Source organism: Nyctereutes procyonoides, unplaced genomic scaffold (assembly GCF_905146905.1).
Source record: "Nyctereutes procyonoides isolate TBG_1078 unplaced genomic scaffold, NYPRO_anot_genome, whole genome shotgun sequence".
Lineage (NCBI taxonomy): Eukaryota > Metazoa > Chordata > Mammalia > Carnivora > Canidae > Nyctereutes > Nyctereutes procyonoides.
In genome coordinates, this window is record NW_026575042.1 from 38,700,153 (window position 1) to 38,988,510 (window position 288,358).

General features: G+C 38.2%; 3 protein-coding genes across 8 annotated transcripts; 2 read left to right on the forward strand and 1 right to left on the reverse strand.

Annotated features, from left to right (window-relative positions):
- The first annotated feature begins 7,112 nt into the window (after positions 1–7,112).
- Positions 7,113–108,531, forward strand: PLS1 (plastin 1). Its single transcript, XM_055321268.1, has 16 exons — positions 7,113–7,199; positions 67,160–67,263; positions 71,557–71,720; positions 73,895–74,024; positions 78,095–78,227; positions 79,567–79,648; positions 82,186–82,351; positions 82,433–82,575; positions 84,795–84,890; positions 87,675–87,867; positions 92,424–92,502; positions 96,993–97,107; positions 101,335–101,468; positions 101,890–102,013; positions 106,499–106,623; positions 106,854–108,531. The coding sequence occupies exons 2-16, from the start codon at positions 67,194–67,196 to the stop codon at positions 106,987–106,989; spliced, it is 1,890 nt and encodes a 629-aa protein (XP_055177243.1). The 5' UTR covers positions 7,113–7,199; positions 67,160–67,193; the 3' UTR covers positions 106,990–108,531.
- A 2,998-nt stretch (positions 108,532–111,529) lies between these two features.
- On the forward strand, positions 111,530–177,473 carry TRPC1 (transient receptor potential cation channel subfamily C member 1). Of its 6 annotated transcripts, XM_055321567.1 has the most exons (13): positions 111,530–112,153; positions 121,691–121,845; positions 128,279–128,380; positions 133,178–133,380; positions 144,595–144,726; positions 147,848–148,043; positions 152,667–153,003; positions 160,708–160,847; positions 162,380–162,523; positions 173,113–173,288; positions 174,726–174,927; positions 175,279–175,473; positions 175,585–177,473. In XM_055321567.1, exons 1-13 carry the CDS (start codon positions 111,979–111,981, stop codon positions 175,810–175,812), a joined length of 2,385 nt encoding a protein of 794 aa, XP_055177542.1. In that variant the 5' UTR covers positions 111,530–111,978; the 3' UTR covers positions 175,813–177,473. The 6 variants fall into 6 exon arrangements, with proteins under 6 accessions (XP_055177542.1, XP_055177544.1, XP_055177543.1 ...); XM_055321569.1 differs by lacking the exon at positions 128,279–128,380; XM_055321570.1 differs by lacking the exon at positions 121,691–121,845 and having other exon boundaries at positions 111,982–112,153.
- Positions 177,474–181,715: 4,242 nt separating this feature from the next.
- On the reverse strand, positions 181,716–253,886 carry PCOLCE2 (procollagen C-endopeptidase enhancer 2). Its single transcript, XM_055321563.1, has 9 exons — positions 253,603–253,886; positions 252,219–252,327; positions 217,309–217,564; positions 212,317–212,441; positions 206,186–206,322; positions 196,132–196,286; positions 192,229–192,312; positions 189,989–190,156; positions 181,716–187,949 (listed from the first exon to the last, which is right to left on the reverse strand). Exons 1-9 carry the CDS (start codon positions 253,683–253,685, stop codon positions 187,819–187,821), a joined length of 1,248 nt encoding a protein of 415 aa, XP_055177538.1. The 5' UTR covers positions 253,686–253,886; the 3' UTR covers positions 181,716–187,818.
- Between the last annotated feature and the right edge of the window lie 34,472 nt (positions 253,887–288,358).

Below are 288,358 nucleotides of genomic sequence, written 5' to 3' on the forward strand. Positions count from 1 at the left end.
ACCTGAGGATCTAATACAGGCAGATCTGTACTCCACCAATTCCCCTGTGTGTCCCTAACTTGGTTCTGAGATGAGCAAAACCATTGGTTGGGATTGCTATTTGGGCGAAGCAGGTATGAACTCCATCTGCCAAGATTCATGTTGCAAGCCCTTCCTCCTTCTCCATCACAGTCAGATTCTCAGTGGCTGGGCTCTACAGATTTCCCTGTAACTCCTGTGATGTAAGATTGGAGTAGGGGCTCCCCCAAAGTGACCCACACGCTGGAGAAGGCAGGTTATCCCCCTGGGTTCTCTCTTTCTACTAGAGGCACCGAAAGTTCAGAAGAGGCCTTACTATGTGGTATTGGGCTTTCCTGATGGAGGGGCAGTACGTGTAGCTGCTTCTCTTTTCTAATGCAGTCTATCTTGCTCTCTGAGGTACATGGGGGTGCTTCAACCTAACCCCTGTGTTCTAGTATTCTCTCAGTGGTGTCTTGTTCTTGAATAAATATTGGTTGCTCTTCTTGTGCGGGGGAACAATGTCAGGAACAATTTGTGACATCACTCCCATAATTTTCATTTTAAGTAATTTTTAAATTACTAATTTAATAATTCAAAATTTATTTTTATTTTTCACAATTAAAGGAAATGCTCCTAAGTGATACTGATGTTGTTTGGAGTTGTTCTACACAGCAGACAGGGCACCATTTTAAAACCAAAGTATGATTATGCCATTCCTGTTTCAAAAGCAACTTTGACAATATGTGTTAAATATTGTCAGACAGATTGATGGGTAAGAAGGAGCACATGTCTACTGGTTTTAACTGGATAAAGCCTCAAATAACAGGTCAACATTCTGAAACTAAATAACTCAGAATAAATGATCCCATACAGCCAGATTGCATTAATACATTTGTCCTGTTTAGTAGAAACACTGAAAAAAAAGAAAAAAACATTACAAAAAACTAGTTCTCACAGAGGAACTTATGTTTGAGAAACTGAAATATAAAACTATTTATCTTTCTCTCGTGGTGGCAGCTTCACATCTACTAAAGCTATATAATAGAACTAGGGCTCCACTGTTTTTGGAGATGATTTCAAAGTAAGGATGTGGAATACTTTCTCATGTGTCCAGGATATTTATACCTCAGTAACGAATTATTATCATTTTGATTGCTAAGGTCCCAAGACCTTAAACCTTAAAATTATATCAAATTTATTTGAATGGTAGTGACTATTTGTATTTGCAATCATTACTTTTACTTTTCTCAATATACTTTCATCTGTTGCATATGTCATTATCCTCCCACTAGCTCTGTAATGTAAATAAAGCCAGAGAAAGAGGATTCTGAGTTCTCTAACTTGAGCATGCTTTAGAATCACCAGGAGGGCTTATTAAAACAGATTCATGAGCCTTAACTCTAGAGATTCTAATTCAATGGGTCTGAAAGAGTACACAATAATTTGCATTTTTAACAAGTTTCTAGGTGATGCTGATGTTGCTTGTCCATAGACCACACTTTGTGTTAGGTCTGTTTTAGAGCAATGGTTCTTACCCTTGACTATATATATTGAAATTATGTGAGTGGGAAGCTTTTAAAAAGTATTTCGGGTGCTTCTAGAGATTCTGATTTGATTGGTTTAGGGTAAAGTAGTTGATGTATATATTTATATGCATTTTCCACTCTTTTTAAAAAAAGATTTTATTTATTTATTCATGAGAGACACACAGAGAGAGGCAGAGACACAGGCAAAGGTAGAAGCAAGCTCCCCATGGGGATCCTGATGTGGAATTCAATCCCAGGACCCTGGGATCATGACCTGAACCACCAAATGCCCTGCATTTTTCTACTTATCAGCAAGTTCAAGCATCTGCTTGTATGTCTATTAGTCATTTGGATTTCTTTTTCTGTAAATTACCTATTTGGAACTTTAAGAGTTTTAATTTAGTTGTGTCTTTTATTGATTTATAGAAGCATTTTAATGTATTATGCATATTAGCCATTTTCTAATTTATATTCTGAGAATATTTTCTCTTAGTCTGTCAGTTGGCTCTTGTAATACAAAAACTTTAAGTTTTTTTGTATCAAATATATGTTCCTTTATATCTTGTGGGTTTTGAGTCTTGCTTAGGAAGGTTAACCTCATGTTGAAAGTGTTTTTCTGTACTTCTGAGATTCTTTTTTACTTTAATTCCCTAGTATTCATTTTCTCATTTATTTACCAATCATTTTTTAATAAGACAACTTGTTTCCTGGATGGATGGTACATTTGTCAAGACTGAAATCTCTTGCTAGTTTAAGAGTAAAGAGGCTTGTTAAGAGATATAGATAATATACGTAATCTTTGGGAGAAACTTCATCATGAGGATACAAGTAATCCCTAAATTACCTGTCAAGGCAGTGCTAACTCTGAGAGTTTCAGGAAGCTGCCCAAAGAAGATCGTGTTTGTCTCTCTTCTCATACAATTCATTTTCAATTGATGTCTTATATGATTTGGTAGAGCCTAATCATATCTGGAACCCAATCTATACATGGATCTGGTAAATGTAGAGTTTGGTTTTCTAGGAAGGTGTCCAAGAAGAAAGTTGGGCAATCTATAGAATCTGTTCATATGTTACTAACTACTCCATCATTTTCTCATTATTTTGATATGCCATCACTATCATAGATGAAAATATATTTGGAGACAGTAGTCTCTGCCACATTCCAAAGCTCTTTTCCCATTTTCCATCTGCTTTGTTAATGTACATGATTTTATTTATTTCAGGTAAGGATGGGTAAGGTGTAGGGTAGGATAGAGAAGATAGTGAGCTACTCCTGATCATCCTTCTATGCACTAAAGCTATTTTTTCCAATGCCTGTTAGGCTCACTTCATTCTAGGATAATTACTCAGCTTGAACTTTTAGTTCCTAATTTCTCATCATGTCTATTCTGATATCTTGACTATCCATTTAATTTTTTATCTCAGTCATCAAAAGTTTAAATCCCCAAATATCTAGTTACAGTTTTTGTACTTGCAACATCTCATATTTCTCCAAAGGTGCTGATATTTTTCAAATGTCTTCTGATCTCTAGCTCTGTTTATTATTAGCAGTAGAAATATAAAAATGCTACCTCTCTTATGGTGATCCCTCCTCCCACCGAATGTATGATAATGTTTAGTTATCTGTTCAGTTTTGTATTTTAGACTCTCTGTTCACTTTGCCTTTTCTGTTAACTGTAGCCATCCTCTAACAATTTGGGGTATGGAACAGCACTGGCAAGGCAAGGATATGTTCAGGGTGTGAGAGACTTGTGTTCTTCTTGGAAGTGTGTAGCTACCTTGGTTACCATTTAAAACCAGTAGGGAAGGAGAAAGTTGTTGACTAGCTTACCTACTCTGCCCCTTTCCCTGATTTCTCTCTGATGAGAGCCTCTTTGCCCACTTCCCAGTTCTTGATCTGTTAACTTTGAGGGGGCAGTCCCTTCCCTCCACGGCTTCTTCCTTTTTTTCCCTTTAATTTAAAGATTTATTTATTTATTTGAGGGAGAGAAAACGAGGCAGTGAGGAATGGAAGAAGAGGGAGAGAGAAACTTCAGCAGACTGCGCTCAGCAGAGCCAGACATGGGACTTGATCTCATGAGATCAGGACCTGAGCCAAAACCGAGTCAGACGCTTAACCAACTGTGCCACACAGGCTCCCTCTACTGCTTCTTCCTTTGTGTTAGACTCCTCCTCTCTAAGATTTGAGATGAAGTTTCCTTCCATTTTGTTTTTCTGAGTAGTGATCCTATCTGTAGCATGTCTTCTCAGCATCGCTGGTTTACTGATGGCAGTTTTTATTCTTATCCTAGGATGTTTTTTTCCTTTTAAAATGGGTCTTCTCGGGGATCCCTGGGTGGCTCCGTGGTTCAGCGCCTGCCTTAGGCCCAGGGCGTGATCCTGGAGTCCCTAGATCGAGTCTCGCGTCGGGCTCCCTGCATGGAGCCTGCTTCTCCCTCTGCCCGAGTCTCTGCCTCTCTCTCTATCATGAATAAATAAACAAATAAAATCTTAAAATAAATAAAATGGTTCTATTTTTCATAGGGATTTTATTTATTTATTTTATTTATGAGAGAGAGTGCACGAGCAGGGTAGGGGGACTGAAGGAGAGGGAGAAGCCCACTCCCCATTGAGCAGGGAGCCCAATGCGGGGCTCAATCAAAGACCCTAGGATCATGACCTGAGTGGAAAGCAGATGCTTAACCAACTGAGCCACCCAGGTACCCACACAGGGATTTTATTACAGTAAGTGGGATATAGATGTGTATGTTTGGTTAGCTATTTTGATACAATCTATATTCAATAATGTGTGTTTGTGAGAGTGAGAGAGAGATGGAGGGTTTTTGCATTATTTTCCGTCTCCTCATTTCTCAGATTATTCTTTTTTGCTCCAAATGATGTAAGCAAAATAAAGCCAGAGTTGAACTGAACCTAGTGCTTGTCACCTATAATTTTTTTCTCTATTCCCCTTTTCTGGAAAAAAAAAAAAAGCCTAATAAAAGAAATATGTTCCCACATACTTCTTGGTGTTACCTAGTATCATTCAAAACACACCTATTTTTCCTGAAATGGGATGTAAAATTGATGCATATAAGTAGCAGTTGATTTCAAGGTTAGGATCAGGGCTGGGTAGGAGTTGGGTATCATGGTGATAAACATTTTAGAATTTGGTTCCGGAGAACTAAGACTAACACTAACCACATTCACAGAGACTCACTTTGTGAATGCCTGGTATTTGTTTTTTTTCACTCAGAGTATGGGATATATTATAACTTTGGAGGGATTACTTGCGATAATAACAAATTTGGAGTTGGATTCAAGCCAGAATCCTATCTTCACCATTTGTTCACACTGTTACTTAATATTCTGAATCTCCACTTTTGTCCTTGTGAGCATTAAATATGATAAAGAACAAAAAATCTTGCAGCAGGTAGCATGTAGAAAACATGGAATAGACATGAGAGATGATGATACAGGTGATGGTGGTAGTGAAATTCTGCTCTTTATGATCTCCTTCTCAGTATCAATAAGCCTGGAAAATAAATTAATAATCCAGAGGCTCCTTGGGAAATATGAAATCAGCAAAGACTATTTATAAATAAAATACATTTTTCAATTTAGGTTTTCTTTGATTTTCATTTAGTTGTGTTGAGAAAAATAATTACTATTCTGTGCCTCACTGTTCTCACCTGTAAAATGAGGATAGCTTATTAGGGTTGTCATGGATAGTCAATGAGAAAACAACAAGAAATGCTTAAAAGAGTGGCTATTACATACTAGGATCAGAGTAACTCTTAGCTATGTTGGTATTAATATTATATATTACTCATATTTTATATAAACTGTAGGAGATGCAGAAAATTATCCCTATTTCAACTGATGTTGGTGATTTTATTTTTTCACCCAACAGTTTGAACACATGATTGGGCATAAATTCACGTGATAAATATTTAAAATTGGGACTATTACGAAAAAACTGGAACATATGGTATTATAACTAGAGTGTATATCTTTGATGACCAGAATACTTGTGCCCACTAAATATAGCATCTTCTCTTTGTGAATTCTTCCTACCTGATGCCATTACTTCTGTTGCTTTCAAACCATTGCCCTTTTAATTATCAGTGGAACTCTTTTATAATAAAATCTCAGGGAATACTCCAGTGTGGAAGTAACAGTGTGGGAAGTAACAGTGGGGTCCTTGACCCAGAGCCCTGATTATTTGTCGCCTCCATGACATCCCAGGGTCCTGGAACCACAGTTTGAAAACTTTATTGCTTATAGTTAGAGATATAACCAGTTTACCAGATAATGGTCTGCTTTATAATTATTATGCCCTGGTTGTATATTTCTGGGTTTATTTATTTATTTATTTCTGGTTTTTTAAAAAAGATTTTTGATTTTATTTTTATTTCAGAGAAGGAGAGAGAGAGAAAGAGGAGGGTCAGAGAGGCTGAAGCAGGGCTTGATTTCATGACCCTGAGATCACAAATGATTTCAACATCCTTCTTTCTTCTTCATCTCTCTGGGCCTACGGATACCATTTCAGGATTTCTTGGGTACTTACTCTGTACCCAGAACTGCACTAGACACTAAGGGAGCACACAGGGACTTGAGTTAGAGGCAGCAAAATAGGGACCCCCCCCCCCTCCTGTTGCAGGGACAGAGCTGGAGGAACCACAGCTATAGATTAGGCTACAGGCAAAGTGTTCGCGAACTCCCGAGGCTGCATTCCATTTACCTGACTCAAAAATGTCCCACCTTTGTTTGAGCGTGAGCTGTAGTTATTTATTTATTTTTAAAGTAGGTGTGGTTGTTAAATGTAGGGGAAGTGTTATGTGAAATCCTAAAGCAAAAAAAAGGGGGGGGGAGGTGGGAAAAACTTTCCTCTTTTAATACTAAATATCTTTTCTCTGGACCAAGGGTTCGCAAAGTGTGGTATGAGGACTAGTAGCATCAGCTTCCCCTGAGAAAGGGTCAGAAAGGGCTGTGGGCCCCACTGAATCTGAAACTCTGGATGTGGGGTCTGTGGGGTTTTTTTTTTTTTTAAGATTTTATTTATTCATGAGAGACACAGAGAGAGAGAGAGAGAGGCAGAGACACAGGCAGAGGGAGAAGCAGGCTCCATGCAGGGAGCCCAAGGTGGGACTGGATCCGGGGTCTCCAGGGAGCACCGCTGTGGTGGGACTCGATCCCGGGTCTCCAGGGAGCCCGATGTGGGACTCGATCCCAGGTCTCCAGGATCACTCCCTGGACCGAAGGTGGCGCTAAACCACTGGGCCACCCGGGCTGCCCAAGGGATCTGTGGTAACAAGCCCTCCAGGGGATTCTGCTCCGGGCTCGGGTTTGAGGACCATTCTCCTAGCTCATCCCGGCGGCGGTGCGTGGAGGAGAGGACGCCCTGCGTAACCGGGCGCCCGGGAGGAGGTTGCCGCAGCGCGCGCCCGCCTCTCCCCGCAACCGCAACCCGCCCGCCTTCCCCGGCCGCGGGCGGGCTCCCGCGCTCCGGTCCTCTCCCCTCGGAGCCGCAGCTAAACCCCGGCGAGTGGATTCCGAGTCGGCTGGCCGGGGTGCCGGCCGGGCATGCGCAGTGGCGCGAGCGCAGCAGCTGGGCGGCCGCCGAGAGGTGTCCGCAGCCCGGAGCTGGGGTGCTTGGATCCCGAGCGGGAGCTGGGGGCTCGGCGGCTGCGGCAGGTACGGGGCGCGGCGGTGGGGCTCGAGAGAGGCGGGCTGGAACGGGGCGCAGAGAACCGAGGGTCACTTCTTCGCTGGCGCGCGGCGGCTCGAGGCTGGGGGTGGGGGGTCCCCCGGTTCCCCTCGCGGGAGAGGCTGTGCAGCGCGGCGCCCTCAGCCCTCCCAGGTGCACCTGCCGGGTCCCCGCAGCGGCGAGCGCGGGCGGGCGTACGTTGTGCATTTATGCTGCTTACACCTGACACCTGAATTGCGATTCCCTGCTTGAAGTTAGGCATTTTGGTAACTTTTCTGCATCTGCCTCTGTCGCTTTTAAACTTTGGGTGGCTGCTGGCGAGGCTTTCTGATCCAGCCTGTTTCACTTGAATTCTGAGTGTGGTTTTTTTTTTTTTTTTTTTTTTTTTTTTTTGCTTTTGGTTTTTTGGTGCATAGGATCAATAGTGCTGGGGTGAAATCGTACCCGTGGTTTCTGGTTTTGGTGCCTTCCTGGAGCAGGGGGGCTCTGGATGCGGCATAAAGAAATGTCAACTTTCACCGAATTTCAGTGCCAAACACCTTAAGCATTTCAGCTGTATTTTATTTTATTACTTTCAGCTGCATTTTAAAGTAGAAACTTTATAAAATGTAAGATTTCCACCCCCCCCCCACCCGCCCCGTACTTTTTCTACATTACTGTTTATTTCAGGCTTCGTTTGGTGCTGTTAAAAGAAAGCGATCTTTTAGTTAACAAGAGTTCTCACTTTTCTGTCCTTTATTTACCTGGTCACATCTTAAAGCTCATACACAGATATTTTACCCTGGGGCTGTGGTATTGAGTACACTTGTAGGAGGCTAAGGCTGTGCTGCACAAATTTCTTGGATAACTTGTGAGTCCTAAGATTTTAGGCCAGGGGGGACACACTGAAAATTATTTAGGTAAAGTGTTAAATTTATCATGTGGGAGGCATGTATATAGAATTAATGAGTTTAGGAAGAAGTCTTAGTTCAGGAAGAGAAGCCTATTTGGAAAGGGAATATGGATACCTGCGTTTCCCTCCACCCTCTCCCCTTCCCATGATGAATGTTTTAATGGCAGAAATAATATACAGTTGGTTTAGTTTTGGACTATTAGAGACCTTCGAGGTCAACCAGTTCAGCTGCTTCAGTTTACAAATGAGAAAACTGAGACCAATGAGGTTAAATGACTTGCTGTGGCTGCTGGAGCCCCTCCTTGGCAAAGCTGGGCCTAGGGCCCAGGTTTTCTGATTTTAGGGCTCTTTTTACCATCCCTTGATAATACCCTCTTCACAGTTTCAGGAGATTATTTTTTTTTGGGGGGGGAGTAGATTATTAAACTTTATTTTTCTCTTCTACCCTCTTATACTGCCTGGTTTAAGCAGAAAATTAGTCATTCCTGTTACTCAGCTTGATAGTGCCTTGTAAACATCTTTCAAAAAGTGCCCTCACACTCAAGCCCCACCTCACAATTTGCTGATTTTGAAACCTCCCTCTTTTCTTGCCTTAGTCACATTGGGTCTTTGGCTCAGAATGCCTTTTTGCCTCCTTCCCTGAAGTCCTGCCCGCACTGCAGGGTGTAACTCAGGTGTGATCTCTTCTTGAAGCCTTCCTTGATTACTGTAGCCAGAAATTAGCTCTCCCTCTTCTAAATCCCTCAGCATTTATTATGATTTTCTGTGCCACTAATATCCCCCTCATCTTTAGTACCCCTCTATAATACAATAGTATTTTAGGATGTGTCACAACTTCTTGACCAGTTTGTAAGCTCTTAGAGCTTAAAGCCTATGACTTAGACATCCCATCCAGCACTAAGCATGTTCTCAGCCACTGTTTGTGGGAGGGAGGTGAATTACAGACCGTTTTGTAAAGGGATTTGTTTTCTTTTTAATAATTTAAGTATTTATTTTGAGAGAGAGAGTGAGAGCAGGGTGAGGGGCAGGAAAGGAGGGAGAGGGAGACCATCTCAAGTAGACTGAGCACAGGGCCAAATGTAGGGCTGGATTCTTTGACCCTGAGATGATGACCTGTGCCGAAACCAAGAGTTGGGTGCTTAACTGAGCCTCTGTAAAGGGATTTGATGTGGATATTATGTAATACGGGGGAGGCCACCTTAGAGCTATAGCAGGACAGTGGCCAAGTCAAACCAGGCTAATGGAGTGATTCTCATATATTGATGAGAGCTCGTAGGTCAGTTTGGGGAGTGCTGGGGAAAGGGTAAAATCATAATAGGGAAGGGTTTCCCAGGCCTGTATTTAAGCATGTGACTCAAGTACAGAGTGGAAAGCACAGATTTAAGAAATGATGTCAAGGAAAAGGAAAAAGCTTTTGGTAAAAAACAAGATGCAGAGAGGAGTTTCAGGCTTAGTGTGTTGGTAATGGGCTTGTAATATTTTTATCATATAAATGCCTCCAATTGTGACATTATCTTTTTCTGTTTCTTAAAATTATTGATATGGTTATTTCCCATTGGTTATTTCCCATACTAGATGATAAGCTTTTAGGGGGATGATCTTTTTTTTTTTTTTTTTTTTAGGGGGATGATCTTTAACCCTTCACGATGCTAGGCATGTAGCTTTGCAGTATTAGATGCTCAATAGTTATTGTATGAATACGTATTTCTTGACACGGGAAAGGTGGGCATTTAGGATCTTAGAGCTATCAGGTAGTACTTTATCCCGACCATTCCCTCATTATAAGAAGAGGAACTGAGTTATGCTTAACTAAGCTAGTTAGTGGTGAAGCCAGAGCCTCTATTCAGGTCTCCTCACTTACTTGCTTGTTTCATTAATTCTAACTTTTTGAGGTTGGTTATTGGCCTCAAGATTAATTTGAGTTGGCAACAGGGCACTCCAGTTCGAAATGTTCTGTGGATCGAAAACCCTCAGAAACCAATCAAAAGGAGGGAATTTGGTGGCCAAGGGGAGAAGGTCTGTGTTATTGGAAGGGATGAGACACAGGGGATGACTGGCCATTTCCAGGTTGAGTGCACAGAATGAGGAGGGGTGAGGCTGCAGTCCTGGGAATCTGCGGATGATGGAGTTGTGGAGGAGTCTGGAGAGGACATGGTAGCCCAGCTTCTGGGGCAGAAGACATATAAAGGGGAGCCCAAAGTTCTTGTGCTGAGAGTGTCTTTAGGAGATATATTTTACACTACCAGGAGGTGGAGAGCAATGGTTGTGGGGGTAAGATTGAGAGAGAATTGTGATCAGACTCTCTACTTGGAAAAATAAGAAGGCAGTTCTTTGGAACCCAAAATCAGTTCAAGAGGTGGTTTGAAATGTCTGTTTACTTGGAACAGATGTTGCAAATAGCTGTTTTGCAAATCAAAACACAGCCTTGGGCAGCTGGGGTGGCTCAGCGGTTTAGTGCCGCCTTCAGCCCAGGGCGTGATCCTGGAGACCCAGATCAGGATGGATCCCATGTTGGGCTCCCTCCTGGGAGCCTGCTTCTCCCTCTGCCTGTGTCTCTGCCTCTCTTTCTCTCTCTGTGTGTCTCTCATGAATGAATAAATAAAACCTTAAAAAAAAAAAAACCACACAGCCTTTTCATTGGGCTGCACACAGCAGTGAGGAAGCTGTTGACAGCTTTTACGCTGACATTCACAAGGTAGTTGACCACCAGCTTCAACTGGTAGTGATGCTTATTCTTGTAAAAGACCCAAGGAGAGAGAGTGGTTTACCAGGGGCAGGGGAAGGATTGGCTAGATATAGAGGGATTACCTATTTTTTTTTATTATGACTTTAGACAAAATTGGTTGGACAGCCAAATGCAAATCAGATAGTATGTTGAAGTTAATGTCTCATACACTTAAAAAATATCCAGATATTACATTCTAGAGTTATATATCACAAAATTATTATAAAATGACTGTATTCTAAATCTTTCTCAAAATAATAATGATAATGTTAGGAACTAGTATTATAGAATGTTTTCCATGGACCAGACACTGTACTAAACACATTAAAAGCAGAATTATCATTGCGTCTTTATAAACCATCCTATGAGATTGGTGCAATTATTATTCCCATTTTACAGATGAGAAAACTGAGACTTAGATAAAGTCACATTTCTGAGGTAATACCATTGACAAGTGTTGAGTTGAGCTTTGATCCCAGGCCTGCCTGTCTTCAGGCCTGGAGAGCTCAAATAACTTAAATATCTTAACAAAATGCAAAGCTTTTTCTGTGGTAACTCTAACAGGTGCTTAGAATGGCCACAGATTTTAGCTGGTGAAACTCTCAACATTCTATGAGCCAGACTTTAATCGAGAAACAAAACAACAGTGGTGAATCTTTTCGGCTTTTGTTTTTAAAAATTACTCCACTTATTAAAAAAAAAAAAATTACTCCACTTAGTCTTTCTCTCCTTTTTTACCCTCAAAACATCCGTGGAGGCAATCAGCAACTCTTTCTCTGGGTGCACCATAAAGCTATTTCTGTTCAACTCCTATTATCTTTCATGGGGTAGAGCAGGGGTGATGGAGGTGAGTTGGTGCAGTGATCCAGGAGATGCCTCTGAGTTGGGGGTGCATGAAACTCACTTGTATATGAGCTTAAGGACTCTCGGGTGACCATGTTTGTAAGAATTTTTTTTTTCTCCTGGGGTGGCAGGATCTACTACTAGAAGCTCCTGGAATATCTGTGGATCCTGACCCTTATCTTGATCTCAGGTCTTTGAACCATGGTCAGAACCTTCAGGGACAGTCCAGACCTGAACACATTCTTCTGGGATCCTCAAGATCAGTGGGTTCTGAAGTCCTTGGGGACTTGTTGCAGTTGGAGGTGGAGACCTCAGGGAAATACCCAGGTTAGAAACAAATAATTTAGAGTCAGGATTGGCAGCCCCCAGATTTGACCAGTGAGTTGTCCCTTGAGAAATTGCCTCCCATCCACTTCCTTGATGAACTTAAATTCTCCCTTTTGAGAGTCTCAGAATGGAATCCAGCTGAGAATGTTCTTCCCCTCCCCAGGCTGAGTCCTGTTTCCATGGTTCTCTTCACCTTCTCCTGGTTCTGTGCTTTCCCAGGGCATGGGCACTGGGTATAAAAGGAAAGGTTGCTAGCTTCTGGCCCCTACTCATTTCAGCCCTTCTCAGCATCCAAGAACTCATCATTACCACCCTGCTTTGTCCCTGAACAAAGATCCAAATCCACATTTTCTTCTGGATGATGATGAAAATCAGGGAGAAAGTGAAAGAGGCCTTTGTACTGCATGTAGGTTTATAGGTTATAAAATGGCTATGCAAGTTTGATTGCTAGAAATTTTGCTGATATAAAAGATCATGAGACATCAGGCTGTGTCAGCTTTGGTCGTCTTCTTTTCCCTACTCCTGTGCCTCAAAGTACTTCTTGGCTGTTTTTGGTGAGAAGTGTGTAGCATGGCTTCTGTAAAGGCAAATTGCTTTTTAATAACACTGTGGGTACAGGGCGTGTGCTAGAGTGATGATTAGGGGAGTTTCTTGTTTAAAACACTTGTTTTATCAGAAAGTTTCTATTTTAAAAATATTTTGTTTATTTGAATGAACTTGCACAAACGGGGGGAGGGAGAGGGACAAGCAGACTCTGTGCCAGCATGGAACCAAATGTGGAGCTCTATCTCAGGACCCTGGGATCATGACCTGAGCTGAAATCAAGAGTAGACAACCAATTGAGCTATCCAGGTGCCTCATATCAGAAAGTATTTTATTTTTTAGAAGAGTTACAGCTAATTTGCCCACAAAGTCCAGTTGTGAGGTGACTTTAGACTTGATAAGAAACTAAATTTTTGTTATTTGCTTTTAAGCAATTCAGAACTATAAAGGTACAAGAATATTTGGATAACTCACCGCACACAGACATGCCTTCTTCATAAAACCCAAGCCAACCACAGAGGAAACATGTGAAACTATCTTTTCCTATAGTAGTAAGGTGGATGGATGTCTTTGTAATATGGAAGGTTTGTGGGGGACTTTTGTCATGATAAAAAGCAAAAGGTTTTGGGGGGAATGGTGGACATTTATTATTGAGAAACTCAAATTGTTTAAAGATCAAGGAAATAACACATTTTTTGAAACTTAAGAAATGATGAAATCCCCTTCAATTTGTTGGAGAACCAAGAAATGAGATTTTAGCAGTGCCGTCAAAATAGAATTTGAGTTTGAAACATTGGTAAATATGCGTAAAAGGAGCAGTCCTGGTAATTCAGCCTTGGACCAAGGTGTACTTGTCTAAACCTTCTTCCGTACAGTGAATTCCCATGTGGGGCCCTCTGCACTCTATGAATAAAAGAGTAAACCTACCCCATGGATCACAATTGTAAAATCCAAAGTGATGCATGACAATCTGTGAGCTAAAACTGATGTTGATCAAGCAATTTGAATGCCTTAGAAAGTACCGGCTGTATTCACACATTGTTCCCATAGCTGATGCTCAGAATCTAGATTAAATTGTTGAAATAAAAGAAAAGCAGGTTCAGCACTGACTCACTTACAGTGAATGATCAAAGACACAAGACTTTTTGTTTCATTTCACTTTGTCATCTTCAATGCCATCCTTTGTAGCTATATTGGTTTCTTTTTTCTTTTTTGTCCTTGATGATATGTACTCAAAGTGTACTGTTTATAGATAAAAATCAATGCAAACTAGAATTTTGAGGTTTGATAAATGAGTCTCTGCTTAGGTTTTAATGCTATTCATCAATAATTTGGTGGGAATACAGTACCAAGTTAGTACATAATTGAACCTGTAGCTCGATATCAAGTTAGTATTTATAACCTTTGGGAACAAACCCAAATTTCTCAGACTCCTGAATTCTTTCATCCGAAGGCTTTCTCAGCATATTCTCTCCCTTTTCCTTCCTCTCTCCTCAGCTTTAGGTTCATTGGGACACTTTTTTCGTCCAGATGGTGTTTTTAAGAGTGGGCCAGTTCTTGCAGAGTTTAAGTGTTATTGGGTCAGTAAGGTGCCAGCCGTGAAACACAGCTCACATAAATTCAATGATATTTTTTTTGGCAAAGTTGTCATGCAAGTGAATTAATTTTGGAAAAATTACATTAATAGCAATTTGCCTTATCCCTATCCTTATTCTCAAACAGCCCAAGTTAAAGATCACCATCAATAGAAAAAGGTAGTCTGAGAATCTCTGATTGAGTAATGGTCAATCAAAATGAGCTAGGTAATTTAAAGTTTAGATATCTGAAATCAGTTGGCCTATGATCCAGAGCATGGATGGGAAGTCAAAGTCTCCTCCTCATTAGCTGTATGTTTAATGATCAAACAAGACAATGAATGTGAAAGCAATTAGTAAGCTATAAGATAAGGAGTTAAGGTATGTATTGATAGTTATAATTTTTTGATCTTGTCGCCTTTCACTGATAAATAGCCAAGACTTTGAGGATGACTTATCTGTTTATGGTTACCTACTTGGAAGGGACAGGGATGGAAGGCACATATATATTCTAATTTCAGCATATGACAAAATTTCAGGGCTCAGCATTGGGACCATAGTGATAGCCAAGACAGATACACGGTCCCAGTCCTCTTGGAGCTTCGGACTAGCTCCAAATCTGGTGCTCATCCAATCAATCCATATTCTTTTACTGATCAGAGGGAATAATTTCAATTTTATATTTGGTTTTTATAAAATCCTAAGTGTGTTTGTAGCTAAGTTTTGACTCTGGAGCTCTTTAAGGAATTTCTCCATTGTCAGAGGTGCCTTCAACAACTGTCCCCTCAACTTCAGATCTCCATGGATAAGATATTTATTAATCTCCATTAGGGCCAGAGGAGTTGGATGCCTCTCAGCATTCTTCTCATTGTCAATCAGAGGGTTGTTGCAGAAGAATAATTTTCTTTCCTCTGTACAATCAGAGGGCTGCAGTTGAATAAAGGGAAGTGAGTTGGGGGCACGGCTGTGAGGGAGACGTGTCCCTGTATTCATGCTTTTGTAGTCAGAGGGAGGAGGCAGACATATGGACAGCTTGGGACAAGAGTAAGCACCAGGAGGAAGGGCTGAATGAAGCTTTGGGGGAGCCCAAGTCGAGAGCAGTTAATTCTGCTCAGGGGGTTGAGGAAGGTGTCAAGACTTTTGAGCTGAGCCTTGAAAACACGAGTTCAGTGTACAGAGAATAGATGGAGGAAAAAGCATTCTTTGGAGAAGGGAGAGGAGCAAAAGCATGGAGACAAGAAAGAGCTGGCCTATTCAGGAAGCTGCAGGTATTTAAGTGTATTCTAAAACTTGTGCACGTGTAAGAATCACCTGGAGAGCTTGTTGAAAAATGGATCGCTAGGTCCCAGCTGCAGAGTTTCTCATTCTTTAGGTCTGGGATGGGGCTGAAGAACTTCAATTCAGCAAGTTCCCAGGTGAGGCCAAGGCAACTGCTGATCTGGGAACCACACTTTGAGAAACAGTGGGCTAGAATAAAGGGTGTGTGTGACAGATGAGCTTGGAAAAAAATTGTTTTCTTTTGAAACTATACTACCTTCACAAAATTGATGTCTCAGGTTTTTTGTTGCTGTTGTTTTTTAAGTTTATTTATTTATTTATTTTAAGTTTATTTTTTAAAGTAATCTCTATACCCAACATGGCACTTGAACTCATGACCCCAAGATCAGGAGTCCCATATTCTACTGACTGAGCCATCCAGGCACTCCATTGTTTTGTTTTTTAATTAGTCTCATTTACCAGGTGGTTGTTGCCTTGGGCCCCTTCCTGTTTCCTGGAAGTTCCTTATCCACTCTATACCCCACCCCCCTAGTTCTCCCAAGAAATCAGTCCTCTTCTTATAGTACATATTTTTAAATAACTGCTGTTTAGTCAGTATAGCCATTCCACCCATGGAAAGCCAAACAGCCAACATCAGCTAGATGATTTTAGGAGCTGACCCCAAACCAAGTATGAATGATTAGTATATTTATGGGGTATATAATTGGATTTTATTTTTGTTACTCTGGATATCATGTTAAACTTTATTCAAGTATTTTTGGAATAGTTTGTAAGCTCTGAGCTAAGTGGTAGGACGTACACAATGGCAGAAATGTTCCTTCCCTGACCTCAGAAAATGAGTACTTTTATAGGAGGCTTAAGATGCATGAATTAATGGCTCCAGTACAGGGCCGTTGGTGCCACATGCTATGGGAATGATAGAAACCAAGAGTAATGGGACTGAGTTGGAGGAAGGCTCACTTCCCATTGTAACAGGGCAGGCAGGACAAGAGTTGAGAGAATGATGATTAATGCTATCTTCTGATGTCTTATGCATCTTTGTAAGCCATCTGAAATGAGGGAGCATTTGTCTACATAAAGCGAGTAGTGGAGGAGGGGCATTTGAAGTAGGTAGGCATTGGAGGATGGCAGATGCTCACCAGGCAGAGAGTGGTCAGCAGGGAGAGGAAGAGGTGTTCCAGACAATGGGGCAACTGAACCTCAGAATGGAGGTGTGGCAGGGAAACACAGGTTCAGCCAGGGATGAGAACTCTGGTTCATTTTAGAGAAGTGCAGGGAGATAAGACTGGAAAGGCATTAGGAAAGGTTGGAGGTTTGGAGGGAACTGACAATCAGACTAGGCCAAGATGAGCCCCAAACACATGAGAAAAGGAGGAACCCTATTTCTTACAATGCCTTTATCTATAGTTCATACTCTCTTGGATAAACATCTAAAATGCTTTTCCCTGGCTCTGATTTTAATATAATGCATTTCAGTCATCTTTTGGATTTGCAGAAATTAATCTATCATTAAAGGCTTCAGTGTCTTTTAAAAATATGTAAAATGTTAAAGGACAACTAGTTTCAATTTTTGAGAGACAAATGATAAAAATGAGACAAAAATTACTAGGTCTAGTGATCATAGTACTTGTTCTGGATTGTTCTGGGAAGACGAATTCAAAAGTTATGGCTAAGAATATAAGTATGGAGTCTTAAGCAGATACTTTCAAGCTGACTCCCAAGTACTGAAAGAGTACAAAGGTGAGGGTGAATGACAGTGTGGCATCTCTTCATAATTGCTTTAGCTATAAATGGGGCAATGTCTCCAGGTTTAGTGCCAGTTTAGAAGAGCTTATGTCTGGAGATTAAAGGGCACTAAGGCCAGGAGGTCACTTCTGTTCATCTTTCTGGGGGATGCCCACAAACATTTGTGTCTCATTGGAGATTTTGAGCATCTTCTGTGTGTATCCCCTAAAAAGTATCCTGTGTTGACAACTACAGTGTGGTGGGAAAAGCAAAAAACAGTGGATTTGTAAGTAGAAGTTGCCACCCTGGTGTTAGCACTTGCTAGCTGACCCATAAAAGAGGCAGCTTAGTGAGTGAGTGAGACAGAGCTACTGACTTCCCTTTGCCCATGATCCGCAACTACGAGATTCAGTGGGTGGTAAAGTCACGCAGCCTATCTGGACTTTGGCAGTGGCAATGGTTTATGTTTTGTTGTGGTTGTTCTTTTTTGCTGTGGATTAAATAAGATCATATAGTTAAATTGAAAGGTACCATATACATTTTAGATTAAAGTCTTCTCTTAGGGGCGCTTGGCTGGGTTAGTTGGAGGAGCATGGGATGCTTGATCTCAGGGTCTTGATTTTGAGCCCCATATTGGGCATAGAGATTACTTGAATGAATAAATAAAAACTTTAAAAAACGAATGTAACTTTCTTTTTTTTTTTAATTTAATAACACTAAGACTTATTTGAAGTTCTTGGGGCCACAGATGTAAATGGCCATGGAGAGTATGAGCTACTGCTGCTCCTCCCCCTCCCCCTGTGAGAGTTCTTCAAGGCAAGATTGTATCTTTTCTAACTTTGTATCCCCATTGCCTGATGCATAGTAGGAACTTGATAAGTTGTTCAATTGTTGAATGAGTATAGTAAAAAAGAATTAATGAATGGATGAATCTATGCCCACCTCCACTCTGTCACATACCTAATACTTTCTAGCTTCTACCTGCTGGTAGAGACTAAAGACCCATGGTGCCTTATTTTATGTATGCAAGCAAGCTCTGTACCCAATGTTGGGCTCAAACTCATGATCCCAAGATCAAGAATTGCGTACTCTACTGACTGAGCCAGCCACGTGCCCCCTGGTGCCTTATTTTTTTTTTAGACTGCTAATCCCCTGACAGTGAATCTTGAGAGATAACCCAGCCTTATCCAATGTAGCTGTAGACATAGCTACATTGCTGAGTTCAAAGTACAAGGATCTTTGTGGATTCACATGCATGCTAAACTAATTCCAGAAATGAATTAAATAATATTTAATAATATTTTACATGTTGATAATGTATGTACAACTGATTTCACCTCTGAAATAAACTAACACATATAAATTGAGGTTATATTCCCCTCAAAGTATTTTCTATTGTTTTAAGAGGAATCAGATTAGAAGAGTAGCTTATAGAGATGTTTGGAGAAATGTGTATTAATACACTGATCTGCTAGAGGTTTGAATACTTGTTTTTCATGCAGTTAAATGAAACAAGACCTGAAAGTAATTTTATTCTGCCTTAGGTTTCACAGTCTGTCAACATTAGCAGTACAATTGACCCTTGAACATCATAGAGGTTAGGGGTGCTTACCTCCCCCTATTTGCCTCTGCAGTGAAAAATCCATGTATAACTTCTGAATCCTCAAAAACTTCTTTTTTTTTTTTTAAGATTTTATTTATTCATGATAGAGAAAGAGAGAGAGAGAGGCAGAGGGAGAAGCAGGCTCCATGCAGGGAGCCCGATGTGGGATTCAATCCCGGGTCTCCAGGATCGCGCCCTAGGCCAAAGGCAGGCGCTAAACCACTGCACCACCCAGGGATCCCTCAAAAACTTTGCTATTGATAGCCTACTGTTGACCGGAAACCTCACTGATAAAATAAAAGCCTTACTGATAACATGAACGGGCAATGAACACATTTTTGGAGAGTTATATGTATAAAGCTGTATTCTTACAGTATAATAAGCTAGATAAAAAATATTAAGAAAATTATAAGGAATAAAAAATACATTTACAATATTGTACTGTATTGGAAAAAAAATCTACATATATAAGTGGACCACAGAATTCAAGCCTTGTTGTTCAAGGGTCAACTGTGATTCAGTTCTTGATTCATGAAATTAGGCTGGATTAATATGAGCAAAAATTCACCTTTTTCAATTTGAATAAAATAGTTTCATTTTGAAAATTATTGCCTGTTAATATACATCTGAAATGTGTCAGATAAAGAAAATTCACCCTGCTAATTTTTACTGAGTTATATTCTACCCATGTGATATGTATTGTGCTGTGGGAGACCAAGACTTAATTGAAGTTTTCTGCAAGGTTAGTATTAAATTTCTCATAGGACTAGGACAATAAGTAACGGGAGAACTGAAAACATTATAATTTTCTAATAATTCAGAGAAAATGACTACATTCTGAGGAAGTGTACTAAAGCAGTATACCATGATGCTCATTTTTGCAAGTTAATTTATTATTAAATATCAGTGGAAATATTCTTTTGCATCCTATTTCACATTTCAGGCACACTTTAGGGAGGCCTTATGTTATATATGTTCATTTAATCTAAGAAGGCTCACTCATGGCTTTTGTGTGCACAGGTTCTTTCAGTTATGTTATGCCCTTAGGCATTATACTAAGGGTATTACAAAATCAAGCAGTAGGACTTCTCGGGAAATGAACGGTTTCATATTAAACAGACATTGTCAAAATCTTTGCTTTGAATAGGATTAAACAGTGTTCTATCAGTGTTTTTGGTGCACATGATGACTATTTTTTTGAAATAACAGCTTTGGGGTGCTGGATGGCTCTGTTGGTTAAATGTCTGCCTTTGGCTCAGGTCACAGTCTCAGGGGCCTGGGATCAAGCCCCACATTGAACTCCCTCTTCAGTGGCGAGTCTGCTTCTCCCTCTCCCTCTGTGTTTTTTTTTTCTCTCTCTCAAATACATAAATCTTTGAAAAAAATAAAATAACAGTTTTATTGAGGTATAATTCACATCCATTCAAATTACTTAACTGTAAGTCCATTTTAGAATATATATTTTTTTATCATCTTGTATCCATTAACACTCATTTCCTACCCACCCCCTGCTTAGGCAATGCCAAATCTACTTTGTGTCCCTATAGATGTACATATTCTTGAAATTTCATATAAATGGAATCATACATTATGTGGCCTTTTATGTCTAGCTTACTTCACTTAGCATAATGTTTTTGAGGCTCATCCATGTTGTAGTATTAAAATTTCACTCTTTATCACTGAATAATAGTCCATTGTGTGGACCCTATCTTACTTGTTGCTCAGTGGATGGGCATTTGAGTTGTTAACTACTTTTTGGCTATTATGAATATTGCTGCTGTGAACAAGTTTTTTGGAGGTTGTGTGTTTTCGATTCTCTTGGGCATATACCTAGAAATGGAATTGCTAAGTCATATGGTAACTTGTTGTTTAACATTTTGGGGAATTGCCAGGCTGTTTTCCAATGTAACTGCACCATTTTTAATTTTATGTTATTTTAGTTTTTTATGACTGCATCATTTTACATCCCAACAGCAATGTACGAAGTTTCTAGTTTCTCCACATCTGCACCAGCAATTACTATTTGTCTTTTTGATTATGGCCATCTTGGTGTGAAAGTGGTATGTCATTATGGTAACATTTTTTTTTAATTAATAAACTTTATCTTGTAGTATAGATTTACAGAGAAATTACATAGTACAGAGAGTTCTCATGTGCACCCACATTAATAGTTTACCCTATTAACATCTTACTTTACTGTGGTACATTTGTTATAATTAATGAATCAATGTTGTTACACTATTATTAACTAAAGTCTATAGTTCATTTGTATTTCCTTAGTTTTTACAGAAAGTCCTGTTTCATTCCAGGATCTCATCAACATAACACACACGTTACATTTAGCTGACATTTTTCAGGCTTCTCTTGGCTGTGGTAGTTTCTCTGCCTTGGTTTTTGATGACTTTCAGAGTTTTGAGTAGTAGGTACATTGTAGGGTGCCCTTTTTTTTTTTTTTAAAGATCTTATTTATTTATTCATGAGACACACACACACACACACACACACACACACACACACACACGTAGAGGGAGAAGCAGGCTCTATGCATGGAGCCCGATATGGGACTTGATCCTGGGACTCTAGGATCACGCCCCAGGCTGAAGGCAGGCACTAAACTGCTGTGCCACCCAGAGATCCCCTGTAGGGTGCCTTTCTGTTGGAATTTGATTTTTCTTTTCGTGATTAGGCTGCACTGACATTGGTTTTGGTATAAAAAAGTATTACATGAAGCAATTTACTTGGAGTATAAAATTGCATGATGAGAACTGGAAATCAGCAAAAATATGGCTGATAGGAAATTCTTAGGAATTAAAAAATTCAGTTCCCTCTGGAGAATGAACAGACACTTAAGATATTTTTTTCTAGCAAGGACTTGATCACCTGGAAGATGATCAGGTAAAGTAGTAGAATTTATTACTGTGACTGTCATTAGCATCTAACCTAAGGGTAAAGCCAAAGGCATATTTTTCATTGCTTTAAATGTATACAAGAATGATGTTTTGCTTGTCATAAAACATGAAGTTAATAGAAATTCAGATTGACTTTAAGAATTCCATGGTCCTGGGGATCCCTGGGTGGCTCAGCGGTTTGGCGCCTGCCTTTGGCCCAGGGCGTGATCCTGGAGTCCCGGGATCGAGTCCCACATCGGGCTCCGGGCATGGAGCCTGCTTTTCCCTCTGCCTGTGTCTCTGCCCCCCCCCCCCTCTCATAAATAAATATAAATAAATAAATCTTTTAAAAAAAAAGAATTCCATGGTCCTGAGGCAGCAAGTATACAACATATAGTGAGTATTTGACCACCATCAATTCCAGTAATCCTGACAGATGCCTTGTGAAGGGGGCAGGGAACTGAGGGTCGAGGATGCTGTGTCTTGTGGCCTGACTCACACAACTGTCAGTAGTTGAGCTGAGATTTGAATCCAGATTTGAAGTTTATACCTTACTGTTGTCCAGGCCAGGTTCCAGAGTTTCCAAAGGTTTTAAATCAGGAATGTTTTGAAGGACATAGGCTTGAGTTCTTATCATCCTGGATATTTTTACTGCCAGCTGGGGGAGATAGCATCTCTCTCTGTTCAAGGCCCCACTGAAACCAGTCCAATTAAAAGCACGCTTGTGGATTGCTAACAAAGGAGAGCCAGCTTTGCCCATGTCACTATGCCATCTTATCTGTCTGTGGCCTGCTAACTCCACTGCCATATGTGTCTCCTGAAATGAAGTCTGAGAGCATAAAACAGGAAAACTGCCATGTAGGAGAACAATATATTCAACTAACGTTCGTCAGGGGTGACATTGCTTAATATACATTGCTCATTGTATGTCTCAGCAAGATCTTGAGTTTGTTAATAAGTGAGTAGCATAGAGGATTTGGTCTTAAAGACTTTGGAAAAGAGTAAGTGTTGGGGCACCTGGGTAGCTTGGTGATTGAGCATCTGCCTCTGGCTCAGGGTGTGATCCCAGGGTCCTGGGATCAAGTCCTGCATTGGGCTCCCCACAGGGAGTCTGTTTCTTCCTCTGCCCATGTCTCTGCCTCTCTCTGTGTCTCTCATGAATAAAAAATAAAATATTTTTTCAAAAAAGAGTAGGTGTAGTAATAATCTATAAATGCACTTGAAATGAAATAATAAAGTTGCACAAAAGGTCTGAAGAAGCTTTGGAAAATTTTCCTACTTGATTCAGCTAATCCTTATAAGTGGCCCAAGTTGACCGATCACAGACTGATACAAGGTTTCTTTCTGGTCATTACTTTCTGTATGAGTTAAGATAGGATAGGCTATAGAGCAGCAACAGATAACCGTGAAATCTCCATTGATTTCTTATTCACATAAACGTCAGTGTGCATTGGCTGTCCTCCAGAGCAGCTGTTCTTATGCAATGAATGACTCAGATCCCAGCTGCTGTGATTTTTGTGATTTTGCTGTTTTTTTTTTTAATTTATTTATTTATGATAGTCACAGAGAGAGAGAGAGAGAGAGAGAGAGAGAGAGAGAGAGGCAGAGACACAGGCAGAGGGAGAAGCAGGCTCCATGCACCAGGAGCCCGACGTGGGATTCGATCCCGGGTCTCCAGGATCGCGCCCTGGGCCAAAGGCAGGCGCCAAACCGCTGCGCCACCCAGGGATCCCCTGATTTTGCTGTTTTAACACAGGACTTCCGTGGGCAAGGGGGAAGAGGAGCTAGAGGCTCACACACTAGCTTCGAATTGCTTGGGCTTAGTTTGACACAAATTACTTCTACTCACAACCATTGATTAGAACTGATCATGTGATCCTGCTGGAAGTGAGAGGGAAGCACATAGCAATTCACTGAACAGCAAATGTCTTTGCCTCACCTTCTTTAGGGCAAGATAAGTGGTTGGTTTGCCAAACAACAGTAACAACAAACCCCTAACCTAAACCCAAACCCCCCACCCCCAAAACTCCAGGAAAGAGGAAAATATACTGAAATATTTAGAGATAATTACTTGATACTGAATTCCAAATGAGTTTTGCCATAAACTAAATTTTTAACGATTTAGGTATGGCTGATTCAGCAACTTGATATACATTTGTGGATATCAAGACAGCATCTTTTTTTTCTTTTGTATATTTTTTTATTAGAGTTCGATTTGCCAACATATAGTATAACAGTGCTTATCCTGTCAAGTGCCCCCCTCAGTGCCTGTCACCCAGTCACCCCATTCCTCTGCTCACCTCCCCTTCCACTACCCCTTGGTCATTTCCCAGAGTTAGGAGTCTCTCATGTTCAGGACAGCATCTTCTAAGGGAATAAAGAAAAACTTATAAGAAAAAAATTAGGGTTTTTTTTGTGTTATAATACTTCAGGTGATGATGAAAGCTTATATTTATTGAGGTATTTTTTTTAAGATTTATTTATTTTGGAGAGAGAGAGTGTGCACATGACAGGGAGGGGCAGAGGAAGAGGGAGAGAATCTCAAGCAGACTCCACAGTGAGCAGGGAGCTCAATGTGGGCCTCGATCCCATGACTCTGAGATCATGAGCTGAAACCAAGAATTGGATGCTCAATGGACTGAGCCACCCTGGTGCCCCTAAAATAGTTAAACTTTTTTTTTTAAGATTTTGTTTATTTATTTATTCATGAGAGACAGAGAGAGAGAGAGAGAGAGAGAGAGAGAGAGGCAGAGACACAGGCAGAGGGAGAAGCAGGCTCTATGCAGGGAGCCTGATGTGGGACTGAATCCCGGGTCTCCAAGATCACGCCCCTGGCTGAAGGCGGCGCTACACCACTGAGCCACCGGGGCTGCCCTTTTGTTTAAAATTATTATAGTGTAAGAAAATAGAAGTGGTAACTAAAATTAAAAAATTATTTTTCTGGACGCCTGGGTGGCTCGGTGGTTGAGCATCTGCCTTTGGCTCAGAGCGTGATCCTGGTCCAGGGATTGAGTCCCACACTGGGCTCCCTGCAAGGAGCCTGCTTCTGTCTCTGCCTCTCTCTGTGTCTCTCACGAATAAATAAATAAAATCTTTTAAAAATTATTTTTCCTAAGAAGCAAGTATATAATTGCAAAAGGAAACATTTAGGAAGCAAATGTTCTAATAGTTTTTACTGATTTAATTTTAACTTGTTTCTGTCTGTGAGCAAAGATCACCAGCTCAGATTCTAATTCCGGATAAAAGAGATGTTCCTCTTTTCTAAACTAATTGAATCATCACTGAGAATCTGGGCAAGGCCAGATTTACAATTGAGTGTTTCTTCATGTCCAGTTCAAAGATCATAATATAGATACTTTATATTTGTATATATAAAGCTTATGTATGTGACACATTATGTGGAAAGATTCTGTAATTATATTCCCAAGTGATCTTATTAGTCACCACACTGGGCCGACCATTCTACTATAGATTTAGCCTTAGCCCTCTTTGCATTGTTCATCTGAATGAGTGGAAAGGTTAGATCCCAAAGTGAGCACAACCTGTGAAAGATCCCTAGACTGTTGAACATTTCTGATTCACTTTTGGATCTGTTTTATGTTGAACCAGGAGGAAAAGGACTATGGAATCCATTCTTGTCCTAGAATGTCTTAAGGAGAGAAGTTGCAATACATTTTATTTTCCCAGTTAACTGCTGGCCTTGGAAGGAGTGAAGTGAGAAAGGGAAGGATTTTAAAAATCAAATATTCACCTTGACACCAACTCACTAATCTTTTGGGCAAAGACCAGGAATCAAGAGATACCCAAACTTGTGCCACTCTGGAGCAAGTGTCTGGCTGTGATACCTCTATCAGTTGATGGTGGCTTAGCAGGACTTTCAACCAGGATATACATGCAAATAAAAGATGATTCAAGACAAGGAAAGATCTTTGAACACTTTTATTGCACCATGATAATTTCCTAGGTAGTAATTCTCCTTTCTCAGCGGTCTAGCTTCTCTCTTTCTTTTGTTTTTGTTTTTTTTTTGTTTGTTTGTTTGTTTTCTGAGCATAAAATAAATTTTAATTTATTTCTAAATTAAAGGGGCTGCCAGTTGATGGTCTTTCCAAAAACAATAAAATTGTATTTGCTTTATATATAATCTAAAATTAAGTGTGCCATAAATTTCTATATTTGGTTACTTCTAATTATGGAATTTCTGTCCTGTACCAACACAGGATATGGCTACTTTTTCTTCCTCGAGTCCTGATCTTTTAGGGAACTAGAGATGTTGAAAAGGGGATTGCCTTTTTATTTCCAGTCCCTTTATTGTGTTTCTCATCACCTTCCATGAGTTTGAGCCACTTTGGGGTAAGCACTTGTACATTCGTTTATGATTCCTACAATTACGGCTTCGGGACTGAGAATGGAAGCAAGCATCACTGAGGAGGAAAAAAAATACACCTGTTTTTTCTGTCAACAGGATAGCCCTAATAGTTTGAGTTGAGGGGTAGCTCAGGAAGTTTATGGCAGGTAGTAGAGCTCTTGCTTAACTACCGTTCATTTAAGTATGCTGTATGGGAAATGAGAGTAGTTAGGAATCATAGGATTGTGGCAAACTGTTTACATCTGTTGAAAGGGCACAGCTGTCACTGGCCTAGCCCAGTGCTACGATGTAGAAATGTGGCCTCAGTGTTGCTAGATCTCCGATTTGTTTTGTTTTATTTATTTATTTTTTTAAAGATTTTACTTATTAGAGAAGAGTTAGCAAGAGAGAGCATGAGCAGGGGCAAGAGGGAGAATCAGGCTCCCCATTGAGCTGGGAGCCTGACATGAGGCTCCATCCCAGGACCCTGAGATCATGACCTGAGCTGAAGGCAGACACTTAACTGACTGAGCCACCCAGGCACCCCAGGCCTCCTGATTTTAAAAGAGAAAATAGAAATCCGAATTTTATGTTAATCCCCTACTTCTAGGTTCACCCCCAAATTTAAAAGACCCTTAATGAGCCACAAGGGACATGTGTCCAGGCAGAATGGAACCCCTGGGTGCCATTTTGTCTCCTGGTAGCCAGGAGAGCCTCTTAGGGTGGTAAAGAAGTAGTTACAAAAGGCCTGAGATGGGTACCCCAGGAGCAGGGAGGTGATGACCTGCAAGACCTGGCATGAGTTTCACGGTTTTCTCTCTGTTTGCTGAGAGATTGCATGTTAATTTTCTGTTCTTCTTAAGGAAAACCTTTTGCTCTCCAGGTTTCCCTCCTACAGAAAGAAGTCCTGGGGATGCTAATCCCTGTTAAGGACTCTAGGAGCTGAGTGAGGCTGAGCAGAGAGGAGGCAAAACTAGTTACACATTAGGGTTCGAAGCCAGGGTGTCATTTGAGAGCTGAGACTCAAAAGTATCTGCGGGATATAGCATAGAAGCAGAGCTGCAAGACCCATGGTAGAAGGGGTGGCCAAGGAGTATCCCAGGGGACTTTGCTTAGCTGCGGGTGGGTAGGGAGCTGTTGAGCTAGACAGCCTGGTCTGAGCAGTTGGTGGTGGTCTACCCAGAGAAGCAATCTAGGCTGAATTTCCTGAGGCTTTATATCTTCTCTCCATTTGCACCTCTTTGGTGATACCTACATATACTTCAAGGGCAGGAACATTATTCAGTATGCACACCTGATGTCCTCTGGCTTCAACTTTATGACTTGGACAAGACCGTCACTCTGCTTCCAGAATGAGGGCACAGCCTTTGGAATTCCTAGTTATTCCCACAATCATAATGTTGGATGCTCTTGGGTTTAGGGAGCTGATGATTTATACTATTCTCTTTATTCTCTAAACTGATTGAGAAATAGAGGCCTCTCACAGTTCAAAATACCAAATCTATTCCCGATGCGACTGGACCATGACTATAGCCTGGGGCCAAGTGGTCTTCCTCATACCTTTTTCCCCCAGATTTTAACTTTTTTTCATCTCATTCCAGGCAGACTTGCTAGATAGTTGCCTTTGGGTTGCTTACCAGATGGAGGAAGGGAGTTTGTGTCCTGAGGACAAGCTACTGCTAAAGAGAAAAAGTGCAAGCCATGTGAAGATAATGACGTTGAGCACTTTGGTCCCATTCAGTATAGCAGTGGGTTCTCCAAGTATGGTCCCCACACAAGCAGCACCCAGCATTACCTCAGAACTTGTTAGAAGTGTAGATCTAGGGATCCCTGGGTGGCGCAGCGGTTTAGCGCCTGCCTTTGGCCCAGGGCGCTATCCTGGAGACCCGGGATCGAGTCCCACGTCAGGCTCCTGGTGCATGGAGCCTGCTTCTCCCTCTGCCTATGTCTCTGCCTCTCTCTCTCTCTCTGTGTGTGACTATCATAAATAAATAAAAAAATTTAAAAAAAAGTGTAGATCTGTGGTCTCTAACTCAAATGAACTGAAGCTGAGATTCTGAGATGTGGGGCTCAAACGTCCTGTGATTCTGTTGCAGTTAAAGTTTGAGAATCATTGCAGTAGAGGAGTTTCAATGGACCCAAGACACATCTCACCAGTAAGATAAATCAGTGCCCCCTTCCTTAGGGAGAATGAAAAAGGAATGTAGAGAAGAGGCCAGAAGTGCTGCTTTTACAACAGGCCCTCATGGAAGCATAAGATAAGAGAATGGATTTCCCCCCAACCGATAATCCTGCCCTTTCTAGGGGACTATAGTCTGAGAAGGCTTAGCAGGTGCAAGCATCAAGACTTTCTTTAAATGTCTCTTTTCTCATCTATTAACATTGCGTACCTTTCCTCTAAAGAATAAAGGAGAGGCAAAAAATAAATAAATAAATAAATAAATAAATAAATAAATAAATAAAGGAGAGGCAAAGAAATGAACACTAAAATATATAAGAAGAAAATAATGGAATAGGTATTGTGTTATATAGATATTCCTTACAATATCATTGTTTATAATTTACTATTCATATATTTGTATTTTATTAAGTTTTTAGTCCCTGATGAATTTTTCTACAGCCCAGCTACAGGCCATTTGACTATCATTTGTCATCAGCATGGACTCAATGAGGCTGGGCTCTATGCTTCCTGTTTGTGTCTATTCTGTTTCATGTTACTGAATTGTGTATATTGTTTATTGACATGATTATATATGTTCTTCATATTCACCTGGATGTTGAGACTGTTTATCTTACTTTGTGACCTTGAACTGGTTGTTGAGATTTACATCAGAACAGAGGTGGCCATTAAAATATTCAGTGATAGCAAGGACCAGTCTCAATCCATATAGTTGGTGTTTTATATTTTAAGGTGAAAAAAGAGATAAATTTCCTAACTGCTTGTGCTTGGGAAAGGTTTTTTGTTGTTGTTGTTGGCACCAACCTTTTTAGAGGTTTGAAATAAAATTACACCTCATTGACTATATACAGCCTCAAAGAGATACGGATCTTATGGTTCCTTTTATTTATTTATATCCCCCTCATAATACAGCCTCTTGTAAACATACTGCATTCCATGCAGTCCAGAGTAGAAGCTTACTTCCATTGAATACTTAGATCTTTCCAGTACTGTAACAGTAATGAAAAATGCTGAGGAATTCAAACTACCTCTGCTTATAAATATTTTGCTCAGATTTCATCTAAAAATGAAATTAATGGTGCTATTAATAATCACAGCAACTGAATAGCTATTATGTTTCAAGAAGTGTGTTAAATTTGGTTAACTATGATGGGTAGGTAGGACTGGTCATTCCCTTTATACAGAAGAGGAAACAAGTTCAGGGGCCTTCTGTGATTTGCGCAGAACACTGTAAGAGCAAGAGCAGAATCAAGTGTAAATCTGTTTATACCAAAGCTGTACACCTCTTAACCACCTAATTTGCTTGATGGGCTGATTCCTGACAAGAATTGCTCTGGGCCTAGGTCAGAATAGGAGAGGTCTTAAGTGGTTTTGAGAGAATGGTTGGTAGGAATATTTCAGCAGTATTAATTATTCATTAGGGGACAAAATGTAGAAGTTGTGAATTTTGATCTTATTCATATCTGGGTCCTACCCTAAAACTTCTAGAAATCTTTGAGGATGAGACCCAGGAATCTGTATTTAGCATAAGCTCCTCTGGTAAAGTTCATGACAGCTAATGAGAACCATTTCACCTAATTGCTGGGTAGCATTTACCATCTATTGCAGTCATCTCTGGGGCCCAATCTACCAGGTGAGGTTAAGAGTAAGGCATCCCACTCATCATTATTGACAGACTCTTGAATCTTTTCATTTTTGTAGTGTTTTCCTTTTTCAGAGGTTAAACTATTTGACTAACTTCCAATATATGTGTATATTCTACTGAAGGGAAAATTTATTTAAGGACAGGCCTAAAGAAAACACTGGCCCTGCCTTACAAACATACTATTCTTTTCCCTCTGCTTCTCCTAAATGATAGCTGTTCTCTCTTGTGGGCAATCCGTGGCCAAGGTGATAAGAACATCGTATTCTGAATAAAACTGTGAGCCTGAGTTAGCTTTCTTTTGCTCCCCTAACAAAATTTAGTGACTTCTACAACACATTACCTTACAGTTCTGTAGGTCAGAAGTCTGATGATGTGGACCTTCTCACTGGGCTAAAGATGTTGGCAAGGCTGCTCCTCTCGGAAGGGGCTGGGGGAGGATCTCTTCCATCACTCATTTGAGTTGTTGGGAGAATTCAATTTCTTGCGGCAGTAGACCTGAGATTCTCATTTTCTTACTAGATTTAAACGGAAGGCCATTCCCAGCTTCTAGAAGTCACCCGTGTTCCTTGGCTTATGGCCTGTTTCCTCCATCTTCAAAGCCAACATCAGAGAGTCCAGCCCTTCCTCACACTTTGAATCTTTCCTCTTTCTCCTCTTCCTTTCCCTGCAGGGGAAGGTTCTCAGCTCGTAAGGAATTCATGGGATTAGGTTGGGTCTCTCTAGATTATTCAGGATAATTTGCCCCATCCCAAGGCCCATACCCCTAGTCAAAGTTCCTCTTGCTGTGTAAGGTAACCTGGTTCTGGGGATTAGGGCATGGGCATATTTGGGGGGAATAATTCTACCTGCCATTGCCTGAAACACTGCCTTTGTTGACAGATAAGATGGCAGTGGTTATCACTGCCGGCGGGGTTCCAGGCATTTATGTTGATGGATATGAGAAAATGTGACCTGATGTTTTTCTAAATTGAGATCATCTCAGGGCCAGATTCAAAAATAAGTAGTTTCGGAAAGGATATTTCAGGGGCTTTGTATAGTCAAGGAGAACTACAGCGGCACTTATCTCTGTGTGTTGCAAGGGGAAATAATTCACATTGTGCCTACTTCTCTGGTAATTTAGATTCAGAAGAAAATTATGATGTGAAGTAGGGCCAATCATTCAACCAAGATATGTACCTTTAGTTCCTCATTGCATGCCATAGGCTCTCATGCTTCCACTCCTTTGTTCATGCCCTCTCAACTACCCAGTCTGCCCTCTGTCTTTCTTTCCATTTATCTCTAACAGTACAAATGAATCACAAGTTTTGACACCTACCAATTCTAGGAAACATTTTCCAAGATGTAGAAAGTATGGCATCTACTCATTTTCCCCAGTGGGTGACTTAAAATGATGAAAAGAATCTATATCATCTGCCAGTCTTTGGAAGGCCATTTAAAATTTTCTCAGATATTTTCCTTCATACATCTGCACAGCATTAAAAATGTCCATACAGCATCTTGGGCATAGTAGGTACTCAGAACTACTTACTGAATTGATTTGAAGTACTAAATGTAAATGACTGTGATTGTATTATCGATACACCAAAATTCTGCAAGATATGTGTAATTGTTCATGTTAACAAAAGGACATTGCTAAGAATATCTAATTTAAGGAACAGACTGGGATTATTAGAGATGAGGTTTCCAATCCATCTTTTACTGAATATATTAATTCTTATCCTGTCAGATTACCTAGCAGCGTATGATGGGAGCAACAGATGGGACTCTGTTTTTTGTCCATTTCAGAATCTTTAATTAACATGCAGTATACATGCAGACAACGGTACAAATCATGAGTGTATAACCTGATGAATTTTCACAAAATGATACTCCCATGATATCAGAATCTATATCAAGACACCAGAATTATTACCAGCATCCCCCAAACCTTCCTGCTTCCTTCCAGTTGTCACTACTCTCAAGGGTAATTGCTACCCTGACATTTTAGAAGTTTGAGAAATGAATTGTTTTTTGTTTTAAGGTTTTATTTTTATTTATTCATGAGAGACACACAGAGAGAGGCAGAGACACAGGCAGAGGGAGAAGCAGCTTCCATGCAGGCAGCCCGATGTGGGACTCGATCTCAGGCCTCCGGGATCACGCCCTGGGCTGAAGGCAAACGCTCTACCACTGAGCCACCCAGGCATCCTGAGAAATGAATTGTTTTTAAGATATAGGAAAAAATGCGTATACTGTGAAAATAGTTCCTATAAACAAATCTCCAAGTAAGTATATATGGGCTTACAGGGATTTTTTAAAAAATGTGGCTCCTGCCTGGAAGGTACACTTAAACACTGACTAAATCCTTTTCTAAATGTTCTTGCTTTATAAATAGTTGCAGTTACATAAACAACTTTAAGTCAGATTATTTTCCAATATTTATTGATACTGTATTGGTTCAAACAATACTTTTGCTTCGAATATTCCACAAATTGTTAAAATCCACCATGTACTGGACCTTGAGTGGTGCCTTGATACTGCATCGTGTTCTGCATAGTTTTTATTGAGATCAAATTAGTATATTTTCTCTGGGACTTTGGTTGAGGTTAATAGTAGGTACTCAAGAAAAAAACTAGTCAGCAAAGGTGGCAGCCACCATGCTGCACATGTTAACTGTCTACCACAGCACTTCTCCAGAAGAGTGGAAAGTGAAATTGCTTGTAACAAAATGGCGTGGATAAAATATTAGAGAAGTTGAATTCAGGGCTATTCATTGTCCATTCATTTTCTCTGTTCAAGGATGTGGAAGCATTATTTCTAAAGGTAAAACACTGGAAACCACCTTAGTTATCAACATGAATGCTTAAATAAATAATGGCATATAGTCATACTGTGGACTGTTAATGAAGCATTAAAGACATGTTTTCAAAAAATGCTTAATGATACAGGAAATTTCCTACTAATGTTAAGTAAAACTATATCGAAAGATAAGAAAAACAAAAAGATAAGAACTTTGTGAAAAGAAAAATATATTTATATTCGTGTGTAGAAATTGATAACATTGGCTCCTTGGTTGTTTCTGAATGGTATGCTTGAGAGCAATTGAGATTATCTTATTTTCTACATATTTTCCACCTTACATATTATTTTTCAAAAAAAGAGCCTCAGGATCCATTTCTTGAAAAGGATGCACTGGGCAATCCCTATCAAAATAACAGCATTTTTCACAGAACTAGAACAAACAACTCTAAAATTTATATGGAATCAGAAAAGACCCCCAAATAGTGAAAGTAATATTGAAAAAGAAAACCAAAGTGGAAGGCATCACAATTCCAGACTTCAAGTGCATTACAAAGCTGTAATCATCAAGACAGTATGGCATTGACACAAAAAGAAACACATTGATCAATGGAACAGAATAGAACAGAATAGAGACATGGACTCTCAACTGCTCAACATATAATTGACATAGCAGAAAAGACAGTTTCTTCAATAAATGCTGTTGGGAAAATAGGACAGCAACATGTAGAAGAATGAAACTGGACCATTGTCTTACACCATATGCAAAAATAAATTCAGAACGGATGAAAGAAAGACCTAAATGTAAGACAGGAAACCATCAAAATCCTAGAGGAGAAGACAGGCAGTGACCTCTTTGACCTTGGCTGCAGCAGCTTCTTACTAGACATGTCTCAAGGGAAACAAAAGCAAAAATGAACTATTGGGGCTTCGTCAAGGTAAAAAGCTTCTGTGTAGTGAAGGAAACAATCAACAAAACTAAAACTGACAGAATGGAGAAGGTTTGCAAATGACATATCGAATCAAGGGTTAGTATCCAAAATCTGTAAGGAACTTTTTAAATTCAACACCCAAAAGCAAGTAATCCAGTTCAGAAATGAGCAGAAGACATGAATAAATGCTTTTCTAAAGAAGACATCCAGAGATGGCTAACAAATGAAAAGATGCTCCATACTACTCATCATCAGGGAAATACAGATCAAGACCACAATGAGATAGGACCTCATACTTGTCAGAATGGCTAAACTTAGTGATTCAGGAAACAGCAGGTGTTGGCGAGGATGTAGAGAAAGGGGAACCCTTTCGCACTGTTGGTGGGAATGCAAGCTGGTGCAAACACTCTGGAAAACAGTATGGAGGTTCCTCAAAAATGTCAAAAATAGAACTACCCTAGGACCCAGCAATTGCACTACTAGATATTTATCTGAAGGATACAAAAATGCTGATTTGGAAGGGATTGGCACCCCAATGTTTATAGCAGCACTATCAGCAATACCCACTTATGGAAAAGAGTCCAAATGTCCATTGACCAATGATGGAGAAAGAAGATGTGTATACACACACACAGTAGAATATTGCTTGGTGATCAAAAAGAATGAAATCTTGCCATTTGCAGCAATGTGGATAGAACTAGATTGTATTATTCTAAGCGAAATAAGTCAGAGAAAAGACAAATACCATGAGTTCACTCACATGGAATTTAAGAAACAAAACAGATGAACATAGGGGAAAGGAAGGAAGATAAAAACAGAAGGAGGCAAACCATAAGAGACTTTTTTTTTTTTTTGAGACTCTTAACTATAGGAACAAATTGAGGGTTGCTGAGGGGAGATGGGTGGGGGATGGGCTAAATATGTGACAGACATTAAGGAGGGCACTTGTTGGGATGAACGTGGGGTGTTTTATGTGGGTGATGAATCACTGGATTCTGCTCTTGAATCCAGTGCTGCTTTGTATATTAACTCAATTGAAATTAAATTAAGAAAAAGTGGGAAAGGAATTTCTAATGGTGAAAACCAACAACCATGGTGAAAATGAAAAGGAAAAAAAACACCACACTTCAAAATTCAGGAAGCAAATAGACCCAGAAATGACTTAGCCAACCTGAAGAAGTCTTATTAAAAATCTATAAAAAAGTTGAAAACCAATTCTATTTGTATCATAAAATATTTCTTACATGCTCCTCTGCCCCCTAAAAAAGGATTCACTGGGCAGATAATTGACTCTTCCTGTGAACTTGAAGTCTTCGGGGGACAATCAGACACAGCAAATCCCTGTTTTAGTCAAGAAGTTAGCAGGATTTCACACATCAGCAGGGTCACAAGCATCTGTAAACGGTCCACCCTGAAATAACATAAATTTAAAAATTTACATTCAATTAATATATAAAAATTATTAGTTTCAGTGGTGGAGGTCAGTAACACCCAGTGCTCACTGCATCACAAGCCCTCCTTAATGCCCATCGCCCAGTTACCCTAGCCCCCTATTGTGGATATTGCTGCTATAAACATTGGGGTGCAGGTGCCCCTTTAGATCATCACTACATTTGTATCTTTGGGGTAAATACCCAGTAGTTCAGTCGCTGGGTCATAGGGTGGCTTTATTTTCAACTTTTTTTTTTTTTTTATGATAGTCACACAGAGAAAGAGAGAGAGGCAGAGACACAGGCAGAGGGAGAAGCAGGCTCCATGCACCGGGAGCCCGACGTGGGATTCGATCCCGGGTCTCCAGGACGCACCCTGGGCCAAAGGCAGGCGCCAAACCGCTGCGCCACCCAGGGATCCCCTATTTTCAACTTTTTGAGAAACCTCCATACTGTTTTCCAGAGTGGCTGCATCAGTTTTCATTCCTTTCCACCACATCCTTACGTCATCTGTTGTTTCCTGACTTGTTTATTTTGGCCATTCCAATGGGTGTGAGGTGGTATCTCATTGTGGTTTTGATTCGTATTTCCCTGATGCCAAGTGATATTGAGCATTTGTTTTTCATGTGTCTGTTGGCTGAAATAATGTAATTTTTGTTACAAGAATCATTAGTGGTTATACTTCATACAACTTTCTACATAGGAATCCCTAAAGACAACATTGTACCCCCAAAATATACTTTGAGCCTGTTTTGGAGCATGCCCAATGGAGAGAGCTTTAGTATTCCATCCCAGGTTGGCTCTGGACCACTGGGACAGTATATATTTCCTTGTATGGATGCAGAAATGTTCTGGTATTTTGGCCTAATGATCCTCGTTTTGCCATCCTGTGGCCATATAGAGCAAGAATAAGCCTTCCTCAATACAGGTGCCTTTTAAATATATATCAGTGTATTTTTAACAATCGTTGGCATAGAACTCAAGTATAATAGAGTTCACTCATTTAGAGCAGACAGTTTGGCATGTTTTGATTAGATGTATGCACTCACAGAATCATCACCACGGTCAAGATGCAGAATATTTTCATTACCCGCCCCCCAAAGTTTCTTCATGTCCCTTTACAGTCTCTCCCTCTTTCCACTCCCATTCCAGGCAGCCATTCAGATGATTCCTATCTCCATATATTAGTTGGCATTTTCTAGAATTTGATATAAATGCAATCATATGGTATGTACTTTTTTTTTTTCTTCTAAACTGGCTGATACCATACAAACCCTTCACTTTTTCTTTCACTTTGCGAAACAGTTTTATAACAGCCATTCTTCACTTCTATGGAGGTATCATAAAGTGTGTTTCATACTTCCTCTTCAGAGAATTAACTGTTCAGTGAAAATGGATTATGGATTTTATAAGCGAACCTTTTCTTGCCACACTTAGAAAGTAGAATTGGACTACAACCTTTGAGATACTTTTCGTGTTAACACTCTCTAGTTCTATATAATGTTTCCAGTTACTCTTCAAAAGTAATTTTGTACATTTCTTTGAAATTAGTTCAGGGACTATAAAAATATTGAGTAGGAATTAGAGTTTGTTTTATTTTAAGTTCAGTGCAATTTCCTACTTATTTCTGGGAATGTCCGCATATACTTAATTGCTTAATGAGCTTTCACGTGGTGAAAACAAAGTTGCCATTTCAAAATTTAAAGTGGCAAAGGAAATGTGTATAAAGAGAACATCAGACTTCATGGGGCAGCCGCATTCCATGGGAAGTAGACCTGCCTGAATGGAATCTAAAGAGTAAAGTGAAAACTCTAATATATTTTAAGCCTTAGTCATAAACACATGGTGGTATCATCTACATATTTGCCTCTTGATTTTTTTATAGTTCCAGACCACACCCATGTGGCAGATTGGCCTTTCTACTTTAGACCAGGTTCTTGGGAGATTTAAACCTTAGTGGTAGGCAGAAAACTTCAGTTTGGCCCTGCTTATTTTCTTTGGTCAGACACTGACTTTGGCAGAGGATTAACTGAGGATAAACACATCTTAGACTGAATTTAAAATTTTCTGAGTTGTTTCCTGGGACCTCCAAATCGCGTGATAAGACCAACAGAAGCAGGTATGCAAAATGTTCCCTTATCTTAATAGCAATAATCTGGCCTCAGCTATTGGAACTGCTTTTAAAAAATATGTTTGTTGGGGCACCTGGGTGCCTCAGTGCTGGAGCATCTGCCTTTGGCTCAGGTTGTGATCCAGGTATCCTGGGATGGAGTCCCTGCATCAGGCTCCGTGTGGAGAGCCTGCCTCTCCCTCTGCCTGTGTCTCTGCCTCTCTCTCTCTCTCTCTCTCTCTCTCTCTGTGTGTGTCTCTAATAAAATCTTAAATAAAATAAAATATGTTTGTTTAATTGAGATAAACCCTCTCATGTTTCATTTTGTTTTAGTGCATTCTTACTTTGGGAGTCTAGGTGGCTTTGCATAATCAATGCAAAATGGTAACCGTGGTGTGAGGGTCACATAGTTCTTGATTCTCTTTTGATTCTCTGTTTTGAAAACTATTTCTTCCTTAAGCAATACTTGTTAGGTAAGAAGGGGCTGTTTTGGTTTACTCAGGGTTGGATTGAAAAGTTCAGTTCATAATTTTTGATTGAATTTTTCCTTTAGAAATGTATATAAATTCTTAGGAACATCTTCCAATCTGTGGTGTAATCATGGATAAGTAACACTTTTAATTTCACGGATACATAAAACAAATGATAATAGAAGATGTTACCAGTACTGGGACATGTTAAGACAATATCCAGCCATCTGGAGTCTGAAGAAAATATCTTAATTGAAATAAATTCTTTATCATCATTTTTGCTCTTTCAAGTACCGGAATGTACTTGGAGATAGTGCTTTTGCTTAAAAGCTTCCCCACCCCACACACTGTTTCACTGAATTTGGGAAGAGGCTGAAGGCTTTCAGGAAATTTCCTTATATAGTGTACAGATAAGCATGTTGCCTTTCACTGTGAGCATTTTTAGTGGTTTCTGAAATTGGCTGGAGAGCTATAGATCTTTACCTTGGAAGCTGTGGCAGCCTCACTTGAGCTCTTTTCTTAGTAAAACAGAAAATGAGCAGTTCCCAGCCCCTGTAAAGCTGAGAAGGTCTTGAATGATGCATGTTGAGGAAAGTTGGATACTGATACTGCTGGCAGTTTGCACAGCTCCTGGTGCCAAAGAATTAAAGACTCTGGAGCTTTCTTAAAAGGGCCCAGCTTCTAAAAAGTTAAGTATGTTTCCTTTGTGCAGTGACCTGAGCTCTCAAACCTCCTAGTAAGACTTACCTGCTCAGCTTTGTGGGGCAGTCAGCCATTTAAGTTTATTTGTATGCATCATAGAATAGAGTTATTCTGTGGCTCTTTTGAGAGAAACAAATGCAGCATGACCAGTGACCTCCGGAGAGTGAGTGCCATGGACAAATTTCACATAGTTCTTAAGAAACCCTTTATGGCTTTCTAAGGAGCCACAATTCCCTTTCGTGTATTATGCCTGGAGTCCAACAAAAGCTGTGCCCTTGTGCTAGTCCTTTCATAACGAACTGGCCAAATGCTCAATTGTGTTCTTGCAGAGGAGGGGGGATAACATTCCTTTATGATCCTTAGTTTAGATCAGCTTACCACCCAAAGCATGATATTTGATTACCCTTATTATGTTACTTTGCATAGCTACAAATGTTACTAATGATGTGGCCTTATCTCGCCACTAAAAAAGTCCAAGTTCACGCTGACTTACATTCTGTGCTGTAAAAGGCCCTATTGGTAAGGATCCCAGGAGTAGGATCCCATGGAGAATGGAGTGGCACTTGGGGCTAGGTCTGCACTGCAAGCAAGCATCGTGAACTCCTGAATAGAGTCCACTGAGTGCTTGGCTGCCTGCTTTCTCGAAGTGCTGATTTTAATCTCTAGCGCTCATTGTATCTGGGCCTGAATTGCTTTAAGAATTATAAACATTTCCTGGCCTTTTCTGACAGTCTCCTTGCATTAGAATTGAGACTTTTTAGGATCCCTTCTGTTTCTTTCCTTCCAAATGTTTCCAACCCAGTTCTCAGTCGTACAGGATAGAAGAGATGCTGTCATTAAACCAGAAGCAGCAAATGGTGGGAAGAGTTCTCCCTTTACCTATTCCAGTAGACGCTGGACATTGAGCTCTTTGTCCTTGGACCAGTGGCCTGCAGGCTTTTTTCATGTTCTTCTCCCATCCATGAAAATGTTCTGTGTATACACCACTTCCAAAGAATATATTTATAATAACTATTATCTCATGATACAATATACACACAGGGCATTGTTCATTGTTAGTGACTGTGTAAAACTGTTATTTTATGTAGTCTTGATAATTTTGGATCATTTGTCTGACCTGTGGTCACGTTCGCCTCTGTTTTCTTTGCTAATGTAGCTGGTGAAGACTCAGGAGGAGTGGAGGTGTGACTGCTCTTCTATTTTTGTAGGCTTGTATGATTAGCGTATTTTCAGTACCCGGTTTCTGTGCAAGCATCCCTTAAAGCTACTTTCCCAGTCAGTGAAGAAAGGTTTGCTCTCAGCTAAGATATGTAATTTGTCAATCCACTCAGGCATACATAAATTTCAGGATGTTGAAATACTGGAAGTGGTCAAAGGAGCGATGGTCCACTGTCCAGCTCCTGTTTGTGGAATATCCACTCCTCTCTTGAACTGTTTGTGGCACAGGATCCCCTATCATAAGGAGCAAATCTAGGTTGCTAGTGAAAATAAGTATGTTAAATATTTGTAAATCTAATTTTGTTCCTTAGCCCTGCTTCCTAACGTTCACTTCCTGCCCTCTGGTGGAGACCTTTGTTCTTGGTATCTTTTGAGGAGATAAGGGTGTGGCCTCAGTTTTCTCATCAGTAGAGAGGGTTGGACTAGATGGCTTTTTTCTCCTTTTTTAAAAGTTTTTATTTATTAGACAACACTAGCACAAGGGGGAGGGGCAGAAGAGGAGGAAAAAGCAAGATTGCCTACTAGAGTGGGGAGCCTGATACTGGGGCTGACCCCAGAACTCCAAGATCATGACCTGAGCTGAAGTCAGGCACCTAATCGACTGAGCCAATAGGTGCCCCAGGAATGTTTGACTTTTAAGGTTTATTTTTATTTGGGATTTTTATCCCATTTAGGTTTTTTTAATCTTTTTTTCTTTTTTTTAGGCACAGGCCTATTAACTCATTCTCATAAATAACTGTCACTGCTTGGAAGTTGTTTCTATAAGGAATAGTCAGAAATATGGATGACATATTAGGATATGCTTTTTAAGTCAAGATTTTAGAAATATATGTCATACCCAAACACAACTTTCAAAGTCTCCTTACTCTTCAAGGCTCATGCAGCTTCAACATTATCCCCTCAGGAAATTTTTTTTAAAAGATTTATTTATTTTTTCATGAGAGACACAGACTGAGAGAGAGAGGCAGAGACACAGGCAGAGGGAGAAGCAGGCTCCTTGAAGGGAGCCTGATGTGGGATTCGATCCCGGATCCCAGGATCACGACCTGAGCTGAAGGCAGGCGCCCAACCACTGAGCCACCCAGGCATCCCAGGAAAATCTTTCTTAGACCCCTTTTACTTCCTTATTTTTCCTCCCATACACCTCTGTGTACTTTTATTGGTAGATGTGAATCATGGTTATATGTATACATGTTTGCCTTTCATGAGGCAGTTATTTATTGCTCAGTTTTATACCAGCAAGCCTTGCTGATTCACTTCTTGTTTTTCACTGAAAATGTTGAAGAAAGCTGTTGAGAACGTGTTCTCCAAAAATTATTCTAAAATATTTTCTTCCCAAGGGAATGTTTTGGGAAAAGCTGGGGTTGTAGTTCTTAACTTGGAGCCTGTAGACCTTTTGGAGGTACATGGATGGGCTTGAGGGTTGGATGTGCATCTACAGAGTCTCTGAAATCATATACAAAATTTAGATCTGTGTACATTTTTATGAACACAGTGCCCATAGCTTTTGATCAAAAAAAGGCTAAAAATCAAAAGACCATTAAGAACAAATGCCATGGGGGAAATCTAGGCATTTCAAATATAAACTATTCATCTACATTTATGTTAATTTTCTATCCTGATTTCTGTCACTTTTGTATGTTTTTAGTTCTCTATAACATTTTGTGACCTTACTATGCAAATCAGTATTTTCAGCAATACTAAATACCATAACCTTGAAAATGCCATGCTGTTAGAATAGAGCCATTCTATTCCATGCCATTCCTTCCAAATGTTTCCAACCCAGTTCTCAGTCGTACAGGATAGAAGAGATGCTGTCATTAAACCAGAAGCAGCAAATGGTGGGAAGAGTTCTCCCTTTACCTATTCCAGTAGACGCTGGACATTGAGCTCTTTGTCCTTGGACCAGTGGCCTGCAGGCTTTTTTCATGTTCTTCTCCCATCCATGAAAATGTTCTGTGTATACACAGAATTAGTAGTTAGTAATTAGTAGTTGCTACTAATTACATACTCATGGCATTATCTTATTTATGAATGATAATTCTTATTGAATGTAATCGGTAAATATTTTACTTATTAGAAAAAAAGAGTTGGGGTTAAATTAGAATTTAAAAAGTACAAAGAACCACATATAGAACTGTTTTGTAAAGCTCTATACTAAGTCTTCTAATTTCAACATCCATTGAAAGAGGCTCACATCTCTTCCTTAAATATCATGTGGAAAGATGATTCCTTGGTTTCCCTGACATCCTATTTCATGTCTTCATTGCTCTTGGACATTCAAGAGTCAGTGTGGCTTTTCAAAAGGGACACGGGGCTGGGACTCAAGCACACTGAAAACAGTATGAGCTTTGATACTCAGCACTAGATGACCTAGGCTATGTATGTTGACTTCTTGGAGTCTATTTCGTTATAAAATGAGAGTAAAATAATACAGGGAAACAGATAATACTGTTACATAGAAATGTATTTTCAGTTCTACTTAATGGATTGATGTTGGTCAAATGTGATAATATATGTGAAAGTGATTTGTAACTTAGAAAGCACAGAGACACCTGGGTGGTGCAGTCAGTTAAGTGTCTGTCTTTTGGTTGGAGCTCAGGTTATGATCTCAGGGTCATGAAATCAAGCCTTATATCAGGCTCCCCGCTTGAGATTCTCCCTCTCTCTCTGCCCTTGCCATATACCCTGTACTCTCTCTCCAATAAATAAACAAATTATAAATAAATAAATAAGCACATAAATGTGAGACTTCTTTCTCTTGATAATGGCACTTATTCCTTACAATGTCATGGTGGTCTTCCTTAGTCTTTGGTTTTAAACCATCATGAAGAATCAGTTGCAAATTTATTTTTTCTTTCACAAAGTATAGGCCGTTATTACTAGCTTAGGAAGGAAATGTTGGTGTGTTTGCTCTGAGACACTTATATTAACTGAATAAACAAAATGACATGAAAACAAAAAATGACATGAAAACACAAAAATAAAACATTAATGTTATTTAAAATACTGAAGTTAAATAAGATTTTTCTAAGATTGCAAATGTTGAGTGTCAGTCTAACTCTGTAAGCAGAATGATTAAATTCCACTGTAGCAAATCCTGGTACTTTCCTGGGCCCAACCTTATATGAAGTAGTGGGAACATGGACCTTAACACAGTTGTTGGAATTATATGACTCTAGTGCTTACTACCTGAGGAGTGGTATTGAGTGAGTTACATAACCTTATTGAGTTTGAATGTCTTTATCAGTAAACATAGATAAACCTCTACTTCTGGGGTTGTTTTAAGAATTAGAGATAATTTGAGGTGCCTGGCTGGCTCAGTCAGAGGAGTGTGCAACTCTTGATCTCAGGGTTGTGAATTTGAGCCCCACGTTAGGTGTAGAGATTACTTTAAAAAAAAAAGAATTAGAGATAATTTATATAAAGTGCCTGATACATAGTAGATTCTCTTCATTTGGTCAATATTATTAACTTAAAAATTGTATTATTAATTCTCAGTTTGTGTATACCTGTGTCTAGGTTGGTCTGTTTTAAACCCCATTCATCATTTAGCCTTTCATTCTAGGTGCTCTTTATTTAAGCCAAAGAACAAAGCCTGGCACACTTAAGCTTTTCCTCTATATTCACAAATTGAAATGTTAACTTAGGGGAATGCTATGTAATTTGCTTTAAAAACAGGTTTTTTGATGTATTTTCTTAAAACCAGATGAAGAGGATGGTTAAGTAAAATGCATGATGGAAAGAAGAACTGCTATATATAATAGTTGGATATGCCCCAATTTAATATTATTCTGTGTAAGTTTTCTTTCATATTTTTAGTTATAAGATAGTGAAACATGCAAAAGGATAGTGAGAATAATGAAATATACACACATTTTCTCTAACCAGATTTAAGAAATGTTGTGATTTGCTATTTATTTTATGCATTAGCTCTTTATTTTCTGTAAGGAGTAAAACATGTTAAATCATGTTAAAACAAATACCTACATGTTAAATCATGTTAAAACAAATACCTACATGTTAAATCATGTTAAAACAAATACCTACTTCATTTCAACTGTTGTGTAGTATTTTGTCAACTTAATATGCTATAATTATCTAGTCACCTGATAAAGGAATTCAGGTGTTTTCCAATTTTTTGATACTACTAAGGATTCTCTGGTTTTACTTTTATTTTTGGTATATTTATATAAAAGTTTGGTATATTTATCTATGCATATCTTCACCTCTTCCATGTATATACCACTCTGGAGAGCAAAATGGTTTAAGATGTTAGGTCATTATTTTCATTCTCTTTTCCCATTTTATGTGGCTATTAAAATAATATTTAAAATCTATGGCATAACCCCATTTAAAAAACATACAGGTTTTTAGGTATATAAATATACATGAGTATTTATAAATTAAAATAGTCCAGAAGGATACCTCCTAAGTACTGCAGTGGTTTTAGATTTTGTACTGAGCCTAAAATACATGAGCAAAGCAAGAAAATATGACCCATAATGGTAGGAGAAAATAAGTCAACCAAAAATGACCCAGAACTGACACAGATATTAGAATTACCAGATAATGGAATTAAAACAATTCTTGGAGCTGTATTCCATGTGCTTAAAAGAGGTAAGTGGAGACATTGAAAATACTTTGAAAGATTTATACTGAACTTCTACAGATAAAAACTATAGCTTGTCAGATGAATTCTATATTGGATGGTTTGAGGGCAGATTAGATATTGTAGAAATAGTGATCTTGAAGACACAACAGTAGAAAGGATCCAAAATGAATCAGAGAAAAGAAATTACAAAAAAAATGAAAAATATCTTCAGTAATTTGTGAGACTTCAAATGACCTAATATCCATGTACTTAGAGTTCCTAAGGAGGAGGGGGTACAGAAAAAAATATTTGAAGAAGTCAGGCTAAAGATTTTCCAAATTTGATGAAAAGAATAACCATACAGATCCAACAAGCTCAGTTGGACTTTTCAGTTAACTAAAGCAAAGATACAGGAAGAAAACTGCATCAAAGCATGTTTTATAAAGAATGTGTGTAAACACACACACACACACACACACACACATATGTGGCTGACTCAGCCATCAAAAATAAAAGAGAACCATTTGCAACAATGTGGGTGGAATTAGTATTATGCTTAAATGAAATAAGTCAATCAGAGAAAGATAGTTATCATATACTCTCACTCATATGTGGAATTGAAGAAACAAAACAAAGGATCATAGGAGAAGAGAGGAAAAATAAAACAAGATGAAATTAGAGAGGGAGTCAAACCATAAGAGACTTTTAATCATGAAACAAAATGAGGGTTACTGGAGGGGAGGTGGTGGGGGGTTGGGGTAACTGGTGATGGACATTAAGGAAGGTGTGTGATATTATGAGCACTGGTTATGATATAAGACTGATGAACACTGACCCCTGGCTCTGAAACTAATTATACATTATATGTTAATTAATGGAATTTAAATTTTTAAAAAAGGAAGGGATTAAGAAAAAAAAGCACATTGTAATTAAACTGCTTAAAGCCAGTCCTAAGGATAAAATCTTAAAAAGAAACCAAAGAAAAAAGACAACTTACATAATTACATACAGAGGAAGAAGATAATGTAAATTTCTTGTTGGAAACAATGTGCATAAGATAGTGGAAGAACAACAACAACAAAAAGATAGTGGAAGAACATCATTAAAATACTGAAAACCGTCAACCTAGAATTCTACGCCCAACAAAAATATCTTTCAAAAATAAAGATGAAATAAAGACCTTTCAGACACATAACAAGTGGAAAAATTTATCCTCAGCAGACGCCCACTGTGAGAAATGTTATAGGAACACCTTCAGGCAGAAAGAAAATGATACCATATGGAAATACAGATCTATACAAAGGGAGGAAGGCATCAGAAATGGTACTGCATAGGTAAACTGTAAGATTTTTTCTTCTTATTTAGGAATATTTGAAAGATAATTAAGTAAAATAATAAAATGCAGTATGGGGTTTATAACATATGTAAAATGTATGACAAAAACAGCATAAAGAACTAGTGGGGGAAAATGGAAGTATACCACTGTAACATCCTTATCCTCTACATGGAATGGTGTCATATCACTTGAAGATAAACTGTGATGAGTATAAACCCCAGTGCACGGACTAAAATAAAACAGGTAAGGCAGAAAAGAGATAAAATAGAATTATAAATAATAGTAATCCCACAGCAGATAGAAAAAGAGGGAGAAGGAAACAAAGAACAGATGGGATAGATAGCAAGATGAGAGACTTAAACCTAACCATATCAATTATCAATTAAAAAGTTAATGGTCTAAACATCCCAGTTAAGAAAGCAGAGATAGTTCAGATAAGGTGAAAACACAAGACCTAGCTAAATGTTGCCTTGAAGAAATATAAACCTTTTCCTTTTTAAGATTTTATTTATTTATTTTTTTTTAATTTTTTTTTATTTATGATAGTCACACACACAGAGAGAGAGAGGCAGAGACATAGGCAGAGGGAGAAGCAGGCTCCATGCAGGGAGCCTGATGTGGGACTCAATCCCTGGTCTCCAGGATCACGCCCTGAGCTGAAGGCAGACACTCAACAGCTGAGCCACCCAGGTGTCCCAAAATAGAAAACATTTTAAATATAGACTTTAAATATAAAAACTTAGGTTAAGGGATCCCTGAGTGGTGCAGTGGTTTGGCGCCTGCCTTTGGCCCAGGGCGCGATCCTGGAGACCCGGGATCGAATCCCACGTCGGGCTCCTGGTGCATGGAGCCTGCTTCTCCCTCTGCCTGTGTCTCTGCCTCTCTCTCTCTCTCTCTGTGTGTGACTATCATGAATAAATAAATAAAATCTTTTTTTTAAAAAAAAACTTAGGTTAAAAGTAACGGGATTGGAAAAGACACACCATGGTAATACAAGCCAAAAGAAAGCTGGACTCTGGCTAAATTAATATCAGGCAAAGTAGATTTCAGAGCAAAGACTATTTCTAGGGATAAAGAAGGTTATTTTATAATGATAAAGGAGTCAATTCATAGTTTATGTACTTAATAGCAGATCTTCAAAATAAATGAAGCAAAACTACAGTAAGAAATAGATCCACAATAATAGTTCAAGATTTCAAGTGAATAGAAGCAGTAGACAGAAACTTAGCAAGGACATAGAAGACTTAACACTATCATCCAACTTGACCTTTTTGATATTTATAGAACACCCAACAGCAGCAAAATGCACTTTGTCTTAAAGTACACACAGTGTTTACCAAATTAGATCATATGTTAGGCCATAAAACAAGTCTCAATGCAAATCAAATGAAGCATGTTTTCTCATCATAATGGAATTAAATAAAAAACCCAATTAGGGAAATCCACAAATATTTGGAAACTACATAATACATTTAATAACCCAGTGATGAGGGGTACCTGGGCAGCTCAGTCAGTTAAGCGTCTGCTTTTGGCTCAGGTCACAATCCTGGCGTCCTGGGATCTAGCCCTGCATTGGGCTCCCTGCTCAGTGGGGAGTCGGCTTCTTCTCCTTCTTCTGCCTTTCCCTCTGCCTGTGCTCTCTCTCAAATAAATAAATAAAATCTTAGAAGAAACCCAAACCTAGTAATGAAAGAAGAACTTAAGAAGGGAATTATGTATTTTGAACTGAATGAAAATGAAATGAAATTGAAATGAAATGAAAACACAGCATGCCAAAATGTGTGGGATGCCACTTAGAGTGATACTTAGGGAAACTTATTGCACTAAATAGCCCTGTATGAAGAGAAGAAAAGCTTCACTTTCCTCTTTAAGAAGTTAGAGGAAGAGGAGCAAAAAAAGTCCAAAAGCAGAGTGAAGAAAATAATAATGATCAGAGTAAATATCAACAGGATTGAAAACAGAAAAGCAATAGAGATAAATCAATGGAACCAAGAGCTAGTTTTTAAGATGATCAATAAAACTGATAAACATCTAGGCAGACTGATTAGAAAAAAAAAAGATGTATATCAATATAAGGAATGAGAAAAGTGACATCACTGTAGACTCTACAGCTATCTATATCTATATGCCCCATATTTATTAGAGAAATTGACTTTGTATTAAAAACATTCTTGCGAAGAAAACTCTAGGCCTAGGTTGAAGACAGGATAAATAAAATATAGGAACAATGTAAGGAACAAATAATACCAATTCTCTCTCTCTCTCTCTCTTTTAATAATTCTATACAGACTTCTTCAGACAAGTAGGAGGGCATACTTCCCAACTCATCAATGAGGGCAAAATGATTCTGATGCCAAAACCAAAGAAATTACAAAAAAACCAAAACCCTATAGAATAAACATCTCTACATTTATAAAACATGGAGCTGCTTTAAATGCAAACTTTATCTTTCTCCATTCTTTTCCCTTGTCTCCCTTTCCCACTGTTACGGCTCCCAGAGAGGCTGGCCAGCCTCATCAGTGGTGATCAGGGACAATTAGTGTACAAGTGTGAGTATGGGAGCCAAGCTACCACTTTCCCCCAGCCTTCCTCCCTCTCTGCTCACTTTGCATGAGATTCTGAAATTTTCTTAAAAAGAGAATACAACTATTTATTCTATAATTACAAAAGTAGTTTAAAGCATACAACCTCCTGGAAGATACAATAAAGCAATGTCTGGCTTTTCATGTATGCTCTTCCATCGGATCCTGACGACCCTATGAGGTGTAGGTATTATTACTTACAGTATTACAAGATCCAGAGAGGTCAGGTACCCAAGATTGCATGGCTGGTGAGATGGAAACCTAGCATTGCTTCTTGGATTTTGTCAGGTTTCATAGCTTAGCTGAAGGCAAGAGGGTGCAGGGTGCTGAGAAGGAAGTCTGGGGCTGCTGTCCTGTTAGGGCAGAAATGCTGGCTTGAAGGGGTTGGCATCTTCAACAACCCAGGGCCCTCTTATCTGGTCTGTGAGTACTGTCTTTGGAACATAGGGGCAATAGTGATATTTCAGGCTGGCAGAAACATACCTGCTTAAAAAGACTGCCTAGGTGTGGAGTTTAGTATATGTGTTAAAATCCAGCCATCCCATCTGTGTCTTTGCGGCTCATTTTAGAATATAATGATGCCTTGTATTAGATTTTTTAAATTTAAAAACATTGAAACAGGGGATCCCTGGGTGGCGCAGCGGATTGGCGCCTGCCTTTGGCCCAGGGCGCGATCCTGGAGACCCGGGATCGAATCCCACGTCGGGCTCCTGGTGCATGGAGCCTGCTTCTCCCTCTGCCTGTGTCTCTGCCTCTCTCTCTCACTGTGTGCCTATCATAAATAAATAAAAATTAAAAAAAATAAAAATAAAAACATTGAAACAAATTTAATTCTAGGTAACAGAGTATTGTATTAGTTTCAGGTGTACGGTATAGTGATTCAACAGTTCATACATTATCCAGTGCTTCTCACAAGTGCACACCTTCATCCTCACCACCTATTCCACCCATCTCCCCACCCACCTCTCCTCTGGTAACCATCACTTTGTTGTGTATAGTTAAGAGTCTATTTCTTGGTTTGTTTTTATCTTTTTTTCTCATTTGTTAAGAGTCTATTTCTTTGTTTTTATCTTTTTTTCTCATTTGTTTTCTTAAATTCCACATATGAGTGAAATCACATTGTATTTGTCTTTCTCTGACTTATTTTGCTTAGCATTATATTCTCTGCCTCCACCCATGTCATTGCAAAAGGCAAAGTTTCATTATTCTTTATGGCTGAATAATATTTCGTTACACACACACATACACGTATATGGCACATCTCCCTTATCCATTCATCTATCAGTGGGTCCTTGGGTTACTTCCATAGTTTGGCTATTGTAGATAATGCTGCTATAAACATAGGGGTGCATGTATCCCTTTGAATGTGTGTTTTTGAATTTTGGGAGTAAATACCCAGTAGTGTGATTACTGGATTGTAGAGTAGTTCTACAACTTTTTGAGGAAACTCCATACTGTTTTACACAATTTTCATTCCTACCAACAGTGTAGGAATGAAATGTTTTTCTCCACATCCTTGCGAACACTTGCTTTTTTCTTGTGTTTTTGACTTTAGCCATTCTGATAGGTATGAGGTAGTTTTGATTTGCATTTCCCTGATGATGAGTGATGTTGAGCATCTTTTCACGTGTGTGTTGGCCCGTCTGGTTACCTTCTTTGGAGAAATGTCTGTTCATGTCTTCTGCCCATTTTTTGATTGAAGTATTTGGTTTTTGGGTGTTGAGTTCTATCAGTTCTTTATATATTTCAGATACTAACCTTGTATTGGTTTTGTTATTTGCAAATGTCTTCTCTAGCTTATCTAAATTTCTTCTACTAGGTTGTCTTTTAGTTTTGTTGATTCTTTACTTTGCTGTGCAGAAGCTTTTTATTTTAATATAGTACCAATAGTGTATTTTTGATTTTATTTTCCTTGCTAAGGGGACATATCTAGAAAAATGTTGGTGTGGCCAATGTTGGAGAACTTACTACTAAATGCCTGTGCTCTCTTCTAGGATTTTTATGATTTTAGGCCTCCTGGTCCTCCTATTTAGGCCTGTAATCCATTTGGAATTTATTTTTGTGAATGGTATAAAAAAGTGGTCCATTTCCTTGTTTTGTATGTTGCTGTCCATTTTTCCTAACACCATTTGTTGAAGAGACTGGATTTTTTTCCCCATGGGATATTCTTTTTCTGCTTTGTCCAATGGGTGATTTTTAAAACCTCTGTAGCAAGGATGAACTCTCAGGCCTCAAAATTTAGGTGTATATAAAATATCTTCACTTTTCTATAACAGCATAGGTTCTATTATTAATACCCAGATAGTGGAAGACTTTCCTAGTTATATGGGGTAAATCAGTCATTTAAGGCTGAACTCAGTTGTCTCCTTCACTGTGTGGTATTTAAGTTTTCAGAAATTTCATTGTGTCATGGCATGGGTTTGAGGGTAAGGAGTTGAGTTCAGGACTGTTGTTTCTGTGACACTGTCTTCTGGTAAGACTTAGGTTCCTGTGTAGTCCCCAGGTGTCCCTCCATGCTGGTATCTGTGGAAGCATATGAATTCCCAGTTGGTTTGTGGCCCATGGGGTGTCCCTTCATTAAGGTCCTGAATCCTTAGGGTGCCTGGCTGGCTCAGTTGATAGAGCATGCAATCCTTGATCTCAAGGTTGTGAGTTCAAGCTCTACCTTGGGTGTAGAGATTTCTTAAAAAAAAAAAAAATCCTGAATCCCCTTCAAATCTACCTGGCTTAGTAGTGGAATGGTGGAGAGAATGGGGTAGGGATACTGTAAAAACAGTAAGTTACTATTGAGCAGTTTTACCCCATTATATGTGAGATCACATGTCTTTCCCCAGTTCTCACTCCTCCATGGAATACTCTCTGGATCACTTGGGTATACAGAAGCCTCTCTCCCCTGTTGTTTATGTCCAGACCATACCATCTACCCTGTGATATTTCTTACATCTTAAAAATTATCTTAACATCATTTTAACATTTTTCTTCTGAATTTTATCAATTATACACATAATACTAACATTGCTATTTAACTTTATATTTGTGTTTCTCCTATCTACCCACCCGCCCCCACCCTCCAACTAGTTTGTAAGCTTCTGGAATGCCTAGACATTATATTAATGTCTTGAGGCTCTTCACAGTGCTTAACATTGGGCTAAGAGCATAGATGGCCCTCAGTAAATATTGACTGACTGAATGAATGAATTTAAATTTTTTGAGTATAGAAAATAAATCTGTATTATCTTTTATATCTCAGCATAAGTGTTCAGCACTGAGTAGTCATAAACTATTTTCATTTGATTGAATTGAGAGTTCCTTTATGTTATTCTTTCTACATGTATTCCAGTACCCAAGGAAGCCTAGAACAATCATGTCTGCTACATGCAAATGGCTTAAGGCATTGATTAAAATCAGCTGGGAGGGGGTAACTGGCTGGCTTCTTTGGTAAAGCATGTGACTCTTGATCTCGGGGTCATGAGTTTGAACTCCATATTGGGCATCTCTATAACAAAAAAAAAAAAACACTTTATTTATTTATTTATTTATTTTAATTTTTATTTATTTATGATAGAGAGAGAGAGAGAGAGAGAGAGAGAGAGAGGCAGAGACACAGGCAGAGGGAGAAGCAGGCTCCATGCAGGGAGCCCGATGTGGGACTCCATCCCAAGACTCCAGGATCACGCCCTGGGCCAAAGGCAGGCAGCTCAACCACTAAGCCACCCAGGGATCCCTTGAAGGACTTTCTTTGGCATTGCGAAGGGGGCATAGCTGCTTGATCTGAGGGAGTTGAGAAAGTCTCTATAGGGAAATGGTCTTTACCTGGATCTGGAATGATTACTAGGAATTTGCAGGGCAAGGAAAGGCTGAAGAGAATTCTAGGAAAAGGACATGTGCAGAGGGTTGGTATTAAGGAAGAACTGACTGTACTGGATCTGCTGTGTGCTTGGTATGACTGGAGCATGTGGTATGGGCAGGGGTGGTATCTCATGATATAGGGGCATTCCATTAGATACAAGCTTGGATTTATTCTAGTACATCAAGGTTTATCCTCAGATTTATGTATGAGAGAGAGAGAGAGAGAGAGAGAGAGAGAGAGAGCATGCTTGAGTGGGAAAAGGGGCAGATGGAGAGAATATCCAAGTAGACTCCTGCTGAGCTCAGAGCCTGACATAGGGCTCAATCCCACAAGCCATGAGATCAGAACCTGAGCTGAAACCAAGAGTTGGATGCTGAACCACCTGAGCCATGTGGACACCCTTCAGAATTATTTTTAACTGTCATGTAGTAATGGTTAAATGTGAATCTTCACTTTTTTTCCTTCCTTTACTTTTTGTCTGTTATAAAAGTAATATATGGTCATTGTAAAAAACAGGCAACTTATAGAAAACTTTAAATTATCCATAATCTTGCCACCCTCATCCCCTCAAATAGCTCCTGTTATCAGTTTTATGTATAGTATCTCCTACTCACTTTTAAAATACTTTTAAATGTATTCTTAAAAAATTATGTCCTGTTTTTTACTTATAACTGAATTCCTTATGTCTGAGTATTTCAGCCATACTTATTTTAAAGTTTCTTTCATGATTTCCAGTTTGGAAGTCTTTTAATATCTTCCATCGTGATGGGTTCTTCTATGATTTGTAATTTTTGTCTGGGAGCTTCTCTTCAGAACATTTTCTTTAGTGGAGTTCAGTGTATGCTCTCAGGGATGGAGTTGTTGCTACGGGGCGGTTTTGCTCTGCCTCCCAGATCCATATGATTTCATTGGTTTCTCAGGTTCCCGCAGGGAGGCGATGTAGAATTCAGACCTCACACTCACACCAAGGGCAGATTTGGGGTTCTGATTTCTCATGGGTACCTTCTTTCTGTGTATAGTCCATGTGGAGCATCTCTCTTTACACAGAGGATTGCCCCTTCCTGGTTTTCAGCTTTATGTTCCACTTCTAGGTTTCTGTTGTACTCACAGCCTGAGGGTTCACCTCCTGTCCATTGAGATGTGAATGTGGACCTGCTTGTGCTTGATTTCCCACCTTATTTCTGGTACCAGGAGATAATTTTTTTTACTTGCTTAGGCTTAGATGCATATTGAAAAAATTTAAAGATTTGTATTTTATCATATATATATATGATATATATATCATATATATATGATATATATATACATATATATATATATATATATATTTTTTTTTTTTTTAGAGGGAGAGGCTGTAAATAAGCGAGAGGGAGAGAGGGAATCCTAAGTAGGCTCCATGCCAAGGCAGAGCCCAACATGGGGCTAAGTTTCACAACCCTGAGGTCATGACTTGAGCTGAAATGAAGTCAGATGCTTAACCTCCTGAGCCCCCCAGGGCCCCTTAGCTAACATTTCTCTATATTTGAAATGGGTGGAGGAACTTACCTGTTGCCTTGGCTATCTACTCTTTGCTCAGATACATACTTGAAACAAAGTTGGGAATATATTACACATATTGATAATTCCCTATGTTTTAACCTGATAATATGTTGTGAATTTTTCCTCGTATTCTTTGAGAACATTACTTTTAATGACTGCCTGACTTTTATAAGAGTATACTATATTTTATTAAGAAAATCCTCTATTTTTAGAAATTTAGGTGGTTTTAGTTTTTTCATTATTTTAAGTAATGATGAGATGGACATGTTTATACCAATATCTCTCTGCTTATTTCAGCTTGTTTCTGTAGAATAATTCCTACAAGTGGAATTCCTTCATCAGGATTTTTGAGACTTTGGTCCTGTTGTTACTAAATTATCCTGCAGGAAATTTGTTTCAATTTGCAGGGAGTACAGTCGGTTTGTGTATTTCCTGGAACTATTGCTCCAATTGGTTCTTATCCTTTAAAAGCATGTATGCTAATTTTCTGGGCAAAAAAAGAAAAAAGGTCTTTCATTATTATTTTAATTTCCATTTGGTTTAGTGACCATTTTGTTTTTTTATTTTTATTTTTTAAAAAGATTTATTTTTCTATTTTAGAGTGAGCCTGAGTGGGAGGGGCAAAAGGAGAGGGAGAGAGAATCTCAAGCAGACTCTGTGCTAAGCTGGGAGCCTGACTTGGGGCTCCATCTCACTACCCTGAGAGTAGGACCAGGACAGAAACCATAAACCAAGAGGCAGAGGCTTGACCCACTGTGCCACCAAGGCGCCCCTGGTGGCCATTTTAAAGGGATGTTTTCAATAGGCCAGTGATTTTTCAGTTGAGAAAATTTTCTTAGTCATATGGGGCTAGAGTGACTACTAACTTGTCCTTTTTTGTTTTTTGCTATTTCCCTACTGCCTTCTAAGGAGGTTGGTTCCTTAGGTGGAAGGTGTGTTTGGTGACAGGGTGGTGGGTGAGAGTGCAAACTGCAGGTCAGCATAGAGTTGAATTGTGCAACATAAGAAAAGTGGTTGGGGTGGAGGTTAAGGAAAGAAATACCCTCAAGAACGAGGCTGAAACCTAAAGAGGGTAGTCTGGGAGTTGTGGTAGGGAAGGAGGTGCCATCCCACAGAAGAGTTTGGGGGAAAGATGGAAGTAATAAAAGGAAAATGTGCAGGATTTTGTCCAATGGTCTGTAGTGTAAACTTTCTTCTTCACCTTTCCATGAAATCTTAAGTAAAATATTTCTCATTAAATCCATTGTTAAGTTGGCTCTGTTTGAGGGTATATGTTGAAGCTGATGGGCACAGAGTAAGAGCCAAGTACTGGATGGGGGAGAGTTGGGGAGATAGAACCTGGTGAAGTAGTCCTCACAAGACATGACAGTCCTGGACTAAGTGAGTGATGTATGTAGATGGAGGGGAGGGGGTATTCCAGAATTTGGAGCTAGGATTTGATGGTAAGTTACAGTTTTTTTGTAGGGAGTGGGTATTGGAGTCAAGATGACTCGGAGGCTTTTAGTTTGGGAGACTGCATACATAGGAGATGTCTCAGATGACTGGGATGGACCTTGGGAAGAAAGGTCACTGTTTCTAGGCTTATAATTGGGGGTGTGGATGCTAGTGCTTTTGAATGGATGACATGGGCCCAGAAGGTGGTGGTGTCAGAAAGTGTCTTCCCCATTTTTCCTGTTCTTCTATAAGTTCTGGAATCCTGGTATAGCTTAGAAAATGGAGAGGGATTTATGTAATAAAGTGTTGGTCTTCTCAAGTGATCATGTTGAGTAGGCCTTCCAGCTAACTTTGATTTAATTCAGGAAAATAAGGATTATAATTTGAGAGTTGTAGAAAATTTTGTAGCTTTATAATTTATTACTCAGGTTTTCTTTATCCTTATTTGCTTTGACTCATTAAGCTATCAGCAGTTAATGTTTACAGTAGCTCTTATTAATTTCTTCCTTTATTTCTAAAATGGTATGACCCATGGCATGTAAACATCCATGCCAGTGCATCTCAATTTTGACTGTATTTGCTTTTAGTGGTGTTTCCTGTGAGCCCTTTTTTGATGTAAATACTCTTACCCAGCATTGTCAAAGACTTGTTGTAGAGTGCTGAGCACATCATTTTACTTCTGCCTAGATGCCCAGTTATAAATGTGATAACTCATTAAACTTCACTGTGTCTCAGTTTCTCTGTTGGGAAACCTGTGTCTAACAATGACTTAAAGAGGTAATTTGGATGCTTGGAAAGAAAATACTTGATATATATCAAGTGCTGTTTAATTTTTCTAATGCTGAGATTCTGGTGAGAGAAATTTTCCAGTGCTGGTAGTGAGCATTGCTTCGTTCCATTCTACACAGCAAAAGGTAAAGATACTTTATAGTGCTTGGGCATGTATCTAGTTGTACTGTGGAAGTGTCCATCTCCTATGAGTAGAATGGCTCTGACCTGTTATGTTCAGCTGGTAAAATCGTTTTGTGGTAGCATGCAGACTGTTAGGGATAAAATCATAGATTTGTTAACTATTGTACTCTTGAAGAAAACTATGGTGATAGCATTAACTCTTTGTAGTATGGCATCCTTTGCAGTTGTTAGAAAATAGCATTTTTGGTACCGTTGATTTTTATCCATAACTTATAGAAATTTAGGATTTTAGGAAAGGTTTCTTTGGGTCATTGAAAACACACACGCGCGCACACACACACACACACACACACGTGATAACTCCTTCCTTTGTCAGTTAATACAGAGGGTCTCAATTGATTTCTGTAGGTTGTAAAATAAAGTGCTTCAGAATTTCATCTGAAAACACTGTTTTAATTTATGTACAAAGTGAAATCCTGCAAATTTAAACCAATGTGTGCTTTGGAAGTTAAAGCTCAAACCCCAACCCAGAAACCTCCTGGTTAGGACTCTTCTGCTCACTGGACACAAGTTGCACAAGAATGTCTGTATTGCAGTGAATCATTTACATAGAAATTCTTGGGTGGAAATGGAGGGAAAGGATTATAAACTAGGAAGAAATGCCCGCATTATTCCAGAGCCCTTGGAAGTGACTTAACTTCCTGTTCTCTGACAGCTCTTTGGTGTTTGTGTTGAGGAATTTATTCTTGAATGAAATATTTGGCATTATAGGCAGTTACAGTCTGGGCTGTTAACTCTCTAATGTATAATTTCCAGTGACTAAATAATATATAGGAACAAGGTAGTTTTATAGAGACAGAAAAAAATGTAAAAGAATTCATGTAATTTTCACACAGCTCATTTAAATCCTTCCATTCATCCTCTGAGTTTCTAGTAAGACAGATCACACATTGATAAATTAAAAACAGTGTTTTTGAGAGTTGAAACTCTGAGGCACTTTATTTTACTACCTGCAGAAACCAACTCTGACCCTCTTTATTAATTGTCCACACATCACTCTAACTGTATACTCGAAAGCCAGGTTCTAGGGCTTTTTCTAATAGGAAATGGTAACAGGGGATATAACCTGAGATATAGAGGAGGAAGAGGATGTATGGGGACCATCACTGTGAAGTATAATTAAGGGTCTGGATTTGGAAAACTTTCTGGACATGGATCCCAGCCCTGCCACTTATTGTGAAGCTTTGGGCCTCAATTTCTCTCCTGTAAAATGAGAATTGTAGTACTACCAACCTCAGGGAGTCGCTGTGTCGATTGAGATGATATATGTACTACTTAGACCAGTGCTTGGCCTATGGTGAGCATCCATGAATGTTTATTACTGTCAGAGGGGTAAGGGAGGTCTCCCTTGCCTTTTTGGGCTGCTATTGTGTATAAGTATTATATTTTGTGTTTCTTTGGTTGGAGTTTGGGGAGGTTTTATGAGTCTTGTTTATATGACCTTTAGGTGTTCTTCATTGGATGGGATGAGTTCAGTTCAGGAGAAAACTATTAGAATGGCGTGCTTGCATTGCTTGGGAGTCAGATTTAAACCTTGGCTTTTGCTTCTTGCTGACATAGAGATTGTGCAGAAGGCAAATGAACCTAGGACAAGGATTTTCTCTGCACCTATAGGTCTCTTTGGTATCCTCTGACTACAGAGTGGGGCATGTGACCTGAGCTCTGCCAATCAGACTAACATCCTGGGGATCAGACTGTCATCCACACCTGGTAGTGGTTGAGGCATCTGGAGACAGCCTCTAAAAGTGGCACATCATAGTGTGCACTGTGGAGCTCCTGCGAACTGCCTGGCACCTGTCCTTCCAAGCCTTGTTCAGCCCTCCCTGACTCATTGAGCCAGCATATTCCAGTTTGTTCCCTTTCTTTGGGCAAATTTTGCCGGAATTGGTTTTTGTTGCTTATAATGAAAATACCTTAATTGACACCAATGCCAAGTAGGCAGATTAAATGTGTCCATTGTCCCATAGATAAGGGGATAAAGATGAAGCTCAGAGTCTTGGGAATCATAGAAAATTCCTTTTTAGAGAGTATGGCTTACAGTGGAGCCTGCTTAAAATTCTCTTTCCCTCTCTCTGTCCAGACCCCACTCCAAAAACAAACAAACCGCCCACTAAAAAAATTATGACAAAAATAGTGCTTCTTATTTAGATGTAAATTTAGAAAATATGATTTTCTTTCCCAATTCAGAATGTTCAAATATTTTCTATCATTTGAGGAATTGACTCTCTCTTATTTTCTTTTTGTAAACTATATTGTTGTTACTGTTTGTGTATCAGTTTGGATTCTTTGTTGCAAGTAACAGGAACCCAATTTGGCTTTTTAAAAAAATTGTTTAAAGTAACTAATGTATCAAGGCTTTAGCATAGTGGGATTTAGCACTCAACCCTGTCTGGTCATGTTTTCTCTTCATATGCTGGTTCTGCTTTCTGCTCTGTTGGTTTTGGCTTTATTCTTAAACCCCAAGTCCTCCCCTCCTGGAGGCAAGATGCATGCAGCTGCTCCGGCCTTGACTTCATGAAAAACTGATCCAAGGGAGTTTGTGGGACTCCTATTACAGAATGTTCCACAAAACATTCTTGTGTCTCATTGACTCCAACTAGGTTATATGCCTGTCCCTACACCAAATCCCTATGGCCAGAGAATATGATGTGATGATTGGCTTCAACCTGGAGCTTCACTCAAATGTTACATATGGATTATATGGAATGAGTGGAGCCCCCAAACTAAAATTGGTACTATTATCAGGAGAAGGGAAATAGTTACTGGAGAAGAAAACAAAACATGTTCAGGAAATGGTACTTGAAGTATTGATGATATTGTTAACATTATAGGATAGCAGCTTTGGTAACATTGGTGTGTTGAATTTTCTCAGCCAGAGAAGAGAAGTCCTAAAGTGGGGGTGAGAGCGGGGAGAGTATATGGGTTATAAATAATAAAAGAGAAGGAAAAGATCTTAGGATAATGGGCAGATCCAGTTACCTGAGCTGGGAATCTGTGATTAGTGGGCTCCTGACCTGCTGGCTCCTCTTCTCTCAGAGGAGCTGACACTTAGAAATATCCCTTACTGGGATCAGGGATGTGGTGAGTGGTGCATAACTGAGGTTGGGTTTTGACACATTAAGGGACAAAATGTTTTTTTCTAGCCCTTAGAATGAGCTAATATGATGCAAGTGTTTCTAGACAAACATACAGTATTACCAAGTGCCCTTGGAAGACCAAATGAAATAGCATGGAATTGGGGAGGTGTAGAAACAAAATTAATAGACCAGAGTTCTAGTCTGACACACATGGTACTTTATAAGAATTCATATTGATTGCAAGATTTGAAAATAAAATTTCACATACAAATATGGATTTCTGCTTTCTCTTTAAAAATCAGAAGATTTGGCAACGTTGGCCCTGATTCCTGTGGGCAACAGTCCACTGGAGCTCAGAACCCTGGCTGGCCTCATGGACACAGCAGGAAAAGGCTAAAGTCTGGGGGTCAGATATAAGGGCCTCCATCTTCCTCCAGGACTTCAGGGACCAGGAAGAATTTTCATGGGCTGCTGGGAAGAAGTGGTGCCAAGCGTGGGTTAATGGGGCATCATTGGTTAGCAGGGCCTAAGAAGAACTGATTCCCACTTGATAGACTGTAATTTCCTCAGCTTACAAGTTAGCCATATACACTTTATGCTGAATTTGGAGAGAGCTTGAGGCTTTAGGAAGATACCATTCACATTCCCGAATGGTCCCATTTAGTCTTCTATGGATACTCTTGACCTAAACTTTGATCAGTAAACTCTACTTTGTATCTTTTATGTATACACTTAATGCAATTTTTTATTTCTCAACTAAAAAATTACTAAGTATGGCTGTGCTAACAAAGGGGCAAAGATTTTCCTGCCTTCTGGGCAGGCTGCAGGGGAGGAGCTGTACCATTGGAGGCACAGTGGATACACTCATCACCCATCTGGGTGGAGCTGAGCCCCAAGCAGGAGGCAAGCTTTACATACTATCCTCTCCCTAGGCCATCCCTCATCACTTTCACACTTACACCTCTAAGTAGGTGTTGGGGTTTCTAAACTGAGTAGGCCCTGTTTGGGGTTAGTCAGGATCAATGCAGAGAAGTTTGGAGTAAGGCCTTGTGAGAAGAGACCAGTTTTCTTTACATAGTGGCTAGTCAATCACTGAGCAACTCTAATTCTTCACACCCATTTGTTCATTTGCATGAGTCAGGTAACGTTTGAACCTCTGCTTGGGTGACCAAATCCTATACACTAAGCAGTGATGGTCAGAGTTGTGGTGGCGCAGCTTCCATTTCAATAAGGTGTCTTTCCTTGTGAAAGTTATTCTAAACCTTCCTATATAATCTTTTTGTTTGTTTGTTTTTCTTTGTTTGGTCTGACTCTTTCTGAATTCAAAAAGCTTGTTGACTCAACCATATGCTTTTCCATTGGTATTCTGGTTTGGGTCATGTTCCCCACTGACTTCACTTTGCAGAAGGATGCTCGGGAGAAATCTGAGTTATATTGTACCCATTTAATAGCTTGCTCTGTCCAAAGAGAGGTCAGTCTGGGAGCGCCTGGGTGGCTCAGTGGGTTAAGCATCTGCCTTCGGCTCAAGTCATGGTCCCGGGGTCCTGGGATCAAGCTCCACATTGGGCTCCCTGGTCAGAGGGGAGCTTGCTTTTTCCTCTTCTCCCTACTCATGCTCTCTATCACTGTCTTCGTCTCTCTCAAATGAATGAATGAATGAATAAAATCTTAAAACAAAACAAAAAAACCAGAGAGGTCAGTCTGGTAGGTAGAGTAGGAGCCTAATATTTAACAAAGTCAGGTCTCCCAGTTCATATTTAGAGAGGCCACAGACATTCCAATTAACTGGATAAAATCTGATAAAGTATTGGTTGATATGGAATATGAATGTTAGCTTTTTGGAAAATGAATGATGCCACTATTGTGAAATGTGGTTGAAAAAAGACTGCTGGAAATAATAATAAATATAATATATACAGTAAATATAAAGGAAAGAATTTGCCAGGTTTCCATTAAACTAAAAAGAAAACTCTTCAATTAATTCATATTTCTTAGCTATTTATTTTTTCATATAGTGATTTATTCCAGTGACCTTGTGATCTTTAAGCTCGTAGTGGGGAGCTGAAAATAGGACATAACAGGAAAAGAGGAGGGTTGCGGTGGGAGATAAGAGAATAGTTTATGAAGAAGGGGAGGGAAATATAGGATGCCATAGAGTCGCTGCTCCTAGAGATACTGCAGTGCTCTGGAGCCTCTGATCCTAGGCAGTTCCCCAGAGAAACACTATCAAGACTTTTCCCATAAAAGTAAGGTATGAAACAAATATCACATTTATTTATGTTTTTTTTTTTAAGATTTTATTTGTTTACTTGGGAGAGAGAGAGTGAAAGAGAGAGATCACAAGCAAGAGGGGAAGGGCCGAGGGAGAAGCAGGCCCCCTCCCCCCAACCCCGACTGAGCAGGGAGCCCTATGGGAGACTCGATCCCAGGACCCCAGAGATCATGACCTGAGCCAAAGGCAAATGCTTAGCTGACTGAGCCACCCAGGCATCCCTATTTATATTCTCTGAGGCAAATTTATTTTGACTGTGATGCTTCATCCTGCCTGAGTAGTCAAGTCTTTCTCAGGCAGCTGGAATCTGCCCCTCAGCCTCTGGTGGCAGAGGTCTTAAACAGAGCAAAGGCTTGGAGAGGCTCTTCTGTCCTTGCTCATCAGTGCTCAGGGCCTACCTGGGAAACGCCCATTGCTTACTCTGCGCATCCCTTTGGCAGAGATTCTGCTGCCCCTTGTCTGTCCCTGTCTCTGCCACCCCTGTGGCTGTATTCTTGCTCGCTGGCATCCACAGATTTCCCTCCTTCCCCTGGGATAATTTTCTCTGTCTTCCTCATCTAGTGGCTTCTCAGGGATGTCCTCCTCCTGCTGCCCCATTCCCAGCACACCCAGCCTAAGTAAACCCTAAGGAAGTTTGTACTTCTGCCCAAAGACTCAAGGAACCACCCATTCTAGGCTGGTTTTGCTTTCGATGCTGCCAGCATTCCTAAGACAAGAGGCAGTTATTATTTTAGTTGAGTGGGACTAAGTGGGGAGGGTGCAGAGGTGGAAAATAAACACAATTTGGTATTTCAATAAGTTATTCTGCTGCAATAATAGTAACTATTTGATTGTTCAGTATTGAAGTACTTAAAAAGAACTGTTCCCCATGTCCTGAGGGGCTTTAGGAAATTTTTTCCTGCGAAACATAGTCTTGTGTTATATTTATTATTTTATTTACTTTTTATTTTTACTGTCTGAGTTTAAAAGTTATGAAATATTTAAAACAAAAAATATTGAAAAGTATAGGATAACCATAGATAGGGTTAAATTATTAGTATCCATATACTTAATGTTCAGATTGAACAGATGTTGAAAATTTTGCCATAAATTATAAGTATCCATAATGTTCAGATTGAACAATGTTAAAAATTTTGCCATAATTACTTCAGATTTCTCTTAAAATAGTGTAATTGATCCACTCTAGCCCCCAGCTATGCTTCTTGCTTTCCTCTCCATAGGACAAGACTATTCTGAACTTGTATGGCATTCTCACATGTTTTTAAGTTTTGCTACGTATGTTTGGCAACATAAACAATATATACAACATATACAGTATTTTGTGTTTTTTTAATTTACAGTGATCAATACATATACTCTATCCTCTAGCACTTTGCTTTTTCAGTTTGTGTTTTAAGAAACAGATATGGTTCATTTATTTAATGTTAAATATATTCTTTTGATTAAATAATAATGTATTTATCCATTATTCTAAGGAAAACAGGCATTTGCTTTATTTATTTATTTATTTATTTATTTATTTATTTATTTATTTTCAGGCATTTGCTTTAAAATATAAATTTGCTCCAGGGCACCTGGGTGGCACAGTGGGTTAAGCATGGGACTCTTGGTTTTGGCTCAAATTGTAATCTTGGTGGTGAGATTGAGGCCCTCAAGCTCTGTGCTCAGCATGGAGTCTGTTTAAGACTCTTTTTCCCTCCCTCCCCCCCTCGCCCCCCCCACATGTACTCTCTCTCAAATAAATAAATCTTTAAATAATTAAATAAAATATAAATTTGCCCTTAAAATTTAAATATGCCCTCAAAATACAAATTTAAATAGCACTGTAAGGATTTATCAATCATTCATACTTAACGTGTGAAGTACTCATCAATCTTTTGTTTAAAAACTACCTGCGATGCTTGCAGTGAAAAAATAGGGATGTTAATTAAACCACACATAGATTTCAAGGGCTTGGAGGCACTAGAACAGATTCGATTTTGAATCTCTTATTTTGTCTACCTTCCTTAGGCAGGTAATCTCTGTAGCCCTCTAATTTACATTTAAGAGATGATGCTTATTCCATCAGTAGAACAGCTAAATACAAAGTGAGCTTGCGTGGGGGGAGGTTAGCATAGTTCTAGGCCCATTGAAAGCCCTCAGTAAATAGTTACCATTATTTTTTATAGGGAATTTTGAAGGAGACTAGAGGGAAGGCTGCCTCACCTGGGGCAGTGGCCACCTCAAGGATTCAGAATATGAGGTGACCAGGGAAAGGGCCAGGGCCACAGTAGGAAGAAAGAAAACAGGGTAGTGGGATCCCTGGGTGGCGCAGCGGTTTGGTGCCTGCCTTTGGCCCGGGGCGCGATCCTGGAGACCCGGGATCGAATCCCACGTCGGGCTCTCGGTGCATGGAGCCTGCTTCTCCCTCTGCCTGTGTCTCTGCCTCTCTCTCTCTCTCTCTCTCTCTCTCTCTCTCTGTGACTATCATAAATAAAAAAAATAAAAATAAAAAAAAAAGAAAACAGGGTAGCTAGGAAGCCAAAAGGTACCCGTGAAAACAGCTTTGATTCTTCATATTTAGAAACTTTACAGTTGATTGAAAGGCATCGGAATCTTGTTGGTCTCAGGGTTGTTCCTAATGCCTTTTCTCTGAAACTATTCTAGATCCTAGGCCTCAGGTCCTGTAAATCATAAACAGCTGCTTAGACTAATTCTGGTAGAGCTCTTAAAGGTTCAGGGAGGTTAGAAATTAGGAGGATAAAAGATCAGATCAAATCTCATCTAAATTGAGTTTATCTTTAGAATATACTTCTTAAGTTTCTAGATATATATTTGGTTGTGTCATGATATGCTTGAGGATTAGGAGAGGGGGCAAAAAAAAGGTTTTAACTGGTGAAAGAAAGTTCATAAAATTATGTGAGCTAAAAAAAAACAGGAGGAAAGCAGTGTTGGAATTACTGAAGAAATACATGGCACATGTCGAAATCTGCGGGAAGGAATATCTATAGAATTCAACAAAACATGCACTGTTGGTGGGTCTCTAGTCAGTGATCCTGGCTGTCTCTGGGTAGCGTCTTTCAGGACTGACTTTGAAAAACTATGCTCTTCAGAGTTGTCTCAGCCATCCAGGTAGGAATGCTTCAATGCCAGGTGTTTAGGTACTAGTGAAGTGATGGGTTCCTCATTTCTAAAATTGCAAAGTGAATTCTAATAACTGCATTCTAGAGTGTTTCAGGACTGCCAAGTTATGTGCTTGATAAATATGAGTTGGCCTAGCTAGAATTGTTCCAACCCCAAAAGTTTACAAAGAATTTTACAGAGGCAGAGTTCTTTTAAAATGCAAAATTTCCACAAGTATATAATATATACTTCATATATTGTATAAATGATTATATATTATTATTCAAATACATATTTATGTGTTTACATGGCTTGATGTCAGATTATATTTGGGGGACGGCAGAGCACACCGACCTAGAGGCAGGAATGAGACAGAGTTGGGTTTGACCACAGATTGGTGATGAGACTATGAGTTATTCACTTTGACACCTTGAAAAATTCCTCAATTCCATGAAGCATCCTTTTCTCAGTTACTAAAATGAGGGTACCACTTATTTCATGGATTGGTAAGGATTAAGTGAGAATGGACTCCCAGCACACAGTTATCATCTAAATGTGGGACTAATAACAAAAATAAATACTAGGTTTATGGTTATAGGGTCACAGGCTTTTCTTCTAAAGTGTTAAATACTGTTTTGAAAATTTATTTAAAAAAAAAGAAATTTTATTTTTTTAAAAAGATTTTATTTTTTATTTGAGAAGAAAGAGCTTGAACAGAGGGATGGGCAGAGGGAGAAGCAGGTTCCCCGCTGAGCAGGGATCCTGACTCCAGGGCTCGATCCCAGGACCCTGAAATCATGACCTGAGCTGAAGGCAGCTGCGTAACTGACTGAACTACCCAGGCACCCCTTATTTTGAAAATTTAGTTGAGGGAATACATTCTCTTACATAAACTTTTATTTTTATTTTTTTCTTACATAAACTTTTAAAAAGTTAGCACCATTTTAGCAGAAAAATTTTTTATTGAAAGATATCATAGTAAGCAATTTATTTCATGATCATGTAACTAGAACAGTTTTTTATACATCAATTCTGACAACTGTTATTTTCTTAGCCAACAGTGTGTGTTGGTCCCGATAGTTTACTGTGCTGTGTAAAAATGGCTGTTAAGGTATACCATATACTATAGTTCATTTTTGAAGAATCCTAATGTTATAATTTTGTAAAAACTTAGAAAAATATTGATAATATACATTTATGCTTGAGTGTATGCTTGTAAAATAGGCAATAAATATGATTTCCATCAGCCACTCTTCTGCTAAATTGCCATACCTTTGTGAAAAGTTATAAACTATTTTACTATTTTATTTTTAAAAAAATTCTGTATATTTTGGCGGGGCACCTGGGTGGCTCAGTTGGTTACGCATCTGCCTTTGGGTCAGGTCACATCCCAGGGTCCTGGGATAGAGAGCTCTGCATTGGGCTCCCTGCTCAGTAGGGAGTCTGCTTCTCCCTCTCCCTCTGTCCTGCTTGTGCTCTCACTCCCTCCCCTTTCTCAAATAAAGTCTTAAAAGATTATATATTTCTAAGTAATCTCTATACCCATCATGGGGCTTGAATGCACAACCCTAAGATAAAGGGTTGCGTGCCCTATGGACTGAGCCCATATTACTATATTAATCAGAGTCCTTTGCTTTTTAAGGAAAATAGATGCTTTTATTTGAAATTGTAACATAGCTACTGGCTATCAATCTTAGCATTATCAGGATCATAATGTGTGCTTTCAGACTACTAATATTTGTTTTATTTTTTCCAGTGTTTTACCAGAGTTGCCTATCTTGTTTTCAGTTATTTTGGTTTTGATAAGCTTACCGTCTACAAAACTGAATTGAAAAGCGTATAAGGAAAAGTAAGCCCTTTCCCATTCTGCAACCAATCTCCCATTCCCGAGCTGTGATCCTCAGACCTGAGCCCAAGGCAGTTACTTAACTGAGCCACCCAGTTGCCCCTTGGGTCCCTATTTTTAGAACCTGAGGCAAGGGGTAGAAACTGTTTTGAATATGGGGAAGGATATGCAGGATGACCAAAACCATAGACATTCAAAGCCAGCCATGACAAAATGAGCATTTTGCAGAGCTAGGGGATTATGCTTAAAAATTGTAAAAGATCTGTGTAATCTCATTCAACACAAAAGAAATATGCCTATATTTAGTTTCAACTATAGTGAAAAATTCTGAAAGTGAGAATTCAATAAAATTGTATTATTTCATGCTAAGATGTAAGAAACTGCATATGGGAAGTAAGATGAATTCCATTTACCCATTTATCAGATCTATTACTGAGCTCTTTTTTTTTTAAGAGTAGAATTAAATAGTGGGTAGTAGTATATTTTTTTAAAACTCAAAGATTTAATTATACTTTGATTATAACCAGGCCCCAGAATAATTGTAAGATAGAGAAATCTGTCATTTTGAAAGAACACCAAAAATTCTTAAGCAAGTTGGTATACAGATCACAAATGACACATGAGACATAATACTCTTTGAGGGCATCAACCAACTTAACATGGTTTTTGAGTGATTAGTGCAAAATTTTAATGAATAAATTATATTTCAAAAATTATACACTTATTTTATTCTTTTTGTGGACATTATTCATGTCTTAAAATTTTACTTTCTGACCACTTCCTTTACATTTATAAATGCTATACATCTCTCAAACTTGAAATATTTATTTTACTGAAATAGGGTAAAAATGTAAATGAAAACTGTACAGGCTATTGAGAAATGTCTGTGCCCTGTATAAGCACAAGGTGTAATAGAAGACAGGTGTTTCTGCCTTGTACTGACTCTGTTAGTGTCTGACCCACCGATGCTGGGGAATGGTGTTACCAGGATGGAGGAGGTCTGTTCCTATTTGTTCCTTGTCAGCCAGACCTCTCAGATCATTTCTTCTAGACATTTTACCACCTATGTATTTTATATTGCTTAGATAAATGTTTCCAAAGGGCTAATGTTCTTCTTATAACATTACTTTTTCTAGATATAAAGACCTGAAGATAGTCTTTTCTCCAAAGATGGAAAACAGTACCACTGTCATTTCACGGGAGGAACTGGAAGAGCTACAAGAAGCATTTAATAAAATAGGTATGCTTGAGAAAAACTAAATACGACATTGCTATTCTGCAATCTGATATCAGAGTTCCAGGAATGGAACAATACCTTTTGTTGGTTTTACTACCACCTATTTACCCCTACCTTCATTTCCTTTTTTCTTTTCTTTTCTTTTCTTTTCTTTTCTTTTCTTTTCTTTTCTTTTCTTTTCTTTTCTTTCTTTCTTTTTCTTTTCTTTTTCTTTTTCTTTTCTTTTCTTTTCTTTTCTTTTTCTTTTCTTTTTCTTTTCCTTTTCCTTTCCTTTCCTTTCCTTTCCTTTCCTTTCCTTTCCTTTCCTTTCCTTTCCTTTCCTTTCCTTTCCTTTCCTTTCCTTTCCTTTCCTTTCCCTTCCCTTCCCTTCCCTTCCCTTCCCTTCCCTTCCCTTCCCTTCCCTTCCCTTCCCTTCTTTCTTTTCTTTCTTTCTTTTTTCCCTATTTAGGTTTCACTGGATTCTTTCTTTCTTTCTGAAAGATAAACTAAGACTGGCTTGAATTTCTAGGAGAATTGGACTTTGAATTCTTTGATAATTTCTTTGCTGAAAGCCATCTAGGTTAATGAATGACAGTGTAACTGAATATGCTTAACAGGATGTCCTCATTACAGAGAGAAAATATAGAAACACTTCCTTGTTTATAAGCTGAACTCTGGCCTTCATGTGTTTGTTACTAACAATAACATTTTCTTACATTATGCAGAATACTTTAAAATTTGAGTATTATTTTTAAAGTCCATATGTCCTGATTTCCCTCTCCTTTATGCATAATTTTTAAAAATCTCAGACTTGTTTTTAAAGGCCACATATCCTATTTTTCTTCTTTCACTTTTTAAAGCCATTCAGTATTTTGTCATTATGACATTATTGTTTGACAGCTTTGTAATTTTCTTCCAAAAAAATCACCTCATATTCTGTTGGATTGCGATTCTTGGCACTTTGCTCCTAGGAAACCTGTGGCAAGCAAGAATATAAATATTGTCTTTTGTACTATTCTGCAAATGCATGCAAGTGAAAGGGGAGCACAGTGAAAGGACATTGGCATGGTGACACCCGCACCCTGGCCCCTCCCACAGTAGCCTCCTTCTCTGGTACAGAAGAGCAGTCCATGAGAAACAGATGATAGACTAGGGAGGATATATAATGATGACAGTTGGTCTCATGCCTAGATTTCTCACAAACCTAGTGAATAATCACTAAAATTCATGCAGATTAAATGTAGTGCAGAATGAATTTTAGAGACCAATAATAATAATAAAAAAAGATTTAAGTTTGAAAAAAGAACCCCCCCCCCCAACTAAAGCTGCCAGGAAAGCTCATAACTTAACAAATTATTGTTATGAAGTAAAGTAAGATACTTTACTTCACTTGTTATGAAATAAAGTGTACAAATCTCTGGGCTCTTCTACTTCTTCCTGCATAGCCATCCCCAGAGTTAACAACTCAAACCTTCCAAATACAGAATATATGGTGGCTGAATTAGACTCATAACGAATGCCTTAATTCTGATCCTTTCTTTATTTTGAGGATGGTATATTTGTCATTAGAATATTGCATGAATATATTATTTCTAAAATATTATTATTAATAATAAATTTTATAGAGTATTGTATGCAGTGCCCAGAGTCTTTCAAGTAAAAAATCGGGCAATTTTTGGAATGTTCTGCTCATTTTGAGCATTGGAACAGAGGAAGTAATAAAAATGTATCTCCTAGTTTCCTATTGCTGTTATTGTATAGTGCAGTTTGGTAGCTTGAACAAAAGTGCTACCTAGGACTTAGTGAAATGAATGAATTAGTAATCTATTTTCTTTGTTTAGCACATGAACTTTACTCTTTATGACCCATGGACATATAATCCTGCAATATTTATTTAATGATATTTTGAATAAATAATTCATTGATGGAAGAAATCTGACAGCCAGGTAATTTGCTGTGTGTGAGGGAAGTGCTAACACTAGCACAATATGTACTAGCTTTATTGACAAGATAAATTGCTACTTAGAAACTTAGTATTCTTTCTGATAATTTGTACCAAATAACACTCTTTAGGGGCAGAATGGCATGCCCATCCAACCTTACTAGATGGGATATTTTGGGGGTCTCAAGAAAGGAGAGGTTAAAATATTTGTCTTCTTTCCTTTTTTTTCTTTATAAATTTTGGGACAACAGGCATAACAAAACTTACCGCTTTAATAATTTTGAAGTATGCAGTTTAGTGGTTTTAAGTACATTCACATTGTTATGCAACCATACCACTATCTCTAGAACTTTTCCATCTTCCCAAGCCCATTAAATACCAACTCTTCATCTTGTATAACATTCAATTTTTTTTATCTATATCACATTTTGTTTATCCATTCATCTGTGAAGGACACCTGAATTGTTTCTACGTTTTTGCTATTGTGAATAATGTTGCTATGAACATGAATATACAAATATCTGTTCATAATTCTGTTCTCTGTTATTTTGTGTTTATGTTTAGAAGTGGTATTGCTGGATAATATGATAATTCTGTGTTTAAGTTCTTGAGGAGCCATCATGTTGTTTTCTGTGGTGGCCATAGCATTTTATAGTCCTATCAGCAGTGCATTAAGGTATCAGTTTCTTCAAATCCTTATCAACACTTATTTTCTGTTAAGAAAATTTTTTGTAATAGCCATCCTCCTGAGTGTGAAACAGTATCTCATTGTGGTTTTGATTTGCATTTCCCTAATGATTTGTGATGTTGAACGGCTTTTCATATGTGTATTGGACACTTATATGTCTTCTTTGGAGAAGCATCTCTTCATTTCTATTCAGTGTCTATTCTTCTGCCCACTTTTTAATCAAGTTGGTTATTTTTGTTATTTAATTATGGGAAAGTCTTATTTCTTTTAAAACTATAATTATGATAATTTAAGGCTTGATTTCCTCATCGTTAAAATCAGAATAATATTATTTACTACTTGAAGGTTGTTATAAAGATTTCATGAGATAAGTTCTTAACAAAAAATATGTGCTTAAATGGTATCTATTACTTCTTGTCACATCATACCCAAACCACAGAGGCCATAGGGATGGAGCGGGGATTTAAGCACACAGACCTATTTATCTCCAGAGCCCCAGCTCCTTCAAGTATTCTTGTTAGTATAGCATGAGGGTTAGCAGGTAAGCAACTTTTAGTCAATCTTGTGTGCGAGGGTTGGGGGGATGGGCAGAAGGAGAGAAAGAATCTTAAGCAGGCTCCATGCCCAGCATGGAGCCAGATGCAGAGCTCAGTCCCATGACCCAGATCATGAACTGAGCCAAAATCAAGAGCAGATGCTTAACCAACTGAGCCACCCAGGCACCCTCCATCTTGTTTATTTTTAAAGACTCCCTGCCACAGTGCTGGTGAAGAAAAAAAAAAAAAAAGAAAGTAAGCCAACTAGTTTGTTTGCCTGTTTCAGAGTTATAGGAAACAATTTTGGACTTGTGATGTACTAAACAATGATATTTTTCTCTTCAAAGAAAGTAATATTATTATTTTGATATCAAGGTTCCTAGGTGACTTTTGAGATTATAGCAATATTTTGTTTTTTTGGTAGAGTCTAGGTGAGAAACTTTCCATTATTCTGAACTGTATTAATTCTGAAACTTGTATATGAGAGTTTAAGAGAAAAGTTTCTATTTTTATCATTAATTGAGTTATAGTGAGAATAGCCCTTTTACCAAGAGAAAAAGTAAAATAGAGGAAAGAAAGCAACTATTAGTAGATGAGCAAAGGAAGCCTATATAACAAGGTGGATCCAGGCAACTAACCAAACAATTCAAAGCTCTCTTGCCAACTCTGGGCAGGAGTGTTTTGTGTTGCCTTTGTTCTGTGTCAAGAAGCGATATCTAGTCTCTAGAGAAAGCCTAGGGAAGGGCATCTCAGTGATAATGTGAAAACGCCGGGAAACCTATTTTCAAAGGTCCAAATACAGGTGTGAAATTATTTCTTGAACACTTAATGTCAAAATGACATCAAACATGATTCAGCCTACATAATGGTATCATAAATACGTAATGAAGAAGCAATGAATTATTGACAAATGAAACAGAAGTGCCACTAAGTGAAATGCAGAACAGAAATACCTTACGTGTACTTAAGACACAAATATGACGCACATATTTTATATAGTATGTGGAACCTGCAGATCCATTTTGTGAATTCTGTAGAATTTGTAGAACAAACCTGAAAGGTTCTACCTGCCTATGAATCTCCCATGAAGCCTTCTGGGTGCACACCTCTAACACAAATGATATTTGACAGCTCATAATTTATCTTTACAGATATTGACAATAGTGGGTACGTTAGTGACTATGAACTTCAGGACCTGTTTAAGGAAGCAAGCCTTCCCCTACCTGGCTACAAGGTGCGCGAGATTGTGGAGAAAATTCTAGCAGTTACCGACAACAACAAAGATGGCAAAATCACTTTCGAAGAGTTTGTGTCAGTAAGTAATCTCATCCTCTCCTGGTTACTGATGTTTTTGCTTTGAGCAGAATTTTAATAATGTCATTGCTCTGGTTAAATCTGACCACAGAGACCGGAGAAAAGCCCTGTTTTATAATGATGATGATGGTAGCAACAACAGTGCCTACAAATAATTCATAAAACCAAGGAAAAAAAAATCATTCTTGAATTGTTGGAAGTCATGTTTTGACAATAATAGCTCATGTGCTAGTAAAACTACAGTTGTGTTCAGTGCTTATTGACTATCTGTGCACCAAATGTTTTAATATCTTAGTACTTGATCTTGAGAAATGGAATATCTTTTGTGACTGAACTAGCTAAGGTATGGAAGCTATACTTCCTAGAAACTGGTTATTTCCTGTGATAAGCTATACCTCCAGTTTCTGCAAATGGCACCAGGTAAATTTTGACACTGGCTATGATAGCATTGTTTCATTATTAAAGTACCTCCAGGCTCAGGGGAACTGAACAAGATGAAAAACAATACATGACTCAACCAACAAAAGAAAAATAGATTGTAGAGCTGAATATTGAATATCATGTACTTCAAACTCTCGGGCTAAGAGAGACGACTTGGCTACATTGCCATTACCAGCTGGCAGTTGAGCAAGGGCTGTCGCTTCTTCCAACACTTCCACCGTGACTGTATGTTTCATATGGAAATATAACTTGATGGTGAGCCTGGAGAACCCAGGGGCTCAGGGAACATGTCCTGGAAGTTATGATAACTGAGCTGAGAGCTGAAGAAAGTTGTTAAACAGATAAAAGGGGTTGAGTGGGGGAAATGAATAATGTCTGAGGCAGGCAGAAGCAACAGCCTATGTAGAGGCCCCGTGGCTTTAGGGATGGTAGATACTCTCAAACACTTGGAAAAAAGCTGAGTGTGGATAGAGCAAAGATGGTAAGCGTATAGAGTGCAGCTAAAGAAGTAAGTTGGGGTCAGGTCATGCAGGGTCTTATGGAATTTTCATTTTTATCCTAAGAGAAAAGAAGCCAATGATGTAGGAAGAAGAGAGTATGAAGTGACATGATCAAATTTAAATTTTAAAAAACTCATTCTGGCTGCTGCTTGGAGTATTGATTGAATTCAGTCTAGCCAGTCATGAGAGTGATTGAGAGAGGGTGTTTCTCCAAGCCTATGTTATTTCTGACAATATCTAACTTACTTATTTTAACAAGTATATGTTTGCAGCATTTGGACAGGCAAATATCTTCATTAAAGCATTCAAAAATCTTTATGAGGGACGCCTGGGTGGCTCAGAGGTTGAGCGTCTGCCTTTGCCTCAGATCGTGATCCTGGAGTCCCAGGATCAAGTCCCACGTTGGGCTCCCTTCATGGAGCCTGCTTCTCCCTCTGCCTGTCTCTCTCTGTCTCTCTATCTCTCATGAATAAATAAATAAAATATTAAATAAATAAATAAATAAAAATCTTTATCATGGAAGTTCTTTAGTTTTCAAAAGGCAGGGCAAAGGTCATGGCAAGCACAGGAGAATAATTTCTTTTTTTTTAGTAATTTAATTCAATTTGCCAACATATAGTGAGTGTTATGCCAACATATAGAACAAATGTTCTGCATTTCATGCCTTCCTTAATACCCATCACCCAGTTGCCTCATCCCCCCAGTTGCCTCATCCCCTCCCCTTTAGCAACCCTCAGTTTGTTTCCCAGAGTTAAGAGTCTCTCATGGTTTCTCTTCCTCTCTAATTTTTCCTTATTCAGTTTCCCTTCCTTCCCTTGTGGTCCTTTGCACTATTTCTTATATTCCACATATGAGTGAAACCACATGATAATTGTCTTTCTCCCATTGACTTCGTTCACTCAGCATAATACCCTCCAGTTCCATCCACATTGGTATAAATAGCAGGTATTTATCCATTCTGATAGCTGAGGGAATAATTTCGAGGTATTCAATTTAAGCTTAATTATAACAAAATTTCTTCTAGTGTTTGGAGTGCAAACATTTGTACATTTTGTGTTATGGGTAAAATGACATGAGAGCTATTTATGTATACAACCCATAGGGGTGAGAATACCTGATTAGGATTTATTTTGATATCATTCCAAATAAATAAGTCTACATAATTATCCTTCACGTTGCAATGTTTTTTTTTTTATGATTGTCTGATCAAGGCTCTACTTATATTCCATTCCAGCTGATGCAAGAGTTAAAAAGCAAAGACATCAGCAAGACATTCCGCAAAATAATTAACAAGAAAGAAGGAATTACTGCTATCGGAGGAACATCATCCATTTCCAGTGAGGGCACACAGCATTCTTACTCAGGTAACTTGCCAATCTAAATCGGATCTTTCAGTCATTGACTCATTCATCAAGTCTGATATTTCATCAAATGCAAGATACCATTCATTATAATTCACACCATTATTTTATGTACCATTGTGGGAAAATCAGATTCAACTATACTATGCCATTAAATTTGAAATGCACCTCAACTTCAGAGGTGTCAGAATGAAATATTGTAGAATCATTGAAATCAGTAAGTTCCTACTATGTGTCAGGCAGCACAGCGCACAAGGAGATGAGAAACAACAAACTAGAAATTGTTTATATTTCAGTATTGAATGTGTTCAGTCATGACCTCTGAATGAATTTTTCATCCTGACTGGTGAGTTGGGTTTACTTTTAGGCCTGATCCAGGAGTTTGTGGAGAGGTTTACTGCAAGGACCTTTCCCTTCCATTTTTCAGGGGCTGAGATTCCTGATTCATCTTTTATCAAGCAACTAGGTGACTAGAGAGCACAGCACCTGACTTGCCAGGTCTGATAGAATCACTGGATTGTTGCCCAGTGGGAAATCCAGTCACATTAACTCTTGAGATGCCTTACCCCATGTTAAGGTTACTTTTCATGGTCAAGATACATGTCTGAGAACCTTTGGCCAAGGTCCTTTTGTTCATATTAGCATAATTAGGGCTGCGCTTTTTATTTTAAGGATTTTATTTATTCATTTGAGGGGAGAGCAAGAGCAAGAGAGAATGAACAGTGGAGAGAGAGGAAGAGGGAGAAGAAGACTCCATGCTGAGTAGAGAGCCTGATGCTGGGCTCTATCACAGGACCCTGAGATCATTACCTGAGCCAGAGGCAAGCATCTAACTGACTTAGCTACCCAGGTGCCCCTGAACTGTGCTTTTTAAATTACTGATAACAACTCACTGTAACTTTTTTCCCTTTCCTTTAGATCTGAATCTGTTAATTATCCCCTTGATTTTCTTCCTTTCAACTGGATTTTTCTGTAACAATATACTGACATTTCTCCCACCCACCCCACCCATTTTTTCTACCCTAATCCCCCCAGAGAAGTAAAGGCAGTGATCAATAACTGCTATCTTCATTTTTTAAAGATTCACTCTTTAACTCCATTTCTACCTACACATAGTAATGAAGTATCTTCTTAAATTTTTAAAGAATCTTTTTATTGAGATATAATATGCATTTAGGAAAGTGTTAGAATTCTTAACTGTACAGCTCAATGAATTTTTACATGTGTAAATGTCCTGTAGCTACATCCATGTAGCTTCCACCAGAAACAAAAGAAAACATTTCATCACCCTCCCTGGCTTCTTCATGGCTTGAACAGTAACTATTTCTCCCCATAGGTGACCACTTTTCTGATGTCTATTATCATAGATTTTTTTTTTTACATATTGGGGTTTAGGATGCATACAGTAAGAGCATAAAGTGTGCTGTTTTTAAGTATATGGCTTGATGATTTTTTTACATATGAATATGTAAATGTATAATGATTATCTAGAACTAGGTATGGAACATTTAATAGCTTTTAAAAAATAACAGCTTTATTGAGATACAATTGAGATGTTATGAAATTTACCCTTTTAGAAGTGTACAGTTCAGTGGTTTTTAGTATATTTACAGAGTTGTATAGTCATTACCACTGTCTAATTTTGGAACACATTCATTACCCTAAAGAGAAACCCCATGCTCACTTAGCAGTCCCTCCTAGTTTCCCTCTTCTTCCAGACTTTGGCAACCATTAGTCTACTTTCTATATCATTAGATTTGCCTATTGTGGAAATGTCATGTAAGTGAAATCAGACAGTAGTGGCCTTTCACTTACAGGCCATAACACTTTCAAGGATTACCCCTATTGTGACATATATCGTATTCTTTTTATTGCTGAATACTATTTTGTTCTATGGATAGTATGACATTTTGTTTATGTCATCAGTTGGTAGACATTTGGTTAGTCTTGGCTATTTGGAATAATGCTGTTAGGAGCATTTTGTAATATCCACATTTTTGTGTGGATATATGCTTTGACTTACTTTAGGTATATACTTAGGAGTAGAATTGCTGGATCTTTTTGGTCACTCTGTTTAATATTTTTAAAAACTACCAAACTGTTTTTTAAAGTGGCTGTGCCATTTTGCATTCCCACTAGCAATGTTTGGAATTACCAGTTCTTCTCTTGCTCACTGACGCCTGTTATTGTCTCTTTGTTTATTATAGCCATCCTAGTGGTTGTGAAATAGTATCTCATTCCTGGTTCCTATACTTGGAACATTCTCCCTTTCTCTCCACATCTTAAAAATCTGTCATTCAAATTGTACCTTCTCTGGACGCCTGGGTGGCTCAGTTGGTGAAGTGTCTGCCTTTGGCTCAGGTCTTGATCTCTGGTTCCTGAGATGGAGCCCTGCATCACCACCGCCCCCCACCATCCACTCTGTTGTCAGTGGGGAGTCTGCTCCCTGCTTCCTCTGTCACCACACACCCACCCCGTGCTCTGTCTCTCAAATAAATCAATAAATAAAATTAAAAAAAGATTTGATTTATCCATTCATGACAGACACACAGAGAGAGACAAAGACATAGCCAGAGGGAGATGCAGGTTCCTTGCAGGGAGCCCGATGTGGGACTCCATCCGGGGACACAGGGTTCATGCCCTGAACCCAAGGCACATGCTCAACCACTGAGCCACCCAGGCATCCCAATAAATAAAATCTTTTTAAAAAAATAAATAACAGATTGTACCTTCTCCATAAAAACCTTTACTTGTCCCAACTGTAAGTGATTCTTTTTTCTCTTAAATTTTCTAAAATATTGTTTTTATCTCTTATGGTGTATTTATTTCCATTATGCTGTGTTTCTTTATGTATCTTTTTAAAAAATCATTATACTAAAGATTCCTTGATGGGAGGTAACAATATCCTAGTGATGTTTCAATCCCTAGATTCTAAGTCTCTAAGGAGGTATGTATGGTGAGACAAGACAATAAAAAGGCAGATTATGATATGTACAAAAGATAAATATTAGTAAATAGGTCTTTTTTGATTGTGTGTGTGTCTGTCTGTGTGATGGATTACATTTTGGAAGTGCCTGCCAAATATGCTCTTAAGAAAACTACCTAATTCCAGGAATTAGGGAAGGTCAGCTCACTCTGTGCTACTCTGTGATAGAAATATAAATTATGGAGGCACCTGGGTGGCTCAGTGGTTGAGCATCTGCCTTCAGCTCAGGGTGTGATCCCGGGTCCTGGGATTGAGTCCCAGATCTGGCTCGCTATGGGGAGCCTGCTTCTCCATCTTCCTATGTCTCTGCCTCTCTGTTTGTCTCACGAATTAAAAAAAAAAAAAAAAAAGTCTTAAGTAAAAAAAAGGAAGTTATTTTCTTTGAAGATGTATGTTATTAAAAGATTTTTTATATTCACAGAATTTTAATAAAGGAGTGGAACATTTTAAGTTTCTTCCTGTTTCTCCCACTGCTTAGCTCAATGACATTTTCTGCCTAAAGATCAAAGTATCCCCTCAAAACCATATGTTGAGAGTTGAGGATGCAGATGGCTGAGAGTAGAACTGGTATCTAGATTTGCCTTAGTTTCCTTATAGTAGAAATTCCACAGAAATGGAGCTGTTTTATTCATTCAAAAAACTCTTGATTGAAATTAGTGTTTCTGTTATGAGCCCCAAATCACAACTCTGTACCTTTCGGTGGAGGTTGTGGGATTTATTGCTTGTGGAAATCTGTTGCGTGTATTTTTAACCCTGGTGTGGGTGTGCATGATCTGACTTCTCTTGGTTGGCTTCTGATTGATTAGCATTCAGAAACAATATATTTTCATAGATTTTAGAATCAAATCAAATGCTTATTGTACTCATTTAAACTATGTACCTTACTGTCCCTTAATACAGCAGATGAAAAAATGGAATGAATTCCCCTTTCTCTTTGAACCCTTATGTCCTCTTAAACCCTGTAGCATTTTAGCAGAGTTTTAATAATAACCATTTATTATCTTTGAACAGAAATTAAAAAGTATGTCTTCGTAGTGTGGTTAATTCTGTGAAATTTGGTTTGCTGACTAAGATTTTCTGTTTTCAGAGGAAGAAAAAGTGGCTTTTGTTAACTGGATAAACAAAGCTCTGGAGGATGACCCTGATTGTAAGCATCTTTTACCCATGAATCCCAGTGATGGCAGCCTTTTCAAATCACTTGCAGATGGTATTCTTCTTTGGTGAGTTGAACATTAGGTTAAGGGAGATATGTTCTTCTTCTCTCCATTGATGAGCATTCAGTGAAAACTACAATTCAGCCAACAAGTAGCTGTGTAGCTATTGAAGAATTTATATTGCATGGAAACTTAAGCACCACATGTTTTCCAGAATTTTTCTGCAAATGCAATCTCTTGGTTTTCTGATGCCTTTTTTGTCTATTTCCTTAATAGCGCCAGGACAGTTTTGAGTTATTCCTCTGATGTATTTAAAAATGTTCACAGGGTTTCTTTTATCGCTTTCAGTAAGGAATTATTGACTGGGACAGGGATATAAGGAAATGTAAAAGAAGCATGTGTCATTTGTGCTTAAATGAAATTAATATTTTACATCAGTCGTGTCATAGCCTTGGCTCTTTGCAGTAGGTTTCTGCTCACTAGACTGCAAACTCACTGGGGGTGTTCTTTGTTGTGTGTACTATAGTCCCAGCATACGTCTTTGTACAAATCAAGCGTCTTTTTTTTTTTAAGCTTATAACAATATAGGAAACTTATGAAGAATAGTATCACAAATATTCTTATCACCCCTAATTAGCTATTAGTATTCTGGTATATTTCTTTTGATCTTTTTTTTTCCTGTGTTTTTATTTAAAAGGATAAAAAACCTCCAACTTACCCACAAGCACAGGATATTAGTTTTTAGCTAACATAAATTCTACCTTGACTTCCACCTATGATTCTAATCTCTTTCTCTGACCTTCAGAGGAAATTCCTATTATGAATTGAGTGGGTATTTTCCTATATTTATTTTAAAATATAAAGTATATTCTAAAATCTAGAGATAAATTTTATATTAATTTCTCTTAAATTAATATAAAAAAATTCTCTTGAAATTTTAGAAAGACCATGTCTCTGACTCTTTCTACAACAGCAGTAATTTTGACACTGTTGATACCACTTTATGAAACGGCTTCTTAAAAATTTCTTTGTTTTACATTTCAGACTGCTGAATGTTGATGATCATTAAATGAAATAAAGACAGGACTTACATAAAGAAAATGCAAAACAATTTTTAAAAAATTAGGAAATGCTAAGATTACTATTACAGTGTATTACTATTTCTGTATTACAGAAATACAGACTGATGGATTTGTTTTAGGTTAGGGAATAGTTCTTAGATTTTAGAAAGTAAGACCTTGACATGAATCACAGTATAATATTTTAAAGAGATGGATTGTTAATTACTTTTCAAAATTTAACTATTTGTCTACTTGCAAAAACAAAATAAAAAGTCTTAAATTATTTAACTTAAATTATCTTAAACTGGGGGTCTGAAACTAAATTATTATCATTTTCTCTTTAGCAAAATGATCAACTTATCTGAACCAGATACAATTGATGAAAGAGCCATTAATAAGAAAAAGCTCACCCCTTTCACTATTTCTGTAAGTACTTGCTCTTTGCTAGTAATCATGTTACTGTGTTCTTAAATGTAAGGCCTTCATCGATGGATCTTTTTTTACTCCAGTTTTATTGAGAAATAACTGACATATTTCACTGTGTAAGTTTAAGACATACTGTGTGATGATTTGTTTTACATATATTATGAAATGATTACTACAATAAGTTCAGCTAACATGCATCTTCTCATGTAGTACAATAAAAAGAAAAGAGAAAAAAAGGACAAAAATTTTCTTCACGTGATGAGAACTCATAGGATCTACTCTCTTAACAATGTTGCTATATAACCATAGAGCAGTGTTAGTTGTGGTCATCATGCTGTCCTTGACACCCCTAGTACTTAATTACCTTAAAACCGCAAGTTTGTACCTTTGACCACCTTTCTCCAATTTTTCCTCCATCCCTACCCCTATCCTTTGCCTCTGGTAACCGTAAGTCTGATCTCTCTTTTTTAGGAGTTTGGTATTTTTTGTTTTGTTTTAGATTCCACATATTGGTGATGTCATATAGTATTTGTCTTCCTCTTGTCTTACTTATTTCACTTAGCATTTTGCCTTCAAGGTCCATTCATGTAAAATGTTTGATTTTACATAATTTCAGTTTCCTATAAAAACTAGGTTTTATTAAATAAAAATTCAGCTGCATTCTGTACTGAATGAAATTAAGATTCAAAGTGCTTTGGATGGGGGCACCTGGGTAGCTCAGTAGGTTAAACATCTAACTCTTGATCTCACCTCAGGTCTTGATCTTGAGGTTGTGGGTTCAAGCCCTATGTTGGGCTCCATGCTGGGCATGGAGCCTACTACAAACAAACATTGTTCAAAGTGCTTTGGATGAACTTTACTTAAGATAATAGTATTCAGGTCATATTATTATAATCATTGAGTTGCTTTTATTAATGAATATTTGCTTGATGCTCTTGTTCTTGGTTGAAATAAGAGTACTGTATCGTTTCACCCATGTTTTACTATTTCACAGAATTGAGTTATTCTTTTTATCATATTATTCTGTAGTCAGCTTCTACATTCAGGTGTTAAAGTCGAAGAATTTATAGTTACCACACTCTTCTCAAAATCTCAGTATTTACTAAGTACTTGGTACCAGTTCTGTTCTAAACAAACTGCATGAATATCTCTTTGACTCTTTCTGACACCCTTAAAATAAAGTAGATACTACCATTTTACAGATGAGAAAACTGAGACACTGGGAGGTTACCCAGTGCAGAGCCAGGATATGATCCCAGTGGTCAAGCACTGGAACCCACCTTATAATCACTGTGTTATACTGCCACTCTTGTGTGGTGGTAGTAATAGCAACTAGTGCATATATATACTAGTCACAGCTGCAGCTATTAAAAGTGAGCTACTGCTAAGCTATATCTTTCATTTCTATTGGCAAATACAATCCTTGATTTTGCTAAAGTTGTTAAGCCTCTCTTCTAAGGAAGGTACAACCTTAGGACAGTGGTACATGGTTAGTCTTGAAGTATCCAAGGGGTACTTCCATTCACTGTATCTTTGAGAAATATGAATTTGGTGTTGACTAACATGGCTTTCTTGTCTCCCACTTCCCAATAAGCCAATAATATTGCATATTCCTAATAGGAACTCCTGTTCTTAAAGAAGCCCATTTCTGACTGCAATTGTCAAGTTTGTTTTCTTTCACATCTTGTGTCAGGATGCTTTGTTTAATATCTGTGATTGTTGAAAATATTCATACATCTTATTTTTAGGATACAGGTGTCACGTAATTTTTCATGGCACTGACTCTGAAATATAGCATTTCTCAGTGTTGCACAAATTTATTTCTTGGTTTAACTCTTAACATTTGTATGTAGTGCATTAAAGAAAATAGGGAAAAAATATTCTGTAGCTATTTTGCAATAACTATAGGATGGGTCTGAGGGGCTAAGTTTTTTACAGTTTTATTTTTTTATTTTTTGTACAGTTTTATTTTTAAAGATGACATTCTTCCAATATGAGTAGGGGGTAACAGTCTAGATCTCTAGGAGGCCTGAAAAAGTACACTAATGTAGAATGAAAAAAGGCCTCTGGGAAGGAGCAAAGTGTTACTGTGGGTATTAAATCTGTCTTGATTTTTCAGTAATTTCAGAGCTCTGGGAATAGATTTGCTAGAATATCACCAGCCTCCCATGAAACATAATCCAAAAGAAGTCTCATTCATTTGTAAAAGATTATAAAGTCATGATAATACAGTTTTTTTTTACCTCATGATGATGGGTTTATATAGCGTCATGAAGTGTGAAAGAGAAATATGAAGGGATGAAAATAACGTATATAACTATGAAGGCAAGGAAAAGAGTTGAAGTAGTAAAGCGCTAGTTAAAACCATTTGAGTTTTTTGTCTTTTGTTTTTTTGAGGAGTGGTATTATGCTTGTATAAATATTACGTTTCAGAATCTGAATTTTCACAATCTGTTGCTGCTTATTTACTTTCACAACTTGTCGATAAGACTTTGGGAAGGACTTTCTCACACCCAATTTTCTTTGTTTCAATTCAGGAAAATTTAAACCTAGCCCTGAATTCTGCCTCTGCCATCGGTTGTACAGTGGTCAACATTGGTGCACAGGATCTCAAAGAAGGAAAACCTCACTTGGTCTTGGGACTTCTCTGGCAGATCATCAAAGTTGGTCTTTTGGCTGATATTGAGATTTCCAGGAATGAAGGTAAGATCATCAAACATATTTACTTTTCATGCATATATACTTTCTATGGGAAGGATTTATATTTCAGTGTGTTCCTTTCAGCTCTAATTGCATTACTAAAGGAAGGTGAGGATCTAGAAGAACTGATGAAGCTTTCTCCAGAGGAATTACTGCTGAGATGGGTGAACTACCATCTGACTAATGCAGGATGGCCTAACATCAACAACTTCAGCCAAGACATTAAGGTTTATATTTTAATGTTCAAAACTATGATGTAAAATAAGGATGTAGAATGTAAAAAACAAACAAAAACGTGTTCAGAATCAAATTTGAATTCAAGTTTAATTCATAAGGACACAGTGTAGAACATGAAATTTTGCATTCCTCTGTCTGTGGTGGCTCTTCCAATTATAATTGCAAAATCTTTTATTTAAAAAAGAACTGGTTTAAAAAAAAAAAGAACTGGTTTAAACTGGTGGTTACCAGAAGGAAGGGGGATGGGGGAATGGGTGGAATAGATGATGGGGATTAGGAGTGCACTTGTGAGGGATCCCTGGGTGGCGCAGCGGTTTGGCGCCTGCCTTTGGCCCAGGGCGCGATCCTGGAGACCCAGGATCGAATCCCACATCGGGCTCCCGGTGCATGGAGCCTGCTTCTCCCTCTGCCTATGTCTCTGCCTCTCTCTCTCTCTGTGACTATCATAAATAAATAAATAAATAAAAATTAAAAAAAAAGAATTAAAATCTGCTTTAAAAAAAAAAAAAAAAAAAGGAGTGCACTTGTGATGAGCACCAGGTGTTGGATGGAAGGGTTGGGTCACTATGTTGTATACCCGAAACTAGTTATTACACTGTATGTTAACTAACTGGAATTTAAATAAAGACTTAAAAAATAAAAAGGACAAAATACTCATTTTACAATAAAGAAAAACTGGTTTATTGGTATTTAAGAAGAAATAAAACTGGCTATGAGAAGGAGATACTAGCCCTAGCAGATAAAAGCATTCTTTCCCATCTTACATGCTACAGAGACTAAATTATAATGAGGATGTCAGTCTATTAATTTGGACTGAGAATTCATCTGTTCACTGGACTAGAGGCTCTTGTCGGCCTGACTAGTCCAACACTCTTACTTCTATTTTGTCAATAACCAGCAAATAGGAGACCAGATATCTGAGGGCACAGGGAATCAGTAGACAAAAGAATTCTTCAGGTATGTTTCTCAACCAAAATAGTTTGAAATGCCCCTCCCTACCAGGAGAGCTTTTCTCAACCAAAATAGTTTGAAATGCCCCTCCCTACCAGGAGAGCTTTTCAAGGATACCTTAACATTCAGTGTGCCTAACAGCTCTCCCGTGGTCACTCCTTAGACATGCATTGCCAAATTGGGTCCTCTAATTTGTCAATTGGTTGACTCCTCCTCTGTGGTATTTTTTCCCACCCAGACTAATCAGCATTGGCATTTGTTCATATTTTCTCTTTAGATATATTAACTCCTTCAGTCAGATTATGCTCTTGTCATAATGGGCTTAGATGACAGTCTTTCTTTGAAGTGACACTGTATTTCTCTGCTTTAATCTATTATATGCTCATTTAAAAATTTATTTTGGGGGGGCTCTCTTGTTTTAAAATTCAATTCATCAGATATTTATTAAACCCCTCCTCTAAGATATTATGCCAGGCACAGGAGATTCAAAGATTTAGCTCTTGAGAAGCTTACCAGTTACACAGAAAGATAAACAGGAGATGAATATTTCAGTTATCTCTTGCTATATAACAAGCCACTCAGAACTTAATAGCTTAAAATAACAATAACGTTTCTCTTGATTCAGTGGGCTAATGCAGCTTGGTTAAGTGGCTCTGCTTCAGATGGTTTAGTTTGGGATTACTAACTCATTTGCATTCAGCTGTCAGTTGGGCTTGTCTAGAGGGTGCAGAAGGCCACCACTCACATGTCTAGTGCCTCACTGCATCTCCATGAGGCCTTTCCATATGGCTAGCCTGTGCTTCCTCATTGTATGACAGTCTCAGATATTTGGACTTCCTCCATGGAGGCTACCTTCAAGAGTGAGGATAAGGAAGCTCCTAAGGCTTGGGCTTCGAAGCCCTAGTACATCACTTTCACTGCGTTCTGCTGCATTCTGTTGTTCAGAGCAAGATCACAAGGCTAGTCTGAGTTAAAGGGGAGGGCTTCTAGAAGATACTTGACCCTAATCTTAACCAATGCTTGGGAGCATAAACAAATGAAAAGGTGAGGAAGGGGTATTCCAAGTGGTGAGAACAATGTCTCTAGAAGCTGTGAGGTATCATCATGCATTCAGGAGCCTGGAAGTAGAAAGTAAAGTTACTAAATTATTCATTAAGATGAGGACAATTTCTTCAGTTAGAGGTTTGAGTACTATTTTCCTAAATCAAATGATGATTTTATTCATTTTAAGAATTCTATTTCATTTCTTTCCTTGAAGGATTCAAGAGCCTATTTCCATCTGCTTAATCAGATTGCACCTAAAGGTGACCAGGGTGATGAACCTGCCATTACCATCGACCTTTCAGGATTTAATGTAAGTACTGTTTTCAATTAAAAATTTTTTTATTTAAGTAAAATTTACATTAGCAAAATTTACCATTTTAACCATGTTTAAGTGTACATTGGCATTAAGTGTTCATTGGCATTAAGTACATTTGCATTGTATGCAACCATCACTACTATCCATCTCCAGAACTTTTCATCATCCCATAGTGAAATCTGTACCTATTAAACAATAACACCTTATTCGCTTCTCGCCCAAGTCCCCGGTAACCACTATTGTACTTTCTATCTCTATGAATTTGACTAGTGAGTAAGGTCCAATTTAGAGTGCAGTTCTCTACAGGCAGCATTGCCTAATGGAGTCCTTAGCTCTTCATTAAACCTTGGCCCTGGGCAACCCCGGGTGGCTCAGTGGTTTAGCGCTGCCTTCAGACCAGGGCCTGATTCTGGAGACCCAGAATCGAGTCCCATGTTGGGCTTCCTGCATGGAGCCTGCTTCTCCTTCTGCCTGTCTCTCTCTTTCTCTCTCTCTCTCTCTCTCTCTGTCTCTCATGAATAAATAAAATCTTTAAAAAAAAAAAAGTAAACCTTTTGTTCGTTCTTCAGAAGTTTTTTTCATGCCCTAGGCTTCAAATCTCCATGCTAAGCCATTTGGCTGTCATAACTGAGGAGAGGGAATTACAGAATTCTGATCTTGAATGTGTGTGGAATCAACCCTACATCCACTTTTTCCTGGTGCAATATAACTGGAACTCATGAGGGTGCTTTTGTGACGGTCATTGTATGCTAGGAAAGGGAGCAACAAACCATTATTAGATTGCTAAGCAACTGATTATTAGTTATTCCAGCTTACATTCAGAAATATACAAAATAAAAGATGGCAATTCCTAGTGTTTATTTATGGTGTAGGAAGTACTAACACAGATCCTGACCTATCTAACCCAGGAACCCCAGTTTTTAGCATAAGTTGTAAATACTAGGGATAGTTCTATTTAAGCATTAAAATCTGATCAGACTAAAGTACTTAAAGTGCAACATCCATAATAGTTTTATTTTTTATCCATAATAGTTTTAAAGGTAAACTGAGTCACTACAAATTAATTTTATCTTATTACAATTAAACATTTGAGAAAGTATTGAAGAACTGCAAAATTTGCAAATTAGTTTGAATCAAAAAATTAGGAACTTAAAAAAAACTTATAGAAAATTTCAAACATAATGAAAAAATGAACAAATTCAGTATAATGAACTACCCTGTGCTCATTCTCCAGGCTCAATAACTATCAACTCATGGTCAATCTTTATTCATTTATCACCTTCCTTTCTATCCTGTGTTATTTTGAAGCAAATCTTAGACATCAATATCATTTCATCAATAAGTATTTCAATGTGTATTTCCCTTTTTTTTTTTCAAAGATTCCATTTATTTATTCTTGAGACAGAGAGAGAGAGAGAGAGAGAGAGAGAGAGGCAGAGACACAGGCAGAGGGAGAGGCAGGCTCCATGCAGGAAGCCCAACACAGGACTCGATCCCAGGTCTCCAGGATCAGGCCCTGGGCCGAAGGCAGCGCTAAATGGCTGAGCCACCTAGGCTGCCCCCAATGTGTATTTCTTAAAGAAACTTTAAAAATATAACCATTATACCTTATCATACATAAAAATACAAAAAAAAAACCCAGTAATCTGTAATATCATCAAAATATTTAGTCAACATTGACATTTCCAATTGCTTCTTAAATGTCAGATTTTCTTTTTGTAGTTTATCTGAATTAAGATCTGAATAAGGTCCACATGTTATATATAATTTGTTCATGTCTATGTTAGGAACTTTTTATTGTTTAGTAGCATTGAACCTATTGCTTTCTCTGGCTTCATTTACATTTTTGCTTTTTTTTGTAACTGGTGCACAAAATGAGATAAGTCCTGATTCTTGGTCACAATATACTCTCATCATGGGTCCATGCACATCCCTCTTTTTATTTAGTTTTATTTGTATTTGTTTACTCTAAAATTGTAACAAGTCCATATGAACTGTCAATCCAACAAGAAAGCTAAGACTTTGACACTAATTTACATTTAGCTCTCTCCTTCTTCCCTGTTCTTTTTGCCTCACGTTAATGTGACAGTCACCATCTTCAATCCTATGTTCGTTGTTCTTTTGCTTCTCTTTTTATAGTTTTCTTTCAATGAGATATATCCCTTACAAAATTAAAGTTTTGACTTTACTTTCTAACTTCACATAAAGCTTATTGTACTTAAATTCCTGGTACTTATTTTGAACATATATAACTAAGAATCATTTACATTGTTGTATGTCACTGTGTAAATATAACAGTTTATTCGTCTTCTTTCCTGTTGGCAAGCATTTGGTTTCTTTCCAGGATTTTGCACTTGTGAAAAGTGCTGTTCTTCTGATTTTAATATTTTTTAATTTGTATCCCAACTTGTTTTTCATTGAGAAAAGAGTCTACTGGAAATATTCAGAATAGAATGGGTGAGACAACTAAGCCTCTTAGCCAGAAGGTATTCTAATATATGGCCTTGACCGAATTATCTATAATTTGACCAGTAGGAACTAATAAGAAATTTGAGAGTTTTGTTGAGTATTTCAGCAGTGAGAGTGAAATATTCTTCTGATCTCCAGCAAGAAATGTCAGAGAAGTTGATTTGGAATTTCTGCACGTTCTGTCCTTATTTTGATCTATCATTTAATATATTTCCAGAAGAGTGATTGGCATAATTTTTTATTGATATACATGTTTAAAAGCAATCAAAAGTTTAATCTTGATCATTTTTATTTTATTCTGTTGTTTAGGAGAAAAATGACCTGAAGCGTGCTGGATTCATGCTTCAAGAAGCAGATAAACTGGGCTGCAGACAGTTTGTTACTCCTGCAGATGTGGTTTCAGGCAATCCTAAACTTAATTTAGCTTTTGTAGCTAATCTGTTTAACACATACCCATGCCTACACAAGCCTGATAATGACATCGATATTAATTTATTGGAAGGTATGTTCTTTCTGCCTTTAATTGCTTCACTGTATGTATCTTCTTGTGGTATTGACCTTCTTCACTGTCAGTGGTAGGGGATTGTGGTGGGAGATGCAGTTGACTGTGTGTAGGCATGTGCATCCATTAAAGAGTTTGTATTAAGGAAAGTGGTTGTTGATTTGGTTAAAAGAGAATGCTGGGGTAAATCTTACTTGTCTGTCATTTCTCCATCAGAATTTAATGAAAACTCTCATACATTTAAAATAGTCTCTTAAATGACCACATAACATAACTCCACCACCAATATGGACAATGAATTACCTATTGGAAAAAATAATCATTTTGTAGCTTTTTCTTCTCCTTTGAAAGCTACAGTTTGACTCCAGTATTGTTCTCTTTCTAATGTTTTTAATGCACATGAAAAAAAATTTTAATATTCATTACTTGTCTTGTTGTGTGTGGGCTATTGTTATCTGTCTCGTAATTTATAATACTTTCCTATTTTGCTTCGTGAAATGCAGATTTGACCCCTCCTAATGTAGGTACTGTATTTAGTACTTTTCTATACTCTATAAATATATTCATTCTGAACGTTCTTTTTATTAGTACCATTTATTCCTTCTATCTGGGTTGATTTATTTTTTGCATTGTTCATGCTGTGTTCTTTCTGTCTTAATATGCCTAAAGAATGACAAGGAAGAAACACAAATGAAACTTAATTAGAATAGCACAGCAAGGCTTGATTATGTAAACTCTGCACCGAATTTGCCTTCTAAAATAATGGGATATTGTAGCTGTAATCAGTTTTGACAATTGGACTTCATGATGTAAAGCCCTTATCCCTCTCCTATGAATAAGCAAACTTTTATCACTCATAATCTTTGGAAGGATCTATTTAGGTTCAATAACATAGGTTATTTTGTATTACTTAGCTATGTTACATTTCTTGAATGTCATTGAAGCTTATGATATATGAATCGTCATAACAACAAAAACATTCTTGCTATCTATTTCTTTCTCCTTATCTTTGTCTCTTAGCCTTCTCTTCTTTTCTGTTCTCACACTTTCACACACATACCTAACCCACATTAGTATCAAAACTAAAGGGAAAAACAGTGGCAGCAGTCAGAGGTAGGGGCCCATCCTAAAATATTCTCAGTAGTTGCCCTGGTTTGGAGAAGGCAGTCTTCAAATAGGGATTCTTCTTGGCAGGCAAGAGAATGTCCATTCTCTCACCATCACCTGCCTTTACTCCCTTCCCTGGGAGGGGGATAGAATGAGAAATCCATTTCATGATCTTTTCTTTGACTGGCACAACCAGAGTTCCAGTGTCCTTGACAGTTTGATAATTGCATCTTCTTGATTAATGAAAGAAATTTCAGATTTAACAAATATGTTCTTTAAAGAATATGATTAATTCAATTCACTCTTCCTGAGGCCCAGTAAAATAAAGACTATATTCTCTACATAGATTTTGAGAGGGAAGACAGATAAAAGCGCAGATTTTTCAGCAGAGAAATTGGGGATGAGGGATTAGAACTTTAAAAAAAATTAAAAAGGAAGACTAAGTTTTTATCAGTCTGGAAAATTTCAAAATCCTTCTGTATCTTACAATAGAAGGCATTGTTTAGAGTGGCATATTAAAAATGATCTGCTTTTTATAGTCACTGGATTCTTGCTAGATATCTTTTCCAACTTGCTCGCTCTCTTATTTGTCATGTTTGAATTATTTTGCTAGTGTACAGCATGCTTTTGGAATTTTTCAGTGTGAATAGGATTGCTAAATATTTCCATTAGTATTTATTCTATTTATATAAGAAGATATTATGGGAAATATTTATCAATCATCTTTATTTAGAACATATGTATATCCTTATACATCTGCCAAAAATGTATTTCACTTTGACTGTCATTGGAATTTTTCCTCTGTAAATTTGTTTTTATAGATCCTTATGAAATTCAAAGCTTGACTGTATTATATCCTATATTCATGTCCTCACTGGCAAAGAATTTTATCTGTATGGAATTAGAGAAAATTAAAAGCCCAACTAAATATAAAACCTTCAGATTAAATTGAGCCAAATATATGGGCTATGTGTAGAGAGGCCATCTCAGAATTCATTTGTGGTGATAGAAAATACATACACTTTGTTCAAATTATGGGTCCACCATTTAGTATCTGAGTGACTTCTCTGAGCTTTGGTTTTCTCATCTATAAAACAAGATTAATAATACTAATTTTGAAGAGTTACAGAGCAAGTTAAAATGACCTTTTATGAATGAAAGAGTTTAGCATACAGTATGTGCTCAGTAATAGGTTGGAAAAAGGAAAACATCACTTAGCACATTTAGTGAGTGTTAAATATATGTTAGTTCCTTCTCTTTCCTCTTAGTAGTTTACTTATAGTATATTTATTGTTTTTTTCTGAAACTTTTGTCATTTGCAGTTATCAGTTTGGCCCTGAAAATGAAATGTTCTATAGTGTTTTCTGTCTTTTATATCGGCAATGAATGTTTTACTTCTAAGATTGCTTCAGTTGTCTCCAATACAGACAGCACTTACAATCTGGAATACATATGTTTTTCTAGTGCTTTACCATGGCTCTTGCACAAATGCATACTGCTTCTGGCTTTGAGCATTTATTTACCAAGACAACTTGAAATGGTATTAGATAAATAAATGCTTACTTACATAATCTATTTTACTTTCCAGGCACCAAAAATTAAAATAATAATATAATCATTTGAGAACATGGGAAGAAATATGAACCCCTGAAGCTTATAACAGTTTCAGAATCAGTGAAATACTAGTGTCTTTTAAAATATTATTTGTTGTATCTTCAGGTACAGCAGATTTTGGATCTTAATTCAATTAAAAATTAGGCTATTGTTACACTATCAATGTTTGTAATTTTAAAACACAACTTGGATTTTCCCAGAAGGAAATAATGTAAAATTTTTCTAATTACTAGAGAAAAATCTATTGCAGATTGTAATACAGAAATAACTAGAAGGTAAATCCAAGTCACATGCATCAAACTGTTGATGATAGTACACTTATATTTATGTCACTTTGGCGAAAGTTCAGACATTTCATTTGCACTTATTTAATAACTCCTACAAACAGGCAAGCATGATTTCTAGGAATATTTAGTTTATTTCTTTTTAAAAGGGTTTTCAAATAGGTTATCATAAAGTGATAGTGGCAGATAGAACAGACTGGTTAGTTACCTTTTATGCAGACCAGAGGGAATAAAATTTAAGAAATTATATCGGCTATATAATATGATAGAGCAAGAATTAAAGTAGATTCTGGGAATGCCTTAGGTATTAGCATAGAAAATCAAATGAAAATACAGCTGACAGATTATTTCCTGAGCATCTGCACAAAAAACCTGAATCCTTTAGATTTTACAAGGCTTGGTTTCTCTTTTGGCTGTCCATGATTATACTATCTATGGCATTTAGTCTGAAGATGATTGCAGAGATGGCTCTATAGGAATGGGTCCCTGGAGCTCAGATGGTTATAGATTTAGATGCCTAATTATCCTGGGAATCCCACATGAGTCAAAGTTAGGGAGTGATCTGAATTTGCCTATAGTTTAGAAGCGATGAGTAGTGTAAATGTTTCAGTTTTTCAGGCGTCTGATGATGAGATGTAGGTTAGGCCATTCCACTGTCCCCTATCTTTGCTGAAAACAAATACTACTACAGAGAGTCGCTTAGGACTATTTCTAATCTAAGGGATGACTGGAAGGCACACATGGCAAGGAGAGTTCACCTGGCTCTTAGCCCACGTTTTCTTTATAGATGGTATAACTCCTGCTCTGAAGGGAATGCTCAGGAAGGTTAAGTAATCATGGGTTAAATAACAGTGCCTGCAGGAGTTTCTTACTGAGGTGATCTTTTGAGGTCTAGGGACTTAATGTCTTTCTCTTAGCATCCTGTGTATGTGTTGTGTTCCCTCATATGTTTTCAATAGTGACAATCTAAAATAAACTCAGGAAACCTGTAAAATAGTTATATCCCTTCACTGCTTATTTTTATATTACCTGTAATCCTCTCTCTCCTTCATTGCTGTTTGGCTTAATTAAAATGTAGGTTTGTGTGCCCAGAAATTTTCCTGTAAAACCAAAACCTGTACAGATTTAGAAACACTGCATTGGGAAGAGCACAGCTTTTCTTTTGGTTTACTGTGCTAATGTTACCTGACTGCTAAAAGATTTCGTTTCATTAATTTTTAGCCAGCCCCTTTTGCATGTAATCATAACTACAGACATGACCATATAAGTTTCTCTGTTATTTTTTGGACAAAGAAACCCAGGACTCAGTGGTTCACTGGCATCAACGAAAGGACTCTAGATAGAGAAATTTAGAGCAAATGGAGGCCTTCTAGACAGAGAAGGGAAAAGAGACTTTGGCAATAAGACTGACTTCTCCCCCTGAAAGATTATAGTATCGCAGAAACCACAGCAAAGTATGTATGGCTGGTTTGTACCTGCCAGGATGGTTTAAAATATATTTCTTGATGCCTTTTGTCCTGAATCATCAGTATGAACTTGTGTCCACTCTAGGAGAGAGCAAGGAAGAAAGGACATTTCGGAACTGGATGAATTCCTTGGGGGTCAACCCATACATTAATCATCTGTACAGGTAAATGTCTTATTGTGTTTTAGGTTTATGACCAGAGTCTAACTTTTCTAGTTTCAAACCATAGGTATGTTTACATTAGTACATTTTCTAAAAATCACAAAAATTTAAACCAACATTTACAATTTCAGAATGCTGGAGATTGGCAATACAATGGATTTTTAAAGAAAAGTATTATTTAAAAAGATCAGAATATAATAGTATTAGTTATAATTTTTGATGATATAAACAATTTGGTAAAGATAATCTATCCTATTCTTTTATAATTATTGATCAGAAAAATAATTATTTCAACTGTAACAGATTAGAAGAATAGTAATATTTTATAAACTGTTCTTATCATTATATCAATATTTTAAATGAAAATTCACACTTTATTTTGCCCAGATCTCTCAATTATCTCATAATTTGTTGCAATTTTTTTCTAACTTGTATAAATAACTTGCTTTCCCTCAGTAATTGTAATTTATCTTATTCTTTCTTGTCTAAAAATGACAACACATTATCAATATTGGTAGGACTAAGAAAATATTTTACTGAATCATTTTCTGTGCTGTCTGGTAGTACTAACAATGTGTCTTTTTAGGTTTGGGTAAAAGGAAACCTTCCTTTTCTGTTATATTATCTACCAACCTGCCTTTAAAAATGGAAAAGAACTCAGCTTTAGCTAATTGTATATTAATAATTTACAAATAACTAAGTTATTGTTTAATTATGAACTTAAGTCTATTGCCACAAAAGACCAAGTCATTGGCTAGTTGAGGATTTATGATACAGTAATTTCTGCTTCTTGGTGTATATTCAAATTATGGTTTAAAATCAAAATCAGTACCACCTTAGGTAACTTGTTTTGATGTGATAGACTAATATTTGATGAACTTTTTAAAAGTCTATAAATTCCTTGGGGCACCTAGGTGGCTCAGTCGGTTAAGCGGCCAACTCTTGGTTTTGGCTCAGGTCATAATCTCACAGATGCGGGATTGAACCCCGCCTAGAACTCTGTGTTTAGTGTGCAGAGTCTGCTTGGGACTCTCTCTCCCTCCGTCATTGTGCGTGCTGTCTCTCAAATAAATAAATATTTAAAATAAATAAATAAATACTTAAAATAAGTAAAGGGATGCACTAAACTGTTAAAAAAACAAAAGTGTATAAATTCCAGCTAGATGACAGAGATATATATCATTTAGACTGGAACTCTCATTATAGTAGCAGGGCAGTAAAGGAATCAAATACTTGGTGTGAGGAGGGGATAAGAATTTTATAGAATAATGTGAAGGAATGTCTATAATATATACTTGATAGAAAAGACTAATAGGTCAGGGGCACCTGGGTGGTACAGTTGGTTAAGCACCTGACTCTTGGTTTCAGTTCAGGTTGTGCTCAGGGTCATGAGATTGAGCCCTTGTGTGGAGCTCCACATTCAGCAGGGAGTCTACTAAAGATTCTCTCCCTCTGCACCCTCATCCCTGTGCCTGCTCCCTCTCTATATATATATAAAATAAATATTTTTAACAAAAAGAAGAATAGGTCTAGTATGATTCCATTTTTTTTAATTTAAAATTGAGAATACAAAGCATTGCCAATTTTTTTTAAAACTGGTCATTACTTTCAGTGTTATGTTATTGTTTATTCTGGTCTCTGTTTTATTTATTTCTGACTTTTCTTTGTTATTTCCTTCCTCTACTAAATTTCAGATAAATTTCTTCTTTTTCTAGTTCCTTGTGGTGTAATGTTAAAGTTGTCTACTTGAACTTGTTTTCTTAATACAAGCATTTATAGCACAAAAAAATGTTGGGATTAAACTGCTTTCTTGGGTACCTGGGTGGCTCAGTTGGCTAAGTGTCTTTTGTCAGCTCAGGTCATGATCCCAGAGCCCTGGGATGGAGTCCCACATTGGGCTCTCTGCTCAGCAGGGACTCTGCTTCTCCCTCTACCTCTTCCTGCTGCTCATGCTCTCTCTCTCTCAAATAAATAAAATCTTTTAAAAATTAAAAAAAAAAACCCTGCTTTCTTATCTTGCAAGAAAAAAAATGGAGTGTATACACATTTGTATATATAATATTTTTAAAAACCCAGAGGGATGAATACCAAAGTGTATGCACCCTGGGTAGTAGGATGGAGAGTAATGAGAAGACTTACTTTTAATCTTAGTGACTTAATAGGTGTTTGTGCTTTTCTTACAATGAGCATGTAAATTTCAAAGTAAATTTCTTTTTAAATTACAAAGTAGATTTAAAAGTAGGGGATTAAGATTTGTTGAGACTCATGGTAACTTTTTCATAAATGTCACAATCACTAGAGTTCCCTATAGTTGAGAGTGGAGAAGAGAATTGACCACATTTTTTAAAGATTACATGTAGTTACATGGACCCTGAAATGATAGCACAGGACTTCTAGATATATGTAATTTTATTTTGGAAAAGGGAATTCAGAATATCCTCAACATAACCCTCAAGAGGACTATCATATATAGAAAAACAATAGCCAGAGGTCTAGCTGGCACCAGAACCATGTGTCCATGAATTTGTGTCTGGATCATATTCTAAGTTACTTATTTTTTAAAAAAGATTTTATTTATTTGAGAGAGGAAGAGAGAGTGCACGCACACACACAAGTTGAGGGGGGAGGGAAAGGGTGAGGGAGAAGCAGACTCCCGACTGAGCTAGAAGCCCAATGCAGGGCTGGATCCCAGGACTGTGGAATAATGACCTGAGCCGAAGGCAGATACTTAACCAGCTGAGCCACCCAGTTACCCCAACCCTAAGTTGTTTTAACTCCTCTCCTGTAGTATACCAAATCTAAAGCAAACCAAAGCAACAGCATAATTTAGATTGATTTTAAATGAAAATTCTTTCCCCTACACAAGTTATTTAATATATTTGAAGAACTATTAGTCCTGGACTTTTTCTATGACAAGTTGGTTCAGGACTGCATCTTGAATTCTCTGGAAATCATTTCAACTTTCTGGGCTTCAGTTTTCCCTATTTGCAAAACATGAATAATAATACTTTACTAAATAGAAATAAGAATGAGTCATTTAAAGTAAAAACAAATTCAGAACCAATACAAATGGTTTAGTAATATTTTTATACAAAATTTTCCATGTGCTTTTATAGATAACCCAGTCAGCTCTTAATTGCCTTCAAAATAGACTTTATCTTTCCATCACTCAGCACAGGGCCCAGTTCCCTTCATTGCCGTAAGGTGTATGCTCAGAGTTGCAAAGTAAATTTCACCTGAATCTTAGTAAAACAACTTAGTGAACAAGCTGTTGAGGGAGAAAAGCCACATAATACATCATAGAGCTAGCAGTTTTAAAAATCAGTTGCTGTTGCTTTATGTCCTTAGCATACAAAATTGAAAACAGACTCAACGGATATACTTTGAGCATCTAAGAAGAATGTGTTTTTCTGAATCCAAAGTAATACTATTCTTACTTCAATAACGCCTACTTGCTCATAAATTCCTTCCGTTTAACTCTCATTATTTAACATGAACAGCTGCCTACTTTGTGGCTATTGTGATTTTTGTAGGATTTTTAAAAAGTTTAAGAAAATCCTAATACATACATAATACATGAATTTATTCTCACTGTAGAAGTTTCAGGAAGTATGTACATTCATAGAATAAATTAAAACATGATAATACTTCCCTTACATCTCCCTTACTTTTTTTTCCCTGCCTAGAGATATTGCTATTAACAGTCCATAGCATATATAGGTATTTAAATACTCTCAAATTTGAAAATAAATTTTATACATAGTAAACTGTATGCACTGTTCTGCCACTTGCTTTTTTAAACATAGTATGTTTGTAAAGCTTTTCATGTAAGTACATAGAGATCTACCTTATTTCTTATGGTGGACCAGGAGTCTCTGGTATGGATGGTTTATTCAACAGCCCCCTAGACCAGGCATTTAAGTTGCTTCCACATTTATGAATAGTGTGGTAATGAATGTCTTTGTACATATAACTTTGTAAACATAAAAAAATTTTGGACAGATTCCTAGATTAGAAGTTCTGGGTCAACCAGTGAATTCTACTCCTGAAAGCAATATTACACTGTATGTTACCTAACTAGAATTTATTTATTTTTTTTAAACCTAACTAGAATTTAAATAAAAATTTGAAAAAAGAAAAAAAAAGAGTCCTGGGTTAAATGATGTCATTTTTTTCAGATTTATCTATTTCAGAGAATGAGTGAGTGTGAGTGGGGGTGGGGAGGGGGAGCGGCAGAGGGAGAGAATTTCAAGCAGATTCCCTGCTGAGTGTTCTGAGTATAGAGCTGGACATGGGGCTCAGTCTCATGACCTATGGGATCATGACCTGCACCTAAATCATGAATTGGTCACTTAACTGAGCCACCTAGGTGCCCTTGTCCTGTCATTTTTTAAGCATTAAATGACCCTGTAGTATTTTTGAAGACCTAAGCCTATCTTCATTGTGCTTAATAAAATTTCCTCCTCCTTCATCATCTTTTCCTCTTGTTTTAGTGACCTTGCAGACGCTTTAGTGATCTTTCAGCTCTATGAAATGATCCGTGTGCCAGTCAAGTGGAGCCGTGTCAACAAACCTCCTTATCCTGCTCTTGGAGGGAACATGAAGAAGGTGGATGAGATAACCACTAAGGATATGTTATTGTTCTAATATAAAACAGAGGATTTGGAGTTTCATAAAGCTTAGTAATGTGTGGTCTGTCCCCATGATTCTGATTTAAACCAAAATGTGTTACACATCATAGCCCTTTTATAAATGGGCTTTAATAAATGTTTGGAAAGATGAAGACAGTTCACCCAGTCAGATACTTTATATTAACTGTTTTTGTCTTTAACAAGTTTTAGTACTTAATGTTCTTTGAGGTGCATCATAAATTCACCCCTGTTTTATAATCATCAGAACTTGCCAGATCTTTACTGGTCATGTGTTAATATCTTTTGACAGATATTTATTGATTACCTACTACTTGTACAGTGCAATGCAGGATATAAAATAGCACAAGACACGGAGTTGGTCCTCAAGAAGCCTAAAAACATTAGATATGTGTACAAACAGCTATAATATAGTACAGTGTACACAGAAATGATTATGAGTTCTAAGGAAGAAAAGGCAACAGCCTGCACTTATCATGAGAGGCTTCATGCAGGAGGTGGTATTTGAGTGAGAATTTGAGAAAGAAGACTGGAGGGGGTTGCTAAGGATCAGGAAAAGGAATAGTGATGGGAAAATATAAAAAGCATTTCTGGGAATGTGGCCTATAGCAGAAGATTCCCAGAGGTAAGAAGTGAGTATGAACATTAAAAATTTCAGCTGGAGCCAGATATTGAGAATCTTGACTGTCAGATTAAAAAACTTGTGTTTTAAACTAGAAGTAATGGAAAGCCATTAAACATTTTCGAGCAGCAGTGACTTGATTACAGTTGGTGGGAGAATATCTGGCAGATGAATGATGATGATTCCATAACTGGAAGCCTGCACTTCCCACTTTCTTTAATCCATTTTATCCATTCCTCACTCTTCCCCTCTGCAACCACCAGTTCTCTGTATTTATGGGTCTGTTTCTGCTTCTTTTTGCTTGTTTGTTTTTTTTAGATTCCACATATATGTGAAATCATATGGTATTTGTTCTCAGTGGCCGACTTATTTCACTTAGCATTTATATTCTCTAGGTCCATCCATGTTGTCACAAATAGCAAGATCTCATTCTTTGTTATGGCCAAGTAATATTCCATTGTGTATACATATTTATCCATTTGTCTATCATTGGACACTGGGTTGCTTCCATATCTTGGCTATTGTAAATAATGTTGCAGTAAACATCAGAGTACATGGATCTTTTTGAATTGGTGCTTCCGCTTTTTTTTTTTTTTTTGTAAATACCAGTACTGGAATTACTGGGTTGTATGGTATTTTTATTTTTAATATTTTGAAGAACCTCCATACTGTGTTCACAGTGGCTGTACTAATATACAGTCCCACCAACAGTACACAAGCATTCCTTTTTCTCAACATCTTACCAACACTTGTTCTTGTCTTTTTCTATTTTTTGGACTAGTTTCAGAAGAATAGGTATTAACTCTTCTTTAAATGTTTGGTAGAATTCACCTGTCAGTTATTTCTCTTTCATTTCTGATTTTATTTATTTGAGTCCTCTCTTTTCTTGGTTCATCAATTTTGTTTATCTTTTCAAAGACCAACTCTTGGTTTCCTTAATCTTTTCTATTGTTTTTTTTTTAAGCTTCATATTTCATTTATTTCTGCTTTTCTCTTTATTATTTTCCTTTCTTCTACTAACTATGGGCTTTGTTCTTTTTCTAGTTCCTTTAGGAGTAAGCAGATGCAAAATCTAACAGGAAAACAAAAATTAAACCACTCATTTTATTTGGAATTTTAATATGAGATGTTACAAGTGAATCATATGTAAAATGTTTAAACAAATACCAGCTGTTTATAGGATGAAACATAAGGCCTCAAGATATTAAAGATATTAAATTCAAGATATTAAAAAAACGAAGCAGTACTTTCATGACAGTATCACAGAGGCTTATTTTATAGGCTTTGGGCATTCATAAGCAGACATCATTTTGCTTCCTTTGTAAAGTTCATAAAATTGCACCATTTAAATAGTCTTTCTTCATTATTTCTTCAGTATTTCTTTTCACTTGAAACCCTGTATTGTTTTATGTAATTTTTCTCTATTTTACAAATGATCTAAGCTTCACTTTTCCCCACAGCATTTGAAGTGTCTGATCTTCATTTCTCCATTAACTCTATGAAACTGCACTCTCCAATTTTTTTCTTGCTTTGTGTTTATTCTTAACTTTCACAGGTTTTTGTTTTTTAGCCTGACAACTCTAGGAATTTCCAAGGCTCAGTTCTTGGCCCACTGCTCTTAACTTTCTATATTTACTTCCTCAGAGAGCAGATCCATTTTTAGAGTGTTAAGTAGTACCATAAACACAGCTTATCTCTAGCGCTGAATTTCTTATTCTTTCTCTAGTTGGTACCTCTCCAGATCTTAGAAGTTTTGCCAAATTTGGAATCAACTGTTGCTCAAAAAATAGAACACATCTTTTTCCTTATGTTAGCATCCATTTCCAGGTACCCTTTCATTGCTGGTCATATCAACATCTTAGGCCTCTAGTAACCCTGAGCACCCTCCTCACCATCATTCCCCTTAGGAATTTTGGTCTAACTATAAAACAGATGGTCTTTTATTGAAACACATTTTACACATAAGTGATTATTCATTATTGCTAGAAAATTCTCCCATTGAAACAGGTGTCAGTGGAAAATATGCTGTTTTTTCTCTCTCCTGTTCACACTGTTACATAATCAGAACTTTGGTGCTATTTTCTATAAATTAGGTATCTATTTATAATATATAATTTCTATAGCATATATTTTTTCTATAGTATATATTTTTATTAGACTAAATCTAATGTATGACTACTAGGAAAAAGGATTTTAAAATATTATCTCCTTGTATTTTAAAAAAATGTATACATAGCAAAGATTTTATGAAACTTAGTAAGAGAACCAGGCAGATGCTACCACAGGATCAAAGGATCTTCATGCATTTTTATTTGTAACAAACAGGTCTTTGGGAATTTGGATTTTCTTTTTTAGAGAAAATACCCATTTGTGCAAATTCTGTTATTGTGTGGTTCCTTTCTCACTTTTCCAAAAATACTTTCTAAGAAAAAAAATATATCTGTGTATCTCAGGTTGAATTGTTTTGTAATGAGGTCTTAACTAACTTGGGAAAGAAAATCAGAAGAAACCAGTTACACTATTTTTCTTAACTAAATGTTTATTTTATCCCAAAAAGTATTCAGGAAGCACAGTTTACTACTAGGTGTATTTACAAGATTATGAGAGCTTACAATTTCACTGGAGAAAAAGACTCTAATATCTAAGAATTTATATATATATACACACACACACACACACACACACACAAATAACCCTGAGATAGGAAGACTGGAGATAATAAACATCTATAGAGGACAAGTAGACAAAAAGAATTTACTAAAGAAAGGAATGAACTGTACTTACATCACTGGAAAAAAAATAGGTAGGTAGGTAAATAATTTACTTTCATTCATCAGATTCTTACTGTAGGCAGGGCATTGTGATGGGTTCTGGGCTGGGGATGGAGAAGAGTATTATAGAGACTTGTACATGATATAGTTTTTGCCCTTTAAAAGGAGCCTGTCCCATGGTTGACAAAAGAAAGTACATAAATTGCTAAGTAGAAGATGGTGCATAAGCATTACAAAATAAGCATTATTGGAAGTTCAATAAGGGGTATATTGTATCAGGTGATATAGTTAAGGTTAAACCTTTATTGAAGAAAGTGGGCTAAAGCTAAATTTTGAAAGATGAATAATATCTGGATGAAGAAATGGGAGATGAAGTTTCTGATTCTTAATGAAACAATTTCTTTATTCCTTAGTTTCAAATTTAGACAAAACAGTATTTAACTCTATTTGTAGAATGCAGGAAACCCAGGTTTTTAGTCACAGATTTGCCTCTGATAAGCTATGTAATCTTGGACAGTCAAGACTTTTAGGGTTAGATTTTAAAACTTCCTAACCAGTTCTTTATTTACGTTAACCCTTCAGTGCTTTCATACCTAAGCTATAATATAGGAATAATAATAAAATGGGAATAAACATTTCCTTAATTTCAGTGTTATTGTGAAATGATATTCTTCATATAAATTGAAGGTATCATCATAGTTATTTTCAGATGACTGAACAAAGCTGGCATATTCAAGAGATATATTTTTAAAAACATGTTTTTAAACCAAAGCTTTTACTTAATTATTTATAGATTGAAAACTGTAACTATGCAGTGGAACTTGGGAAAACTGAGGCTAAATTCTCCTTGGTTGGCATTGCTGGGCAGGACCTAAATGAAGGGAATTCAACACTTACTCTGGCACTGGTATGGCAGCTGATGAGAAGGTAAAGGCTGATATATTTATAGCAATACTGTTTCCTTCAGCAAGTTATATGAACTAAAATTTTGGCTATTTTTGAGAATAACAAACAATTACACAGTGTAAAATATATTTTTAAATGATTTACCGTTGATAATACATTTTATGTAAAAGTGGGTCAAATCTCTGGAAATGATCACTTTTATTAATGCCTCTTAAAAACTGCTATGTAAGGGATTTTTTTTTTTTAAATACTGTATAGTAGTTTTTGTTTCTGATTATGAGCTTTGCAACTTTGGAATGTGACTAAATGCAAATACCAAAGGTAGAAATATTTATTAGAACCAAAATACTTAAATATTCATCTAATATTGATATAAATGATGTGATCAAATTTCATCCTTTTCTCCCCTTTCACTCTCAAATATACATTTTTTCTGTTACAGGTACACATTGAATGTGTTATCAGATCTTGGAGAGGGTGAAAAAGTAAATGATGAAATTATTATTAAATGGGTCAATGAGACTCTTAAAAGTGCACAAAAACCCACTTCTATATCCAGTTTCAAGGTAATCAAAAGCTGTTTAAAATTTTGTTTTTGTAAGAAATTAAGTTTAGGAAGGAATTTTTATTGAAAATTACATTGGTTTAGGTCTAGAGTTACATTAATATTATATCTCAGAGACACAATTTATAAACTTAGGCTTATTAGCTATTGGGCATCTGTAAAGCAAAAATATGGTGTGAATTCTTATACTTTGATTGGTTGTCCTATTGAGTATAGATTCAGGTTAATATTATCAGACTCTGGTCATCTAATCTTAAAAAAGAAATAGAATAGGACCATAAAACCCAATTGTCAAATAAAAAAGAAAGATTAAAAAAAAAAAAAAACATTGTTTATATAGGACCTATAATGTTTTGTGCTCCCTAGCAGCAGTCTCAGAATTGTATTGACATCATTTCCAAGGCATAACAGAGACAGCCAAACCGATTCAAGTGGGAATTGAGAAAACTGGTAGGAAAAAAAAATCTTGTCATCTGGCTTCATAATGGCACTTAACACTCACTTCCGAGCATTTGTGGATGATTCATAAAGCATTCAAAGTGTAATCTGCACATATATACCCACTAATTTTCATGCATTTCCATTGTGTGTCGCTTTTGCATGCAACGTGATGTTAGCTACAAATAAGCATGTCTGCTTGTACACATTAATTCAGTGAGCCTTGTGTTTGTGATTTTACTATGATATGTGAAAAATCAGGAATTTGGTGGGGTTTTTTTTAGTGAATAAGAATGCAGATGAAACCCTATTTTCAACTCCCCACCAAGTGCGCAGAGTGGCCAGTCCCACAACCCCCCAGATCACAACTTGAGCTGAAATCAAGAGTCCAGTGCTTAACTGACTGAGCCACCCAGGCACCCATAGGAATACTCTTCTGAACATGGTGAGCAGGACGGATAGTAGGAAGAAGGGTGTAAATTCAAGGACAGTGCCAAAGAAGCTGAGGCAGAACTCAAGGTGTGAAATGAGGAGGATCTGAATGGAGTTGGGGGTGGGCACAGGAAATGTTAAGAATGGATAGTTATTTGCTATTGAAAAAGAACAAGTAGGATTTGGCTTCTTGATTTAGGGAAGCACAGGAGAAAAAGGAGTTAAAACTTGATGGTTTAGGCTTGAGTAACTGAAAACAGATAACACTAACAAATGGGAATCTCAGGAGGTACAGCTGCTTTCTGGAAAAGGTGATGAATCTGTTTTAAGTCTGCTGGATTTGAAGTAATGTTCAGGAAATGAGCTAGATGACAGGAAATGTTAAAACTGGTAATACAGACTTGGTCATCAGTTAAATAGAAGAGATAGTTGAAAATAGGAGTACACAAACCCTCTAAGGGAGAAAATGCACAGAGAAAAAGCAGACTTGAGAGTTTTACTTAGATCCCAGGTAGCAGGAACATAATGCAAATATGCTTGGCATTTATTTAGTAGGAGCTTGGTAACAGAGTCTTTAAAGAGGCTATAGTTAAGAAATGTGGCAGCAAATGCTAAAATAAAGTTGGGGTGGGGAGGCTTTTTTCCCCCAACTGTAGAAGGCATTATATTTGAAGCCTATTATAAGTGTTACTGGTAAGAATCTACTAATCATAATCAAGGCAGTATCATACTGAGACATTTTAGAAAAGACAAATTTGCCCTTTTTAGTTACAAACTAATTTTCCCTCATCAAGGTAAGGAAATGTATGAACACTGAATGAAGTATGAAATTGTTGAATCACACTATATTGTACACCTGAAACTAAGAGAACATTGTGTGTTAACACGGGATTAAAATAAAATAAAAGAAGATGAGGATGTGGTATATCCATAACAATAATCTTAATTACCTTTATTGAGTTCTTTGTGCCACCATGCTAAGTACTTTACAGTTTCTTTCAATTCTCTCAATAACTCTATAAGCAAAAAGGAGAGCATTAGAAAAATTAAACAACATGTCCCCTTCATACAACTAACCATTGAGCAGAATAGCTGGATTTCACATCCAGATCTGACTGCAGGTTAAAAGCCAAACTGTAGTTCTGTGTCCCTGGATTTGACTTCAGCTCAGACATTTATTAGTTGTGTGACATACTGCTCATTCATCTCATAAATATTCAAAGCTTACCTTGTATCAGGTTGCTTTGCTAGTCACTGTGGCTACATAATGCCCTCAGTGTTTACTTCAGGAAAGGAAGCAAAGAAGAAAACAGGAATCACTGTGTGGGGTGTCAGCGTACTAATCAGCTAACGGGAGTAGGAAGCACATGAGAGGGGCACATGTTTTATAGAAACCTTAGCAGTTTATACTAACTCCTTTTGATAAATAAAGTTGAATTTACTTCTGGTTCACCATTCAATATCCGTATGACCTTGGGCAAATTATTAATTTCTCTGTGCCTCCGTTTCCCCATACTTAAAATGGAGATATTAATAATACCTATCTCCTGAGTTTGTTATCAAACTAAATAAGTTAACACATGTAAAGAGCTCAATAGTATCTGGACATTTTAAGGGCTCAGTACAAGGGGCTTACTACACTAGTATGGCAACATATAACGGGCATCATATGGAGAGGTTCCTCTTGAGCTTTTTAGAGAACTCTGGTTGCCACATCACTGTGTTTCCACTTCTATTTTTAATAATGACAGAAAGAACAATAGCATGGAATGTTCTAATAGTAATGTGTATCAAATTAAGAGAGAGGGATGATACAATTCGTTATCTTGAAAATCAAGCCAAACTCGAAGCTAATTCTTGAGAGTCTAAACTCAGAAAGACTTGATCACCCCAGTTATTTTTACCCCTCTACTTCTACTTCCCCCCAAAAATCTGTTTTATAAAATGAACATTCCTAAAAGTAAAGAATATAAATTTTTCTAAAATTAACAAATGTAATGGCTCATAGATCATGCACCCCCCCAAAAGTAAACTGTTAACTTTTCTTCACATGGCTTCAAATTGTTTTTTCAAAACTTTATTAATTTGTCTAGGAACTGTAGTATATGCTTTCATTTATATTAATACTCCCAAGAATCCTGTGACTTTCTCATAGTAGTGGTTAGGGAAGGGTGCTTCCTTTTGGCTTTGGAAAACGGAAACCCAATTTAAAGTGGTTTAAACCAAAAGGAAAGGTACAGAATAGCAGAAATCCAGAGGTAGGGTAGATTTCAGTGTTGGTTGAGTCAGTAATTGAAGAATGTCATTCAGGACTGAGGCTTTTGTCCATCTCTGCTTTGCCATCTACAGTGCCAACTTCACTCCAAAGCTGGTTTTCCTTTTGATAATAGAATAACTGCTGACTGGGACAAAGGTTTCATCCTCTCATTCACATAGAGGAGGAGGGTTGCTGGTTTTCCATAGCTCTTCCAGAAAATGGCAAGGGCCTCACATTAAATTAGGCCCAAATTAAATCACTGTGCTAATCAGATGGGATTACTCTGGTTCAGACTGTTTTTGTTCATCTAAGGAGTCTTTTTAGACATTTTCTTCCTAAATTCCCCTTCCCCTGAAATTTTAATGCTATGTATATTACTGATTTTAATGCACTGTATGCTTTATACATAAAGAGTAAGTTTATTACCCAACCCCCAGAATGCATGGCCTAGACTAATTCAGGATCACCCCTGGAGCTGTGGATGGGGTCAGCTTTCCTTGAAGCACATGTCCATGTGAGGGGGATATGGATACAGAGCAAAAATGTGGGTTCTGTTAGGATGGAGATAGTAGTAAGGAATGAGTAGATTCTGGGTAGGCAAGCAGCAATGGCCACTATTCAAGCTGAAAGAACAAGTAATTTTTTTTTTTTCAAGTACTGGTAAGTGATAAAACGACTTAGACCAGGATTTCTGACTTCCAACTGACTTCCAACTAGAATTTAGTTGTTCATTTTTAGTTCACCTTGGAGGTAACTTCAAAAATGGAGAGAATCTTGGGCATTACAGTCAGACAATTATGGGCTCAATTATTGGTTTTGTACCTACTGGTTGTGTGAACAAGTCACTTGAGCTCTATGAATTTCACGTTCATCCTCTTTAAAAGAGGTTTTTAGGAAAGTTAAACAAGCTGGACATGTAAAGCAACAAGGATAATGCCATTGTAAATGTTAGCTCCTTTCCACTATTATTTTCATTTTTCTTTCTCAAAAATTTTAAGTGAAGGCTTAGGAATCCATGGTCTAAGAAATATATTACTAGAATTTGCAAAACCATTAATTTAAAATCCATCTCCTATTCCCTTTCAAAAGTATTTTTTACAGAATGGATACTATAGTTAGCATACTTTAAGAATTATCACATCTGCAAGCCCTATTTGGGTATGGTGACAGCTCCACATTGTAAGCTCTGTAGACACCGAAGGAAAAACATATTTTAAATGGTTTGTGAAGTGGGCTGGTTGCAGAAAAGCTGAGTGTTCACTACAAAGAAAATTTATAATTTGCTCTCAGTTATATGGTCATGAACCAGTCTGCTTATGAAAATTAAAAGATGTTTATGAATGATTCTTTATTTTCTAGGACAAAACTATTAGCACTAGTTTACCTGTTCTAGACTTAATAGATGCCATTGCACCAAATGCAGTTCGTCAAGAAATGATCAAGAGAGAAAACTTATCTGAAGAGGACAAACTGAACAATGCTAAGTAAGCTTTTTATGGTTTAAATTAAAACACAGTGGCTCTTTAATTTTGTAAATCCTTAGATAAGGTTACTATGTCTTTAACATTTTGAAGTACAGCTTATATGGGGAATATGATTTAAAGACTTAACTTTCTCATAAAGTTAATCTAATCAATATATTTCATTCTTAACATATAGTAAGTGAAAACACTGTAGATAACAAATACTAAGATATTTTTCTTGTCTTTTCAAGATATGCCATTTCAGTTGCTCGAAAGATTGGTGCCCGGATATATGCCTTACCTGATGACCTTGTAGAAGTGAAACCAAAGATGGTTATGACCGTGTTTGCATGCTTAATGGGAAAAGGACTAAACAAAATAAAATAATGAAACATTTCATATGATTTTCTGCCACATTAAACACATTGAATGTCTCACAGTTTACAGAATTCTGAAATGTAGTGGGTATAAAACCAGAGATTATTTGTATGCTTATACTAGTATAATTCATTAATGAATTTAGTGTCTTACTCATACTAGTTAGAATCTGTCAACATTTTTGGAAATACAACTAATTTACCAGTCAGTACTGATAATATGTTCATCATCAAGCTGATATTTCATAATTATTTTCATTTTCTGAAAGTCTTATTAAAACAAGACTAATTTATTCTTTTTCATGGTTCAAAAAAGATCAATATAAAAAAATTTTTTTGCAGGTCCTGCTGTGCTTTGATTTGTGTGTGTGTGTGTTTGTGTTAATTTTGATCATAAATGTATTCAGAGTCATTATCCAAGTTATTTTATTTTTTTCTTTCCACTATGTGAACTTTAACTTTTCTGTAAATTTCTATATTGTCTCAAATTTTTAAGTGACAAGTATTGTTCATTAGCATTAAACTTTTTTATATATGAGAACTAACTCTTGAATAAACCCCAAAATACATTATCTTATATAAGTAGCAGGAGCTTTTTACTTAAAACTTAATTTTAACTGTACTTATATTTTATGTATGCTAGTTTGTAAGACAGCTTTAACTATGACATGCAGCATATATCTTGGTAGGCTGTTATTAGAGAAATATGTTTGTGTACATAAATATTTTTTGAATCTGAACTACCCAGGTTTTCTGAAATGGAATGTATAACTGATTCAGTCAGCCAACCATTAAGTGTTTATTGTAGTCCCACTATGTGTGTGACAACTTTTCAGTTCATAGATATTGGTATATGAAGAATTTCTTTTAGAACTATTCATTTTGAATGTGCATATAGTTATTTTTCAACTGGCTTCTTCCACATATTTATAGCAAAACATTGACTAGAGCATCTCAAGGCACATTGACACTATACTGTTAGTTTCATATGACACATGTGAATTTTGATCTATACTGAAGACTAATTTAGAATATACCCACAGAATATCTTCAGCAGAAAGTAATACAAAGCTAATATTCAACATAGAATATTTTCACATGTTTTTTCCACAGCCTCCTACAAATTGGCAGTGTTTGGTTAATGATTGTGTTACTTGGGAATAGCTAATCTTCAGACCTACTTTTGTGTGAATTTTTATCAGTAGACAGATTCTGCTGCTAAAAATTGAATTCAGAAATATGTTTCCTCCATTTTTCCACCGTTAGTGTGAGTGGACAATACTGCTACACAACAAAAATGCTGTCACTTTATCTCAGTGTGAATGAGTAGTCTAAACTTCTCTTCTACCTATTGATTAAAACAGGTTGGTAAGAATGAGACTACTCGTGTTTGGAATTTTTTAAGTGAAATCATCAGTAGGTGGAACTTTGAAATATATTCTTCTACAAAAGTGTTTTCCTTTACTTTTATATTTTGATGATTGTTTTCTTATATGAAGATTAAGATGTGTTCTTGCTCTAAGATTAATCAATGTTTCCCCTTTGATTTTTTCACCACTGTATTTACTAAGTTATCTGATTTACATGAAATTTGGCACTTTAGTGTTCTTTTTCTCACAAAATATATTTAATAAAAACTCTATATACAAATGTGTCAATGTTCATTTCATTTAAAGAATACAGAACCTTGAAAATTAATCTATCATAAGTTTATTTTCCAGAAAAGAAAATAATTTTGTTTTAATTAGTAAAACAAAAAATATTAGATTATTTTGAGGGAAATGAAGGTGGTTCTGTGGTTCTTTAATATGGAGAATTTTAGTAAAGACCAACTGCATTATTTCTATAATTTGGTTTGTGCTAAAATACTTTGAGGGAATCAGTTTATTAACATAAATTTGTTATGATTCAGGTATGATGCTACAAACATGGGGATTAAGTTGAGAAAAGTATAGACAGTTCTCTAACTTCATTAATCTTCTATCCTAGTGGAGAGAGATAATAAATAGGAATTTTAGATAGAGATAAAATGCAAGGGATCCCTGGGTGGTGCAGCGGTTTGGCGCCTGCCTTTGGCCCAGGGCGCGATCCTGGAGACCTGGGATCGAATCCCACATCGGGCTCCCAGTGCATGGAGCCTGCTTCTCCCTCTGCCTATGTCTCTGCCTCTCTCTCTCTCTCTCTCTCTCTCCCTCTCTATCATAAATTAAAAAAAAAAAAAAAGAGATAAAATGCAATAGGGGAAATCGTAAAAGAAATAGGCAAATGTGGCCTAAGAGTAGTGAGGGAGAAGCACAGAGTTTGAAGATGTATATAGGATCTGGTTTTGGGGGGTTCTTTTTGTTTTTTTTGTTTTGTTTGAAGTAGGCTCTGTGCCCAACGTGGGACAAGAGTTACATGCTCTGTTGACTGAGCCAGCCAGGCACCCCTGTTCTACTTTTTTGGGGGAATCTGTTCGACTTTTAATACCAGATCTGAATCTGGATTTTTTCTCTTCTCCAGCTGAAGTTAATGGTCTTCTCTTTTGTACCTGCAGATTGGTGAGTTGCTTTGAGTAAAAGTGCTGCTTCTGAATCGTACAAGCCATTATTCATCATAATTCTATCATTAGTCTTACTATCACAGATGCACAATAAACCCATTATACAGGGGATGCTAAAATACCCCAATTTATGCTGGATAAAGTGTGTACCAGAGAGGCAAGAGAGAAGAAAATGCTGCTTCTGAGATGATTAAAAAAAAAAACTTCTAAAGAACAGGATACAGTTGCAACACTGACTTACTTTGAAAAAGGGAAAGCCCTCTAATACTTTGCCTCCTAGAATTATCTAGTAAAGTAGGTTGGAATTCCCCTGAATCTAAGAAATTAATCTATCCTTTGTGGGAGTCCTTATGGATGAGAAATAATAAACCAAGAAGCTTGAAAAGACTTCAGATTAAAGTGGTTTTTATATTTTGAGCCATCTGAATGTTTACCTTCCAACACTCTGGAACTTTTGGATGGGTCAGGGTTAGAGCTATCCTACTGAGTGAAAATTTTACTGGACTATGAAGAGTGTTTAAGTGAGCAGACATATAAACCCACATACATACATCTTTGTTTAATGGTCACAAACTGACAACAACTTTGACATTGCACCAAATATGCAAACTTGGAAACAGGATAGAATGGAGTAGATTAATGATACATGATAAGAAAAACCTAAAATGATTCAATCGATAATCAGCCATTTTGAAGTAAACACATGATAATGTTTCAAAAGGTGGGCAATCTTGTCATCTACTTAAGGCCTCTTAAAGATCTAGAGAGGACTGGGGATCTCTGGGTGGCTCTGCGGCTTAGTGCCTGCCTTCGGTCCAGGGCTGGGCCCAGGGCCTGATCCTGGGGTCCCAGCATAGAGTTCCACATCGGGCTCCCTGCATGGAGCTTGCTTCTCTCCCTCTTCCTGTGTCTCTGCCTCTCTCTCTCTCTGTCTCTCATGAATAAATAAATAAATAAATAAATAAATAAATAAATAAATAAATAAATAAATATCTTTAAGAAAAAAAAAATCCAAAGAAGACTTTGAATGATGAGAAAGACATATTTGGGATATTTGGGAGTTAGTGCTGGCAAGAACAGAGATAGAATAAATCAACCCGAATAGGAAGTATTTGCTTCCCTCAAATATAAGATATTCTGACGTAAATTTTTGTATTGCCTTTTAAAACCTAAAGCACTGAGGGCACAATTTTGATTTTTGTATCGTTGTTGTGGGAAGCAGTTAAGAATTCAAGATAGAAGTTGCAGCTTTACCTCCTAGCTTTTAAAGGTGCAGGAATCTGCTTTAAATAAAAGCTTGCTTTAAAAAAAATTATTCAAGGAAGTCATCCTGTGCTTCAGTTAGCGTTTGCCTAACACACATCTTATAAAATCAAACTTATAAATGTGAAGACACCGCCGGAATGACTGTAATTAGATTTTAAAAAATGTGCTTATCCAACGGTTACACACGTCGGTGCGCCTGAATTACATGCGAATAAATGTATGACAGTCGTGCCAATTTTACATCACCAAACAAGTTGTTGGGGGAAAAAAACAAAAGGCCGGAAATCGGCACAGCTGGCCACACACACACACACACACACACACACACACACACCAGCCTACGTGCACTGCGGGGCCAGGGTCCTCTCCTTTCTGCTTTGCCTAAAGGACACAAACGAGAAACAATTAAGGCAGTTCCACAGGGGATTCGACTAAACGTTAGGTCGTCAGAGTTTCAAGTCACCGTGCAGGTGCGTGTTGTTACGCAGCAGGAGACCGCAGGGGAATTACCTCAGCGCCGCGAGCCGGCCGTGGAGACGCACGCACGGTTCACCTTAGCCCTCGGCAACTGGAAGCCTCTCCAGGTTGCCGCCGGCCTCGCGAGGAACGGGGGGCGTGGCACACGCAGGCCCCGCCCCCCGGGAGGCCCCGCCCACCGCCGAGCCCGCCCCGGTGTCGTCGCTATAGCGGAGCGGAAGATGACGTGAGGGGAGTCGCGAACATCTCCAGGCGCAGCTGGGCCGGCGGTTCCCACAGCGCGGGAGCCCGGCGTGCGCAGAATCGCTCTCGGAGCTCCTTTGCCACAGATCTCTCATCCTCCTCCCGGGCCGGGCCGCCCCCAGCGCGGCCCCCGCGGCTCCTGGCACGGCCCCGCGCTCGGCTGCCGCCCTGGCGCGCGCCACTCTGTCGTCCCCGGAGGGGCGCGGACCGGCTCGGCCCGGGCGCCGGCGGCTGGGGAGGGGGCGCTGGCCCCGGGGCCGCGCATGCGCCGCCACCAATCTGGGGCTGTCAGTGGAGGGCGAGTGCTGGCTCCGAGGGGAGGCGACGCCCTTCGGGGCCAACGGGCCGCGCGCTGAGGCGGCCGTGGGAACGACTCATCCCTTTTCCAGCCCTGGGGCGGGGCTGGGGTCGGGGTCGGGGCTGGCGGGGGCCCCGCCCCCGTCTCCTGGCCTGCCCCCTTCCTGGGCCGCGATGATGGCGGCCCTGTACCCGAGCACGGACCTCTCGGGCGCCTCCTCCTCCTCCCTGCCTTCCTCCCCATCCTCCTCTTCGTCGCCGAACGAGGTGATGGCGCTGAAGGATGTGCGGGAGGTGAAGGAGGAGAACACCCTGAATGAGAAGCTTTTCTTGCTGGCGTGCGACAAGGGTGAGAGCTAGGCCCCTTTCTCCACTTGTGGGCGCCCCTGCCCTCCGCACCCTTCACCCTCTCTCCCCAGCCTCCCCCTGGCGCACTCTTTCCTCACGCGCCGAGCGCCTGCACCCGCCTCGCCCGCGCTCTCTCCCGGGCCCGGCACCGCCTCTGCCCCGGGAGTGTGGAGCCGGCGGGCGGGAGCAGCCGGAGGGCAGCCCTCGGGCCGCCGCACCTGGGGCGGCTCGTCCGGCCGTGGCCGCCCGCCGTGGGGTCGGGCGTTTAGGTAGCGACTGGCTGATCCAGACCCTGGGGTGCTGAGCGTCCGCCTCGGAAGGACCTGGGCTCCCTCTCAGGGCTGCTTTTCTTTTCTTTCTGGGATCGCAGAGGGTTCGTGTACTTTGGGACCTTCTAGTTCTAAGATTCCATGACCTTGCTCAAGGCTCCTCGTGTTCATGGGCTCCCACCTGGTTTCTCTTTTTCATTTTCTTTAACCCCGTACTCGCATTATTAGCTCCAGTCACCCATTGCCTTGGTGTTCAATGACTGTTGAATGGGGTTAGGTGATGTCAGTGTCCTAGGAGGAGAGAAAGATAGGACTGGAGAAATTACGCCGTAGTGACCAAACTTTTTTTTTTTTTTTTTTAATTTTGGGAAGTTAGTTCGTGCGTTTCATTGGAGAAGAAGGTTTATTGCTCCCGAGCCTACTCTGGGGGAAAAAAAATGGTCATGCAAAAAACAATTACAGGGCAAAACAGTGGAATGTATTTAATGTGTTTCTCTCCCCCCCCCCCCCGAAAAAAACCCAACAACAACTAGAAATCAGTCACTTTTATGGCCATAATAAAATCTCTTCACTTAAGCATGCTTTCTGTTGATGCATATCATAAAAGGAATGGGAAATTGATTGCCCTGAGACGGCTTTTATTTCCCACATGTAAGAAAATGCTGTAATTTTCCTCTTTCTGAAGTTCTTAAATTGCCTTACAGTGGCCATGCTCACTTAGGAATACTCTGTTCAGGATCCTGCCAACTTCCAAATATAAACCCAAAGGGCGACTTACGCTGAAAAGATTAAGTACAGAGGGTTTTTTTTTTTTTTTTGTCTGTATGTATGTGTTTTTAATGAATCACAGCCTCTCTAACCTCTCTTACTGCTTTTGAAATAGGATTTTATCCACACAACTTTTTGAAAACACATTAACATATAAACAGTTCACCTATGTCTGTTGATAGACACTTTTATATTCTTATGTAAAAGGATTAAGTTATAGTATAAAAGCCTTTGTTAAATAAAGTCCAGCCTGGGCACAACTTTGATTAGTCTTAGAATTTAAGAACCAGAATATGTTTATACCCTCACAAAAGTCACTGTCTGTGGATTACATAAAATTACTTAATATTACTGACCTGAACTATCTGAGTTCTCTTCCCTCAAAAACTCTCTGAGAGGAGAAGGGACAAGGTTGTGTTGTACTAGAATGAGTAAGTGGCTGCTCCATCTACCCCAGCGTACTCAGCTGTGGTTATTTTAAAGCAAACAGAAAGTATGTCAAGAAAGGGAATTTAATATTGCCGTCAAACTGAGGACAGAGGAATGTCATAGTGGAATGTGGTTGGAGAAAGTACTTGTATGGCACGTATATTTAGAATTGTTGCATAATCTAAGTCAAATCAAAGTTTTAATCTGTGATAGTTTTGTAGTCTACCTACTAGTGTCAGTTGAAACAGCTTCCTATTCTTCATCAGTTTCCCATTTTATAACATCCTTAAGATCCTTGGAGAGGTTTACCTTTTGGAGATGGGGTGGAAAGTAAATATACATTTTTTTTTGCCCTTCCATAACTTAAAAAATTTTTAATGAGTGAGATTAAATAGATATTTTCTCTTGCAGGTATGTTGAAATGAATTCTCAGCTTAGATTTGAAGAAATAGCTTAAATTACATATTTATAGTATACCTTTAGATTGAAAAAATAAATTTGAATTATAGCAGTATTTTTGTTTGCTTACCTATCTGTATTCACTAATATTGTTAAGCCTTTTTTAGTGTATTTCACTTTTAATCTAAAAGTGAGAAGTTTCTTGAAGTAGCTGTAGCTTCCACTATTACATTGGAGCATTCATCAAACCAAATGACAAACATTTGCTAAAACAGCCATTAGGGTAGAGTGTGTATGCTTTTCATAGATTTCATTTTATCCTGACAACCCCATAAGCCAGATCTGTTGTTATACTTATTTTACAAATGAGGAAAATGAGGTTTAGCAAAATTTTAAAATCACTTTGCTCAAGGTTACATTAGCTAGGTTGTGGTAGAACTCCTCTCTCTTGAGCCTGTACTCTTAGCCACTATGTTATACTGATCTAGTTGTAGTTGAATGAATGAAAATCATTTGTGTTAGAAAAAACACATCCAAATTTGGATTTATTAGTTGGAGATTAAACTTTATGCACTCTGTGAATGCTTTGTAAACCTTGATTCTGTGGATTATATTTATCCAATAAAAGTAAAAAGCTTTAATAGCACTAGAACAAATCCACACTAGAATATCTATGTTTCTCATCCTTTCATTTAGCAATCATACTGTACATGTACTTTCTAATATATTCCATTTAGGGAGAGTTCCTAAAGCAAAAATTATGGAGATAAAGTATGTGTATGTTAGTGGATGGGTGTGTGTAGATAAAGGAGTAAGTAAAGAAAAAAAGTAGGAAAGAAAAAGATTTTATGTTTGATTTTATTGTTTGTATAGCTAGCTTTTCTGAAAAATGAGCTCGATAGATCTAGGCAAGTGCTGATCTCCTGGTAGTGGCTACTTAATAGTGGCTGTTATCTTGAAGTAGGTCAGAATCACGTATCATTGGTTCTTTTCTTTGTATAAAAGTTCCTATACAAAGTTTTCTTTGTATAAAAGTGAAAGTTCCTATACCAGTGACAATCAAGTTATGTTCTCTGCCCCCACCCAAGTAAAATTCTCAGAAAGCACATTCATATTCTTTATAAACCTAGAACACTGCAACTCAGAGGTAAAAGATAACTGAAACAAGAGCTGGCTATTTTATGAAATATTCAGCAGGGTTCTTATCACCCACCTCTTTCCTCTTATTGAGAATTAATATGATAATGAGCCATATTTATTTGTGGGAGCCTGTGGTTTATTCAGGCCTGCTAGGTGAAGAAAGAGTTAATATATTTGTTTAGAGAGCCCTTGAACTAAGTATAGTTCATGTTAATTCACCCCTTTTCATAGATGGTAGCTTTTAGTGTACATTCATGAACTAAACCTATATTAACCCTTCGCCGATGGTCCGTTCTTGTGCAGAAAAAGGAAATGATGAAAGGGCTTAGTCTGGATTTAGGCCCTGCCAACTCTCTATGAAGGGCATTTTTCAGGAATTTCTATTTGCAATTAATAAATCAGGATGCTCTTTTTGAAATTTCAGCAGGGGGACCAGGAGGGATGGAGAGAGCTACCCTAGGCTCAAACTAAAGTCTTAAAGCATCTTTGTAGTATGATTTGCTGCATTGTGTGGGAGGGTGTTTGATTTCCTGCATGAACTTTGTATACCTTTGGGCTAAGCATGCTTTTAAAATGAGCAGCGCATCTGGGAGAAGTAATACTAAGCTGCCATTTTTTTTAGAGCTACCATTTTAATAACACCTTACTTAATATATTTAATGGGACTTTTTAAAAGTCCCATTTATTTGATGTAAACTGAAGTTTTTATATAAACTGATAAAGGATATAAACTAAAATTTTATACAATTTACAACATCACTGAATTGGATCTCAAGTCATAGGCTAATTACAAAATAAACATTGCCTCTAATTTTTTTTCTAATAGATACAGGAATATACTGTTAATAGTTTTTAATTTGTCAACTAATTTACTATAAAAAAAAGCATCACCTTCTATGCTGTAAGTATAATTTTTTCCTACAGCAGAGTGAATCTTTGCTCCTTTGCCAGATGATATTCATTATCATGAATAGTCTTCATTAACAGTCATAAATGACTAAGAAGTTATAGTAATAATTGTCTTTTGTTTTTTCAAAAATATTCAAACATACCATGTTTCTGATTATCTTTAATTTTTAAGGTTTCACTTATAACTGATTATAAAACATTGGGGTTTATGAGAAATACTGGGCTTTTGCACATTTGGGTAAAACTATGTTTTTAAATCATCTTCACTATAAAAGTTGTAATTTTTTTTCTTTTTAGAATTTGATTCAAACTATTTAAATTTAGTATAGAGTTAACATTTTTTTTTAAATGATAGGTTTAATGAGAAAGTTCTTTTTTTTTAATTTTTTTTTTAATTTTTATTTATTTATGATAGAGAGAGAGAGAGAGAGAGGCAGAGACATAGGCAGAGGGAGAAGCAGGCTCCATGCACCGGGAGCCCGATGTGGGATTCGATCCCGGGTCTCCAGGACCGCGCCCTGGGCCAAAGGCAGGCGCTAAACCGCTGCGCCACCCAGGGATCCTAGAGTTAACATTTTTAATCACTATTGTCACTATTTGTATTTATAGTCCAGCACTAAATTTGTTATCTTTGTATTTTTTTACTTTGTTATTCTTTTTCCTTTTAATAATAAAATCTTTTTTTAAAGTGTCTTCAGGAATAGTCCTATTAGAATGTTGCAGTTGACACATACAAAAAAGTTTGTTATAGAAAATTGGTTTGAAAAGCTTTACAAATTTTTTTGACAGATAAATTCTCCCATACTTCACAACTAACTGAAAATTTGGATACTATAAAATTAAACTGATCAACATTAATGCTCCCATTTTAGCAATACTGAAATCTACCATCATATAGCAGAAAGTAAAATGAGATGCCAATGAAGAAAAGATGGAATCATCTATTCTTAATTGATATTGTAACATTTCTCCACTATATTTCTTAAGGGTTTATCGCAGTTGGCCATGTTGAATTGGTTGCTAAAGATTTACGAGATTACCGTGGTGCTTTATGTACTATTTCATTTTTAAAAATCATTTAGGACTTACTACATTGATTTCATGCCTTCTGGTGGGTTGCAGCCTGCATTTTGGAAAACATTGGTCTAGGAATATAATGAGTAAACAGGACAGTTGCTCAAGGTTAATAGAGAATGGTAGCAAAGCTCAAGTTTCATAGGGCTTAGTAAGCCACAATAAAAATTTTGGCAGGTATTTTAGGTGTGATGGAAAATCTTAACAATCATCAAGATTTTTGGGAATTGGATGATCTCAATTTAAAAAAAAAGATCAAAAAAAAAAAGATCATGCTGGCTGCTGGGAGGACAGTGGATTTAAGGGAGGGGCTAGAGCAACGTGGGCAAACTAGCATGCAAGCCCTAATTTTCTAAAGCCTGTGAACTAATAATAGTTTCTACATTTTCATTTTAAATGATTTGGAATAAGTCAAGAGAAGAATAATATAACATGAAAATTATATGAAATTTGAACCGTAGTGTTCACAAATAAAGTTTTATTGGAACACATTGGAATTCATATGTGTACATATAGTCTGTGGCCACTTCTGTGCTGTAAGGGCAGACTTGAATATTTGCAACTACGATAGTATGGCCTGTAATGCCTGAAATATTTACTGTATGGCCCTTTATAGAAGGACGGTGTTGACCCTTGTAATAGAGTATTGGCACCTATTTCAGTAAAGAGTCTATTACAAAGTTCAGGAAAGAGATGATAGTGGTTTTGACTGTGGGTAGCAATACACATGGATACAAGTGGATGAGTATGGGAACTATTTTGGAGAAGGGGCTGAGAAAGCTTGCTATTGAATTGGTATACTAGTAGAATTGATTGAAAAAGTTTATTTTTCCTTCCCCGAAAAAAGAATCATCTAGTCAAAAAGTAAACAGATTATGTTGCATTTCCTTTTATATATTACATTTTAAAAGACGGAAGATTTATGTAACTCTTAAAAAAGCAACTTCCATATAAAATGAAAAGCATTCATATATTTGTCTGACATAAAAAGGCATTTAAATTGTAATCCTTGCTCTATAACTAGCTTCTTGCTATGTATCTTAAACTTACTAACCTCTTTCTACATGATGCACTCATCCTAAATATTAATACTGTTCTGGGCTTAACAATATAGCACATTGTTTTAAATGGCTTGCAAATGTAAACTTAGGTGGAATACTTAGAAACCACTCTAGTTTTCTTTAGGTTCTGTGACTATAGCATGTAATTTTTCATTTGCATGAGTGTGTCACCTGTGGCAGGGTGAAACTTTTTATTATTTTTAGGGATGAAAATTACTTATTTCGTTTGTTTTTTAAGTTTCCTTCTCCCCCCCCCCCCCTTGAATAGCCTCCTGACTGTAATGGAAATAATAATAATAATTTGTCTTTGAAACCTAAAGTTAGAGTATCTGGCATTTGCAATACAATTACCCTTTAAACAGCAGTCTAAAGTTTTAGCACATGGAGCAGTTGTTTCTTTCCATATGCTATACCTGAAATTTATAAAAATTTTTAAGAATTGTATTTATATAATTCTTCATACTTTTCTGTCTCTGGCAAATGACTCACTAGATAATCTGAAAACCCTTCTGCTTCAAGTCACCTAAAAATGCCAGCTAACGTATAACAAACATCCATTTAAATGAACAGCTGAGCTTTCAAGAAATTAAGGAAACACTTATGATCCAAAAATAAGGAAAAGACTGAAAAACAGGAATATGTGAGCTAACATTTTGGCTGTTCTGTGAATGGGGCAGGAGTTAGTTATTGGTCCAGGCATTATAGGGATTTAAATTTCAATGCCCATATGGAAACAGGTTACAAGGCGTTGAGTTTGTACAAAGTAGGAAATTAGCACAACATCTATGCATAAAATCAAGATCCTTAAAGCACTGTACCTGCAGCAAAGAGGTTTATGAAGAAAAGAACCCATCCACTAGCACTGGGAGACTACAGAGAAAGTCGTAAGTAAGAATTTGCAGCTGTAGTCTTGTTTCCTTTTGGCTTGGAGTTTAATATTACCTACTTGATCTGTGAAAATGTAAACTGAGAAGTAAATATAAAAAGAATTGATAGGATTACGAAACCTCTGAATTATCCAGAAGAAGCAAACATAAAACATCCTTGATGTTTTCAAACTAGGCTGCCAGGATTCCCACAGTGAAGCTGCATGAAGCGGAGTTTGCAATGCCCAGTTAAAAATTCAGAAGACCCTCACCCATTCTCAAGAATGGGTCAGTAAACACAATTACATCCCTAAGGCCCTCAGATAATTATCATATAGAAATAAAAAAATAAGTGTTTTTAAAATTACTAAAATCTTAAGGAAATGAAAACATAAAAGATTTGGAAAGGAATCCAATAAAACTTAAGTAAAAAATAGTCATTAAAAAATGAATGGGTTAAGGGGATCCCTGGGTGGCTCAGCGGTTTGGTCCCTGCCTTTGCCCTGGGCGCAATCCTGGAGCCCTGGAATCCAGTCCCATGTCGGGCTCCCAGCCTGGAGCCTGCCTTTCCCTCTGCCTGTGTCTCTGCCTCTATGTCTATCATAAATAAATAAAATCTTAAAAAAAAAAATGAATGGGTTGGGATGCCTGAGTGACTTGGTGGTTGAGCTTTTGCCTTCAGCTCAGGTCATGATCCCAGGGTTTTGGGATTGAGTCCCACATCAGGCTCCCTACAGGGAGCCCTCTGCCTATATATCTCTGCCTCTCTGTTGTCTCTCATGAATAAAATCTTAAAAATATTTTTTAAAATGCACTAATAAATAATTGAATAAGAAATAAGTGGGAGATTTGAAGAAATTATCAAGAATACAGGAGAGAGAGGAATAATAAATCTTTAGAGACAAGTTGGAATGAGATGATCCAACATAATGTTTAATAGAACTTCCAGTAGAAAAAAGTAATATGGAGACGAAGCAATATTTGAAGAGATAGTAATGGCTGAAAATATTGCAGAATTTATGAAGGGCAGAAATTCTTGGATTCAGAAAGCCCAGTGAGTCCCTAGGTGAATAAAAAATTAGTCCTCACCTAGACACTAACATTCTCTTACCACTAAGAGGTGAAATAAACTCCCCTGAAATAAGGTTTTAAACATTTATTTTCCGGTAAGAGTGCTAAATTTTCACTGGTCTGTTTGTATGTTCACTATTAGTTCAGCTTGTAACTAAGAACTTTGCTTTGTGAAGTGTTTGATAAGTTTTTGTCATAGAACAAGAGTGTCTAAATATTAATTAGTAGGGCTGTGAGGAAAATATTTTTTTGTGACTAATTTTCTTCTTGAGGGAACTAAGGAAATATACCATCAAAAAACTACCATTCAGCTTCTTCCAAAATGTGTGGGGACTTTAAAGTCATTGGTTAAAAGTAGTAGTAAATTTATTAGAAGTTTTAACAAAAATCTGTTATTTTTCCTTCTTATTCACTCATTAGTTCAGTTTTAGGGTTCTTTCTACATCATGAAATTATTCATTTCTTTTTCCTTGGTTTGACTCTGATTGTTCTTTTCCTGTTTATTATTCATAGACTTTTAAGGAACAACTATATTTGCAAGTCATTTAAAATGGTTTATCATCTTAATGTTTCAAAAGTTAAATGGAGTAAAACAAAACCCACCTTGGTTTATTTATTTAGCACTTCTCTTTTGATTTATTCCACCCAATTACTGCACTAGCTGGTCAACAGACATATACAGTGGGCACTGGGTGAAAATGATAGCCTTTGTACTTACTCTCATTTTCCTCCACGGGTCAGCTGTTTTGATGTAGGCAGTCTGGAGTTAAGCAGAAGGTAATCCGCATGCTCCTGACAGGTCAAACTTCGCTTTGAAATATTCTCTCTTCAGCTTTACCAGCATTGATCCTAGTCCTGCCTTGGAGTTTTGTGAGCTAAATATTCCCTGGTAATGTAAACAGGTTCATTAATGAGATAAGGGGTGCGTGTGTGTAGGTATGTATGTATGTATGTGAGGTGTGTATGTATGTATGTGTTGCGAGAGTAAGGAGGAGAGGAAAGGAATTTCTGGCATCCTTCCCTCTTACTGTGTATACCTACTAGTATGTATACATTCACACTGCTTTTCCAAACTAGGTTTTCCCCTGTAAAACCAATTCTTACTAGCCTCTGCTTATTATTAGATCTTATTTTTAACCATTGTTATGTACCATTAAATGTGTTTACATATTTGAGATGTAAAACTTAAATCCTTTATGCTTCTTGTTTTTCTAGTTTTCCAGTCTGTACTTTTGGACATTCTTTATTGCTTTAAGTATCTTCTAAAAATTTCTCTCCTTATAATCAATCAGTTATGAATTTTAAACTAACAACTTTTATTTCAAACTGCACATTTAAAATTTTTTCTACTTTTTATGTTTGCAACTGATGTACATACTATTTCAGGATAAAGTTTTCAGCAGGAAATGTTCACATTTTCTTTGTACATTTCCATATACAAAAATGAGATTAGGGTTCTAAATTTTCTTTTAAATCAACAGGCTAAGTTTTTACAGTCATTCTTATCTAATATGTCTTAGATATTAAATTATGTTTGTATATTGTTATTTAGGTGACTATTATATGGTTAAAAAGATTTTGGAGGAAAACAGTTCAGGTGACTTGAACATAAATTGCGTAGATGTGCTTGGGAGAAATGCTGTTACCATAACTATTGAAAACGAAAACTTGGATATACTGCAGCTTCTTTTGGACTACGGTTGTCAGGTACAAGGCTAGATAATTCTATCCAGTAGCTTCTAAGTACTGTTAGATATGCCATGTTGTCTTCTTTCTTTCTAGTTTCCTTTCATCTCCCCTTCCTTTTTTCCTTCCTTTTTTTTTCCTTATCTTTCTTTCACCCTTTATTTTGTCTTGAGCCACTAAAAGTTTCAAAAACAAACCCAAAAAAAGCCTTTTTAAGAAAGTATGTTTTGACTTGATTTATCTTTTCTCTCCCAATTTTTACTTTTTCCTCCCTTAAGTGTTTTATAACAGCTCACAGAGGTAAATTATCATGACTTATTAAAGATGACTGTTTTTATTACTTATGATATTACTATTTATGTTATATATCTAAAAATAGTACAAGTGTTCTGGAAGTGTCAGGGGAACAGGTTGTTCTGTGGCTCATGTAATTTACAAACATAAGAACAAAACGCTCCTGACTCGCAATGCAATTTTCACTTTGATTTTGGTTTTCTCTTGTGAAATTTTTATTAATTTTTCCTTTTTGTCTGAAGTTTAGTGTTTACAATTAAAGATGAATAAATTTTTTTTTTTAACTGGAAAATATAGACCTTTCTGTTTGTCTTCCTATCAGTTCAGGTAGAAAAGCAGGCATGCATGTAAGTCTTGAAAGAATTCAGTCAAGAGATTCTGAAGGAATTTAATAATAATATTTTTCTTTTCTTTTGGGTTTACTTATGATGGAAGCACATGAATTCCAGCACTTTCCTTTTCTTTTAAATAGCATGATTGCTCTGTTGTAGCTTCAAATTAATGAAACTTTTTTATTTTGAGTGGCACCAGGAAGCACTCACAGAAAAATTTCAAAATATAAGTAGGTTAGTTCTATGTGCATTTTAATTGTGTGCATATATATATGCGTACTGGCTCTATGTACACATACTTAGAGTAGAAAAAGAAATTGCCTTCTCAGCAATTTCAGTTATCCAGAACATCACTGAGAACCAGAAAGTAAAAAAAATCTCTGAGCAGTAGCTGCCATGAAGTTTCCCATTTATGAACTTTAGTTATAGGAGTACTGGAGCCCTGCTTCAATTTTAACAAGCTTCAATACTTAGTCTTTATAGAGAATTAGAGGGGCAAGAGGGGCATGAGGGCTGCAGTGAAACAAAATGAGATACAGTACTTCTGACTCTTTTTAATAAAGCGGTCAACAGCATTACATATCTCATGATCTCTGAGTGAGTTGTATGTTAGAATGGTAATTAATGTTTATAACAATGGCCAGAGCAAGTAAGGAAAAGTTAAATTATATTCAGTACCTATTGTTTTAGAAGAAAGAAGAATGTGTATAGTACTTCTGAAAGCAGAAAACTTCCATCAAAATAGTTTAAATTTCAAAGTTAAACACTTAAAGGCATAAGCTTCAGTTACCTAGAAAATAAGGGTATAAAGAAAGATCCTAATGATTCTGGATAAATGAAGTATTATGGTATAATCATCATTTTTGTCTTTTTACATATATGATCCTGTGTATATAATAATTCTGCAATATACATTGTTCTTTCTCATGGTTCCTGATCATATTTGAACATCATAGCCAGTCTATATAAATGTTACATTTTATAGATCAGAAAACTGAGGCTCATAGACTTTAATGAATTGCCCAAAGTTCTAAAATAAGTGAGGGTAGAGCTAAGATTTGAGCTTTATCTTCTGATTGCAAATCCCATGCTCTTTCCAATTCACTGTGTTCTGTCTCAGGTTACCGCTGTCTAACCTATCAGTCAACAGTTGTCCAAGGCCTTTGGGTGTGATTGTGGAAATGAATAAGTAAAACATGAGTTCTGTACTAAAGGATATTAAAACTAAGTTGGTAAAGTATTGTTGACCCTTGAACAATACAGATTTGAACTGCATGGGTCCACTTATATGTGGATATTTTACAATATAGAACTGTAAATATTTCCTCTTCCTTAATGATTTTCTTAATATTCTCTTCTCCAGATTACTTTATTGTAAGAATATAGTATATAATACATATAACATACACAGTATGTGTCAATTGACTATGTTATTGGTAAGGCTTTGATCAATAGGAGGCTATTAGTAGTTGAGTTTTGGAGGAAGAATTTCAATTATATGGGGGGTGGGTACCCCTAGCCCCTGCGTTGTTCAAGGGTCAACTGTGTACATGTGAATTTCAAACCAATTAAATAATGCAGAAGTGTATTTGATAAGTGCTGAGTGGTAATAATACTTGACCCTTGTATATTACTTTGAGGTTACAAAGTGCTTTCATGTATTTTATCTTATGTTATACTAGTGGCTCTCAGTGGGACAATTTTGCTCCTCAGGGGACATTTGATAATTTCTGGAGACATTTTTGGTTCCACCTTTGGGGGATGGATCACTACTGGCATCTAATGAGTAGAGGCTAAGGGTGGTGCTAAACATCCTACAGTACACAAGACAGCGTCCACAATGAAGAATTATCTGGCCCCAAATGTCAATAATGTCACTATTGAGAAAACATGTTTTATACTTAAACTTTTGTACTTTACAGTAGATGTTTTGGAAGCAGAAAAGAGAAGTTTACTGTGGATTGAGCTATCAGGTTTTCATGGAAGAGTGTCAGTTGAGCTCAGCCTTCGAACATTAATAATTGCCAATATTTATATAGTGTTACTGTGTGCCAGGAACCTTAACTATATTCACTTCCTTAACCCTCACAACAGCCCCATGCGGTACTATTATTTCCATATTATACAGAAGGAAACCAAGGTACAAAAAGGTTAAGTAACTTGACTGAAGACACTCCACAAATAGCAGATCTGGAATTAGAACCCAAGTTCTGGCTCCAGAATCCATGCTTTTACCTCCTACCCAGAACTACTCTCAAAAATGTGTAGATAGCTCCAGCACAGGGGTTGTGAGGAAGGATGTTAACAAAGTCATGAGCAATGTATATTTTTGAGACAATGAGATGACTTAGCCTTTTTTTTTTTTTTAAATCTACGATAGTCACACAGAGAGAGAGAGAGAGAGGCAGAGACACAGGCAGAGGGAGAAGCAGGCTCCATGCACCGGGAGCCCGACATGGGATTCAATCCCGGGTCTCCAGGATCATGCCCTGGGCCAAAGACAGGCGCCAAACCGCTGCGCCACCCAGGGATCCCCTGACTTAGCCTTTTGAACAAAATATTTGGGTTTGATAGTAGTGGGAAATATCTGGAAAAATAACTAAAACAAAACTAATGAAAAGGACCTGAATGCCAGGCTAAGAAATCTGGGTTTATAGACAGTGGGGTCATTAAATGAGTTTTGAGAAAGGATGTGATGTGTCCAGTGATATGTTAGGAAAAGTGTTCTAGTGGTTGTGTTCAGTATAGATTGAGAAATGGAAAGTGGAGAAAGCTATAGCTTGAGTGAGCAGTTTTTATAGTAATCTAGATATGAAGAGGTTAAAGCCTGAACTATAGTAGCTATAAGAGAAAATAATGGCAGATGTGAAAGATGTTATGAAGGAAGAATTGATAGAACTTAGTATTTAAATTTGGAGGGGAGAATTGAAAAGCAGACCAAGATAATTTGGAGATTTTAAACATAGGTGGTTGGGAGAAGGATGAAAGAAAAACAGGAAGTTAAGTCAAGGTTGGGGCAAAGAAATGTGAATTTAGGTTTTAGCTTTGTTTATTTTGGGAATATCAGGCAGTCTACAGATGGAAATTATATCTTTAAGGAGAGATCAGGCTGGAGAGATACAGCAGTCATGGGGACACAGGATTATCACCTGCATCATAAAAGTGGTTGATATTACAGAGGAGAGTGAATGTCTGGTGCTGATTTTTTCTCAGGGAACATCTACATTAATAAAGGCAATAGAAGGAAAGAGTTCGATTAAAGGAGTTAGGGTAGTAGCATTGTGAAAACCAAAGGAGCAGTTTTAATATGTTGCTTAGAAATCAAAGAAAATGAAGGGGTAGGAAAGGCCATTGAATTTTGAAACTGGCATCAGTAAAGTTAGAGAAAATGATCTGCATGAGTTTGGGAAGTTTTACAGAGTGAGAGGAAGAAAAGTTGAGTGGTAAGAGAAAGACAAGATCAAGTCAAGATAGCAAAGAATGAGGAAGTATTTCATATTTTGGGAGATGGAGGCTAGGACTGATATTTCTGTAAATGAAGGCCAAGTTCTTATAGAAGTCAGAAGAGTACCAAATAGAATACCAAGGTGGAAAACTTAGCTTTGGAAAGGAAATAAGAAGCTTCTTACTCTGAGCCTAGAGGAAAGAGTATGGGAATTGTTGAGAAGACATTTTCCAAGGTGGGAAGGAATATAGCAAGCAACATCATTAATACACAATAAGTATATATGTTGAATAAATTTTAATAAGGGATGGTCATATTTGTGAGAAAATGAGAAGCAAAACTAATGAAGACATTTTGTCCTATAGATATTTTAAAAATAATCTAAAACTTTTTTTTCATTCAGAACTTCCTTTGATTTATATTCCATTTGTGCAGAATAAGTTAATGGTAACTCCTTATTTACATGAGTTTTTTACACAAATATTTTTATACCTGAAGCTTATCCTTTTAAGCATTGAAAGATTTAATATGAATCTTTCTTTATTCTTCACTAGTGTATCTGAATATAATTTAATTTTACCATAAGTGGTTATCTTTGAGAATATAATTCTTTTACTTTGCTTTGTGTAATCTGAAACTATTAACATGTTTGTCCTTCCATTAAATTGCTTCTAACTGCTCTGTATTGATAGTTGTTTTGCTATACTGATATTTTATCTTTTAGTAGTCAGCTTTTAGCAATTTTTTCTTCATTTCTTTCTACTTTTTTAGTTTCCTTTTAGCTGTTTCCTTATTAAGTAAAGACCTAAAGAATTCTTGGGAAAGCCAGTTATCCGTCATTTATAGACAACACTAAGTCTGTGGTTGACTTCTGGGAAGTAGTGCCCATAAAGTTAGTGACAGCTCAACACAGGTTTTTTTTTTTTTTTGTTTTTTTGTTTTTTTTTTTGAAATTTACAGTTGGATCCATGGCTATGTTTTCAGACAGTTGGAGTTGACTGGTGTTTTGACTTAGCAGTGGCATTACTGTAGTTAGGTTTAAAGGTTAAAATTTATCATAAATGAAATGTTTAGTAGTAATGAACACATAATTCTTTTTGTTTGCTTCACCTGACCAAGTATGGTAAAAATTGAAGAGAAATGTTTGCAAAGCAGAGGAATAATGGTGCTAGATTTATAGAATAGGCTACAGCCCAGTGAACCCTAAAAGTTTTAAGGGATTAAAAAATAAATTTCTCAATGGGGTGGGGAGTTTTTCCTATGGGAATACATAAGCAGTTCCTAGTGGTTGAATGTGGCCCCCAATTCTTTCTTTGGGGTACTTAGGCCTATTTTTAGATATCTAGATAAAGTCTGTCCTTTTTAGTCCTCTTTTTGACATCTGGATAAAGTATATGGAAGTTTTATTCTTTTCAGCTCCAAGAATACTAAAGATCTGATATAGTTTCATTTTCAAGAGAGAATGTTGATGTAAATGGTTGTTAAAGATTATAACAGTTCTTAAAATATACAGATAGAAAATAGGGTATTTTCTTAGGTTAAATTATTATTTATCTCCTGTTTTCCTTCTGCCTTTATGGTTTTCCTTAAAACAAAACAAAATAGAATAAAACAAAAAGAAACCCAAAAACCTGATGTCACAGTTGCCAAGTATCATAATAGAACTGTAGACATTGTTACAGTGTTGGAAAGTCCCAAATGCTCAGCTTCTATTTACTTTTTCCTCCTGTCAAAGTTAGAGTTTCAAAATGAGCTATAGTTTGGGAGTAAAGCTATAAAGTCACTTCTCCCTATTGCCTCTAAGGACATTGGTAGCTTAGTTTTTTGCAGCTTTTTGCTTGATAAGATTGCTAATATTAATGTCAAATTTGAAACATTTCAGTCAGCTATGTATATTTTAAAGTTGAGATCAGAGGGCTCCCCTTAACCTCATGGTTGCATTGATGATCATTTTTATTAGGTTGAATATAATCCTTTACTCATAGTAATAGTTCTTGGCAATTCCTTTAATAGATCTGGAATGTTAAAATTTTTTTGGTTCAAAGATCAAAAATAAAGGCCTTGAAAAAAAATTCAGCTTTAAATACTCCATGGATCACACTGTTCCATTAATAAACCCTTCTAGCAAGCATTTGTTTATTTATTTTTTTTTACTAGCTTATGCAGTGAAACCAGGACAGAAATTTGTGTGTATTAAGGTACACAAAAATAAGGCTAAGTCAAGCAAATGTACTATTTGGACAGTCTACATTTTTAAAAATGTAGTGTTACTGTACATAATACAGTTTAAATTTAAAGATAGTTTTATTTATGAATTAGTGAAAATAAATAGTTTACCTTTTTATCCTCCATTTTCATTTTTAACCTTTTTTTTTTTTTAAAGTCCGCAGATGCACTTTTGGTGGCAATCGACTCTGAAGTAGTGGGAGCTGTTGATATACTACTTAATCATCGACCAAAACGATCATCAAGACCAACTATAGTAGTTAGTACTCTTAAATATTTATTAATTTGGATTTTTAAACCAAATAGATTTCCTGACCCATTCCCATTTTTTCTTCCCCCAAATTTATTTTGTTTTAAAGAAATAGATTTTTTTAATCTGTAAAATATTGCCTTAAAGTAAGTAGACACTTGCAACAATAATTAATTTTGCTTTCAGGACACCTTTAAAATTAGTGATATTTTCATAAATTTGTCAGTGTGGACGAGTATTTTTAGTTTCGAGCATTCTATAGGTTAGGTTGGAAATACAGATTAGCTTCCAAATGGAGTTAGGAATTAAATATAAACAATGAAACCATAAAACTGGAAGAAAATATAGGTGAATGTTTAACTGATTATGAGTGGAAAGACTTTCTAAACATAAAAACAACAAAAATCATAAAAAGCAATGGCACAGCCTTTGGCTAGATAGAAATTAAATTTCTGGAGTTCAAACATCAAACAAAATTTAGAAAGAAAATGGAAAACTGGCAAAAGATATTTTCAACATATATCACAAATTCATAATCCTAATAATTGACAAATTGATGAAAAATACCAAAATCAGAAAAAGACTTGAAAAAAAATCTCAGAAAAGAAAATATAAGATATTAAAACTCACTACTAATAAAATATGAAATACTAATTTTTACTTATCAAATTAGCAAAGATTTATTTATTTTATTTCTTTATTTAAATTTTAATTGGTTAACATACAGGGCAGTATTGATTTCAGGAGTAGAATTCAGTGATTCATCACTTACATATACCACCCAGTGCTCATCACAAGTGCCCTCCTTAATACCCATCACACATCTAGCCCATCCCCCACCCACCTCCTTCCATCAACCCTCAGTTTGTTCTCTGTAATTAGTCTTTTATGGTTCATTTTCCTCTCTCCTTTTTTCCCCTTCCTATATGTTCATCTGTTTTTTTTTCTTAAATTCCACATGTGAGTGAAATCATATGGTATTTATCTTTCTTGACTGACTCATTTTGCTTAGCATAATATGCTCTAGCTCCATCCATATTTCAAATGGTAAGATTTCATTCTTTTTGATGACTCAGTAACGTCTTCTGTATTCATTCATCAGTCAATGAACATTTGACTTTCCATAATTTGGTTATTGTTGATAATGCAAATTAGCAAAGATCTTAAAAAATAATTATCATTGATGGCAAGGGAGTAGTACAGTCTAATAACAGGGTAGGTAAGGGTATTTTGGAAAGCAGTTTGGCAGAGTGTCTCATAAACAAGAAAGTGCTCATATTCTTAAACTTAGTGTTTCTTCCTTTAGGAACTGGCCAGAAATGGGGAGAAAAAAGTTAATTGTGATCTTATTGCAATGAAAAATCCATGTAACCCAATTTAAACATTCCCAAATAAAAGACTGGAAATACTATAAAAATTACATATATATTAAAATGGCATTTTTAAAAGAATATTTAGGAACCTGAACAAATATAACATAGGGAGTGAAAAAATGGGAGTAATAAACTGGACATACAATATGATCTGGACATATAATATGAGGTTAAAAACATGTACAGACAAGGAACTGAATGGAAATGTAGCAAAATGGTACCTAACAGCAGTCAACTCATTGCTAAAATAAGGATTTTTTTTTTAAGATTTTATTTATTTATTCATGAGAGACAGAGAGAGAGAGGCAGAGACACAGGCATAGAGAGAAGCAGGCTTCCTACAGGGAGCCCAACGTGGGACTCGATCCCAGGTCTCCAGGATCATGTCCTGAGCCGAAGGCAGAAGCTCAACCACGGAGCCGCCCAGGCATCCCAAGGATATTTTTTCTTAAACCCTTTTTCTATATTGCTTTTGTAATTAGAAAGGTAGTCACTAATAACCAAATTCTGCTTTAAAAATGAGATATTTGTTATATGTCAAAATTTAAAGTGAGGATGTAGTGAAACAAGCCATTTAAATAATTGCTGGTAGTGTAAACTGGCTATCCTCTGAAGAAAAAAATTGTTTTAAGAAAGAATTATAGGGGCACCTGGTGCCTCAGTGGTTGAGGATCTGCCTTTGGTTCAGATTCTGATCCTGGAGTCCTGGGATCAAGTTCTGCATCAGGCTTCCCGTAGGAAGCCTGCTTCTCTCTCTGCCTATATCTCTGCCTCTCTTTGTGTCTCTCATGAATAAATAAATAAAATCTTAAAAAGAAAAGAAAAAATTATAAATTAGTTGTGAATTATCTACCATTATCTGATCAGTGAGAAGTTCTGCTAATTTGCATACTTTCTCATATATTAACTGAAACATTTTGCTTTCATTAAGGTATTACAAAGTTTGTGTAAGCATGACTTTCTACAGAGGATAGTACCAAGTAGTTTAAGTGGTTTTAAGAAACCAACAGGAGCAGAGAAAAAAGGGCTAAGAATATAGCCCCTGCCAAATGATCAGAAATATCTAGAATTCTATTCAACTTTCTCTTTCATCTGTCTTGTAGTCACGGTTAGATTATGGTATACTTATTCCACCATGTAGCCTTTTTACCCTTTTATTTTCTTGGCAGGGAGGGTAGAGTGTAGAATGCTAGGATATTGGAGCAACTGACTGACATTAATTCATCACCATTAGCACGACCAGTCAACTCTTGAGTTTTAAGGCTCTGGCAGTGAGAGAACACTGCCAGAGAGAACACTTTGTATTTCATCTCTAATGAAAAGGGCTATCCAGCCTTGGCTTGAGTACTTCTAGTGATGGCAAGATCACATTTTAACAGCCCTAATTCTTTTTGACAGGCAATGTCAAATATTTTTATATACTTTTTTTAATCATTTCAGTGAATTCATTTTATATTTTTAGCTTATTAAAATTCTTATGACAAATTTTGGCTTTCAGATACAGGTGGGGTTTTTTTGATAGTATGTAGGTTATATTATGAACAGTGAAATTACGAATTTTAATCTTCTAATGTTTTTCATGTAGTCAAGTATGTTTTTTCTTTAGGAAAAATAAAGACATTATTTAAATACAATTTTCTTCTCTTTGTATAACCAGTTATAAAGGGGAGAAAAGAGCTAAATTTTTAAATAAATTCATTGATTTGAGGTTCCCAATAAATAAATGGGAACTATATAAAGAAACTATTCATAAAAGAAGGGGAAAAAACTACGTATGTCAGAAAATATTAAACTTAACCAGTAATCAAAGGAGAGTAAATGAATGTTTCATATTTTTTTTCATTCATAAATTGAGAATGACCATGCCTAGTGCTGGTGAGTAAACCTTGAGTGTGAAATGGGTACATTCTTATATTATTGATAATATAAACTGAAAAAAACTTTACTAACATATATAGTAAAAGCTCCAAAACTGTTCATCACCTTTAGAGCTATAATTGCACTTCAGGTGTTCTGTGGTTAATGAGTTTATCCTAAATTTCAAAAAGCTATATTCATAAAGATGTTTTTGGTAGTGTTATTTAAATAAGCAAAACAAAATATCTTGAACAAAGGTCTATGAATTTTCTTAAATTACATGCTAAATTCTATATATGAATTTTATTTCCCAGAAATTCTGGGCTGTAGTTTTTTGATATTATTAGAAGGGTCCTTGAATTTCAAAATATTATGGACCATTGTTTTTAATCATTGATGCCAAATCACTTATGCCAAAGATGTCCTTAAAAGGAAGTATAATAAAAGACTAGAAGGAGATATTGTAAAATGTGTTTTGCATAGTAGGGATATGGGAATTTTTATTTATTCTTTCTGCTTTTCTGTATTTTTCAGATATTTTGTAATATGTGTATACTACTTTTATGATGTTAATAAAAATTACCAAAAAAAACCCCCTGTGAACTTGATAAGCTTATACAATGGAATCAAACAACTCTCAGGAAAACCCATGTAAAAAAGTGAGAAGTATTGGGAAGAATATGCAACAGTCATAAAATTATCAACGTTTTTATTTAACCCTGATTCTTTATTTACTAATGTTTCTTTCCTCATGTCATGCCATCACCAGGCCCATGAGCCCACGTAGGGAAAGCAGCTCAGGCTCTGGTGTAATACAAGCCTGAGTCCTGATCTGCATTTTGCCACTCTTGTTTTGTAGCTTGGGCACATTAATTTCTCTGAGCCTCAGTTTCTCCATTCAATTTTGCAAGCTATTGTGGGGATTGAATGAGATAATAAATGTAAAGTGCTTGACAGTTCTAGGACTCATAAATAGTGGTTATGATTGTTAGTGTTTTTGTGCATTTTAACAGGAAATAGTATAGGTATTGATTGGGAATATGTAGAGAATTATACAGAATGAAGAGTGCTTCCTATTTACTTATTTCTTTCAAGCAGTTTCATTGCTATTAATTTGGCAAGATTTGCCACGGAGGTGGAATTTTTAAGTTTTTCTCATGATTTATATATATATACTCTGCCTGTTTTTAACATTTCTCTTTTTTCTTTTATATTCTTTTTCTACAATTCTTGTCTTTATCCTTGTCATGCATGTTTCCATAATCTTGAGAAAACTAAACACTTTTTCCTAAAGTATTTTTCTATCTATCCTTACTTCTTTTTTATTAGGGAAAAAAAACTCTAGTTGTATGAATGTTGAAGATTTTTGTCTGTCGTGATTATATTGCATTTATTAATTAAAATTGAGTTTTCAGGTTCTGAAAAATATTTAGTACTGGCAAAATGTTATCATTTTTTTAAAAAATGATTCTTATATTCTTTGTACCTTCTGATTTTTTTCATTTTATTTTCAGATAAATATGTTGTTTTGAAGTCACAAATAATAATTTTGAACATTTATATAAATATTTTTCAGAAATTAATGGAGCGAATTCAGAATCCTGAATATTCAACAACTATGGATGTTGCACCTGTTATTTTAGCTGCTCATCGTAACAACTATGAAATTCTTACAATGCTGTTGAAACAGGATGTATCTCTACCCAAGCCCCATGCAGTTGGCTGTGAATGCACATTGTGTTCTGCAAAAAACAAAAAGGACAGCCTCCGACATTCCAGGTTAGAAAATTAAGGTTTTGATAAATAGGTGTGTGATACAGTAAAGTGTATATCAGTGAGATTTTTGTTATTTTTCTTTCTATGCACCTTTTAAGAAATATGGTAGCGTAATGGCTTATGAAAGCTAAACTTTTCGTTTGTTTGCTTAATATGAGTTTTACACTTTTTTAGAAATATTTACTAAATGATGCATAATTTGGAAAATCCTTCAAATTATGAATAAGGTTTACCTCATACTTCTGCTGGTGGGGCATGAAGACACTATATGCTTTTTTAAATCAGAGTTTATTTATTAATTTAAGAGAATTTCCAAATAGTAAAAGGAATGGAGATATCCCTTCTTATTTATAAGAAAATAAGTATTTTCCATCTGACTTAATTTTTGACTTGTTATGCCTCTTACTTCCCCTCCCACACAATATTTAAGTCTCCTTCTCTTCCCTTTCTCCTTAGTTGAAATATTAAGAACAACTGAGGAGAAAATGAATAAGAAAGTACCCCATTTTGGACAGGTTGAGCAAAATCATGCACGTGGGCATGTTGTATACGGTTTTGGGCTAGACTTGAGAATCTAATTTTTAGCATAAACCTTTATACTTATACTATATATAATCTATATAGTAATCAAATATAGTTGAAATTATATCAAGTGTAACATGTACTGTAGAAAATATGGTCTGGAAGTCCTATTTTTAGTATATGTGCTGCTGAAGTGAGCACTGGTCTGGAATTCCTAAGCAGCCCATTGACAGACTGTTTTTATAGTATGTGAAATTAGCTTTAAAACTGCAAGCTATTCACCCTCACTCCTTCCTTACCTTAAGGAGAGATCTTTGGTGGATTGACAGTCACAGATCCATAAATGGAGAAAGTCTCCTGGGAATCAATTTAATGTTTATTTGCAGAGGTTGGACTAGAAAGTTTTTCTGTTTTTAAGTTTATTTACAGTAAGACCTGTGTTGGTTTTTTTATAAGATCTGGTTGAAAGCTATGGCTATATCATTTACCTTTTAGGTTTTAAAATGACTAGTCTGTAAAATGACAATAAGAAATGATCTTTAAGGCTTCTTCTAGTTTTAAACTTCTTCATTAATATTAAATATAAATATTTCCAAATTGTATGCTTATTAAATATGTATATAGTTGAAGCAGCTGAGGTTGGAGGAGTTGGGGCTAGAAAGAACACTAAGTCTGCCTTGGTTTCAGATGGGGAAAAAGCTTTGTTCTGTAAGCTTTTAAAGGAGCTGTGGCTTGAGCTTGGTCTTTGGGTATGAATAAAAAAGAAGAGGGGCACCTAAGTGGCTTAGTTGGTTAAGCCTCCAACTCATGATTTTGGCTCAGGAGATGATCTCAGAGTCATGAATTGCAGCTCCGTGTTGGCTCTGTGCTCAGTGGGGAGTCTGCTTGAGATTCTCTCTCCTCCTACCCCTCCACCGCATCCCCCCTCAAACAAATAAATACATTTTTTTTTTTAAATAAGAAGTTTGTTTTATGCAGAAAATACAGTATTTGATTGTGGTTTATTTAGGGAACATTGAGCAGTGTGGTGTATTTACAGAAAAGTTTTAGAGAATTTGTTATTGATATTTAGGAAAACAGTTATAGTGAATATCAAAATGCTCTGGCTATAAGTCATTTCTAAGAATTGCTAAGTAGACTTGCTGAAGAAAAGGAAGCTAACAAAATGAGTAAAAAGAGATATGGGTAAAGGTTTTGATGATCTTGAGAAGCCAATATACTGGCAATGAGGAAGTGAGGCAACCTGTATTTATAAAGTTTTTGGCTTTTAAATTTTAGAGATGCTGCAGTTCTAGGTGTCGATCAGGTCTAGGGGTAATAATTTTCATTTATTTATTTATTTATTTACTTACTTAGATTTTATTTATTTATTTGAGGGAGAGATGGGAGAGAGCATGAACAGAGGAAGAGGGAGAAGCAGACTCCCCGCTGAGCAAGGAGTCTGACAAGAGGCTCCATCCCAGGGATCCTGAGATCATGACCTGAGCCAAAGGCAGATGCTTAACTAACTGAGCCACCCAGGCATCCCAACCGGGTGGTAATTTTAAATGAAGTAGGGAAAGATAATGGACCATTGTAGTTTAGAAAAAACATTTTCATTAATTGCTGTGATTTGGTTTTAGTCTCAATTATTTGATGTGGTGTAAAATTTAAAGTAATTTTAAGGGAAGGTATGAAATCTTTATTATCTATGAAAGGAAGACAAAGTTTTTAAGTCAAGAAATGCTTTGTTAAAAAGAAAAAAAAAAAAGAAATGCTTTGTTTAAACTGCACAGTGGGGGATCCCTGGGTGGTGCAGCGGGGTTTGGCGCCTGCCTTTGGCCCAGGGCGCGATCCTGGAGACCCTGGATCGAATTCCACATCGGGCTCCCGGTGCATGGAGCCTGCTTCTCCCTCTGCCTATGTCTCTGCCTCTCTCTCTCTCTCTTTCTCTGTGACTATCATAAATAAACATAAAATAAAATAAAATAAAAAAATAAAATAAAATAAATAAAATAAAATAAAATAAATAAACTGCACAGTGATTTTTATAGTTTTGAGTTTGAATGCCTGTAAGCCCAAAGTACAGTTAACTTTACTCATATTATTACCCACTTCATCCTTTTTTTTAAAATTTTTTTTAAATTTATTTATTTATGATAGTCACAGAGAGAGAGAGAGAGAGAGAGAGGCAGAGACATAGGCAGAGGGAGAAGCAGGCTCCATGCTCCGGGAGCCCAATATGGGATTCGATCCCTGGTCTCCAGGATCGCGCCCTGGGCCAAAGGCAGGCGCCAAACCGCTGCGCCACCCAGGGATCCCCCCACTTCACCCTTGAAAGCAATAGAATTTGTACAATTTAACTAGAAGAGTAGGATTTGGTATTGAGAAAATCAGTGAACTATGAGGCTAGAGTAATATTAGGGATATGGAATTCATTTATGTGAAAGCTATTTATTTTTTAACTACACAAGTAATAGGTGAATAAATCTTCAAATCCCTGTGAAAATTCTAATTTAACCTTGGACATTCCCCAGTCAGTTTTCCTCCTGTCTCTGGAGCTAACCAGTATGATCAGTTTGAGGGTCTATATCTGCTCCTTAATGACCAAAATTCTAATTGGTTAGAAATGTGACTCTTGACTGCAGTGTTAGATTGGAAACTAGTCTCCATCAGTTACATGTTGAAGTTTGAAATTTCCTGTCCTGATTTCTGTCTATACAGATTCCATTCAAGATTCCTCCCCTATTTCATTAATTTTGCCTATTGATATTAATGTTGTTTCGTCTACTCCAATTCTTATGGTTGTCCAAATATTTAGGTTGAACCATATGAAATTACTGTCTTAGAAGTATTTTGAACAATGTAGAATTGCAAATTCCCATATTCTTCTTGGTGTGGATATAACCCATACCCCAGAAAGTTATCTAGTTATTTAAAAAAAAATTTTTTTAAAGATTTATTTATTTGAGAGAGAGAGAGAGAGAGCACACACCCATGAATGGGGTTGGGGGAGTGGGGAGGCAGAGAAAGAGGGAAAGAGAGAATCCTCAAGGAGACTCCCCAGTGATCATGGAGCCCAATATGGGACTCGATCCCAGACCCCTGAGCTGCTTAACCAACTGAGCCACCCAGGCACCCAAAAAAAGTTTTTAAAAAAAATATGGAAATTAATGATTAGCAGTAAATGTATACAGGTATAGTAAATGTATACAGGTGTACACTATCAACAGAATCCAATATTCTATCATTTCCATCATTGGATCAAATTTTGTCATGGTCATTTATAGTCAATCTCTGCTTCCATTCCTATCTCCAAGCAACCACAGATCTCTTTTCTGTCTAAAACCTATAGTTTTTTTCTTTTCTAGAAATATCATATAAATAGAATCATACAATATATTGACTTATGTCTTTAGCTTCTCTCAGCATAATATTTTGAGGTTCATTCATATTGCATATATCAGTAGTTTATTCCTTTTTATTGTTGGGTAGTATATCATTGTAAGGATGAATCTTTTGTTTATCCATTCAGTAGTTGATGGATATTTGAGTTGTTTCTGGTTTTTGGCAGTGAACATTCACATATAAGTCTTTGTGTGGACATATAGTTTTATTTCTGTTGGGTAGATACCCAGGATTGGAATTGCTGGGTTGTATGGAAGTGTATGTTTAACTTTTTAAGTAATTGCTAAACTGTTTTCCAAAGTGATTGTATCATTTTACATTCTCACCAGTGATGTATGATGTTTTCAATTCCTCTACATACTCAAGACTTTATATTTCGTTTTATTTTTATCTTAGCCATTTTAGCAGAAGTGTAAACCACAATTGATCTCACTGTGGTTTTAATTTGAATTTCCCTTATGCCTTATAATATCAAGCATCTTATCATGTGCTTATAGGCCATTAATGTATCTTCTTTGATGAAATATCTATTCAAATTTTTTGCTTATTTTTAAAAATTGAGTTGTTTGTTTTATTAAGTTGCAAAAGTTCTTTGTATATTCTAGACACAAATCCTTTATCAGATAAATGTTTTGCAAATGACTTCTTACAGTCTGTGACTTGTCTTTTCATTTTCTTCTTGGTGTCTTTTGAAGAGCAAAACTTTATATTTTGATGAGGCCCGTTTTATCATTTTTGCCTTTTGTAGATTGTTTCTTATGTCATATGTATGAAATATTTGCCAAACCAAGGTCACAAAGACTTTCTCCTGTTTTCTTCTAGAAATTTTACAGTTGTACAATTTACATTTAAGTCTATAACCTATTTTGAATAATTTTTTGTGTATGTGTGAAATAAGGATCTAAGTTCTTTTTTAATTTTTTGCCTATCCCATCATTTGTTCTAGCATCATTTGTATTTATTTATTTATTTATTTATTTATTTATTTATTTATGATAGTCACACAGAGAGAGAGAGAGAGAGGCTGAGACACAGGCAGAGGGAGAAGCAGGCTCCATGCACCGGGAGCCCAAAGTGGGATTCGATTCTGGGTCTCCAGGATCGCGCCCTGGGCCAAAGGCAGGCGCCAAACCGCTGCGCCACCCAGGGATCCCTGTTCTAGCATCATTTGTTAAAGAATATTGTTTACTGGGGGCAGTAAATTACCTTTACACCTTAGAAATCATTTGAGCATATATGTGGTTTTATTTCTAGACTCTAATTTATTCCATTAATCTTTAAGACTATTACACCAATATCAGTCTGTCCTGATTACTGTAATTTTATAGTAAGCTTTTAAGTCAGATAATGTATATGATTTCACTTATATGTAAAATTTCAGAAATGAAACATCATAAGGAAAAAAAGATGCAAACCATAAAACAGATTCTTAACTATAGTAAACAGAGTTTCTCAAGGGGAGGTGGCTGGGGGTGGGTTAAATGGGTGATAAGTATTAAGGAGGGCACTTATGAAGAGCATTGGGTATTATAGGTAAGTGATGACTCAGTAAATTCTACTTCTGAAACTAATATTACACTATATCTTAACTAACTGGAATTTAAATATAATTTGAAACAAAGTAAAATAAAATCAGGTAATGTAAGTCATTTTAAATCTTTTTTTAATTTTTGGCTATACTATGTTCTTTGCGTTTGCAAATAAAGTTTAGAATGAGTTATCAATTTTTAAAACACCTGCTTAGATTTTTAAGAGGGGTTGCATTAAGCCAATTTGGAGAGAATTGCCATTTTAATAATATTAAGTCTTTCAACCTATAAACATGGTATATCTCTCCATTTTATTAGATTTTCCTAATTTCAGCAATGTTTTCTAGTCTTCAGTGTATAGGTCTTTGCTTCTTTTTTACAATTGATTCGTAAGTATTTTGTTTTGATTATATTGCACATGAATTGCTTTCTTAATTTCATTTGCAGATGGTTCATTGCTAGTATATAGAAATAAAACAGATTTTTTTTTGTATACTGGTTTTATATCTTGTGATCTTGCTAAATTCAATTATTCTAATAGGGTTTTTTGTTTGTTTGCTTTTTAGATTCCTAAAGATTTTTTATATATAAGATTATATCATCTGTAGGTAAAGACAGTTTTACTTCTTTTCCAATCTTTAGGGCTTCATTTTTCTTGCCTTATTGCATTGCCTAGTAACCTCCAGTGTGATGTTAAATGTGAGTTAGTAAGAATGAATATCCTTGCCTTGAATTCTTGGTTTGGATTTTCTGTTTGGGGTTTTGCATCTATAGTATTATAGCAAATAGTTTTACTGCCCTAAAGATCCCCTACATTACACTTATTTATCCCTCACTCACCCCAGACCCCTGGCAAATACTGATTTTTTTTTTTTAACTATCTCTGTAATGGTTTTAACTTTTCTCTGTAATGTGGCATAATTGGAATCATACAATATGTAGCCTTTTCACATTACTTCCTTCATTTAGTAATATGCATTTAAGTTTCCTTCATGTGTTTTCATGGCTTGACAGTACATTTCTTTTTAACACTGAACAGTACCCCATTGTAGGAAGGTGCTACAGTTCATCCGTTCATCTACTGAAAGACATTTTGATTACTTCCAAGTTTTGGCAGTTATGAATAAAGCTGTTATAAACATTCATGTATAGGTTTTCGTGTGGACATAAGTTTTCAACTCATTAGATAAATACTAAGAAGTGTGATTGCTGGATCATATGTGAAGGATATGTTTACTTTTATAAGAAACTGCCAAACTGTCTTGCAAAGTACCTGCACCATTCAGCATTCAGAACAATGAATAAGGTTCATGTTGCTCTATATCCTTACTAGCATTTGATACTGTCAGGGTTTGGATTTTAGCCTTTCTGATGGGTATGAAATGGTTTTGTATCTCGTTGTTGCTTTGATTGCAGTTCCCTAGTGATGTATGATATTGTACATCTCTATATGCTTATTTGTCATCTGCATATTTTCTTTTGTGAGATGTCTGTTCATATCTCTTGCCTATTTTTAAATTGGATTGTTTGTTTTCTTATTGTTGAGTTTTAAGAGTTCTTTGTATACTTTATATGCAGAGTCCTTTATCAGATATGTTTTTTGCAAATATTTTCTCCTATCCTGTAGCTTGTCTTTTCATTCTCTTGATTCATGGGTTAAAGTGTGCTATTTTACTTTCACATATTTGGGGTGTTCCCAGATTTTTTTCTACTGGTGATTTGTAATTTAATTCCTAAATTAACTGATCAGAGAATATACTGTATTTTTAAAATAACTTTGTTGAGTTATAATTTATTGAGATAAATTCATAAATTTTAAAATTCACCATTTTATAATATTCATAGAGTTATACATTGACCATCATTATTGAATTCCAGAACATTTCATCACTTCAAGAAGAAACACTATATTGGGGATTCCTGGGTGGCTCAGCAGTTGAGTGTTTGCCTTTGTCTCAGGGCATGATCCTAGAGTCCCAGGATCGAGTCCCGCATTGGGCTCCTTGCATGGAGCCTACTTCTCCCTCTGCCTGTGTCTCTGCCTCTCTCTTTGTCTCTCATGAATAAATAAATAAAATCTTAAAAAAAAAAGAAAAACATTATATTAATTAGCAGTCACTCAGCTGCTAGATATCACTAAATTTACTTTCTGTTCTTATAGGTTTGCCTATTCTGGATATTTCATATAAATTGTATATTTTAAGTTCTTATTGGTCATTTGCTTATCATTTTTGGAGATGTCTATTCATTTCTGTTTCCCAGTTTTTGATTGGTTATCTATCTTTTTATTGCTGAATTGCAAGAGTTTTTTTTAATATATATTCTAAATATATATTCTGAATTCCTTATCAGATACATGATTTGCAAATCTTTTTTACATTCTATTAGTTACCTTTTCACTTTTTTGATGATGTACTTTGAAGCACAGAAGATTTTCATTTTTTAAAAAGATTTTATTTATTTATTCATGAGAGACACACACACAGAGAGAGGCAGAGACACAGGCAGAGGGAGAAGCAGGCTCCATGCAGGGAGCCTGACGTGGGACTCGATCCCGGATCTCCAGGATCATGCCCTGGGCTGAAGGCAGTGCTAAACCGCTGAGCCACCTGGGCTGCCCTGATTCTTATTTTTGAAAAAGATTTGTTTCTTTATTTTAGAGAAAGAACACACACATAAGTTAGATGGAGGGGCAGAGGGAGAGATCTTCAAGGAGACTCCTCAATGAGTGCAGAGCCTGATGCAGGGCTTCATCCCACAATCTATGAGATCATGACCTGAGCTGATACCAAAGAGTTGAACACTTAACTGAGACACTCAGGCACCCTGATTATTTTTAATCTTTAGTTTGATTCCTAAGGATCATTTCAGAATCTGTATAGGTGAGCCACTGATTGGGTGGAGTTTATGTTAATATACTTTGAGACTGTAAGAGTCCTGTCTCTTGATGAGTCTACTGGTTAGTTGGGGAATATAGTCAAAGTTGAAGCCATTTCTCAATAGTTCCTTGTCTTTTTCTTATTACCAAACTATCTGATGTTCTCCATATATATCTAATATTTTAGTCAGCCAGAAATCTCTGAAAGCTTTATATGAGTCATTTTATGGCTTTTTTCATTTCTAAGATCTCCCTGTTAAGTTTCTCATTGGTCTGCTGTTTGCCTCTAGTCAGACTCCAAGATTTGTCTTATAAATCTGCAAATTTTCCTTGCTCATCTCCTCCAAGTCCAACTCTTTGAACCAGCTGAGCTGGAGGTTTTTGCTTTCCACTGAATTGATCTTCCCCCCCTTTAAGCACAAAAGTACAGATTTACCATCTTCAGGCTGGAAAACTGCAGTTCTTCATGACTGAACTGGGGAGGCAGAGGTGATCAAAGTAGCCTCAGGCAAGAAGACCACAGATTCAAACCATTCTTGCTTGAAGCTCTAGCAATTTTTCAATAATTGATCTCAATAGATAATTTTCAATGACCTGAAATGGCTGATTTTTAAAAATATAGTTGACCCTTGAACAATGTGGGAGTTAGGGGTGCCAACCCCTTATACAGTTTAAAATCTACTATCTTTTAACTCTGCTGAAACTTAACTACTAATTAGCCTACTGTTGACTAGAAGCCTTACCAATAACACAAACTGTCAATTCACACATATTTTGTATATTATACATATTATGTACTATATTCTTATAATAAGTAAGCTAGAGAAAAGAAAATCATAAAGAAGACAAAATACATTTACAGTACTATACTATATTTTAGAAAACCACATATAAGTGAACCCACACAGTTCAAACCCATGTTGTTCAATGGTCAACTGTAATTTTGTTCACTTATATACATATTTTTGGTGTAGTAGAATCACTTACCTCTTCACACCATCATTACTTTGATGGTGTTTTGAATACCAAAAGTGATAGATTTTATAAAGTGAGGCAGCCTCATTATTTGTTAGGTACATCAAAGTACTTTCCGTACAACAGCACTCCATTATTACTCTAGCACAATTGATTACCACTGTCACTAGCAGTCACTCTTGCTGTTCACTTTGTCATTAATCCTTAATATATTTTGAGTATGATAATGTTGGTTAATACAAAAGTAATTTTTAGAAATAAACTGATGAAATTAATTAATGTAGACATATTGATGGAAACAAAGATAAGTTGCTTAGTTACATATATTTCTCTCAAATTTTTGGACAGTTTTGGTGTAGGCAAATATCTCTAGAAATCCATACTTCAGATACAGTAATACTTGTTTTATTGAACAGCTAAATTATAATTGGATTTCATAAATATTATTTTCTTAAAAATGCATTATGCATGATTTACCTTTATATCTTTAGTAAGATCAGAAACCTGTATGGTAAATAAGGAATATTTCAATAAGTTTGTTTAAATAAAAGATTTAAATTTCCATATAGGAAAATTCCACTGTAAACAAAGTAAAAAGACAAACAATAAACTGGGGGAAAAAGTATATAAAATACTGTGGCTAGACAGAGTGATAATTTCTTTGATATGTAGATCTTACAAATGATTTTAAAAAATAAACAGTTATGAGAAAAATAGGCTAATGGAAATGAACAAAAGTTTACAGAAGTAGTATAAATGGATACCAAGCAGGAAATGATGCTTAAGCTTCTAAAGAAGTTCAGATAAAATTCCATTTTTCATCTTTTAGAGTGGCAAAATATTAATGATAATGTAGGAGAAAATGATCTCTCCTTATTGTTAGTGCTTTGGAGGCATCTATTAGAATTTAAAACACATATGCCATTATATCCCGCGATTCTCAGTGTGCAAAGGATATGTGAACTAAAGAATATTCACTGCTGCGTTATTTATAGAAGTAAATTAGAAGCAACTAAAATTTCCATTAATGGAGATCTGATGAGCTGCCATTAAATGGGGAACCATCTAGTTTTGGGGGAAAAATGACATGACTCTATGTGTAGTGGCATAAAAAGAGTTGTTGCTTTATGTAGTATATCTGATTATGTTTGTAGGTGAATTGAAAGTATCAAGGATATTCACAGTTCCCTGTAATGTGACCATTCTTTGAAGAGTAGAGTTGGTGGAAGGAGGAGAACTGGGGACCATCATGTTTCTAAACTGCTTCCTTTTTTTAAATAACAAACATGTATTAAATTTATGTTTAGAAGAAAATATATATTATATAATATACCAAATTTATAAATTAAGAAGTATATGCTTATAAATGAAAGACTTATAGCAAAAATTTTTGGGTTTGCTTCCTACTTAGGTATTGAATATGAAGCTTAACTAGTTTACAGAAGGTAAAGGAGTGTGCTTTCCTGTTAGCTAGTGATTAAGCATAAATGAATGAAATTAATGATTTCATTCTTAAGATTTGAAACATCTTTAAAAAAAAAACCTGGTTGAAAAAAAAAATGACCTGATTGAATGAGTCATGTGTAATACATATCTAGCATATTAATGTAATCTTATCACTGAGGAAGGAAAAATTTTATGATTCATATCATTCAAAATGTATTAGTTATTAGCCTATTTTATTTAAAATAATATGGGTTCAGGATAGAAATTTTTTAATTTAATTGGATTGAAGAATACAAAAAGTTATTTTTTAAGTCTTTCTTTTTATGCAGGTTATCCTGTAATAAGCATATTATAGTTGTTTTAGTTTCTTTTAATTTTGTAGTATTTTACTTTTAAATTTATGAAAATTGTAGGTTAAAAATACTAATTATATGTGTATAATACATTTATTTTACATTACGGAATCAAATTTTATCACAGGTTTCGTCTTGATATATATCGCTGTTTGGCCAGTCCAGCTCTAATAATGTTAACAGAGGAGGATCCAATTCTGAGAGCATTTGAACTTAGTGCTGATTTAAAAGAATTAAGCCTTGTGGAGGTGGAATTCAGGTGGGAATGAATGGAAATTGTAAATTATATCTTTTTTTTTTTTTTTTCAGAATCCCTTCACCCTGGGCTTTTTCATAGACCAAATTAATGTTTGTATTTATTTATTTTTGAAACAAGATGACCAGACCTTGCTGCTACCTATTTGGGATTTTCCTTCAGATTCAATGGAAAAGACGTTGGTGTTATTTAGGTGTTATTTAGGTAGCTTCTTCCCCACCTGCCCTTTGAAATTCTTGCACCATCCCCACGTTCCCCCTTTGTTTAATGTTGCCAAAGGAGTTCTAAGACAGTGAAGAGTAGTGGGAGTGGTAGCCTTAAGCAAGAGGAAATTTGTAACTGTTCTCTATCCCACCTCCCCTTGTTTCCAGATTGTATAATCATCCTTGGAGCCTGATCTTTCATAACTTTCAGAAGCATATAGAATGGTTTCTGTGTGTCGTGGACATCCCCCCCCCCCCACACACACACACAGATATAGTCCCTTTTCACTGTTTGGTGAGATTTTTCTATTAGGAGACACATAGCATGTAGACTTAAAAATAAAATACTACTAATTAAGAGGGATGGATCCATTCATCCCTCTGAGTTTTCCTCTGAAGTGAAGAGTTAAATATAGTTTTGGCATAAAGAATGGTTATAAATGTCCCTTAGAGAGTTAGGGTGGAGGACCAAAAAAAGGCTGTGGAAAAAACAGCCTATTAATAACTAATTTAAACATTAAAAAAAGAAGTCCTTAGACTTGTGAACTTTGAGACTTTCCCTTATGTTAAAGTATCCCTGGTAACCCCCACCCCCCCAAAGAAGGAGAAATTGATCATTCTTGCCATTTCTTGCTGTGAGGTTTCTGGGGGGCAGATTATACCTATCTCTACTTTCCTTTTAAGTCTAGCTGCTGTGGGAGCCCCATGTCTTTGCCTTGTACTCCTCTAGTGACTTGACAAGATGGAAAGAGTCAAACTTCTTCCTGAAAGGGTGATAAGAAGCTTGCAATTTTCTTATGCCTTAACAGCAGTTTATAGTGTGTTCTTGATAGCTCTGAGTTCTAGAAACTTTTTAAATATTCCTATTTATAAGTTTTCAAGTTTGGAACTACTATATTCCAATTTGAATAAATTAAAATTTATTTAAACTCAATAGGAAATAAAGTATATACTTTGAGAAACACATAAGACATTGGTAAAATGTAACTTGTTGCTACTTTTAACTTTATTAGCACATGAGCTGTTATAAATTATTCCTTTTAAATCTGAAAAGCTTGCTATTTTAAAGTATTTTTTTTAATTTTTATTTATTTATGATAGTCACACAGAATGAGAGAGAGAGGCAGAGACATAGGCAGATGGAGAAGCAGGCTCCATGCACCGGGAGCCTGACGTGGGATTCGATCCTGGATCTCCAGGATCGCGCCCTGGGCCAAAGGCAGTCGATAAACCGCTGCGCCACCCAGGGATCCCAAGCTTGCTATTTTATAATCGTATTATCTTACAATTGGAATTCTCAGTTATCTTATAAAAGAGAATTCATTCAACTCCTTCCTAAAAGGTTTTGAAGCAACTGCTATGATTATTCTTTAATCATAGGATAATAAAGTTAGATTTTGAAGTGATTATAGAATTCATTTACTTCAGTCCCCTTGTTTTTCATAGACAGGGAAAGTGATCTACGTAGGTTAGATATCTTCCTGATATCAGCATCTGTTTAGGAATAGAGTTAGCAGCAGCTTTAACTAGAACATAGGACTTCTGGCTTCTAGTCTACTATATTTCTATCCATACTACACAGCCACTTATTAGTCTTCTAGTAATTTATTAAAGATTAAGAAAATTAAATTAATAAAATATATTAACTTTACTGAATTTAGTCGTGTGTCAATGTTTAAGATGAAACCACTTTGTAATAATACACACCTTTGATGAATATTCTCATCTATAATTAGATTCCTAGACTAAGAAGCAATAATACTTCAATTATTAAAGAAATCCAATTACTATTTTTAGGTAGTTTTGGTTATATAGGAAATGCAAAGAGTAGATGAGAAAAATTTACTCTGTAAGGAAAAGTTTTTAATTCTTTGATAATTTTCTGTTCATGGAAAATCTCATTGTATAGAAGATTAATCATTTGGAAAATTTTTCTATTTTCCCTTCCTCTGTCATTAAGGAGAAAAAAACTGAATAAGAATTATTTTATGAAATCTGACCCCAATTGACTCATATTTATTTCTAACTTTATTTTTAAGGTATTAACACTACGATATAATTTTAATATAACTGATGTTCTTAAAGAGGATATCTTTATCTTCTCATAAGTTGATTGATTTAAGCCTATCTTTAACCAGCAGTTAAATTCTAAATTTCAAGGAATAATAATTATGAAAGAAAATTGTTTGCTAGGAGTATTTCAGTGACTTTTACTTCCAACTTGAATTTTGTTGAACACTTTAAAAGTGAATCAGAATACTATTTTAGTATCAGAAGTAGTATAAAACATGTTGTAAACTATTATTGAAAACACCTCATTAAAAGTTACATAGTAATATTTATTGGATAGCATTATTATCTATTGTTTAGATACATAATATAAGAAGGAAGTTTGATACCAAACTTACAGAGAATAAGGGCAAATGATTTAAGAATTGATTGACAGGGATCCCTGGGTGGCGCAGCGGTTTGGCGCCTGCCTTTGGCCCAGGGCGCGATCCTGGAGACCCGGGATCGAGTCCCGCATCGGGCTCCTGGTGCATGGAGCCTGCTTCTCCCTCTGCCTGTGTCTCTGCCTCTCTCTCTCTCTCTGTGACTATCATAAATAAATAAAAAAAAAAAAGAATTGATTGACAACTATAACCCAAATTTCTAGGAATATCAGTGTATATAAGGAAATACTGTGCTCATCTAAAATGATCAGTATGAACACAGGGAACATAATTGTGTTACAGTTTTCCCCAAAGCTGTTGAGAGTTTATGTATCAGTAAGTTCTTTTGACCATCACTACAAAATGACTTGAGATTTTATAAAGCCCTGTCAGAATTAAAATGTTGCTGAGTAAATAATTTTCTACTGAAAACAGCTTAATTAGAAGCTGGAAGTGACATTTCTAATAATAGATTGTTGCATTTTACAGGAATGATTATGAGGAACTAGCCCGGCAATGTAAAATGTTTGCTAAAGATTTGCTTGCACAAGCCCGGAATTCAAGAGAATTGGAAGTTATTCTAAACCATACATCTAATGATGAGCCTCTTGACAAACGGGGATTACTAGAAGAAAGAATGAATTTAAGTCGTCTAAAACTTGCTATCAAATATAACCAAAAGGAGGTATGAGATTTTGTGTCATATATAAATTATTTCCAGGGTGCCTGGGTGGCACAGTCGGTTAAGCATCTGACTCTTGGTTTCAGCTCAGGTCGTGATTTCAGGGTTGTGAGGTCAAGCCCAGCTCTCTGCTGTAGAGTCGGCTTGGGGTTCTCTTTTCCCCTCCCTTTGCCCCTTCCTCTAGTCTTCTCTCTCTCTCTCTCTCTAAAATAAATAAATCTTTTAAAAAAGAATTATTTTGGGACGCCTGGGTGGCTCAGCAGTTTAGCGCCTGCCTTCAGCCCAGGGTGTGATCCTGGAGTGCCGGGATCGAGTCCCACATCCTGCTCCCTGCATGGCGCCTGCTTCTCCCTCTGCCTGTGTCTCTGCCTCTCTCTCTCTCGCTGTGACTATCATAAATAAATTAAAAAAAACAATTAATATTAATTATAATATGAGTGTTAATGTTTTTGCCAAATAGTACCTAGTTAGGTAAGATCTTGTATACTACATACTTTCATAGTAATGTTTCCATCTTCTCTTTTGTCTGTCATAGGTTTGTTTTGTTGATCTGGTAATAAATAGTGCTTTCTATAGTAATAGCGCCTTTCTGCTTAAAAATAAACTATTAGATATTGTGTTTCCTGGTTCTTATTTGTTAATTCATTGAAACTCAAAGGTGGAGAGGCACACGATATGGTAACTAAGTTGAATCTGGCTCTACTGGCATCACCCTTCCTATTAAGGGAAATACCTACTAATCCCCATATACACACATGATATAGATTCAGGAACTTGAAGAAGGAAAGTATGCATTTTAAATTTCATTTTTTGAGATATATTATTAAGCATGGGTATTTATATGTAAGTAATGATATCCAGTTGGTAGTATGAGGTATTGGTAAATGGTACTTTTAAGATTTTTTTCTAAGACCTATTATTTTTTTTAAAGATTTTATTTATTTTAGAGGGAGAGAGCAAGAGCACGGACAGGGTAAAGGGCAGAGAGAGAGGGACAAGGGGATTCTGCACTTAGTACAGAACCATTGCAGAGCTCCATCTTACAACCCTGAGATCATGACCTGAGCTAAATTAACTCGTCAGATACTCAACCAACTGAGCCACCCAGATGCCCCTAAGAACCATTATTTTTTGTTATCAATATAGATGTTGGAATAAAACTTGCTTATCAAGTTTGTATTAGTATAAAAATGGGGCCTGGGACAGATAATGGTAGGAAGAAAGATATAGGACCTTTGGTACTAGAAGCAGAATTTTGTATTGATTTGATTGAAAATTTGAGCCTCACAATGGTTTTGTAACTCAGGAAATTGGTACAGGAATTTTAAGATGTTTATTTTAACGTACCTACGTAGTATATCGCTTATCCAGATCTCTGGCTTCAAATCCTATGCTTTTTCTAGTACTCTATAAAGTTCCTGATTAAGGTAAAACATTTATAGGAAAAAATTAAATACAAGAACTTGGATCAGTATAACTGTAAGATTATAAATCAACAACATACCTGTGTGCTTAAAAAAGAAACACAACACTAATGTGCATAAATAGAAAAAATATAGAACCCCTGATGTAATCTTCCTCTAACATACATTTTGACGAGATCTTAGGTTGAATTATTTACTTCTGTGTATTCCACAACCTAAAATAGACATGAAATACTAGAAAATGCTAGAATAAAGAGATAACAAGATACAAAATTAACTATGTGATTGGAAAAAGAACCTCAAAGAAAGGTGGAAAGACCTGAGATTATCCTGGTTAGGGAAGGAAAAACTAAGAGCCAGTTTCCAAATGGGAGATAGATATAGATATAGATCCCCGAGGGACTCACAGATATAACCAAATGTTCCATTCTCTCTCTCTCTTTTTTTTTTCTCCAAATGTTCCATTCTAAAGAAGATGCAAGAAAAGGAAACAAGAAGTAGTAGTAATATTTTTATTTGAAAGGAAATACTTTGTAACTCTATAATTTTACGAGTGAATGAAAATGGAGCTTTTTAAACTAGATTTTTAGATATGATCAAAGGGGAGGATAATATCTTCCCACATAGTTGGTAGACTTTATTTAGGCAATCTGTCCTAAATAACAAACTCCTGGTACTTAGTGGCATAAAACTATATATTTCACAATCATTTATAATCATTTCATAATCATTTTATTATGCTCTTGGATTGTGTAGGCCAGGAATTAGGAAAGGGCACAGCAAGGATGAATTATCACTAGTCTAGGGTCTCTGACATAGCTCAGATGACTGGTGGCTACCATCATCTGGAGGCTTCTTCACTCAAATGTCTGGGGCCTGAGCAGCAGCTGAGGACTCCAGCCAAGAGCTCTTGGGTGGGCTGGTTGGATCCATGGCAGGTGGGCCTCCTGAGCACTTACTACAGGAGTCATGGTGGGTTGACTGTGAGGAGATGGTCTAAGAAGCCTCTGAGGGCCCCCTAGAGTGCCTACATTAACCTGGGCTTCTTCACGGCATGATAACTTCAGGTAGTAGGTCGCTTTATACTCCAAGAGCAAGTGTTCCTCAAACAAGGTGGAATCTTGTTTTAAAACCTACCACAGTCAGAGTGCCTGGGTGGCTCAGTGGTTGAGTGTCTGCCTTTGGCTCAGGTCGTGATCCCGGGGTCCTGGAATCAAGTCCTGCATCAGGCTCCCTGCGCAAAGTTTGCCTGTATCTACCTTTCTCCCTGTGTTGCTCATGAATAAATACATAAAATCTTTAAAACAAAAAACAAAGAAAACCTACCTGCAGAAGTCACATAGTATCACTTCTTCCAGAATTTACTGATTAAAGCAATCACAGCCTTGTTGAATTGAAGGGTATGAAATACTGATAACCCACCTCTTGATGAGAGGAGTCTGCTGATTCATATCAATATTTTAAAACCACCACAGACTTAGAACATTTCCAGTTGAAATTTTGTTTTTCAAATTATATATTTAACATTACTGTTAATTAAATCACCATTATGTAGAGGGATGGCAAGGACAGAAGTCAGCTCTGAAATTGCTTTGATACTGGGGTGAAGGGAGAAACCACTAAGTTCGAGATGCTACTAAACTGGGTAGTTGGTGAGAGGAAAAGCTATTTCTGTCTCTGGTATTTCATCTTGAGAGGCAAATTAAGATGGGAAGCATGGTAATTTGAGCAGAAGAATGAAGAATGAAGTAAGATTTAACTACCAAACACAAGTATAGAATTTTAGGGAATTTTTTTTTTTTAAGATTTTATTTATTCATGAGAGACGGAGAGAGAGAGGCAGAGACACAGGCAGAAGGAGAAGCAGACTCCATGCAGGGAGCCCGATGTGGGACTTGATCACGGGTCTCCAGGATCACGCCCTGGGCTGAAGGCAGCGCTAACCCGCTGAGCCACCCGGGCTGCCCAGGAAATTTCTTAATAAGCACAATAAACAACAAAAACCGTGCCTCTGTGTGTGTGTGTGTGTGTGTGTGTGTGTGTGTGTGTGTGTGTGTAGTTTTTTTTACTGGAGTTTTCTATTCTACAAATAATATTCTGTCTCAGGATAATTTTATTTATTTATATGTGTACTTATTTATTTTAGAGGGGAGTGGTGAGGAAGACAGTATCCACATCAAGCACGGAGCCCAACATAGGGCTCGACCTCACAATCCTGAGATCATGACCTGGGCCAAAGTCAAGAGACAGACACTTAACAAATTGAGCCACCTAGGCACCTAGGATAAATCATTTTAAAACAGAACATTGATCAATTAGTATTTAGATATCTGAATGACATTATCATTACTTGTGCTTTGGTAATTTCAAACCTGATCACATTATTGTATCCAGAGTTACCAGAATCCTTAAGTTAAACTTCACAACATGAGCATTATATTGGGAAGATACTGCTTCTGAAATTAATAAACTAAGAAGCTTTGTAAACTTTGATAAATTGATTCCTGTACGTGAACTAGAATTTCCCTTTTATTTACAGGCAATATTTTTCCTTTTTTTTCTTACACAAAATTCAGTTATAAGCAGCTTTAAGAATATAATATATTTTAAGAAAGTCTCAGTGTTTTCATGGAATATAAATCTGATGTTTAGACTTGGATTGCTTTACTATCTTAGCGTCTTGATTTCTTATAACTGAAATCAGCACTTCTAGACAGAAGCTTTTTTCTTTGGTTTATGGTTGTTAACTTTGAAATTTCACAAACGTTATGAGAGTCTGTACAAATTAAATTTTGCAAAATGGCTAAGTAGGCTATTACTAATCATTAATACTTATATACTACATGCTATGAATCAGGCACTGTTCTAAGAGCTTTGACAAGTTTATGAGTAGAGATTATTATCTCCATTTTATAGATGGAAAATTTGAGGCTTAAAGTTTAAAGACTTGCTCAAAGTCAATTATTAGGTGGCAGAGCCTGGATTTGAATCCAGGTTAGTCTGGGTCCAGTCCATGGTCTCAACCTCTGTACTCTTTTATTACATGTAAGAAAAATGAAAAAAAATTATGTGGACTGTATAGAATTGATTTTAAGCTATTATTAAAATTTTGAATATCAATTAAATAAATTAAATAAATAATAATTGATTATATTTACAGGTTTTCTTTTCTTTATTTTGTATATGTGTGTGTCCTTTTCAGTTTGTCTCACAGTCTAACTGCCAGCAGTTCCTGAACACTGTTTGGTTTGGACAGATGTCAGGTTACCGACGTAAGCCCACCTGTAAGAAGATAATGACTGTTTTGACAGTGGGCATCTTTTGGCCAGTTTTGTCACTTTGTTATTTGATAGCTCCCAAATCTCAGTTTGGCAGAATCATTCACACTCCTTTTATGAAATTTATTATTCATGGAGCATCATATTTCACATTCCTGCTGTTATTAAACCTATACTCTCTTGTCTACAATGAGGATAAAAAAAACACAATGGGGCCAGCCCTTGAAAGAATAGACTATCTACTTATACTGTGGATTATTGGTAAGTGTCAAGTTTATTCAAAAGATCCTTTTATTTAGCCTGTTAATTCTCCCTTGCTTGATGATCATTGAAGACTTAACTAACATTTTTTGTAATGATAAATGATCTGAACTTGATGATAAGGGAGAAGATCTCTTATTAAATATTACTTAATTACATGAAAGTGAAAAATTATTCTCAGTCTCTAAAATTGTTCACTATCATTAAAACAGAAAAACAAATTGTGCTGATCATGCTTTTTTGGTATAAGAGTATGAATCTTGTCTTAGGTACTTTGAAATGTAACACATATCATACTTTGTTGCATTTTAGAGTTAACTATTTTGTTTTATTATACTGTTAGTTTTCCTTTTAAGAACCTATGAACTTATGAGGTTACATCTTTATCTCTAATATAGAAACATTATTTAACTTTAGATTTAAAGGCTTCCCCAGTGACTCACTCAGTATGAATCAGTTCTTTGTGATGAAGTCAGATATTTAGAAATGACAGGGTTTTTAAATATAAGATATTTTATTTTCTGAAAATTGTGTTTATGAGTATTATGCTATATGATAAATATTTTAAATGACCTGCAGTTTTTCAGCTCTCAACCTTTTTTGTGGGGGATAGAGGGGAGTTGAGATATAATCACATTGTCTATGGTCTTTTAATGACATCTTTATTTCTCTCTGGATCTTCTGTCTTGTTTTTTGTTTTTTGTGGGTTTTTTTCATTCAATTTAGTTAACACATAGTGTGTTATTAGTTTCAGGGGTAGAATTTAGTGATTCATCAGTTGCATATGACACCCCGTGCTCATTACATCAAGTGCCCTCCTTCATGCCCATCACTCAGTTACCCATCCACCCACCCTCCTTCCCTCCAGCAGTCCTCAGTTTGTTTCCTATAGTTAAGAGCCTCTTATGGTTGCCTCCTTCTCTGTATATATCTTATTTTTCTTTCTCTTCCCCTATGTTCATCTGTTTGATTTTTTAAAATTCCACATATGCGTGAGGGGCTCCTGGATAACATAGTTGGTTAAACAACTGACTCTTGGTTTCAGTTCAGGTTATGCTCTCAGGGTTGCAAGATTGAACCTCACATGGGACTCCGACTTCAGCAAGGAGTCTGCTAAGGTTTCTTTGTCCCTCTCTCACTGCTCCTCCCTGCGCTTGCTTGTACACTCTCTTTCTTTCTCTCAAAAAAATTTTAAAGATTTTTTTAAAATTGCATATATGAGTGAAATCATAATATTTGTCTTTCTTTGACTTATTTTGCTTAGCATAATACCCTGTAGTTCTATCCACATCATTGCAAATGGCAAGATTTCATTCTTTTTGATGGCTAATATTCCTGTGTGTGTGTGTGTGTGTGTGTGTGTGTGTGTGTATAAACATACCACATCTTTATCCATTCATCTGTTGATGGATATCTAGGATCTTTCCATATTTTGGCAGCTGTGGACAATGCTGCTATAAACATTGGGGTGCATGTGCCCCTTCAAATCACTATATTTGTATCCTTTGGATAAATACCTAGTAGTGTAATTGCTAGGTCATAGGGTAGTTCTATTTTTAACTTCTTAAGGAGTCTCCATGCTGTTATCCAAAGTGGCAGCGCCAGTTTGCATTCCCACCAACAGTGTAAGAAGGTTCCCCTTTCCGCATTCCCACCAACATCTGTTGTTTCCTGAATTGTTCATTTTAGCCATTCTGACTGGTATGAGGTGGTATCTCATTGTAGTTTTGATTTGTATCATATCAAATGATGCTGAGTGATGTTGAGCACTTTTTCATGTGTCTGTTAACCTTTTTTTTTTTTTTTTTCCTGTTGGCCATTTGTATGTCTTCTTTGGAGAAATATCTGTTCATGTCTTCTGCCCATTTCTTGACTGGATCTTTTGTTTTTTGAGTGTTGTGTTTAATAAGTTCTTTATACATTTTAGATACCAGCCCTTTATCTGATGTGTCATTTGTGAATATCTTTTCCCATTCCATAGGTTGCCTTTTAGTTTTATTGATTGTTTCCTTTTTCAGTCTTGTTTTTATTTTTATTTATTTATTTATTTATTTATTTTTAAAAATATTTTATTTATTCATGAGAGACACACAGAGAGAGAGAGGCAGAGACACAGGCGGAGGGAGAAGCAGGCTCCATGCAAGGAACCTGATGTGGGACTCGATCCCGGGTCTCCAGGATCACACCCTGGGCTGCAGGCGGCGCTAAACCTCTGCACCACCAGGGCCGCCCTCAGTCTTGTTTTTAAATTCAGCTTTTCTCTCCTATCTTTTCGCTATTTGCTACAGAGTAAAAGAATATTAAAATTTGGTCTTTTCCATGTTATAAAGCATTGGTTGATCAATATGTTCTTTATTGGCTTAATTATTGTATAATTTGAGAAAAATTAATGTATCAGTTTCACTTTTAGTTCTCCTTTAGCTATTAGAGTAATTTACATTACATGTTTTGAAATTTTAATTTTTATTTGGAATTTAGTTTCAAGTAACTTGATTTAAATCAAAGTTTTACTTTTATTAATATTCAATCCATTATGCATTAACATTTAAAATTAGGTATATAAAGTAAAAATAACACACATCTGAATTCTAAGCTAAAGGGAATTAAATACTTTCTTACTAATATTTTCCTCTCTTGTTATTTCTGCTATTTTATCTAAAATTTAATATTTTAATTTAGGAAATAATTTATGCTTTATCATATGTAATTCCACGTTGCATCATTGAACAGCTTTCTAGTGTGAAACTTATTTATATTGTTTTCTGGATAAGGTAAAAAGTATTAGAACAAGAGAAGCAAAATTCAAGATGAAGCTGTAGAAATGGATGGTGCTTCAGACCGTGGACAGCCTTACGAGCCATGTTACTTGTTTTGATTTTATGCTAAGAACAATGGAAAACCATTGAAATTTTTAAGTAGTTGAGTGACATGATCAGATTTGCCTTTTGTTTTTTGTTTTTGTTTTTCAGATTTATCTTTTGAAAAGATCATTCTGGCTACAGTAGAGAATGGTTGGGAGGATAGGGCTATGGCAAGAGTGGATGGAGGGAGACCAAAAAGGAGGCTGTTGCAGATGAAAGCTGATGGTACCTTGGATTTAGGATGTTTATGATAGAAAAAGAGAGAAGGGAACAGATTGGAGAGAGATTTACAAAGTAAAGTCAATAGGACATGGAAGCACACATATTAGGAGGTGAGGAAGAGTGAGTTTATTAGCAGTGTAGGAATTTTGGAAGAGTGCTTGGTTTGGGGATTTATGGGAGGGTAGATCCTTAGTGTAGTTTTGGATACATTGAAATTAAAGACTTCAAGATCTCGAGACAATTAGACATCATAGTCTGGAGCTCAAGAAGTAGTCTAAGCTTGAGTTAGCAATGTGTGAATAATCTGCATATAGATTGTATATGAAATTATAAGCATGGATGAGACATTTGAGAAAGTATAAAATGAGAATAGAGGATGTAGGACCAGGTTTTGAGGAATCCCAAAATGATGGGATTATAGCTTATAGTGTTGATTACTAATTCTTAAAAAAAAAAAAACCTGAAATATAGTACATTGACTAGTGAATGCATTGATTATAATAGGTTAAAATTATTTTGTCCTCTTAATTCAACTCCGAAAAATCAATTATGTGAAGTGTATTAGCTTCGTTTTATTGTGGGGAGTTTCACAGAAGATAGGAAACCACCTGGCAGCAGTACTCACTATTCTTTCACTTGTCTGTTTTTTTTTTTAAATCAAAAATCTTTCCAATTCATTTTGTAATTGTTGTCAGGAGTTCCTTTTAGATAGAATACTGGATTTTACAGAAAATAAAACGCTTATTTCTGTAAGCATCTTTCTTGGTTTAATATTTCAGTGGTACTAAAATAGTAGACTATTTGGTTTAACATTTTCAGATAGTTTTTTTTTTCAGATAGTTTTTATGTATCCATTTAAGATAAAAGCTCATTTAAGTAGAACTTTTTAAAGTAATTTCCCTGCCAGATCTGCAAATATTGAAAAATGATTTTCTGCCTAATATATGGGTATTGTATAATTAAGATGTTATAAGCAGTTTTTCAAGATTGTTTCATGTGCTTCCTAGGGGAATTATTCTCCCTACTGGTAAGCCAGAGGATGTTTCTGACTCACTTAACTTGATCTCCACCCAGGTGTCATGTTGCAGCACTCTATTCTTTTATTACTGTATATTCTCCTTAAAAAGATCTTATGAAAGAATTTATCATAAAACTATCCTGGATTATAGTATGTTCTCTGGTACCCCTAGCAATATATTAGCTATGGAGGAATTTCTGGCCAAAAAAGGGGAAGGGATTTTTTTGTTTGTTCGTTTCATTTGTGTATATTTATTCATTTAGCAATTTTTTAGCACCCAACTGTGTATTATGCACAATCCAGAACATTTAGGACATTGGTTAATAAAAACAAGAATTCTTTCTCTTGAAGAGTTTACCCAATGTTAATAAAAACAAGAATTCTTACTCTTGAAGAGTTTACTCTTAAGTGGGGTGAATACAGTCAGTTAATAATAGACATAATAAGCCCACTCTACACAATGTTTGAAAGTGTTAAGTACTAAGGGAAAAGAAAGAAAGAAGCAGAGTTAGGGAGTTGGGAGTGGAGAACATGGGATTTGCAATTTTAAATAGGATGATCAGAGTAGATGGTAAAGGAATTAGTCCAGTCTGGGTGAGGAGCCTCTAGTCAAAGGGAGCTGATATAAAGGCCCTAATACAGGAGTCTTGTGTTTCAGAGGACAGCAAGGAAGCAAGGAGGCCTGTGTGACAAGTAGTGGAAGGAAAGATTGATAGAGAATGTCAGAGGGGAGAAGTGATATAGGGCCTTACAGGTCACGGTAAAGAAATTACTTTTGACTCTGAGTGAAATGAGATAGAAGGGAAGATTTGGTGCCCACTCTGCACAATCAGCAGCGGTGATCGTGGGTTCTCATTGACGTTCATACTTGCAGTACACAATAGGTGGTAACCTGGCACTGGTTTACTTACTAGCTTTGTAAAAGGGTACAAGATAGGAGAGTACAACATGTCAGCATTACAGCTTCAAATATATCTTTATTGGCAGTTCTTAAAAAGTTGGGCTGTTTCCTCACCCTATTGTAGGCACGTTCAATTGTATGGGATGGGATGAGGACATATGGATGGGCATGGGCTATACGCCAGCTAGCGAAGTCTCAAATCCAGCAGCAGCTGTATCTCATAAAGCCCAAGTGTGTAGCTCCCACTGCAAGCACACTCTTGAGTTAAAAGAGACATCACACAGAGAACTCGAGGCCTGTGTTTCTCAACGTGTATTTTTTTTTTTTAATCTATGAAGGGATGCCTGTGTGGCTCAGTGGTTGAGCACCTGCCCTTGGCTCAGGTCGTGATCCTGGGATCGAGTCCCACATCTGGCTCCCCGTAGGGAGCCTGCTTCTCCCTCTGCCTATGCCTCTGCCTCTCTCTCTGTGTCTCTCATGAATAAATAAATAAAATCTTAAAAAAAAGAAATCTATTAAGACTCAAAAAAAGATCTTGGGATCCCTGGGTGGCGCAGAGGTTTGGCGCCTGCCTTTGGCCCAGGGCGCGATCCTGGAGACCCGGGATCGAGTCCCACATCAGGCTCCCGGTGCATGGAGCCTGCTTCTCCCTCTGCCTATGTCTCTGCCTCTCTCTCTCTCTCTCTGTGTGACTATCATAAATAAATAAATAAATTAATTAATTAAAAATAAATAAAAAATAAAAAAGACTCAAAAAAAGATCTTTATAGATAAAAGTTTTTTAAACATCACAAGTAGAGTTAAAGTCAATAAAGAAACATAACCCTATTCACTGATGAGTTGACTTAACATTGTAAAGATGCACCATCCTGTAAACTTTTGAGATATTAAAAGCTACAATATTCAAAGTACTCCAGGAAATCATATAATGATTTTTTAATAGCAAAATTGGAGCACTCATATTAGTCATAACACTAATGTAATAAAAAAATACTGTTACAGGAATGAACGAATAAGCAATCAAGTAGAATGGAGAAACCAGATATATATTCAGTTTTATTTTTTTTATTTTTATTTTTTAAATTTTTATTTATTTATGATAGTCACAGAGAGAGAGAAAGAGAGAGAGGCAGAGACATAGGCAGAGGGAGAAGCAGGCTCCATGCACCGGGAGCCTGATGTGGGATTCGATCCCGGGTCTCCAGGATCGCGCCCTGGGCCAAAGGCAGGCGCCAAACCGCTGCGCCACCCAGGGATCCCCTATTCAGGTTTATATATATGATATATATTATATACTTCAGTTATGAATTATTTTTAAAAATTTATTTAAATTCAATTAATTAACATATAGTATATTATTCGTTTCAGAGGTAGAGTTCAGTGATTCATCAATCTTAACGTGTGTCTTTTTATATTCCTGGCTGTGTCTGCCTTCAAGGTCTGTAAGTCTGCTCAGTCTTCCCAGTCCAGATTCAGTTCCCCAACCAGTGCTGTTTTTATAACAATGTTGAACAGAGCTGACATTCTGTATTTTTCTTAACGTAGTATGTTTCCAAGGAAACCCCTTTAATAGGCAGTAACATGAGGTTGTGTTCCTGTGGAGAAAGAGTTCGGACCTGTAGTTAATCCTTTCTCCTCTGGGAGTTACCTCAGAGTTTTGAGAAGGGAAGTAAGACTTGGATTTTTTATGAGGATTACTCTGGTTGCTATGTAGAGAGTAGATTTTAAGGAGACCAGGAGAAAAGCAGGGAAACCAGGTAGGCTATTTCAATAATCCAGGCTAGACAGAATGATGGTTTGAAGTTGAAGAGAATTCAATTTTGAAAGTAGAGTCAACAGGATTTGCTATTGCATTGAATGTGTGGTTTATTTTTATTTATTTTCTAAAATTTTATTTATTTATTCATGAGAGATGGAGAAAGAGGCAGAGACACAAGCAGAGGGAGAAGCAAGCTCTCCACAGGAGCCCAATGTGAGACTCAGTCCCGGACTCCTGATCAGGCCCTGAGTCAAAGGCAGACGCTCAGCCACTCAGGCATCCCTGAATGTGTGGTTTAAAAGAAATATGAGTCAAGGATGATTCAAGGAAATTTGGACTGAGTCACTAGAATGATGAAGTTTCTATCAAATGAGATGGGAAGACTTCCAAGTACAGTGAATTTGGAGGCAGAGATTAAGAATTCAGTTTGGATATGTTCGGACATCCCATTGGGCATGTAGAGCAGTCAAGTACGTATACAAGTTGAGTTTAGGAGAGAAAGTTAGAGATATTAATTATTCTATAAATACAGATTGAGTTTAGAGATATAAATTTGAAAATCTGCCCATAGATGGTATTTAAAGCTGTTAGAGACTAGACTGGATGAGGTCACTGAAGTAGTGAGCATAATAGAGAAAAGAAAATAAGGAACTGAGCTTGTGTGTGTGTGTGTGTGTGTGTTTAACAACAATTTATTTGTTTCCTTATGCTTGTTTCACATTTATTAAAATTCCTCCCTGAGAGATTGTCATGTAAAACTTGCAGTTATTTTCTTTCAAATTATGAAAACTTTTTACTTAAAATACTAAAATATTTTTTCTTCTGAAAGAAGCTGTAGCTGATGCAAGTGTTATTTATTTAATATCTTGAGTTTTAAAGTATTTTTTAGTTTTTTATTGAATTAAGAGCATTGTTTGATTCATTTTCCTTCCTTTTTTTTTAGGTATGATTTGGTCAGATATTAAAAGACTCTGGTATGAAGGATTAGAAGACTTTTTGGAAGAATCCCGTAATCAACTCAGTTTTGTCATGAATTCGCTTTATTTGGCAACTTTTGCCCTCAAAGTGGTTGCTCACAACAAGGTGACTATTAGCTATGTTAATTGGAGACACAAATGAAGTTTGCTTACAAAAAAGACATGTAGCTGTATAACTCAGAGTTACTTACGTTGGCCCAAATCTGTATCTGATGTGTTTTCATTTTAAACCCATCCCAGTATAAGGGAATAGTGTGCATTGTTTCCTCCCTTCTGATAGTTTAAAGGATGTTAATTACCTTTAAATGTTGGTTACCTATTATATGCCAGACACCATGGTTGATACTTGCTATACTTTATCTCATTTTATCCTCACAGGGACTCTATGAGACAGATGTCCTTATCCCCATTTTGCAAATAAGGAAAACGAAGCTCAGAGATATTAAGTAACTTATCCAAGACCACACAGTAAGAAACCAAGACTGGATTTAAATCCAGGTCTGTCTAGGCATTTTTTTTCTACCAAATGCCGATTCCTTGTATCTGAGCTAGGTTCATTTACCTCATTAATGTGTATATATACTTAAAATGAGAACACAGACTTACTTAAATTGATTAGTGTTAAGTTATCTTTATACCTGCTAGAAGAAAGTTTATCTTTAAGGATTCATTCTATGGTGTTTGCACATTCCAAATCATGATAATTATCTTCCATAGCTTAAAAAGTGATATAAATGTGATCCTTTTTTGATGCCTCTATTTTTAAATTTAGAATTTGACATAAATTTAGTTTTATACACATCTTGTAATTTTATGAAGATATAAGCCTCTTCCAAGTCCAGAAAAGGTAATAGATTTTATGTTAACTATCTTTGTTTAAGCCCTGAGTTTAGAATTCTTCTAAGGCATTACAGGCAAGGAACTGAAAGATATATTTTCTGTTTTTTTAACTAATTTATAGATATAGAGAAAGAAAACTGGTTATCTCACATCATTTTACCTTATAAAAAAAAAAAAAAAAACCTCCTCCTTTAAATAATCAGTAGCATGGAACGTGTTTGTTAGGTATTTTCAGTGGCCAGAGTTGTGAAATTACTACGAAAATAAAAATTGGTCATACATAGATAAATGGTTGGGGGGTCATTGGAATCTTACACTGATCTCTTTAGTTCTAGAAGTGGGGTGCTCATATAATTTTTTATCCAAACCAGGACACTTTGAGAGTGAAAGGGGGCATTAATTATACCAGGAAAAGAGGGATATTATTTGGGACTATCCAGGCAATTGAAACATGTGGCCATTCTATGTCTGAGTATAATAATGCACTCTCTTTCTTAGTATTTAGAAGGGAGAATTTCTAGGGTTCATTCTGGAAACCTGAGTTAAAGGGCCAGGTTAATTTAATATGTAACTAACTAACTGAGAGCAAGTGATATTGCCTCATATATGTAGAGATCTTTCATTTAGTTAAAACAATGTTATTTGTATTAAAAGAAGAAGACTTGATAATAAAACGTAAAAGGAGAGAGCCCCTAAAAGAGATAAATAATTCATTTTCTTTCAATACTCAGAATATTTATTTTTATTTTCCTGAGTTGAGGGAGCTATTTACCTTTGGCTTTTTCTTCCTAACTTTAGTTTCATGATTTTGCTGATCGGAAGGACTGGGACGCATTCCATCCTACTCTGGTGGCAGAAGGGCTTTTTGCATTTGCAAATGTTCTAAGTTATCTTCGTCTCTTTTTTATGTATACAACAAGCTCTATATTGGGTCCACTACAGGTAAATAATATTTCTAAAACAATATTTGTTAGATGTCATTATGATTATGTTTTTCTGTTGGTCCACTGGAGCATTGTTCTCTCTTGATGTTAAACTTTGCTTTTGAAAATAATTAACAATTGAGAGGACACTGCATGTTCCTCTGCTTTGCTTCTGGCTGAATAATAATCTCTTGTTTTCAGATATTCAAACTTCATTCAAATTATCCCTGCAGTCCATAGACATAGATTTGTTTAAAATATAGTTATACCTCAGACAATTGAAGGACATGAAAATCTGCTTTTTATCAAAATGAATCTCACTTTTACAATTTTAAGTGATAAATATGAGGGAGATGTTGTGGCAAAAGGAATTCATACTTGATGACTTTGAAAATATGTAAGCTATATTTTTAAAATATTCTTTCATTTTGTTTAGTAAATATTAAATGTAATAAGTTGGGAAATAGCATATTCAGAATTAACAAATTTCATAGAGTTCATGTAGTTTGGTTTTATACTTTATAGTAATTTATAGCTCAAGAAATTGAACTTTTGAGACAGTATGTGATTTGTTCAGAGTAGTATGATTATTATTATCATGAGAATCCAGGACTAAATTCTAAGTCTCTTTACACTAAAGAAAGGACTCACAATTGATTGGATTTACCCGACAGATTGTGGCAGTGATTCTTTTTAGAAGGTGGGAAACAATTCTGCTATGTAACTAGCTCTACATATACTGTATTGTAAGTTATAAGTCTGAAAGTCTGAGTAATATTAATTTTTTCTCAGTAAGTTGAAATTTACTATGAATGTAGATTTTAACAACATTTTTAAAGAGGCTTTTTTTTTTTAGGTTTTATTTATTTATTCATGAGAGACAGAGAGGCAGAGACGTAGGCAGAGGGAGATGTGGTATGATGTGGGACTCAATCTCAGGACCCTGGGATCATGCCCTGAGTCAAAGGCAGATGCTCAACCACTGAACCCCACCCAGCTATCCCTAAAGGAGATGTTTTAAATAAGAGGCATAATTACCTTCTCCAAGTAGAGCTATGAAAATAAAAAGTAGGAAAAACCTGGTTGGCTTGGCATTGACTATCCTGCAGCAGTGTTTCCTGAAGTGTGATTCTCTTAACCAAGTCCGGTGAGGTGCTCTGACTGAAATAAGTCAGACACACTGCATTCCAAATAACTCCTTTGGGAATTCACAGTGCACATTATCATATTAAAGCTTATGAGAAAGAAGTAAAAAAAAAAACTTGCTTAATCTTGTTTAAACGATCATTATATAAACTCATTTAATGTCATACTCAATTTTCATTAGATATGCTTAAGTCTCTGTTTTTCTCCAAAGCAATAGTACATGAGACACTGGTTTTAGACTGTATTTTGATTTAATTTTGCCACTAATATCCTCTATGAATGTCTTAATCAAGAATCAACAGTATTTTTACATGCATGTTGATTTTTTTTTTCTTTTTAGCTAAAAACCGATAAAATCACTAAGTTTCTATACTGGAATTTTTTTTTTTTCTGTAGATTTCTACAAAGAGTTAAAAAGGAAAAAGTATGCCATTATTTCTTAGTGAGTTATCTCTTTATATTTCTTAGAACTGTTGAGTCAGGTCTTCTGACTTAGTCTCTCCCTGAAATAACTGTATAGATGTGTATACAAATACTGCATAAGTGGATATTTGTCATTTCAGCTGTTGTGTGTATTTTTCTCCTCCAGCAAGATAATTTATATTATCCTAATAGCCAGAGAGCTAACAGATAATTAGGTGAAGCCAACAAATATTTATTGTGTTCCTATTTTTTAAAAGTCTGCAGGTTAGTCATATGCTTAAATATTATGATTTAGTTTAGTGAATGATTTTTTAAATTGTCTTTATTAAGGTATACTTTGCATACAGTAAAATACACCCATCTTAACCATGTAATTTGATGAGTTTTGCATATGTGTGAATTTGTTTAATCACCACCATAATCAAGATAAAGAACATGTGTATCACCTCAAAAAGTTTCTTGGTACCTTTTTGCATTTAGTACTTCCCTTACCCTCTCCCTTGGCAACCATTGTCTGGTATAGACTAGTCTCAGAACTGAAGGATTTGGAAATACAAATATTATTAGTATGGTATTATAAAGCAATTTTTCCCAGGCAATCTTTAGAGTGTTACTGATTCGTGTGGTCACGCGCTCTCTGCTCCAGGTCATTATATCAAATCTGTATTCTGCAGGAGGAAGGGGGAAAGCAGAGGGGGAAAAGGCAGGAAGCATGGGCCAGCTATCTTTCTCTTTTTATCAAAAGAGCAATAATTTTCCCTAGAACCCTATCAAATGCTTCCACTTACTTATAACTCACTGGCCAGAATTTGGTCACATGGTTATTTGTAGCTACAAGGAAGTCTGAGGAGATGAGTACTTTTTTTTTTTTTAAGATTTTGTCTATTTATTTATGAGAGACACAGAGAGAGAGGCAGAGACAAAAGCAGAGGGAGAAGCAGGGAGCCTGATGCAGGACTTGATCCCAGAATTCTGGGATCACGCCCTGAGTTGAAGGCAGACACTCAACCATTGAGCCACTTTTAATGAGAGGAGTACTTTTAATTGAGCATATTGCCCTTCAAGAAATCAGGGCCTGGTTAGTTAGGAAGAAGGCAAAAAATAGATATTGACTAGGAATCTGTAGAATCATAGTTTCAGGCTTTTACTTAAAGACGTTTTCAAATAAAGATATTTGTTTTTCAGTGTAGTCTTACAAACGTGACAGATTTGTATTGCATAATTCAGTCAAAATATCCCAGAAAAAAATTATTAGATGATTTGTAATACATTTTTCCATTTTGTTCATCATAAGTAAGGAACTCAATTAAAAGGGAATGATCCAGTTATGAATGTAAAATAAATGCAAAAATAAAATTGACAGTAAATTAATTACTTTAGCAAAAGTGTAACTTTTTTTTCCCTTTATATATATACTTGGTATGTCAGATAATGTTTTTATGTGATCACTGCAGTTGGTTTTTAAATTTATCTCCATTTACTAACATTTATTTTCCTTCCAGATTTTTGCAGATTTAGAAGTTGACAGACTTTTATTTTAGCTGGACATATATAGCCTGTAGTCGTGGTACAGATCTCTCCCTTGGTTAGAATGACCATATTTTATCATACAAATGGAGGCACTTTGGAGAATACTAACTTGGGAAAACCAGTGGAAACTGAGACTGTCCTAGGCAGGTTAGGTCACAGGAATATCATATAGTGTAATATATAAAATAGTTCTATATTCAGCAATGAATGAATCCTCTGTTTTAGTACTTGACATTTTTCTGATTATGTTCATTAAATTTGTGGCTTACGTCATGGGTAGACTTTGGAAGATGACGTCTGTGTCTGGCCCTATTTACTTTGTAGCCATCTCTCACTATATTCATCTCTGTCTCTTACTGATATACTTCTCCATCTGGGTCAAGACCAGTCACTAATCTCACATATGCCCATGCTCTCTCACTTCCATGTTGTTTATGTTATTACCTGTTAGGAATGTCCCAGCCATTTTTCTACTTATTGAAATTTATTTATTCAACAAACATTTATTGAGTGCCTGGCAGGTATTGGACACTGAGAATACTAAAATGAGTAAGCTCCAATATTTTCTTAAGGAGCTTACAGTGCATTGAGGGGGACAAACAAGCATGACATTTACAGTGGTATTGTCATAAACTGCTCAGAGAAAGGGCACTTGCTTAGTTTAAGGCATTTCCAAGAGATACTAGAATTAATAAGTCTTGAAATATGAGTAGAAAGGAGGTGGGTTAGGGTGTCCCAGGAAGAGGGAACGTCTGCAAGCTTTAGGGCTCTTGCCACTGGAAAATCCATTCCTACACTCCTACTCCCCTGCTAATGGATAATTCCATCCAATGAAATTGGTACTTTGAATCTCTAATGAGCACTTCCTAGAGCTTGTCTTAATTGTGAGACAATTAAAATTTAGCTTGTCTTAACTTCTAGATGATATTATTTCTACTAAATTAAAAAGTCCTTGAGGATGGTGAATATATATTTTTTCATCTGCACTTTACTCACTGCCTTGCCATAATAGTTACTTACTGTTTGTTAAATTTAATTGGAAAACTGGTTAGAATGGACTTGAGTAGAGACAAGTGCTACTTGGTGCATGAAGAGAAAAAAGCTAATGGAGAAATAGAACAATATCCTAGCTGTCCCTGGAGCTGCTTATTCAAAATAACAGCAACCACTATTGTTGGACATTTCATGTGGGCCAGGCACTGTGCAGTTTTCCACATATTTAATCCTCATCACAACCCTTGCCATTTGTTATTTCCATTTTACAAATGGGGGATCTAAGGCTTAGAGAGGTTCAGTAGTTCACAGAATTGGACCCAGGTAGAGTCAAGAGTTGAACCCTTGGACTGTCTGTTGAACCTGGTCTGTCTGAATCCACAAACCAACCTGCTTTTTGAAGTTAGCTTTTCTGCTTTTATGAAGGATGCCAACTAATGCACTTCAACAGATACGAGTCATGGTTGAACATAAATCAGTAATGTTCTACATTTTAACAACAACAACAACAAGACATGAAGATAGAAACTAAAAATAAAAGTGGCAGTTGTAATAATAGCAGTTAACATCTGGCCCTTATTGTGGGTACTATTTAAGATCTTTATTTACATTTATTACCTTATTGAATCCTCACAACCATTCTAAGAGGCAGACTCTTTTATTTCCATTTTACAGAGGAAGACACTGAGGCATAGAGACATTAAGTAACTTGCACAAGGTCACACAGCTGGTAAGTAGCTGAACTGGGATTCCAGCCCAGATGATTTGGCTCCAAAGCTAATGATCTTCACCATTCTGCTAAGTTGCCCCTCTGTTTTGAATGCTACAGATTAATATGATTCCCTCATTGACTGTTATTATACAACACTTCTTTGGGTAGGCTTCAATAATATACGAATCTCAAAAATTCTTCCTGCTTTACTCATATGTTTCTTTTTTTTTTTTTAAAGATAGAGTATTTTTATTTATTTTATTTATTTTTTAACAATTTTTTGATTTTTTATTTATTTATGATAGACATACATAGAGAGAGAGACAGGCAGAGACACAGGCAGAGGGAGAAACAGGCTCCATGCACCGGGAGCCCGATGTGGGATTCGATCCCGGGTCTCCAGGATCGCGCCCTGGGCCAAAGGCAGGCGCCAATCCGCTGCGCCACCCAGGGATCCCTATTCATATGTTTCAAATGAAGTAAACAGTCTTTAGCACTTGTAGTTCAGTCGTTAGAAAGGACAAGATGGAACCAACCAACTGGGTTCAAAACCTTGCTCCATAACTTATTGTTATTTCATCTCTGTGAGTCTCAGGTTCTGTGTCATTGTTATGAGGATTAAATGGATTGGTATATATAAGGTGTATCTCATGGCAGAGTCCCTGACATGTGATGAGTTTTACAAAAATGATTAGATCCATTTCTCCATTCCCTTTATAGTTAGTGGAGTTAACTGTGGCAGAGCTGAAAAATAACACAAGGAAACTTGGAAAGTAAATGTAGTGTCTGACAAATAAATGTATACTTTATTCCTAGGGAATTATTTGGCTTTACTGGGTAGTTATTAGATTTGATTTACTGGTCTGTATAGCATAAATGGCATATTGTTGTTCTTTGCAATGAGTAAAGAGTGATTTCAGGTGTCTTACATTTTAGGGTATACCAGGGTTGGACATTTTCTTTAAGAAGCATGAATGTTACAGTTAGAGGAAAGCTTAAAGGTCTTGTAGTCTGGGAGTTCCCAAATTGGTAAGGCTCAGAATCAACAGGGGAGCACATGAAACCTTCATTTCTCAGTCCTGTCCTCAGGGATACTGATTAAATAGATTAGGGTAAAGTCTGGCAAGTTTTTAATAGCATGTGGGTGAGTGAATCTGATGTAGCATATATCCATCCCTTTTACAGGTCAGGAAACTAAGGCCCAGTTCACAGTGTTAGAAAAAAAAAGACATGGGGAAAAATCCTAATTAACAGTTACATTTTTTCTTTGATATTTATTCACGTATTAATTCAATAAACCATACAGTCACATAAGAATGAAATCCGTCTTAATTGTGCACAGCCCCAAATTTTTGATGGAAGAGCTAAGATAAAAACCACAAAGTAATGTTGTTGTTGTTGTTGTTGTTGTTTTTTCAAATATTTTACTTATTTATTCATGAAAGACACAGAGAGAGAGAGGCAGACACAGGCAGAGGGAGAAGCAGGCCCCATGCAGGGAGCCCTACGTGGGACTCAATCCGGAGTCTCCAGTATAACACCCCCCCGGCCAAAGGTGGCGCTAAACCGCTGAGCCACCCAGGCTGCCCACAAAGTAATGTTTCAGAAAAGCTCTTGTGAGAAGTTAATAGAATTCTACGTCTGCTATCTATTAGTTCTGTTACCCTGAACCATTCACTAAATCTCCCTGAGCTTCACTTTGTCACTTGGAAAAATAGAGATAATACTAGACTTTCCCATCCTGCAAGGTAAATAAGAATACACGATACCTCTTGGAAAATGGTAAAGAGTTGTATAAAAACCATATAAAAAGTAGTTCTGGGTGGCCTCAGTCAGTTAAGCGTCTGCCTTCAGCTCAGGTCATGATCCCGGAGTCCTGGAATTGAGCCCCAAGTTGGGCTTCCTGCTCAGCGGGGAGCCTGCTTCTCCCTCTGCCTCTGCCCCTCCCCCTGCTCATGCTTTTTCTCTCTCACTCAAGTAAATAAATAAAATCTGCTAAAAAATGTAGTTATGTGTTCAACATTTTAACTATAATGCTAGGCTCTGGAGCTTACTGACATTCCACCTGCTTTTAAAGACTGCTACAAGAGACAAACATATTGGTGTAAAGTGAAAAATAGTATTTTAGAAATTATAGACAACATACTTTGAAGCATAACTAAGGCAGTGCCTGGAGAGAGTCTGGAAAGCTTCTGAAAGTGACATTTGATCTGGGCCTTGAAGGGTTGAGAAGGCTTGCTGGCAAAGAACATAGAGTTACCTGTACGAAAGCATCAAGTTATAAAAGCATGGTATGCTTAGACAAGGCAGGATGTCTTTTGTACTTGGACAGTGGCAGTTAGATGAGGGTGAAAAAAATAGACTGCACTGGACTCTTGACGGCCTCTGTGCCAGAAATTGGAATATTATCACACAAGCAAAGGAGGTTTTGAGTGTGAATGCTTGATCAGATAAAACTTTTAGACAGGGTTGGGGGGAGGGGCGCCTGGGTGGTTAAGCATCCAACTCTTGACTTCAGCTCAGGTCATGATTTCAGGCTCATGCTCAGCATGGAACCAGCCTGGGATTCTCTCTCCCTCTGCTCCTCCTTTCCACTTGAGCTTGCTCGCTCTCTCTTTCTCTCTCTCTCTCATAAATAAATAGATAATTTTTTTTAAGAACTTTTAGACCAGTAACTATGGCTTTTTCTGGATAAAGATTGGAAGGAGAATGATTAGAGATTATCCTTATTATTGCTTCATTAGCAAGTTCTATAATTTAACACGATGTGAACCATAATGATACCAGCTTTTGCCCTATCAGGCATTTGGCATATTTTTGCTGTTCTATGCAGTGCTCTGTGTAGAGGGCTTTGCCTCTTTTAAAGTATTTCCTAAGGATAAATCTCTAGTAACATATCAGAAGATATGATCTTTATATTGCCTCAGTATTTTTTTATTTTTTATTTTTATTTAAATTCAATTTGCCAACATATAACATCCAGTGCTCATCTCATGTGCCCTCCTTAATACCCGTCACCCAGTTACCCCACCCCATCCTCACCTCCCCTTCTGCAATCCTTTGTTTGTTTCTCAGAGTTAGGAGTCTCCTGGTCTGTCTTCCTCTAATTTTTCTCATTCAGTTTCCCCCTCTGCCTTAATATTTGTTTCTCTACAAAGGATGTATTAATTTTTGATCTCACAAGCAGTATAAAAGCAGACTTTTCACCACATTCAGTAGCATTTGGTGCTAAGTTATCCTATCTTAGTAGTTTGCTTGCATTTCCATTTTTCTGGTTATTAGGAAAGATGTATATATTTTTCTCTGTGTGTGCCAGTTTAACTCTATGTAAACTTCAGTATCAGTATTTTAATTACCTTCTTTTCATTTCCTAATTTTCCTATTTCTTGAGTAAAACTGCTAAGTAGTTTAAAATAAGTAAATGTTTTCAAAAGAATGATTATTATTTTTACAAATAAATAAGCCTCATAATCTGTCTCAGACTAAAATAGATTTACTGTTTTCAAATTTTACCTTTTACATGAAGTTTGGTTAGTGTGCTTTTTCAGTTAATACTTACCCCTGGGATATCCACTGTAACTACTTTTGATTCTTCCATCTTATGTAAACACTAATATGTTTTTAAAGAACAGGCCTTGAAAGTTCCTGGTTTTTTTTTTTCATTAAATATTGTTCATCTTGATACTGAAGTTGAGTTATACTTACTCTTTAAAACATAGTAATGTTAGGGACACCTGGGTGGCTCAGTTGGTTAAGTGTCAGACTCTTGATTTCAGCTCAGGTCATGATCTCAGGGTCATGGGATTGAGCCCTGTGTGGGCTCCTTGCTCAGATTCTCTCTCTGTCTCCTTTTGCCCTTCCCCTTGCTCACTATTTTTCTAAAGTAAATAAATAAATCTTTAAGAAAAAACTTTGTAGCTCACTCTCTTTCTAAAACAAATCTTTTAAAAAAACAGCTTAGTAATGTTAAATTAAGGCTTCTCTTTTGGACTAAATTTTTAAAATTAAAATTATAACATCATACATGGTCACTCTTGGGAAACCCTGTTTACCTGTAAGTTTACTTACAGTGTCTGAATTTTCTTCAAAGGCAGTCTTTTTTAGTTATCTAAAGCAGGTACTCTATTCTTACTGTCCAACTTAAGTTCTCTGGTCTTATGGCATGGGTTTATCTAAGCCTCACAGACTGAATAAATTATTTCTTTTCCAAGGTGATTCAGTATAAAGCTATCATTAAGAAGGAAATGTTTCTTCTCTTTTTCACACATTTCAAGCTTACTGAATCTAAAAGTTCTTTATTTCTTCTCTCAGAATTTTGCAAGGGGAAGTGAGGGAAGCACAAGGCTTCTAACCTACCACATGGCCTAGTCAAATGTGCAACTCAGGCATATTGGACCTCTCCAGGGTTGCAGAGTTGAGGTCACCAGCTTGTGGTTTGCCTCAAAAATTTTAGCACACCTCTTCTACTTAATTAGCTGGCTCACTTTAGTGGGTTAGAGGAGTTTGCCTACTTGCTTGTCACTACCATTTTCTGTCATTGGTAAGTGGTGTGTATTATTTTGTCAGGTTTGAAGCAGTGAGAAATTTTATTTGAAGCTGAATTTAATTAACTTTCTAAAATTGACTTGTAAATCTTGAGAAAAGATTATTTTTAAACACTATTTTTTATATCGTAACAGTAATAAATGCACTTGGTAAAGAAAATTCAAAGGAAAAAAGTCTGCCTTCCAACCCCTAGTCCTATCTTCCATAGATACTCACTATTAACAGTTTCTTGTGTAAGCTTCCAGAACTTTCCTCTGCACATTAAAACCTGTCTGTATGAAAATATATATCTAATTTATCATTTAAAAAATAGAAATGGAGCTTATAATACTGTTCTGCGTTTTGATTTTCTATGCCAGCACATAGAGATACACTTCATTCTTTCCAACAGTATTTAGGATGTTCTAATTTTTTTTGCTACCTCTAACAGTGCTGTAGTGAAAGTCCTTGTATATACATACATCTTTGTGTATTTCCTATCTATTGGCTAAATTCCAAGGGATAGAATTACTGGTCAAAAAGGTAATGTCAGATTATTCTTCAAATTTGTATGCTAATAATTTAAATATCAAGAATTTATGAAAAGTAACCTATTTTCCAGATTTTTAAGGAGTGTTGGAGGACAATGAAATTAGGCTTGAAACAAGCTCCCGGATGCACTTCACAGGTCCACATTACAGTAGGGACCCAGGCACTAAACCCACTCATCTGGCTTGAACACATAACATTTTCTTATAATTGACCTAAAATGAAAGAAAATTGACCACCTTGACAAAAGAGATTAAGGCAGTTCTGAAGGAGGAAATGCTGTCTTTTGGGAATTGGTTTAGAACTGGTCACAAAAATCAAATGAAATACTTTATGTCGTGATTTTATATTTGAAAATTTTAAGAAGCTATAAATATAAGCATTTCTTTCCCTTTAGGCTTGAGCAAAGAGTTTCCTTTTATTCCTTGCAAATTAGGCTTTTCTTAAATCTCCATGTCTATCTCTTAACTTCATCACAGCAATGTCCTCTGCACACCTGGTCCAGATTCAAGAAATGTGCCAATACTCACAGTGCTGGCATGGTTAGAGTGGCGTTTTGTTAGGCAAGGAGATTATGGATGTTTCAAAAGTACAGAACTATCTTACCCAGATGGAATAAAAAGAGTAGACTGTGGCATATGTTTGTTTTACTTTTATTGCCTGGTCATTTAATACTTAATATTTTGTTTTCCTGATAATTTTAACAAACACCTATATAATATATTCCACAGATTTCAATGGGACAGATGTTACAAGATTTTGGAAAATTTCTTGGGATGTTCCTTCTTGTTTTGTTTTCTTTCACAATTGGACTTACACAACTGTATGATAAAGGCTATACCCCGAAAGAACAGAAGGACTGTGTAGGCATCTTCTGTGAACAGCAAAGCAATGATACCTTCCATTCGTGAGTGTTTTCTAAAATTTTTAATAAGTATATTTCTCTCTATTGTGTTGTATATGAATTAGTACCTAGAGAAATAGAACCTCAAATTTTCTCTAAGACATTTTTTTAATAAGAAATACTTATTTTTCATGAATCATTTGATAGTTAATCTTTATAGAATCTCAAGTAAATGATAGGCCCAAAATATTACATTGTTTCCCCCACTACAGTCTGTTTTAACAGAGGAACTCTTGGCATTGTGCACATTGTATTTTGGTCAGGACAGTTTTCCTCCAGTCCTTTATATTGCAGGACATTTGGTATTTTTGCCCTTTACATAGTAAATGTCAGTAGCAACTGTCCATCACTGTTACAGCCAAAGCAGTCTCTTGCATTTTCCACACTTAGTAGGAGGTCACTAGAATTGAGAATCATTAGAGTTTCATCAACAATTTTTTCTTCTAATTGGTCATATCATAAGTAATTGAACAATCAGTTTTGGGGCAGAGAAAATACCTCCGCTCATTGTAAAATAACATAATGGAGAAGAGGGTGTGGAATTACCCATTTGTTGTATTTCTGCTATGTACCAACTCTTATTTAGGTACTCATGTCATCTTATTTAAGGAATAAAATTAAATGAACAGTAAGTATTCATTTAACACACTGTGTAACACACTGTTCAAAGTCCTGAGTGAATGAAGCACCAATGAATAAAACTACCTCATGGAGTTTCTATTATATTATAGTGAGATGATAGAGGCAATAAAAAGAGAAATAAAATATATAGTATATTATGCAATAAAAGAGGCTAAGGAGACAAAGCTTGGGCCAGGGAGGTTATATGTGTGAGAGGGTACAGTTTTAGATAGGAGACTGGGGAGGGCCTCACCGGAGATGACATTTAAGTAAAGATGTCACGCTGATGGAGGATCAAGACCTGAAGAATATGGCTGGAGGAAGAATATTAGCAGATAAAGGGAATGGCAAAGGCAAATGCCCTGAGATGGGAGTGTGGTTGGCAAGTTCAGGGAAAAGCCAGGAGGTCAGTGTGAACGGGATGTAGTGAATCAGAGGGAAAGGTGTAGGAGATCTAGAACCTTACTGATACTTGTAAGGACTTTGGGCTACTGAGGGTGAGAGCCATTTGAAGTTTCTTCACAGAGGAGTGATGGTGACGTCTATCTAGGCATTAGCGGTATCTTAGAGGCTGTTTTGTTTAGAATAGACAGGAGAGCAATAAGAGGTTAAACAAAAATAATTTATCCTCCTGTTGAGTCTGTCTCTTTGTTTAAGAGAAGGCATGTCTGTTCTGTTGGGTTCAATCTCATTCATTTTATAAAGTATTCTTAGATTATCAATATTTTATTCACGGAATGCTACTATAAATGAATTCTTCATTTTTGCTAGTTAATTTCTTTAATTTTCTTTTAAACAGAAATGTAATTGTCTTTACAGGTTCATTGGCACTTGTTTTGCTTTGTTCTGGTATATTTTCTCCTTAGCACATGTGGCAATCTTTGTCACGAGATTTAGTTATGGAGAAGAATTGCAGTCCTTTGTTGGAGCGGTTATTGTTGGGACGTACAATGTCGTGGTAGTGATTGTGCTCACCAAGCTGCTGGTGGCAATGCTTCACAAAAGCTTCCAGTTGATAGCAGTAAGTGTTCATTCTTTCAAAGACTTTGTATTCTTTCAGATCATACCAAGTGTATGCAGTAGATAAGGCAACCAAAGATTATAAGAATTAGTATAATATTTAAATTAAATATAGATTTTTAAAATGTAAGTAATGTATTAATTGCGAATCTTGAACCAAATTTTTACCTACAAGGTGTGCAAACTTTTGGAGAGTTTAAAATTCTCTTTCTATTTCCCTCTGTCCCCCTCTACCTCTCTCCCTTGCTCCTGCTCCTTCCGCCCTCCCCTCCGCGCGCCTGTTTGTGTGTGTGTGTGTGTGTGTGTGTGTGTGATGATACTCTGTTTTGCTTTTTCATGAATGTCTCAACAGAATCATGAAGACAAAGAATGGAAGTTTGCTCGAGCAAAGTTATGGCTTAGCTACTTTGATGACAAATGCACATTACCCCCACCTTTCAACATCATTCCTTCACCAAAGACTATATGCTACATGATTAGTAGCCTCAGTAAGTGGATTTGCTCTCATACATCAAAAGGCAAAGTTAAACGGCAAAACAGTTTAAAGGTAAGAAATTAAAATTGCAACTTTTTGTATCTGTGAATGTTTTTAAAAATCCACCTCATTTAAATGTGGTTTATACACATTGTTAGTACCATGTAATTGTTTGTTTTCAAGGAATGGAGAAATCTGAAGCAAAAGAGGGATGAGAACTACCAAAAAGTGATGTGCTGCTTAGTGCATCGTTATCTGACGTCCATGAGGCAGAAGATGCAAAGTACAGATCAGGCAACTGTGGAAAACCTAAATGAACTACGTCAAGATCTGTCAAAATTCCGAAATGAAATAAGGGATTTACTTGGCTTTCGGACTTCTAAATATGCTATGTTTTATCCAAGAAATTAACCATTTTCTAAACCATGGAGAGAATAATTTTCAGTAATAAACCTGAAAGACTGCATTTGCATAATTTGTGATTAAATCAATAAGGTATCTATTGAAATTAAAATGAAGAATTATGTAAAAGCCATTCTTTAAAATATTTATAGCATACATATATTATGTAAAATATGTATATAGAATTAGTTTTTTAAAATCCTCCGTTAGTAGCTTTTTGCCAAAACAGATTAAGTAGATAGATTTTGTTAGCATGTTGCTTGGTTTTCTAACTTGAACAGTGCTTTAAATTTTTTTCTTTTTATGTTTAAGAAGGGCAGTTATAATTGTATACATTGCCAGAAGGTTTTGTAAAATGAAGATCAGCAGATGTAGGCTGATCTCCATTCATAGGACACATCTGAAATGTAGTAAGTCATGGTTTTTAAAATCTCTGTTTTAGGAGTTCACATGTAGTTCAGTATTTATTGTTCAGGAGTATAGTTTTATCTAAGATAGGTATTTTTTTTTTATTTTGTTATACTCTTAAGTAACAAAGAAAAACCCCAATGGATATTTGAATCTATTTATGTCTCTATAAATTTCAATTCACTTCAGTTTTTGTTATTGTAATATATTTACTTTTTCATGGTTGTAATCACTTTATATTTTTTATTTTGTTTTTTCACTTAATAGTATTTTATATATACATTTCCATGTATTGATATAGTCCACATATTTAAATTTTTATAGAATTATATAGTTTTTAAAAAATATAGTTAGACTTTTCATTTTATAGCAATCGAGTATTTGAGTATGTTTATAGGTTTGCACAGGTACTTCACTAAGATTAGGCATTTGGTGGCTTTTCATTTTTCTTTATCATGATAGTGCTATAATTTTTTTCAGGTTGGAGTGACTGTTCATAGTTATAAAGCTAACCCAAAATAAGGATTTTGAAGATACTTTATCATAAGTGGTCACAGCCTGCTTTGTTTTTGTAAACACTGAAAGACCCTTTAATGCAAAGATTTATTTTATATTTGGACTAAGGTTCTTGAACTAATCTCCCAAAGTATTTTCCACAGAATTTAACATAGCTTCTATAAAAGTGACCTCTTGCTTATTTGTGGATCATTCTTGCTGCTTAAGATGAAAAGCCTTGATTTTTTTAAAATTGGAGAATAAAATATGTATTTAAATTTTTTTCCTGTGTTCATGTAAGGGATATAGTTTAAAAAGTTACACAGACTATTGCTTATATTTTCTTGCAGCATTTCCTGTTAAAAGGTGGTTAGATATATAATTATCTTCTTAACTGAATTTCAGATGGTCTTAAGGCCACAGGGTGCAGGTAACCCTTGGTCTGTAAGCACCACTGATCCAGGGATCATTGGCTAAATATATTGGTATTGTGCTTCATCTTGCTTTTTACTTTTTATTTTTTAATTTCCAAATTGTAAGTGTTCCCTCTTTGGGGCAAATTCTTATAAAAATGTTTATTGTAAAGTTATATATTTTGTCTACAATGGGATTATGCACTTCCCAATTGGGATTTTACATCAGGATTTTTACTCATACTAAAAAATACCTAATTATTAAATCAAAATATTTATAGAGTGCCTACTGTATGCATGAGTTACTTATGAGGTATATTTTGAATGACAGCATATTGTAAGAAAAAAGGTAAATAAAACTTGATATTAGATTATAAATTGGCATAGTCTGTTTATTGGATTATCATATACTTTTATACTTTTTTGTTGAAATATCATTCACCTCGCATAAAATTCACTATTTTAAAATGTATAATTCGGTGTTTTGTTTTTTTTTAAATCATGGGGAGAAAGGTCTCAAATGTAAAACATCAACATCAGACCCCTTTGTGCTCCTTTCCACCTTCAGTGGCAATCATATTGAAATCTTTTAGCTATTTCTTACATTTATAAATGCCATATTTTGAAATATGTTCACACAAAGACCTGTATGTGAACATTTATAGCAACTTTCTCCATGATCCCAAACCAGATCACTGAGAACAACCAAATGTCCATCAAGTGGTGAATGGATAAACAAATTGTACATCCATACAGTGGATATTTATTTAGTCAGTAATCCAGAATTGCATCAGAGTTCAGGCAGAGAAGCAGAACTGCCAGGATATTTGCAGGCGTGTGTGTGTTTGCATAGTGATTTGTTTACAGGGATTTGCTATTCCACAATTGGGGTTGGTTAAGCATCTATCTCTGTGAGGCTGCTGTTTCTGCACCTAATGTAGAGCTCACAGGGTAGACAATTAGGAAGGAACAGTAGATGTAAAGTGGAGGAAACAAGAACGAAGCTGGAACCCAGGAGGATGACGGACACCTATGTCACTCTTTATGGGCTCAAACTTGGGATAATTAGATGTATCCTGTGTGAAAAGTTACCTTTTGTCAGGTTGCTAAACACACACTTGACCTCGGAGTTGAAGAAGCTTTGAAGGAAGATCCTCGGAAAGGTAGGACAACATAGACCACACTGCTGCCCCATCCCAAAAGTTGAGCCAGCAGATAAGTTATACCCCATATGAGCTACAAAAGTGCCTGCATAGAAAATAAGATGGCTGCTGCTTCACGTCTGCCCTCCAAATTTCACACTGAACTGTGTCTTGTGGCTCATCCTATATAAGGAAGGAAATCCTGGGAAACAAAACAGCCTACCCAAGTTGGCCCAAGAACAAACTACAGATCTATGCTATAACAGACGAATCTTATAAGTATCACGCTAAATGAAGAAGCTCATCACGAAAGGCTACATGCTGTATGATTATAAAACATTCTAGGAAAGAGAACTATGGAAACTGAAATCTGATCATTGGTTACTAAGATCTGGTGGGAGGAGAAGATTGATGGTACAATTAGTCAAACTAAACACTCAAAAAGGGTAAATTTTAATGAATAGAAATTATGCTTCATTAACCTGACAAAAATACATAAGGCTACAACTTACTAAAATAAGAAAAATAACAGTAGACTACAGCTCAGTATCATTCCAAAAGAAAACAGTGCTTGAATATGCAAGTTAGTAGCCCATCATTTACAACACAGTGCTGTGAAGTATGGTAATAAATACCAAGGTAAATTATTCTGTACTACTTTTTCAAAATAATTTTGGCTATTCTAGCTTCTTTCTTTTTCATCTAAGTTTTGGAATCTGCCTATAAATAAACTGAAAGAGTTAGTTGGGATTTTTATTGGAATCGCATTGACACTGAAATTTTTGTTTTCCTCAGAAAATACATTTATAAAATCTAAGCAGGCTGAGGTTATAGGTAGGCCCTGAGGAGTAAACCAATTGGGTCTAATTATTCAGATTACACTAAGAAAATATTAATGGTACCAGGGATACGGCTGCCCTGAATTTCTCATTTGTAAGTTAATTTGTTAGCTCTTTGGCATCACTGTCCTATTCATAAACATGTGTTTCTTGAAGATAGAAGAATTACCAGTTATAGCGTTCCTCTTCATTTGATAATATCACATTGTTTTCTTGCTCCCCTTGTCCTCATTATGAAATACTTTGATATGCCATTCAAAATTAGGAAAAATTTAATATGCTACCTAAATGCTTTAAAAATAACCATCTTCAGGCGACATTATTTCTGATGTAAATTAGGTTACAGTAATAGAAGAAGCAAAACAGCAGGTTTATGTAGGAGGTAAGCATATGTTTAAAAAAAGAACTGTTTCAGCCAAATGATAGGTAAGCTCTATTTTCTTCATTCTGCAGTCTTGAGTTTCCTGTGTATTTGTGTCTATGTCTTGGTCTCTCTTTTCATTAGAAAGGCTAGTTAATCCATTTTTCAATTTTAGGCAGATTATTCTTATTCAAAGACAATAAAAATTATCAGGTGCTATTGGAAAAGAATTTTGAGGAGGAAAGTACTAGGCTCAGTAACTCATCTAAAAATTTAATAAATTTTGTGAGGCTATTTTAATGTTTTAAATTTAAAAAATTTTAAAACTCATCCATCCCCATTTAATATTTCAGTGGAAATAGCAAACAATCACTACATTTTCTATAATGATTGTTTTAATGCAGAGTCTTTCTTTTTTTTTTTGAAGTTAGAAAACTAGGCCAAAACCGTTCTCTCAGTGTTGGGGGTGAATGGCACAAATTTGTTGAATGAAAATTTAGCATTATTTACTTGTGTAAATATCCTAGAACTGATGTCCAGTCAGACACATATCTAACAGTTTTTGTGCTCTAGAACCTATTTTGTCATATCAGATTGGAAGAAAACTTAGATTACCTACTTCAACCTTCTCATTTTATAGGTGAGAAAGTCACATTTGAAGTAATTTGTCCACGACTGAATCATGACTGACTTGAGAGCCTGAACTCAATTTGTTGTATCAGGTAAGATATATTCCAAAGCTTTACTTTTTTAAATTAATTTCTCATTGTCAGTTCATCTTGGTCAGAGAACAGAACTGAAGATGCCTAGTTCTTGCTTTTCCAGATGAATTGTTTATTAAAGTCTTCACTTATGACCAAGGACAGAAGCAGACCAGTGAGATGAACAAGATATAAGAGGAAAAAGGGGGAGAGTGAGGGTAGTAAACATAAATAGAAAATCAGGAGTCAGTCTCAAAACAAGCCAGGCCATGGAGGGACTGAGGGTTTAGAATGGAGAAGACACTGGTTGATTTTTTTTCTCTATGCCACTTTATAACCTGATCAACTTGGTTATTCAAGGATCTAGGAACAATTTAAGACCTCTCTAAGGGATCTCAGAAAGGATCCAATTCATTAAGGAGACTAAAGTTCTCTCACTCGTAGGACACTGTGAGGGAGAATCCAAGTCTTTGCCTTGTCTAGGAGTCTAATATTAATTTCTTGTTTGTAAGATAAATTAACCAGCTGTATGAAAGTGTGTAAGTTTTCTTAATATACTTCTGTACTCGAAAGCTCTATCTCACTGTTTAAATGTAACTCAGTCTTAATATCAGAATGCCATGGGAATATCCTTCAAGTAAAAGATAACATTTCAAAGTTATAATCAGATTTTAGCCTTTTAAGATCTAATTGTTGACTTTGTTTTTTGGAGGAAGAAGCAAATTACAAAAACAAAGTAGAAGTCTAGTTTTCAAAATGTTTTTAATTGAAGAATAGCAGACACAGTGTTACATTAGTCTCTGGTGTACAACATAGTGATTCAACAAGTTCATTCATTATGCTGTGCTCACCACAAGGGTAGCTACCATCTGTCACCATGCAACACTATTACAGTACCATTGATTATGTTCCCCGTGCTGCACCTTTCATCCCCGTGACTTAAAAGTTAGGATTTTAAATAACAACTTTAAAATTATCCAGAACAAGGACCCCGGGTGGCTCAGCGGTTGAGCATCTGTCTTTGGCTCAGGGCATGATCCTGGGGTCCAGGATCAAGTCCCTCATTGGGATCCCTGCGAGGAGCCCGCTTCTCCCTCTGCCTGTGTCTCTGCCTCTCATTTTCTATGTCTCTCATGAGGAAATAAAAAAAAAACTAAAATAAATAAATAAAATTATCCAGAACAAATTTCTATGTATGTCCCAGAGCTACTGTGTCTGAATACCCAATTCTGTACATCCACGTGTATTCCCATACTTATACATCCTTAGACTCTATGTTAAAAAAAAAAGGCTTAGTGTGTAAGTAATGACCCTCACATATTTAATTCAAGATGCTTAATTATAAAAGATTTTTAAAAATGCAGTATTTTGTCCTTAGGTGAGGGCATATATATATATATATATATATATATATATATGCCCTGTATATGCCATATATATATATATATATATATATATATATATGGAAAAAGGGGGAGAGTTTTAGTTGCACCTCAGACTCCCTGACATTGCAGATATATATATATATATATATATATATCTAGGGGGCCAACTTGTGAAAGTCTGTTAACTCTAACCACTTACCTGCAGATTTTTTTCTTTTTTTTTTTTTAGGATTTTATTTATTTATTCATGAGAGACACACAGAGAGAGGCAGAGGGAGAGGCAGGCTCCTCCCTGGGAGCCTGATATGGGGCTCAACCCCAGGATCCCGGGATCACAACCTGAGCCAGACAGATGCTCAACCCCTGAGCCACCCAGGAGCCCCTAACCTCAGTTTTTTTTTTTTTTTTTGGCTCTTCTATTTGAATGATCATATCATCTTTGCATTATAACAGTCATTTCTTCCTGTCCAATATCATTTATTTCTTTTCCTTTCCTTACTACATTAACTAGACCCACTGGTGCAATTTTAATAGAAATGTTGACCTCAGGCATTTTTGTTTTATTGCTGATATTTAAATGCTTTCAATATATCACCATTTGCTGCAGGGTTGTGGGGTTTGTTTTTGTTTTTGTCAGCTTAAGGAAGCCCTCATCCATCTTTAGTTTCCTGAAGTTTTATTTTGTCATCAGGAAATGTTGAATTATACCAAATGCTTTTCTGCATTATTAAGATCAAGTGATTTTTCTTTAATGTATTGCAAAGAGGGCTTCACAGAAACTTTCCCCATTCTGTTAAGAGCTGACCTTCGTTTGACTCCCGTTTAGTTTACCTCATCATCGGATATCACAGTATGTCTACTATGTCGCTAGGCAAACTTGCTTGTAGTATACATGAGCCCTGATTGGTAAATTGCTTTGGATTGTGAGGAACTCATAATTGAACTATAAATACCTGATGGGGAGCCACAGCTTTGGCTCTTCCTGAGTGTGTAACTCTTATAATGAGGGATGTCATATATGAGGAATCTGGAAGCTATGCCTATGGAGTTAATACAAAAGATCCTGGTTTCCAAGGAGATGTGAACTTTAAGTTGGAATGTCTGCACCCACCTGACATGAATGGAATCTCCTGGCATCTGAGACATTATCTAGGAAGGCCAAAGAAAGCAGCTCACGGATGGCTGTGTGCACTGCTGCCTGCTGCTACTTCTCCTACAGTAGAAAGTCTGGCCCTATCCAGTCAAGCTTTGGTCCTTGTGCTACTGTTTTCTGGGGATAATAGTAGTGAAAGCAGCCTAGGGTGCTCATGAGCCTGAATGTTTAGTTGCACCTCAGACCCCCTGACATTGCAGATCTATTAATGCAGTGAAGTATGCACATTGATTTCCTGATGTTAAATCAATCATGCATTTCTGGGATAAATCCAACTTGATCATGACCTAGTTTGTTTGTTGGGTTTTGTCTGATAATTATTTTGTTTTTGCACCTGTGTTCATGAATGAATTCAGACTAGATCCTATGTTTGCTAAAGTTTTGGTATTGAGATTACACTCATCTCATAAAAAGAATAGCCGAATGTGACTTCTTTATTTATACTCTGGAATACTATGTGTTAGATTGGCAGTGTTTGTCCCTTAGATAATTGGGAGATCTTCCAAGTCAAACTATCTGGACCTGGCCTTTTATTTGAAGAAAGAGTTGTAATTACTGTTTGAATTTCGTTAATGGTTGTAGGACTATTTAGGAATCCTGTTTCTACTCGAGTCTGAGTTGCAGTTTGGCCACTTCATCTAAGTTTTCAAATCTATTTATGAAAAGTGGTTCATAAGGTCCTTTTATTAAGGTCCTTTTATTTTTAAGATTCTATGACAACAAGAGTAACTTTTATTCCCAAATTGTTTTCTTGGTTTTTTTTTTTTTAACTTCATGCTTAGTCTCCAAAGACAAGATGCTTTAACCACTGAGCCACCCAGGCATCCCTATAATTTCCTTTTGATCATAAGTTATTTAAAAGCACATTTCTCAATTCCTACCATCAGGGGTTTTTTGTTTGTTTGGTTTTTGTTTTTTTGTTGGTAAGGATTTTATTTATTTGAGAGAAAGAGAGCATGTATATGTGCGGGGTGGGGTGGGGGGAGGAAGAGGGAGAAGTAGGCTCCCCACTGAGCAGAGAGCCCAATACGGAGCTGGATCCCAGGACCCTGAGATCATGACCTGAGCTGCAGGCAGGCGCTTAACCAGCTGAGCCACCCAGACACCCCATCCAGCTGAAACACCCCATTTTTTTTACTGTTATTTACTTCTTAATTTCTAACTACTCATTGTTATTGGAGAAGGATTTCCATAGGATACTAGTGCTTTGAAATTTGTTGAAATTTGTTTGATGGTACAGTAAGTGGGGAAGTTTTGTGATTGTTCCATATTGAGATTAAAAATGTGCTTTTGGTTTTGTTCCATACTTATCCATCAGGTAAATCTAGTCAACTGTGTGGTTCAAATCTTCAATCTTTATTGGTCTTTCTTTTAAATCTGCCAATTCCTGAGATAAATATGTTTAAATCTCCCACTATGATGATAAACTTAATTTCCATTTATACTATGCCAGATTTAGTTACGTATTTTGAAGGACATTAGAAGCTGAATGCAAATTTTAGAATTATTATTATCTGTTAATTCTCTTCATCTTGAGTAATGCCTGGAAGTCTGTTTTTTTCCCCAATATTAATAAGGCCACATCAGTTTTGTTTTGGTTAGTATTTGCCTGGTATGTTTATCTTTTTCTATCCTTTCCCTCTCAGGTTTTCTGTGTCCTTATGTTTTAGATGTCTCTTTTAAATCACATATAGTTAAATTTTGTTTTTCTAATCCAGTCTGATAATTTTTGAGTTTTAACTCAGGTATGTAGTGACATATATTGAAATTATTGATACATATGGATTTTTATCAAATTTTGTGATAATTTCCCTGATTTCACTTTAATTTCTCACCTTTTGTTCTGCTATTTTTAAAATTTCAGACTATATTCTTTTATAGGTACCCTAGATATTTTAATGTAAAGGCGTAAGTTATCAGTATTCTAAATTAATATTTTTATCCTTCCCTCTCTCAATATAAGGGCCTTTGAATACTTAGGACAAGCTCCTCCCCCTCCCACCTTCTTCAAGTGATTTCTACTTGAATTTTTGTTTTTCGCAGATTTGTTTGCACTTACATAGATATGTCCAGTAGTTTCTGCTTATTATTACTTAACTCACATTAGAACTACTAATCTGCAGCTGTTTTATTTAATTAATTAATTTGAGAGAGAACTCAAGAGAGTAAGGGGGGAGGGACAGGGAAGAGGGAGAGAGAATCCCAAGCAGAGCCCATGCTGAGTGCGGAGCCTGACTTGGGACTTAATCTCAGGACCCTGAGATAATGACCTCAGCCGAAACCAAGAGTCCCATGCTCAATTGACTGCACTATACAGGTGCCCCTGTAGCTGTCTTAGTTTAAGGCTTTTCTTTAAAGAAGGTTTTTGTTATTAGTTTATTTCACTAAAGCAGTCCAGAAGATATAATGGGAGCCTGACAGCACTTTTGTACAGAAAGATAAAAAGAAGGTAAATTTCTTTAAGATTAACCTTCTTCTTTTTTTTTTTTTTTAAAGATTCTATTTATTCATGAGAGACACAAAGAGAGAGAGAGAGAGAGAGAGAGAAAGGCAGAGACATAGGCAGAGGGAGAAGCAGGCTCCATGCAGGGAGCCGACATAGGGCTCGATCCGGGGACTCTGGGACCACGCCCTGAGCCGAAGGCAAACCCTCAACCACTGAGCCACCCGGGCATTCCTAAGATTAACCTTTGAGTAAATAAGTAATATACTAGAATTTAAAATTTGAGAACTTTGCAAGATTCAGGTATTTTTGTTATAGGAATTGAGTTCAAAGGATAAATATTAAGCTAGCAGGACCCCTGGAAACACATAAGAGAGCCTGAAAATGTTTTATGATATATTAATATAGTCACCCATTTGTTCATTATGTGTTTGATTCCCCAAGTACAAGTACTAAAAACAAAAACAAAACTTAGGCAATTATACTGTAAAAAAAAATTTTTTTTAAGAAGAAATAATTTCTAAAAGAGAAGTAATTCCCAGAAGTCATCTAGTCTAACTCCTTCAATTTATGACTAAAGAAACTCAAGTTCAGTCAAAATAAAAATGATTTATTAAACAAGAAAGAAATTAAGAAATGGTTATTGGACAAAAAAGAGCAGTATCGGTATTCAGCTTACCTCTGTTTTGAATAATTGAATTAAAAGACAAACTGGTGCCATATGTTATCAACCACTAATTCACTCAATAGTTCAAAGTCTTGTGTCAGCGATGTCAATGGTATAAATAGTTTGGATTACTTTTCCCAATTTTAACCTCCATTGTGACTCTGGCACCCGCCCAGAAACCAATGGAAGTCTTTCTGCTGGTAATGCAGGAGGCTGATGGCAGCAAGCATGCTGCCTCTAATGCACCAATTAGAGGAGGAGAATACAATGATTTTTTTTTTAAAGTAATCTACACACCACACAGGTGTGGCTCAAACTCATTTCCCCAAGATCAAGAGTCACTGAGCAGCCAGGTGCCCCAAAATACTAAAATCTTTGGTAATCACTCCAAAGTCTCATAACATGTATTCTTGAAAGGGACTCACTTGGTTAGAATCAATCTGGATTCCATAGTTATATCCTGACTGGGCACAGCTGTGAAGTCCAGATGGTTCTGAGGGCCTTTCTAAAAGGTGGCACTGGCCAGTGAAGCCAACCACCAACTTCTGTAGTTGATCCTCTTTGTCAGCCGGTGAATTATCTGGGACTGATGGGCAGCCCAGTGGGAGAGGTTAGGAAGGATTCCCAACCCCAGCACCGGCCCACACTCATTGTTTGCTTAGGCTCGCTCAGCTGCCAAAACAGAGGCATTCTTCCTCTTGAAATTTTTTTTTCCTCTTGAATGTCCAGTCACTTCTAGGGCCGGGAGTACTGCTTTTACCCAAAAGATTATTTTTCTTATTTCTAAAACTTCAGTTCTACCATGAGATATCTTGTGATCCAAGCCTCTGTTCATCCCTGATGCCCTTGCTACTCTCAGAGGGCGATGGTGGGTCCCTCTTGCACAGCTCCTGGCCGGCAACCTCCTACAGGCTAGCCCCCCCTGTGTCGGGTACAGCTGCCTGTTCAACAGCGGTGTGCAAAGGAGGGGCGTTCTTTCACCGCTCTTCCCCTCCTGAGCGAAAACAGATTTCTCAAAGGCAACTGCAGAAAGCATCCTACCTGACGCACCCTGATCCAGGTAACTGGGGATGAACAGGACAGAGGCATCCAGATTCACTTCTAATTTTTCAAGTCCTGTAAAATGACCAATTAGGATTTGGGCTGCAAAGGAAAACAAAAACCAAACGCTGCCAAGTCGAGATAAGAGGGCCTCTTCTAGTGGCAGTGAGGGACTGGGTGGCAGTCAGGACTTCGGAGCTTAATTGTCAGCTCTGTCTCTTGGGAGATGTGTTTTCTCGACAAGTCTCTGAATATATCTGAGCTTCAATTTCTGTTACAAAATAAAGGAGTTGAACTAGATTCCGAGGGACGCCATTCTGACTCTGACATTCTCTGGTTCTACAGAGAATCATAGTCTACTTACATTACGGGATCCACTTAGTCCCTGAAGTTCTTTGGAATGCTCTCTCAGCAAAGTGCAAATTGATACCAAACCGCTACGTAAAAAGCAGGGAATATTCCTTTTACAGTGTCTCATCTTCTATAAAAGCAAGTTAACTGGCTGTTATCTAATCATTTAAAAATATTTTATTAAAGCATGGACTTAAAAAAATGCAAGAGAAGACTGTAATACCCCAGAGCAAACGCTGGAAGGTAAAACAAATATCACTATAAATATTGCACTTATAAAATCTCTTTTTTACATCTTCACACAACTTGTCTCTAAAATACCCTTTCAGAGATGTATGAATAAACTGCTTCCAAACTGCCAACGCTCGATACATTCCGTCTCCTGTGGCCGTACCAAGCTTGCAGGCTCTCAATCACCTGTCTGCTCCTCTCCGCGCAGCCCCGGAACTTCCATCAGCGAGAGCCGAGCTCTCGTACCTACATCGTGTGAAGAGTAAATCTCTCTGAATGCTCAAGATTTGATATTGTAAGATTTGGTTTTTTTTTTTCTACTGAGAAAAATAGAAATCTTTCAAAGGCAATGACAGAAGGCAGCTTATATTGACACAGTTCACTGTTAACATTGCTTGTTTTTCAAGGCATCCAGGAGCTTCTGATTCTTGGTCTTGAACATCATGATAAAGCTGTTTGGCATGATTTTGCCTCGCCCATCTTCACCCACTTGGCCCATAATAATGTAATTCAGACCTAAGAAAAAAGAACATGAGTTAACTTTCTTCTCTGTGTGTATTGTTTGATACAACATAGACAATAACCCACCTCTAGATAAATGATCCATAAGTGGTATCATTATACATTTAGTCTGTCCAGGATAAAATCCGGTGTAAGCTTCTCATCAGAAAAAATCTAAATTCATGTAAGTAACATGTTCCAGCCCCGCCAACTCGAGGAAGATGGACGAATGATGAGATCCGATGATGCCCTGCTCTGCAGTGCCGCGGGCCTGGCGTATTAACTGCGTGTCTGCGGGGCAGGAGGCACTGTGTTCATGTGGAAGGCTGTCCTTCCTTCCTCGAGGGGCCTCCATGCTCCCTGACACACCATCCTCAGATGGGCCCTCACGGTCCCATAATGCTTCCGGATTTTTCCCAGGCGTTTGGCAACTAATGATCCACTGTCTTCGGTTGCTGTAGTTGACTTGAACATTTTTCAACATCTCAAGCATTTATACCACAAAAGTTTCTTGAGGACATGGTTGCGTCATGTATTCCTTTACATTCTCAGTTTCCTTGCAAAAAGTAGGTCCTAAAAAGTATTTCTATCAGATATACAGTTTTTTGTAAACAGTGAGTATGGGCTAAGTTGGGCCTAGATTGGGAGCTAAGCTGAGGTATGTTGGGTTCAAATCTGAGGACTTACACGGCCTGAGAACAATGTCATAAAGGAAGTGCGTATTACCACCTCCTGTATTCTCCCTCCTTCCTGTGGTCATAGGAGAAATATGTGCGTCCTTTCGCTCTGGCATAGTCCTTCCTCTGTGGGCTAACATTGTCCTCACAGTGATCTTGAGCCTGCACAAACTTAGAGGGCTGTGCAAGTGCACATCTTCTCAAGGCTGGACGCTGGCATCGTGATGACACCCTACAGTAAGTAACTACATGCATTACTAGCCGCTCCTGGCAGTTCTGGGGAGAACTGTGATCTTTTACAGAGCCTTTGCTATTCCCTCTGAAGATTCAACGTGAAGCTGCTAGCCTCCAGACTTTTCTGAACAATCTGAATTCATAGTAAGGCTTTCTTGAAATGAATATTCTCTGCCTCTCTCTCTCTCTTTGAGGTGTGTGTGTGTGTGTTGGTTTGGTTGTGGGAGATGTCTGTAGCAAGACTGAGGAAAGGACTGCATGGAGACGGGATAGAGAAATCATGGTATATCACACAGTGGAATACCAGGCACTGTTACCATTCCAAAGAGAGAGATCTATACTTGCTGCTTATGCGACGATGTCTACACACGCATCACGTGGGGAAAATTGTAGTAGAATATGTATAGCACGATCTCATTTGTCTAAGGGTGTATGTGTGTGCTTTCTATAGACAGAAACTTTCTAGAAGGAACTTTTCATGGTACCTCTGTGGAAAGGGAAAGAGCTTCACTTTTTATTTTATATCCTTCTTTACTCAGAGTATAAAAAAAAAAACCACATTACATATATTACTTTTATAAGTTAAAGAACTTGTTAAAAAAAATCATGTGCCTCTGGCTCTGGACGTTTTTCCCCCTTATTTAAACTTCATTTTTCCATAATTTCCCTTAAACTGATTTCCATATGTGGATTTAATGATTCTTTATCTGCAAATGATTCCCCAATAGATATCTCTCTTTTCTGAATTTCAGCTCTGAATTTCCTGTTCCTTGCGAGATATTTTCCTCTAAAATTGTACTGGCACCTGACATGTGGTAACTGACCGTCTCTCTCTCCCCAGACCTGCTCTTTCTGTGTCTCTTCCCCACCGGTGCAGCTGCAAATGCTTCCTGGACTCATTCAGCATTTCCACCATCTCATCTTCGGCCACAAGTTACAAGAACTGGGTCGAGAGCCCAATTCAGCCCGACTCCAAAGGCCTTCCTTTCTGCACCATAAGTGGGCAACAGATTAACCTTGATTTTACTTCCCTTGCCTAGCCAGGGCATGGAAAGATCCAGGACTTGCTGCAGCTCGCTCTCTCATTCCCTTACTTGAGCTTCCCTAGAAGGAAGACTAACGTTTTCCCTCCTCCTTACTCACCTCTTCTGAGGAGCGGGCACTGCTTGCAGACCACGATGACCTTGGCACTCATGTTCTTGCCAGCCTGCTGAATTGCCAAATTTCCCTCTTTATAGATGTTGATGATAGAGACTGTGGCATGCAAACTCCCACCTCGGGTGACAGTTGTGATCACAGTGCCAGCCAACACTGCAGAAGAAAACATTTGGAAATAATATGACAGGGAAGGCAAATGTCAGCAGAACTGAAAATAATTTGACATTCTTCTAAGTTTCAGATAGGGAACATTTTAATGTTCAAGAGAAGGCCCTAACAGAGCTGCCGGGTTTGACTGTGCACATCTGTCACCAAAATTCAGGTTGAAAGAGGCCATGGAGCCATAACGCTACCCAGGTTGTTAGGTGTTGATGCCTAGGACAGAAACCTAAATGTCTGCTGCCCTGCAGTCTGTTGCGGAGGTGGGGACTCTAAAATGTTTTATCCAACATGGGGGGTCATTTACCAAGTAAGCTTATGAGCCTCTCGCTATGATCACTCAAGAAGACCTTGAGTCTTTAGAGACAACACCCTACTAAGAGGTTGCATGATAGGGGTTTGAGCCATGAAGAGAGGAGTCTTGGCGTCTGTGTGGTTGAGTGCCTACCCTTCTGTGTCTTCCCCCTTCTCTTTAGCCGTCCTCTCTCCTTCAACTTTGGTTCATCCCAGGGTCCCCATTTCTAATTGTCAGTAAGTATCTGCGTTTTTCTGGGTCTTATCCATCTTGTATATCTCATTTAACAAAGTATAGAACAGGTATAACAAAACATTTTCTTGCTTTTAAAAAAACAAACCAAAAAACCCTAGCAAAATTCAGTTACTTTTCATTATGTAACCCTCTCTTTCTACCACTGTGATATAAGAGGAAAGAGTCTCCCTTTGGAACCACTGAAGGAAAGATGATGTTTCTCAAAGACATGCTTTTGCCATTTTGTGGGTGACAGTTTCGTGCTGTGTGGGATGTACATTGGGAGACTGTTCTAGGAGTCCTGTTCCTGCCCAGAAAAACCAGTAGCACAACCAGAACGCTGTTCCTAGAGGAGTGTTCCCAAAGCAGGCTGAGAACCAATGGGCCACCAGTGGTAGTATTTGGTCATATTACCATGTAAGAGAGTCACACTGGAATAAATTACGTTTTGAACTTGGCTGACATGACCCTTTCAGGATAAAGTGAAAAGTCACTGCTCATGCAGCGTGCAAAATTCATAAAACAATTCTTATCATGCCTTGGTGATACGTGTTCACTGCAAAATGTTGGTCTACAGCCCAAGTGAAAGCAGGTGGCTCCAAAGGACGTGGAGGAAGAGTTCCTTAAGCACCTCCCACAGAAGACTACCCTGGATGGGAGAACAACCTGTTTTCATTTTTATGCCTGTTCTTTGAATTTCAGCCTGCAAACTCCAGTAGGATTTAGGGTCCTAGATTCGTCAGTGCCTTTATGTCTTTGCTACAACACAGTCTGTCCGGCTGCAGAGAGTTACCACTTCCAGGCACAGAAAACAGAAAAAGCAAGCAAAACCTCTTCTCAGAGATCCTTCATTTTAGGTAACCTTATTTAGGTTTTAGCAACTTGCTTTTCCTGGCAAGACTTTTCTCCAATGTCCCTTTTGAAAATAACTCACATAATTAAATTGGGTATCTCTTGCTCTTAAGGGATTTTTACAGAAAGTGCATTTTTTTTTAAAATTAGAAAAAGCTCTTAGAAATTCTAAGTCATTCTATAGTATCTATCTCCTCAGGTTCCAATTTATAAGCATTTCTAAATAGATTTCAGGTTCCCAAGTTTTAATTTAGTACTTTGAAGGGACATTACAGAGGAAATACTTGGATTCTTTTGAGAAAGGCCAGCTTGCATATGTTTCTAATTTACTTAAGTGGAATTACAGATGTGTGAAAAAATACTCAAGACATGAAAAATATGTGAGAAAACGTGTACAGGGTTTTTTTTAGGAACACTGAGCCAGCCAGCACACACAGAGTAGCAGTATCATACTCCAGGAGTCAAATTATTAAGTTTATGTGAAAAAAGCATATTTTCTGTGTATATGTGAATCTCAGTTGAACAGGACTAGTCAACATACCTTAGTGCATAGGAAAATCTTTTCTTGGGTAAATAAAGAGTGTAACTGACACTTTACCATCACATTCATGGCAGTTCCTTTTGAAATGAAGCATGCAGTCTCAAGTTTCTGATTAAAGAGAAAAGGCTGGGTTTTATTTCTTACCAAAGTTACTTGAACAATAATTGCTCTCCAGAGTCCCCGTCCGTCTACACTTTTGTTGACACAGGGACACAGTGGGTTTTAAACCTAAATTCAAAGAAGACAGAAGATTCAGGAAAATTAATTCAAATATAATTGGTGTTTAGACCTGAATCTATCCATTTAAAATTACTATTTCCCTGAGCCACCAAACTGTCATTGCAATGAAATAATTAGAAAACACTCAAAAGAAATTCCTTACACTACTGCTCTAATTTCCTCAGGGTAACTCAGTACTCTGCTGAATTTTAAACCTGAGATCAAAGATAACCCAAATTTAGCCCTATTCTTTTCTTCCTTTATTTATAACTAACACTAACCAAAAATAGATATAGCCTCCATGTGCCCTGCTTAGAAAAACCCAGTACGACAAATATGAACTCAGAAAATCTAGGCTAATTCTTCACTTTATAAAAGGGATCCAATGGTGTTTCCCTGAGGATAGAGGGAGCTTTCTTGGTGCACTTAAAATATGCAGCTGCCCAAATGTGTGTAGTTAAATTTGCAGAAACACTGCTCGTGTGTAAAGAGTGTTATACCTGTAATTAGATGTAGCCAATCACTAAACATTTATTTTGAGCTGCCACTGCCAATAAGGATCTTGGAACTGAGAGGTTGACTAATTTAAAAATAAAACTAAATAGATAAACACAGTGGTTCTCCAGCAGAGGTGATTTTTTTCCCCTGTATTGACATTTTGCAATGTCTTGAAATATTTTTGGCTGTCACAACTAGTGACTGCTCCTGGGATCTAGTGGGTAGAAACCAGGGATGCTGCTAATAAACATCCTACAAGAAACACCTCCCAACAGTAAAGAATTATCTGGCCCAAAATGTAAATACTGCCAGGGTTGAGAAACTGGGTTGACAAAATGAAAATATTTAATTTCCATGATCATCAATAAAAATAGTCCCAAAATATTTGCTAATCATTCACTTCTATGTGGCAATATGCTAGGAAGAACTAAACATAACAACTGTAACAGAATTGTACTTGTTGGGCAAGAATTTGCAATTTTAACATTGCCCTTCCAATAACATGTTCTGTAAACTCTTCTGTGTATTTATTTACTCTTAATTTGTACCCACACTTAATTCCAAAAAGGATCTCAAGTGGATCACAGTGTTAAAACATGTACAATTTAATGTTAAAAACATACAGTAGCATCTCTGTGTATTTTTTTTTTTAAGACCAAGAGCTCGGAGAACATTTAGAGGGAACATTGCTCCAGAAGTTGGGGGCTTAAATTTACCTAATTAACTGAGTCAAAAAAGTAGTGGCGTTAGTGGCTCTCCCTGTCTGATGAAAGAGCATCCTTTCTGTGGCCACTGGAAACCAGCTCTTCTCAGCCCCAGAACATCAGTCTAGAGCATCAGTCTGCTCCTTCTCTCTCTCCCGTAGGTCCCTGCTCTCTTGCCTTTAAGTCATCTCTAGAGCACCTGGACCCTTTTCACCTCACTGTCTCCTCTCTCTCTGCACTCCCTGCGTGGCACCTCAGCCTTCCTTCCAGGTGTACCTGCCATCATCTCGGGGGGGTCCCCCCTCCTCTCAGTGCCGTGGCTCCCTCCTTCCCAGACCTTCCCTCTGCTCTGTGTCCATCACCCAGTTCCAGGCTCCCATGTCCTCCTGCTAGTCTTTCATCACCAAGCTCTCAAATTTAGACATCCTAACATCCAATGTAGCTGCCTCTCCTTCAAGTTCTTATCTTTTCACTCTCCTTTGCCAGTATATCCTCCTTTTTAAAAAGTTGAGAGTTTCTAGAGATTGAATTCTAGCACTGCTCCTTTCACTCCTAACCTCTCCTTAGGTGACCTCATTCTGGATCACAGTGTCAACCATGTATTGTTGATGATTCTCAAATGTAAATCTCTTGCTGAAGTTTCTGGAGGAGGCCAAAGATGGAACTGGAGATGATTACTCCATTTGAGTATCTCACAGAAACTTCAGACCCAACAAGCCACAGCTTAACTGATGACTCAACCCCTGAACCCTGTTCTCTGCCTCAGTAATGGTCTCATTATCTCTGGAATTGTGCAAGCCAGAGAATTGGCTTTCTTGACACCTCCCTGATCTCCCTCGTCCAATTAATCACCAACTAAAGACCTGTCAATTCTCCCAAGACCCCTGGCTTGCACAACAGTCAGCGTTTCCTGACTCTCTCTGTATTTCTGTCATAGCACAGTTCACCTAGACAACCACAAAAACCTGTGACCACTTGACCCTAGAATTCATTCACCTCACAGTGACCAGAGTGATCTTCATGAAGTGAGAATCTAATCCTGATCTTTGCCTAAATCATCAACTGTTTCCACCACACTCAGGATAAAATCCAAAGTACTTAGAAGCATAAGGAGAAAGGTGGTAGGACCTAAAGATGGATCTAGAAAAAAAGGCTACATAAAACATGTGAAGGGTCTTATATATGGCATGAAGGAGTTTGGCTCCTGCGCTGTCCAATATGATAGCCACTAGCCACATGAGGCTTCTTACAGTTAACTAAATTCAAATTCAAATTCCACACACATTTCAAGTGTTCAGTAGTGGCTATGGTGTTGTATAGCACAGGTGCAGACAATGAATTCAAGTGGGAGACATGGTCTGCTTTGTGTGTGTGGTGGAGGGCATGCAGTGGGGAGTTAAGACAGAGGACCTCAAAGATGGTCTAAGTGTGGCTACTAATGCAGCTCATGCCTGGGAAAACAGTGGAGGGGCAGCCCCGATGGCCCAGAGCTTTGGCACCGCGTTCAGCCTGGGGTGTGATCCTGGAGACCCAGGATCGAGTCCCAGTCAGGCTCCCTGCATGGAGCCTGCTTCTCCCTCTGACTGTGTCTCTGCCTCTCTCTCTCTCTCTCTCTCTCTCTCTCTCTCTCCCCCTCTCTCTCTGTGTCTATCATGAATAAATAAAATCTTAAAAAAAAAAACAGTGGAGAAGCAGAGTTAAGGCAGAAAATAGTATAATAGAAAAGTTGAGTTTGATATGTTTTAATTTAAATGGTTAGCAGTCACAAGACCCTAAGAAATAATTATAAATCGATGTTTGCAACTTCAGGGAAAGGTTAGGACTAGAGATAAAAAAAAAAAATCTAGGGAGCTAGTTAATTCACTGGAAAGAATAAGGACATCTGGGTCCACTGACATGAGCTGGAGAAATAAATACTGCTTTAATGTAAGGTGGTACATGTCTAGGCCACAAGGTGGCACACTTGTGGAGTGCTCAGAAAAATCCGCCCTTCCAGAAGTGCCTGTGCTCAGGTCAGCCTTACTTTCAGTGCAAGCAGAAAATGGTGGGCGATAAAGCTGGGCTGGGGACGCCTCGGTGGCTCAGAGGTTGAGCATCTGCCTTTGGCTCAGGTTGTGATCCGGGGATCCTGGGATCAAGTCCCATGTCGGGTTCCATATAGGGAGCCTGCTTCTCCCTCTGCCTGTGTCTCTACCTCTCTCTGTGTCTGCTACGAATAAATAAATATTTCTAAAAATAAAAAAAAACCTGGCATATGTGAAAATAGGTATCAAGGCCCTAGAACTTTAATCTAAACTACTACAATTCCATAGAATAAAAAAGAAAGCAATAATATTATAAGTACCAGAAAAGAAAATTGGGCTTATAATGATCTGTGCCTATAACAGGGTTCCTAGTATTTTAAGTGGCCATAATGTTCTTAGATGACATTTAAAAATCATTAGCTTATAAACATTGTTATACCTTATACTTTTCTTTCATTAATAGAGGCATATTATTCTCTTAGATAAGTTTTCATTTTATCTTATTTTAGTTTCAAGTATCTTTAATTATTTTTTTCTACCCCAAAAGAATTTTTCTTATACTCCTAAAGTTTGTGCACAAACATCAAAACAGAAAAACTTACCTGTAGTTACAGGGAACGTGGTGGTAACAGGTGGTACTGTAGTTGTAGGCAATTTTTTTGGCCTGAATTTGTAATGACCAATAAATCCATCTGCAGTTAAACTTAAGTCTGATAAAAACTGAATGAGAAGTTCATTTCTCTCAGATACAATTGGTCTAAAAGAAGAAAAACATTAAAAAAATTTTTTAAGTGGCACCTCTCTGAAATGTAGAATTCTAGCATTCCATTGGTTTTTGACAGATTATATGTGTAAACTTAAAAGTTAAAATACCTCAAAAGGCAAAAGTCTCAATCTGCTCAGTATTAATGCTACTAGCTAATGTTTACTGAGTGTTTGCTCAGTTCGGCACCGTGCTTTATGCAAACTCTCAAATTCCACTATACAGCAACCCTATTATTATCCCTTTCTTACAGAAAAGGCAACTGAAGTTCAGAGAGTTCAAGTGATTTGCCCAAGGCCCTACAGCTAGTAGAATGTGGGGGAGCAAGATTTGAACCCAGGACCGGTTGGCATTGGAACCAGTGGAAACCACAGAAACTGTGGCTGGTTCTTCACCAGCACCTTAGGGTTTGGCCTGCCCTGGGAACCACACTGCTTCTTTTGACTAAGACTCTGGCCCAGGGAGCTAAGGATGCTGGCCATACGGAGTCAGATGGAGAAATGTGATGAGCGAATTCCCACGCCCTGTGAAGATTCAGCCACAGGGGTGAATCTCAGTGGGCTAGTCACCAGGGCATAAGAAAGCCATGACTTCCATTTCATTTATAATGAGAGCTGGGATGCACGCCTGAAATGGAAGCATTTCTGTTTATAATCTCAGTAGCAGAATGCTGTGAAGGAGAAAAAGAAAGTGATTGCTTTGGTGGTTATGAATGACACCATTAAGAACTCTAATTTTAAGGCTATTTTAGGGGCTTGCTGGTTAGCTGGCACTGAAGATTTTTTTTCTTTTTTTTAATTTTTATTTATTTATGATAGTCACACAGAGAGAGAGAGAGATGCAGAGACACAGGCAGAGGGAGAAGCAGGCTCCATGCACCGGGAGCCCGACGTGGGATTCGATCCCGGGTCTCCAGGATCGTGCCCTGGGCCAAAGGCAGGCGCCAAACCGCTGCGCCACCCAGGGATCCCCTGGCACTGAAGATTTAATAGTGACAATAACTGAGGCTCAGAAACACTCATAAGTCTTTTTTTTTTTTTTTTTTTTTGACAGAGAGAGAAAGAGTGAGCACAAGTAGGGGGAGTGACAGGCAGAGGGAGAGGGAGAAGCAGGCTCCCAGCTGAACAGGGAGCCTGATGTAGGACTTGATCCCAGGACCCTGAGATCATGACCTGAGCCAAAGGCAGATGCTTAACCCACTGAGCCACCCAGGCACCCCAGCACTTTTAAGTCTTAGGGGATAACTGTATTACACAAAATAGTTTCATTTGAGCTTTTTCTATTACTATTTAAGCAATGGTTAAAAATGCAGTTTGGCTAATTCTATTTAAAGACTAATTCAGAAGCAGTAAAAAACCTAAAGTTTAAAAAAAATAAACATTGAGGTAATCCGTGGTTTAACTAAACTTTTTTTTTTGAGGCATCTTCTCAGCCGAACCACTTCTTAGGCATCATGGGCAGCAAAAAATGAGGCAACCTAACTTCTTCCTCCACCCATCAGCTACTTTGAGTGGGAATGTCTGCAGGCAGGGGTGAAGGGGGTGGGAGGAGAGGTAGATCCGTACTTGACCAAAGCAGTTAGAAAAACGGCAGGACCTTTTTCTGTCCTGAAGGCTATTACCTTCTAAGCCAAGGGATGGGACAAACCTAAGAGTCAGCTTCGTGACCTACATCTAGCATCCTGGTCATAAAAGTGATCGAAATAATTGAAATAATGCTTCTGAGAATTAAGCCTTTACCAGAAATAGTCGGCTTGCTTTTGAAAACAAAAGCTTTTGTTCCATTAAATAAATAAAAGCAATGTGCATGGAACACAATTCCCAACTACAATCACAAATAAAATATGTTAAACTTGTTTAAGTGATAAAATCACAAAGAGCACTTCTAAGCAGCGAAGGAAACCTCAAGACCTAATCAGGTCGGCCTTCTGGGCATGGTGCTATAATTACAGTGATCGTCTATGCCTTTCTATGAACTGATCCCGGGAGCATTAAGTTAGAAACTGAATTTTCTGAAGAAGGAGTATTTCAGTAGCAAAGACCTATTTTTGCTGCTGCTCCTGAGCTTTAGCATGAATGTGACGGAATCACGGTGCCATAAATGTCCTGAGGGCCACGTGTTGCATCTGCAAATTAATGTTACAAATCACTAGAAAGGCAAGAGGAAATCGCGCTTGGATTCATTCCCTACCGGCAGATCCCGGGAAGGGATGGAGGATGCCATTTGGTCCTAGAGAGATAAGCTAGCCCTGCCAGCCATGCCTCCCCTTCAATCACTACAGCCAGTCAACCCCCACGCCTGCCAATCTTGCCTTCTGAGTATTTCTTGACCCACAGCCTCCTCTCCATCTCTACCACCCTTCTCTACCTCTTCCATTTCCCTGGACCCCCTGTCACAACCTTCTAACCCGCCTCTCTGCTCATCTTGTCAAGGACGGGAGTTCTAAGGCTCTGGCGCCCTCAATTCCTGCCTACGTGCACCTAAAAGCTCCCATGTCTGCAGGACGTGGAACCCTGCTCAGCACTCCTGCCTCATCTCTCTCTTCCGGTCAAATAAATAAATACACCCCCCCCCAAAAAAAAAAGAAGCACAGTCTTCTTCAACAAATCTCTCCTGACCTCTTCACCACCTGTCCCAACTGGACCAAAGGATTCCTTGTCAGGAACTCACCAGGACATTCCTTTGCCAATTTACCCATCTGTTTCACCCGTCCCACTACTTATCTTCGTGTTTTTTATTTATCTCTGTGTCCTGCTACCTAACAGTGCCCACCACATGGCTGGAGTTAAATAAATGTTTTTGAACTGAACTCAATGCTATGGCTATAACTGCACTGACCCAGACACAGGGATGATGAGGTGATCTCACCAACCACAGCACTCCTCCTTCTAGTCAGACTTTTAACAGGGGAAAAGCCCCCTAAATAAGTTTTCTCATTTTCTGCACTGCCCCATGCCAGGAGTACTCTATGAGAAAATATTCCCCTAGTGAAAGTGTTAGTAGGTTGGCTGTCAAACTACTCCAGGCAAACTCCTCAGAAGTGAGTGGTTCAAAACAGCCCCCATCACACCTCCCCCCCTCCCGGCCTCCATGGAGGCAACCACTATCCTGAATTTTGTGTTTATCCTTCCCTTTACCTATAGTTTTACCAATATATGTATCACCAAGCAAAAGACTGTATAGGTTTGCATGCTTTTATATGTCATATGGGGGCACCTGGGTGGCTCAGTGGGTTAAACATCTGTCTTCGGCTCAGGTCATGATCTCAAGGTCCTGGGATCAAGCCCCACGTTGGGCTCCCTGCGCCTCTCCCTCTACTGCTCCCCCTGCTTGTGTTCTCAAAATAAATAAATAAAATCTTTAAACACACACACAACTTTATACAAATCAAAGGGTATGGTGTGCATTTTCTGTTATTTTTTCACACTCGACATTATAACTATGAGATTCACCCACCATTTTCACTGCTGCATTACGCGAACTATAGCATGATTTAACTATTCTCTTGTTGATAACATTAGACTATTTCCTCTGCCCTCCATTACAAACAGTATCGGTAAGAATATTCTTGTATATGTCTTGGTGCACACAGGCAAAGGTAACTTTTGAAGGCACACCAGGAGGGTAGGGTACACGCTCCATGTGAGGTCACAGGATATACGCCCATTTTCAACTTCCTTAGATAATGCCAAGTTGATTTAGAAAGTCATTGTACCAATTTACACTCTTTTCAAAGATGTATTCACTGTGCATCTTTCTTTGGGGAGTGCCTGTTCACGTCTTTTCCCCATTGAGTTGTCTTTTCCTTACTAATTTTTAGAATTTCTTGAAATTTTCTGGACCTAGGGGTCTTTGTCAAATATGTCACAAATATCTGTTTCTGTTTTGTACATTCTCTTTTCCCTCTCTTTAAAGTATATTTTGATGAGCAGAAATTCTCATTGTTTCCAATGTATCTGTAGTTGATTTTTGGATGATATGATTCATTTTCTCATATGAATAAAAATTATCCCTGCCTCATTTTTCAAAGGGGCCATTTCTCTGATGTGCCCCATCTGCAGACACATGTGGGTGGATATGTTTCTGGCCTCTCTTTGGTGTTTTCATTAGTCCATTTGTCTATCTCTGTTAAAACCATATTCTCTTAATTACAACAGCTTTATGATATGGCTCCATCATGTAAGGCAAATCCTCCTGCCAAGTTCTCCTTCAGAACTGTCTTAGTTTCACCCCCTTCCCCCACCCCCTTGCAGTTCCAGGAACATTTTAGAATCAGGCTGTCAGGTTAAATGAAAAACCAATTCTGTTATTTTTAAATGACACTGATTCTTCCTATTCATGAGAATATATAGCTCCATTTATTGAGGTCTTTTAAAATATCTTTTAGTAAGGTTTTGTAATTTTCTCTATTCAGGTCTTGCATGCAATTATTAGATTTATTCTTGAGCATTTTATATTTTTAGTTGCTATGAAAATAATATCTTTTTAAAAATACAAACTTTTTTTTTAAGTAGGCTCCATGTCTAGCATGGAGCCCAATGTGAGGCTTTAACTCATGACCCTGAGATCAAGATCTGAGCTGAGATCAAGTCAGATGCCCCCAAACTTTTTATTGAAGCTATTTAGAAAACATATTCTTGTTTAATTAATGTTCCCAACAAATAAAAATATAATCTTTAAGTCACACTCTAATCTGGGAATGTACACAATTATAGTAATAGATTTTCGGGATCCCTGGGTGGCACAGCGGTTTAGCGCCTGCCTTTGGCCCAGGGCACGATCCTGGAGACCCGGGATCGAGTCCCACGTCGGGCTTCCGGTGCATGGAGCCTGCTTCTCCCTCTGCCTGTGTCTCTGCCTCTCTCTCTCTCTCTCTGTGTGACTATCATAAATAAATAAATATATATATATATATATATATATATATATATATATATATATATATATATATAGTAATAGATTTTCTAAGATCAAACCAACCTTGAATTCCTGGTCAGAAAGTCTTTTTTTATACATTGTTAGGTTTGACTTACTAATATTTTTTCTTTTAAGATTTTTTTATCACATTCACAAGTAAGATTAGTCTTTAATATCCTTTTTTTTTTTTTTTTGGTTTTTTTTTTGGTCGTTACCTTGTTTTGGTGTCCATTTATACTAGCTTTATAAAATCAGTTGTGGAACAATCCCTATTTTTTTCTGGAAGAATGTGTGTAGTGTTAGCATCATTTGTTCCTTAAATGTTTGTTAGAACTAATGGAGAAAAACAATCTGGGGCTGTTTTTCCTCCCTTGATAGGAAGACTTTTAACCACAGATTAAGTTTCTTTAATGATTACTTGGCAACTCTAGCTTTTTATTTTTCCTGTGTCCATTTTTTCTTAAAATATATATATATATATTTTTTTTCCCCATATGTTGAATGCACTTTGTTCTCTATCCATTAGACTAAACCTGTTAATTGTTTCTCACATTTTCTACATCCCAATTTTCCATCTTTTCCCAATCGACAGTCAATCTATCAACTATTGAAAGAGAAGTGTTAAGAATCTCCTACTATAGGGGCATTTGGGTGACTCAGTGGTTGAGCATCTGCCTTTCGCTCAGAGTGTGATCCCAGGGTCCTGGGATCAAGTTCTGCATCAGGCTCCCCACAAGGACCCATTTTTCCCTCTGCCTATGTCTCTGCCTCTGTCTCTCATGTATAAATAAGTAAAATCTTAAAACAAAAAACAAAACAAAACAAAACAAAACACCAAAAAACCTCCTACTATAATAGTGGACTTTGTAGATCTATTAATTTTTATTTATCTATTTTTTGCTTTATATACATTTTCGGCACATGCAAATTTACAATTATTATGCCTTCCTGATAAATTGTATCTTTTATCATTACATGGCAACTATTTTTAGTAATGCTTTCTGCCTAAAATCTACTTTTCCCCTGATATCAATAAAGCCATACCAGTTTTCTTTCAACTAGCATTTGTTTCCAATATTTTTTTCTATCCTTTTATTCTCACATGCTCTGTGTTATTTTTATGGAGACGTGTCTTATAAATAGCATATATTGGGTTTTGTTTTATTATGCAGTTTAATACACTTTGTCTTCTCACTAATGATTTGATTCATTTGCATTTATATTGATTACACTTTGATCTAGATAAAATTTTTCCATCTCACTTTGTGCTTTTTTTTTGGTCCTGCCTTTTTTAAATGTTTCTCCTTTTCTCTTGCCTTCCTTTGGAATGAACTTTTTTCTCATTTCATGTTTTCTCCTCACTGTTTTGGAAGTTCAAGACTCCAAAGGTTGCCCTAAATTTAATCCACATTTACTTTAGCATATTATACAGCTTAATAATATGTTCATTCCTAAACAACACCAGGGCCTATGAGTCCTTCAGCTCTTAGGACCAGGATCTTTGCTCAATGTTTCCTCTTGCAGCTAGTCTCTTATTCTGTGACTTTTACCTTTCTGCCTGAGGTACAAAATGTGAAGTTTCTTTAGGGTCTATTGGTAGTAAATTCTCTCAGCTCTTGTTTAGCTGAAAAGATGTTTTAATTTCTTTTATACATAAATCAGAGGTTTTCCTGAGTAATAATTCTAAAATGACAGTTATTTTGTCTCCTATTTTGAGGATACTCCTCTAAGATCTTCTAACTTCCATATTTACTACTGAGAAGTCATGTTAGGCTAATTGTTTTCCCTTTGTGAGAATCTTTTTCTCTCTGGTTCTTTTCAACATCTCTCTCTGTTGTCTGTGGTTTTACTACAATACATGTAGGAATGGGTATATTAATATATATGTTGCTTAGGATTTGTTGAGTTCTTGAATTTGATAAATGGTATCTTTCATTTATATTGGAAAAACTCAGCTATTACTTCTTCAAACATTAAATTTCCTACCTTCTCTATTTTTTTTCTTATGGAACTCCAATTAAATGTATATTAGATTCTTGCACTCTATCCTCTATGGCTCTTAACCTCATTTTTATATTTTCTACCTATTGTCTCTTTATGCTATATTCCAGGTGATTATGTCACAACTATTTCTCAGTTCCCTAATTCTTTCTGGGTGCTATGTCTTATCAGCTATAATTTTAACACATGTATTCAGTTTCTTGTTTAAATTATCATATATCTCAGTTCCAGAAATTTTATTAGGCTCTTTGTTAACTCTGATCATTTCTCAGCCCTTTGTTTCTAAGTCATACTTCCAATAATCTGCACCTTCATTTCATATGAATGTCCTTAACCATATTTATTTCACACTCTGTATCATAATTACTATATATGGCTTCTGTGGGTCTGATTATACTGTTTGTTTCTACTTGTTATTGGCTTTCGTGTTTTGTGAATTTTTTTTAATTGGGAACCTATATTTCTTATAACTTTATTTATAGGAATTATTAAAGTCTCTATTAGATGCAATCTTCCAGACAAGATTTGTGTTTTCTCCTCTCTATCCCTTTGGGCACTACCAACTCGGAAACTTTAAATTCTTGGTAATAGGTTTTTTGTACAGTCAGTGTAAATTCTAACCTCAAACTCACTTGTGAACTGGTTTTTGGTTAGGAATTTTCATTAGAGACTAACTTTTTATCCCTTTACCAAATGCCAACACCTAAACAGTCAATTTCTTTACTATCTCCCTTGGGGAGGGAGGAAAATTAGTTCAGTCACATTGGTGTCATTTTCTATGGGTGTCGTCTTTACATTCTATTTGATCCAATCTCATCCCTTGCTGAGGCCCTGAGCTCTGTCTCCTATCTCTAAGCATGATCTGTTGCGAATTAAGTTCTAGGTTACCAAGAACTGGCACATGTCCTGAAGGAAGCTGCCACCCACAAGTACTTATTTATCCTTTTGGATTTGGACTTCTCAACATTTTTGACCTCTGAAGATTTCTCTTATTTTTTGCCAACTGAGTAATGTTTAAACAATTTTTTAACGTAGGAATGCTATTTGGTATTTATAGCAGTATGATTTTAAAGACTATCTTATTTTCTATATTGCTAGGAAATGAAACGAAATTTTTTTTTATATTTGAATATAAAGAGAAGGAAAGACATGACAGAAAAAGACTCTTGCTAGAGTCAAGAAAGGGTTACTTTTTTTCACTCAGTTCAGGAGAAGTTAAATTTATAGGCTATGGGAAAGAAACAAAAAAAGAAGGCAGAGGCTAAAGATGGAGATAATAGAGAAAAAGAAGAGGGTTATTAGAAGGAAGTTTTAAGGGAGAAGAAGAGGTCAGAAGGAGGATATAGATGAAAAGATTGGCTCTGAATAGAGGAAGGTGTGGCAGGCTGAATGTGGCCCGCCCAAGATGTCCACATTAAAATCCCTGGAACTTATGTATATGTTACCTTATGTGCAAAGGGACTTTGCAGATGTGATTAAGTGAAGGATCTTGAGAAGGGGAGTATCCTGGATTGTCCAGGTCAGCCCTAAATGTAACCATGGGTGTCCTTAGGAGAGAGAGGTTTGACTCCAAGAAAGGAGAAGGCAATCTGATGACAGAAGCAGAGATAGGAGTGATGTGCTTTGAAGATAGAGGAGGGAACCACAGCCAAAAATTGCAGCAGCTTCTTGAAGCTAAAATAAGCATGGAAACTGATTCTCCCCTCAGAGCAACCAGAAGGAAACAGCTCTGCTGACAGCTTGACTTTAGCCCAGTGAAAGTGATTTCAGACTTCTGACCTCCAGAACTGTAAGATAATAAATGTATTATTTTAGGCCACTCGGTTTGTGGTAATTTGTTGCAGCAGCAACAGGAATAGAATACAGAAAGAACACCTTCCCCTAGAGCTTAGAAATGGGCCTTTCTCTAACACCTTCAGCTGGAGAGTCAGATTTGGGCAGTAATGTTCAAATTTTGACCAACTTGTATGTATTAAAAATTCTTAATATTATTAAACTTAATATAAATGAATTTAAATTGAAAAATACCATGCTTTAACCCCCAATGTGTCTAGGGGAATCATAGACATGCATGTAAAATCAAGTGATGCATATAATCTAATTATGTATAAGCAACAGAATAGAAATGATATTTAAATTGGCATAATGGTGACTTTGACAGCAAGCTGTAGTAATTTTTTTTAAGGTTGTTTTTTTTTTTAAGTAATCTCTAGCCCCAATGTGGGGCTCAAACTTACAACCCTGAAGTCAAGAGTTGCAAGCTCCACTGACTAAACAAGCCAGATACCCAAAGCTGTAGTAATTTGAATTACTGCTTCCCTAGTGTCATATATGAAGGTGTGAAATATCTTGCACCAAAACACAGTCATGTGTTGCACCAATACAGAATAGTGGAATTAAGCAACTTGCCCAATGTCACACAGCTAGTAAGTGGCAGAGATCTTTGCTCCATAAATGTTCGTTGATAAATACACAATGCCTTTCAGGCTCACCCAGCAAAAGTCTGAGCAACAATGTGAGGAAGAGGCACAATAGGGCAGGTCTCCAATGAGGTAAAATCATCTGGGTCTGTCATAAGTATCCAGGTTTCCCTGTCTGGATCTCCAAATTTTAGCCCCCTGCTTTTTTCTCAGAACTTCCCCCATTCCAGTCTGCTGCTTGAGCTCACCTTTGCAGGGCAGTGACATAGTCCAGTACCTGGCTAGCATCTGACTCTGGGGCATAACCAACTCCGCTTCTGTTATCTCTTTGGCTGTCGAGGCCTCACTACACTCATTAATGTTGCTTCACTCTCTGGGTTGGCTACTCTTTGTGCTGGTGCTATATGGGACTCTACTGTCATGGAACCCAAGAATTTGTGAACAAAACAACAACAGCACAGGATCTTCCAGAAAAAAAAATATAACTGGGCAATTGAATAAAAAAGAAGTATAGAGCCACTAAAATATTAATGAAATAAAACAGGCACTACTTACGCAGGTGGACTATCGCCACAATACTTTCCAATTCTTTTAGCATCATTGACTTCTCCACCATTAAACACAGCCACAAAATCATATCGGCAATAGTTATCACGCTCAACATCAAACTTCTCAAATGTTAATTCTATAAGCTTTAGAGAAAGCACAACATCAGAAATGTCAAGATAGCACTGAGGAATAATCCCAAAGGGAAATCTTCCTCTCCCCAGATCTGCAGGATTTTCCTTTGTAAAGAATATATTCATTCTGTTTGAATTATTTGTTTCTTGTTGATTTCATGTTTCTTCTGTAGTTAACAAAACTGTGGTATTCTACTGCTTTCATTTTTAATCATTCCAAAAGATCATCTCAACCTTAGTTAAGATCTTAAATTTAAGAGATCTGTTCACCTACAATTACAAATGTATGGGAACCACCATGTAACCCTACCAACCTACGTTAAGACCATAACTGATACAAGTTGGGGTGGGCAGGAGAGGTATATACCAATTTCATTCTTCTTCTTGGAGATGTCCCCTGTGTTAGTGTGTGTTGAGGTGTGGTGTATGTGTTACGTGATTGGTTGGGGAGGTGGTGGATAGAGTTGTTCCTCTTTCGAGGGAAGGAGAATGACATTCCCATCACATGTAAAGGAGGCAAATTCTTTAGGACCAGAGATTCAGGAAGTGGGGTTTTGACAGTAAGTCTTCTTGAACTATGTTTGAAAAGTGAGCACAGCCTACTTGGTGTTGTGGTTGATTTTTGAAGAGGCTGTATGAAAGCACTGATAAAGTCAGTGTTAGATTTCTTATATATTCCTTAATTTTTTGCACTACTACCAAAAACAGTGTCCTAAGTTATTCAAGTCAGTAGGAAGTTTTGATTTAATAGGCAATCATTCTCCTCACAAGTGGATTTTTCCAGAGCACCTTCAATGTGTGAATCAAAGGAAATCTTCCTAGGTTCTTAAATACACATGATACCCAGACAGCTGGTCCCCACTTTTGCTGGGCAGCAGGTGGGCAGGCAACCCTCCTTGCTGCTTAGGGAAGATAACAGGCATTACTTCCTATTAGGACAGGCCCTGGTTATTAGCTAAAGAAGACTCACATGTAGTAATCTAGATGAAGATGATAACAGCAGCAGTATCACAGAAGGACCAAAGGTAAATTTCAGCTTTGAATATAATTGCCACATAGCTACCTATTTACTCACCTTTAAAAAGCACCAGTTATGGGTGAATAATGACTTATCCATATTTAGCACTGCTTTAAATTATATTAACATATTTCCTCTTTGTGTCCAATAACTTCTCACCAGTTAGTAATAAAATGCTTTCTAGATTATTAAAAAACTGGCTAAACATTCCCTACTTAGAAATAAGTCACGTAACAACTTCTAGAGAGAAGATTTTTAAAAAAGTAAATAAATAGGAGAATAAAGGGAAAAGCTACGATTAAAAAAAAAAGAGGTAAGTCTTTAACAGAAGGAAACACGCATAGATTTGCATAGAAATTACTTAGGACTTAATTTTCCCATTATATTCTTCTTCTTTGACAGTGCTTCCAGGGATTTCAAGCACTACAACAATGATTAAAAATTCACTTGGCTGAAGCCAAAAATCACATTAGCAAAATGAAACCCCAATTTAAATAATCAAAGAGATGAACAATAGAAAAAAGATGGTGAACTGTAATCTGCAAGAATAATTCAGCTGAAATCATTTAGGCTAATACATTTACAAATGTCACAGAGAGAAAAATGGCCAGTACAATCTCAAGAAATACATAATGGCTTAAATGTTGAAAAATGTGATTTTTAAAAAAGATTGTATTTATTTATTCATGAGAGACACAGAGAGAGGCAGGGACATAGGCAGAGGAAGAAGCAGGCTCCCTGTGGGGAGCCTGCAAGACCCTGGGATCATGACCTGAGCCAAAGGCAGACACTCAACCACTGAGCCACCCAGGTGCCCCCAAATATGTGATTTTTAAGTATTATTTTAAACTATTGAAAGTTCAATAAATTTATAGAATCTTTCATCATTGAGTAAACAACCGTATTTTTATTCTTAAAAATAAAACTGGATTTGGGGATTATGATCAAAATGTGTGTGTGCGTGTGTGTGTGCGTGTGTGTGTGTGATTAAATCACTAACTTGCATGGTATTCGAGCCAGAGAAAGAGAGAGTGTGTCTGCACAGAAAATGGAGGGAGGGGCAGAGGGAGAGAAGCAGACTCCCCGCTGGCAAGTGGGGAGGACCCTGAGGATCATGATCTGAGCCAAAATCAAGAGTGAGGAGGAGGAGGGGCAAGATGGCGGAAGAGCAGGGTCCCCAAGTCACCTGTCCCCACCAAATTACCTAGATAACCTTCAAACCATCCTGAAAATCTACGAATTCGGCCTGAGATGTAAAGAGAGACCAGCTGGAACGCTACAGTGAGAAGAGTCCGCGCTTCTATCAAGGTAGGAAGACGGGGAAAAAGAAATAAAGGAACAAAAGGCCTCCGAGGGGGAGGGGCCCCGCGAGGAGCCGGGCTGAGGCCGGGGCGAGTGTCCCCAGGACAGGAGAGCCCCGTCCCGGAGGAGCAGGAGCTGCACCAACCTTCCCGGGCGGGCGGAAAGGGGCTCGCAGGGAGTTGGAGCAGGACCCAGGAGGGCGGGGATGCCCTCGGGCTCCCGGGGACACTAACAGACACCTGCGCCCCGGAGAGTGCGCCGAGCTCCCTAAGGGCTGCAGCGCGCACGGCGGGGCCGGAGCAGCTCGGAGGGGCTCGGGCGGCGGCTCCGCGGAGGGGGCTGCGGGGCGGGAGCGCGAATCCACCAGCGCAGGCCCCGGAGCACAGGGCGCCGGGACACAGCCCAGGATCCGGCCTCCCCCGGGACAGGCAGAGGCCGGGAGGGCCCAGGACAGCGAGGACGCTCCTGCCCCGAGCTGAGCAGATCAGCGGCCCCGCCCCGGAGCCTCCAGGCCCTGAGGACGGAGAACCGAGAGCCCCGAGCCCCGTAGTTCCTGCGGAGGCTGAATCCAGGCTTCCAGAGTTGCCATAGCAACTGCGGCTGTTCCTCCTGGGGCCTCACGGGGTAAACAACCCCCGCTGAGCCCTGCAGCAGGCAGGGGCAGAGCAGCTCCCCCAAGTGCTAACACCTGAAAATCAGCACAGCAGGCCCCTCCCCCAGAAGACCAGCTGGACGGACCAGTGATACTCCCCCGTGTTCCAATACAACTTGTTTTTGGCCACTCTGCACTGAGCAAAATGACTAGAAGGAAAACCTCACCTCAAAAGAAAGAATCAGAAACAGCCCTCTCTCCCACAGAGTTACAAAATCTGGATTACACTTCAATGTCAGAAAGCCAATTCAGAAGCACTATTCTACAGCTACTGGTGGCTCTAGAAAAAAGCATTAAGGACTCACGAGACTTCATGACTGCAGAATTTAGATCCAATCAGGCAGAAATTAAAAATCAATTGAATGAGATGCAATCCAAACTAGAAGTCCTAACGACGAGGGTTAACGAGGTGGAAGAACGAGTGAGTGACATAGAAGACAAGTTAATGGCAAAGAGGGAAACTGAGGAAAAAAGAGACAAACAATTAAGGGACCATGAAGACAGATTAAGGCAAATAAATGACAATCTAAGGAAGAAAAACCTACGTTTAATTGGGGTTCCCGAGGGCGCCGAAAGGGACAGAGGGCCAGAATATGTATTTGAACAAATCCTAGCTGAAAACTTTCCCAATCTGGGAAGGGAAACAGGCATTCAGATCCAGGAAATAGAGAGATCCCCCCTAAAATCAATAAAAACCGTTCAACACCTCGTCATTTAATAGTGAAGCTTGCAAATTCCAAAGATAAAGAGAAGATCCTTAAAGCAGCAAGAGACAAGAAGTCCCTGACTTTCATGGGGAGGAATATTAGGGTAACAGCAGACCTCTCCACAGAGACGTGGCAGGCCAGAAAGGGCTGGCAGGATATATTCAGGGTCCTAAATGAGAAGAACATGCAACCAAGAATACTTTATCCAGCAAGGCTCTCATTCAAAATGGAAGGAGAGATAAAGAGCTTCCAAGACAGGCAGGAACTGAAAGAATATGTGACCTCCAAACCAGCTCTGCAAGAAATTTTAAGGGGGACTCTTAAAATTCCCCTTTAAGAAGAAGTTCAGTGGAACAATCCACAAAAACAAGGACTAAATAGATATCATGATGACACTAAACTCATATCTGTCAATAGTAACTCTGAACGTGAATGGGCTTAATGACCCCATCAAAAGGCGCAGGGTTTCAGACTGGATAAAAAAGCAGGACCCATCTATTTGCTGTCTACAAGAGACTCATTTTAGACAGAAGGACACCTACAACCTGAAAATAAAAGGTTGGAGAACCATTTACCATTCAAATGGTTCTCAAAATATACCCTAAAAACTATAGAACACTTCTGAAAGAAATTGAGGAAGACACAAAGAGATGGAAAAATATTCCATGCTCATGGATTGGCAGAATTAATATTGTGAAAATGTCAATGTTACCCAGGGCAATTTACACGTATAATGCAATCCCTATCAAAATACCATGGACTTTCTTCAGAGACTTAGAACAAATTATTTTAAGATTTGTGTGGAATCAGAAAAGACCCCGAACAGCCAGGGGAATTTTAAAAAAGAAAACCATATCTGGGGGCATCACAATGCCAGATTTCAGGTTGTACTACAAAGCTGTGTTCATCAAGACAGTGTGGTACTGGCACAAAAACAGACATATAGATCAATGGAACAGAACAGAGAACCCAGAAGTGGACCCTGAACTTTATGGTCAACTAATATACGATAAAGGAGGAAAGACGATCCACTGGAAGAAAGACAGTCTCTTCAATAAATGGTGCTGGGAAAATTGGACATCCACATGCAGAAGAATGAAACTGGACCACTCTCTTGCACCATACACAAAGATAAACTCAAAATAGATGAAAGATCTAAATGTGAGACAAGATTCCATCAAAATCCCAGAGGAGAACTCAGGCAACACCCTTTTTGAACTTGGCCACAGTAACCGGAGAAGGACAAACAGTGTATGTTCTCATTCATTTGGGGAATATGAATAATAGTGAAAGGGAATATAAGGGAAGGGAGAAGAAATGTGTGAGAAATATCAGAAAGGGAGACAGAACATAAAGACTTCTAACTCTGGGAAATGAACTAGGGGTGGTGGAGGGGGAGGAGGGTGGGGGGTGGGGGTGAATGGGTGACGGGCACTGAGGGGGACACTTGACGGGATGAGCACTGGGTGTTATTCTGTATGTTGGTAAATTGAACACCAATAAAAATTAATTTATAAAAATTAAAAAAAAATTAAAAAAAAGCTTCATGAAAAAAAAAAAATCAAGAGTGAGTCGCTTAACCAACTGAGCCACTCAGGTGCCCTAGAAAAGTTTTTTTTAAACCATATTGTAATGTTCATCATCCAGTGTTTAAAGTCTGTAGTGTTCATAACAATAATAATTTTTTAAAAGTTATTTTCCAAAATCCACAAAGTGGACTTGGTCTACTCCTGTGCCAAGGTTTGTCCTACAAGCAATATTTGAAAGTGGTTCCTAGGAATGGCAAAATTTCAAATAACCACAAACTAATAAGCACTGGAAACCTGGACCTTCTCTGTTGACTGTTTCAGAACAATGAATAAAGTTATTCTGAGGGGAACCTATGCAAATTTTATGTTAAGTAACAACTGAAAAGACTTCTTCTCTGTGCCTGCATTGGCTCTGTCCAGGTGAGGCTGTCACAAAGCATTTGCTTAGTGAACAAATGGTTACCTGAAACATACATCTTACCTGGGGATTCTTACCCTCCCACACTTGGTCACTGCTGTTTATAACATCTTCCACAGGATCAAGCAATCTCACAGGGATTTCCTTACTATGCGTATTGAAATTTGAAAACTTGTATTTATATAATAGGAAATTCAATGCAAGACTTTGCAAGTCAAATAGTGCAAAAGCAATTTCAATCTGTGTCTTTGTATGAAGAGATACCTACGTCCAGCAGGGCCTGCCCCACCCTGCATGCTGAGCTATTGCACAATGGGCCCCTCACACCGTCTACGCAATTCACATACGCATGCTTTCTTCATATTTTTAGGGAATCTTACCTGATTCTTGGGGGCTACAATGTGCCACACACAAGTGACTCCTGCAGGGTAATCACGGTCTGGCCAGTTGGGGGTTTTAAAAGAGCCGGAAGGTCTTTCAAGGCGTCCTCCACAATACTGATCCCCTGAAATTTTTAAGCATGGAAAGAAAATCCAAGTTTATATCCTGATACAAGTTATGGCAATGCAACCATAAGGAGACTGGGAATTTGGAATATTGGTAATAATACAGTAAATAAAGGCAATGACAGAAGCTCTTAAATTGTTTCTTAAAATACAATTACACATACTCAGCCATTAGAAACAACAAATACCCACCATTTGCTTCAACGTGGATGGAACTGGAGGGTATTATGCTGAGTGAAGTAAGTCAATCGGAGAAGGACAAACAGTGTATGTTCTCACTTATTTGGGGAATATGAATAATAGTGAAGGGGAATATAAGGGAAGGGAGAAGAAATGTGTGGGAGATATCAGAAAGGGACACAGAACATAAAGACTTCTAACTCTGGGAAATGAACTAGGGGTGGTGGAAGGGGAGGAGGGCGGGGGGTGGGGGTGAATGGGTGACGGGCACGGAGGGGGACACTTGACGGGATGAGCACTGGGTGTTATTCTGTATGTTGGTAAATTGAACACCAATAAAAATTAATTTATAAAAAAAAAAAAAACATTAATAAAAAAAAAATACAATTACACAGTTTTCTACTCCCTCCCAACCCCCCACCACACAGAATGATATTTCTGTTACTTGACAGATCAGCACAAAAGAGCTTAGGAAAGAAATCAGGGCTTCTCTTCTTTCTCTCTCTCTCTTTTTTCTTTCTTTCTTTTCTTTCTTTTTTTTTTTTTCTTTTTTTCTTTCTTTCTTTCTTTCTTTCATTTTTTTCAAGTAAAGACAAAACATTTGGGCATGAACTCATTCAGAAATCATGCTAGCTCACCAAATTACACAGATTTTAAGAACCCTCAAGGCAGAAGTATTTATTAATAGGATTAAAATACATGCCCAAGGACAAAATTTGAATTAGTTGGCATACAAAACACTCATTATCAGAAAACTTTATATGCTATACATCTTTAATAATTTTTAAGAATATTTTTAAGAATAATTTTTGTTTGTAAAAACATTTATAAATTTTCAGCAATAGAGAAAAGCATCAAGAAGGAAAAAAATTGCCCCAAATCCAACCACCTAAAACTAACCACAATTAATATTTGAGAAACATCATCTCAGACATCTCCACGCATATATACTGAGAGGTCAATAGGAATAATGTTAGAGTGAAATTTTAATACAAAGTTCTAAATTTAATTTTATTTGAATTTAACTAACAGAGAAAAACTGAATTGGAATATATTCTAAATTAAAGATTTCTTTGACACAAAAGATAATCATTCTTAAAAGGCATCCCTAAGAAAATACATTATAAAAATCAAGGTTGTACAATTTCTAAAACTTTTTATTCATGGAAAATTTTAAGCATATACAAAGTAAATAGACTAATATGATGAGCTTCTATGTATGTGTCACCCGATTTCAACATTATTATCATTCTACTTTTCTTTTTATTAATACCACTATCCAATCCCTACCACCTGCTTTATTATTATTCTTATTGTTGTTTTACAGATTTCAGGGAGGTAAAGTCATGTACTGTGAAATGTACAAATCTTAGCTGTGCTAATTTGAAAAATTAATCTACTTATGTAAGTCACACTCCCATGACCACACAGAATCCATTTCCCACCAAATTCCTGTATCCCTTCTCAGTCTGCTGACTCTCCACACCACTTTTCTGAAAAACTTCGCCTTAGATTAGTTTTATTCTAGACCTTCATATAAATGGAATATGTATTGTGCATACTGTGGACTCTTCTGCGTCTGGCTTCCCTTGCCTGTTAGCACAACATCTGAGGTGCATTCCTGTTGCTATGTGCACTGGTAGTTTGTTCTTTTACACTGCGGAGTGATTCCAGTGTGTGGGAACACAATTTGTCTACTTTTTCTTCTGTTGATATTTCATGTGGGTGTTTCCAGTTTGGGCTGTTGTGAATGAAGCTGCTGTCAACAGTTTTATACAAATCTCTTTTGGGGACATGCGTTTTCATTTTTCCTGCACAAATACCCAGGAAAGCAATTCCTGGCCAAGAGTAGATGTAGGTGTTTAACTTCAGAAGAAACTACTAATGATTTTCCCCTCGAGGTTGTAGCACTTCGTACCTCTCCTGGTATGAGCACGCTTCTTACATCACATCCTCACCAGCATTTCATGGTGTCAATTGTTTTAGCCAATCTGGTGGGTCTGTAATGGCACCTCAATGTGGTTTTAGTTTGCATTCCCTTGTTAACTAATGATACTGAGCAGTTTTTCATGTACCTATTAATCAGTCATGGGTCTTCCTTTGTGAAGAGTCCGTTCAAGTGTTTGCCCATTTTCATATTTATTGGGATATTTATTAGTTTTAATTTTAATAATGTTTGCATGGTACATATTTTTCCATCTTTTTACATCAACCTAGTTTGTCTTTTTTTGAGTGCTTTCTTGTGGACAACATACAGTTAGGCCTTGTGTTTTAAACTGTTCTAATAATCTCTGTTTTCTAACTGGAGTATTTAATCCTTGGCAATAAATGTATTTATTGATAGGCTTGGATTTAGTACACCATTTGCTAGTTTGCTCCATTTGTCTCACCTTTCTCTTGTTCCATCTGTTCTTTCCTGCCTTCTTGGCGTTAGTTGAAAAATTTTAGTATTCTATTTTAACCTTTTGGCTTTTAGCTCTAACTCTTGCATTTTTAATGGGTACTCTAGGGATTACAATGTGCATCTTTAATTTATCACAATCTGCTTAGAATTAATACAGTATTTCTCCATGTGTTGTATATGTGTGTGTGGGTGGGTGGGTGGGTGTGGGTGGGTGTGTGGGTGTAGGTGTGTGTCTACAATAGTAAAGTTCCATTTACCTTTCTTTTATCTATGCCTTTGTTCTATTATTGTTATATATATTATATCATACATTCCACAATACAGTGTTAAAGGGTTTTTTGTTGTTTTGAATAGATACATATAAAGAAATTAAAAGAAAGAAAATAATACATGGTCTTTTATATTACCATTTCCAGGGGCCTCCAGTCCTTCCACTAACTTTGTGTTAACCTGTGGGGCCATTTCCCTTCAACTTGAGGAAGTTCCTTCAATATTTCTTGTGATGCAACAAATGTCTTCATTTCACTTTTATTTTTGAAGACTGGCTATAGAATTCTGTGTTGACGGTTTTACTCTACACTTTAAGAATGCTGTTCTACTGCCTTCTGGCCTCTACTGTTTCTAATTAAAAGAAAGCCATCCTTCATACCATTGTTTCCTTGATGTGATTTGATTTTCATCAAACTGATTTTAATTTTTTTCTCTTTATATTTAGATTTTGTAATTTTGACATTTGTCAGTGTGGCTTTATTTTTATCTATTATCCTGTTTGGGGTTTGTTGATCTTGGCTCTCTAAATTAATGTTGTTCACTAAATCTGGATAGCTTCAAGCCATTATTTCTTCAGACATTTTTCCTGTACTACTATCCCTCTCTTCTGGAACACAAATGACACGTGTTAGACCACTTGATGTTGCCTTACTGGTCTGTTGGGCTCTTTTTTTTTTTAATCTTTCTCATCCTGGTTCTTCAGATTGGGTCATTTCTGTTCAGATCCATTGACTCTTTTACCATATCCAATCTGCTTGGAAGCCCACCAGGTAAATTTTTAAATTTCAGACTCTGTAACTTTCAGTTCTAGGATTACTTTTTATTCTTCTTTTCGTTTATAGTTTTATAGTTCTGTTTCTCTTCTGAAATTCTCAATCTGTTTCCTTACTACACATCATTTCCCTTTAAGTCCTTAAACATATTTATAATAGCTCCTTTGAAGTGCTTGTCTGCTAACTGCCACATCTGAGTTATCTTGAGATTTGTTGTTATTGACTGCTTTTTTTCTTGAATACAGATACACTTTTTTGGTTTTATCACATGACTGGATACTGGATATTATGAATGATACATTATAGAGAATCTAGATTCTATTGTCTTCCTATGAAAAATGATTTTTATTCTAGCAGGCATTTCACTAGACCCAAGTTCAAAGTCGATCTCCCTGGTAGTGGGCAGCAGCTGTAATCTCTGTTCACTTTCATCTTTCAGCTGATACTCTTATGCCAGGCCAACTGGACTCTCCTCTGCATATGAGTTTGGCTGTCAGCCAAAGATCGAGATGGATTTTATACATATATTTTGTGCCTCAATTCCTTGGTAGCTCCTGGACAAGATTTCCTCCCAAACATCCTGGCAGTTGTGTCAGCCCCAGATCCTGTCCTTTGACATCTCAAACCATAATGCTGCGCAACAGCCCAAAGCAAGAGCACATTAGGAAATGCCCTCAAGCAAATGCTCCAAATTTAACAGATCTTGCCCACTGCAGTTATCTCTTCAGGGTAGAGGCTTCTACCCATAGGTGCTCTTAGGTACTGACATGGAAACACCCCAATACATAGTTTTAAGTGGAAAAAAAAAAGTTGTGAAACAATATGAATGTATGATACCACTTATATTTTTAAAAAGCTACTGCAGAAGTATATACATGAGTGTACATAGAAATGGGAAACATCAGCCATGGCTCTAAGATGGGGCTAGAATGGAGTGAAGGGGTATATTTCTATATTTGTATGTGTATATGTGTGTATGGAAGCTTCACATTTTTACTCCAGGAATTTCTATATTTGAATTTTGATAAGAATCACATGGGCTTTTAAAAAGAGAGACTTTTTTGAATGGTCTCTTGGTGGTTTGGTGGCATTTATTAGCTCCATTTGAGAAGAAATGCTCTTAAACTTTAGGTTAAAGGAATAAACACATCTAAAGTGCCTAGGACAGAGCCTAACACACAGTAGGCATCCAATAACCATGAGGCATTATTATTGCCTGTCATTATGTGGAAACAGTACCTCTTTCGTTTGGTTCAGCAGCAGAGAACATGGCCATGAAGCCATTCCCAGCTGTGTTGGCATCAGAAATCATCTGCACCATCATCTTGTTACCACTGGACACAAGGGCTCCAGGCCGAAACGTGCCACAAAAGCGCCCAATACGCTGGCCATTGGTGTGACCATTGTACACATCCACAAAGTCATAGCGGCACAGGTTGTCACTCTCAAGATCTATGAATCGGAAATTAAGAACTACTACTTTCCCCTCGGGAACCTGTAAAGAAAAACACCAATTGGAAAACCATGTCATGAAAACAATAACTGAAGTCTTCACATCTAGCCAATTACTAAAGTGAGCAGATAAAGTATTAATATGCAAGATGATGCTTTTCTTCCCTCAAATCTGAACTCAGAAAAGGGTTTTCTACCATAATGAATTCCTAATTATTTATTGTCTTTAGACAAATCCCACAGTTCATTAGGGTACACAATCTTATTCCTGGGAAGTTTATCTCAACACTAGGCCATAATTTCCTCCGTATAATTCTTATCATGCTTCCCTCCTTGTTCCCTGAATGGATAGAAAAAATGGCTAGAGAAGCATTGGCAAGATTCTAACAAAAGCCCCATTTCTTTTCCAATTCCCACCATCTTTTAATTTATCCATCCAAGTATTTGGTCATAAAGTCTCAATCAGATTTGTTTTACCTTTTCAACTAGATGAGATCCCTCACTGAAAGGCATAAGAATTTCTTTTTACAGATAACAAAAGTCAGTGATTTAAAAGACCAAACAAACCCATCACTACCAAAAGTGGCTCGTTTATATTCATTTTAAGTAATTATCTCATACTCACGGGTCAACAGATGCTTTAACATAAATACGGCTTCCTGTATTGATGAGTTCAGTGCCATAGTTTTTTTTTTTCCTGTGACAAACTTAAGTGTTTCAGTGCTATTTGCCTTTTGCATCAAAGACATACACACCCCATGGCAAAAACTGTAGTAAGGTAGTCTCAAAAGGATATTTTGTCTTTGTCATGGCTTTATCCTAATTGTGAAGAGCTTATCTTAAAAGAGTGTGAATATTAGAAGTTCCTAAACCACATAGTCTATGAAGCTGATAGCAGAAAATGCTATTTAATTTCTAAACATTCTTACTGAGATATCTCTTGTAGAACTCCTCTGGGTTTTTTGGTTGTAATTTTTTTTTTTTTTTTGCATGCAATCTCTAGTTAGCCTATGATCAGAAAATTACAAAAATGTGATCCTACATCTGTAATCTTAAATATAAGCAATCTATCAATCACTGAAAATTTTCCAGCCAAAAAAATATCCTAAACTATAGATTTAATGTGGATTGTCCTTGCATGAAGAGTGACTGTGTAAATGTGTAGATAAATTGTGTGGAGGGTAATTTAGAGCTCTGAGACTCTTCCACCCCACAGAGTAAAAAAGGGAAGCAGAAGGATTGACCCCTGGGGCACTCTGATGTCCTCAGGTCTTCCAGACAAGGTCAAACCAAGACAGAGACTGAGTCAGAAAGTAGGAAGCAATCAGAAGGGCGTGGTACCCAGAAGCCGAGTGAAAGGAGTGTGTTCAGGAGGCAGCACTAGTCAGCTGAGTTAGTTGTGAGAAACAGCCACAGAGTCACTGGTGACTCTGACAAAACTGTTTTAGTGGAGTAGCAGGGATAAAGCCTGACAAGAGAAGGATCAAGAGATAATGGGTGAGAAGAATTGGTGGTAATGAACAGGGACAAATTTTTCAAGTTTTGTTGGAAAGATGAACAGAGTAATATGTGGGTGGCTAGAAAGGGGGGCAGGGGGCCAAGGCAAGATAGTTAAAATGGACTATATTAAGGCTCATTTGCATGACAATTGGAATAATTCCACAGAGAGGGCAAAACTGATAAAGTAGGAGACAGGGATTGTTGCTGGAGAAATGTCATTGGGAAGATTTGCTCTAAGGCACAGACTGGGGGGGATGGAGCTATGCTGCACATATTCTCCAGCCTGGGCATCCTTGAGTTTCTGGGTAAGGAAGAAGAGAAAAGGGAGAAAGAGAAAAACAAAAACACACAGCAAGGAGCCTGGACCACTCTGCCTAGTGAGAGGAGGGAAGGCTGGGGCAGGTTGGGCTGTAGTACCCCACAGTTGAAAGCAAGGTCAGCAGCAGCAAACATGCATGTGAGATGAGCTATCAGGAGTCTGAAAACAGAGGAGAGGTGTGTAAACGGATTAAGGGAGTGTAGCAGGAGTGTCAGGAGTGCTGAGGGCCTGCTTGAGGTAAAACAAAGTGAGGCCTCTCTGCATGGTTGTAGTTCTCCCCAGCCATGTGCAGCCCCCGCCGCCCCCCCTTCCCTGGGTGGAGGTGCAGGGCAGATGGAGGGTTGGATTTAAGCAGCAGGGGGTGAGAGACTGGGAGAGTGGCATACAGTGTGCCAAGCAAGGACTATGGAGAAAAAGGGGGCCAAGAGAGTTGAGGACATAGGCAGAGGAGTGACCATAATGAAGGACCATGGAATCTAAGCTGAGTAAGGACAGAAATCTCGAATCAGTAGTATGAGGTACTACAGTAACAACCTAGATTGTGGTGGAGACAAGATAATGACCATGGAAGTGGGTGGTGGAGGAACAAGGAAGAGTGCTGAAGACCGTGACAGTGAGCCAGGGCTAAAATTTACAGGAAATGAGCAGGACTGTCCTGGGGTCTTTCTGCAACAAGAAGAGCAGAGGGGCAAAGGAGGGCAAGGTCCTGTTTCACTGGTAAGTTCTCAGTTCTTTGGCACTAAGAAAGTTCTGTTGATTCCTTTCTTTGGTCAAGGTGGATGCTCGTTTCCAATGGGATAAGTCAACATACATTCAGCAACAGAAACAAGGTTACATCATTGAGATTTTGAACACATGTTGATCCCAACAACATCCCCTGGCAAAAACTCTTTTGAAGGAAGGATGCAGAGATCTCTATCAGTTGTGGGTCTACTGTAACGAGAAACAAATGCCATCTTGCACTGAAGGCCAAAGAGCAATCTACTGCAGGGGAGATGCATGCTGCAGGGAGCCCTGTCACAAAAACACAACTGTTCTTCATTTTCTTTTTTTTGTTGTTGTTGTTGTTGTTGTTGTTGTTCTTCATTTTCATGTGAGCAATCAAGATTTCCTGGTGCCCTGTGATGTGAACTTTGCTTAGAGTTCCTGGGCGGTCATTTTTTTAAAAAAAGATTTTATTTCTTTATTCATGAGAGACACGCAGAGAGAGACAGAGACATAGGCAGATGGAGAAGCAAGCTAACTACGGGAAGCCCTAGGCTTCCCTAGGATGCAGAACTCGATCCCAGGACCCCAGGATCAAGTCCTGAGCCAAAGGCAGATGTTCAACCACTAAGCCACCCAGGCGTCCCCTGGATGGTCATTCTAAAGGACTTTGTAAAGCATATTCTCCAAAGTTGACCCCTCCACTTGACGAATCTATAGTCTGTACTCGATTTTTCTTTGTTAAGATTATATATAGAGAGAGTAATAAACACCTGGCTACCAGCCATCTGGAATTAATTATTTTTTTTTTAATTTATTTATGATAGTCACAGAGAGAGAGAGGGGGGGGGGCAGAGACACAGGCAGAGGGAGAAGCAGGCTCCATGCACCGGGAGCCTGATGTGGGATTCGATCCCGGGTCTCCAGGATCGCGCCCTGGGCCAAAGGCAGGCGCCAAACCGCTGCGCCACCCAGGGATCCCTGGAATTAATTATTGTTAACATTTTGTCAAGACATTTTTAGAGTCTCCTTTGATAAAATAAATACAAATTTTCAGAAAAAATGAGGTTTGTTGTCCCCATCCCAGGCCCTGTCTTCCTCTTCTTTCTCAGAAGCAACCATTGTCATAAATTTAGTGGGTTTCCTTCTGTGCCATTCAAAATACTTTTATATAAGTGTATATGTATCCATGCAAAATACAGTTATATTGGTGTCTGTTTTAAAAATTAATTTAAATTGGAAAATGCTGCACATATTCTCCAGCCTGGGCATCCTTGAGTTTTCTGGGTAAGGAAGAAGAGAAGGGGGAGAAAGAAATAAAAACAAAAACACACCGGGGGCACCTGGGTGGTTCAGTCAGCTAAGCAGCCAACTCCTGATTTTGGCTCAAGTCATGATCTCTGGGTCCTGGGACTGAGCCCCACATAGGGCTCCACTCAGCAGGGAGTCTGCTTCAGGATTCTCTCCCTATCCTTCCCTCCACTCATGTGCTCTCTCTTCCTCTAAAATAAATAAACCTTAAAAAACAAAAACTCACAGGCCCTTCACAAGTTACTCATTCCACCTAGAACGCTTTTCTATTTCTGCCCTTTTCTTGCTTGCGTTGAGGGCCTCAGTTTCAAGGACACCTCTTCTGGGAAGCATTCCCAGACCCCAGCTCCTCCTCCCAAGATGGGCTCTGCTTAGTTAGCAGCCTGCCCCTCAGGTCTCTGAAAATGGGATCGCTCAACCCACCTACTTCCTGTCTATTTTCCCTCAAAGATGAAGCTGCAGGAGGCAAGGCTCCCTCCTGCCTCGGTCACTGCTACAACCCAGCCTCTGGACATTGCATGGCCAAGCAGAGGGGCATCATGAAGATTTGTTAAGTGAATTAATCTGCCAGGAGCTAAATGGAATACCAGCTTCTTTGCACAAACCCTGGACAAGGGACCTACTGGGCAGCTCTACCTCTTGCATTCTAGTATCTCCTACCGTCACCGGCAGCAGAATTCCAGGAGGCTGCTCTCCTTTCTAGGTCATTCTTGACAAAAGAAAGAAGATGTATATCTTTTGGGAAACCTTATATTTCAAATCTCCTGTAATGCTAATACTTAATGCAGAAACTCCACTAAGATGCTTTTTTTTTGGTGGCAATGAGGAAAAAGCTGTTTTGTGAGATTATATTGGCCAGGGGATTCATTATCTCCCCGTGGAAAAACAATTCTATATTCATATTTTTTCCTGTCAACAGCTGAGTCCTGTGTGGGCCAAAGCCTTGTGCTGCAACAGTGACCTCAGCTCACCCCATAGCCCCTGGGATGTCCTTACTGTCACAGGCAAAAGTGCCAAGTCTCTTGATGCCCATGCCAGAGCTGCTGCCAGAGAATGAACAGGGGAACTGCGTTTTAAGCTGATGGTTTGCATTTTCAGGATACTGTGAGCAAAATGCAAATATGAGGGCAGCTTCTTTTGTATGGAGTAGATTTCTATAGAAATGGTAACTCTCCTTTGTGTCTGCAACTTTTCTTTCTCCTAAGGGATCATTTATTAATTTGAGCGAAAAGATCTGTTTCTGCAGCAGGTCTGATTTTTTAAAAAGTCATCATTTTAATCCTCTAAGATTTTCCTCTTCCACAAACAGACCTTTGGAAAGGCATGCTCTATGTTTTATTTACATAAAGTTCAAGAGGCACAGCAGCTCAGTGTCATCTCACATATATCCCCAAATGTAATCCAGAGAAATTTATGCACAAACTATGCACAAATATTTGGCTATATTTCAAGAGGGGGATAAATCAGAAGCTTACAAAATCTTATTTATGTATAGTCTGTATATTTAAGTACCCTGTATATTTAAATATTTGAAGAAGGAATTTTGTAAATGTTTGGGAAATAAAACATACATCTTGATTAATGGAAATAACATGGTATTTGGGGGGAAGAGGATTGGTAATTTCACCAAAAAAACCCATTACACTCTCAGGTCTGGAAGAAGGGAGGAAATCACCACCTCAAGCCCAACCTAGCAGCATTAGCGGACAGGTTACACTCCTCTGCCGTAAACTGTCCCAAACTTTCCCACTGTGTTTGGAATAAAATTCTCACTCACTCTACCCACTTAGCGTATTTCACATATCAGATATTTTTTATTTTTCTAAGCACTTTCCACACTACTTCATTTAATCCTTTACAGGAACCCTATAAAGTTGATATTAGCCCAGTTTTACAGGTTACATGTGAGGAAACTGAGGCACAGAGAAGTTAAAGCCCTGCATGATATGGCCCCTAACTATCTCTGTCCTGATCTTTCCCTCTCATACAACAATTTGGCTGTTCAAGGAACCCTCCAAACTGCTTTTCCACCTCAGGACCTTTGCACAGTTTGGTCCCTCTGCTTCACACAGTCTCCTCTCTGATATTCATGTCTTCCTCTACATCATTAGGTCTCAGCTCAAGTGTTGCCTTTCCACAGAGGCCTATCCTGAGCCCTTCAGTTGCTTTACATCATGGAGATCACATAACCATGTTATTTCTTTATAGATTATTTATCATCTGTCTCTCCACCCGAACAGAAGATCCAGGGATCTTAGCTTGTTGATAGTAAGTCCAATGCCTGGCTATTACAAGAGTTCAAAAAGTAGTTATTGAATAAATAGTTGAGATCCTAATAATCTCAATTAAAAAAATAGTGTAGGCCACAACCTCTATTACTAGCACATACATTTATATAACAATGTAAACTCACAGATACAAGGCAAGCAGTATTAGCGCCCTTATAGGAAGTTAGAAACCACTCAGAGTGGTTATATGACTTACCTAAAGCCCCCCAGCAAATCAGCAGCAAAGTCTATCTCTGACTTCTACCCAACTCTGCTTTCCTGACTGTGGCAGAGACTGAGGAGATTGCTCAGCAAACTTGTTTTCTCTGCCTGGGCACACAGGAAGTCACCATTTTCCAGCCTCCAATGCAATTAGGTTGGGGCCACTGACTGGGTCCTAGTCAATGGCATGTAGGTAAAAGTGATGTTGGGATGCCTGGGTGGCTCAGTGGCTGAGTATCTGCCTTTGGCTCAGGGCGTGATCCGGGGTTCTGGGATTGAGTCCCCCATTGGGCTTCCCATGGGGAGCCTGCTTCTCCCTCTGCCTATGTCTCTGCCTCTGTGTGTGTGTCTCTCATTCATGAGAGACACACACACAGAGAAAGAGAGAGAGAGAGGCAGAGATACAGGCAGAGGGAGAAGCAGGCTCCATGCAGGGAGCCCGACATGGAACTCGATCCCAGGTCTCCAGGATCACACCCTGGGCTGAAGGCGGCACTAAACCACTGAGGCACCCGAGCTGCCCAAATAAAATCTTAAAAAAAAACAAAAAACAAAAAACAGTGAGGTACCTACTTCTAGGCTTAGCCATAGAATATCCAGTGCATCCTTTTGGAGTTCTCTTTTTGCCCTAAGGAGGAAATTCAACAGAGGAAACAGGAACATTCTAGGAGACAGCAGAGCCACAGAGGAGTTAATGCTCCAAGGACAGCTGCCTAGGAGAGCCATTCAACTACACTGGACTGAGAAGTGAGCTATAAATAACCATTTGTTGGGTTAAGCCACTGAGATTTGGGGGGCAGTTTGTTACAGCTCTGCACTTTGTTTTAACAACTCTAATTAACAAATGGATAGTGACATTCATCTGTTGTCCTTACCCAGCAGCTTCATATTGCTGCATTTAAATTATATATGAATCAATGCTGTAATATAGTCCTCAAAAGAGCAGACAGTCTCAGACTGTGTGAATAGCAGAGAACGCAGGAGATGTGGAGCAATCACAGAGTAAACTCATCATTACTGAGGTGCATCTGTAATTTCAATGGCCCCTGCAAAAGTGTAACTAGTAGCTCGAGCATCACTACCATGACCCTCTGAGTTCTTTAACTGTAGATGGTCAGCTGGGGTGAGAAGGCGATTAGCAGCCATGAGTACTTCTTTTTTTTTTTTTTTTTGCCATGAGTACTTCTTGAGCTGAGAAAAGAAACAGACCTTTTGGCCAAAGACTTGGCCGAGAAATGAATAAGAAGCTGGGCTTCCGATTATGCTTCTTTGGCAAATGCTCTTTAATGGTGAAGAAGAAAATGTCAGGGGGGGGTAGTAGATTGTGGCTGATGGTGACACCACCCAGCATTGAGGACTAGCATTGTGAGGGCTAACAGAACTCGTTTGCCAAGAGAAAACACAAATGGAAAAAACTTAAAGGAATACTAAAGCAGAATCCAGAGCAACAGGAACCCTGAGGTAGTTGCAGCCAGGATGAGGGGATAAGCAATTGTGCAAAATGCTATGGTTTAGGTTTTGGTTCAGGGAGGACATAAAGTTTATTTTTTTAAAAGATTATTTATTTATTTACTTATTTGAAGAGAGACAGAGAGCATACAAGCAGAGGGAATGCAGGGAAAGGGAGAAGTGGGCTCCCTGCTCAGCGGGACTCGATCCTGAGCTGAGCGGCAGATGCTTAACCGACTGAGCCACCCAGGCACCCAGACATAAAGTTTAAACATAGGTCCCAGTAGTCTTCCCTTGTCCATGAGGCATACGGTCCAAGACCCCCAGTGGATGCCTGAAACATCAGATAGTATAGAACCTTATACACACTATGTTTTTCCCTACACATACATACCTATGATAAAGTTTAATTTATAAACTAGGCACAGTAAGGCATTAACAACAAAAATTCATAATAAAATAGAATATGTATAATAATAAGCTGCAATAAAAGTCATGTGAATGTGGTCTTTCTCAAAATATTTTATTGTATTCATCCTTTCTCTTCTTACAATGATGTGAGAGGATAAAATGCCTACAAGATGAAGTGCAGGGAATGATGCAGACGGTGTGGCATGGTATTAGGCTACCATCACCTGCTCCTGGACCATGGCTGACTGAGGGTAAATGAAACCATAGGAAGCAAAAGTGCTGATAAGGTGGCACTACTGTGTGCTCTTCACAGAGGTGCACCTGTTGGTTTTCCTGTGGCTGCTATCACTAGGACCCTGCTATGGATGTAAGTGATGACAAATCTGAGCAAGTCATGCACTCATCATCAACTTTCTTGAAAACTGGAAAATCACTACTTGATTTTTTTTTAAGATTTATTTATTTATTTATTTACTTACTTACTTATGATAGAGAGAGAGAGGGAGAGGCAGACACAGGAGGAGGGAGAAGCAGGCTCCATGCTGGGAGCCTGACACGGGACTCGATCCCAGGACTCCAGGATCGCGCCCTGGGCCAAAGGCAGGCGCCAAACCGCTGAGCCACCCAGGGATCCCCCTACTACTTGATTTTTATTAAACATGAGCTCTCTAGCTGTTTGTTCCTGAAAGGGCTTACTACAAAATGAAAAAGTATTACCAGACAATAACATTTTTAAAAGCACTACCACACAGTAAAATAAATATTTATAAAACAAAGAGCTGTAAATTTATACCAAGCAATAAGTAACAAAACCACTATAGCAAGAGAAGTCAGACTATTCCACAGCAATGGAAGCTCAGCTTCCATTTCCCAGAATGCATTTCTTGTACAACAAACCTATGCTTCTGATGTTGTCCAAGGAATCAGCCAACTGGTAGCCTGGTGGCTTCGAGTGTCTCCCTGACCAGCACGCAAACCACAGCACCAGTACCACGCGGCTGACAAGAACGGCATCAAATACTTGTCCCTGCTCCTCCCAAGACAGGGAAGGGGTAGTTGAACCTCATGGCAAATGGCCAAGCTGTTTGACATGATTAATGTGTGTCTTAAATGCTGTCCTTGAAAGGTGCTAGTCGTGTCAAGTGTTAGTTGTCTTTCACACTTAACCACATGTTGAAGACAGACCTCTGGGCACTCATATGTGTGTGATACACTTCTAGACAGACAACAGCAGAAGATGCAAGTTCAATGTGAGCTCTACCTACCGCATCCTAGATTATTTTAAAGGAACTAGTAGTAATTTTTTTTTAAATCATGAAAAATCCAGGACAAATGTAAATCATATGAGATGCCCTGAATGACAGGTACCTATGGGAATGGTCCAGGATTAATGAGGATATACGGCCACCCTGGCTTTAGGACACCTAGGCCTATCTTCTAAGTTTAGAGTAGTCCCACTGCGTTTCCAAAATAATAGATTAACTAAATGAATAGCTGCTGAATGAAAAGAAGGGTGAAAGAAGAACAGAATGGCTTCCTGTTTCCTGCAGAATAAAGTCCAAACTCTTTAGAATAATGGTATGCAAGGCCCACCCGAGTCTGGCAGGCTAGTCTCCTCTTCTCCCTCAGCCCTTTATATCTTGGGTCCGAATCTACTCATCCGCAAACACACCCAGTGCCTCTTTCCTTTCCCACTTCTATGAGATCACATATACGTTCCGCACCTGGAATCCTTTCTCCCCATCAATTGCCACCCCAATTTCAAAGTCTTGGCCAAATGCGCCTTCTGTAGGAACCCACCACCCTCCGGCCTCTCAACCAGCATCCAGACTCAGGGGGACATTATCTTTCCTCTTCCATCTCCCACAGCCACTATTATACTGTTCTCCCCCTTGCTTTTGGTGGACTCCTCAGCATCTACAGGGCCTGGAGGGCCTCCCAGGGTCTGGGCATATTCCTTGCCTTGTAGTGGATGTGAAGCTTTCACGGGTAGGACTATTCCATTCTGATTTATCTATGTCTAACTAAATCCACATGCAGCTGAGGACCAGGATGGAGATGGGCAAAAGTCTTCTATCTTCATTTTATATATTTTAATCTCTGATCTGTGAATAGTTTGAGGATTTTCTAGGCCATTTGATTATTTCTTCTGCAAATCATCAAATATTAATTAAATACTGTGCTGGTGGCACAGCAACATATACCAGCTAGGATAAAACATAAACTCCAAAAGTCCATGTGACCCAAAAACTTGGAAGTGAGTATCTCCCTGGGGCAAGTCAGGGCTTCACTGAGATAAGACATGGCGCCAGAAGTCTATAAAACCACCCATCCCAAGCAGTCTGCTTTGCTCTCTCTCAATCTATACATATAGGATGATCATTTCTTAAAAGTAAAGAAATACATTTCTTTTTTCTTCAGTTGTGTTTCATGATATGATAGAAGACTGAAGATAGATCTCAGAAATTTGATCTAGCCGATTTCTTCAGCTTTCAAAAAATGGAAAAAAGGACTTACGTCATTTAGGAATATTCTTTCAATTGTCCAGAAGTTGTCAACATGAGTTGATCCATAACAATATAAACATGATTGGTGGAGATTCTTGAAGAAAAAGTATCCCTACTCTAAGCCACTGGTATGTGTTGTCTGACAGCTAGGCTTAAGGATAACAGACACAAAAACCAGGGGAGCCCTTTGCTAGCAAGGGGCCTTTTTGTCATACAGCACCCATGTTTTCTTCTTAATGACACATGAGTATAATTTTTTTGAAAAGCTTTTATAGGCTGAAACTGATTTCTATGCAATACCCAAAGGAAAACTCTGAAATGACATTTTCAAGAAAATACTTTTGTGATCTGTAATTTCAACCGAGAAATCTGCAATGGATCAAGAACACAAGATTATACACAAAATTATTTTACTAGGAATGAAACAGAAAGCCCTTCCCATCTGGGATAAGAAGAATCACAGTAAGGTAATCAACATATTTAAAACAAACTAGATGCAAATGAGCAGCCAATGCTCTCCTGAATGAGTAAGAGACAAGTGTTTACATGGTAGCATTATGTTGCTAAAAGCTGGAACTAAAGTTGTTTTTAAACCCAATTTTTTTAATAAGAAAAAAATCATGTGTATAGTTTAAAATCTAAAATAGCACTACAAGATTTTAAGGAAAAATGAGTCCTTACTCTATTCCCAGTCCTCAGAGGCAACCAATTTTAATTCTTTCCACTATTTTGTCTGGTATCTACCTCCTTGCCTAAAAACAGGTTTCTGCTGCTATTTCTTGATTTATTCTTTTTAAACTTTATCTCTTGGCTTTCTATTATTGCCTTGATTCCTCCATCAAAATTCTGGCTAAATCAAGAGTCAAGATTTCCATTACTATGACCACATAAATATTATCCATTGCTGAACTGAGTTGTCTCTGATTATTCCCTCCCCTTCATAGTCTCTGTTCTCTTTCCCCTAGAACTCTCATTAGTCAGATCAGAGCTTCTCGAACAGATCCTCAAATTTTCTTTAAGATTTTATTTATTTACTTGAGAGATCTTAAGAGAGAGGAAGAGTACATGTGTGCACATACAGGCAAGCAGGGGGAAGGGTAGAGGGGCAGGGAGAGGGACAAGCAGACTTTGGAGCCCCATTTGGGGCTGATCTCTTGACCCTGAGATCATGACCTGAGCTGAAATCAAGAGTCAGACATTTAACTGACTGAGCCACCCAGCTGCACCCTCAAATTTTCTTACCTTTCTTCTCCAATAGTTCATCTCTTTTTTTTTTTAAGATTTTATTTTATTCATGAGACAGAGAGAGAGAGAAAGAGAGAGGCAGAGGGAGAAGCAGGCTTATGCAGGAAGCCTGATGTGGGACTCGATCCCTTGTCTCCAGGATCAGGCCCTGGGCCAAAGGCAGCACTAAACCGCTGAGCCACCCGGGCTGCCCTCATCTCTTTTTGTTCTACTTCCTGAAGTGTCTTCTTCAAGTTTATCTTTTAGTACTTTAATCAGTTTTTTTCATTTCTACTGCCAAGTTATTAATTTCTAATTGTGTTTTAATCTTGTTTCTTTCCTTTTTTTTTCAAATTTTAATTTAAATTTTAGTTAACATATGGGGTAATATTGGTTTCAAGGAGAATTCAGGGATTCATCACTTACATACAACATCCTGTGCTCATCACAAGTGCCCTCCTTAATGTTCATCACCCGTCTAGCGCACCCCCCACCAACCTTCCATCAACCCTCAGTTTGTTCTCTGTAGTTTAGAGTCTCTCATGATTTGTTTCCCTTTGTTTCCTCCTCCCAAATGTTCATCTGTTTTGTTTCTTAAATTCCACATATGAGTAAAATCATATGGTATTTGTCTTTCTCTGACTTATTTCCATTAGCATAATACCCTCTAACTTCATCCACATTGTTGTAAATGGCAAGATTCCATTCTTTTTGATGGCTGAGTAATATTCAATTGTGTATCTATACATCTTCTTTATCCATTCACATGTTGATGGACATTTGAGCTCTCTCCGTAGTTTGGCTATTGCTGAGAATTAATTCTTTCTTTCTTTTTCTTTCTTTCTTTCTTTCTTTCTTTCTTTCTTTCTTTCTTTCTTTCTTTCTTGGCATTGTTTTATTTTACATGCACTATACTTCTTCTGATATCTTTAAGGATAATAATAATTCACTTTGAAATTTTCTTCTGCCCTCTGTACTATCTGTTTCCTTGGAGTGGTCTTTATTTTTTTTCTGTTTGGGGCTCCACCTTCTCATGTAAGAGGCTTTCCTCAAATTCCAGCAAACCTGGACTATCTATTCATATTCAGAGCGGAGGTGAGGCTGACTGGAAGCTCTATGGCAAGGTTTGCCACCGTATTGTGACTGGGGACAGGCTGGCTTTTTCACAGGGTCTCCCAATTGTTATTATTTGGAGGTTCTATCTCTAGGGCTGTTTTTGTCTCTAAACTCCCTCAATACCAATCCTTCCATACCTTGTCTCAAAAATCCTTCAATTCCTGATTAAAACCTTGCTGCAGTTTTCTTGGGAGAGCAGGGAGAAAGGAGGTTGGGAAGGCCTCACCATTCAGAATACAGGCTTAATTTCCTTACCTGTTTTCAGTACCACATCTGGGCCTGGCCCTATCTGCTAGTTTTGCAGTTCCCAAGAGCCCCTCCGGTTCCCAGAGGACAAGCCCTGCCATGATGGGGAGGGAGACAGCCCCCTTGCTGCCCGGAGTGGAGGAGGGAACCTGGAAGGCTAACTGCTCTTAAAAGGTTTTTAATCATAATTCTAACCTCACCCGCTCTGCTGTCTTCCAAGAAATCTGGTGCCTCCAATTCCTTGCAGGAATTCTGGGGCACAAATGAGCTTGCATCTCATTGGTGCTGCTCCCCCCCACCCCCCACCCCTGCCTGCAGACACACTGATTTTCACTCTCTCTCCTTTGCTAATTTAATTACCACTGACCATCTACTTTTTTATTTTCCAAAATTTTGTTATCTCTCACCTACTGTTAATTCCATTCCAGTTACCTTTGTCTTTGTGGGTTTAAACCTTTTAATTTCCTTACTGCAATTGTGGTGGGATTCTGAGAAAGGGCAGAAATAAACATATGTGTTTAACCCACCATGCTTAACCAGAAACCACTAAGGTGATTTTTATTAAGAAGCAGTAAAAATGATATAAAACTATATTCTTAGGTAATTTATAAAAGTATGTAAGGTATTATATAAAAGCATATTCAAAAAATAAAAGCCAGATTCTATTAAGCACCTGTAAATACCAACAATTACGCCAGAGGATTCAAAAGAACTGCAAAAAAAAAAAAATTACCATTTTTAATGACTTTATGCTATTCTAATATACACCTGTACCACAGTTTATAGAAACAATCACATCTTTTTCTACATTTTGTATGTTTCTAATTTTTCATTAATATAAATAATGCTGCTATGAACACAATTATATAAACTGTCCCCTGTTTAAGGGAATATTTCTGTATAATAAGTTCCTAAAAATGGATTTGCTAAATCAAAGATTATAGGCATTTTAGATTCTAACAGTGTACTCTCAAGAAAAGCTGAATTAATTCACATTTTTCACACCCTCAACTTTACTGAGGCTGCCACAATAGTTATTAATCGGGTAAGCAAAAAAATGAGATTTCATTGCTGTTTTAATTACACAGGGGGCATTTGCAAGGGGAAGCCTGGTTTACTTAACGTGGTGGAGAGATGAGTGGTAGCAGGTTAAAGACGCTCCATCAATTGACCTCAAGGTTTCAAGCCCTGCACATACCACCCACATTAGAAAGGCAGTGAGGAGGGGCGCCTGGGTGGCTCAGCTGGTTAAGCATCTGCCTCTGGTTCAGGTCATGATCGTGGGGCCTGGGATTGAGCCCCGTGTTGGGCTCCCTGCTCAGTGGGGAGCTCACTTCTCCCTCTCTGCCTGTTGCTCCCCCTTGCTTGTGTGAGCTCTGTCTCTGTGTCAAATAAATAAAATAAAATCTTTAAAAAGAAAAAACGAAACCTTTCAAGTGAGGAGAGAGAGGTTTCGTGTTGCTTTGTTTTAGAGAAAAGTACTGTGGAGGGACAGAAGTTATATAATAATTTTGGTTTTGAATAAGTCAAGATAGTAGAGGTATGCATTTCAATATTAAAAGGCAGTTATTAGAATGATGGTTTGAGGAAGGAAGAAGATTTTAAAAGGTGTAGTTCTGTCAGCAAAGAGGACATGGAAAAACTTTTACAAGAGAAACAGTCTGAGGCCACAGAAGACTCTTACCCTAGCCAGATGTCTCACAAATGTGTAGCCACAAGGAGAGGGTAAGAGAGAAAAGGGATGTGTGAAGGGTTCAGAGATGCCAGAAGCCACAACCCAGAGGGCATGTCCTGGGGATGATGGTTAGCAGCATAAACAAAGGAGGCACTTCATTATTTCCACCACTCCAGTCCCAAACCTACCAACAACCTAGCTAACTTTGTTTACAAATTCTCCTCCACTCAGACCACCCCAAGAAAAGCAAAAAAAAAAAAAAGGTAAATGAAATTAAAAACAAAAGAAAAGTGGATAAACTAACACACTATTTAAAAAAAAAAAAACCTCAGGATTCCCAGAGGAGAGTTTAGTCAGCAAGAGAAAAGACAGTGAGTCATTCTGCTCAGATGGTGTGACATTTAAGTTAAATGTTCTGCGACAACAACATATTTAGGACAAATCATAAAAAAAAGGACACGAATGGATAGGAAAGAGTAAATCGGAAAGGCTCAGAATGAACTCACTAGTCCAGAATGTATGTAACTGGCACAGATGGCTTGAAAAGTCTTGGCGAGATAGAGGTAATTCTGTTCAAACATGCCTGGCACTTCCTTCATGGTATCTCCTGTCTGGCCTTATTTCTTCAGCTGCAAATCTTGGGATTGCTCATAAAAGAAGAAAACCCAAGTTTAACCAAGCACCCTCTCCTCAAAGCCCTCAGCTGCCTGAAGCGATGACTGATGTCGAAGGGGGGCACTGTCTTGTGGTTCAATTCAAGGACATGATTCTTAAAACTAAGAGTCCTATAATGCCAGACAGCTGTTCTGCTGTTATCATTCCCCACTTGGCCACATGTCTCAAGTGACAGGGTCTTGGTGTTCCCTTGATATCCCAGATCCCATTCAAACCAGAATTTTTTGATCCTAAAACATTTAAAACAAAAACAAAACAAAAAAATAAACAACCCTTTGGAGCACCTGAGTCGCTCAGCTGGTTAAGCATCTGACTTGATTCTGCTGGAGATTCTCTCTCTCCCTCTGCTCCTCCCCCCACTCAGGCTCGATAGATAGATAGATAGATAGATAGATAGATAGATAGATAGATAGATAGACAGACAAAATCTTATAAAAAGTCATGGTAACATTTACAGATCATACAACACACTAATTTTAAGCATGCATTTTGAGGATTTTTAGTAAATTTCTAGAGTTGGGCAAGCATCATCACAATCCAATTTTCAAACACTTACATCACTCCAAAAAGATCTTTCCTGTCCATTCACAGCCAGTCCTCATTCTCACCCCTAGCCTCAGACAACCAGTAATCTTTCTGTCTCTTTAGATTTCTTTTTCTGGATAGTTCTATAAGCGGAATCATATAACCTGTGGTCTTTTGCATCTGACTTCTTTCACTCAGCATAGAGTCTTCCAGGTTCATCCATATTGTAGTGCCAATTTGTGCTTCATTCCTTTTTATGGGTAACTAATATTTCATTATGTGGATATATCACTATTATTTATCCATTCATCAGTTGATGGATATTTGAGAAATATCTACTTTTGGGCTATTATTAATGTTCTTGCCTTTGTGCAAACTTTTATGTGGATATGTGTTTTCATTTTTCTTGCACCTAAGAGTGCAATTGCTGGGTCTTAAGGTAAATGTTTAACTTTACAAGAGTCAGCTTTCCTAAGTGGCTACACTGGTTTACACTCCTACCATTAGTGTACAAGAATTGCAATTTCTCCACATCCTTAACATACTTTGTTATTATCTGCTTGTAGTTGCTGTTGTTGTTTATGGTCATCTTAGTGGAGGTGAAGTAGTATTTCATTATGCTTTGGGCTGCACTTCCCTAATGACTGAACATTTCTTCGTGTGCTTATTAGCCACTCATACATCTTTGGTGAAATGTTTGTTCAAATCTTTTGCCTGTTTTTTAAATCCTCAATCCTAAAATGCTTTTAAAATATAAAGAAAAGCATTAAAACTTAACTTGAAACAAAGATAAGCATTTAAGTAGCACTGCAAAATCTAGTTTCATGTATCCATTTTAAGCCAAAAGGGAGAGGCAAGGCACCGCTAATGAGCTTGGTTGATGAAGTTACTCCGCACAAAATAACAGTGAGCTGACAACTGCAACTCCTAAAGAATCCATTGGTTAGGATCATGGCCTTCTCATTTTAATTTCACAGCAACAGTTCTACAAAGTATAAAAAGAAATAATACCTGGCTAAGGATAGAAGGTCTCTCACTGCTTTACAGAGGACAGTATGAAACAGCAACCATTAAAACATATAGGAAAAGTCTTAGAAATAACTACAGAAACAAATATTTTGTAATCAACATGCTAATTCATGATATACAGAGGTTGAACATAGGGGTTTGGGGTGCCAACTCCCTGTGCAGTTGAAAATCCATTTATACTTTTTGACTCCCTGAAACTGAACTACTAATGGCTTTACTATTGACTAAAAGCCTTACCAAAAATACAAATAGTTGGATTAACACATATTTTGTGTGTTATATATATTATTTACCATTCTCTTACAATAAACCTAGAGAAGAAAAAGCATTAAGAAAATCATAAGGAAAAGAAAATATATTTCCAGTACTGTACTGTATTTATCTAAAAAAATCCACATATAAATGGACCCATGCAATTCAAACCTGCATTGTTCAAGGGTCAACAGTAATAGCAAAATCAAACTAAAGTATGGACAGCCTAGAATAATATGTATGACTGGGAAGGAAGAATGAAAATGTGGGGATGCCTGGGTGGCTCAGCAGTTAAAAGTGCCTGCCTTCAAGCTCAGGGCGTGACCCTGGAGACCCAGGATCGAGTCCCATGTCAGGCTCCCTGAATGGAGCCTGCTTCTCCCTCTGCCTGTGTCTCTGCCTCTCTCTCTCTCTGTTCTCTCATGAGTAAATAAATCTTTCTAAAAAAAAAAAAAGAAAGAAAATGTGGATATGTTAAGATTGTTTAATCTAAGGCTCATTTTTCTCTTTTAAAAATGTGGTTCACTTAATTTGTTTGTTATCACCATAATAATGATGTTCAGAAAACCTCTGTAAACAATGGCAAAACAGTCAAGAAAGACAAATAGATCAGGAGTATAGAATAGAGTCCAGAAATAGAGCCACTTATATGATCAATTTTTGGCAAAGGTGGCAAAGCACTTCAATGGGTAAAAGGACAGTGTTTTCAACAAAAGATGTTGCCAAAACTAGAAATCCACACAGAAAAATATGCTTGACTCCCACCTCGCACCACACACAAATTGATTTGAGATGGATCACAGACATAAATGTAAATGCTAAACCTATGAAACTTCCAGAAGAAAATATAGAAGAATACTTTATAATCCTGGATAGCAAGAAAGCACTAACTGCAAGACTAAAAACTGATCAATTGGACTTCAAAAATTAACAGTATGAGTAGATAAACCACACGAGAAAATATCTGCAATACATATATCTGACAAAGAACTTATATTCGGAATAAAGAACTCCTACAGCTTAATGCTAAAAGACAAATAATCCAATAAAAAACATGTGCAAGATTTAAACAAACACTTCAGAAAGATAGATCAATGTGCACACAGAAAGGGTTCAACCTCAGTGGCCACCAGGGAAATGCAAATTAGAATCACAATAAGACATTAACTACACACCTGCTAGAATAGCTAAAATTAGAGCAACTGATGACACCAAATGCCAGAATGTGGAGCAAATACAACTTTCTACTGCTGCTGCTTTTGGAAATTGATTTGGCGGTTTCTTCTAAAGTTAAACATATACCTATCCCATGACTCAGCAATTCCACCCCCAGGGACACATCCAGGAGAAAAGAAAACATATGTGCATAAAAAGCCTTGCACATGAAGGTTCATAGCAGCTTTATTTGTAACAGCCCGAATTTGAAAAAAGCACAGATGTCCCTCACCAGGAGAATGCATAAACAAATTGTGGCGTATTCATACAATAGAATAACATAATAAAAAGAACCAACTACTAACACAACAATATGGATAAATACAAAAACATTATACTGAGTAAACTATGAAAAAAGAAGTACATTCCATATTATTCCATTTTTATGAAGTTCTAGAATAGGAAAAACTAATCCATGCTACTTAATTCTTGGAGGGATGGGGAATTGGCTGGAAAGGAGTAAGAGGGAAAGTTCTGAGTGCTGAAAATGTTTATTTTGATACAGGTGTCATTTAGACAAGTGTTTGAATTTGTCAAATACATTGAATTGCAAATTTAAGATTTGTGCATTACATGTAAAGTATACCTTAAAAAACCCTCCAAACTAAAACAAGCAGAAATACAGAGTACTGTACAGCTGGTATAAACCTGTATCTACCAATTCGCTACATTTAGAACAGAGCTTGCCACTTACTTAATGTTCAGTAAATGCTGGCTAAAATTACAAGCATTATCCATGACAACAAAGCTACTAGCTAAGTGCCATCCACATCATTGTGCACACTTGAAACCTGCTATTTGGGAAAAGTTTGAAATTGATATGAATCTGTGTAACTGTGAAATCCAGTCATCTTTCATTACTCTGTGACCTATCATAAAAATCCTATAATTTTTTACATGCCACATCCAATTTATCCTGTCTTGTTAATATCAATGATATCCTTAATTAGAAATAACAGCCACTCCATATATAAATAAAAGTAGAAAATATCAGTGAGTAATTTGATAGTTTCCCAAAGGAGCTAAAGCTGGATTGTCATGGAGGGTTATGACTTGCAGCTCTTGGTCTCTGCTCAGAAAAATACCTGGTGAGAAATACAGGTGAGAAAACTAAAGCAGAATGATGATGAAAACTTGTGACTAGTAGGAAAACTTGTCATCAGTAAAACTCAGAAATGCAATGGCTGTATACTCTAAACAAATGGATCTAAGTTCCTTGAGAGTGGGGCAAGGACCACAAGGGAACAATGATAATTCTTTTTGTTTTTCCCAGAAAGGTGATCCCATTTTTTTCAATAAATTAATCAAATATTTAAAAATTAATCAAATATTTATCAAGTACCTACTATGAGTCAGGTCATGTGCTGGGCTCTAAGGAGAGGACAAAGGTCACTGAGGCTTCTGCTCTTAAGGAAAGGGTTGTTTAGAAGAATGTTTCTCCAACTTTTGCCCTCCACGGACCACTTAATGGATATTGAGAATACACAGTTTGTCAATTTTAGGTCTGTTCTTAAAAGCCTAAAATTAATTTGCTATCTTACAATTAATACTATTTTCACAAAGGGCACCTAGGTGGCTCAGTTGGTTAAGCATCTGCCTTCAGCTCAGGTCATGATCCTGGGGTCCTGGGATGGAGCCCCACAACAGGCTCCCTGCTTGGTGGGGAGTCTGCTTCTCCCTCTGTCCCTCCTCCCCACTCATGCTCTTCTCTCTCTCTCTCTCTCTCTCTCTCATATAAAATAAAATCTTCTAAAAATACTATTTTCACATAAACAAGAGGGATGATTGTAAAGTATGCCAATACATTTGGTTCTAGTTTTAAAGTCAGTCAGTTTTACTTTTTATTCTTATCACTACAAGTTAGAAAAGCCTAACTAAGAATAACAGGATGTCAAGAATTGCAGCAAGTGTTTGCTGGCGTGGTCAGATAGTTCTGGTAGTCAAATCCAATTAGGACCCAGAATAATTAGGTGATTTCTCATTATAAACTGCAGCATTCTGTAAAATGTTAGGTTGATGGGCATTTCACAATCAAGACCCAGAAAGCTGACTGTTTCAATCTGGGCAATAGCAGTGAATAGATTCCCGATCCTGTGTCTGATAACATTTAGCTCTAGAAAGTATTTTTCATGTTCTGCTCCAACATTTAGGTGTGGCTTGAATATATGCCCAACAACTAGTTACTGATTTACTTTTCTGAAAAGTGAAAAAAAAAACATTCAGTGTTGGAAATATGCCAAAGTCTCAAGCAACTAAACCCTTAGTACAACGGTTCAATCCCAAGAGACTCCAATATCTTATTTTCAATGTAGAATAGTGACATTTTGGCTCTGAATAATAGGTTAGAAGCTAGCAAGAAATAGGATTTACTACCATAATACACCAGAGCAGGTGTATTTGAAATAAAAGAAATGCCTTTCCTGACATTATCAGTGGAGCGAAACCCTGTTTGTTTTACTATATATCATTTTTCATTTCAAAAAGCACCTATATCTTCAACTGCCACCACACCTAAACATAGTCATGTTTCTTGAACCTCACGCTTTAAGGACAGGGGCTCCCCCGCTGCCATCTGATCATGTTTCTACTTTTGGTTGCTTGCTAAAGCACTGATTCAAGAATAGGGAGTTGTTACCTGCCACCTGTTCTCTCTGCTGGATAAGTAGTATTTGGAATGACATTTTGCTGTGAGATCTGATGCACACCTCAGCTTAACATGTCAAAGCAACATCTGACTTGGCCTACTGGATCTGCCTTACCCTGGCCTTCCCTTCATGGTTGATGGATTGTACCTCCATCCTTCTGGTTTACTCAAGCCAGTAACTGTGAAGCCTCTTTTGCTTCCACCTCACATCAACAACTCTTCTTGGCTCTATTTTAAAGTATATCCAGAAACTGACTAGCCCTCACAACCTCCATGGCTCCCATGCTGGTTCAAGCCATCGTCTTCTCTCATCTAAATTACAGCAATAGCCTCCTAACTAGGCTCTCTACCTAATCTAGATATTGCTGTGATTGTATTTCATAAAAGTATTAAAATCTACAATCAGTTCGCTTTAAGGAACTAAGAAATCTGATTATGTGGGCGGGCCTCATCTAATCAGTTGAATGGCCTTAAGAGCAAAACTAAGGTATCTCCAAGGAAGAAGAAATTCTACCCCAAGATTGCAGCATTAGCTCCTGACTGACAGATTCCTACAAATTTTGGACTGGTCAGCCATCGCAACTTCATAAGCCTATTCCTTGAAACAAAGCTCAAGTATGTATACACACCTTCATGTATATTTATATGTATTTATAAGTACACATGTATATTTTGTATGTGCATATGCCTGCATGTATATACATATGTATCTCCTACTGGTCCTGCTTCTCTGGAGAACTGTGAAATGGGCTGCCTGTGTCAAATATCTTCTATTTGCCCCTCCAGATCCATTCTCCTCCCCTTTCCACCCCAAAACTCAGTGGCTTAAAACAATGTACTCTTTTTTTTTTTTTTTTTTTTTTTAATGGTTCTGTGAGTTCACTGGCCACAGCTGGGTGGTTTCTGGCTTGAATTATCTCCTATAATTATCATCAGTTATCAGCTAGAGCTAAAGTCATCTGAAGGCTTAACTGGTCTGGTTCTCCAAGATGACTTGCACCTCAGTTGGGAAGACTGGAATAACTGGAGCCTATCTAGCATTTCTCTCTCAGTCTCTCTCTCTCTCTCTCTTTCCCTCTCCCTTCCGTACTCCTCAACCCACCCCATATGAAGCCTCTCTACAGGGTTGGCTTGGGCTTCCTCACAGTATATAGGGTGCTAATATGGCAGCTAGCTTCCCCCAGAGTACATGTTTTAAGAGACTAAGGCAAAAATTTTAAGATTTCTTATGCCCTGGCGCCAAAGTAATGCAATGTTACTTCTGCCCCACTCTATTTGTTTCATAGGGCCAGCTCAAACCCATGTTTGGGGGTGCTATAAAAAGGCATAAATACCAGGAGGTGTGGATTGGGGGTCATCTTTAAAGACTTATCATCACAATAATGGAGCTGGTATTTGAACACAGATAGTCTGACTCCAGGGACTACACACTTTCAACCACTCTATCATGAGGTATCTCTATTAGGAGTAAGTAAATAAATTCATTACTTTATTTGTATGACTAGTGGGTACTATTCTGGTAATCTGAGGCTCCAAAGGTGAATTGGAAGTCCCTATCTCTAAAGATAGAAAATTGTTTACAATTTTTTGACAATACTTTGTTTCTAAACATCCTAGTTTCAAAAGTTAAGGGGCACTCTTGGTTTGTGCTGGGGTGAGAGGTGTTTGGTTGAGGGGACATGGCTTGAGGAGAAGCAGGGAAGGTTTGGAAGTACTTCTGTGGACAAAGTCTTATGAAAGATCATATTTTAAATGAAGAAAGGGCATAGTGAGTAGGAGTATTTCCAATGGGAGCTAGCCATGCCCCAAAGGGATTACCATCCAGCTTAAAATGCATTGGCTTGTAGACAAGTTCTACACAAACACCACCCTTTTATGCCTTATTACAGCCTTAGAAGAGAAGTTTAAAAAAATAATCACCACAGCTACTGTTCAATGAGTGCATGCTTGCATCAAGGACCTTTCATGTCAAGGACCTTTCATCTACTTTCTCCTTCAATCCTTATATGACCCCTACAAACCAGGTCTGACCATGATAACCAACTCTGGAAAATTCTGAAAGGTGTGTCACAAATCTAGCAAATGGCTAAACACTATGTCTCTATGCCTCTCCAATAACCATTCTTCTAGTAGTTGAGAAATGCCACATTTACAACCCTTAATCATGAACCCTGTCACCCTTTGTCATTATCATTCATTTCAGGGACATCTCCCTGACTATTAAGAGCCTCCTTATCTTAAGGCCTATTCAGGGATGTGGTTTTCTTTTCATTGCAGTCTCTGTGCCCAACCCAGCACCTGGTCTCTGGTAGGTACTTTAAAAATGGTTTTAATGAATTAATAAATTATGATTTTTTTTCAGAGAAGGTCAATCAGAGCCTAGGGCTTTTAGAAAGTCTGTGACTAGCAATCAGACTCCTATCAATTCATTTGTGGAAGCAGTAAAAGCAGCAATAATATCCTCACTGGCTTCCCTGCACCCTGCTTCTTGTCAATCAGCCTCATCCACAGAACAGCCCATCTCTGACCTAATAGTTTCTCCCTCCCTCCACATTTTGGGAAACACTATTTTATTATATGCAGTGCTCAGGAGTGTCTTGGGGGTAAGGTGATGAAAGAGAGGTGATATTTAGTGGCAGGGCTTGTGCTGCTTTAATTCCAACTCCCCACTTCTCTGTGGGTGTTCCATTTATTTTTAGATGTTTACACTGGTTTTCCAAAGACTTGCCGCATTGACTGTCATGATCTAACAAATAATATACCTGAAGAAAACACTTCTATTCTCCGAAGTTCCTAGAGTAAGACATTCAAGTATACCCAAAAGAGCTATTGCCACTGTTGTTAAAGCTGCTAAATTATAAGGTACAGCTGTGTAAGATGAAGGTAGTGATTACATTTTTCATAGGCTCAAAAAGCAATAATCCATACATATAAAACTTCATTGTGCCAGGAACATGGGATAGCAATTATTCACAGGAACCGCTTCCTATTTTTTTAGTATATGTGCTGCCGATGTGAGCACAGAGGAACCGCTTCCTACCTAAGCAGAAGGGTGGGGAGAGGCGGGAAGAGAAACCCTAAGAATCAGAAGCCCCCTAAATACTTCTCTAGGATCCAACAGGGAGCAATCAACAAATGAGACCTCTCTCTCTCTCTCTCTTTTTATACATGATAGATTTTTGAGGAAACTGCAAATTGATGGAACAATTCTAATTTGCCCACAATTTCAAATCATAAATTGAACTCTGGAGTTGGGCAAGGAATGGGAAAGTAATTCCATCAGTCTTTTTAATAATACATTCCTTAAAACCCTTTCTGGGTGTTTTACCTCTGTTAAATGCCTTCTCTATTTATACTGCTTTTTAACAGAGAGGTTTTTAAATGTGTTATTTTGGTGCTCCATTATTAGAGCAAGGTTTCATTCAAGAATGCTTTTTTCATCATTAATATGTTATTAAAGAGAATCTTCTTCAGAAAAACATAAGACTTTGTTTTCACGATTTCTCCTTTTCTTCCCTCCTCATTGAGCCCTTTCTAAGACTTCTGCTTTAGCCCAGCATTAAAAAATACAGGCAGTACAAATAAGCACATTTATAAAACATTGGGTTTCCAATCAATAAAAACGTATTTGATTTTCATGTGAAAGAGCAAAGAAAAACAAAATAAAAACAAGCAACAGAGGCCCTTTAAAAAATAAGCAGAAAACTAAATAAATTTAGAAAAACTAGACCGAGGCCCCAGTGGGAAAAGGTCACCTACTTGCTTATTTATTTAGGATTTATATTTTCCTTGCTTCCCAGGGGGATTTAAGGGAGCAAAGAACAGGTTTTCATTCTTCCAGTGTCTTATCAACTGAAATCTAACTGAGACAGTTGAAGTGACCTAAGGATCACAGAGTATCTGAATTATACTCTCTTAATTAAAACAACCAAACAAAACACAGCTGTAACACCCTCACCCCATTCATATGGTCCTTAAGCTTGGGTATAGAGACATCTCATTAATTATTCCCATCTTTGGGGCGCCTGGGTGGCTCAGCTGGATAAGCGGCTGCCTTTGGCTCAGGTCATGATTTCCGGGTCCTGGGATGGAGCCCACCTCTGGCTCTCTGCTCAGGGGGAGCCTACCTAAACTTCTCTCTCTGACCCTCCCCCACACTCATGCACCCGCTCTCTCAAATAAATAAATAAAATATTTTAAAAAATTATTCCCAGGACGCCTGGATGGCTCAGTGGTTGGGTGCCTGCCTTTGGTCAGGGCATGATCCCGGAGTCCAGGGATCCAGTCCCACGTTGGGCTCCCTGCGTGGAGACTGCTTCTCCCTCTACCTGTGTCTTTGCCTCTCTCTCTCTCTGTCTCTCTGTCTTGAATAAATAAAATCTTTAAAAAAAATTATTCCCATCTTTACTAAGGAATCAGATGTAAATAATATTAAGTCAAGCATTGGGTTAAATTATTATTCAAGGCAGCTGAAATAACCAAGCCTAGTCCAACAGATGTATATGTATGTTTAAAAAAAACCCCATAGTTAAGATCGGAATTTACGTCTCTATATAATTCTAAATCCTACATGTAGTTTAAAGCCAGGAAATATGTGTTTAAGGCCAAAATTCCATTCCCCTATCTGTCCTGCTGTGGTTATGCCAGGCAAATAATAGTTACAGTAATTTTAGAACCCCTTGCTATACCCCTAGGTATAATTAAGTGACTTAAATGTTGAGTTCCTGTCTAACTTCACTATTTGTTTCCTCAAATTATATACCTAGCACTCATCTTAGTAGAACATCATTATTTGTTTCAATTTTCACATAAACCCAAGACACTGCTGTCTTTCTTCTCATGAAGCCATATGAAGGTTATTGGGAAAATATAAATCCCTACCCCATCTTTAATCTATCATTTCTTTAAATGTGAATGCCATTTAAATTTAATCAGGCTTTTGGAGGATGGATTCAGTATGATGTCTTTAACATATATTAGCACAATTACCACCAAGACAATGGTACAGGAATGCCTTTGTATAATTATTAGACATATTTGTAAATATCAAGGCAGGTGCTGTAAAAGGATGTCAAACAAAAGACACAGTAACAATTTCTCAAATCTTATAGTAGCACAGATGTAAAATGGGTTGTAACATCTTTTACTGTTTGTATGAGGCAGTAATTATTTTCATTTACCTAATCTAAGACCTTCAATAATTTTTAAAAATATAAATAAGGCTCATTCCATATGATCAATACCTGTAAATAAGGCTCATTCCATATGATCAATACCAATACCTTAAAACGATTTACAGTGGGCATCATAGTTATTTACACATCTAACTGCTACTGGTTTCTTGTGGAAGTACTCCCGGCCAGATTATAAACTCCTTAAGGACAGAAAACTGTGCCTTGTCTTTTTACCCCCAGGGCCCAACCAAATGCTTATTAGCTCAAGTAGATGCTCAATAAGCACTGAGTGAATGTTAATTTATTTGCTCAATAAACCTGTAATAATGTCTTTATATCAATGAGTCAAAAAATAGTCTTTTCAGACCTTTGCCAGAATGACAATAGTAAGCAAGTTATGAGTTCTTCAGACCTCAGTTTCTGTACTTGTAAAATAGGCATCCTGATATGTATCCTACTGACATCATGGAATTGGATGGGAATGAAATAAAATGATACAATATATTTGGAGGTATGCTGAAAATCACATATTATTATTTTATATCTACAATCTACAGAATAACTAGTATATTTAATTCCAGCTCAAAAGAAAAAAATAGTTATCAAAATGATAGTACATGCATTATGTGGGAGCCCGAAAATATTCAACATATGATAATTTATGCTTTTTTATCTTCTGCATGAATTAACTAAAGAAAATTTTGCCACTTCCAGTTTAAATGGGAATGAGTCTATTCATTGCTATAACTGTTTTCCCATTTCTGACAAAGGTCTGTGACTTTCTGACCTTCCCATATTATTTAATTCAGAGTTAAAAGAACCTCCAATGCCAATTTTTAAAATCCTCAAATATTTCCTGATTTTTCTCAAGCCAGATGTCTGCTGAAAACAACTCGAACCTTTAATAACTGGCTAATTTCAATAACTTTAAATTTGGGGGTGAAATAGATATAAATGATAAATACTGTGTAATTCAATAATGATCTGTAACAACAGGACAACATACATGAAGTATCTCATTTTAAAAACTGTTTTGCAAATCATGTTGAACTTTAAATCCAAGCACAAAATCATCTTCACCTTTATCTACGTACCAACTGCTGCTTCTGTTAGATAATGACAGTAACTGCCCAACACATTCAGGTGGCACATTTAGTTTTACCATTGATTTAAAATAACAATTTCTACATATCTATTCAAGATTTCCCAGAAGATTCTAGGCTTCTGGTTCCCTCTAATTTGCACAGTTGCTGTAAACAAAGATTCAGCTGGTTCCACTTAACCGGCCTTAACATATGTAGCTCAAATCAAACTCTGAATAGTTGCTTTCACAAGGTATTATTTTCCTAATACTGCCTATTCTTTTTAATTCAAAAATTGTGTCAAACCATCGATATGAATCTACTATGGGACTATAAAGTGAACAAGTTATGGATGAAAAGACCAAGGAACAGAAAAGGTATTGGTGATTTACCAAGTTTGCAATGAATTTATAATGACACCATTAATGGAATGGAGATCTCTGTGACAGGGATGCCTGTGGAGCCAAGAAGCATGGTGCTTGTTGGCCTTTATCTCATTCCCACTCAGAGCCTAGGGAACATACCTTCACATATCATATGGGGAGGCAACCCCCATCCTCCCATGCTCACATCTCCTGCATATTCGTATGTGTATCTCCAGCACTTAGCCCCATACCTGGTGGGCTCTTCATGAATCTGTTCTGTCAGGGTAGCAGTGACCTATGTCACACTGGCTGCATTCTTGCTGACAATGGTCCACTCTCTCCTACTTCATTTAGGGATCTCAGAGATCTCCTACTATCTCCTGCAAAGCCTTGTCCTGTTGGACATATGTACCTAGCAGAAGGACCACTGTGATAGAGGTCTGGGTGGTGTTATGTCCATACTTGGAGGTTCATTTCTTGTTGCAGGGCTTGGTACAGGTGGAATTACTAGTTCTTTCTCATCCTTAAATCAATTTGGGTGACGTTTGGCTCAATTCCAAACCTGCTTAGAAGACCAACTACTGTCCAAAGTATTATACATATCTTAGCTCTTAAATCATACTTAACTTTTGCCCCCATCATCAATGTCAAATAGATTTTTTTATGCAGATGCTCCTTAAATTTCAGTTCCAAAAATCAACTTTCAGAGGAAACTAAGAAACCTTCAACCTTTTGAGGGTTAACAATTTCTTAACCCTCAAATTCTGTTTTAATCTCTAACCATACATTTTTGAGAACATATTCAGCAAATTTTTTTTCATATTCAGCAAAATTAATTAGTAAAACCTAAGACTAGTTGAGGTCACCAAGAGTTGCAGAAAGATAAAGCTGAGTCAAAAGGCTTGAGTTCCAGTCACAATTTCAACACTACACAGAACAAGTGTCAGCTTCCTCACTGGCAAAGCAGAAGTACAACTAAGCAGCATGGTGCACCATGTACTCATATCTTCACATGAGTAAAATTAACCTCAAAAATTCTCTAGGACAGCACTGTCCAAAGGAACTTTTTGTATTAATGGAAATATTCATATTATATACTGTCCAATATGATAGCCACTACCTACATGTGACTACTGAGCACTTAAAATATGGCTAATGTGATTGAGACATTGAATTTCTAATTAATTCAGTCAAATAATTTAAGTAGCCAATGTAGATAGTGTATGGGCAGTGCAGCTGTCCAAGAAATAAGCTATGAAAATTTTAAAGTACTACAATATAAGGACAAATCTAAATTTCCAATCTGTAGGCTAGATTTCCATACCAGGAAGTCCATTACAAATGGCTGGAAAGTTTGGCTGTGACAACTAGCATTCAACTTTCGAAAGCATACAGATACTAACATCAGACTCTTCTCAGTCCCCTACTGATAAGATACAGTTCAGGGAAAACCATTAGGTGAGGAAAGCCACTTTGCTTGGAACACATCTCCAGTCTGGAAGAATGAAATAAGAGACTGGTAGGAGTAAGGGATAGAATATTTCTCTCCAACTACAGGAATTTTAGGCCCACTCTGAGACTCCCATCTGTGATTTTGTTATTAAAAAATTTTATTTATTTGGGAGGGCACAGGGGGAGGGGCAGAGGGAGAGGGAGAAGCAAGGAGCATGACGTGGGGTTCCATCCCAGGACCCTGAGATCCTGACCTGAGCTAAAGGCAGACACTTATCCAACTGAGCCACCCAGGGGCCCCGAGGCATCTCCGTGATGTTCAATAAAAGTGATATTGAATAACCCAGTAGAACCTCTATTCTTGGCTTACTGACTACAGGAGCAAGAAAATGGACTGTATCCTCTGCTTTGGGAAAGCCTTTAACAGACAGCCTTGGATGAAGCCACACCAGAGCTCAGCCCTGCCTGGAACAGCTGCCAAGCAAGGGTCCAAAGCCTGGAGTATCCAGCCTCTTGGCTGGTGCCACTATATCCTAACCCTACTCAAAACTGCTGAGACAGCTGCTTTGGGCAGAGGATTCCATGTTTCTTCATCTCCTTTGTTACCGCCCTTGTCCAATCCACCACCTTCTCTCTCCTGGATACCATATTAGCTTCTTAATTGGTCTCCCTGTTTCATTCTTAACTCCCCACAACTCATCATCTAGACAGCAGCCAGAATGACCTTTGCACATTGTTGTGCAGCAGTCATCACCAGCATCCATCTTTAGAACTTTCATCTGGGGCGCCTGAGTGGCTCAACGGTGTAGTGTCTGCCTTCGGTTCCGGGTGTGATCCTGGGGTCAGGGATCGAGTCCCACATCAGGCTTCTTGCTGGGAGCCTGCTTCTCCCTCTGCCTATGTTTCTGCCTCTATCTCATAAATAAATAAATAAAATCTTCAAAAAAAAAAAAAAAACTTCTTCATCTTCCCCAACTGAAACTCTAAACCCATTAAATACTAACTCCCCGGGGGGCAGCCCTGTGACTCAGCGGTTTAGAGCTGCCTTCAGCTCAGGGCATGATCCTGAAGACCCCGGATCAAGTCCCACATCCTCCCTGCATGGAGCCTGCTTCTCTCTCTGCCTCTTTCTCTCTCTCTGTCTCTTATGAATAAATAAAATCTTTAAAAAAAAATAAATACTAACTCCCCACTCCCAGCCCCTGGCAACCACCATTCTACTTTCTGTCTCTATGAATTGGACTACTCTAGGTGCCTCATATAAATAGAATCATGCACTATTTGTTCTTTTGTGGTTTATTTCACTCAGCATGACGTTCTCATGATTCATCCATACTGGAGCGTGTGTCAGAATTCCCTTACTTTTTAGGACTGAATAATGTTCCTTTGTATGTCTATACCACACTTTGTTTATTCATTCATCTGTGGATAGATACTTGGGTTGCTCCCACCATTTGGCTACTGTGAATAATGCTGCCGTGAACACAGATGTATAAATATCTGCTTGAGTGCCTGCTTTCACTTCTTTGGGGTACATACCCAGAAGTGGAATTGCTGGAGAATATGGTAATTCTATGTTTAATTTCTTTTTCTTTTTTATTGAGGCATAGTTGACATACAACGTTACATTTGTTTCAGGTATACAACACAACGATTGGGCAACTCTATTCATTATGCTATGGTCACCCCAAGTGTAGCTAGCTACCATCGGTCCCCATACAATGCTATTACAATACCATTGACTGTACTCCCTATGCTGTACCTTCCTCCCCATGACTTACACATTCCATTACTGGAAGCCTGTATCTCCCTCCCCTCACCGCTTTGCCCATTCCCCACTTCTCTCCCCTCTGGCAAACATCAGTTTTTTCTCTGTATTTAAAGATCTGATTCTCTATTTTTTATGTTTAATTTCTCGAGAAAGTGCCATATTTTCCACAGCAGCTGCATCATTTTACATTCCCACCACCAATACACAAGGGATCCAATTTCTCTACATCTTGCCAACACTTGTTATTTTCTATTTTTTTTATAATAGCCATCCTAATGGATGTGAAGGAGTATCTATTTTATTTTTACAATACATTTATCACTACTTAATATTTTGTTTATTTAGACATTAATTACCTACCTCTCCAAACTAGAATGCTAACCGCATGAGGGTAAGGAATGTGGCTGCCTTGCTTGCTGCCATAACCCAGATAGTACCCAGCACTCAAAACACATTTAGTGAATGAACAAGATAACCTCAGGGCCACCCACTTTAGAGCTACCACAGTTCTCTTTTTATGTTCCCTAGGATCTACAGGAGCTAGGGAGTTCCCTTCTGTTACTCTGACAAACCAGAGGATTATGAAAAAGAATTAAGAAGATTTTTACAAATGAATTAGTGCTATTGCCTGTGAAATACAAAGAAATAAAAATGTTGTCAAACTAAGAGAGCACCCATGGCCTTTGTGAAAAGCACAGGCAGTAATTATAACCAAGAGAACATGCTGGGCTTCTCTGAAGTTCTTAGTAGCTACTCACATGCAAAAATAAAAGACACAGCCCCTTGGAATAGGGTAAACTCAACTGGCTACAAGTGAAAACTATTAAGCTTTTAACTGGAAAAGCAAATTGTATAGTCCTTTCTTCTGTATCACCTACACTTTCTAAAAAGGAATTTTTTTGTTTTCCAAAAAGGCTAGCATTTGTTACTCAACTTCATGAACATCAGTTCAGGCAGCCTGAGAAAAGCACAAATAAATATATCACAGAGCCTGCTTGTTGTCTACCTATGTTTCCTTCTTTCTACACCTGATAGAAAACTTTTAATCGAAAGATGCCTGAAATGAAGCCTTCATTTCTCAGCTTTCTTGCAGCAAGAAGTGGCCATGTAACTAAGAACTAGCCAATGAAATGTAAGCAGTAAGTTGCATGTAATTATGTGCAATGTCCTTAAAGGGAAGATATATGCCCTTCTTTTCTTGCTTTGTGTTGGCTGGAATGTAAACATAATGGCTGGAACTTGAGCACACAACTGAGTATGGCAAAGCAGGAGGAGACAAAGATACTTGAAGCTGCCAACCAATCTTGGGTTGCCCACCTCTAGATTCCTATATGAGAGAGAGAACCAAACTTCTGTTAGAGCCATTGTTATTTAGGTCTCTGTCATGGGAAGCTGACCTAGTTCTGACTCACACAGAGTCTCTTCAGCAAGGTTATAGGAGAACCCAACCCGGAAATAATTCTTCCTAGATAATAGATGACAAAGTAGATTCTTCCATCAAAGTCTGAGTTGTTTTGACTTGATGCCAAGCCCAGCTTAGCCAATGAGGTAAGGGGGTAACAGTGATCTGTCATATTGATCATGGGTCAGAAGGAACGAGAAGTCAATACCAACAATGAGGACAATGAAAATGATAACAGTGATGGCTAACATTTATTAAGTACTTAGTACATCACTGACACTGAGCCAAGGGTTTTATGTCTACTAACTCACTTTATCTTCACAACAATCCCAAGGTTTAAAAAAGATGAATCCTGAATCATTGTGAATCACACAATTTATGAGTGTTAGAATGAGAATTTGAATCCAGGGAATCTAACGGCTGAGCCCATATGTGTTACCTATACATTGCATCATTCAAGTAGAACATCCACCATACTTCCCCAACTCCCACATAAGAATATGGTAGTCAGGCCTCTCCTGAATCACACCATTTCTATGCCAAGGAAAACTTTCACCCTCCTCCAATCAAAGTTTGATGCCACACCAACAATGCCTATAATACTCTCAATACATGGCCAACCATGAATTTCTACTTGTTAAGCACATGATGCTTCTCAGTCATCAATTTCCTTGGATCATTTATAACTTAAAGCCATTAATTTACAACTGAAACACAACTATACATATGAAAACCAAATTACATGTTTATTTCAAAGCCTTATTTCACATTTATGCTAAGAACAATATTTCAAAGCTATTTTTTATGACTCATTCTCTCCTGGTCCCATGTGTTGCAATAACACAATGAAATCTGTACCAGTTCATCAGAGAGTCAATATCTGATAGGAAAGTATCAGTGCATACAGGAGCCAAGTTTTATATTAAGGACGAGGACCTCTCCTGTTTGCCTGTCAATGGGAATGCCTCACTGCCAAAAGCTGGACTTAACAAATGTTTGATCAAGTGAACTGACATAATTGTTCTAGGTCTCAGCCTCAGTTTTATATATAAAGTTGGGGTATAATAGTCACTTTCTCGGAGTGATTTCAAGGAGTCAGTGAGACTATGCTTGCTAACTACTTGGTACAGTGTCTAGTACACAGTAAGTGCTCAGTGAGAGGTAGCTCCTTTAAAAAATTATAATCAGTGGCACAAACTGACTGAATAAAGCTCTCAGTGCACCAATGTGTTCAATTACCAAACAACTTTCCAACACTGAAAAAATGAAGACTCACTACCGTACTGACTGGAAAGACGATTCAATGTAGCTGATTCTAAATCCAGACTTCTTTTTAAAGATGGCTATCTGGAAATCTGATTTATCTTGACTCAGCATCATCTATGCCATTATTAACCAGCATGGGCATTTTATTAGGCTTTGTTTGATACTTTGGCTTTCCCTCCCTACCCCCCAATTATTATTATTCTCTATTGTTAGAGTGCCTTTAGTGGTGATTTTAAGTCAGGGACATTAAGTGGGATTTTTTTTTTCTTTTTATTTTGTCTTTTATCTACAGTGGGCATAAAGTAGTCTGGAATGGGCATTACCTTGATCTTCTATTTCCCACTGGGAGACATTTATGCAGAGCACAGGTAACAAACGGATTCTAAAAGTCATTACAACAGGCCTTTGAAAACAGCCTTGGGATGCCTGAGTGGCTCAGTGGTTGAGCATCTGCCTTTGGCTCGGGGCATAATCCCGGGGTCCTGGGATCAAGTCCCACATTGGGCTCCCTGCATGGAGCCTGCTTCTCCCTTTGCCTGTGTCTCTGCCTCTCTCTGTCTCTCATGAATAAATAGATAAAATTAAAAGAAAAAAAGAAAACAGCCTTAATTTTGAATCCATGAAACTCAACTGTCAGGATGGGTTTTCAGAAACACATCTGCTTTAAGAATGTATTCCTTCAACTGTTATCTTGCACCCTTTCTATTCACTAAAGCAGGACACTACTAGTTCTATTAATAAAAATGTCCCAAATAGTTGAGGTAAATCCAACATTTCACTGTTTCAGGCACTTGCCCCCCTACCCAAATCCTGGCACCAGAGGAAAAATGCAGCAGCCTTCCACTGTTTCCAATACCCATTTCCAGGAGAATACCCTTAAAAAATATGCTTACTGTGATTTTCCAAGTACATTTGCTATTTGGAGGGTACACTCCAGGAAAACCTTCGCTGCCAATAAATCCAGACTCTCCAGTAAGAATGCCGCCACATGTGAAAACAGGTCTGGGAAAATAAAAGAAGGAAACTTAATTTGAAAGTAGGTCTAAGAACCTAACGTCAATCTCAGAAAGACATAGCCTCTTAATATGGATAAAGTTAACACTGATTAATAAATGCTTGGACTGGGGGCTCCCTAGGTGGCTCAGTGGTTTGGCGCCTGCCTTCTCCCTGCATGGAGCCTGCTTCTCCCTCTGCCTGTGTCTCTGCCTCTCTCTCTCTCTCTAGGTCTATCATGAATGAATGAATGAATGAATGAATGAATGAATGAATAAATCTAAAAACAATTTCAGTCCATTGGCCATCTATGTCCGTCTTTATTAAGACGGACACATCTATTTCTCCATCCATCCACAAGCAACGAAACGCTCCACATAGTGGGAAGAGCTTATTGGAAAATGGTGAAGTGGAAAATATAACTGGGGGGGGGGGGACTGAGAGAAGGTGAGAGCTAGGCTATGTGAGGTATCGGGCTTTATTTTTTTTTTTTTAATTTTTTTATTTAGTTATGCTAGTCACAGAGAGAGAGAGAGAGGCAGAGACACAGGCAGAGGGAGAAGCAGGCTCCATGCACCGGGAGCCCGACGTGGGATTCGATCCTGGGTCTCCAGGATCGCGCCCTGGGCCAAAGGCAGGCGCCAAACCGCTGCGCCACCCAGGGATCCCAAGGTATCGGGTTTTAAAGACAAGCAATCAGGGCAACCCAGGTGGCTCAGCGGTTTGGCGCCGCCTTCGGCCCAGGGCGGGTTCCTGGAGACCCAGGATCGAGTCCCGCATCAGGGTCCCTGCATGGAGCCTGCTTCTCCCTCTCTCTCTCTCTCTCTCTCTCTGTCTCTCTCTCTCTCTGTCTCTCATGAATAAATAAGTTCAAAGAGGAAGCAACTGACTAACATAAAAAGTTCTAATCTCCCTGACCGTCGACAGGGCGTCCCGCGCCCCGGGGGGGGGGGGGAGGGAGGCTGCTGGGGACGGCGGCGAAGGGGCGACGGCGCAGGCGTCCGCGGGACGGGGCCCCCCTAGGTCCCGGGGGCCGGGCAGCTCCGACGGAGGCAGGCGGGGAGCGAACTTTCGGGGAGCGGCTCCCCGCGCGCCCCACCGCTCGGGGCCTCCCGTGGGCTCCACGTCTGCGGGCCAAGCCTCCCGGGGGCGGGGGCGCGGGGGGCGCAGCAGGGAGCGAGTCCGCAGCTCGGGCCCTCGGGCAGGCCGGGCGGGGGCAGCGGGGGCAGCGGGCGCCCCGACGCGGCGGGCGGAGGCGGGAGGGGGCCGCGGGGGTCGCGTTACCTCTCGGGGGGCTGCTGCGGCGAGCGCTGCGCTGCAGCCGCCAGCAGCAGGCCGAGCGCGGCCCAGGCGCCCGCGCCCCTCATGGCCGGTGTCGACGCGCGCTCGCCGGTCCGCACCCCGGGCTCTCGCTCCGGCACACGGGCAGGAACCCGCGCCCGCGCCCGCGCCCCGCGCCTCTCACACCCGGGCGCGCGCACGCGCACACGCGCACACACGCGCACACACGCGCACACACGCGCGCGCACGCGCACACACGCGCACACACGCGCGCACACGCGCACACACGCGCACACACACACGCGCGCGCGGCCCAGGTAGCCGAGCGTGCGCCGCAGGCCGGTGGGGGCGCTTTTAAGGGCGATTGCGGAGCGGGCGGCCCCGACGCTGACCTTCCTTCCCCAGGGGAGTCGCTCTGGCAGCCGCAGGCCGCTGCTCAATGTCCCGTTTGTTCTGCGGCGGCCGGAGCCGCCCCCTCTCCGGGGCGGGCGGGCGGCTCCTCCCCGGCACCCCGGGCCCTCGGCCCCCGCGCATCCCGCCCTCGGCCTGTGGGGAGGACGAGGGCGGAACCCCGGCCCGGCGAGTGGTCCCCAAGCGGGCCCTGGCTTCGGGATCCGCCGACGGCTCCCGGGGAGGGGGCCCGGGCTTGCTTGGGGGACTGGTTTTCTCTAATTGCTTGGGAAAAAAAAATTATTTATTTATTTATTTATTTATTTATTTATTTATTTATTTGTTTATTTAGGTTAGCGCTTGCTGGTTGCTGGAAAACTGGGGTTCCCTCTTTATTTCTGGCGCCTTCAAACACAGATCTGAGGCAAGAAAAGGACAGCAGAACGGGGATTCCATGTTTTGACTCCTCTTCTCCTTTTTTACTTTATTTTTTTTTATTTTTTCAAAGTTATTTATTTATTTATGCATTCATTCAAGAGAGAGAGAGAGGCACAGAGAGAGCAGAGACACAAGCAGGCTCCATGCAGGGAGCCCGACGCGGGACTCGATCCCGGGTCTCCAGGATCGTGCCCTGGGCCAAAGGCAGGCGCCAAACCGCTGAGCCACTCAGGGATCCCCCTTGAAGATTTTATTTATTTATTGAGACCGAGAGAGAGCACAAGCATAGGGAGGGGCGGAGGGAGAGGGAGAAGCAGACTCTCTGCTGAGCGGGGAGCCAGGCATGGGGCTCGATACCAGGACCCCGGGATCACGACCTGAGCCAAAGGCAGAGGCTCAACCAACCGAGCTACCCAGGCGCCCCATCCTTTTTCACTTTAAACACACCCTCCCCCTGCATTCTTCTCTCTCTTTTTTTTTTTTTTTTTACTGGTGCAGGAGAACAGGGAGACCGTTTCTGTGCAGGGATGCAAGATTGCATTTTCAGCCGAGCTGTTTGTGCGTGAATTGTCATGAACTACGGCAGATAATGAAGACAGACCCCAGACCATCAGATCTCACCGCGTCCTGTTCTGAAAACGGTGTGTTTCTTTGCTGGCATCTCTCTGCTCTCAAAAGATCTTTTCCAACTATTCCTTTCTGCGATGTTGGCCCGATAAGATTCACAGAGAATTTGTTTTTCTAAGAAGAACAATCCCAACCTTGTGAAGCCAAGGCTTTATTTAATTAGAGAAAAATAATTTTAAACCTCTTATTCCTCCCCAATAACCAGGGATTAATAAAAGAAAAACAAGAACAGAATGGATTCATTGAGATATTCAACAACCACCCCACCACTGAGAGGAGCATAACCGCATTAAAATGCCTTAACTGTGTTGTTCCCTCTAAATTATCTTCACTTTTCTAAGCAGTAAGCAAATAAATAAATAAAACCTTAAAATAGTACTTAAGATTTCATTTCTAATACTGAGCTTACAATGTTAAGAATGTAAACACCTCTAGCAAGAATATAGGTAAAAACTAGCTACAGGGAATAATCAGTCTTTTAGTTACAGGGAATAATTTGTCTTTTAATAATGGAAGAATCCAGGAACCAATAGTAGGAACCAGAATCTCCCTGTGGGGTTTAGGTTATCTTACTATTTTGGAAAAAATGAAGAAAAAAAAGACCAGGAACTACAACTTTTTAAAAATTCTCTAAAGGCACCACACCCTGTGTGACATTAAAAAAAAAAAAAAAAGAAAGAAAGGATTACAGAATTTGGCAAACTACATTATATCCTGAAACCTACACCCAACCCAATAAAAATTGCTTTAAAACAGCAAAGAGAAAAATAAATGGTTGTTTATTTTGCACACATTTCAAGAATATGCTTATCCAGCAGCATACATGTTTTAGATGATATTTTGTTAAAAAGTCAAAGTTTTAAATTATAAAGTGAAAATATTGCTCAATTCACTCTGATTTGAATGTCATCATAGCCAGAAAAGACTTCATTCCTAGGACTAAGCTAAGTTTTCAAAATGTAAAATCAAAAAAGTATTAAACATATCTCAGTATATAGAAAACTATTTGAACATAAATACACAGCAGTATTTTCTGTTCTTAATTTATAAAATGATGATTGTGTTCATATCCTCCCTAAAGAGTCAGGGTTCCAAAACTGATGGTTGTTGTTGAGACACATAAGAAGACATTGATGTTACCTTATGATTTTAAAAGTTTGCTAAAACCTATGTTATTTGCTCTTAGAAAAACATATTTGACTTGGAACTACAATTCTGACCAAAATTATAAACCTTGAATGTTCTGAGAAGCTTAATGTGTTAAAATTGAGACAGACCCAAGTGGACTTTGAAGGTGTGTGTAAGGTCCATTTCTGTAAGACTGATTTCTAGACTTTAGTGATACAGAATTGGCATAATAGGCAGGGAGCCAAAGAACTCCAGGCCATACCAAAGAGGTAGAGAGGACAAGAGCCCCATGATAGATTCTAGAAAGAAAAGCAGAGTGGTAGGTGAAGTGATCTTTATTATCCAAAGTATGTATTACCCAATCTCTGCAGTTAATTAGGTTGTACAGAGAATCAAAGTCATGGAAATATGGAAATATTCACCAATGAACCGACCACTTATAAAATTAGTCCCCGCTCAAACATTCCTTGCTGCACAATAGTAGCATCTAGCTAGGTCCAATATGTCAACATCTTTGTTGGTTAGTCTCTGGTCAATTCATCAACTTTGTAAACATCCGAAAATGCAATATAAATATAATGCACTTTCGATCCATAATGCAGTATTTATCATATAAAAGATCAAGAATTGGGACACCTGAGTGGCTCAGTGGTTGAGTGTCTGCCTCTGACTCACGGCGTGATCCCGGAGTCCCGGGATTGAGTCCCACATCGGGCTCCATGCATGGAGCCTGCTTCTCCTTCCAGTGTCTATGGCTCTCTGTCTCTCTCTGTGTCTCTCATGAATAAATAAATAAAATCTTTTAAAAAAAATCCAGAATTTATAACATGGTTGCAAGTGATGTTGAAAGAAGTGGGTAGATCATGGGCTTTTCGATGAATGAAGACCTGGATGGTTACTCCAATGAACAACTGAAGGAAGAAGCAAAGGAGTTCGTTGAACAGGGGGCGCCTGGGTGGCTCAGTTAGTTGAGTATCTACCTTTGGCTCAGGTCATGATCCCAGGGTCCTGGGAATCAAGCCTTGCATTGGCTCCCTGCTCAGTGGATAGTCTGCTTCTCCCTCTCCCTCTGTATGCTCTCTCTCTCTCAAATAAATAAATAAATCTTAAAAAAAAAAAAAAAGAAGTTTGCTGACCAAAAGTTCCCTTAAAAAAGAATGATTTTTAATGCCAAAATATTAAAGAGGAGTCCACGAGAAAAATGAAGAAACATTATAATAATTTTTCAAAAGTAATTTTCTGTATTATAGTGTTGTGAAAGTCAGGAGCGAAGGAAAGGGTGTTTGTATTTGCTAGAATGCATTCTTGCAGGAAAATTATGGTAAAAAATCTACATTTGATTCATTACTCGTTCATTATGAGAATTGGCACATAGTTGCAAATATAAATGAAATTTTGTTAAACACAGAATTATTTTTTGAATTTCTGGTTCCATTTTTGAAGATACAATCCTGAACATTTTTTTGACTATCCACTCTGAAAATGTGGAGCCTGTGTTAGGTACATTTTAAGTGGCCTTTTCTAGAACAATTAATCTCAGATATGGACAATCTCCAATTATCTTGAAAGGTATGTGAGCAACAATCCAGGGCAGTGCCTCAGATTAAAGGGGAGAGAGTGAGAGAAGAGATAATGAGGAGCTGGACTGTATGCTTGAATCACTCTCATTGTTACTTGAGGCAAGAGTCATATCTGGAATTTAGGTGTGGTCTGTGCTTTCTTGAAAGTGATAGTACTCCAGTGGCACCACATGGGGCTCTAGATTTATAAGTGCTACAAATGTATAAAAGGAATGAAAAGTATTTGGAAAGCAATTAGTGTCGAAACTCTTTTATACAGCCCTAGTGACAATACAATGTCCATGGTATTCCCAAAATATCTCTAATTCTGCAAAACCACCAAACTGGAATTTCCCCCACTTTCCTTAACTGGGAAAATATAGTAGTGTAGAGTTATGATATTAATACTTTAGTAATAGAAGTGCCTCTTCTGAATTCAGCCTTTTCGATACTGTCAACATTTAGGAACTTCCCATTATCTTTGAATTCTTGTGCATACTCATTAGTAAATATTCTCATGAACAAGTCTTTTTTTTTAAGATTTTATTTATTTATTTGAGAGAGAGAGAGAAAGCGTGCACATGTGGGAAGGAGAGGCAGAGGGAGAGGGAGAAGCAAGCCCCTGATGTGGGGCTTAATCCCAGGACCCTGAGATCATGACCTGAGCTAAAGGCTGAGGTCACACTCAACTGACTGAGCCACCCAGGTGCCCCAACAAGCATTTTTAGAATTAAATGTGAGTTCAATTACTTTTTTTTTTCAATGTTTGTAAGCATACGTTGGGAAGTATACTTCTCCTACTTCCTCCTAAGAATAAATCATCGTAGGGGAATTGTGTTGGTTAGGGTTTTTAGCTATGAACAACTAAGTCCATTCTGGCTAATACAGGCCATAAAAGAAGGGATCCATTTTTAAAATAGAAGGTAGTTCACATAATCATTAAGAGAACTGAAGAAACTATGTCAAGGCTAATGGCCAAAGCCTGGCTTCTGAAATGGCCCAGTGAGAAAGTAGCTGTCATTGCTGTTACCAAGACTAAGCAATAATGGACATACTCCAACTTACTGCAATTGTGATGACTAGGAGCACATCAGATCCATTTCTGCCCTGAGAAACTAAAACTTGCACACCTCTACCCCCAAAGGCTAGATAGTTCAGTTACAGAAGAAAAGCTCATCACAGACCCTCTTTCCTCATGTTAATCTCTTAAATCCAAAGTCTCACGCAAGTGTATATGATTGGTAATGTCTTTGTCACATGAGTGTGTTTCAGCTGCAAGAGAGGTTAGAAGTTCAACTCTTTGTGGGAGAAAGGGCCATCTACTGTAGAAATTTCCCCAAATATTAGAAGACTACTCAGAAAATAATGGGCTGGCACAAATATGATTAATGCCCATGACAGAGATCCACAAAGTTCAATTAGCCTATCTCCTCGCATGCCCTTGCTGAGGAGAACTGCCCTCAAAGGGGTCTTTATCTAGAAGTGTGCTATGGTAATGTAATGTATGTTGAATGGAACCAGCTCCATTCATCTGTCAATGCTGGACAAAGGAATCAGCTGCTCTGTGTTGATTTGGAATGAAACTTTATCCGATGGAGCCATTTCATAATGAATCATCATCATCACCTCTAACTTTTACTGAGTACTTACTATACACCAGGAACAGTGATAAGTGCTTTCTAATAAGGTTTCATTTAACTCTCTCAATAACCCTATGAGGTAAGAGTGATTATCACCATGTTACAGGTGAAGATTCTGAGATTGATAGAGGTTAACAGCTAATCTAAAACCTTCAGTGTGTGAATGAAATACTGAGATTTGAACCTAGTCTGCCTAGAAAGCTCACGCTTTTGATAATACTGCATGCCAATCCATCAGAGCCTCTCTTGGGATCCATGAACAACACTTCATGCACATGGAGACATTGGGTGTGGCAGGTAGAGTTATGCTGTTTATTCCCCCAGGATCACTAATTTCATTCATTGCTCCTCTAGACCCTGGATGGAACATATAACCAAAGACTGTTCAATAAGAGGGCTCTTCCAGGACTTCCCTATTGAATGCATTGGAGAAAAGGCTCTGCTCCCCTTTTTGTTTTTGCTCTGAAAGCAGTGTGTAAGCTAATAATTTCCTAGGGAAAGAGGAGCAAGCCTGAGGTGGATGCTTCAGAGCAATAGGCCACACACCTTCCACATGGGATTGATCTTTAAGAATTTGAAAAAGACTCTTTTGAGAACCCAGGATTCTACTATGTAATACAGAGACTTGGGCATGAGAGAAGATATAAAGACAAGTTTTAATTAAAAAAAAAAACACACAAAACTAACTTGGTCCTAAAAAAATCTTCAGTGTGTGGGCCATTGATGGTCATGGAGATCATGAAGTAAGGAATATAATCGACAACACCAAACCAAACCAAAACACCTTGGAATCACTTTATTATGTTGACATTTGAGGAAGAACCTTTGCCTGTAGGAATGATTAGTGTTAACTGTCAGTAAGAAATATCTTTTTGTTAGGTACACTTCCCTTATTTAAATAACCTTATCCAATCCAGGTAGCCATTTGGGTTCTTTTGTAGCTAACTCATCTGGCTACCTCACCCGGACTGAATATTACTACAATTATTTGTCCAATTATTAGTTGTCTGCAAGCAAACAATGCAATATGGTGACCCAGGGAAGTGCTGGAACCCCAAATATAAAAGGAATATTACTAAACTGCCTGCTTACAAAGAGCCAGAAGTCTGAAACAGAAAATGCCCAAGTGCCAGAGGGTATTAGCTCAGATCTTTTTTTCCCCCCAGGTGATTCTAAGGTCCCTGTGCCCTCCTCACAGATTCTCAAAGCTTGAAGCAAGAGTTTGGCATCAGCACTCTTAACCCTAACCACCCCAAGGAGTGAAAACTGAAGCTCTTTCGCTCAAGCTGTGTTTCCATTTTTTATCACAATCTTTTTTTTCTTTTTAAGTAAAGATTTCCCTTAATATAAAGGAAATATATGTTCATTATATAAAATCTAGAAAAATGTAAGAAAGGAACAAGAAAAAAATACCATTGACTTTGCCACCCAAAGACAACCCTAGTGCCACTTTAGTTCCCCTTGCTTTGCAATGTGTCTCTTCTACGATAACATTTTATATAGGGATTTGAAGAGTGTACTTTAATTCCATGTCCTTCTTTGCTTTGGGGAAAGTCATCAATAAAGAAGGTCAATGATAATGATTTTATAATGTCAACATTACTGAAATCACAACCGACTTAAGAATGACTTCTTGAGAGGAGTGAGAAGCAAATCTTTTTCCCTTTTAAAGTTCATTCAGAAGTAAATTCCTGTTTAGTCATTGGTCTTCTAAAGTGCTGTTTGGAGAAACCAATTCTAATTGCAGATAGAGCTGGTTAAGTCTACCTCAATTCAAGTATCCCTTGTTTCTTCCTCAAGGAATAGATTCACATTTGTTGTTCATTAAACATCTGGAATAAAAGAGTTTGTATTTCCAGTTTGAGCCTGTTTTATCACGAGTTGCAAGATTGCTTAAGGGTTATTGTTTTTGAAAAATAAGATAGCTACCTAAAAGGCATTGCTCAGATAAATATTATATGCAAAGGCACTAGAACTATGAGACTGAGCCAGTAAGAGCCAGTAAGTTCTGAGCTTAAAAGAAAACCGACTGCAAAATTCACAAAGGAATACCTTTGCAGTTCTAAGAATTCTCTAAAGAATTTAAGAATCGAAGGATTGAAGAACTAAAATTAAATTAAATTTAAGATCTTCTGTAAAAGATTTATTTGTATAATTTTGTAAATATATAGATAAAATTATATATAAACACTAATATAGAGAGCATTTATGTATGTAATTTATACATTTTTAAAAAAAGGTTTCACTTATTTATTCATGAGAGACACAGAGAGAGAGGCAGAGACATAGGCAGAGGGAGAAGCAGGCTCCATGCCGGGAGCCCAACGTGGGACTCAATCCCCAGACCCAGGATCACACCCTGAGCCAAAGGCAGACACTCAACTGCTGAGCCACCCAGGCGCCTCTATATGTTGTTTATAGATATAATTTACAATGCAAATAAATCACTTACATTATAATTCACAAATAACCTATTTACATTATAAATTATGTGTGTAATTTATACATGAATATAAATTTATATAATGAATAAAATATCAAATAAAATCTATATAAATAAATGAACAAAAAATATACCTGTATATAAAATGGCTATGAACAGAGTCATATCCCTGGTATTAATAAAACTAGTTTCAAGTATAAACTCTGAGCCCTTTGCCCTTAGAATTTTAAAAACATTTCACAGTCCTGTAAGTGCATTTGAAATAACCCCAACAAAAACATACTTTCCTAAGAAACAAACAGAACTCCAAATACACATTTTTCCATTAAGATGATTGCAAAAGAAGGCATATGTGGAGAAACATCACTTGCAGTAAATTCTCAATGAAGCCAAAATACTCGAACATCAACATATGTTTATTGTCGGTATTAAAAGGTTATTAATTTTAAAAATTAACATGAGACTCATTTGATGGAATTTAATAGGATTACATCTCTTGATGGAGTCCAGAGTCTTTTCTGAGGAACATTGAAATTGCTGCTTCTTAAGGGAGGGATATTTGCCAGGCAATAATGACAGGAGTATTCCGGCCGACTGGGTAGGGCTGATTACACAAATGGGAAGTTGTGGCAAGAGAAGCACAGCCTGGAGTTGGCAGTTGTCTCTGTTTTCTCAATTGGTAATGTTTCCATTGGCAGCATCTAGAGATTTTTTTGTTTGTTTCATCTTCCTTTTGCCTTTGTGGTATGCTTAGGTATTATTTGTCTATATTGAGAATTCTGAGGAAGGTAATAAGTATATAAACATGATAAACATGTGTAATATACATATGATTTCCTGCGCATTCTCACTTACGTGTATGTAGATGCAGATGCATGTGTGAATGTGCCCCTGGATCTGTGTATGCACACGTCTTCCACAGTCAGTGCTGGAGATTCATTAACATATTTTCACCCTGTGAAGTTCCCTTTTTTTTTTTTAAGGTTTTATTTATTCATTCAGGAGAGACAAAGAAAGAGGCAGAGACACAGGCAGAGGGAGAAGCAGGCTCCATGCAGGGAGCCTGATGTGGGACTCGATCCTGGGACTCCAGGATCACACCCTGGGTTGAAGGCAGATGCTTAACCCCTGAGCCACCCAGGCGTCCCTGAGTAGACTTTTTTTTTTAATTAAAAATTTTTTTTGAAAAATTTTATTTATTTATTCATGAGAGACACACACAGAGAGAGAGGCAGAGACATAGGCAGAGGGAGAAGCAGGCTCCATGCAGGAAGCCCAACATGGGACTCGATCCGGGGTCTCCAGGATCACACCTGGGCTGAAGGCAGGCACTAAACCATTGAGCCACCAGGGCTGCCCCCGAGTAGTCTTTATATGAATAAGAACATTCATTCATTTTATCAGTTGTGCAGCACATATTAATCCGACAGTGATAGATCTAGGTGTCACAAAAATGGAACTTCCTTTATTAGTCTATCACTGAAATTAAGCCATCTCTCAAGCTTTATATGGCAGAAAGCCTCATCTTGCCTCTTGACTCTAAACTCAATCACTTCCAGATTCTTCTCAGTTTATTTTGGGTAAATCCTCTAGCAATTTGCAAATCATCACTTCCCTTCTCCAAGGCGTGATCTTATTCATTCATTCATCAAATACTTGTTGAGCTCCTACTATGTACCAGTAACTAGGAATTGAGCATATGGTAAATACAACAAATAATCCTTGCTTTTGTAGAGCATCTATTTCAGTGAGGAAGATGAACAGTAAGCAAGCAAACAAACACATGAAAAATAGCAGGAGTGATAAAAGCTCTACTAAGAATTAAAGCAGCGAGGGGATCCCTGGGTGGCTCAGCGGTTTGGTGCCTGCCTTCAGGCCAGGGTATGATCCTGGGGTCCTGGGATCGAGTCCCACATCAGGCTCCCCATAGGAAACCTGCTTCTCCCTCGGCCTGTGTCTCTGCCTCTCTCTCTGTGTCTCTCATGAATAAAGAAATAAAATCTTTTAAAAAAAAGAGAGAGAGAATTAAAACTGTGCTATGATAGGGGCCTGGGTGAGCAGACAATGTTCAGTGTGGTAGTAGCTAATCTGAGAACTGAATAATAAGAAAGAACAAGCCTTGAGAAAGGCAAAAGGGCACTTCAAATGAAGGAACAGAAGCACAAAGACTCTAAAGTGAGAAAGCTTGACTTCTAGTTTGCAAAGGCCTCCTCAGTCTCCAGCATCAGCAAAGGGCATTCTTATCTCCTCCCTGACCCAGAGCAAGGCATGAGGTTGTCTCGGAAAGGAGGAGCTTGGGCAGCCAGAGAATTTTAGGGAAGAAAAACTTTAATACCATCTGAGACTTTTATCACACAAGAGTAAACATTCATAAATGTGTGTATTTCTTTCTTTTATAGTACTTACATTGCTTATATTTTCCTTTTAGTAGAAAGTAGAGATGTTACTAGGAAAGTCTAGAGCTGGGTGTAGCAAATTTGAAGCAAGAGCCAAGATGACTCTTTTTCTTTGATAGGAGTGTCATCTTTCTTGGAGGACCATGCTGGCCACTTATCACTCTTCCCTCAGTTGAGCACCTAAACAAGACAGTACATGTCATAAAATTGTTAGGGATCTTTTTTTTTTTTAAGATTTTATTTATTTATTCATGAGAGACACAGAGAGAGAGGCAGAGACACAGGTAGAGGGAGAAGCAGGCTCCATGCAGGAGCCCGATGCGGGAATCCATCCCGGAACTCTGGGGTCATGTCCTGAGCCGAAGGCAGATGCTCAACCACTGAGCCACCCAAGTGTCCCTTGCCCTATTTTCTTTAAGTCATTATTTATTCCTTGAGGCTATGTCATCTATCCATCCATGTATTCATCCATCCATCCATCCATCCATCCATCCATCCATCCGTTAAGCAGATTTAATTGAGCATCCAAGGACGAGTTCCTTCTGCATTCAGTCCTCTGGAGGAAAAACAGTGAGGGAGACAAGTGAGGGTTGTCTCCTTTCCCTCAGGATCCCTATAGCCCTTTCTCCACACTGCACAGTTTAGCAGTTCATGATGCATACTTGTGTTACCCATTCTGAATATTGCAATAGTGTCAAGAATTAGACAGGGTAGATATTCCCGTTTTGCTAATGAGGAAACCAAGGCCTGCAGTATTAATATGTGAGTATTCTATGCTGTTAAATATCAATCTGCCTAGTTTCCATAAAATTAAACATACACTTTTGACCCAGTAATCCCACTCCCAGGTATTCGCCCAAGAGAAATAAAGATATATGTCCACACAAAGACTTATACATGAATGGTTATTGTAGCTTTATTCATAATAACTCAGAGCTAAAATAGGCCAGGTGTTCAGCAATAGGAGAGCAGATAAACAAACTATGGTATATGTATACAATGGAAAATGACTCAGCCACAGAAAGGGACAAACTTCTGATATATGCCAGAACATGAATAAATCTGAAAAACATTAGGCTGAGCAAAACAAACAAACAAAACATAAAAAAAAAAACCCAGACCTAAAAGAGTACACATTTATTTATTCCATTTATTTGGAATTTTACAGTAGGCAAAGCTAATCTGGAGTGGCAGAAAGCATATTATGGTTGTCTGGGGCCAGAAATGGGGGTGGGTAGTGGGTGAGTATAGATTGGAAAAGAGCAGGGAATTTTGAGGGGTGACGGAAATGTTCTATATCTTAATTGTGGTGGTAATTACATGGGTGTATGCTTTAGTCAAAACCCACTGAACTGTACACCTAAAATGGGTACATTTTATTGCATGTAATTTATATCTTAACAAAGAAAAAATTTAAAATACAAATCTGCCTAAAAATTATATACTTTATATACATATATTTACATATATATAGTTATGTAAACTATACATATTTTTAAAATATATATGATTTACTCCTTATCTGTACAAGAAGGGCTATGGGGATATAGGAAACTACATAAGTCAGAAAGTTCCAGAAAAGGAAGAAACAGTATCAAGAATAAGAATATCTCTAGCTCTGAGGAGAACATGCAACAAGCAAGTAGCAATAGATTCCAAAATAAGGGAGTGAGATCACTGCACAAACTTGAAATCCAACTCCTGGGTAATGAAGCCTCTAGCTACTCCTCCTACGATATTCCAATAACATATAATAAAAAATGGAAAACTGAGGTTCACCACCTGTGCCCTGGCCTTGATAGACACAGGGACAGAAATGGGAGGAGTTGGTAGTGGAGCAGAAGAGAGAAGGAAAAGATGATGTCCTGTCTAGTGGCTCAGCCAGGCCTCTCCTGAGACTCCAGAAGCCTCTCCAGACTGCAGCTACTCACTGGCTCCCCTCAGAGGCCAGGGCTCTCCAGTGGGAATGAAGAGAACACATTTCCCTGAAGTGTGGACTCCATTAAGATGACTGCTGGGGATGCCTGGGTGGCTCAGTGATTGAGCATCTGCCCTCAGCCCAGGGCATGATCCTGGGGTCCTGGGATTGAGTCCCACATTGGGGTCCCTACAGGAAGCCTGCTTCTCCCTCTGCCTTTCTCTCCGTGTCTCTCATGAATAAATAAATAAAATCAAAATCTTAAAAAAAAAAAAAAAAGAAGGTGACTGCTCCATCTGAAAGGAACAAAAATTGATCCTTGTGGACAATCTGTCTTAGTCCTGGTTGCCAGGGGCTCTGTGATGTTGAACTTCTCAGGTCTAGATTCCTGGTCACAGTGACATGGCATGACAGAGGTCAATAGGACTTGCGCTGAAATGGATGTTTGTTGTTAACTTCCCTTTCTTTTTTTCTTTTTTTTTTTTTTTAAGATTTTATTTATTTATTTATGAGAGACACAGAGAGAAAGGCAGAGACATAGAGGGAGAAGCAGGCTCCCTGTGTGGAGCCTGATGTGGGACTGGATTCCAGGACCCTGGGATCGTGACCTGAGCCAAAGGCAGACACTCAACCACTGAGCCACCCAAGTGCCCCAAGTCCCCTTTCTTTGTTAATAGTGCTTGGATTGTCCTTCTCCACTCTCAGTCCAAGTTGTCCTGATGAAGACAGATCCACCCTGGCTCTCTAGAGAGAGCAGTGACTCAGGCCAGTTAACCAGAGCGTCACACTCCCTTGGCCACAGTGATTTCTTCAGGCGTGGGCATATGACTGCTTCCTCTGCAGAGCCAATCGGACACCGTGAAACATTTCCAGAGAATGAGACATTTCTAAGAGTGGCATGCCAGTTGTACTTTTTGCTCTGAAGCTAAAATCTGAGAGAATGTAGGGTTGGATCTGCTGTCACCATCTTGATACTGTTGGAGCCATCTCAGAGGAAATCAGACGAGAGACAGAGAGAAATCAAGTCCTGAAGACAGCGTTTGGGCTCTGAATCCAGCCATGCCTGACAAGTCTATCCTTGGGCTTTTTGTTTTCTTACTCAGTTCCCCAATAAGTTCCCTTCTTGCTTAAACCAGTTGGAGTCAATTTTTCTGAGATATATACAGCTCAAGTGGCAAGCTCGCCCCATCCCCTCTACTGACAAACACCTTCTTCTCATTCAAGACTCACTTTAAGTACCAATAAGCTATGAGTTTTTCTGGCTCCCCTGCCCCAAGTGGAACTGGCTCCTCAATGATTTTCCTCCACTGTACTCTGCACGCACTATCACAGCACCTAAAATCTTTAGAATCCTTGTTCTTATGGGTATGTCTCTCTTTCCACAGACCATACAGCTGTTGAGCATAGGAGCTGTCTATTTGTGGGCTTGGTATCTTCAGAGTCTAGCCTAGCCCCTGGCATATAGTAGGTGCATAACAAGTGTTGGCTGCACAAATGAATGAATGAAGGGAGCAAGAGTCTGCCCCCAGGTCTTCCAATAAGAGACACTGGCATCTCAGTTGGTAGACAGGGTGAGACTTTGGGGAATTTGGGATGGACAATGGAAAGAACCAATACATCTGTTTGCCAGTCAGTCTTGTCCGTCTATCTGAACATCTCTGGGCATCACTCAGAACTGGGCCTCCTAGGCTAGGAGAGTGACTCATGCTTGGGAATGGGCAATGCAAGGCTGTTTAAATACTATTTATACCCAGCTCTGATTTTCGTGACTACTGCTTTTGTGACTTAACTCTGCTCTCAGGTGGGGAGCTCAGTGGGCAGCTCTGGAGAGCCAGGGACACAGAAGCTAAGGAAATGAAGTCAGGTGGGGGGTGATGGAAGACTGTCTATGTATTTAGTAAATTCTTATCGACCAACTGAATTTGTTTCTTACAGTCACCTTTTTTCTCTTCATGAAAATTAAGAGCTATTTGGAATTGAAAATCTGACCAATAGGGATCCCTGGGTGGCGCAGCGGTTTGGCGCCTGCCTTTGGCCCAGGGCGCGATCCTGGAGACCCGGGATCGAATCCCACGTCAGGCTCCCGGTGCATGGAGCCTGCTTCTTCCTCTGCCTATGTCTCTGCCTCTCTTTCTCTCTCTGTGACTATCATAAATAAATAAAAATTAAAAAAAAAAAGAAAATCTGACCAATAGTAGAATAAAATGACATCGATAGATGGAAACAGAAAATGTTTGCAGGATCAAATAATTATCTGAAAGTATGCTTTAAATGGGACACCTGGGTGGGATGGTTGGTTAAGCATCTGCCTTCAGCTCAGGGTAGGATCTCAGGGTCCTGGGGTTGAGTCCCGCTTTCAGCACCCTGCTCAGCACGGAGTCTGCTTCTCCCTCCCCTTTTATCCCTCCCTGCCATGCGTGCTCTCTCTCAAATAAATACATCAAACCAAAGTCATAGTCTTTCTGACTGGCTAGGATGAATCACATGCTGCGCCTCAACCAATGGTACAATCAACCCCACCATCTTTTTATGAACTGAGAGAAGAGTTGGTAATCCCCCTGGAAGGAATTATGCTATAGTTTCTAGTAGAGGGAAGGAAGAGTGAGTGACAAAACAATATCAATTACCTGTAAATAACCCATAATGCCTTAGGCCACATAGGATGGTGGTAGTGCTGGGAGACAGACAGGAGGGACAGAGTCACAAGAGCATACAAACTAGAACTTGTCTGATTTTACCTTTACCTGCTATGTGAGAATACCAGCCCCTCCCAAATTATGGGAGGAAACATTAGCTTCCTCCCAATTATTTTGGGAGTCCCTGGAGACTTTAGTGAGGAGTCTCATGTGTACTTGTGAAACATTTCTTTTGGGTAGCTCTCAGAACCTTTAGCCTCTTCCTCCTTTGCTGCGGCCTCCTGGGATATTTCTGTGGCTGCCAAGGCCAAGGTGCTCAAGGCACAACAATGCTGTTGCTGCAGTGCCTTACAGAGATAGCGGCCGCTGCCCATGCTGCTGAAAAAAAACCTAACCCTTTAAAGAATGGGGTCTCTTCCCATGTCTCCAGCAGGGACTCTGCATGAGGGCAGTACCTTTCACTGCCATTTCTGCCATCCAGTCCCTCTTACCTAACAAATAAGGGTTGGATGGTCACAGTTGGCATCCGTCTATGGACTTCCCACAGGACAAGATTTATACCCCTTCTCCAAGCACTGTGCCAAGTGGCTGGTCCATGAGGGAGTAAAAAAATCAGTCCCCACTTGGCAGGGGTGGGGACCACCCTGAAGGTCTATCCCAGTTCCCACTGAAGGTGAAATCAGCTAGGCCTCTGTCACACCTGCCTGGCACTTTAATCTCCCCCTCTGCCCAGTCTTGCTTTCCTTACTTCTTTATAGGGCTGTCTCTGACTACAGCCCTCAGTGAACCACCTGCAAGCAAGTCTCATGTGAGTCTGTTTCCAGGGAACTTGGCCCAAGGCACATGGCATATGTTATTCACTCAGCCGTGTGGCTCTGACCTCAACAGTCCTCTCTATAGATTTATTCTTTTACTGGTGCTGTCTGAGGTGACGTGGCAGCTGGTTGCTTCATGACATGCTCTTGCTGTTGTGAAAGTCTTTGCTATCCTCACCGAAACCTTGAAAGATCAGGAAGGTGTTTAAGGATCCTTTAAACTCGTTAATCCTGGAATTTTTGCTCAGTCCTGGAGCCAGAGATGGCTCTCACCCTTCTGCCCCAGAGCAGATCCCTGTCAGGCTCCAGTAACAGCTCAAGACACAAAGAAGGATGCTTCTTCCTTTCAAGATTCTCTCAGAAGCTCCACCCCGGCTTTTCAGCCCTTCGTACGTACCCTCCACCCTGGCAGCTCTCTTGGGTCATGCCAGTTGCCAAGGCGGCAGTGGCTAGCGCCAATGCTCCCCAGTGAACTGATGGTACCTCAGCTGTTAGCGCAGCTCAGTCTTCTCCTTCCCTGCAAGGTGAATTCCGTTGAAACTCTTGTGCTCTTTTTTCCCATCTGGCTGTTGTCAGGGCCACATGATGGGCTATTATGGGCCACATTCTGAATCACAAAATGGGTCTACTGCCTTCCTTCAGCTCTGCTATAAATTTGCCTGACTCTCCATTGCCCTCACCCCTCTCTGGGAACCACCAGGCTCTGAGAATGTCGAATATGTTAGAACAGAGAAGGAGGGTGAAGGTGGAAAGGACAACATCTGTTTATGGAGACAGGATTCAGACAACTCCTTGTTACATACAGCAAAGGAGTCGAGAAGTCAGATAAACCTGGCTTCCTTCCTTCTTCATCTGTCAAATGAGGACACTTCATGAAGTTGTTAAGATAAATAAGATAATGCATATAAAGCCCTTGACCTGGCATGGGGTGAGTGCTCAATACCTGGTATTTTTACCAGCTACAGGTTTTTGTCTCTCAGTCCCAAATCTGCTGTTCTATTCTCTGCTTTGTGGCACTGGGTCTATCTGGGACTCTACAGACCGTGTTTCTGCTTTGCTAGCTACTCCTTGTTGGGCTCTGCCAACAGGGAAACCAGAGAGACACTAGAAGGCTGCAGGGGGAGAAGGCACTTGCTCCTTCCTGGAGGCTTATATCTACTTCCTGTTCCGCGAGCAGCACATCAGCAATGCCTGTTTATCTCGGCAGAGGTGGTTCTTTCCTGGAGGGGTCTGAACCCAGGTCACTTGCAGGAGCAGCCTCATTGCATCTTCTCAGAGACTGGCCCCAGCCCCCTGGCACCCCATCCTCAGGGGTCTTGGTCCTGCCTCTATAACCTCTTCCTCTTTCCCACACCTCTAGACGAGGTAGCTGCTTCCTGAAGCTGCAACTGCTATGATTTCATAGTGCCTTCATTTTACCTTTCAGTCACCTAGTTAACAGCTCTATACCTAGTTAAACAGTTTTTTATATTAAATTCTCACTGCTCAGTAACTGGTATGGTTTCTCTCTGCTGACTAGACAGTGATGAATACAAAAGGTTTTCCATTTTGTGAACAAGAAAACAGGGAATCGTGTTGGTTAAGGAATTTCCACGCCTGGGTGGTTCAGCCATTTAGCACCTGTCTTCAGCCCAGGGCATGATCCTGGAGTCCTGGGATCGAGTCCTGCATCGGGCTCCCTGCATGGAACCTGCTTCTCCCTCTGCCTGTGTCTCTGCCTCTCTCTCTTTCTCATTCTCTCTCTCATGAATAAATAAATAAAATATTTTTTTTTTCCCAAAGGAATTTCCCAAGGTCATGGTGCGGTTCCTTGGGATTTGAATCCAGGTCTACCCAACGCCAGAACTCTACAGGCAGCCTACACACTATGTAGCACAACTGAGATAAACCATGTTGCGTCCACCCAGGTCACTCTCATGTTTTCATTCCAGCCTTGGCCTCATCCAGTTCCCTGCTGGGATGTACTCCACCTACTACCCTAGGGACTGAAACTAAGGTTAAAGCACAGCTGTTTCATGGCTGAACATGTGACATTGAGTGTCTCCAAAAGCTAGGTTCCTCTCTGAAATCCTCTATTTAAGGAAATTATTTTAACCAAATTCTACAATTTTCATTAAGTAAATCCATTATAAAACTTTTAAATGCTAGTCAATCTAAAAAGATTTGCTAAGGGTTATAAAATTGTCTTGATGGAAGCTGATTCTCTAGGCTTGATCCAGAATTTTGTGGGGGAAAATAAATCTGAAAACACAGTTATTTTAATTTCACTTTTATTTTTTTTAGAGAATCTCTATCCCCAATGTGGGGCTCAAACCCATGAGCCCGAGATCAAGGGTCACATGCTCTACCAACTGGGCCAGCCAGGCACCTCTTGCTTTTATTTTAAAAAGTGTTTCGCAGAGCATTTTTTGATGGAAGACAGGCGGTCAGAGAGAAGAAAGGGAGTTAGGCCAAAAGAGACATCTTTCACATCAAACAAGGATGGACTGCTCATCTTTAGAAGAAACCAGCATTCTAATAGACTATTTGGGGAAAGGCACAATGACATTACTGGGAATCTGGCCAAAGTAAAGACTATTACTGGATGTTTCTGACTTTGTTCGGAATATTCCTGGAACTCAATGTCTTTATAATGCCATAGAGATAGAATATTTTTCTGACATGAATGCCACAGTCCATTAGCAGAAATTGAGCTATATTTTAATTTTATTATAATATCTAATTAGAAATGGAATCCCAAAGAAAAACAAATGTGTTGTTAAATTATCATTGTTAAGAAATAATGAGTAATGTTATTAGAAGAATGGAAAAAGCCATATAATGCAATGGGTTTGTGAAAACAAGAAAATACAATCCAACTCCTGGATCATTACCTAGGAATGAGGGCAGGGTTCTCATTCTAGGCAGTGATAAGTTGTTATGGTTGATGTTCCTGCACCAGAAAAACAAAATCATGTAAGCAAAGAGTCATTTTTACAAGTTTGAAGAACTAAGGCCACCTAATTTTGTGTCACCATGAAAGAATGTTCCTAGGAAACTCACTGACACATGTAATTTTTGTAAGAAATTGACTCTTAGAATCATTCCAGGGAGTTGAACACTCAGAATTTATTAAATATTGGATGTTGCCAAATAATAAAAGTCAAGAAAACTGACTATTTCTCCTACCTATCTGCTTGTCTCCTTTCTAGTATTCTAATATCTTAATTTTTCACTGACTGTATTCTCCTTGGCTATTTCTTGGAGGTTGCTATTGTTTATGCTGTTTACTTGTTACTGAATTTTCAAGGAAAAATTATAGAATCTACTGACCTTCCTACTGGTCTGAAAGGGCTTCCTAAAGTAGCATAGTTTGCAGTCTTCTGTATGACAGTTACTGAGAACACTGTTAGAACATTCCCTAAAATTATTTTTCTCCATTCTTCAAGTGAGCAACAAAAGCAGAGAGAAGTCAGCAATGTCAGGGTGGTGTCCTGGACAGGATCACAAGCTCCATGGGCCGAGAGATCTTAATTTGGAGACTTGGATTCAGTCATTCATTGGCTGGGTGACCTTGGGCAGGTTACTTAACCTCTCTGAGCCTGCATTTTCTCATTTATAAAAGAGGGTGATGATAGTAGACTCCTGTCTCTCCTCCAACCTTTTCCTGGGGGGATCTAATTGCTCCTCTTCAGATCGCTTATCACTTCTGTGCTGTGGATTCCATATACCCACCTGCAACCAGCCTTCTGTCCTGTGCTTCAGAACTATATTTCCGTTTATTTTATGGACAGCTTTGCTGAGACATCCCACAGATACCTTAAATACATTATACGCCTGGCACATACTATGTGCCCTGTGAGTTACTATTTAATGAAAATGCAAGAGTCCTCCCACCTGCTGCTTCCTCTGCGTGGAGCATTTATCTTCCCTTCTGCACTGGCGTGTCCTGTTTATTTATTTAATTTTTAAGGTTTTTCCTTGGTCTCTCCCTTCAGGGAGAGCTCCCAGACTTTCAAGTCTAAGTTAGAGGCCCCTCCTATGCCTTCTAATAGTCCTTTTTGTTTCTCATAGAGTTTTGTTTTTAGGATTTTATTTATTTATTCATGAGAGACACACACACACACACAAAGGGAGAGAGAGAGAGAGAGAGAGAGAGAGAGAGACAGAGACACAAGCAGAGGGAGAAGCAGGTTCCATGCAGGGATGTGGGACTCGATCCTGGATCTCCAGGATCACACCCAGGGCTGAAGGTGACACTAAACCACTGAACCACCTGGGCTGCCCTCTCATAGGTTTTATATTTCTGCATTGTGATTGTCACCTCACTTGTCAGATTCCCCTTTTCGACTGCGTGGAAAGGACTATGTTGATCTATTCATTGCTGTATTCCCAGCACCATCCCCCAGTGTGTGGCACATAGTAGATATTCAAAAAATACGTGTTGGGTGAATGAATGCATGAATGCAACAGAAGTTATTACTATAATAACAAAAATACTTGGAAACAGCAGCTATTAAGTATTACAATTCATCTACTCATTCAATCACTATTTACTAAGGACGTATTATGTACCAGGCACTGGGTTAAGAAACCCAGTTATGAAAAAGGCTACAGAAATATTGAAATAGGCTTATAATGCAATCTAATAGAAATAAACAAACAAACAAACAAACAAACAAACAAAAGCAGAACCATGTGAACATGGTGATTATGACTCTATAAAGTATGTAGGCAGCAGCCTGGTGTTGTGCAGTGGTTTCTGAGGTTTTTTATTTTTAGCTAAAAGCTTTATGTTCAAATAAAGTCTTAGAAGCTCAAAAAAAAATATATATATATATATAAAAACAGAGGTTTGTAGGGGTGCTTGACAGAAGCATGAGAGCCAGAGCCTGCCCACGCTTCTTTTGCTCTTCTCTCCTCTCGCCCCCTGGGCCACCACTTCTACTCTCAGACATGAAGGCTGCTGTCGTGGCATGTTCAGAGAGGAGGATTATTTGAAAAACCCCAGAATAGACTTCTGGTTAAACACTGCAGTTTAAAAACATGTACTTTGGGACACCTGGGTGGCTCAGTCGGTCATGATGCTGGGGCCCTGAGTTTGAGCCCTGCATCGGTGTCCCTGCTCCATGGGGAGTCTGCTTCTCTCTCTCTCTCTCTCTGCCTGAAGCCCCCCCCCCCTGCTTGTGCTTTCTCTAGCAAATAAATACAAGAAACCAATAATAAAAACAGGCATTTTATTTTGATCCCTTTCAAAATGCCCCTAAATTGACAGCAAAGAAGCCAGACAAGCCCAAGTCTATTAAGGACAGAGGGAATGGGTGAAGAGTTTGGTGTCAACACTTTTAGGAACATGGACAAGGGCTAGATGGAGTGGAGACTAAGCCAGCAGAGCTGAGAAAACTGCAGATGGATGACTGTGAAGAAGGCAGCCAGTGCATAGCACAGTACCCTGGAAAGGCCCTGGAATTGGAGGTACAGATCCTCTGAAACAGAGGGTAAGAGGCAGGGCTGCAAACAGGAGGTTTGTGGAAAGTCTTCTGAAGGAGCAGTCAGATCCCAGATTCCTTTCCCCTCCTCTCAGCAACCAAATGACTATCTCCCTCCCACCCCAGCAGAAGCCAGGTTTATGTCTGGACACTGAACCAGAAATGGCTCCAGGCTCAGGAATGGAGGCCAGGCCAGGGTGGTGGCGATGCCATACTGAAAGAGAACTAACTGATTGGTTTAGGATTAGACCTGTGACCCACACTGGGCCAAACGGAGTCCATCACTGGCATTTTTATATCCTGACGGTGGGAAAGAAAAACAGAGTTGGAAGCCATGTCTCCCCTCCACATAGAGAAAGCCTATTGAAATAGAAAAGAATGAAGTAAAATACAGATGAGAGAGCGAGACAGAGAGAGAGGGAGAGACAGAGGGAGGGAGGGACAGAGATTGCATGTGTGTGTGTGTCCGACCATGTGAGTGTCCTGGTTGTGTTGAGGCCCTGTTCTAATCTTTGAGGTTATTGGCTGTGCTTGACTGGCTCTTGTAACTCTCCCTTCAATCCTGTAAACTACCCGGTACCCTTCTATATTGGTTTGCTAGGGCTGCCATCACAAAACACCACAGATTAGGTGGCTTAAACAACAGAAATTTATTTTCTCATGGTTCTGGAGGCTAGATCCCCAAAATGAAAGTGTTGGCAGAGTTAGCATCTTCTGAGGCATCTCTGCTTGGCTTGTAGATGGCCATCTTCATAGAGTTTTCACTTTGTGCTACCTGCATCCTACTCTCCTCTCCTTAGGATACCAATCAGGGGATTCCTGGGTGGCTCAGCGGTTAAATGCCTGCCTTCAGCCCAGGACGTGATCCTGGAGACCCAGGATCAAATCCCACGTCAGGCTCACTGCATGGAGCCTGCTTCTCCCTCTGCCTATGTCTCTGCCTCTCTCTCTCTCATGAATATTTGTTAACTAAAATCTTTTTTTTTTTTTAAAAAGGACACCAATTGGATTGGTTGAGCCCACCCATATGACTTCATTTTATCTTAATTGTCTCTTTAAAGACCCTATCTCCAGATAGAGTCACATTTTTTTTTTTACATTTTATTTATTTATTTGGGAGAGAGAGAACACAGGAGCAGGGGGAGGGGGCCAAGGGAGAGGGAGAAGTAGACTCCCCACTGAGCGTAGGGCCTGGCAACATGGGGCTCCACAAGAGGCTCAATCCCAGGACCCTGACATCATAACCTGAGCCGAAGTCAGACGCCTAGCAGACTGAGCCAACCCGGTGCCCCTAGAGTCACATTCTGAAGTACTTGGTGTTAGAACTTCAGTGTATGCATTTTGAGGAGGGGGTACAATTTAGCCGGTTAAAATTAATATGGACAGCAAATAATAAGCTTTTATTTTTTAACTTAAGCTGTTTCTAATTTAGTTTCTGCCACTTGCACCCAAAGAACTCTGATTTACCATTCATTCAGCTCTTATGTACCAACTTGTAGACATTATAGTTTTCCTTAGCTGTTTTTTGCTAACCTGCACTGCTATTAACCTTTTCTTATGTTTATTTTCCTTAAAATAAGAAGTAGATCATAGTTTGTACAGTCTATGGAGCCAGATGATCGGATTAGGAGAGCTCTACTTGTTAGTTCTTTGATAATTGGTGAAGTTCTCTACACCTCAATTTCCTCATTTGTGAAATGCAAATGATGTGAACAGGTTGTTGTGAAGATTCGATATGTTAATGAGTGTAAAGCTTTTAGAACAGAGACTGGCATATGGTGAGTTTTATGTACATGCGTGCGATTACTTATTCATTCTGAAGTCTCAATAGAAAATAACTATGTGTCATAGTTATCTACATACATGTAGATGCTTAATAAATATTTATTACCAGTTTTAAAAAAGTAATCTCTATGACCAGTGGCAGGCTTGAACTCACCACTCCAAGATCAAGAATTATTTATTAATTCTACTCCGTAAATGTATGTGCTATAAGAGGTTCATAAAGGTAATTTCAAATCATTATTTGGTATATTGTTCTGTCAACGTGATGTCTCTTTATAATGCTCTTTTTCCTTGTTTAATCAATGGCTACTATAAACAGCTATAACTCTGGACCAATAAACTCTCAAGTTGATACAATAAACAAGTATAGAATATTTTCTTGGACCTCAGAAGCTCTGTCATTTAGGAGGAGAGCCTGGGGTAAAAGTTAGTGTTGCTGGCTCTGCACTGTGAGCCTGGACAAAAGTCTCACATTCTTGTTGGCTTCTTTTACAGACTGAGGTTGAACTATATAAGCCTTAGGGTCTCTAATCCCAACATTCTATATTACTTATCTTTGAAAGAAGATCTTATATGATCTGTTCAGATCCCTTCAAAACTACATTGTCCCTCATTTCCTACTTTGAGCATAACCTTTAGTAATTCTGACACATAGTAGATGTATTTCTGAGTGTCTGTTGGATGAATGAGAAATAAATTATTAAACTTTGGGAGAGATCAATAGCAATTATAGTGTCTTTTGATAAGTTGAGCATTTTATTTCTAAAGTAACCCTACCCCCAAAAGAAGCCTTACTGGATAAGAAAATAACATAAAATGCTACTTTATTTTACTTCATTTTAACTCCTTGGTCATCATTCTTAATTTCTTCAGAGTAGTCTTTTGAGTCCTGGCCCTACAGTCCATTGATAGCCAGTCTGCAGTTGTAGGAGAGTGTCTGGCACTGCCGGGAGGCAGGGATTGGGGGTGGGGGTACCAAAGAAGTGAAACACATGATGTCCGCTCTCGTGCTCCTATGTTGTCCTGGAAACACTCTCACAAAATACTCAGAAGTACAAAGATGTGCACATTCTGATGCGTGCAAAGTAACACCACACTGCTTGCCCTCAACTAAAAGGCATTCATTGCTCGCTCTGCTCCTGGGGACCAGAGCTGAACCGGACAAAGTCCTAGTCCTCCTGGAGTTGGCATTTTAGTTAAATACGCAATTATGAAGAAAAGGAAAAAAAAAAGGTAGTCGCCCACCAGGAATGCCACGGGAGGGAGGGGGACCATGGGCGCCTCGGCCTCCCGGGGCCTGGCCAGCTGGGTCCCCGGGCCTGAGCCCCAGGCCGAGGAGGCCCCGGACCCGAGCCAACCGCCACCGGAGCTGCTCCTGGGGGTGCTGAGCCCCGGGCGCGCTGCTGGGGTGCTGCCGCGGCGTGTGCCGGGGCTGGTGCGCCCGGAGGGGGCGGCCGGGGCGCTGGGGTGCTTGGCCTAGCCCGGGACCTCGGTACCCCGAGCGCCCTGCGGCCGCTGGCCCCGCCCCCGCCGACAGCGGCCCCGCCTCCTGCGCGAGCCCCGCCCCCCACAGGCCCCGCCCCACAGGCCCCGCCCCCGCCGGGCCCGCCTCCCCGCCTCCTGCGCTCCCCCGGGGCCCGGCAGGTGCGGTCGCAAGAAGCAGGGGTGCGCCCGCGGAGCAGCGCGGTGGCCAGCGCCGCGGGAGAGTGGCGGGATGGAGGACTGGCTCTCCGAGCGATGCCGGCCGGGCCGCCCTGGGTCGACTCCCTGCGCTGCCCGTTCCCTTCCAGCAGCGGAACAAGCGTCCGCTTCCAGGGCCCCCTCGTGCTCTGCGACGGCAGGGGCCGTTGGTGCGGTGCCCTCGACCCCTGCGGGGCCGGGACGGCGGTTCTGGGCCGGTCCCTCTGAGCCCGTGTGACCAGCTCCAGCGCGCTCGTGCGGGCCGGCTGTCTTAGCCGAGGCTGGCCTTGCAAAACAACCTGACCGGTGCCTTCCAGAACACCTGGGACCACTGGCCAGGACGTCTCATCAGCCAAGGGCGCATGCCTCCCGGGCCTCTGGGGTACTGCTCCAGGATCCCTTGGAGGGTCCTGCTGGGCCTCCTCTTTCAGGTTCTGGAAACTGCCAGAAGAAAGTTCTTCCTTCAGACCTTCCTACTGCTGTCATAGGGCAGTCCTTCCCCTGTTGGTGAGCACCGAGGAATGAGGAATGCTCTTCATCCTCCCTCCCCCCCCCCACCCTCTGATTTGGCCGCAGTCCCCTCTGCCCTGTCTCCTCTCCTTTCTGCTTTATGGGTCCCTTTAGAGAGGGCCTCTCATCTCTGGAGTAGAATCTCGTCCTGATGACTGGGAAAATCCCAGCCCCCTTGGGTGGCAAACTTAACCTCCTGCAGCTTGGAGACCGAGACCAGGTCTCGCAGCTGAAAGTCAAGCAGCTCAAAAAATGTGTGGAGATCCTCAAGGACCCCTGTGATTGTACGATGTATATAACATTATCTTTTAGGGGCACTGGGTGGCTCAGTGGTTGAGGGGCTGCCTTTGGCTCAGATCATGATCCCAGGGTCCTGGAATCCAGTCCCACCCACATCGGGCTCCCTGCAAGGAGCCTGGTTCTCCCTCTGCCTGTGTCTCTGTGTCTCTCTGTGTCTTCATGAATAAATAAAATCTTTAAAAAACACACAACATTATTATCATCATTATTATTATTATTTAATATTTCATTCATTTATAATGATAGAGAGAGAGAGAGAGAGGCAGAGGCAGAGGCCAAGGGAGAAGCAGGCTCTATTCAGGGAGTGGGCTCTGGAACTTGATCCTGGGACTCCGGGATCACACCCTGAGCCAAAGGCAGAGGCTCAACCACTGAGCCACCCAGGCATCCCAACAACATTAGTTTTTATTTTGAAATTTTCCACAAACATTGAGAGGATGATATATGGGCAATAACTATCTGCCAATCATATGTAATAAGTTTATTATTTTGCCAAAAAAAGAAAGAAAGAAGAAAGAAAGAAAGAAAGAAAGAACGAAAGAAAGAAAGAAAGAAAGAAAAGAAAGAAAAAAGAAAAAAATGAACCCAACGTGAGGGTTAATCTCCATTAGCCTAGTGGGCAGATTCAAACCCGAGCAGCAGGGGGCAGTCTCCTCAGGCTGGGCAGCTCTGTGGTGCTACAACATAGTCTTAACCACTCTGGGAGGCAGCAGGGCATCTTGTGTGTCTAACAGGGCTGGTCATTGTTTAACGGACCCTTCTCTGTGCAATATTATTTTCAATAATAATACTGAAATGAAATGAATAATCATAATAACAGACAGAAAAGAAACAGTAAGATTTTTCTTTTCTTGACCTTTGTATATGTAATCATGTCACTAAAAGGAAATAATGAAGTAATAAAATAAATTAGTACAGGATCAAAGAAGAGGGAAAGGTAATGGATTAATATTTTTAAATTGCATTAGTTTTTTTTTCCAAACGAAAAGGAAAAAGCATATGCCCACATACTTGTCTGCCACAGAAACGAGTAATAGCATTACAGGCTAACAAGAATGATTAAACGAGAAACATGACAAAGAGGGAACAGTTTCGAATTTTAAAGATACTATTCAAATATAGTAATATATTTCATGGTTGGGAACTTGCACTTACCAAACAAAAATATTATAGCTTGCAGTTTGCACTGTTTTAAATTTGAATCATAAATAAAAGCTCCAACCGGTCACATAGAATGAGAGAATTAAATGGAGAAAGAATTGAAGTAGCGCAAGTTCTGTTATTATCGCTAATGCCATTACTTCTTTCAAATCAAGTGTTTAAATGCAGGAGCAGATAGTTCCACCCAAGTTGGAGACATACAATGCACCCAAAGGAAGCATGCATGATTCTGAAACCATAAGCAATGTAACTCTCAAACAAACACATGTAGATGGGTTTATGCCGGGGCTTCTCTGAGTTAACTTTTATGTGCCATACAATGCTTATGGAAAGATAAAAAGTGCTAATTTTATTTATAAAAAAATGAATACTAACTGCCGAAATTGTTTAGAACTTAGACCAACAAAAGGTTTTGGGAGAGGAAGAGTATTTTACATTGTGTCTGACATTGTGTAGAGTTGCTGGTGCGTGACTATAATTTTTTAAAGCAGACCAACTTTTAGTCTGTTTTATTATTTTATAATTCTCTACAGACAATACATGCCCTTTTTGTTTAAGACCACTCCTATCACTACTCGGGACATCCATGCCATAGGAAATGAGGAAAGATAATATAGGAACTATAACTTAGAGCCAGCTGTGTTTAATTTATTCCTTTCCTGATCCAGGCCCAGTGGAGACAGCCCTACAGAGGGACCTCATGAAGCCCCAGTGGGCATTCTGGATCTTGAAGCAGGGTAAGGAGCCTGCTCTGGGTTGCCTTTCATAGGTTTTGAAATGGTACTATAAGTGGTTTATCTATTGGGTGAGTGCAAAACAGGAGTTAGGGTGTGTATTCGTGTGTATGTGCATATGTGTGTGCATGAGGCTTGAGGTTAAGGGAGGCTGGTGAAGAGCAGTAGGATTACACATAAGGTGAATTTGTGCCCTCTCCTGGAAACGATGGGAAATTGTGGTTTTAAAATGTGGATTTAAGTAGCCTCTTCTCTTCAAGAGGTTCAAAATACTTTGCAGATACTATTTAATTCATATTTTCGGTTTTCCCTGTGAGTTTGGCAAGAGATACCTATTGCAGTTTAATAAAGAGGAAATAGGGATGCCTGGGTGGCTCGGTGGTTGAGCACCTGCCTTTGGTACAGGGCCTGATCCCGGAGTCCCAGGATCGAGTCCCGCATTGGCTCCCTCCGTGCGGGGAGCCTGCTTCTCCATCTGCCTGTGTCTCTGCCTCTCTCTCTGTGTCTCTCATGAATAAATAAATAAAATCTTAAAAAAAAAAAAGGAAATTGTGATAGGGATATTCAGTTATTCCCCCCTCCCAGGGTGAATTTATGAAACAAGAGATGAACTCTAGATGTATGTACAGGAAAGGGAAAAAAATCAGACCAAATCAATAACAAGTGATTATTTAAAGCTGTTGTTTAGGAGTATGGTATGACAATATCTGGTACAGTCGAAGCTTCCCTGTGACCCCCCCAGTCCACTTGTAGAGTATACCCAGGGGACATCTATATGTGTACAAGTAGACACGTATTAGAACATTCTGACAAATGTATTGGTCTACTCAAGACTACTGATGACTCTCCAGGAGGACCACCTTCTGGGCCATGGCTGTGGAAGCCATGCTGGTGGAATGGGCCTCCTGCTCAGACAGCTGGGCTCCAGCTCTCCAAAGTCACCCAGGGCACAGCCCAGTCATCACCCATCCTTGTGCCTCACACTGCAGGCCTCTCCGTTCCCACCCTGGGCCTCCGTATCACCACTGAGGTACAGGATACAAGAGGACTGCTGGGGCACACTGGCTTGATAGGGCCCAGGAGGCTGGTTTGTGTCTGCTCAGAGGGTGGGGGTTGCCGCCACCACTTCTTTGTGGCTGCAAAGGGAGCCAGGACACAATGGCAGAAGTGCTAGGGATTCATACCCAATGAAACGGATTTTAACCACTGAGAAGTAAAGGATGGGAGAGAGCCATAGACAAATTCTTCTCCTTCCTCTCCCTTTAAGGACTCATCTGAGAAATGTTTCCACAAGGCTTCCCTGGAAACTTCCTACATCACTGAGCAACCAGTTGTGCTTTTTAGTGAAGTAGAGGGCCAGTTCCGGGACTTTGCTTCCCCTCCTTCTTGCCTCAATGCCCTGTCTCCATTCTTGTTTCTTGGGTTTATATTCTTCCAATAAAGCTTTAGAATGTAAATTTTGCCTCAGGCTATAATTTCCAGGGAATTCAGAGTGTTTACTGCAGCAAAATTGTCACAATGCTTAGACATTGTTCTAGGATCACAAGAATTAATGAAACCATTGGAACAAAGAAAAAGAAGGAAAAATAGAGGAAAAAGGAATTTCAAGCTGAAAACTAAAATTATTATTATTTTTTAAAGATTTTACCCTTTTATTCATGAGAGACACAGAGAGAGAGGCAGAGACACAGGCAGAGGGAGAAGCCTGTGTAGCTTCCCCACAGGTAGCCCGATGCAGGACTCGATTCCAGGACCCCAGGATCACGCTCAACCGCTGAGCCACCCAGGCGTCCCTGAAAACTAAAATTAAAGCAAACATGGACTCACAGTGCAAGGGATAGCCCATGACTTAGAAAGACTTCACTGCTGTTCTTTCTCTGCTGCTCACTCACAAGTTGTCCTGTAAGCTCATATTTTAAATCATTGCAATATTGTGAAAAGCTGTCAGTTCCTTAAAACATGCTTAAGTGTATGGATGCCACTGATTAGTCTAGAAAAGAAAAACAATATTCAGAAGAGTAGTTGCTACTTCAGGTACAACTTTAATACATTTTATTTTGTAAAATTGACCAGAATTTCAGAAGTTTGTCCAAGAATTCTGGGATCAGGTGACCTAGGATTAAAAACTCAGATCTATAAACAAACAAACAAACAAAAAAAACAAAAACCAAAAAACTCAGATCTAACCATCTTATAAAAGTTACTATATCTTTTTAAGCCTCAACTTTCTCTTCATTTAGGTAAAGATAAGATAGTCCTTAATTCCTAGGGTCGTCTTGGGTTTTAAACGAGATTCAGTGTCTGGCATACAGTACTCAATAAACATTATCATTACCCATTATAGCCCCAATGAGGAAAATCAATTCTTTGTGAGCAGAAATTGGTACTGAACGAAGCTACATTTATGCTTATTATCTTGAGAAAGATGAATTCCAGTTGGAGCTTTTGCCGTGGGAACAGTATATGATTTTTTTTTATCATTTTAAGTGTGTATGTGTGTATGAACTCATTTAACCCGTTTTACTGAGCATCTACTGTAAGCCTGGCATTTTTCTTGGCATAAGGATGGATGGAAATCACGATAGATTAGGTTTCTGTTTTCAAGGGTTTCTGATTCATAAAAAACATCTCATTACTGTTCTTTTGCTTAATTGTTTGCTATTTCAGGAGATGTTCAGCATTTGGTAGGGTAATGAGAGATCAACACCCCAGGACAGATGAGAAAACCTGAGGTTCGTAGTTTTTTGTTTTTTTTTTTTTTTTGAGGTTCGTAGTTTTGATATGCCAGATGCTATTTTGAAGGAAACCAAGAAATGTGTGTTCTCAGGGAAGGTGTGGAAGGGGGGGCAAAAGGAGACCACCGTTCAAATCCCAGAGGAGACAGATGCTGGCAGTGGTCCCAGGAAGGTGTTGTTGCCAGAAGTGTTGAGGGTGTGGACAAAAACAGGATCACATCAGGGACGGTGCTTTGTCAGAAGTCCTGTCCAACCAGGTACTTACATTGCTCTCCGGCATTCAATGGGGAGAACTTAGGTCGTAGGCCCCACTAAAATTTCTGTCTTCCCAGGGGTGGGATTTATCTTCTTTACAGCCAAGGGAGCAAAGTTTGATTCTGCTCCTCCCCCACTGCCTGATGCTCACCTCTTGCCTCCCTGTCACAAGCCAGGTCACCATAAGCCCACAGAGAACTTCCCTTCTCCTTGGGAATTACCAATTCTGTGAAACTAATTGTCCTAAACCAGTATTTCTATAAATATCTATAAATATAAATATCTATATTTCTATAGACCTGTATGAGGAAAGGCCTTTATCAGACTTATCTTTTAAAATTAAGACTCACCTTTATTTGCTCACTGGGCTCTAAAAACACTTGCCCCTCCCCCCCCCTTTTCCCTATTCTGCAAATATGTCATATTTCTGTTTCAGGGTCTTAGCATATGCTGTTCTCTCTCCCTGGAATTTGCATTCCCAGATCATCATATGACAGGCTTCACACTGTTTAGGCTTTGGCCTAAATGTCACCTCTTCAGAGAGGCCTTCCCTGACTACCCTATTTAGTGTCAATCACCCCGCTTGCCACCCAGACACTAATTATCTTACTTTTTTTTAAGATTTTATTTATTCATGAGAGACACAGAGATAGAGAGAGAGAGACAGAGAGAGAGAGAGGCAGAGACACAGGCAGAGGGAGAAGCAGGCTCCATGCAGGGAGCCTGACGCAGGACTTGATCCCAGGTCTCCAGGATCCCACCTCCAGTCGAAGGTGGTGCTAAACCGTTGAGCCATTGGGGCTGCCCTAATTATCTTATTCTTTCTCTCCCCCTCTCTCCCTCCCTCCCTTCTTCTTCTTCTTCTTCTTCTTCTTCTTCTTCTTCTTCTTCTTCTTCTTTTTATGCTTCAGATAAAAAACAGTGAGTCAATCATATGCCTCAGTTCATGGTGCACTATTATTCCTGTTCTTTCATGGATATTTCTCTCATTCAGCCCTGGTTTCCATTTTCATTGTCTCCTCTTCCACATAGGTATCCACCATAAGATATAGATACATATACCCTTTGATATATATGCAATAATATAAAATGTCGGGTGTTATTTGCTATGTGTTTTAAATTTTTATTAATAGTATTGTGCCATAGACCTTATTCTATTTATGTTTTACAATTAATAATGGGTTTTAAAGATCCATGTGTATTTGCTATATGTCTCTCTGGTTCACTGCTTCCAAGTGAATCCCTAGCATTCTGTAGTGTCCATTTATCACCTCCCACTTCAGGATGAGCTCCTCTAAAGAGCTTTATAATGACTATCCTCATCTTTGCCCCTTTATAGACTTGGGTGAAAATTGATCTGGACATATATCTGGGGAGGGATTGCTGGGCCATATGTATGTACATACTTACATAAATGCTTTACATTAATATTAAAATCACTCAATCCTCACAATAGCCCTATGATGTAGGTATTATTATTATGATTTTACCAGTAAAAAAAACTGAGTGGTTAAACCTGTTATAAGGTCATTAATGACAGAGTTAGGCTTTAAACTTGTAGATGACTCCCTCCAGGAGCCCCCAGTGCCACAGTTGGGCTATCCTACCTCTCACCCCATTCCCATATGCTTTACACAAATGCCCCTCAGAGAACCACCACTGTCCTGCCCTTTACTGAGATTGTCCCCCACCCCTCCATTGGTAATCCCCTAGCTCTCAGGCTGTGGAAGGGATGGATGGTTCCATTGTTATCTTCCTCACCCTGGCCAGCCTCTGGCACTGTTCTGATGTTACCCTGCCATCCCTGTTTAGCTGCTACTTTGCCTCAAGGCGATGCTTTTCAAGAATTTTGGTAGGGGAGAGAAAAGAGCCCTCAACTCTCTCCCCACCACGCCCCCCAATGGTGACCTTCTCTGCTCCGTCTGTGTTTGCCCATAACAGTCACAGCCACCCCTTCTCTCGACCAGGTTCCTAGTGCTTCTTGCCTAGATTTATACAGATTCAAAGATTCATATACGTCCCTCTTGCTTCTGAGACAACATCAGGTTTGATGTTGCCTTACATTCTTTAGAACCCTAACCAAGACCTTAATTGTCATCTTTGTTCATTTACCTCCTTATTATCTGTTACCCTCACTGTAAGACTGTAAATGCATTGTGAGCAAGGACTTTGTCTTATCTCTGTATCTCCAGTGTCAGTTCAGTTCCCAGCAAATATAAATTAAGGACGATGTAAGAAATAGCCTTGTTTTCCACACAATTCATTGTGCTTCTTGGTTCCCTTTATATAAGATTCAGGGATCAGAAAGACCTAAGTACAGCTTTTGTTAATGTAATAGATGAGACTGTGGATAATGTTCTTTATTTGTGCCTCATGGGGAGGAGGCATGTTTGCAAAGAGATGGCTGCTCTATGAAGTAGAATATAGACTAAACTTATTTGATATTTTATATCAGTGGTTCACAAAGTGTGGTGTGAAGACTCCTTAGAGATCCCAAGATCCTTTCAGGGGACTGAAAGGTGTCAAAATCATGTATGCACAAAAGATCTGTTCAAAATTCAGGATAGACCAATGTATTTTAAGATAAAAAGAGTGCAAAATATTCATCAATTTGGTTTCAGTTTCCACACAGCAACTAAGTTTTAAGAAACCACTGCTTTTTAAGTTTTGGTATAGTAGCACAGAAGAATATCTTCAATGATCTGAAAAGCCTATTAAAATATTATTCAAGCCCCCCAAAAATAATGCACTTTAATTTTCCAATATCATATCTGTATGAGGTCAAATTTTCTTCATATACTTTGATAGAAATAATGTATTGCAATAAATGTAAGTAAAATTAAAGCAACTATGTGACTCTAGTTGTCTTCTATTGAGCCAGGCATTAAAGAGATTTATAAAGGTAAAACAGTGCTACCTTCTCACTATATCTTTTTTAGTTCTGGAAAATGTAGTTATTTTTCATAAGAGGATGTCATTTATGTTATTATACAATGGGTTTATTATACACACTCTCTATAGTTAATTAATTGATATTTAAAAATCCCTCAGTTTTAATTTCCAAACTATAAATATCAATAGATATAACCACCAGAAATAGCTTTTTGGGTCCCCAATAATTTTTAAGAGCATAAGGGGGCAAAAAGTTTTAAGAACTTGTACTTTATTCTATTGCAGGGAGATGAACCACAAGTCTACGAACTACCTGTAGAGTCTTGGTTTTCAGAACCTGGAGTCTTGATTTTTAGGGGCAATGTTTATGTCTTAAGTCCAATTCATTCCCAGAAAAAACTGATACAAATAATTTGAAAATAAGCTAATTCTATCAACTAGATAGTAATATGAAACAAACATCCATAAAATCTCAGAGGCATATGAAAATAAAATATTTTCATAGCTCAAAGATTGAGGTGTTGAGGGCAGCCTGGGTGGCTCAGCGGTTTAATGTCCGCCTTCAGCCCAGGGTGTGATCCTGGAGATCTGGGATCGAGTCCCAAGGCAGGCTCCCTGCGTGGAGCCTACTTCTCCCTCTACCTCTGTCTCTGTCTCTCATGAATAAATAAATAAAATCTTAAAAAAAAAAAAAAAGATTGAGGGGTTGAGAGCATCAAGGCTTTTTTGTTTTTTTTAAGATATTTATCTATTTATTTATTTGAGACAGAAAGAGAGAGAGAGGCAGAGACAGAGGCAGAGGGAAAAGCAGGCTCCCTGCAGGGAACCTGATACAGGACTTGATCCCAGGACCCCGGGATCATAATCTAAGCCAAAGGCAGATGTTCAACCACTGAGCCCCCCAGGTGCCCCAGCATTAAGGTTTCTGAGGCCCAGGCTTGGAACTGGAACACTTGCACTCTCTTATTCTGTTGGCCAAACCCAGAGTTGAAGGACTCAGTCTAAGGGGAGTTTATGCAAAGTCACACTGCAAAGAGATGGGTACAAGGAATAGTGAAAGATGCGGAGGCATTAAAGTGCTCCACTACACAAACTGTGTAAAATTAAGATGGAAATCCAACTTTCTAGTTACTGTTGTTTAACATGCTTTCCTTACTTGGATCCTTGGAAACTTCGAAGTCTCTGAAATACTTATTTTGCTGTTGTTTTAAATTCATCATAAACTCCTTATGTAAATAGACACTCAATC

Coding starts and splice junctions, on each gene's coding strand:
- PLS1 (XM_055321268.1), top strand. CDS start 67,194: ATGGAAAACAGTACCACTGTCATTTCACGGGAGGAACTGGAAGAGCTA. Junction 78,228..79,566: donor GCAGATGGTATTCTTCTTTG/GTGAGTTGAACA, acceptor TTTTCTCTTTAG/CAAAATGATCAACTTATCTG. Junction 97,108..101,334: donor TTGGAGGGAACATGAAGAAG/GTGGATGAGATA, acceptor AATTATTTATAG/ATTGAAAACTGTAACTATGC.
- TRPC1 (XM_055321567.1), top strand. CDS start 111,979: ATGATGGCGGCCCTGTACCCGAGCACGGACCTCTCGGGCGCCTCCTCC. Junction 153,004..160,707: donor ACTTATACTGTGGATTATTG/GTAAGTGTCAAG, acceptor CTTTTTTTTTAG/GTATGATTTGGTCAGATATT. Junction 173,289..174,725: donor AGCAATGATACCTTCCATTC/GTGAGTGTTTTC, acceptor TTGTCTTTACAG/GTTCATTGGCACTTGTTTTG.
- PCOLCE2 (XM_055321563.1), bottom strand. CDS start 253,685: ATGAGGGGCGCGGGCGCCTGGGCCGCGCTCGGCCTGCTGCTGGCGGCT. Junction 217,565..252,218: donor AATGTACTTGGAAAATCACA/GTAAGCATATTT, acceptor TTTTCTTTACAG/GTTCCCGAGGGGAAAGTAGT. Junction 192,313..196,131: donor CACGTTCCCTGTAACTACAG/GTAAGTTTTTCT, acceptor CTTTGAATTTAG/GTTTAAAACCCACTGTGTCC.